General features: G+C 42.1%; 2 protein-coding genes across 2 annotated transcripts; one reads left to right on the top strand and one right to left on the bottom strand.

Annotated features, from left to right (window-relative positions):
* The first annotated feature begins 12,459 nt into the window (after window positions 1-12,459).
* Window positions 12,460-35,252, top strand: LOC124622795 (myogenesis-regulating glycosidase-like). The gene is made up of 6 exons (XM_047148587.1): window positions 12,460-12,502; window positions 15,475-15,585; window positions 19,592-20,580; window positions 24,170-24,604; window positions 29,993-30,149; window positions 35,053-35,252. The coding sequence occupies exons 1-6, from the start codon at window positions 12,493-12,495 to the stop codon at window positions 35,250-35,252; spliced, it is 1,902 nt and encodes a 633-aa protein (XP_047004543.1). The 5' UTR covers window positions 12,460-12,492.
* Window positions 35,253-111,936: 76,684 nt separating this feature from the next.
* LOC124622794 (myogenesis-regulating glycosidase-like) lies at window positions 111,937-230,364 on the bottom strand. Its single transcript, XM_047148586.1, has 7 exons — window positions 230,132-230,364; window positions 184,391-184,501; window positions 176,688-177,670; window positions 159,379-159,810; window positions 122,528-122,684; window positions 112,326-112,517; window positions 111,937-112,226 (listed from the first exon to the last, which is right to left on the bottom strand). The coding sequence occupies exons 1-7, from the start codon at window positions 230,145-230,147 to the stop codon at window positions 112,096-112,098; spliced, it is 2,022 nt and encodes a 673-aa protein (XP_047004542.1). The 5' UTR covers window positions 230,148-230,364; the 3' UTR covers window positions 111,937-112,095.
* Window positions 230,365-288,358: the final 57,994 nt, after the last annotated feature.

The following is a 288,358-nucleotide window of genomic DNA, read 5'->3' as shown; positions in this document are numbered from 1 at the left end:
CTGTCAATACCATCAACCAGATCTTTTATGTAAATCGTAATAAGCAGCGGACCTATTACGCAGCCCTGGGGCACACCTGAAGTTACGCTTGTTTCTGACGAAGTCATCCCATTCAGGACGACATACTGCTCTCTGTCTCTTAGAAAACTTTCTACCCAAACGCACATGTCACTGGATAGACCGTAAGCGCGCACTTTTTGGAGAAAGCGACAGGGCAGAACTGAGTCGAACGCCTTTCGAAAGACGAGAAACATGGCATCAACCTGGGAGCCGGTATCTAGAGCCTGTTGTATATCATGCACAAAGAGGGCCAGCTGTGTCTCGCATGACCGCTGTTTCCTAAAACCGTGCTGGTTTCTGCAAATGAGCTTCTCAGCGTCTAGAAAGGTCATTATGTCTGAACACAAAATATGTTCTATGATTCTACAACAAATCGATGTCAGTGAAATTGGCCGGTAATTATGTACATCCGATTTTCTCCCTCTTTTATAGATTACTATGACCTGGGCCTTCTTCCACTCCCGTGAAACTTTCCTCCGTTCATATTATCTCTGACAGATGATGGATAAGAATGGTGCTATATTTGTAGCAGAGTCAACATATAATGTTACGGGGATACCGTCTGGACCAGATGCCTTCCTGACGTCTACGGATCTTAACTGTTTTAAAATCCCAGATGCACTATGTCAGCCATCCTTGCGTTTGTTCGATAATTGAATGAGGGCAGTCCTCTACCGTAAACGAGTTTTTGAAAGCTAGGTTTAGAATTTCGGCCCTCTGTTTATCATCATCCGTTACATTACCCGTATTGTCAGCAACAGAAAGTATTTAATATTTTCTAGCATTCATTGATTTTACGACCAAAGTTTTTGGGGTTATTATTAGAATCTGCAGATAAAATACTGCTTTCAAATTCGTTAGAAGAATCTCTCATTGCTCTTCTGACAGCTGCTTTCATGTCGCATAATTTCTGTTTTTCAGCTGGGCAGTGACTACGTTTGAAACGACTGTGCAAAATTCTCTGCTTTCTCAGCAACTTACTAATATGTTCGATGTATCAAGGTGGAATCTTTCCCTCCCCTATAATTTTGCTAGACACATACTTCTCTAGGACATGGTGGACAATACCTTTAAATTCCGACCAAAGATACTCAATATCTTTGTGTCCCGGGGTGAATGCTTGGAGCTGACTATGAAGATATTTATAAATGACAATTTTATTTTCTTTCCCAAACATGAAAACTCTACGCTGTTTCTTTGGTTTTTTTTGCAACTTCCACTGACACAGAAGCCATAACGACATTATGGTCGCTAATACCTTGTTTTAGATTAACTTCCTCAAAAAGATCAGGTCTGTTTATCGCCAAGATTTCTAATATATTCCCATGTCGGGTTGGTTTTCTAACCAAATGCTCAAGGTTGTGCGTTGAGAGCGCTCCTAGAATAACTTCACACGAATCTTTGCTTCTCCCCCTGTGTTAAACGTGTAAATTTCCCAATCAATGGATGCCAGGTTAAAGTCTCCAACTAATGGATAATTTGGATATTTACTTCCTATGTACTCAATACTTTCCCTGAAACGTTCTGCGACGTTTGTTGGGGATGCTGGTGGTCTATAAAAACATACTAATACAATGGTCAATTCTTGTCTGATTGACAGCTGTATCCAGACTATTTCACAGTTCGCCCCAGTATCGGTTTCAACTATGTTTAAATCGGTTTTTGACTGCAATGAACACACCACCTCCCATAACATCAGTCCTATCCTTCCTAAACATTGTCCAATCCGAGATCAAAATTTTACTGCTATTAGTGTCTGGTTTCAACCAGATTCGGTACCTAATACATTATTGGCATTACTACTGTTTATTTCAATGAGTTACTCGGGGATCTTGCTGCAGACACTGACAATTTACTAACATTAGACCAAGCATATTTAAATCCTTTGGAATGAGCTGTTTAGGCGAACTAACAATTTTTACAGTTGGCACACCCACATCAGTGGCATGAACTGGTAATTTTTCAGGCCAACGGTTTGTTTCCCTTGGGGAGGAACCTAATCTAAAAAAAAAAAAAAACCATGTGTATGCCACAAGTACTGTGCAACACATGTAGCTGCTTCCTGTGTGTAGTACACCCCTGATCTATCGAGGGGCGTCATACAACCTTCTGCCCCATAGCGTAGGTCGAGCTCTACATCCCGTTTTGTCGCCATTCACGGCAAACCATTCGTCGCTTACGTTTCAGCAAGACGAGGCCCACTCGCACACACGGCGGGAGTTTCTACTGCTTGTCTTGGTGCTGGCCAAACCCTACCTTGACCAGCAAGGTCGCCTGATCTCTCCCGAATTGAGGATGTTTGGAGTATCATGGGCAGGGCCATCCAACAAGCTGGACACTTTGACGATCTAATATACCAATTGGTCTTAGTTTGCCGCGATATCCCTCAGGTGGACAACAAACAACTCTATCAGTCACTGCCAAGTCGAATAACCGCTTGTTTAGGGGTCAGAGGAGGTCGGACGCGTAACTGACTTGATCAGTTTCTCAAGCTCTTTCTCTCGAATCAGTCTACCAATTTTTCTGTAAATGTAATCATTTGTTTGTCTATACATGCACACTGTTTTATTTTCTGTCCCATTTGAATAATTCCTTAGTGGTGCGTCGTTTATTGTCTTAGGGAGTATAAAATAAGTTAAACAAGAGGTAAAGTGGAATAAATTTGAACGTGTATATACTTGGCAAAAATTATTTCCCACCCATGTTTAAAATTCTGACTCTCTCTCTCTCTCTCTCTCTCTGTGAATTGACAGGGAGGGGGTGATTCAGCCGCCGGACAGCGGTCCTTGTTTGAGTTTTCTGCGCTTCCTTAGATCGTGCAAGACCATTTCGATGATAGGTACTTCATAAAACCTTTTGATTTTTCCAAGTTTGTCTGTTTCGGTCCAGAGGGCCATCTCTAATGACGTCGTAGCTGGTTTGGTAGCGACAGCAGTTGTTTTGTTCCGACAAATTCCATCGTACTAATGTCCGGAAAGTTCCTACAGAGACGTTTTCTTTCCCACGTAGTTGCAGTTCTTGGAAGCGGGCTACTTCAGACGTCTATTGTTCTCTTTATTATTGAAAAATTCAGATTAGATGATATCTGAATTTGATGAAGTCATGATTTGCGCAGACAGCAGTACATCTCTTGAATGGAGCCAGCACGTGATTGTGACAACATGAGAAGGCGTATTTCAGCACAAAAACAATGGATTTCTTGAATGGAGCCAGCTCGTGATAGTGATAAGAATGGCGCACAGCGTATCTCAGTGATAAGATATTTCGACAAGAAGTCGTTGTCATCACAGTCGCAAAGCGTAATTAATAATCTGCGAATGATTTTTCAGTTTCGGGAATGTACCCTACAAATCCCAGATTTAGAAGGTGGAAATAGGCTAACCAAATAAGCTGTCACTAAACATTTCAGTTATGCGGAACCATCTTGGAAACCTACGTGAATCCATGTTGTAGATCACGTCAGGTAAGCGTGTTTTTAACGTGATCGTGAATTAGGGGTTACCTGTGCTCCTTACTTTACCCTATCCAACGTCTGATTGCTGAGTTACTCTCCAAATTACCTGAACAGACAGTTTAGACGCTGCTATTTTCATTCTTGTAATTACAGAATTCTATTTTAGTTTGTTTACCGTTACAAAAATACTATCGCACCTGAACCTAGAAGATAATACGTGTTATACGCTAGTGGAACTCAATATGAAGGCATCGATAATCGTGGGGAAATTAAAATTGGCGGATGGAACAGTTATGCACAGTGTATATGCAATAGTATGAGATACAGTATACTCATAAATACATCAACGATTCATGTGGTAGAGGGTGGAATTCGACATGAAGTCAGCCAGCTCTGTGCGATGTTGATGTGCGCATACGTGTGTTTACTGCAGATAAAAAATAAAAACCATTATTAACAGTGTATGTTGCGTACATAAGCCACGATTGTGGCAAGGCCACATGGTAAACAGTTATCACGAGATGAAAAACCAAAAATCGGTGCGTACAAGGAAACGGGACTCCATAAACGTTAATGCCCAAAGAATTCTAACCGTCGAAGTACAGTATTCGATAATATGGTCAGTTGGGGCGCGCGATATGCACAGAACGGAAAACACAGGCAAAATGCGTCTGAGGCATCAAAACGGTTACTTTTGCGCAAAGCAGGAATCAAAAGCCGTTATTTTTCGCAACTTTCTGCTGACTTACAGTTATCAGTAACTAGCAGGCCTGTAGGACAAATTTTGCAGAACTGCAGAAACCTACTCTAAACTAAAAAAAAAAAAAAAGAAAAAAGGAAAGTGATCAACTGATCTTCAGAGATGAGAATAAGGAATAAGTTTAATTTAGATGGGCTGTTCAGATTTCAGTATTATGGGCATGATAAGAGAACAGAGCAGCAGGTAAGAACGAGCAGAAATTTTGGTGGTGGGAGGCAGCCTTCTGCTCTAAAGATAAATCACGCATAGCTTGGATGAACACCAGAATGAACTTTAACACGTATAATGAGACGCTAGAGGCGGAGTCGATTAGATTGTATGAGATCCTATAGGATGAAAGTCTAAAGTTTCAAGAAGATACTGTACCTTTGTATGTTTATAGTGCAACCGAAAAGTGGTTTAGAGGTCAAGATATCAATGTCTTCCTCTGGCCTGCACGTAGCCCAGATATGAACTCCATGGGAAACCTACGGGGTATACTTGCAAGGTGTGTTAATCTCAATGGCAGATAATTTAAGGTCATATGTAACCTGAAGAGAGCGATATGAGAAGAGTGCGCGGCAATTTCACTGCAAGAACTACAAAGTCTATGCTGAAGAGAATTTTTGAGGTAATTAGGGACACTGGAGGAAGGTTACAGTACTAATAATGCAGTAACACAACAGGATACTGAGTGCCTTGATACAAATTTCCATCCTGGAACTGCAAACACCTTATTTTGTTACTCGTTTTATGAAATTGACTATGTAATTCCGTCAGGGTTGTTTACATCTTACATGTTTCTACCACTTTCATAGTAAATTCGATACATGTACGCTTCAGAAATTTTACTTGCGTAAGAACTCAGCCGTTATACTGTTTTTCACCACTGTGGTGAAAAAACACGTCGGAACATGAAAAAGCTTAGTTATAATATTTAGTATTACGAACATATCAGCAAATATGTGCTATTGTAATTGTGTAATTTAACTGTTTCACAATATTATTAGTTGCACATCATCAGACTAGCATTTATTACCATTTATTTCTATTGTTTAGTGATCCCGAACGCGTGCAAAAAATCTGTCATTGTCCCATAATTTCTCTTGTGCCCAGTGGCAGAACTGTGCACGCCATTAAAAGTCGTCGCCATGCAATTCCTGGTGCATAGAAATATGATACGGGTGCAATCGATGTTGATGTAGCGTTCTCAACACCGACGTTTTTGAGATTCCCGATTGTCGCGCAGTTTGTTTGCTACTGAAGTGCGGATTAGCCGCGACAGCAGCAAAACACCTACTTGGGCATCATCATTTGTTGCAGGTCGTGGTTGACGTTTCACATGTGGCTGAACACTTCCTGTTTCCTTAAATAACGTAACTATCCGGCGAACGGTCCGGACACTTGGATGATGTCGTCCAGGATACCGAGCAGCTTATTGCACACGCCCGTTGGGCATTTTGATGCAAACAGCCATACATCAACACGATATCGACCTTTTCCGCAATTGGAAAAAGGTCCATCTTAACACGGGTAATGTATCACGAAGCAAATACCGTTCGCACTGGCAGAATGTTACGTGATACCACTTACACGTTTGTGACTATTACAGCGCCATCTATCACAACGCGAAAAACGTGATCCAACTAACACATTCATAATTCTTTAAGTACTACACGAATAGGTAATACAAAATGGGAGTTCCTATTAAAAAAACCGTAGTTGATATCCGTTTGACCTACGGCAGCGCCATCTAGCGGGCCAACCATAGCGCCATCTGGTTTCCCCCTTCAAGCTAGATGTGCGTGTGTGTGGTGTGTGTGTGTGTGTGTACTAGCTGAGCACTCAGCAAGGGGTACATATTTTGGCACTAGCCTATATTCTCCTGCGTCCTCTCTTTGTTCACTCTCTGCCTATCTCCTTCTCTCCCCCTCTCTGCCTGCTATACCCTATCAATCAGCTCCTCCCAACTGTCTCTGACCATGTGCTTCTGCCTCTTCTGTCCATCTGCTCTTTCTCCACTAGTCCATATCTTTCTTCCCCTCCTCTGTCTGTCCATCTCTTCCTCCTCCTCCTCCTCCTCTTGTATACACGCTGTAAAGCCATCGAAGTAGGAGGTTTCTGGTTCTTATCGCCGCAGTATTTCGTTCCCGATAACAGTAAGTGTACCGAGTTTAGTTCAGATCGATTCAGCGGTTTGGGGGAGATTTTTCCCCACAGATTTTCCAGAGCAAATATATTTCACATATATTTAACTTATTTCACACATATTTGTACATGTGTTTCACCTATGTCTCAACTGAATTTCGTCCTGCTGTTTTGTTTACACGTCGTATGTCCTGAACAATGAGTAGTACAATGATATAATTTTGCACGTCCATTCAGCGGCACAAGTCGATACTGTCTGCGATTTTTTTTTTGCGAATTGTAGCGCAACTTTACGCTGTCACAGGAAAGGTTCAGTTAATGAAAGGACTAGCTCACAATTCTCAAACATGATTGACTTTATTACAATACAACTCTCTGAGCAAGTTTCATTCTTTGGTAAATATTAAAGAAAAAAAAAAAAATCACAGAGCATAAAATTTTAAGACAAAGTTTCTCATAAAAACATTACTTTAATTAAATATAGAAATGTCTAAAACAAATTCAAGCTGACGAGTAAATGACTTTAGAGTTAACTTCTGCAATAGTTCAACAAAGGGTCACTAAACAATATTAAACAAACTCGTGGTTTTAAAGTTAAGCCACCACTCACGCAACTACAAATGCATCAATAGATAGTTGGTTATAATTGGAGGCGTATACTTAAAGCAGGATTACACATCTTTCCTTTAATTACACATGAGCTGCCGCTCTTGGTAGAAGCCCATTTACTCTCCACCAATCAACAGGCCCAGCTCACCCATCTTCTCAGGCAGAACGTTGCACACACCGGGAGAGAGCACAAAGTAAAAAGACAAGCTTCTAAAACACACAAGCAGATGGTGTTAACTCAACAAGCATGTCCATACGCGCTTCAGAGAATACAGGCCAGATCATAATGACAATTTAAACGATGGCCTGGAAAACTTCAAGCAACCAATTGGTCCAGTAAATAAAATAAAAAAAACTTAACCGCACTTGATAAACCATCAAAACATGGGCATTTCACTACTAAGGGAATCATTCAGGACTCTCAGCTGTCAATACCCATAACACAGATTGAAGTAGCTGACGAGAATTTCGAATGAGTTTCGATTCTCCCCCCCCCCCCCCCCAAAGGGGGCGGGCTGGCAGCAGCTTAGTATGCCGCTCTTCAGCCTGCAGAATTTGTTTTAAAAAGATGAAGATAATAACTAATAAAAACAGGCGATAAAATCGGAGACCTAAATGATAACATGGCGGAAAATCTTGGAACTTAAAACATAGAACAAAGGGTTGATGATGTTAATAAAATACATATGAAGCAGACAGGTAAAATAATAGACAGATAATTAAAAAAACACGGCGACAGTCTGGTTTCTGTTTGCAAGAGATATAAAATGTACACCCAGCGACAGCATGATTTCTGTTCGCAACACTTTGGAAGATGAACAACACTGAACATTCACCTGAACACTGCACTAAAAAAATTGGCACAAATATGATACACCACAGCTCAGGGCAGATTAGGGGAACCCAGACAGTTGATGAGAAAGGAAAGGGGGGGGGGGGGAGGAGAGGAAAGAATGAAGTGGAGGGAAGGGGGGAAAGGAGCTAAGGGAGTGGGGTTAGGCAGAGTAGGGGTATACAAAAGGACTCGGGGGAGGGGGGGAAAGGGGAGGCAGAGAGAGGTTAGGTGGGGAGAAAACAGGATGGAAGGGGGGGGGGGGGAAGAGGGAGCCCAGGGAAAGGACAGAGGAAAGGAGGGGGGTGAAGATCAGAGTTGATAGGAGGGATAATTGGAGGGACAGAGGGCATCATCCGGGAGGGGGAGTTGACAGAAGCCACCCTGGGAAAGGACATGTAGGGCGTAGAGATGTAGGGGGGATACAACAGTAAAGGCGTGGCAGAGGGCAGGAGTTGGAGAGGAGAGGAGCAACCAGGGGGTGAGGTGAATCGAGGTGGTGGGAAGTGTAGAGGATGCGGATATGTTCGAGGAATAGGAGCAGATGGGGAGGTGCTGGCCGGAGTGGCCGAGCGGCTGTAGGCGCTACAGTCTGAAACCGCACGACCGCTACGGTCGCAGGTTCAAATCCTGCCTCGGGCATGGATGTGTGTGATGTCCTTAGGTTAGTTAGGTTTAAGTAGTTCTAAGTTCTAGGGGACTTATGACCACAGCAGTTGAGTCCCATAGTGCTCAGAGCCATTTGAACCATTTTTGATGGGGAGGCAATAAGGGGCAGCAATACATTAAATCACGTTGCTACCACAGTGCATGGGCTGAAATTTAGCTCCCCCCCCCCCCCCCCCCCACCAAAAAAAAAGGCTTTCCATGGAACCAACGCCGTCGTGAGCAGAAACAATGCTGTCCACTCAGAGTCGGTCGACCAACGTCAGCATCACCAGCACCATTACCAACAGTCTCAGTTTTACGCGTTGCCAGCTTATGGTGCTGCCCAGCGTGCTTCTGAGCACAGTGCACGCGCGACTCACGCCTCATAGCGGCTCTGTCTTCACTCTGTCTTTTCGTGCCTCGCCTCAGGCGCGCGCTATGGAGGCAAATTTTACGCCAGACGGGATCGATAACTGCTAGGTCGATGTGCACACATAACAAATATAATTATTAGCAGAGATAGCACACACTGAAAAACAACACTAGTCTATACACTAGGTATAGCGGTTTCTAAACAGTAACTAGATAATTGCCCATCACAGTATGTGCTCAAAACGACCACCGGCAGCGGCAGTCCACGCTTACAGTCTGGTGTGGAACGACTGCTGCACACGTTCTAGCATTTCTGAGGAGACGTTGGAGCAGGCAGTATATCATCGGGTGTAGCTGGTGTATCATTGTAATCGGCATCTTTCAGCTTTTCCCACAGAAGAAAATCTACAGGCGTCAAATCCGAGGAACTAACCAGCCGAGGTACAGGTCCTCTGCATCCACTTTAACGATTTTGACAAAGCTTTTGTGGACATGCTGTAGTAAATAGCGTACTACGGGCAGGACAGCGATTATGTTGATGCCACAGGCTACCCCTAGTCTGCACAGCAATGTCTGATAGCATTTGTGGAAGAAAACTTGTTAGGAGGCTGTGATACTTGTGAACATTCAGTGCTCCATCTATGAAATATGGGCCTAAGAGATGGTTCACCATGCCACACCACACGTTTACGCTCCATGGACGCCAATACTCCACCTGATAAAGCCAATAGGGATTGCCAAGATACCAATAGTTCATGTTTCAGCGGTTTAGCTGGCCATGATTGTGAGCCGTGCCCACTCCCAACTATGCGTTTTCGTGAACTTCGCTGTCCATCTGTGTTTGGGTTCTCACCCTTGTTGCGGTTATGCCGTGGTTCTTCCTCCTTCTACGTGTGGCAGCAGCGATGCGTATCGATATTTGCACCATGTACCATCTTTGGTCTCGTGCATGTAGTTTCTGGCTAGGGGTCAGTGGGCAGTCGGTCGGTTGCTGCGGATTGGGGAAGATATCTTCGCGTGGTGCAGTTGGCTGGGTACGCTGGCGGTTCCTGCACAGTTCGGAGCGCGTCTGGAGCTGTCCGATCGCTACGAGCTTTGTGGTTCACCTACCCGGAACGTCAAAGATGAGTGGCGTTTTAAGTACCCAAGCCACGGTCATTCATGTTGTGTGCTTCGTTTCGGTGGTTCGCTTTTGGGGAGGTTTTGTGTGAGCAACACTGAGTGTTTGTATTGCTGAAATTTAGCCACCATGCGGTGGAATTAGCTATATTGGTTGACTACAATTCATTTGCACCAACGGAATTTTCTGTCTTGTAGCCGTTAGTGTTCCAGTTACCTGTCTTGGCCACTAACGTAATTTCACCTGTTGTCGCTGTCCAACACGGTGTGTAGTTTTGACAGCTTAAGGCATATCCATATTTGATTGTCGATAATTACACCCGTAACATTTTGTGTTTGAATTCTCATGTATCAACTGGTGGCAAGTGAGTTATTTGTCGGTCGGTCCGTGGCTGTCCCTTGGTTGGGGTCCGACGCATCAAGTGTAGTTGGGCTCACCACCTGTCTCACCTAAGTGAACGAGGGTAGACCGACCCCCAGGAGGCTTCTGAGTGATGTTGTCTTTACTGTCTTTCTCACCGGTGTTTAATTGTCTGTTTATAATCTATCATAGCGAATGATTAAAAAAATTCTTGGTTTTACTTGGTATTATGTAAAAAATTTGAATTCTGGCAAGTGGATATTTTCTGAAATGTTATTGCCGTTGTGTTGTCTTTTCTTTTAGTGTGGTTTCAGCTGCTTAAAACTTAAGGCTTATGGTTATATTACTTTTAAATATTGGAAAATTAATTGTCAGCTTTTAGCCTTGGAACCTTATTCTTAAAATTACTTTTCAAGTTTAAACATTGCAGACTTCTGCCTTTGAAAGGTTATGGTAAATAATTTTAAAATCTTGAAAATTTTATTGTGGGCCTTCATCCGTTTGTATTGGATCTTGATTATGTTTGTCTATCCACACTTGCCTTCAGGCTTTTAGCCTAGCTGTGATATATATGTATTTTACTTGTAATTGTAACAGTGTGTTTTCAGTCACTTGAAATTTACCTCGTTGATCTTGGAGATTTCTTGTTCGGAGGCTTTCAGCCGTGAAAGATTTGGAGTTTGAAACTCGTGCTTGTAAAAGTTCAGCTATGTGCCGCTTTGGTTGTAAATGTGTAATTAAATTACAATAAATTACAATTTTAAGGTGAAACTGACCCCAAACTTATTTGGCCCTTTCCACAATCCTAATAACCTGTTCTGCCCAGCGGGTTTAGCGTGCGTATGAGATTATTGGTAAATGTAGCTTCATCACTAAACAAGATACGTGATACAGTGGGAGTATCCTATCTTAATGCCCGCGTCCAGAAGTTAACACGATTTTCACAATCGTTGCATGCAGCTCTTGTTGGAGAGAGGTGTGATAGGAACGGAAGCTGTGTCGTAGGAGGATGTGTAGGCACTTGCCTTACACGCCACGTGTGATTGCTCGGGTCCAAATGTGCAGATAAACTGCAACTGTAGCAGTAACATTAATTTCCCCCTCTTCTGTCGTCACGTGTTTTCTTCTGTTACGTTGTCTAGCTTTTACAGTACAACTTTCAAGTAACTGGTTGAAGACATTGGTAAATAATTGCCGAGGTGGTTGATGTCTATTAGGGTATCTTGTCGCATGCACCGTACAAATACAAGATGGAACTGCATTCTTCCTACACTCTCCATGCACTATGAGCATGTTGGCTTTATCTCTGCTGGTAATTTCCATCGACCACTTACGTCCTACTGCTTGGACTGCCACACACTACCTAGCAACTACGCAGGTTGAATAGCACAAACTAATGTCGGTGTAGAAACTCTTCAAAATTTTTGCATTTGTAAACAACTCTTGATTGAATCCTGCAACAAACACCACTGACATAGTAATTTACTCTACTTTTACATTTTTAATGTGAATAGTCGTTTCTCAACTTAAATACGCCTAGGTCTGCACAAAAATTTGCTTCCTAATTGTTGTTAGAATCTTTTCGTTGGCTAACAATAATTGGCCATGACTACCAATGCATTCCTTGGAAACGTCACATCAGTAGCACCTTCACCATTGCTGAACATTATTGTGCTGATGCAGCATTCTCGTAAATTTTCATTACTGTTTGCTGTATTCTCCTTAAGAAATGAGTATAACAACGTCAAAAAATATCACGCTATGAAAATGATGAATTTCATTATAGCCTATTCCAAAAATACCGTTCTTACAACAAACACGTCATTGCAGATTAAGTTACGACCTGAGGAATTGTTCATAGAAATGATTGCGCAAGAGGTGATTTATACGAGATTTTATAAACGCAGTTAATCAGCTGATGTATCTCAGCTCACTGGATCCTGGAGAAATGACGCACATGTTTACAGTAAAAAAGAAACAGATGATGAGATATCTCAATGGTTTGCTATCTATCTGCGTGGGACACAGGGACGGGCGACAGGATGCGATAACGTAGCGTCTGGTCGATAAACGCTGCCTATATGTATATGTGTGCCGCACTCAGCAGGACAGTTAGCTGCAGCTCTTCAGGGGTGTACAGTGTAATTACAATGGAAAGAGGTGAGTTTGACTTCATATGTATGCACCAAAAATGTAATACTCATTTAGGGGAAAAGACAAATGTACTTTCGATATCATTCAAAACAGAGATACATGGTGACGTATTTTAATCCATGTCCCTTCTACTTAAAAGTCCATATATTATGAATCCCAATTATTACGTAGAAATAACTATCTCTTATATTAAACGATGTTAAAATATGTAGTAAGGACAAATATATTATAGTTGCAGAAACATAAACTTATCTTTCAAAGTTGGTCTCAGTGTCGGATCAGATTCTTTTCTTCCTGTATAACCTAATGAAAAAAATGTTGTCCAGGGTCGTTTAAATGACAAGTCGATGGAATATCATCTTGCTTTTAACAATTTTCTTCTTTCATTTGCATTTTCTTGAAAAACAGTTTACCATCACATATTCGACACTTTTCAAATGTATATTGTGTACTTTCCTTGAAAAATACGAAGAAGACAATCGATCAGAGAACAAGACGTACCAAACTCAGTACATGCTAACTCCATTATTCTGGTGTCTAACCAAACTCTGACCCGCTTGCCATAAGAAATACGTTATATATTACGACTCCAGTGTCTAGGACATTCAAGAACAGGGTACATACAAATTAAAATTAACTTCACTGTCTTAACTGAACTATTTTTTCAGATTTAATGTGTATATTATCCTCTGAAAACAATTATTTAAGCGAACATTTGTAGGCCTAATGATTAATAACAAAGATAACAAATTTTGACAATATGAAAAATAGTAGCTGCCTGTAATTTTACACTGTCGATTTCGCTATCGATAATTAAATTACAAAAATTATAAATGAAGATAGAAACTTTGTTTGCATGAGCATAACAATATTATGTCTTCTGAAAATTTGTTATTTGATCATTTAAGTTGACAATTCTGACTACTAATTTGTGTAATACAAAATCTACATTGAAATGGATCGATGTGAATAATAAAAATATATTAACTAATAAATATTGTCCTGCTAATCAGATATGTTCAGACATATCTTCAGATGAGAAATGCATAATTTATCTAAGAAAATTAACTCAAGTATGGCCGCAATATAGGTGGAATCGAATATTTCAGTTAACATGCGAAAGTTATAATGAGGCAAGGTTCATTACAGTATTCATGAATTACGTAACACATTACTGCCAAAAGCGTGCAGTGTTACAATATACACACTGTATTTGAAAATTACAGGAGACGTAATGAAACACTAGGTACTGATATAATGATAATTATGTATAATAGTAATTATATTTGAAAAATAACATCCTTCGAAACGGAATAACAAAATATATCAAATATCTATTACAGGCGTGGCCAGAGATGGAACTGTGAAGCGTGTTCTAACGTTCAATACTCTGCCTCATCATGTCATTATATGGAGAGCTGAAAACTATTACTCTGATAATTTAAAATGTTATACACGATCCTCTGTATGAGGGTAAGTGGTGAAATGGTCAGGAAATTTGTAAAGAGGAAGCACTACACACAGAAATATTCACGGCTAGATAGGGAGTTACATGAAAGTGGAAAATGGAAAGACGGATTGGTTCCAGTGACCAAGTGGTGTGAAACAGGACACTGCATTGTCTCCTCTCCTCTTCATTGTTGTCATAGATAAGATAATGACTAAGGTAGTAGAAAAAATACTGGAGAAGATAAGAAGAAAGCAATGGTGTTCGCTGATAACTTGATCTGGGAAAAGGGAGGAGGAACAGCTGGACGCTTGGGAGGGAACTGAGATACAGTATGGAATGAAATTAAAAGTAAACAAAGACGACAACCTGGTTAAAACTACGAATAAAGATAGACCAAGTAGCGGAATAAGAATCGGAGTTGAACAATTGAAGAAGGTGGAAATTGTCAAATACTTGGGAAGGGTGACTGAGGAAAGTGGAAGATATCACAAAGAGATCCGTGAACGTGGCAGGCAGGAAGAAGCACTCGTATAAAGTGTTACGAGAGTGGTTTGGTACAAAGCCGTCTCATCAAGAAGTTATTATATGCCAATACTGACCAATGCATACATGAGTAATGAAGAAACGAGATGTAACCAGTTTGCATGTATGTGAAATGAAGTTCCTCAGGAGTAGGATAGGAGTAACAAGAGGGGATAAGAAGAGGAATGAAAGGTTAAGGGAAATAGTGAAAGGGGAACTCTCGCAGAATGGACAGAAACGTCCAAAAGGCTAAGGTGGCATAGGCATTTACAGAGAATGCAGACAACAGGGTACATGAAATGCGATGCGAAGGAAAACCGAAAGGGACAGGGATAGACGGCTGAATGGTGTGGAGGAGTGTGGCAGAAACAGCGAAGAGCACTGGAGCAGAGTGAACGAGGAAAACTGGTGAGAAAACAGGACTACATGGCGAGTCTTATGTTCCAAAGAGAATGGGCCTGCGGTTGGAAACCGTTCACGATGAACATGATGATGAGGTACCACGCGGCAAACGAGAGTGGCGAGTGCCTGTGTTTCTAGTATTTCAGAATCCTACTAAATTTCATCCGGCTTATGCATCCTTCTATTTTTTTCATTACGCCATGTTTCTTCGTTCCACATTGCTTATACCGATATTTTACTTTTGTTTCTTTATGTTTCCTCCATCAAGTCCATTGCTGTTTCAGATCGCTATTTGAATTATTATTGCTCTTGTTTGTATAGCTCTTATTCCAATTCTTTTTCGTAAGAGTAGTGTCTACATGTTCATATTTTCATCATTTTAGATTTATTTTAATTTGTACATGTATTACGTTAACCTGTCTGTTGAACTTGATTATGAAAAGACAGCTAGTGGCTCCAATCTAAAATAAGCACACAAATAACTGTAAAATGAAACAGGTAATAACTGCCTAATATCTAGACACTTCGTGCCTGTAGACTCTGACTACAAAGTAGTGTGACATATAGTGCTGAGTGACGGTGCTTTGCCCTCGCCGTGTTTCAGTGGCTTGGCTGGCAGTGCTGCTGCTGTTTATGGTGGTGACGTTAGCACTCGCTGACCTCCAGACTCGGTACGACGAGCAGAGCAACCGCCTCCTGATCACTACGAGAAAGGGTGAGTGCTCAGGCAGCCAACATTCTACTGGTCGGCTGCCGCATAAAAATAGAGTGTAAGCGACGGTAATTGTGGATGTGGTATTCGTGGAGCCGATTTTGAATTTCATGAATACCTTGCAGTTCATAACTCTAAGCATCTGTTTTCTATTAGAATATGTGAAAGCTAAAATCCAGTCTAGTGATGTGCGTCTCTAATGAACAATAAACAGAAAGAACTCTACACAAGAATTTAGGAGCGTATCCTGTGACGCATAGAAGAAGCTACCATTCGTGTAGTACCTATTTACGAATTCGAATGTACTAAGTCATTTTTTTGAACCATTGTGCAAAATAAATCTGTCCTACCACGTTTGGAAGTCAAATAATCTGCAACTGGGCTAAATTACTTACCTACTGAGAATCAGATCTAGCAGAATGTTCAAAGATGGCTCTAAGCACTACGGGACTTAACATCTGAGGTCATCAGTCCCCTAGACTTAGAACTACATAAACCTAACTAACCTAAGGTCATCATACACATCCATGCCGGATTCGAACCTGCGACCATAGAAGCAGCGCGGTTGCGGACTGAAGCGCCTAGAACCGCTCTAACAAAATGTATTACAAACGCTAGCTAAGTGGGGATTGAACCTCTCACATTATGGTTGTAGAGAATCGGGGAATAAAATGTCAGTTAACGTGTTTTCCTAAGAGACTGAAATTCCTTTCCTGCTCAGTTAGATGTACTAACAAACATCATATTTACATAAACTGATTTTACTGGTTAATTTGTTATAATGAAATAATATTTATCATGATACGTCATCAGCGTAGGTGGTTTCTATCGCATTATGATTCAAACGAATATATCAGTGGAACTTTAACGTAATGAGTATAGACTGGGACGTCTATGGATTAACTGTGGGGAGTACACACAGTTTTACCAAGTACTTTTGAACACGTTTTTCAAAAAACTGTCTTCAGGAGCTGGTTCGGCATTCCACACGCAGTGGAAGTCTCATAGACCCCGTAGCTACAAACGAGCCGGACCTTATCAGTGGCGTCAGTATGCACGATATGGAGACCTAGATTAGTGATCATGATGTCATCATAGCGACTATGGTGACGATAGTTAATGAATCAGTCAAGAAGGTGAAGAGAATGTTTCTGCTTTAAAGAGCAGATAAGGAGTTGCTGGCATCTCACTTAGGCAATGAACTGACATTACATACTTCCAGAATGATGAAGGTAGAGGAATTATGGACAAAGTTTAAACAGATCGTAAATCATGCCGAGGAGAACCGTGTGCCTAGTAAGTAGGTTAAGGAGGGATACTACCCAGAATGGTTTAACAACGAAGTTCAGAAAATACTGAGAATCCAAAGGCTGTTGTACTCTCGGTTCAAAAGAGAACACACAGTGATGACAGGCAAAGGTTAGTCGATTCGAGGGTCTGTGAAAAGGTGTATGTGCGAAACATGCACCTACCATCGTCATACTTTAGCGAAAGGTCTGGCCGACGACCCGATAAAATCCTGGCTCTACGTAAAATCGCTAAGCATGTTAAAGATTTTCATCCATTCACTTGTTGATCAGTTTTGTGTGGCAATTGAAGATAGCGCAACGAAAGTCGAAGTTTTAAATTTCACATTTAAGAAATTGTTCACACAGGTGAATGGTACAAACACACCGTCGTATGAACCTCGAGCAACTCCCGTGTGACGACATGGTAATAGGCATTCGAACCGTAGAGAAACAACTTGAAGGGGGTTGAAAAAAAAGTGATTCGCCTGGCGCAAATAGAACTCCAACTTACGAAGTGTACACAACGGCATTGGCAGGTGACTCCTGTTTATAAAAGGTCAAAAGAATGGATCCACAAAATTACACACCAATATCATCGGTCTGCTGCAAAATTCTTGAGAACATTCTCAGTTTGAATATAACAAATTATCTTGAGACCTAGAACCTTAAGTCCACGAAGAATCGCTGGAGTAAAACTCAGTTTGTCCTTTTCTCACGTGATAGATCTTGCAAAATATAGATGAATGGCCACAGGCAGGTTCCATATATGTAGCTTCACGAAAAGCATTTGACATGGTACCGCACCGCTGACTATTAAAAAAGGTATGAGCATATGGAATAGATTTCCAGATATGTCAGTGTCTCGAAGACTTAGTAAGTAATAGAATCAAATACGTTATCCTCGACGGGCTCAACAGAGACAAGGGTATCGTCAAGTGTGATAAGATCGTTATTATTTTCTATATACATAAATGATATGGCTCACAGGGTTACAAAAATCTGCGGTTGTTTGCTGATGATATTCTGGTGTACGGTAAGATGTCGAAGATGTGTGACTGTAGGAGGATACAAGATGACTTAGACAAAATGTTTAGTTGGTGTGATGAATAACAGCTGACCATCCTGATTTAGGTTTTCCGTGATTTCCCTAAATGCCGGGATGGTTCCTTTGAAGGGTACGGCCGACTTCCTTCCCCATCCTTCCCCAATCCGATGAGACAGATGACCTCGCCGTTTGGTCTTCTCCGCCAAAAAACCCCAACTCAGAGGCGGGCTGCTTAATGTCATATTAGCTTCTTCTAATGACACAGTTTCAACACAGTTCCGTGTAGTAAGCATCCTTGTTCTCTGTGACGTCTTAGTAACCACTACGGTAATTAAATATTGCTTTTACTGATTATTGATTATTCATGTCCACGATCAGGTGTGAATATATTCCGCAACTGACAATAGTTGAAGGTGTGGCCTTTTGAAGGCAAATGTAAATATCACAATATTAAATCTCATCCACCTCTGCTCTACGATTTTTACACTATATCGCTGAATCCCGGAGACTCCATTCTGAATTTCTATGACTGTGGTCTGGATTAGATTAACTTAAAGTAATTTTTAAAATAACTACTTCCCTATACATTTCATTTCAAAAGCCGTACAAGCTAGTTGACTACAAGCTAGTTGTCGTGTCCTTAGATCAGATCTTTATTATTATGACGTACATTCTTCTCTCACTATATACTGATGAAACTCTCAGCAGTTGCTAAGGAATATCTGAGTGGGGGTGGTACACAGTATAATTCGTGAGTTAAAAAGGTATCACTGAACCATAATTTGCTTTTTTTCTTCGAGGTACGATGGTTTCTCATTTATTTAATATTATTTCGTCGAACAAAAGAAAAAAATTGCCTGGTCTGAGCTCTAATCTGAGTGTTTTGTGGGTTCTAAAATTTTATTTCTTTTAATGTAAGTCATTAAATTCTGCATTTCAGCATGAAATTTTGAACTGAGTTTCCTACAACAGTTATTTTTGTATTTGTTTCACTAGACTTTGTAACATTTATCAATAGCATGAATTTACAACGTATGTGATGAAATATAATTAAACTTTATTGTATAATCAACAAAAACAATAACTCTTATTACTGAATTAGTTGCTGTAGAAAATTGTGAAAGGCAGATGCAACAAATGTTGGCTACGTGTTGAAATGCTAATACATTACACATTAAAAAATTACGTGTGGGGATTCCTTGAGGCGATACTAAACAAAGTCATGTTAAGTTCATTAATTGCATTAGGGTTCTTGCCTGTCTGACAACAACGATTCATTGATTTAACATGCGAAATGAAAATGCGTGTTTCGTGCTAGCATCATGTTTTATGGCACTGTTTGAAACATTGTCTGCGAACAGCATATTAGAAAGGACACTGTTACTGGATCATCTGCTTCGTGCTTTCTAAAGGTGCGTTAAGCATACATCTCTCTTATTGACTTACAGTTCATGGAAGGCAGATGGTTTCATGGATGCGCTAAAAAAATGTTTATTTCTGTGAAAAAAGTCGCAGTAAAATTTCATGACATTCGTTCATCCAGTGAAAGTGAAACGAAGCAAACTGAACGATTTGATTTCGCACTTGTTCTAACAGTAAAATTATCTCACAGTTTTCACCAAACAGATTTTCTGTAAACCAGTTCTCTGAGGCTGTGTCTGTGCAAATGTTTCAGGTGGCCAGGACACCGAAGTTGCCTACGTGACAGTTGAAGACGCATCGGGTGCTCGCAGATCCCACTGTAGCAGTCAGAGTCGCCAAGAATGCCTCCCATTAATCGAGGCTAAACGTTCTTATCAGCGGCAAGGTGTGCAAATCATTTGCGTCTCCACAAAGACCACCACTACCAGTCCCAACAGCGTTTTCCGGACCTGTATCAACCATCTGGGCAGCCACATCTATGGAGGACTCGAGCAGTACAACCAAACCTGGCCCATAGAGGACAACGTGTACAGCGATTACTCGTATGTCAGCAAACAGCAAGACAACGTCGGCGTGGCCGAGCGTTACTGGCTCTTCTCCGATGGCCGATACGTTTACATTCCTCAATATGTGCCTCTTTTTATCGAACAGAATACAAACACGTCGGAGGATGCATTATGTTTCACTTCCAAGAACAAGGCACCTTACCCAGTTGATCGTTCAGAGAGTGTCATGGAGATGACAATCTGCAAATACGAAAATGCAAGGGTAGCACACGAGAAGGCCATCGCAGATCGCCTAGGCAAACCCGTAGACATTCCAGACGAGCGCATGACCACACATCCCATATGGTCGACGTGGGCGCGTTACAAGAGAGATATCAACGACACGACAGTGAGGCAGTTCGCCAACGAGATAGTCGAACACGGCTTCAACAACAGCCAGATTGAGATAGACGACAAGTGGGAAACTTGTTACGGCAGCCTCACGTTCGACCCCGCCAAGTTCCCTGACGTCAGAGCGCTCGTAGACGACCTGCACGCTCTTGGGTTCCGTGTCACACTGTGGGCGCACCCATTCATCAACTCTGACTGCGAACCGCATTACTCGAGGGCGCTTGAGAAGGGCTGGTTCGTCAGCGACTCCGAGGGCAGCACCAACACCAGCTGGTGGAACGGTGAGGGCGGCATCATCAACTTCAACAACGCTTCAACTAAAGGCCAATGGGCGTGCCTGCTCTGGGTAAGTAGCGCTGATGCTATCCAGCTGCATGTCGTTTATTTTACAAATTATGGTGGGTATGTGCTAAATATAGTGAGCATAACAATTAAAGATTACGTTAGCACGTGTCCTGTGGTACAGAAGTCGTCATCTTGGTATGTGGAATAGTTTAAACTGTCAGGAAGGAAATAACACATTAGCTGGCAGCGGGCATTGATTTACATCAATGGGTATGTTGAAACTTTGTGCCAGACTGGGATTCGAACCTGGGTCTCCTGCTTACTTGGCAGATGCCCCGACCACTGTGACACGTGGATACAATGGACGGAAGAATCTGATGGTCTACCCTAGCACGATTCCCGTGAGACCCAAATTATCAAGTTACACTACGCACTACTGAAGCAGTGGGCCTCGTCATTAGCCTCATTACATTTCGCCGATTCCCGTAAGAATTCGAGCTTGGTGTGCACCTGCACTGGAGGCATCATTCACCGTCTGAGCCTTAATTATGATAATGTGATGTCTGTTCTTTCACATATGTCCCCAGGTCATTCGCTGTCTTTGCCTCAGTATACATATGTAGTTCCTTTTTCTTCGTACATGTCCGAAGGGATGGACTGTAGTGGACTGGCCCGACAGACAATCCACTATGACTGGTAGCCGAAAGGCACGCGTTTAAGCTCACGCAAACTGGCGTGAGGTCTGGAACAGGATAATGTAATTAATATAGCCAATAAGGTACGTTGCTGCTGGAATACTTAACTTTAATCCATAATTGGTGTACATCGCTCTTGACGGTACATTAATTATAATCTCAATATAAACTGGTAATGGCGCCTTGCTAGATCGTAGCAAATGACGTAGCTGAAGGCTATGCTAACTATCGTCTCGGCAAATGAGAGCGTATTTGTCAGTGTAGCATCGCTAGCAAAGTCTACTGTACAACTGGGGAGAGTGCTAGGAAGTCTCTCGAGACCTGCCGTGTGGCGGCGCTCGGTCTGCAATCACTGACAGTGGCGACACGCGGGTCCGACGTATACTAACGGACCGCGGCCGATTTAAAGGCTACCACCTAGCAAGTGTGGTGTCTGGCGGTGACACCACATGGACACCACATACACATAATTTAGGTGAAGACGGTCAGTGATCCCTTCAGCGCGGGTACACTCCAAGCTCGAAGCAGCGAAATCTCACGAATAAAGAGGCTAATGAGTGACGACATGAGTAGTGTCTGGTATGAGTTGATAATTTGGGTCTGACGGGAACCGTGGTAGGGTACTTCATTCGGCTGTTGTGATCATTGTAGTGATCAGCGCATCTGCCTAGTAAACAGGACACCCAGCATCGAATATTCGTCTGGCACAAATTTTCAACTGGCCCCGTTGATGTAAATCAATGCCCATTGTCAGCTAATGTCTTTAATTCTCTTGTGTTCCGATTCTTGGCTGCTGTTGGATCAAAATGGTCTCTGTACTTTTGGACAGATCTGAAAGAACAGACACCACATATATTCAATTTATCCTGATTTGTAAAGCAGTTGTGTTGTGGTTGACTACTTAAAATGTATACTAGTATACAAAATTTTGAAAAACACATCTCTCAGTCGCGAACACAATTAACTTGTAACCTAGGTTTCGGTGTCACAAGGGACACCTTCTTCGGAAAAAATTAAAACTAAATGTTACAACATAACGTACCAAAAATACGAAAGCTGCGGTCATACCTGACAGCGTCAGATAGTCAGAATTAAAATAAAATGCAACAGAGGTGCAAGCCACTAGGGGCTGCCATGTGTCCCTCTGCTACAGTCAACATAATTTTATTATTTTAATTTTATTTATTAATTATTTTTATTTATTATTTTAATTTTGACTATCTGTCACTCTCAGGTATGACCGCAACTCTAGTATTTTTGGTACGTTATGCTGTAACATTTAGTTTCAATTTTGTCCGAAGAAATTGTGCCTTGTGACACCGAAACCTAGGTTACAAATTAATTGTGTTCGCGACTGAGGGCTGTGTTTTTCAAAATTTTGTATTATACAACAGTCGCTGATTGACAGCCGTGTTAAAAACCTTAAGTATACTAGTATATCGTGCAGTTACAAACTTTCTACTTTTCTACAGTGGAAATTAATCTGAAATGTTCCCCATTATCTAAGCACATATCTGGGTCAGGAATATTTCACATACCCTCTGTGCTGTCTGAAACGCATTGTTGACATCTAACTAGATATTATGTTAATGTGAAATGTGTATGTATTTTTTTCTGAGAAGATTATTGTAAGAAATTTCTTCTACAGAACAGGGTCATAATACACTCCAGGAAGATTTTGCTCAAGTTAAAAAATGAACTAAGATATTACTTACAACCACTGTAATCGTCTGCAGCATTAGGATAGTATAGGTCAGGCAGAGTAATAGGCCTAATACTCATAAATTCTCAAACACTTATTTAACGTAGTGGATTGTGTAGAACCTACCGTTAAAGTATGTTACAGGAAAATAGTATGTATATATGAGACAAAAAACTGATAATTACGGATAACGAGGTTAATGGAAATCATCTATATTTCATACAATTTTCTTACGTATTCAAAGTGATAACAAATGTGTCAGTTCGTGTGCATTAACTTTGCACTGACCTTCATCTGTGTGAGTTTCCATTTCCTTAGGTGACATTATAATCATCCAAACAGGCTTACATCAGGTTTTTGCATCTCCATGCCAACATAATTCACCATCCCACTAATCTGCATCATGCTCTAGGATATTCCCCTAACCGCCACCAATATACACACCGTCGTATGTTTTACATATTTGATAATCTTCAGCTCTGCAGAACTGTCCTCGATTTGAGTCATAATTTTCTGTCTACAGTGTGTGGTCAGAAAAAGCCCGAAAAGCTTGTAAGGGTGTTTTAGGTTAGTTTGTGCCGAGACATAACTCTTAAGGAAAAAAGTTCGATACGCTGCGCTGTGTCCGAGTTAAATAGCGTTGGAGTTAACCAGTCAGGTCGTTTCGCGAGCAAATTCAAGTGGGCCGCGAGAGACGCTCTCACGAAACGTGTTCTTCGAGTGGTTTCCTAAAACCGCAAAAGAGAAGGATGAAATGTAAATGTCGTCTGACTAGCGCCTCCCGTCGGGTAGACCGTTCGCCTGATGCAAGTCTTTCGATTTGACGCCACTTCGGAGACTTGTTTTTCGATGGGGTTGAAATGGTGATGATTAGGACAACACAACACCCAGTCCCTGAGCGGAGAAAATGTCCGACCCAGCCGGGAATCGAACCCGGGCCATTAGGATTGACGTTCTGTCGCGCTAACTACTCAGCTATCGGGGGCGGATGCAAATATTGGAAATGGGATAGTAAGGATGGAACCCGACTTAAAAGCTGAGGTGTATCCTGTGCTTTCATGTACGCTATGAGAACAAGTGACGCGAATTTTATCCGGTGGTCTGCTTGAGTATGTGCGACCAACGGCCTAATTGGCTAACTTAAATGATTATTAACACGGTGCAACCTTTACAGACCGTTTCTGACCACCTTGCACTAGAATGTTATGTGTCATAATCTTATCTACATTTTTACTGTCTCAAATACCTTCCAGAAACTTAAGAGTGAGGCGGGAATAGACTCGTTCAAGCTCGACGCCGGCGAGACCAGCTGGCTACCACAGCTTCCCGTATTGAGGCCACAGAAGATGAACCCGGTGCAGTACTCTATGGACTACGTGCAGACCGCCGCCCAGTTCGGGGCGATGGTAGAGGTTCGCGTCGGCCAACACAGCCAGCAGTTCCCGTACTACGTCCGGATGCTCGACAAGGACAGCAGGTGGGGCTTCGACAACGGCCTGGCTTCGCTGGTGACGACGCTGCTGCAGATGAACATGGTGGGCTACCCCTTCGTCCTGCCAGACATGGTGGGCGGCAACGGCTACGGCAGCGAGGCGCCCACCAAGGAGCTCTTCATACGCTGGCTGCAGGCCACCGTCTTCATGCCGGCCATTCAGTTCTCCTACGCGCCCTGGGACTTTGACGACGAGGTACGTAGCATTATATGTACAAATCTGCATGTTCTCTGTTGTGTTGGCAGAAGAGCCAACACCGTGTTACGAGAGGAGGCCGAAATGCACGCGTTGTAGCTCACGCAGGTTGGAGTGAGGAGGGAAGGACTATACCGACGTGAGGTCTGGAACATGACAAGGAATTAGAATTCAGAAAGCGGACGTAATTAGTTTGATACTTAACTTTAATCCATTAATGATGAACGTCGCTCTTGAGGGTACATGATTCACAATATCAATTAGTAACTGAATACGGCGCCTTGTTGGGTCGTAGCAAATGACCTAGCTGAAGGCTATGCTAAACTGTCGTCACTGCAATTAAGAGCGTCTGTAGACAGTGAACCATCGCTAGCAAAGTCGGCTCTGCAACTGGGGCGAGTGCTAGGGAGTCTCTCTAGACCTGCCGTGTGGCGGCGCTCGGTCTGCAATCACTGATAGTGGCGACACGCGGGTCCGACGTATACTAACGGACCGCGGCCGATTTAAAGGCTACCACCTAGCAAGTGTGGTGTCTGGCGGTGACATCACATTCTCTTTCTCAATGATCGGTTAAAAATTGTTTGCATTAGTTTTAGTATCCACAGCTAAAAAAACTGGCAGACTTTCTACTTTCTAACCACGAAATCTGATTGAAATGTGTGAATGTCGCTGAAAATTAAATCTTCAGTTGACAGTGTAGGATACTCCGACGAAGACAGAACTTCAGAAAGTAACTTACGAGTTAGTGTGTCAGGCGAAACAGTCGTTATTGAATGCTACACCATAATTCGAAGTGATACAGATACATTACACTATTCTTCTACACATTCCGCAATTCTTCGTAGAAACAACATTCGGAACATTAAACCAGTCGTTCAGTCTCTTGTGGTTAAAATATGTTTCTTAGAATCAGAGTCATTTGTAATCCACAGATTTTTCTCCACAGATTTTCTTTCAGTTTGCCGAGAGGATGGGAATCACATGGTGCAAGATGTGAGTTTCAAAAGGCACACGCCTCTGTGGCACTAGTCACTATGCTTCCACACTTTCACTACTGCTGGACTCGACATTGCATTTTCTCAGTACACCGCTAGAATTTAGCGGTCAGTCAGTTTAAACGTATTGCACTCAACGATCCTATAGTCCCACGCAGTTCAACTTTGGGGTACGTTTACATTTTCTACGGCACTTCAGCCACACACTGGGATGCACGCGTTATCGTCATTGCAGCAGAACTGCATCTGCATGGATACCGGAACACGTACCCTCTTCAGAAAATGTGCCTCTCTTGCTGTACATTTATCTTAGTGTGGGATGTCACATGTAACTTACGTAATGGAGTCCTTACATAAATAAAGAAACAGACTGGTTTCATACATATAACTGGCTCTCTTATATCATCGGTAGAAATTGTATTTACACTCCTGGAAATGGAAAAAAGAACACATTGACACCGGTGTGTCAGACCCACCATACTTGCTCCGGACACTGCGAGAGGGCTGTACAAGCAATGATCACACGCACGGCACAGCGGACACACCAGGAACCGCGGTGTTGGCCGTCGAATGGCGCTAGCTGCGCAGCATTTGTGCACCGCCGCCGTCAGTGTCAGCCAGTTTGCCGTGGCATACGGAGCTCCATCGCAGTCTTTAACACTGGTAGCATGCCGCGACAGCGTGGACGTGAACCGTATGTGCAGTTGACGGACTTTGAGCGAGGGCGTATAGTGGGCATGCGGGAGGCCGGGTGGACGTACCGCCGAATTGCTCAACACGTGGGGCGTGAGGTCTCCACAGTACATCGATGTTGTCGCCAGTGGTCGGCAGAAGGTGCACGTGCCCGTCGACCTGGGACCGGACCGCAGCGACGCACGGATGCACGCCAAGACCGTAGGATCCTACGCAGTGCCGTAGGGGACCGCACCGCCACTTCCCAGCAAATTAGGGACACTGTTGCTCCTGGGGTATCGGCGAGGACCATTCGCAACCGTCTCCATGAAGCTGGGCTACGGTCCCGCACACCGTTAGGCGTCTTCCGCTCACGCCCCAACATCGTGCAGCCCGCCTCCAGTGGTGTCGCGACAGGCGTGAATGGAGGGACGAATGGAGACGTGTCGTTTTCAGCGATGAGAGTCGCTTCTGCCTTGGTGCCAATGATGGTCGTATGCGTGTTTGGCGCCGTGCAGGTGAGCGCCCCAATCAGGACTGCATACGACCGAGGCACACAGGGCCAACACCCGGCAGCATGGTGTGGGGAGCGATCTCCTACACTGGCCGTACACCACTGGTGATCGTCGAGGGGACACTGAATAGTGCACGGTACATCCAAACCGTCATCGAACCCATCGTTCTACCATTCCTAGACCGGCAAGAGAACTTGCTGTTCCAACAGGACAATGCACGTCCGCATGTATCCCGTGCCACCCAACGTGCTCTAGAAGGTGTAAGTCAACTACCCTGGCCAGCAAGATCTCCGGATCTGTCCCCCATTGAGCATGTTTGGGACTGGATGAAGCGTCGTCTCACGCGGTCTGCACGTCCAGCACGAACGCTGGTCCAACTGAGGCGCCAGGTGGAAATGGCATGGCAAGCCGTTCCACAGGACTACATCCAGCATCTCTACGATCGTCTCCATGGGAGAATAGCAGCCTGCATTGCTGCGAAAGGTGGATATACACTGTACTAGTGCCGACATTGTGCATGCTCTGTTGCCTGTGTCTATGTGCCTGTGGTTCTGTCAGTGTGATCATGTGATGTATCTGACCCCAGGAATGTGTCAATAAAGTTTCCCCTTCCTGGGACAATGAATTCACGGTGTTCTTATTTCAATTTCCAGGAGTGTATATATGCTGCTAAGAAGGAATATCATAAACTTTACCGTAAAGGTAATTTGTGAGAATGTGTATTCGAGAAGACTAATGGACCCTTTTCAGTCGTGGCAATTGCGAATTTTATTAAGCGTTAATGTCTTTCGTGAACGTCGGTTTCTGTGATGCATTCAGACCAACCAGAATGCGTACATGAAAAATTTCTACCTTCAAATAAATTATGCTCTTAACAGAAATAAGTAGCAAGTCAGATGAGTGGGTACATAACCGATCACCGACACATAGTCCAAAACAAACCGACGGTGTCTTCACCCGAGCTTAGGGTGGACCACAAACTGAAACAAACTTCAGCTGTCTCGACACCATAGCCATTTATACTGCTGCAGTCTGGAAGCCATTATCCATCTCTGCATAATTACGTTTTTATTTCACAAATCTGAAATCATACTTGATGTCTCCCTGCACGATGACACCACGTCTGTGTCTCTCGTCTCTTACGATATTGTAGTGCCTGTGTTATTCCGAATTACGGTGCAATGTTCCTTCCGACTTGCGTGCGTGTCCGAAAGAACAGGCACTGCGACGACTACAGCCGTTACGAAACACATGAAATGTATTCGCAGCTGCTTTACGGAATGATAATGCAAATTTGTGGTGGACCGCGACTCGAACCGGATATCCCGCTTCTCACGAGCGGTCACCTTACCGTTTAGCTACCCGAGCACGAATCATTAGCAGACTCAAGCTACCATCGTCAATCCATTGTGTATATTCCTGTAGGGGCGAAACATTTTAATTGACAGTCATGTGTCCAATGTAAATGGATAAATATTATATTACAGTCCTGTGTTGTTAAGAAGTACGGCACTACAGTATCGTATGTATCCGCTGACATTGGGCAATTGACTTTCAGTGAAAATATCTCTCCTGTGCGGGTGTATAAACAGAGCATGTACGAGTACAGGTTGTAGACACATGGTTGACGACATATGGAAGTCTATGTCTGTCTGTGAGTTGTGCTCAGATAGCCACATGGTAAGGCAACTGCTCGCATAAAGCAGAAAAGCGGAGTTCGAGTCCCAGTCCACCATAAATTTTCATTGTCGTCATTCCAGTATACAGCTGATGGTTCTTCAGGTTCGTATGTGTGAGTACGTTTCATGTGACTCTAAATACTGTAGTTTGTTTTTAAAATCATGATCATTGCTGGATGAATCGACTGTTGGAACGGAATCTGCGTGAGGATAAAGTGAAAGACAGTCAACCAGTTTTAGAAATGAAAGGTTTATTCAAACCCCTATATGGTGTAGTGGCTGCAAACGCATGGGACAGTAATTCTATATTTCAGCTGAAGTTAGTCTCTGACTGTTGTGACTGTTGCTGCAGGATGACGCACGGTAACGTACGGAGTCCGTTATATACTCTGATGATAGGCACAGGTGTGATGAGGTTCTGATGTACTTGGTGTACAATAAGGTAATCCTTTGTTATGGTGATCAGCCGTGGTCAACCGCAACCTTCATGACGAGTATACCTGCCATCACTTTTCCATACAGTGCAGTACAGACCGTGAAATCCAAGTGGCTCAACAGCGTGGATGTTGCACGGATCGGTCAGCCAGGCAAACGCTCCTTGCAAACTTTGTCAGGCGCTGATAATAATTTGTCCATGTTCTTCACGGTGATCAGTCAACAAAGTTGATAGTGTTTACGCGGTTTATGTAGCCCCCCCACGCCTAATAACATCGATAAACGTGAACAATACTAAAGCAATCCTGTGGCTGTTCTACCTGTCGCGGAGAATTGTAATTCTGATCATTTACATACTAGCTGATGGTGTGTAGGTGTAGGAGGTTACATTGACAACCAACCATGTATTCTGAGGGCTTCACTTTTTTGTCAGTTGGCGTACTTATGCAATTGTATAGGATATGTAGTGCGTGTTTTGGTACCATTACTAACTTGGTAATACTGTTCGTTCACATCGATTATGTTCGTTGCTATGTGATGATAATCGCCTTGGGGGCATTAGACTGTCTCTGCAGCAGAATGCACTAAACTACATTGGTAGGACACAAGTTCAACACCGTATCGATGACGAGAGCACGAACTCAGAATTGGGAAGAAAATCAGACATGTTCTCTGAAAGGTGGCGTCTCAGAATTTGCCGTAGACCATTTAAGGGAACCACAGAAACGTATAACTAGATTGCTGGACTGGTACCTGATTTTCTGACTTAATGAATACGTCTCCACTGACAGACCACTGTGGCACATGGCCAAGTACGTTGTTAGAGATCTCCAAAACTGGATCGTAGATGAAGATGAAATGCCCATGTCAGCATAAAAGTCAAATAATAAGAAAAACAGGAATTATTGATTATTGTTAGTCAGGAAATTTTTACGTACATTTTGTGTGTATATCTTAGTTAATGTAATGGGAGAAGGTTTAGCCATAAAACAGTTTGCACTTCCCGGTCGCCCAGTATTTTCCCCATTAGAAGTGTACTCATTTTTACTCTGTGGAGTGTGGATGAACTGTGTAGTGTCGATGCTGTTGCAGACGGTGGAACTGAGCCGACAGCTGGCGGACTTGCACGCCCGCTATGCCCCGCGCATCGTGGAGCTGATGCGGAAGGCGGTACAGGACGGCAGCCCCGTCAACCCCCCAATCTGGTGGGTCGACCCCACCGACGACACCGCCCTCGGCATAAACTCAGGTATGTTGGGCAAGGCTTCCCTCTCACATTGTGTGTCTGTGTTTGTGAGTGTGTGTGTGTGTGTTTCCTGTGTATCTGTGTACAGCCTCCCGCTACCCTTCCCACCCTCATGTCCGTCTTGTGCCGTCTGTAAAATACCGTGTCTCATTGATTTGTTTGAATGCACATTGTGAAAAGAATAAGGACAAACTTGAAGGAAACACTTTAAAAACATATACAGCTTTCACAGTGTTTTATAAAATATAGCGATAAAAAACTAACTGAAGTGGTAATGATAGCAGCATCAGTATGTTAATAGATGCTTATTTTTCTGTATTTTCTTTTAGAATATTTACTCAATAAGGCTTCGTCAGTGCATTTGGCACAATATACAGCTGTATCTTATTGAATGGAGCTTGAGGCAACAATGTTATTAAATGTGTGCGATAGACAATCTTCCTTCCCTTTTATCAGTTTTTAACTGAAGGCTCTGGTCGCCAACTAGCCTCACAAACACTAACGTTTGTCGAAATATTAAGCAAGCAATTTCACAAGATAAATTTCATTTGTTTACCGATTTAATGGACTTAGCACCCTTTTTCAGAAGAATATGTAGGAAAATATACCGCAAATAAGTACAAGGTGGATAAGAATATTAAATTTTAAGAAAAATAATTTAGAAAATTTGAATAAGTCGATGGTACATACTTATAATTGTCACATTATTAACGAGCGTTAAAAATAAGCAGGTGTGTGCAGTATATTACTGTTATCCTAAAACATACAAGAACAGCAAGTAATACAATCATAAAATGCGCTAAAGAAGAAAGAGCTCGTAAGTGCTTATACGTGGATCATAGCGCATGTACAAATATGGTATACATAAAGCAAACAACCATTGCAGACATCATGCTATAAATGGAGCTAATCAATTAATGTCATGCATATCTTGAATTTGCTCTCAGGGTGGGGTGGGTTGGGGATGGAAGGTAAAGTACTACAAAATAAAAATAAAAAACCTTACACGAGTATGTTTGCCATAAAACATAAACGAAAATGTGCGAATAACTAGTGTATTAAGTAATATATAAAATCCTAATAATAAATAAAAAACGTTGAAACAAATGACATGTATCACTGTGGATGGGAAGTTAAGAAACATACTGTTGTGGCGTAGCAAGACAGCCACGCCACGGAAGTAGCCGAAAGGCACGCGTTTAGCAGGCAAGTTATAGGTCTGTAACAGGATACGTAATGAATGTTATAAAGAAAAGTACGTAGCTTCTGGAATACTTAACTTTATTCCATCCTTGGTACATCGCTATTGACGATATAAGTGAGACTCTTTAGATACATGCAATGTTACTAATGGCGCCTTGCTAGGTCGTAGCCATTGACTTAGCTGAAGGCTATTCTAACTATTGGCTCGGCTAATGAGCAATGCTTCGTCCGTGTAGTCGCTAGCAAAGTCGTCCGTACAACTGGGGCGAGTGCTAGTCCGGATCTCGAGACCTGCCTTGTGGTGGCGCTCGGTCTGCGATCACACAGTGGCGACACGCGGGTCCGACATGTACTAATGGACCGCGGCCGATTTAAAACTACCACCTAGCAAGTGTGGTGTCTGGCGGTGACACCACACATACCTTTGAAACAGCTGTCGTGAGGTCACTAACGTGCTAGCAAGGAACCTATCGGCAAAAACAAAATACAAACCTAATCATGGGGCTGGAAGCTTTAAATGGAGTAAATGGAGAAACAGTTCTTAATATGTATTTAGTTCCTAATATGTATTTAGTTCTTAATATGTATTTAGTTCTTAATATGTATTAGTAATATGTAATAATATGTAATAGTTCTTAATATGTATTTACATATGAAAGTTGTATTTTTTAGTACTACAGCAACATGCTGCATGCATCTCTTTATTTTTGATGCTCGCTAATACTGCGATAATTCTGTAAATTACCTATAATTTGTAAACTTTTATTTCTTAAACTTTAATGTTCTTACTATCCTTAACTGTACTTATCTGTGGTATGTGTTTCTGAAAAGTCTTGTGAAGAACGGTACGACGTGCATGAAATCGGTAAAGAAACAAATTTATTTTTTGAAACTGGTTGCTGATTTTTCAACAAATATTGTTGTGGAAGATGGATGAAGTACTGAACAATAGTAGCCCATCTCTCACCACAGTGGCCGACAAGTCTTAAAATTCTTACTAACTTGTGACTGGGTGGTCTGATCGTTACCTTTAAGGGCAGCGACTGGTCAACATCTATCTCGTGCAAGGTTTACGCTAAAAATTGAGGTGACTAAGGATCCTCTGGAAAGGACATTTATACTGGACTTGACTATTAGCTCTATTGTGGTTGATGGGATGTGTATGTATGCGAGTAATACGCAGTTTTCAACGTTGGGACGTCTACATCTCAAATCTGTCTAGTGCTAGGATGTGTCGAGTTGCATTCTGAACTTGGAGAAGAAATACCACTGACTATGAGCGATAAATGGGACAGCATGTGTTTATAGTGTGTCTGTTGCACAAAAATCAGGTCGAATCAGCATCTTCTCCATTCAGAAAATGTCTGAACTAACTAATCGTGTTTTCTTGTACATCATTACTATGAACTTAATTAATTCTGCTACTTTGTACATTAATCGACTGTAGTGGAACGTATATCTTTCAGAAAGCGTCTCAGAATGTTGAAAGATCGGTATGCTGTATGTCAAAGCTATCTTCAAATGTTACGTTGAAAAATTTTGCGATATTTCATGAACATCAACGTCGGAAGGAGAAATTTGATTTGTAACTGATTTGTTGTACTTTTCTCCATAATTGTCATCCTGATAAAATCGTTCTAAAATTAAAAATATAATTCTGAAAATCCTGGGGTGACATGAAACATGGATCTAGTTAGGTACATGGGACACATACCTCCCACTTTACCGATTTTCAAAATCGGAAAGCTTAAAATCTTTTGGCAGAGGAAGTGTGTTATTTATCATAAAGGGAGACAGTTTCCGACCTTTTGTTTCTCAAATACATGCAGGATAAATTTTCATCACGAAAGGGTTAAAAGAGCTTTAAAGGGAAAGAAATCGGAAGGAACAAACGCTGAAGTTTAATCAATATGTATTTTCTATGCTTGAGCAACTATCTAAGAAGTACGTAGGATGGGCAGAGGAGCTGCACAAAAGATCCAAGTCCTAAGAGAAGCAAAATTGCTACTGGTATTAACTATGGAGAGCCGGCCGCGGTGGTCTAGCGGTTCAGGCGCTCAGTCCGGAACCGCGCGACTGCTACGGTCGCAGGTTCGAATCCTGCCTCGGGTATGGATGTGTGTGATGTCCTTAGGTTAGTTAGGTTTAAGTAGTTCTACGTTCTAGGGGACTGATGACCACAGAAGTTAAGTCCCATAGTGCTCAGAGCCATTTGAACCATTTTGAACTTACGGACACTGTTCCTTCGGAAACCTTCCGACTATTCTTTGTTATTAGTAGTATGAGACAGAAGTCCTCGTATTTGTGCTGCGCTGACTGGTTACTTTCATCATGTCTGTACACTTCGCATTAGAAGATTTTTGTACCATGGCAACACGGAATACCAAATACACTAGCGAGCTGCTCCAAAACATTTACCTTGGACATGCCTGAATGAGAAGACCCGCCACTCGTTTCCTTTGCTTAATGGTACGCGATATCTGTACTAAGCGTATGCACATTTAATTGGTAACATGACAAATTCTGTTACCTTCATACATCTCTTTTGGGAATACAGTGTTCGTTTCCATGATCTTTTCTATTGAAAATGACCCACGTCACTATTCCTTAACGAAGGGCGTTTGCATTTAGAAAATATCAAGTTCTCCATGGGATGCTTGTAATCCCGTGACTTATTTTCAAAAATCATGACCAAAGTTTGGTTTATATTGGAAACAGAAATGCATTACACATATCTTAGTAAAACAGAATTTTTTTCTGTGCCGAAAGGATACAGTTATGAAATTTTGAAGTTCAATTGCAGCACAAAATAGATTTAGTATCATGTCAGTGAGGTCGTATCTCACCTTCATAGATCTGTTCAACGCAGAAAATTATCACAATTCTTGAATACCAGAGCACTGAACACTACAAGAGGAACATATAAAAACTACAAGCGTTATCGTATCGTATCAGTGCGATTGTAGAGTTTGCTTACTTTTGTGGAGTGAATAGCTAACCTGTACCCTGAGAGAGACAGACGTGGCCAAATTACTTACTATAAAATAACGGTTAGTGAGGGGAATAAAACCTTACCAAGAAACTAGGCATTAAGCAGTTTGCACAATGGGAACGGTGACTGTGACGAACAGCAGTGTGAACCACAGAATCAGCTCCTATCAGTAAAGAAATATTAAAGATATTGTTAGTACAATTAAAATGAAACCAACATCGACTATTGATTTATAGGGAGGTATCGTTTTATGTGTCTGGGGCAATTACATCACATGAAAGAATAGCGTCGTTGTCAAATATTTTGGTCGATCCTCGTTCATCATAAGTTCACCTTTATTGACCACTGTTCCATTTTGCCCTCCTGTCGTTGACGTGTATTTATGTAGTAACGGCCTTGTTTGAATTCGGTTGCAAGCTGTAGGTGGTTAAGGTGTATGTAGGATTGTATCGAGATTCAATATTATTCACTCTAATACTTTTAATGGGGATAATAAGGCCATTTCGTACACGTGTAATGTTAAAATTGTAATTATAGAGAGATGGCACGTATTGGAATCTCTAAAAGGTGAATTGCTGGTGGCGAAATAAGTGTTCAGGGGATAGAGAATTCATTGTGATGTCATTAACAGTGTTAGATACGCAGCAATTTTGTTACGAAAGATGTAGGACTATGCAGACAGTTGTGACATGTGCCGTGTTTTCCATGCAGAGTTCCTGCTGGGAGAGGACCTGTTGGTGGCGCCGGTGCTGGAAGAAGGCGCCATCAGCCGCGACATCTACCTGCCGATGGGCAACTGGACGGACGAGGTTGACCCGGAACACCCCATCATAGAGGGACCCGTCTGGCTCACCAACTACTCAGCTCCCCTCAGCGTCCTACCATACTTCACCAGAGTCCCTGATTCTTAAGCATTACGGTTCACAGTTGTAAACTGCCTTTGGGATCTAAAATAAAGTCTTATTACGCAATCTGGCAATACTGTTGCGAACTTATTCACCAACTTACGTTGAGGGGCAGACCCTCAACATAGCTTCGATTACTTCATTTTGCAACAATTCCCAGTTCGGTCTCATGTAATCAGCATGTGTTATAAAAGTAGGTGTACAATATGTGTGATGCTAAATCTCAGAATGGAATTCCGGTCAGTCAAGAGAGTTGTATGATGTGGTAGATAGCCTTCTACCCCCCCCCCCCCCCCCCCCCCCCAACCGTGTGCTTTTCTATATATACGGGCTGGGAAGTTTCGCCTCCTAGAAATTTCTGGTACATACTAGAATGTTCTGGAACGTTCGGGAATGGTATGGAGCATTTATGAAGATTCCAGAATGCTCGGGAACATCCCAGAACATCTCAGATCATTGTGAAACATTCCATAATCCTCTAGAATGTTGTGGAATGTTCTGAAACATTGTAGACCATTCGAAGCCTTTTTACTATGATCTGGAATTCGCCACTGGTGGGGCCTCGGAATGGTAGGGGTATGGAAAACTCTGCTTACACTCTCAGGAGATTTTCAACAAACAATTCCAGTTATCCCCAAGTCAACACCACCAGGCGAGATCAATATGCTTAAAAAATCACATTCCTGGCCAACTACTGCGACTAATACAAAATATAAGAGTTGAACTATAGAAAGACGAAACAATAGCACATTTTGCTAGAAAACGATCATAAATAGTCGAAGGGACATATCCTTCTGATCAGACGACTGACCTCATTAAACCCAACAGTGATTTCTGTAACATAGCCACTGCTCAAAACGAACTCATCAATCAAATATATCCAAAAACTTTTCACAACTACACTAATCCGGACCGGTTATTTCAAAGGACAATTTTGGCAACTAAAAATAATTTGTTGACGATATCAGCTTTAATATTCAAAAGAAAATTCCCGGTGGAGAGAGAATATAAAAATCGATCGACAAGATGCTAAACATCGAAGGAAGTGTGAACTTCCCTATAGAATTTCTAAACTCTTTGCAAGTACCCGGAATGCCATTACACTGCCTTCGACTTAAAATTGAATCTTCGATCACACTACTCAGAAATCTCAACTCATCAAAACTATGTAATAGAACAAGGATGTTTCAAACGGCTATCGAATAATATAATCGAACTAATGACTGGCAAGTACAATGGATATATACCATTTATCCCCAGAGCTCCACTCATCTCTACTGAACTGCTATTTCAATTTAAAAGACTGCTATTTCCAATTACATTAGCCTACATTTTTAGAATTAACAAAGCGCAAGGACAAACTTCAAAAAATTGCGACATCAACCGCAAACACTTTGCTTCTTTCGCAGTCACCTGTAGATAGTTTTCTCTCGAGAATGAAAGTCGAAAAACTTGTACATCGTTACCCCAGATAACAAAATGAGAAATGTTGTTTATTATCAAGTATTGTAAATAGTTAGACCATGTTTCCAATTTTTTACGTCTTATACTTTAACGACCATTGTAAATTGTGAGAATGGGTTTTAATTAAAAAATTTTACCTCTTGTTCTTCCATGTTTATCCTTTTTTCCAACTTCAACACATTCTCATATCAACTCCTTGAGCGACGCCGTGTACCTGAACTTTTATATAATTTCGCTAATCACCTACATAAGCTGATTGTCGACTTAATTGCAGTGGTAATGTCTTTAAAAAGAATTATCGACTTCCAAGTGACATGAAATCCATATTAAATTACCGGGCTGAAGCAGATTTAAAATACTGTTCCTCACTAGTCCTATAACGTAAATGTCTGTTCATTAAAATCCTGTACAACAATACTATGTCCAAACAAATGGTTACTATTTAGTTCCGACAAAAAGTACTGTAACCACTGCCAGTCAGTGACGTTAGCAAAGTTCACCAAACGAGTTTTGTGAGAAACTTCGGAGTGGCTAGCGTCACCAACGCACGTTTGGTTTATTTGCTGTATAACGGGAAAATTGTTCGACATGGTTACGCAATAAATTTACCAGCTTATTGCCGGAAAACGTTTCAAAGCATTCGTGCCATCATTAGTAGTTCATGTTTTATCCAGGTTATGTTTTGTAGGGCATTCCTTAAAAAAAAAACATATAGCCAGCCACAGTTTCCTCTGTAACTATTGTCCTCATATACATGCAATACGAGTTTTCGTAATCATGCGGAACCAAATTTAGGTAATTTAATCAGAAAGCACAGCTGCTCTTACAGATTTATTTATTTATTCGTGTCACCCCTAAGGAGCACGTGGAACCATTAGTTAGTACTGTAGGAGGATACAGGATGACTTAGAAAAGATTTCTATTTGGTGAAATGAATAGCACCTAGTTGTAAATGTAAAAGTAAGTCAATGCTGATGAGTTGGTAGAACAAACCAGTAATGTTGGGATACAATATTAGTAGTGTTTTGCTTGAGACATTCAGTCGCTGAAATACTTGCGTCTAACGTGCAAAATAATATGAAATGGAACGAGCGTGTGAGGTTTGTGGTAGGGAAGGTGAATGGTCGACTTCATTTCACTGGGAGAATGCTAAAAAAGTGTGGTTTATCTGCGAAGGAGATCGCATATAGATCGCTAGAGCGACGCATTCTTGAGTATTGCTCGAGTGTTTTGGATCCTTACCAGGTCTGATTGAAGGAAGACATCCAAGCAGTTCAAAGGCAGGCTGCTCGATTTGTTACTGGTAGGTTCAGACAAGGTGCAAGTGTTACAGCGATGCCTCGGAAACTCAAATGGGAATCCTTGGTGGGAAGCTGACATTCTTTTCGAGGAACAGTATTGTGAAAATTTAGAAAACCATCATCTGAAGCAGACTGCAGAAGATCCCACTGTCTCCGACATACATTGTGCGTAAGGACCACGAAGATTAGATGTGAAAAATTAGGATTCAAACGGTTGTATATAGACAGTCCTTTACCCCTCAATCTGTTTGTGAATGGAACAGCGCAGGAAGAGGCTAGTAGTGGTATTGGGTACGCTCCGCCACGCGTCATACGGTGAATTGCAGAGTCTCTGCGTACAGGCGTGCTCAAAAGTATCCGAACGACCTGAATTGCATTTCGCCTGATTCGCATGCAACCGGCATAACGCAGCTGTCGAGCAGATCCTCTAATCGCTCCTCGGTACAGTCGTATACATCATTTCCTCTTCAAAGTAACATACTGTACTTATTATGTAACAGAAAAGACATTAAAAATTTAAGTTATTCATGAGCAGCTAGTTGAGACTGTGTATGAACTCCAAATGTCACGAATAACCGTGTCGTTCTTCATATGGATTAAAACCCAGGTCATGCAGACTAAGTAAAGATTTCGTGACTGACGGAAACTAACAGTCATCCCTGACTAGGCATATAGAGATTGATATACCTCGATTATAGACAATATTAGTTAGCAAACATCAACTTTGTATTACAGAACGTAAACATTTTTAATGGACGCGAATTCTTACCCATCGTCTATTGTCCCTGTTAACAAACTACGAGAGATGTTAAATATCGCTTCTTCACAAGTAACTTACTCGAAATGCAGTGAGGTAAAGCTTTGTGTTGTGCGGGGATTCGAACCCAGAACCTAATCGGATTGTTATGGAAGCACAATCAACTGTGACATATCGGATTTTCTCAGCAATAGCTAGATCTTTTAACTGAAATGACGAAACGAAACATTAATTTTTTCCTACCCAGGACTCCAACCCGGCACATATCGCTGTTATATTCTAGAGAACACGAACGTTAAATATGGGTTTGTTACACCAGCAGTGACATGTGAGCATATTTGAACTAGAAATAATATGACGAAGATTTCAGTGCTGACTGGGAATCGAACCCAACACATATCGATGTCGTAGATGACTACACACAACGAGACGTCAGCTGCCGAATTTTGCTCCACCAGCAGCTCGGAATAACATCCTTGAACTTACAGTGATCTCGCAAATAATTTTGTGTCTCGCTGAGAGTCAAAACTGTCAGATATCGTTAGTGTTGACAACGAATGAAAATACATTAAAAATCAAAATTATTGTCCATCAGGAGATAGGTGTTGTCATGCTAGAGCGTGATAATACATAATGAAAACTTTAGTGCCGGGTCAAGATTCCAACCCATTCACGCGTAATATGAGGAGATGTTGAGGAATCTGCAGTTTTGAACGAACAACAAAGTGTAGTCGAGCTGTATTGTCACGAAAGGATCAAATTAATCGTTAGGGGCGGTCTAGTTGAATTCCCAGATTAGAAACAATTTTATCGACATACAGAAGCTCAAATAAAAGATGGAATAAGTGTCCTGTGACTCAACATAGCGTTTGTTTCGTCACTAAAAATAAATAACTAGTATAAGAAAGGTTACTAGTGATAGAATTTCTACATGTCGCCACTCCTGAGTTTATTGTGGTTCAACCTAACGTCTACTTGGTAGAGAAGGAAAATCATGTTTAATGTGAATTTCAGACCACAATGCTAATATATCTTTTTCACTTGGCGTAGCCAGAGGAGTACAGAATCTGTCTCTCCCTATCAAAGATCATCGGGAGAAGTTGGAATTGAACCCACATCCTAAGTATATGAACCTATCATAAATCCAACAACAACACCATCTCCTCTTGTCTGTGAATCATTTTTCCGTCATAACACCGTTGAGCCACACTGGATGAGAATTCTGACACACAGACTCCTTGTAGTGGCTTGCAGCATGTTCAGCACATTCATTTACTTGGTTGACCGAATCGCCATGAACTAGCTGACTCAGCTACCCAGTGCATATATTCGACTCTATTTTATAATCACCGAAATAAAATGACGTAACTGCCACCTACACAGAACTTCCAACAGGGTAGTATGCAGAAATTTAAATAGGAAGTGTTCCTTTCCACTTGAGCTGCTCTATTGCGCTATCTGTTTGTTGAAAACGTCGTGCAGTGCAAGAGAAAAGCTGTAACTGTCTGACTCTCAGAAGTCTAGATGCGGCCGTATGCATTATCTCACAGCACTGTGGAATGCGGAAGTTCTGGAGGAATTGTTATTGACTTCTGAAGCTGCTGTAGCTACGTGTCAGCTAGAAGTGTAATGGTGGTTGTCGTGCACCGTATGCAAGAAGTTGCAAGTTCGTGTACAATCACTACTACATTTTTTAAACCGCAATTCTGCTGTCTGCTGAAGTCATCAATCTAGTGGAACTTTGAACATAATTCCCTTCACTTCTCAACCCAAAATAGTCGAATTTGGAAAAAGGGCTAACTTCTGTGGTATGATGTATGGGAGCAGTGCATCGTACCAAAACACGTCAGAAAAGTATTTTCAGCCAGCCGGGGTGGCCGAGTGGTTCTAGGCGCTACAGTCTGGAACCACGCGACCGCCACGGTCGCAGGTTCGAATCCTGCCTCGGGCATGGATGTGTGTGATCTCCTTAGGTTAGTTAGGTTTAAGTAGTTCTAAGTTCTAGAAGACTGATGACCTTAGCAGTCAAGTCCCATAGTGCTCAGCGCCATTTTTTGAAAAGTATTTTCTACATTAGCTGTCATGTGGTAGTGGCATTTTATTCTCCTTCAAACCTTGTTTGACAGATTTAAGTCAGAACAATTTTTCTACATGCATGTAATCAATAAACTGCATGTGCATTATCAGACTGTTATAGATAACATCAGAGAATTCGCATATGTCGTTGATGATTAATTGCTCTCTCATGTTTACTATTGTTTTAACAACACTAAAAGAAACATAACGAAAATTGTGCACAGTATTATCTGAAATGAAATAAAACTACCCACAATAACCTTACGACGAAAGTCTGTTTTAATAAAACTGAGTATCTGTACACAAGCGTGCCTCTATCGGCACGCATTAGTAAAATACTGCTTACTTAGATTTCGACTGTGTGATATGCGAATGTGGTATTTCATAAATAAAGTTATGTATTCTAGAAACCCAAAATTTGCTTGTCAGCAGCGGAAAGAGGCGTTACCTGTTGTGCAGCATTGTACGTTTTTCACCATTGCACTATGAGCTGAAAGTATTTTCTTGCCATTTCCTTATCGATGTTTGATCTGACTGCTTGTAGCCCTTTCACATAAGGGATGAAAACGTTGCAGTCACCGAGACTGGAACCGCGAACTATAACAGACCCTTTTCCACAGGTCAGCATGTTACCTCAGAGCTCAGGTTTATGTCTTGGCTGCCTATTACGAGAGATATAGGGGCTAGAACTCTTAAACCGCTATTAAAAGGACGAGATTAGTTGCTATTTCCTCGTGCAACAACTTTCCTGGACTGAAAACAGTAAATTTACAGTCTTTTGTTACACCTCAAGCGCTAATAACTCAGATTATTCAATGGAAATGACAGGAAAAATCAAGTGAAGTTTGGGGCTTAATTCCGTGCACACGAGGAAGTAACTCGTCGGTCACAGAGCTGCCAAACATATCTTGCCTTGCTGAAAAATCTCAGTTACAGTAGCAGCAGGAAGAAGACGAACCGATGTGTTCCTCCAGTGGGCTGGGAAGTGACCATAGCTGGCGTCTCAAAGACAGCTGCCACGGCCTGTAATACGTAATGCGTCTCATTTGCATTTCTATAACTAGCTTTAGGGACTGGAGCGTAGTTATTATTAATACTCAGAACTGACTGCAATCTAAGCATCATAAATCAGTATCTCTCATAGTTTTTTTTATATTTCTTTCGTAAGTGTACTCAAAACTAAGAAACTCATTCACGGACGTATACGTGCCTCGCCGATAGTTGAGCACAACAAATAAAAAAAAAAGAATGTGTGTGTGTGTGTGTGTGTGTGTGTGTTTGTGTGTGTGTGTGTTTGTGTGTGTGTGTGTGTGTGAGGGAGAGAGAGAGAGAGAGAGATAAAAATAAAAAAGAATGAGAGAGAGAGTAAAAATTGTTGAAAGAAATTGAATCATGTTATGTAAAGAAATATTTCGTTAGTTTCATACTTACCTTTGGAGGTGACCTAGAGAAGAATGCAGTGTTGGGAAAAGGAACGTAATATTGAACTATACTGTTCCGAGAGATTCAGATCCTCGATACGAATTCGAATCACAGTCCAGCACCAAATTTTTCAACGTCTCTAGTTCAATCAAGAAGAAGTAAAATAAGAGCCCTGTTCCTTTAAATGGCTATCGGTTCATCAAATAAAACTACATTTTCTAATGTATACAGGAAAGTATTTCGCAGTTGCAAAATCCGCATCCAACCCATTGACCTTACACGTAGTCGCTGACCATAAATTCTAGCTCAGATGACACCAGTTTAAGTAACCTAATGTAGCGAAGACTGTTTGCCAGTGCACTTTCTCCCCGGATAATACACAATTCACTCCTTGGGCTCCATAAGTACACTGTACCAGTAATTTCTGCGTGTATGCAATACATATGGATTGTATAATTCAGTGGCGCTCTCTCTTCCACTTCTGTGTACATTATGCCTGACCTAAACGGGCCCTTTAGCATTACACGCCCTGGGCAGTGCAACATCATACTGACAGTAGTAATGTGCTTATACTGACAACCTCACTGTTCGTTTTACCTGATTTTATAATCATTTAAATGAAACAACATGACCTTCCAGTGGTAGACATTTCCTCCCGCTTTTCCTTCTGTGAAATTTGTCACTAAGCTTTTTGCCTTCCAGCCAGCGAAATCCGGCAGAGTACGGCCGGTAAACGATTCACAAACCACGATTTAGTCCCGTAAAGACAGTTTCTTTAAATATTGTCGTAGCTGAAGGAGTTTAGTTTCTTCTTAAATCGTCTTATGCAGCAACGTTCACAGATAACTCAAATAGGAAAAGCTCTTTATTCAGGTACGAAGGTTGTAAAAGAAACTTCACACAGTTTGTGTCAGGTTGATCTTTTCGTCTTATAGAACTGCGTAAGTATATTGTCTAAGAGGTATCACAAGTAGTGTTCCTGTAGCTGTGCGAATCATTGGTTGAAAACGAGTTTAACACCAATGGGTACAGTACTGCTAAATATTCTAAATGATTATCAAACTAAGTCTGAGTTCAAGCTCTAGAATGACAACACCTATCTGCTGGTAAATAATAATTTTGATTTTTAATGTATTTTCATTAGTTGTCAACACTAACGATATCTGACGTTTTTGACTACCAGTGAGACACAGAACTATTTGCGAGATCACTGTAAATTCAAGGATGTTACTCCGAGCTGCTGGTGGAGCAAAATTAGGTAGCTGACGTCTCTTTGTGTACAGTCATCAACGATAACGATATTTGTAGGGTTCGATTCCCAGTCAGCACTGAACTCTTCGTCATATTATTTCTAGTTCAAACATGCTCACATGTCACTGCTGGTGTAATAAACCTATATTTAACGTTCGTGCCTTCTAGAATATGACAGTGATAGGTGCCGTGTTGGAGTCCTGGAAAGGAAAAAAATTAATGTTTCGTCTCGTCATTTCAGTTAAAAGATCTAATTACTACCGAGAAAATCCGATATGTCACAGTTGATTGTGCTTCCGTAGCAATGCGATTAGGTTCTGGGTTTTCACGGCAAGTTACTTGTGAAGAAGCAACATTTAAAATCTCTCGTAGTTTGTTAACAGGGACAATAGATGCTGGGTAGGATTTCGCGTCCGCTAAAAATGTTTACGTTATGTAATTTAAAGTTGATATTTGCTAACTGATACTGTCTAAAATCGAGGTGTATCACTCTCTGTATGCCTTGTCAGGAATGTCTGTTAGTTTCCGTCAGTCACAAAATGTTTGCTTAGTCTGTATGACCTGGATTTGAATCCATATGCAGAATGAGACGGTTCGTCGTGTCATTTGAAGTTCATACATATTCTCAACTAGCTGCTCATGAATAAATTAAGTTTTTAATGTCATTTTGTCTTACACAATAATTAAGGTATGTTACTTTGAAGAGGAAATCATGTATACTACGAACTTACTACATGCATTACCTATCTGACGTAATAATGAGAGGGGTAACATTTCAGGTATGTCATTTATTGTAATAAATGTGAGCTTACAAGCCTTAAGGACAGTCTTATCTGTGATAAGGTGTTCCGTGATATTTGTAGTGTCTTTGTATTACTTTACATCTTGAGTTTTTGCGGTACAGAGCAGTGTTTTCTAGTGGTGACTTGTTGGAACCATTTTCAATAGTCAAACGACTGTACTGAGGAGCGATTAGAGGACCTGCTAGGCAGCTGCGTTATGGGGGTTGCATGCGAATCAGGCGAAATGCAATTCAGGTCGTTCGGATACTTTTGAGGACGACTGTACATAAAGATGTCTCTGTGTCCGATCTCCATAAAATGGATCGTTTGTAGCGCGTTCACTGGCGATCGCACAGGCGCGAGAATGAAATATTCGTAACATCCATCATTTCTTCTAAACCGGCTGATGCATCGAAACGAGGTTCTTGCGAATAATATCACACAAGGAGGAGAATATTTTTCTTGTGCATGGCGCATAGCTGGAGTTATAATTTTTATTTCATCTCTTTTCGATCCATTACTAGAATTTTTAAGGTTTATTGACAGATATTGTATTTCTGTTTATTTATTTACAGAAAGCAACACTACAGTGTTTGAGATATTATGTATATCTATTGTGTATGTGTGTGGATCGTAGTGTTTTTTGTGTAGTATCACTACGATAAAAGGTGAAACCCGGTGCGGGCACGCGAATAGCATGAAGGATGCAGTCAAGCTTAACGTCTCCATCTGACGGACGGATCACCAATAGTGTCACGTGTCTTCACTTTATGAGACTCTGCAGAGACCAAAACTTCTCGTCCCCTTGTCGGCAGAGTAGAGGGAGCGAAAATTTTTTCTGCGCCGGATTCGAACCAACTTACCACAGTGTCGAACACCACCGCGCAATCGAACGTAATCGAGCTCGGCTACAGATACGGGTCATTAACGCAACTGCTGGAAAGGGAATTTCATAGTACGAAAACAAACATGAAGTTTCTTCTCGTATGTTACTGCAAACTGACACAATGAGATTTTCCGTAAGCTTTTGACCTTCCTGGTCGCCAACTACTTGCTTAATGAGACACATTGTATCAGTATTCAGTTGCCACAGCTGCTGCAAGGTGAGTTTGCGTAATTCTGCTGTGCTTTGACAAAGGAAGAATAGTTAAACCTGTTAACAGGAGAAGTGTAGCCGTAACTCATAAATGATGATGCATCTTCGATTGAGAAAAGGTTAACAATTCACACAGGAATAAACAGACAATTCTGTTGCAATTTTGGCGACATACCGATAATCCATTGTATTTTTAGTAGTGAACGACTGCAAGGGAAACTTACCGAAGGATTTTCTTCCTGTTATGTATCTGAGCAATAGGATAATGACGGATGTGCCCTTCAGGCAGAGTGACACTGGTTACTCAGCTAGGGTTTGCCAAACTGACAATGTGTGATTCGCGAATAAAAGAGTTGTTATTGAGAAAAGTAAATATTTGATGCACCACACAACTCGATAGTCAGTGTACTGTTAGCAACTGAGACAAATGCACGCGACACGGATGCGAAGCTAGCCGTGTATCCCTTGTGTGCGGAAGAGTTCACGTCGTTCGAAAAACATTGTCACGAATGTAGGCCTGCCTTTGTCTGCAACACATTTCAACACATTAAACATATCAGATAATCACAACCTTTCAGGATACTCATAATTTAGGAATAATACCGATCACATATTCATTTGTATAGCCTGTCATGTAGTTAGTGATACCGTGTATGCAACCACTGAACTGCTTTTCCTCGTCACTACACGACGATTAAAACATTGTCATTTGTGGGAGTTTCTCGACTGTTTTTAAGTTAGTGTGAAAATTTGATGTACACATGCATTCCGTATAATGTCTCTTATTACATCCATACCCATGTAATAACTGTGAAATTTGTTTACTTCAGACCTTCACCGCGTTTTAGCAGAAGCACAATGGGATATATCTGTGGAAATTTCCACTTCTCGAATTTTTGTAACAATTCGTACAGATACACCAGCGCAATAGGCGGCACTGTTTCACTGTATAATATTTAAAATTTCTGGCATTGTTACTTGATCACATGATTTTACAATATTACTTCCTATTTCACTACCCACACCACGAACCGTCCGTCCCTTCTTGTGATCTGAAGACATTGTGCAGTCAGAACATACAACAGCAAATCACAACATGAATGGACGTGGCTTGGGTAGTTGAAACCACTACTCAACTTCGACGTCCTGGGTCGGTGAACCACGAAGCTCGTAACGATCACACAGCTCCACACACGCTCCGACACTGTGCAGGGACCGCCAGCGGACCCAGCCGACTGCACCGCGGAGATAACTTCCCTCGTCCGCAACAACTGACCGACTCACTGCCAGTGCGCTGGCAATATTTAAAACAAGTTGTCAGTGAAAATGACACCAACTACATAGACAAGCTGACAAACACTTGCACGAAGACCTGAACGATACGCAACTAAACACGCACGAAGACAAATCGGGAGTCGATGCACACACACACGGCCGACTCATGAACGATCGGCGAGCCAAAACGTGTCGTCCGGCAGGATGATCCACCAAGACCGTGGCCCGGCTCAAGTGATGCGTGGCGGCAATGGCCGGGAGAGCCATGTCGACGCAGACCTCACTGCTGCTCCAACCCGACTGCACTAGTGCCGCATTGCAACTCCCCGACTGGCAGGTCCGGACTGCGCTCCAGACGCATTCCAGCTGACTTGCAGCTTGAATTCGCGACCCGATCTCCCTTTACGACAGACAACGACAGGGAAGTAATAGCAGTGAAGCAAAGATACTACGAGAGGGGATATATCGGTACGAGCTGCTAGCGCCGGTCACGCTGATGCAAACTAGCAACTCAATTTAAATTAACGTAATGAGGTGGAAGTACGTTAAAACATGGCGTAAAATAGATGACGGGGGAAACATGAGCCACACACGATTGAAGCAATGTATGAAATGCATATTTACCCAACCGGTGTTTTTACTTTAAACTCAAATTCTAACGGTTCTGCCTTGGACCATCTTCATGGATGAAGGGTTAAAATGCTTCAAGACGCCATATTCTGTCAGTCATTACTGAAAATGTGTAGTGCGTTTCATGAATATATGTCACAGGACTTTAAAAGCGAACATCCAAATTATATACAATTTGTATTTGGATGTGGTGCTTTAACTTTGCATTATATACAGTTATTCGGCTATGTGCTGCAACTTAACTTTCTTTGGGAAATACTGTAGGTTGATGTTGGTGAGACTTATGGTATGGAGAAGCCTATGCATTAGATTGTTTAGTCTTTCAAATGAGATCCCAGGTCTGTAAGTCAGCGTTTGGAATGTTGGTATCCCGATGAAGGTGGTTAGTAAAATAAGCAAAGTAAAACGCCCCATTACGTTGTGCGGCTGCTGAACGTAGAAATCCACACAGTAAAGCAGTGGAGGTGAACACTTCAGAGAGTGGGCCTACAGCCAGGGCTACAACCAGCGATGGTGACGGTAGGCGGAACTGCCTCGAAGACCAAGGATGGCGTGGGCACTAGGATGGACACTAGGGTGGAATGGATAATGCTTATCTCTACGGATGGGAGCAGGCATAATTAATTACCTGTGAACATTGGTAGGTGTGGAAGTGACTGGCTTATACTAGACAGACAATGATACAGACTTGTAGCCACTCACTCTTCAGTTCACCGTGTTCTCTGAACGTTTTTAGCTTTGAAGTCTCGGGTCAGAGGGGGTGGTTGCAAAGGTGGCATTGTCAGCTTGAAGCTGCTAGTTAGCGCCGGTCACAGGTTTTCGGCATACATAATCTGAGATGTTTACATGGCAGGTACTAATTTTCAAAGTTACTGAGTGCTATAAAAGGAAATAAAACACACAGCTCGTGTGTACAACATAATTTGCTTGAAGGTTAATATTGACCGGTTTAGTGCTGGGCTAAGGGCAAAATAAATTGCAATGTTATGAATTTACATGTGGAATATTATTTTTTCAGTAGCATTAGGACACGTGATTCCCAATCCAACCCATCGCTTTCCAATGATTATAGGTATTGTGCACTACGTAAGACTGCTGACTCGGTACCGGACTGAAAGTAGGAGCGAATTAGAACAGACTGACCAGTTGTGGTTTGGGCATAGGTGGATAGTAATTGGGATGTCATGGCTAGACTGGGCCTATGACGGGTGGACGTGACAAAGGAAATGTATGTAGTGTGCTGAGATACTACACACGAAAAGTTTGTGAAAGTTGGTACAAGAAGTATCACGGACGTCCGTCTGCAGCAGGAACATCGATGCACGCGAGAACCACGCCCCCTGTAGCGGCAACAGCACCACGAAGAGAGACGTACGCGTTAAGTAGCCGTGCACGAGCAGAAATTGTGAGTTGCAAGTTGTAAGTCAGTGCAAGTTTCGCTAGGGAGCTCCTGCAGGATGTTCGTCGTGTCTACAATTCGTCGAGTGGGATAGAAACAGTGGTCGACAGATAGACAGCAGTTAGTTTTCAGTAGAAACAGAACACTGAATAGTGTTATCGCGTGTGGACAGAGACCGTCCGCCTAGAGATTTAACTGAGTACTGTTATCAAGACGAGAACTAGTTTTCTTCCGACTTTAGTTCAGATTAAGTTACTTAGTTTGTGTTCCTGGGACTGTAGAGCGCGAGAAGAGAGTAGTGTTTAACGTCCCGCCGACAACGAGGTTATTAGAGAAGAAGCACAAGCTCTGATGAGGGAAGGATGGAGAATGAAAGTGGCCAAGCCCTTTCGAAGGAACCATCCCGGCATTTGCCTGAAGTGATATAGGGGTGTAACCAGCATTACCAAAGCTGAGTAATATATTTTACTATTTTCTATTCTGCGTTACTTTTATTGTGTGTGTTTGCTGCCCTAGAACCTACGCATACGTCTTAAGACGACACCATTTCATCTTTTATCAACGGAAGCGAGATTTTCGTCAAATTGGACTCCCCGAGTCCACAACTGGAAAGGCACACAAACAAAACGGGTACCAATGTACTTCAATCCAACGAGGATTTTTAGCGACAAGGTAGCAGCACTAATCATTTACGTGCTGATAAATAAAACTAAAGAGATCACACCCGACGGAAAATCCGGGAGAAGAGTACTAATTGGACTCAATAAAAAAGGTGTGGCGATATCTCAGAATTCTGAATGCAAAGATAACGTATGAAATAGGTACCGCCGGGAGGGTTTAGCCGAAACCACCCTCCTCCAACAAAAGAAAGAAGTACAGGATAGCTTCTGTAGCTGAAGAGAGGGTAAGAGACACAAAGCGTTGGACAAAAAATATCCTATGTTAAGCCACAGACTGCCGTGAACTGAAATCTGCACAACATACGATGGCGATCGGACAGCCTGAACAGCGTAAATAATCTCGCTATGGGAAAAGTGGTCCGAACTCGACTCTGGTAGCTGTAGATAAGAATCAGTCTCCTCACGAATCTCAGACAGCAAAATACCAGCCAAAACGGGAGGTAAGATGGTTCCGGCATTTTGCTTGTTCCTCTCCCAGGCTTTAGGCAGATGACAGGCAGATAATACTTATAATCCCTACCACGCATTGCTGTCAATCCACTATCAATGTTCTGTCACAAAAAAAAAAAAAAAAAAAACAAGTCAGCAGCATGACAAGCGAGATAGGCTGGAACACTGTACAGCTGGGACCGCGTTTATTTTACGAATATGCACATCGACGCCTTAGGGTTTAAAGCGAACGGTTTTGCGTTTGTGTACCGATAAACGAGGTGTGTATAATGTATTTGCCGGTAGTGTGACCAAAGCGTTTGGCAACCGTTAGGAGTGTTAGCCTGTCACGCTGAGATACTTAACTCAGCGGAAAGGTAGCTGCTGAGCACATCCAGGGAACCGATGTGCAGAAACTCACACAGCCAGTGATCGTGTATCACTGGTTGCCATATCGGATTGGGGTTTTAGCAGAGCTATAATGAACAGTATAGATTTAAAGGTAATCAGGTGATTAACACAATGATGGCTTGTTAGCACAATGGCACGCAAAGGGATGCAGTAAGTATGGAATAAAGGTTAATTCTGTGAGTGAGATTGTTACAGTGAACTGACAGTTCCCGACAAAGATGCAACAAAATTCAGCTCTAACACAGGGGAACTTAGGATACTCATGGGTGAGTTTCTAGCACATCAATATGTCAAAAAGCAAACAATGACATATAAACAATAACAGAGCAACAGACAATCATATATCATAATCAAATTACGAAAATAAATAAGACAAGATCACCCAGGCTGCAGAAAGTTAAAGAAGGTCCTGCGGTGACGTGACTGTTCACTAGCACGTTATCTCAGTATGATTGCACTGGTTCAGTGTCAGAGACGACTACACAAATAAAGAAGCCAAATAGAATGACTGGATAAGTACACTCACTCCATGCGATCCGCTAACATTGGCCAGCATGGCAAGCTGTTAGCTCATTGGCTCTGGCGAGTGACTTGTGTCAATGGAAGGTGTGACAATGTAGTTCCATCGGCTGCAGTGCCCTCGTGAGGCGGCCATTGCTATCAGCCTTGTCAAACATCCCAGCCTACTGATTATGCAACTAAAGACACTGTGCCATGCAAAGATGTATGGGTGGGTGCCGGACGACGTAACATCTCCCCCCCCCCCCCCCGTCCCTCCCTACGAAAGCACCTCTAGCGTGGTCTAGAAGCGCGTGTAGGACGACGTGCTTCTGGTGCCCTGTCGTTTGTTGATGGAGTAGTGTTAGTCAGCCAGCATCATCTGATGGCAACAGAAGCAGCAACATGCAAGAAACCGATTTTGTGACTTCTAACGAGTTCATCTGTGTGGTCGATAATTCCTTGAGTTTCTGCACCTTAATTTAATATCTAATAGACACAGTTCTTCGTTTGTGTCGCAAAGTAAACCGATTTTATGACATATTGCAAGTTCCAATTCAGGGGAGAATTATATAGTCTCACCAGAGTGCTTCAGTAGTTCGATTTTTCAATCTATACATATTAATGCGATTTATTAGATATAGCTCTTGCGTTTTCGTCAGGGTCTACAGCAGAGTTCCACTGCACGTGTCGATAGTAAGTTTTTCTGAATAGTGTAATTTTCCATGATGTTTGGTATAGATAGGGAATGTGATGGTTGTGTGCAGATGCAAGCCGAGTTTGTGACACTTCAGTCTCACCTCCAGGCTGTGATAGCTTCGGTTACACAGTTTGAAGCTGCAGTGTGGGCTGGCCATGGGGATCCAATGGAATCCAACATGTCCAAGTCCTCTGGTCGTCCTCATTGGTAGCCAGACAAGTTACTGATGGCACTGAAGTTGACCTCTCACCTGTGGCCGAGTTGGAGGTCTTTTCGAGTTTGGCTTGCTGCGAAAGACTTCCCAGGGGGCCACATTTAAGCCCTCCCTAGTTAGTCAGACAAACAGGTTAGAAGTGCTGCCTGTGGCTGACACTGTCGCTCAGCCAGATACCGTCGCCTGTCCCATTCCAGAGGAAATCTCTCAGCCTGCAAGATTTGGGCAAACACAGAGTGTGGGGTTATTGGTCGTAGCGAGCTCCAATGTTAGGCACATTATGTGACCCCTTAGGGATATGGCTACCAAGAAAGGGAAGAAAGTCAATGTACATTCTGTGTGCACACTGGGTGGGGCAGGTCCTCTTGGACCTCTTGCTCCTCGTGGAACAGGTTCTCTAGGATGCCATGAAGAGCACAGGGTGCAGCCAACTGCAGGTGATGCCTTACGTCAGTACCCATGATGTGTGTCACTTTGGATTAGAAGACTACTGACCTCTGGCACAGAGCCAAGTAGAGGATCTCAATAAGAGGCTATGACAGGTCTGCAACCGTGTAGCCTGCAGATTTCTCGACTTGCGCCATAGGGTGGTTGGGTTTCGGCTGCTGAATAGGTCAGGAGTCCATTACACACAGGAGGCGACTGTACGTGTAGCAGGGACTGTGTGGCGTGGACTGGGCAGTTGTTTAGGATAGAGGGTCTCGGAAAAACACAAACTGGGCTTCATTTCAAAGGGTACAGGGAGAACATAGGAAGAATTTAAATACAGAAACCATCGGTATAACAGTTGAAATTGTCATAGCTGTGTTGGGAAAGTACCACAGCTCCAAGCGCTAATAGAAAGCACTGATGTTCAAATCCTTATAGGCATTGAAAGCTGGCCAAAGCCGGATGTAAGTTCAGTCGAAAGTTTTGTGCAGAACTTAGCGATGTTCCGAAAGGATAGGCTAAACATAGTAGGCTGTGCCGTGTCACTTTTAGAAGTAGTCTGTCTTGTTGCGAAATTGAAGTAGATAATTTCTGTGAGTTAATATGGGGAGAGGGCATTCTTGGCAACGGAAATAAAATAATACTTCGATCCTTTTACCGAACTCCCAGTTCAAATTCAAAATGGTTCAAATGGCTCTGAGCGCTGTGGGACTTAACGTCTGAGGTCATCAGTCCCCTAGAACTTAGAACGACTCAAGCCTAACGTAAGGCATCACACACATCCATGCCCGAAGCAGGATTCGAACCTGCGACTGTAGTGGTCACGCGGTTCCAGACTGAAGCGCCTAGAACTGCTCGGCCACAACCGCCGGCCCTCCCAATTCAGATGATACAATTGCTGACAGGTTCATAGAAAATTTGAATTTAATTTCAAACATGTACCCGGATCATACAATTATATTGGTGGTGACTTTTACGCACGATATGTTGGCGAAAATACATGTTTAAATCCGAAGGTATGCATAAAACATCATCCAAAATTGTGCTACATGCGTTCTCTAAAATTTTTTAGAGCATGTAGTTCATGAGCCCACCGAATAGTAAATGGTTGTGAAAATACACTTGACTTCACAGCAACAAATAATTCTAAGCTAATGACAGGCATCAAAACGGATACAGGGATTAGTGAACACAGGGTTGTCGTGGCACATTGAATATGGTAACCCCCCAAATTCGCCAAGAATAAACGAAAAATATACCTATTCAAAAAAGCAGATAAAAATTCACTTGACGCTTCCGACAGAGACAATCTCTACTCCTTCCAAATTAACAATGTAAGTGTAGAGCAAATGTGGCCTGAATTCAAAATAATATCGGCAGCAACTGAAAGTTTTATATCAAATAAATTAACAAACGACGTAGCTGAGCCTTCTTGGTACACCAAACGGTCAGAACATTGTTGTAAAAACAACGAAAGGAACATGTCGAATATAAACGACCGCAACATCGTAAATATCTGCGATCTTTTACAGAAGCTCGAAATTTAGTGGGACGGCAGTGGAGATGCTTATAATAGGTTCCACAACGAAACTTCATCTCGAAACCTGGCTGAAAATCCAAAGAGATTCTGGTCGTATGTGACGCATGCTAGCGGCAAAACACAATGAATGCCTTCTCTGCGCGGCAGCAATGGAAATACTGTCAACGACAATGCTACCAAAGCAGAGTTACTAAATACAGCCTTCCGAAATTTCTTCACCAAAGAAAATAAGTATAATATTCCAGAATTCAAATCAAGAACAGCTGCCAACATGAATAACGTAGAAGTAACCATGCTCGGTGTAGTGAAGAAACTTAAATCAACTTAACAAAAGCAAGTCTTCCGGTCCAGACTGTATACCAATTAGTTCCTTTCAGAGTATGCTGATACAATCTTTGTGTGGGCGCTTTAAGAGTGGACAAGGAAACGCAGATGCTGGAAAAAATCGAGGCCTAAAATTTTAGCTGACATATACGAGTGCATCGGAATGCTGGCTGAATGGTACTGCACAAACAAATGACTACTACTGTGAAGCGAAGCTTCATGGTTATTATAGTTCTTGGGAGTGTCTGAATAGGAAAAGGGTCTGAAATCAATCAAAGGCTAAGTATCCGCATTAATATTAGGCTTAGGAGACGCAGTATTGATTTGAAATTTAACATTATGTTCACCACTGTCCAACTTCACGAAGTTCGCACACCTAAATGTTTAACGATGCAGGCCACATTCTGTTGAATAGAATTATCAATAGGACAATCAGTTTTATATTTATCGGCGTTATGCGTAATGGAGCGTACAGCAGGACAAATATGTTGAGCAGTATAAGCATGAGAGCTTCATAATACCGTATTTTCAAAGCCATCGCCATAAAAATCAGTTTCACTGGCTTGAAGGGACGAATCACATAGAAACGCTGTAACACCCATAGAATCGGAGCGGCGCTGTTTTTGTAAACATACTTCAGCTTTGTAACCACTTTTGTGGCAAAAGGCTTTGTAGGTATTACATAGGACAAGACAGTCTCACATGGAGTATGAAGCTCTGGGCACATGATTTGACAGGCGACGACCGACTGCCGTGGGGTGGTAAGTGTTAGTCCCATGCCAGGGGTCGCGGTTATAAGCGACTTTCAGGCAAAGCAGTGCCTGGGGTCATGAGGCATATCCCACCCTATGCGACAGACAACCAGCAAAAGAAAGCAGGGCCAGAACCTGATGTGTGGTCAAAGGTCTGGGTGCCTGGCACAGACGGACCTGACCTAGAACCTCTGGTAACGGCAGGGTGCCGGAAAGTCGTCTGAAATACATCAAAATCGACTCAGAGGAATGTCCATGCAGAGGTTTGAGCTTGTTCAAAAGAAAGCACCACTTGTAACGTGGTATTTTTGGTTTTTCTTATTCTAGGATTGAGGACAACTGTGTAAGTTGAAATTACATGTTTCATGTCGTAATATTAGCACAGAAATACACACTTTTACACAGTTTTCAATGTGACAACATTAAAACAGCTGTCAGGATAACGCATCTCGTCAATATCAAAAGAAGTGAAATAATCCTAAACACCACAATATGAAACTTTAACTCTCAGAAAGAAAATTAATTTTAAACACAACAATATAAACAGAAAGTTAAATAATTCTAAACACAACAATATTAAAGTTTAACTAGAAGTTTCTTTACAAAATTGTTCCAACACTTGCGTTACGATGTTGGTCAGTACTACGAAAATCATCCGATTGCGGTTCAAAGTTCGGTACTATTTTTAGGATGACAATCAAGTCTACGGTGGATGGCTAGTTATGTGACAAATTGAGTAAAAGATTACTCAAGGTCGCTCGAGTTTACTGTGGATACAAGCTGGTGAGCCAACAAGTTTACGCCTCTGCAAGCGGTATTTACATTAAGCTGCGATGAGCTGTCGAAATTAAAAACTTTGCTGACACTTTTCAGCATAAATTCTCCTTTTGTTTCTCGTTAGGCTACAAAACATGTACTTATCCCTAGTCTTAGAATGTGGCGATATACACGCACATGGTTGGAGCAGCGTGCATATTACAATGCTCTCTCAGTTCTCGCAAGAACAGTTAACTAACTGGCTGATTCGTTACTCCACAGTTGGAGCTAAACGAAGCTACAGCTAATTTCTAGCTGGATGTCAGCCGCTGTGAACGCAGTGTTCACCCAAATTTCTTCTCTGTGTCGTACAGAGCGTTATGCACTCCATTCTGCACTAGGCGCTAGTTCAGCGAAGAGTCCCCTGAAATTTCTATCTTGTCTTACTCATAGCTGAACTGTCTCCCCACCTGGGTTCTTCCGTTCTTCACGTCATGGCTATTTCTATCAATAGGAGCATTCCTCTTATTTTGTGGAATCTATCTCTACCAATTGCAAGGTCCCTATCATTAAATTCCATATAAGTTTTGGCTCTTTTCTTCTTCCTAGCGCGTTTCCGCCAATCGGGCATTTTGTCGCTGTTTCAGACTCCTAAATGCGTACATTGACTCTCACATGTGTGTAGCACTCGCCGGACATCGAAAATGCGTCACTGTTTTTTTTCCAACACGCAGTTTTTAAAAGCTCTCCTTCCTCTCCTCCCTGATGGGCCATTGTACTCGCTCTCACCCCCCTGAGTCACCTGGCCAGTCGTTAACCCTACTTGGAATGCCCCTTTAAGTGGTTTCTGTGGTACCTCCAGTGCGCGGCCTTGCCTCTGCTTGCCCCTCTTGAAATTCCAAAGTAAAACGCCTCTTGCTGCTTGTTGCACCTTCAACTCATAGATATGCATTATACAGAAATGGTGTGTTAATTACCATCGATTGAATGTCATCCCTGTTTTGCATTACATACTGATAGGCAAATTTGTTCATTACCACCGAATTACTTTAGGTGTCATATTCACCTTCCTGTTGAAATGTTTAAAGCTCTCATGTAAGGTGTGAATCTGCCATTCATTTATTCTTCCACCTTACAAACTGATAAATATCTCTTTAAAGATGGGTTGGATTAGGAGCCCTAATTTTGGAGTGTGGAAATGTCCTTGACCTCAGAATCTGCATAAGGCAAGACACAGTTCGGCTTTCCCCACATCAACTGACAGTCACAAGGAGATTGTATTTTAAGTATATGACTTTACAGAATGTTTATATGTATGAAGAGACACATGTTGCTATCAGAGAAAGGCTTTCCTGAAAATATATGATTCATTTATATTTTATGCCTGTACATCTCAAGTCACTTGGGTGCTTATCCAGAACAAGTTGTTTGACAAGTTCAAAAACAGGAGCATCAGCAGTGGACAAGAAATGTGCACAGTTCATTGCATCACTATAAGGTTCACATGCAGCAAAGTATTGATCCAAACGGTTCACATAGCAGAACCACTGGTCCTGCACCAAGTCGACTGTGGGAACGCTGGTGATGTATGCCAAACGTGTAGATTGCGTTGCGACTCGTCCTGCGAGTAGTGTAGGAACCAGCCTGCAGGGACTGGATGAGAGTAAACATTTGAACTGAGAATTCCACAGGCTCCACCATCTGGAATAATACACACACAATAACAATCCGTTGCATCAAACGTACAAGAAGCAAAACATTCTCTAAGGCTCCAGCACGAAGTCATGAAGGAAATGGGAAAGCCATTACAAAATACCCAGGGATGTATGTTATTCAGCGTTGTACACAATGGTTCCGTTATCGAATCGAGAGCTCGGCACGGACATTATGTTTATTTACGGAAAGGCAAATGGTAACTGGCTGCATCCAGCAAGGTTGTATCAGGAGACCTATCACCACCGACAACAACCACAGCATACAATATCTGCAACAGTGTTTCACCGTTTGTCTGAAACTGGGTCGTTTCAGGAAGGAGACAATCATGAAGAACATACCTGAAATGGTCTGACACCAGACCTGGAGGAAAATGTAATTAACACTGCGCAAGGCGACCGCCGTCGCAATACCATGCCGTCTCAATACCATGCAGTTACCCGACCACTCGAGGGTAAGCGAGACGTCCGAGTGTAGCATTGTTACTACCCTTATCACTTAAAGGTATGCAGGGCTTACTAGCGACGGCTTGCCGCATCGGGAGCAGTTTTATCACTTCACCAGGCAACCACGATTCCGGGAGTTGTGCAACCCATCTTATTCACAGATGAGGCCACCTGTATTCACAAGTCATCTGCAGAATCGTCAGCATCGGTACAGCCGGAATGGTGGGCCAGGGTGATTGGCGACCATGTTTTGGGACCAGACTAACTTCTACATCGCATAACAGGCCGGCGTTTCTTTTGGGTGACTTTGCCTCCCTGCTGGGAGGAGTGCCACTGATGATTCGAAGAGTTGTGTGACTGCTACATGATGGTGCTCCAGCAGACTTCGCCGTTAATGTCCGGATGCATCTCAATCGTGTCTTCCCTGGACAATGGATCGGACGAGGGGGTCCAGTTGTATGGCCTGCTCGTTCACCGGATCTCACCATGTGCGATTTCTGGTTATGGGACAGTTTCAAAGCTATCGTGTAAGCTGAGTCCCTTGTAGATGTGGAGACACTGGAGCAGCGTTTTCATGCTGCCTTTGGCACTGTTTGGATGCAGCACGGCCGATATGAACGTGTAAGACAGAACATGCTACGGCGCGTACATGCCTGGGTTGAGGCAAATGGGAACCAACTTCAAAACGTACTGCGTAAGTAGCCTGTTTCTATGTCTGAATGTTGGCAGCACGATAGATTGCATTAATATCACTGACAGCGCTGTGCGCACTCTATAATAAACTCTGTGACTGGTCGGAATCGTAGTAAGAAGTTAATAGTTAGCAGTGATGGAAGTTATCAGTGTTAGCGCGAGCGGACGGTTTGGACATGTGTCAGTCATGGAGATTTAGTTTTGGTTGGAAATGGATTTTAAATGATGATTGATGTATTTGCTAATGGTTGGGAAAAGGAATTATTGACGATGGTGTAATTTGGGAACTGGATGTCACATGATTAAGGTAAAATCTGCTAAATACATTGTTAGCTCTGCAACAAAATCTTTCTTTTGCTACCATATGCCTATTAGTAGTTAGAGCCGACAGTAGTTAGAATCTTTTTATTTAGCTGGATGTAGTTGCTTGTGATGTTACAAAATAGAAGTGATGTTGCTATTCAATGGAAAGTTGGAAATTGAGATTTAACTAACTGTTTTATCAATCACAATTGGCGTAAGAATCATGGATTGACCATTGTCATAAAATATTGCATTATGAGATGTGAATAGTTTTTACTTGCGGTTTCGCGTGGCTTGAGGCAGTCACAACTAGCGTGCTATTGATTAAGAAGTTGCGTTATCGTCTTTCTAATTACTTCATGATCGTAGATACGATCATACCCGGTTGTGAAGTTATTGTTATGACAAAAAAATTTCCTAAGGGACCAGAAAGTTCTTAAGGGCGCAAAAACAACTGTAACATCACACAAAAGAGAAATTCAATATTAAAGCTGATGCAAGAAGACGATAAAACAGTTTTCTTTTTATCAATGTAACACGCACATTGGACTGCTGATCTTGGAGTCTGTAATATTAGCAAAATGCATAATTAAAATGAAAATAATACTGAGGAGATAATAGAAATGAGCACTGCTAAATGATTCAGTATTCCCAGAACAAATATTTATTATAACTAAAACATATATCGTACCTTAAGCTTAATACTACAATGACGGTAGATTTTTGTGTCCATATCATGTCCATTGAGCGCTCTTTTATATAGCCATTGTCCTCTTGAGTCGCTCGTGCTTCGTCACGGTAAGTTACAACAGTTCTTCTTCCTACACTTCACTCAAAACTTAGACGGAACACGTTTTTATTTATTTAGTAAAAATAATTAGATCAGACCGCCACAAATCTGCGTCCGTCTTACTCGAGAAAAACAGTAAAAGTCTTCTTAGCGCTCAAGGCTTCATTTGTTCTCCAGCGAACAAAATAGTGAAGGATCGCATATCCATCCGTACTTTTCTGTTTATATTGCCGCCCAAAGACGACGAATTACATTATCTAGAAAATTCCACCGTCGCCATGCGACGCCTTATTATATATTAATCATTCTTTATAAACAAGTATTTGCCTTCTGGCTGAATTTGCTGCTTTAATTAAGCCAAAAATAGCGAATATCACATTGCCTCCCATGAGGAGAGAGGGAATGCCGAAGGATTACCTCGATCCTCATGTCCTCATGAGATATTCGTGATTTTTGGTGTGACATTTACATAACGTTACTGATGTACAAAGTACATAAATTGAACTCACATTTATAAACATATATCAGATATTTATCATTTTTCAAAATAAAGTTTTTCATTCTTTGTTCATCAGTCACTTCATTCCATAATACCAAGATTAACATTTATGTGCATATTTAAGTTTGGTCCATATTTGCTTATAACAATAAGTGAACGTTCATTTCGCTCTTCATGGGATAGAATTCAGAAATTACTTTCTCTTGAGCTTAACAACTAATACATGAGTACAGTGAGTGCTGATTTTCACTAAACTAGAGTGGACAATATTCGAGCATCTGTTGACTCATTGTGGTTCAATTACAGTTTAATAACGTAGCACTACACTTCGTGATGCTTTCACTTTCTGTGTTAGCTGTCTACGGCGTTCATCATGCAGTACATCTGTCCTTTCCACTGTGGTGCCAGGAATTCAAGTGGCTTCCCGGGTTTTTATTTACAATATGAAACAGAAGAAGTGGAAAATTATTAGTATGACTTACAAGCTACTGGATACATTTGTTAAGGATCGGGACTGGTCTGGAGTTTAGGGTCTTCCTATAGTGCACATTCATTTTCTTTGTCCATCAAGAGACAGGATTATAATTCATTTTAGCAGTGTTCAGGAGTGCCGGTATTAATGGCTTTAAGGCCTGAGTAATCTAACAATCTACTTCTCACTCATCTTAACTTCAACTCAAGAAAATTGCTTAATTTACATATGAAAATGTAGTCACACAAGTGTACAAATGTCTTTCCTCCAGTATGTACGATTGAAGTCATGGCGGTTAGCAGTTTAAAGTTTGGATTGTTTCGTCACCCACACGTCAGCCACTCACAGCGGCTGCACAGTGTTGCGTGAGCTCCAATACTTAGTATCCGTTCGCGCTCAGGCTGTAACAGAGCTGGTGGTCGTCGAGTGCTCCTTTTTTTTTTGTGAACTTCGTATCACACGAGTGCATCGATACAAACACCTCGCGCGCGTCTCCCATCGGAGGAGCCGGACACTGAAGTTGCCTCCATACTTCTCTGTCAACTGCCTCCCATGAGGCTCACAGGTAAGTGACGACGAATGTTTTAGCTGTCGCTGCACTTAGAACAACACTGAACTTTGCGTTGCACCTGTTGTCGTAGCCTTGACTTCTTTTTTTACACTTGCAGTACAACACTACCACTAGTATACAGTGAACAGTTATTTTTATTATGCACGTCGCACTTTAGTGTGCATCTTCACACAGCATTCGTGCTTAGTTCCTTCGCCGATGGAGTTCATTTACAAAACAATCAATTTTGCACGTTTCCTCCACTGGTATAGAAAGACTTATATTCTACTATTTACAAAATATCACTTACGAGCTAATATTTACAATTAATGGTCACTCCTTTTGTTAAGTCCAGTGAACAACTGCTTTATGAATGGACTCTTTATATCTCAAGATTTGCTTTCACTAGTGAACCTAAAAATATTCTTTCAAACTTTCTTTTAAGTGCTCATCTCCTCATTATGAAAACTACAGGTTTCGCAACACTCGTTGCATTTATTCTTTAGTGCACCCAAGATCATTTTCTACTGCCACGCAGCATATCTACTACTTAACGAGTACGCATTTAACGCTGAATCTTCTTTTCTTTGTGCTTTCCTTTGTGCTTGCCAATTTTTTTTTTATATATTTGAGGGCAGACTGGATAACAATACATCTACATCTACATCTATACTCCGCGAGCCACCTTACGGTGTGTGGCGGAGGGTACTTATTGTACCACTATCTGATCCCCCCTTCCCTGTTCCATTCACGAATTGTGCGTGGGAAGAACGACTGCTTGTAAGTCTCCGTATTTGCTCTAATTTCTCTGATCTTTTCGTTGTGATCATTACGCGAGATATATGTGGGCGGTAGTAATATGTTGCCCATCTCTTCCCGGAATGTGCTCTCTCGTAATTTCGATAATAAACCTCTCCGTATTGCGTAACGCCTTTCTTGAAGTGTCCGCCACTGGAGCTTGTTCAGCATCTCCGTAACGCTCTCGCGCTGACTAAATGTCCCCATGACGAATCGCGCTGCTTTTCTCTGGATCATGTCTATCTCTTCTATTAATCCAACCTGGTAAGGGTCCCATACTGATGAGCAATACTCAAGAATCGGACGAACAAGCGTTTTGTAAGCTACTTCTTTCGTCGATGAGTCACATTTTCTTAGAATTCTTCCTATGAATCTCAACCTGGCGCCTGCTTTTCCCACTATTTGTTTTATGTGATCATTCCACTTCAGATCGCTCCGGATAGTAACTCCTAAGTATTTTACGGTCGTTACCGCTTCCAATGATTTACCACCTATGGCATAATCGTACTGGAATGGATTTCTGCCCCTATGTATGCGCATTATATTACATTTATCTACGTTTAGGGAAAGCTGCCAGCTGTCGCACCATGCATTAATCCTCTGCAGGTCCTCCTGGAGTACGTACGAGTCTTCTGATGTTGCTACTTTCTTGTAGACAACCGTGTCATCTGCAAATAGCCTCACGGAGCTACCGATGTTGTCAACTAAGTCATTTATGTATATTGTAAACAATAAAGGTCCTATCACGCTTCCCTGCGGTACTCCCGAAATTACCTCTACATCTGCAGATTTTGAACCGTTAAGAATGACATGTTGTGTTCTTTCTTCTAGGAAATCCTCAATCCACTCACAAACCTGGTCCGATATTCCGTAAGCTCGTATTTTTTTCACTAAACGTAAGTGCGGAACCGTATCAAATGCCTTCCTAGAGTCCAGGAATACGGCATCAATCTGCTCGCCAGTGTCTACGGCACTGTGAATTTCTTGGGCAAATAGGGCGAGCTGAGTTTCACATGATCTCTGTTTGCGGAATCCATGTTGGTTATGATGAAGGAGATTTGTATTATCTAAGAACGTCATAATACGAGAACACAAAACATGTTCCATTATTCTACAACAGATTGACGTAAGCGAAATAGGCCTATAATTATTCGCATCTGATTTATGACCCTTCTTGAAAATGGGAACGACCTGCGCTTTCTTCCAGTCGCTAGGTACTTTACGTTCTTCCAGCGATCTACGATAAATTGCTGATAGAAAGGGGGCAAGCTCTTTAGCATAATCACTGTAGAATCTTAAGGGTATCTCGTCTGGTCCGGATGCTTTTCCGCTACTAAGTGATAGCAGTTGTTTTTCAATTCCGATATCGTTTATTTCAATATTTTCCATTTTGGCGTCCGTGCGACGGCTGAAGTCAGGGACCGTGTTACGATTTTCCGCAGTGAAACAGTTTCGGAACACTGAATTCAGTATTTCTGCCTTTCTTCGGTCGTCCTCTGTTTCGGTGCCATCGTGGTCAACGAGTGACTGAATAGGGGATTTAGATCCGCTTACCGATTTTACATATGACCAAAACTTTTTAGGGTTCTTGTTTAGATTGTTTGCCAATGTTTTATGTTCGAATTCGTTGAATGCTTCTATCATTGCTCTCTTTACGCTCTTTTTCGCTTCGTTCAGCTTTTCCTTATCAGCTATGATTCGACTACTCTTAAACCTATGATGAAGCTTTCTTTGTTTCCGTAGTACCTTTCGTACATGATTGTTATACCACGGTGGATCTTTCCCCTCGCTTTGGACCTTAGTCGGTACGAACTTATCTAAGGCGTACTGGACGATGTTTCTGAATTTTTTCCATTTTTGTTCCACATCCTCTTCCTTCGCTTCATGTACTCAGCAATCGTTCTCTGTTAAAAAAAATAGGGTAACGCGTGTCTACTATTTTTCGCATGAATGGAATTACCGACAGTTCACTGGGTTTACGCAACCGGTCCATAACAAACATTACCAAAGCTAGCGAAGTTCATCACGCTACGTGTCTCATTTCTCATAAGGACTGCTTTGCCCCGAAGCACACGTGCCTTTTACAAGTCGACCCTTGGTCTGGGTTAATGAACCAGGATCAAAAGGAACGGGCACAAGGAAAATGGATTTCATAAGAGGAGTGTCTTAGGAGACATTTTTGCAATAAAATCTGCATGTAAATAAAATTATCTCAATAAACATAGGCACATATACAAACTTCAATCTCCTTCCTTACAGCATGCTTTGCTACTTCTACGTCTTACTCAGGTTATAGTCAATATTAAGTTTAAATATCACTGCATTGCTTGTTCTTTAGATTAGCCTTCAATTAGGGTATTGAATGGTCGCTAGATTACACTACAAATCTTCTGAAGATCTTTACTTGGACTTATTTATGATACAGGGGGCTTGCTGTGTGGTTATTTAGTACCTTTATTCTACTGAAATCAATTCGTCAGCTAACATTCCTCATATACTCTTTACATTGGGCTCAGATCACAGGGAAATAGTTTACTTTCATAGCAATTAGTGGCCTCGTGGAGTACTTACGCTACATTATTGATGCTTCATGGTTTGCCTCTATTTGTACTGTATTTCACCTAACTTAGTTTACTACAGCTTATTGTCTCCTTGCGTGAACACTTGTGGGTTACCACTTGTTTTTCCATTTAACAGCACGCTTTAACTGAACTTTAAGCTATTTCTTCTACTCCTGTCCACTGTCTGGACTGTTTGAACATGTACCCTTTTTTTAAAGCAGGTAATTTGGGCTTTTACTACAGAACTTCAAGTACTTACATTACTAAAAATAAATCTATAAATATTCTTGTACCTTGAGAGAAGTGCTTATTTACGCATCCTCCTCCATTTCTCACCTTTACATATTTTATTTAGCTCCGGGCAATCACCTCGCAAGCACTTTTTTTCTTATTACTAACTTAAAATTAAATTGAAATTCGTGGTGCAACCTCAATTTCCTGCTTCAGCTTGTTGAAGAAATATCAGTTCAATGTCCATCACTATAAACAATTTTTTCATACATAGCATTTAATACTTAAAGTTTACATGTAATAGCCGTTACCATGTAGTCAGTGCGCTGTTCAACACAATACTTATCATTAACAGTTCACACAAGGGAATTTCCAGTACGCAAGAGGTAAGAAACCAAAACAGATGCTATCTGCAGTTGAGGCTGTGTCTGTAAACTAACTCTCTGTTTCAATGGACCAATCGCTCCCGATATGGAGCAACCCTGAATCGGCAATGATAAAACTTTTGAAACAGAAGACACCTGTCTGAAGAGACATGATGACATCACATTGATGTTTGCTCCTGTATCAACAACGGCTGTGAAAGGAATGTTGGCAATAGAAATCTTAATCGCAGCCTTGACCTGTTCATCATAAATGTTGTTAATGTCTTGAGCTTCTTTGTCACGTGCAAGGTCATCTCGTAAGTCGGTCTCATGGTCGTACCGTATCGCATTAACATACTCAGAATCAGAGTATTCATTAGTGCCCCCACTCAAAATCCGCAGCGACCTCTTGGAGGCTGAAAGGCGCTGCCTCTAATTTTCCGCAGGATGTTTAACCTGTTTGTCATTCATGGCCTTAAGTGTTTGTTCCGTTTCATATTGGTGCTGGTTATGTGGTACAAATGCCGGTGTAAAGGGGTCAAATCCACTGGGTGCATTCACTTGTGAATAGAATACTTGAGAAGGCTGATGTCGCCCGATCTTTTGGTTGCCGGCAAAACCATTTCCTTGTGAAGGAAAGTTCGCATTTGGTGCCATTTGAAAATTGTTCCGCGGTCCTCTATCCTGTGAATAGTTGTTCTTATGTTGTGCTGGGTGGCCTCCGCCTTGCCCATGCCACTTGCTATATTTCGACCTATAACTTTGATTGTACACTGGCCCATTTGAAAAATTACCACTAGTTTGTGGAGAATTTCCATACTGCTCAGGCGCAGAATTAAAGAGTGGGTTTCCGTACTGATGTTGTACCTGGTGGTTGTAAATTGGGTGGTATCTCTGCTGATTACTGTAATTGGTTTTCTGCTTCCGTTTAAAGTTATTGCCGTTTGCGTTTTGATAACCGCTGGCAGGTTGGTAACAGCGGTCGCAGTAGCTCGCTCTCTCCTTGGGCGCATTGTTGTCCGCGTGCGATGCATTCTGCTGGCTGCCAGGGAAGAATTTGCCGCTGCCAACCTTGGAGCGCACATCCTCGCTAATTAAATCTAAGGAATCCAGCACAGAAAGGAATACATCCGTGTCTTCTTCGGACACATTTACTAATTTCTCTCTAATAGACACAGGGAGTTTGCTTTTGAGAATCATAATTACGTCCTTGGAAGAAATCGGAGAATCCCAGAATTTAATTTTTGCTAGATACTTCTCAAAGTATCGCCGGAGACTTCCATGCTTCTCATTGAAAATTTCCGCACCATACACCTCCTTCCTTAATCTTTGCTGTACCCCATTACTCCAAAATTTTGCCAAGAACATTTTCTCAAACTCTTCATAATTCCTGCACGTGTCTACCATTTCTGTTCCCCATAATGCTGCATCACCAGAAATAAAGCCAGTGACGAACTGAATACGCTGTCTGTCTGTCTAGCTATTGGGAAATATGCCGGAAAAATTCTTTAGGAACACGATGGGGTGTATTTCTCGCTTCTGCGGATGAAAAACAGGAAACGTGCGATGCTTAATCACACTTTCCTCTTGCATTAAACTCACGATTGTGGGCGGATCATTTATTTTCCCTACTCGGGACTCAACAGGACTGTCGTTTTGCATGTAATCAGGCGGTGAACGATAAGGAGTTGACTGACATTCGTCACCGTCTAAAGAGTTGTTCCCTATAGTTTGCGTATGTGTGTGCGGATTTTCTACCCAGTTTCTCAGCATTCTGACTTCGTCCACTACTTGCTGCTTCCACTCGGGAAGATCCCGTGTAAGTGTCCTCCGAATCTGTCCCAATTCAGAAACTACTGTGTCTCCAGACTTACCAGGAGCAGCTAAGATTTCATAAGTTACATCCTTGACAGTCTCCCTAAGCTCCTCTCTGACCTTCTTTTCGATAAAAATATCTTTACCCTTTATCCATTCACTGTAGTGTTCCGACAATGCCTCCGCGTGTGCTTTCACGGTGCTCTTAACCTGTTCTTCGATATTGATTGAGTCTATCTGCCTCGACAGATCCTCTACTACACCTTCAATGTCAGATACTGCATTTCTAACTGAGTTTATTTCTTTGGTAGCTGCCTGAATTTTTGTGTTTAATGTTCCAGATACTTCAGCTATTTCACTTTTCACCTGTTTCTGCATTTTCTGAATTTGATCACTGATCTTAGTTTGCACCTCACCCAAATGGGTATTTAATTCAGCCGTAATTTCTTTATGCAGATCTGTTTTGATTGTGCCTAGCTCTGTTTTTAATGATTCGCTTACAGCATCTAGTCGGGCGTTAACAGTCTCATTTTGTGTTTTTATAGTCTCATTTTGTGTTTTTATATTTTCATTTACTGCGTCAAACTGTTGTTTCAGCATTTCCATTAACGCACCGAGGTCATTTGTAGCTGCAGCGGGACGAGTTTGGACTTCAGGGTCACTTTCCCCTGTTACAGACATGGTTAATTCAGTTTCCACACGTGAACCTACCGTTCGCGATCGTAAAGGGTATGGAATACTATTAACGTCTTCACTCCCGTCTCCTGTTGTCACCTGTCTCTGTTTACTATCTGCCATTTTCGTCAGTAAATCAGGTGCTACGCAAGGCTTTCGTCGTTTGTCAGTGACGTGATGAGTCCGCTAAGAGCACCGCTCTCGCGTGAGCAACAAATGAAATTCTATCTGGCGAGAAGACAAGATGGAACCTAAACGTTTCAGACAAATGAATGAAGATGCTCTTCACTGCAAATTGCGCACACTATCCACCATTTTGAAAATGCAATACAGGTATACTAACAATGGGGAGAAATAATTTCTATTATCAGACTACGAAGAATTTTACTTTGAAAGATAAAATAAAGCAGATTTTCTATAGCGAGAAGGAGATAGAAAGGATGTGGATCGACTTGGAAAAGCAACGTTGCTACTGAAGCACTACACTGCGTATGCAAAATTCTGACTTACTTTTTGATGGCTTGAATACCGCTATGTTGTCTCAGCAAATTCACGTCTCTTTTCTCTTCTTTTCTCTCGGTAATTAAACTGCATTATTGACCGTTATTCTCACAGAGAGACGATGTGTACATGAAACGACAGAACATTTATTAACACAAGCACATAGAAAATTTTCCAAGAATTTGAACTAATTTTTGGTCAAGTCCCTGTTCGGGCGCCAAGTGTGATGTTACAAAATAGAAGTGATGTTGCTATTCAATGGAAAGTTGGAAATTGAGATTTAACTAACTGTTTTATCAATCACAATTGGCGTAAGAATCATGGATTGACCATTGTCATAAAATATTGCATTATGAGATGTGAATAGTTTTTACTTGCGGTTTCGCGTGGCTTGAGGCAGTCACAACTAGCGTGCTATTGATTAAGAAGTTGCGTTATCGTCTTTCTAATTACTTCATGATCGTAGATACGATCATACCCGGTTGTGAAGTTATTGTTGTGACAAAAAAATTTCCTAAGGGACCAGAAAGTTCTTAAGGGCGCAAAAACAACTGTAACATCACACAAAAGAGAAATTCAATATTAAAGCTGATGCAAGAAGACGATAAAACAGTTTTCTTTTTATCAATGTAACACGCACATTGGACTGCTGATCTTGGAGTCTGTAATATTAGCAAAATGCATAATTAAAATGAAAATAATACTGAGGAGATAATAGAAATGAGCACTGCTAAATGATTCAGTATTCCCAGAACAAATATTTATTATAACTAAAACATATATCGTACCTTAAGCTTAATACTACAATGACGGTAGATTTTTGTGTCCATATCATGTCCATTGAGCGCTCTTTTACATAGCCATTGTCCTCTTGAGTCGCTCGTGCTTCGTCACGGTAAGTTACAACAGTTCTTCTTCCTACACTTCACTCAAAACTTAGACGGAACACGTTTTTATTTATTTAGTAAAAATAATTAGATCAGACCGCCACAAATCTGCGTCCGTCTTACTCGAGAAAAACAGTAAAAGTCTTCTTAGCGCTCAAGGCTTCATTTGTTCTCCAGCGAACAAAATAGTGAAGGATCGCATATCCATCCGTACTTTTCTGTTTATATTGCCGCCCAAAGACGACGAATTACATTATCTAGAAAATTCCACCGTCGCCATGCGACGCCTTATTATATATTAATCATTCTTTATAAACAAGTATTTGCCTTCTGGCTGAATTTGCTGTTTTAATTAAGCCAAAAATAGCGAATATCACATGCTGCATGCTGTCTTTGCTGTAGTTCGTGTCATGAAGATTTTCCGTAAGTGACTTATGAGACACATGGGTTATTATTACGATTTCTTCCAATTTAGGACCATTCTTTTGTGTTAATTATTTGCACTCAGCCTGCGTTGCGTCTGTATATTGTGGGTCATACATGAATTGTATAAGTTTCAGTTGTATTTGTCAGGGAAAATTCTGTAGCTCAGTGTTGAATTGATAAAAACAAGTAAAGCATTCAGCAGTTTAAGCAGGTTCAGTTTAAGTAAAAAACTCAGAAGCTTCACCTATCGACCATTAGCGGAGGATACTTCACTGGGATCGTCTGATATTCTTGTAGTTTGAATAATTTGTGCAGCATTAGAAATTAGTTATTGTTTACTGTTAGCGCGTACTGTATACAAAAAAATTGCTTCGTAGTTGTAGTATCTTATTGTTATACTGTATTGTAATGAGCAAAGCAATTGTGTCACGCATGTGTATTTGCACTAAATATCTCGCAGTCGCTTCTGCAACTCATTAGATATCTATTATTTTCAGTGCTATTTTAGTGTGTCTTCCTATTATTTCTTTTAAGATTGTTCTTTGTGTGTTATCGTGTGAAATAAGTGTGACAATCATGGCGTGTGGAAAACTGAAAACTATGGTGCAAAGCAAATTGAGAAATGGCAGTGACGACAAGCGTAGCTTGTTAGCACCACCTTATAATGAAGTGACAAATGTTCGGGACAATAATTTGATAACTGTGCACAGGGACATTGATGAGGCAGTAAATAACGGGGTAGAAACTGAACAATTAGTGAACAGGCAAGTATTGTCGATCGATCGGTCGGTAACAGTTCGCCTCACGAATGTGAAACAACAAAATAAAATCTTGCAAATGCCATAGATTCAAGTTTTACGCCATTGCATTTTCCTCAATTAAGTCAAGACACACTTTCTGCTTTGCGAAATATGAGCATTTCCTGTGTGAATGCACTGTCGTAAGGCACAAAGGAACATGAAACAATAGAACAAAATCTTGCAAATACCGTAGATTCAGGTTTTGCGTCATTACTCTTTTCTCAATTAAGCCACGATTCATTCTTTGCCTCTTCAAAATCCGTATATTGCCGGTACCAGTGCACTGCCGAAAAGCACAAAGCAACATGTTTCATTTACTAATACATTGTTACTGCAATTAATGCAACAAATGGAAAAAATCAGAAACAAGGTAAAGAAACACTTAAACAACCACGTGAAGGTTTAAGCGCTGAGTTACTCAAAAACTGAATCGAAATATCAAAAAATTTCTGAACATGTAAAAACATACATTTGTGAGCATATTCAGCCTATTTTTTCGCGACATGAAAACGCATTACAGAATCATGAAACAGCCATAAAAGAACTGCAGATTATTTTTCACAAAAATCACGACACCTTGCAGGCTAAAACTAACTCTTTTGCATCTACCGATACGCTCGTGCAACTTGTAGAAAATCAGGAAAACTTAAAGGACACAGTAGATACTCTAAAATTTGCTCAGAAAAGCAAACGGAGGAAATCAGCATATTATCGGAAAAAGTAGCCGAATTTTCGGATCAGTTAACAAACTTATCTACGAAGGTAGATAATGATTTAAATGACACAAGACCGGTAGTCTTTACTGACGGAGAGGAGTACCAGGAAATTAGGAAATTTAAACAGAATCAGAAACAAATAAATATGCAACATAAAAGAGAAATGTGGGAAGTACAAAATCAGTTGCCACACGTGATACAAGAAGTACATATTTCAGAGGATACTCGCGCTCCGACACGGGAAGTAGGATTTAGAAATACGGAAAAGTCACATAGTAACAACACAGGGTATTTCGGAAATTTTGCAAGAAACCGGCAAGGTGCAGCGAGCTTTTGAGATGGAACCGCCGATACGACGCAAGAATGACCGATTTGCGACTCGCCGACATGATGACTTTGACTACAAGCTTGTCATCACAACGCCTAAATTTAAAACATTCAAGAATTCTAGTGATGACATTCATCCACAAGCTTGGCTTCATCAATTTGCACATTCTTCTCCTTATAATTGGTCATTAGAGCACATATGGGAATATATGTGTGGATATCAGTAAAATGAGCCAGCTGTAAGAATGCGATCGGTAATTCGCGACTGTCATAGTGAAGGAGATTTTTTTTATGCCTTCCTTTCCGCATTTTGGTTTCAGTCTACTCAGGATCGAGTAAAACACAGCATTGCAATGACGAAACATTTCGAGCAGTCCGAATTTTCCTGTCCTGTAAAATATTCTGAACATATGTTACACAAGAATCAGTATTTCTCAAACCCATTCAGTCCCTCGTAACTTATCCGCATTTGCTTAATTAAGTTGCCTGAACATTTAAGACATATTATTTTGGCAGGACGTTGTAAAGATGACATCGAAGCTTTTCAGGGACTTTTGCAAGAGCTGGAATTCGACACGGAAAATCGCATGATGCGAAAAAAGGAAAACGACAATAATTACAGGTCACATCCATAACTATTCCGTGTTGATATAAATAATAACCGGACACGACAAGGCTACGGTTATAACTCAAGTCGTGCCCAAAACAGACACCACATGTATGACAACAATTGGCAGAATAACAATAGTTACAGAAAAAGATCACATTTCCGTGGTAATGACTATGACAGAGAAAACCTTAGAAGTAGACAATATGGGAACTAAAATAATTATTATCAAGAGAAACAAAATGACTTCAGACGCAACGGTTCACCCCGTAATTACGATTCCGGGAGAAATTCTCCACCGCTTAAGAAATTACATACATTACCGACATGACGACAGACTTTAATCAGAACTGGCGTGATTCAAATAGGGCAGGGCCCTCTCGACAAGCTGAGTTTGTCGAAATTAGACCTCCAAATCCCAGTAACTGCGCGCGACAAGAAAGAGATAATAGACAATGACTCACACTGCAGGCAGCCACAAAACATATTTACGAAACTGACAACGTAGCCGGCATGAATATTAATTAATACAGTAATTTTACGAGTGCACTTTTATGGGGAACAGACGACATACTCTTATTGTATGTACATTTTTGGTTGTTGGCTGCATGATTACGTCACGAGTATAAGGTTCACATTCTTGGAGCACATACTGCTACTGAAGTTTTACTGCAACGTTTTGGTTTACTTGAAAAGACATTTTTATTTAAAGTACTTTCTGGAAGATCACAGATGAGACAGTATTTGATTTGTTTCTCAGCTACACGATTATATCATGACGCTACTAACGGGTGACACAATTTTTATTTTTACTTTTACGCTGTATCTGTTTTATGTCAGCGCAGTTTTTCTACATTCTTCTGGAAAGTAAAACATATTTTTGTAATGACGTAAGTGGCACGGTTACAATGAGACAGCTTTTTTCGCAACACAGCTATACATTACAGTATAGTACTTTCAAGGTCAAAGCAATGAATGTAATAACTACGATATTTATAAGCAAAGCACTTTACTTTTGTATATGAGAAGGTACGTACATTCATTTTTGGAGAACTTTGATTATGGATGACGATAAATACGACACTTGGTCCATGTTTACTGTTAAGCAACGACAGATATTTCCTTACAACAAGAAGCATAGTTTGGCGCTACATGACACCCATTTCAGTGATTAATTTATGGACTTGGATTATTTTTAGAAATATTTTTTAACTGCAATGTTACAGAGAAGGTTTTCGATTATACATTTCATTCCGCAGTTTTAATCTGTAACATCTTAGGTATAATTACATTATCTCTCATTGGGGTACACCTACTTTGTGTACCTTGCGTGTGGCAAGCGCAAAGAGCCCTAGCTAATATGGTATTTGCTTATACAATTTTACACATCGGTATCATATTTCTCTAACACAGAATTACACAGCTATCTGGTCATTTAGCAGAGAGAAATGGATATTTTTACTAGGTCAGTGATATACATCTAAATAATTACACAGTTAGATTATTTCACATTTAGAAAATTGTAGTCTGTCTGCATTTTGGGAACTGTTCACATTTACTTTTGGAACCATTTGCAGCTTTGGGTGATGTGTATTATATGGGATCATGATTTTTAAATTACGTTTGATGTAAATGACACAACTGAAACGAGCAGAAAGCATTTTTTAAGGTTTTGAGTTTATTGAAGGAACCACAATGATTTTGAGATTTGATTGATGTGTTATGGTGATATTATTATGAAGACGATGTGTGTTATCATGGTGAAATACGGTTATGGTGATATGAGGAATAAGATCATGCTATGTGTTTATTATAACGAAATATTGAAGCAGGATCGACATATATGTATATGAATAGTGAGTAGGGGTTAGGGACTCTGGTTGTTGTAGCGAACCTTTTTTCTATCCCATCTTCCGTATCTTGCGTGAAAGTAGGAATGTTAATTTATCTATATATTGACTGGTATTGAGGGGTTTTGTTTTATCCCGGCTAGTTCTTAAATTAGCCCCAGTGAGTCGCTACACGTATTGCCTTCCCAGTTCTGAAGGAAAAAACCATAAGTTAATTACTACTAGTGTTTTCGATAGATTCTCGTTCACTTGTTTCAGTTACTAGTCTGCAGTTTATTCTTGGTGAAAATCACATAACCTAATTATTTATGAGCCTAAATCGAAGTAAAGTTCAAGACGAATAGTCAGTTTCAAATTAACACGTTATTTTATTTAACAATAATTATTAATAAATCCGTTCATTCACACGATCGCATTCAAAGGGGTTCTTAGAATAAGTATCTAGTCTGGAATCCCGTCAATATCAGAGATACTCAACAATGTTCTGTCACTTTCGATAAAAAGATTATTCCCGTTTAATATCCATGAACTGTCACGAACTATGATTACTAGTCGCGTGAAGTAAAGCTTTTCCACTATCACAATAAAAAGTCCGAATCTGTCCAGAAATCTTTAATTCCGTAAAATATTTAAATCTTCACACGAAGTGACGTTAAACTCAGAGACATTATTGGTCACCTTCCCGTTCCTCTGACATGACAAAAGTTCTAATTCTGATCTGAAATTAATGCTTCCCAAAAAACAATCTCGTCGGGATTTATTCTTGCGCCCTGGTTTAATAAAGCTACTATTGTTGCTTCCTAAAGCTGTACGTCCTAATTGACTTCGAACAGACTAGAGGATAGAGACTGGAGTAACATAATTGCATTGTACGTCTATTTATACTTTAGTAAACGCTATCTTGGTGTTAAAGACCTACGTTCTGTGACTATAATATTGATTTTCTCATATATAAGAATAACTAACAATTAAATAATTTCTACCGTTTTCCCCCCTCCCATGCTTCCAAAATTTATGATTAAAATTTTCTTTTTCTATTATTTTTCTACTATAGATTTCCCTCTATTTGCCTCTTATTTCTATTTCGTAAATTACGACTTGTGGAGGGGCTTGGAACATTTTCTGAATTTATATTTCGAGGGCATGGGAGCTAATTTGGCAGCTATTTTGGTTTATTAACACTGAGAGGCGTTGTAGGTGTTACATTGTGGAAAAGATTGTTGGAAACCAAGAAATGTACATTAAGAGTTGTGAGATGTGAGTATATACGTGAAAGTGAGTACCAAAATTCCGCCGGAAATTTTTGGAGACTGTTATTGATGACATTTCGTTTCTATGCACTTGTTCTGTAATTTTTCAACCTGTGAAAATTTTATTTGTATAAAACTGTCATTGTAGCTGAAACTGTTGTAAAATTTTGGTAAAAAGTATATGTGACCTTGACGTAATGCTCTGCTGCACCCAGCTATGTGCTAGTCGCCAGGGAAAACACATTGTTGTGTTGCCTGTCGACTTTAATGGTGCCGCTTTAAATGCTTTTAAGCTTACTGCACTCCCACAAATGCTCACACAGCTGTAGGAAAGAGAGGCTGTTGACCTTGCTATTGATATTTCTTTGCAGACACAACACAAACACGACACACTATTACTTGGAAACATATGAATACTCTCCAGAGGTTGTATTTTGTGTTACTGTAATGCTTATGAAGTGATGAGAAATGTTCATATGTCTACACACCTCATTATGATAAGTATCTACGAGAGTTGAGAGAATTTCTGCTGACCTATGAAATGACACATGGCTATTGAATGGTGTTTTTATGCTTTACTTTGTACATACATGGTTATTTTATTTTATATCTGGTTTCCAGCTGCCCTGCAGCATTGGTTTTATAATATAAAATTTAATACATATGCTAATGTGAACACTTTCTGTCAACAGATCCATTAAATAATAATTTTATGATCCATATTCTTAAAAAGAAACACTTGGAAAGGAAAGAACACTAAGGAGAAGGGACTAGTAACAGGAATTCCTTATATAATTTTCTTTTCAGCGATTTGGTAATTTTTTCTTGCTAGAATAAGTTGTTGTGGTGCACCACTTTAGTGTTAAGATGTGACATAGACATTAAGATGTGAATAGACATTTCCCTTACCTGCATTGCTGTCTTTATTGTAATATTTTTTCTGCTTGTGTTTTGTCATGTTTAGGTATAGGTTATTGCATTTGCTGCTGCTATTTGTCATTGTCCTACTGAGTTTTACGTTGTGTTCCTGAGATAAACCAGTTTTACCACCGATTTATTTTTCTTATTTGCTGCATATTGCTTTATATTAGTTGTAATGTTGCATTTTCTTTGTTAATTTAGATATGCCGCTGCTTGCTTTGCTAATTTGCATTTTGGTTATGGTTATTTGTGCTATTTGTTTTGTGCTGCTGCATCGACTCAGTCTCTAGTTTACGTATCTGAGCTCAGTAGATTTAAGTCAGTTAAGAGGGGGTATGCTATATAAGAAAATGAATTATGAATGAGTTGGAAAGAAATGCACTGAGATCCTATAAGAAAAAGTTCTGGCCGAAAAGTGTTGTATAATAAGGAACAACTATTTTTAAAGGGAAAATGAACAGATATAAGTAGGGAATAGCGACCACAGGTTTCGGTAGTATTTTCTTGGAAATTAATGATGGGCTAGGAAATATATAAAAGTATAAATGCGGATAGAATGCGTATGCAGGATTTTTGTGGAAACAAACATTGCAGAAAGAAAAGTCTATTCGAATTAAATGAAGTTGTGGTAGGAAATGAATTAGTGTTGGCTGAAAGTAAAGGAGGTAGAAATAAGAGGTATATTATTGAAGAGAAAAATGAAACAGAATTATAAAATGCTCACCATGTTGCACTGAAAACAAACCCTGTCCTTTCGCTTTGTGTTATTCTGCTATATTTATGTTTACCCTTGTGTCTCTGTGTTCTTCCTGTCTCTATGTGTTTACCTGATAATATAAATCTGGTAGAATTTGTTTTCTAATACTAAGCTCCATTCGCCATAATGAGAATGCTGTTATCCACAAATCTAATTTGTTTCTATTCCAAATTCCTAACTTTGTGAGGATGTTCAGACATTATTTTTTCTGATATGTTTTCTTTTAATGCTCATGTGTCAAGTTAATGTTTCTAAGGACATTCTGATTTTTAATTTATTTACTTATTTCATGATTCCTGTAATATGTATATAGTTATTTTTATTCGTTTTGTAAAGCCTGTATTACTACAAATGTTATTTGTATTACCATGTTCTTTACTATAATGTTTTCTTTACATTTGTAATTTTGTTCTCATGCTGTAAAATTGTAATTGTATTGACACCAGTTCACCAAGTTAGGTACATAGTAGGGATTCATTTTACTGCACACATTTGTCTGTTGCTCATACTATATGTATAAAATCTCAGAGGTTATATGACTGTGTTAGTGCTTCCACGCGTGCTGATACTCCAGCAAGGAACTGGATAACAGCATTGCTGGTTCTAAGGATATTATAAAAAATTATTGAGCGCACAAGTGCTGGTTCATGGACTTGCTACATTATCCTCAAGATGGTTGCTGACCATCTCTACAAGGACTACAGTGCGTCTGCACCTTTGATGGCCCATTACTACCATAATGTCTACAAGGACTACAGTGGGTCTGCACCTTTGGTGGCCCATTACTACCATAACCAACACAAAGAATAGTGTGGGTCTAATCTGTAGTCACCTACTCTGCTGTAGCCCATTACCAATCTTCTCAGCTGAAATCCTCATATCAAAAGTCAGCACTGTGTTTCATGGCGAGGACAAGATTATTTCTTCCAGACTACATGGTGGTCCACTACTTACATGTGTGTTCTTTTTACTGCTCAGCCTTCATGTATAGAACTGTCATAGAATTCTCTTCTGATGAATGATTAGGACTGTCTTTATGGACTTTAAGGACAATTTTGCTTTATTGACCAACAGTATATTACTAATTGTGTGCTTCTGATCTATTTCAAATTGTTAAAATAAAAAATTAACAAATCAGTATTGGCCACTGCCCAAAACACTATGTAAAATATTTTGAGGGGAGCAAGGGGGCTATGTAATTAGCTTGTTCATATGTTTGTATGTTGGCAGCATGATACATTACCTTAATATCACTGACAGCGCTTGCACCCTCTGTAAGAGACTCTGCAGCTGGTCAGACTTGTAGTAGGGAATTAATAGTTAGCAGTGATGGAAGTTAGAAGTGTTAGTGCGAACGGACGGTTTGTACGTGTGTCCGCCATGGAGATTTAGTGTCGGTAGGAAATAGATTGTAAAATGATGATTGATGTATTTTATAATCTTTGGGAAAAGTAATTATTGACGATTACATAATTTTTGGAACTGGATGTCATATGAGTAAGGTAAAATTTGCTAAATATATTGTTTCCTCTGCAACAAAATCTTTCTTCAATTTCTCTGGGCGTATTTTATGATGAAATAAATCTCGGGTGAACAGCCTGGTATGAGTGTGCATAGGACACTATGCACACTCATGTCAGGCCGTTCACCCGAGATTTATTTCATCATAAAATACGCCCAGAGAAATTGAAGAATTACAAAATCTTTCTTTTGCTAACCATATGTCTATTAATAGTTAGAGCCTACAGTAGTTATAATGTTTTTAATTAGCTGGCTGTAGCTGCTGCATGCTGTATTTTGTATACTTCGTGTCATGATGATTTTCTGTGAGGTAAGTGACTTACGAGATGTATGGGCTATTGTTAGGATTTATTTAAATTTAGGGCCATTCTTTTGTGTTAATTATTTTCAGTCAGACTGCATTGCGTTTGTATGTTGTGGGTCGTAAATGAATAGGATAAGTTTGAGTTGTATTTGTCGGGGAAAGTTCTATAGGTCAGTGTGGAAATGACAAAAACAAGTAAAGCATTCAGCAGTTTAAGCAGGTTGAGTTGCATTCAGCAGTTTAAGCAGGTTCAGTTGCACTCAGCAGTTAAAGTAAAAAATGCAGAAGTTTCAATTGTAACTCTAGCTGCATGGTTCAGCGCATGCATGGTGAAAAAAGCACTCTGTATAGCTTGTTTCATTAAAAGCATTTTTATTAAATAGATGGCACGTTATCGATCTGCGATTGATACATTTTTTATGTAAAATTAATTGATGGTTTCTATTAGTTGTCATTAGGATATTGTGCAGGGTGATACTTATAGTTAACATAGGGTTTACGTTTGCTAAATGGTTTCATATTTTGCTAGTATATGACAACATGTAAGTAATGTTCCTTAAGATCTTACCCATCAGTATGTAGTTGTTATTGTTTCGTTTCAACAGATTCAGAGGCATTGACATTAGGATTAAATTCTAGGCGTTTCTCTATTTGTGACACCATAGTTATTCTACAATGACATGTAATTTTGATCTCGGATTAGTAGATCCACTTTACTATTACGTACTGTATACAGGGTGTTACAAAAAGGTACGGCCAAACTTTCAGGAAACATTCCTCACACACAAAGAAAGAAAATATGTTATGTGGACATGTGTCCGGAAACGCTTACTTTCCATGTTAGAGCTCATTTTATTACTTCTCTTCAAATCACATTAATCATGGAATGGAAACACACAGCAACACAACGTACCAGCGTGACTTCGAACACTTGGTTACAGGAAATGTTCAAAATGTCCTCCGTTAGCGAGGATACATGCATCCACCCTCCGTCGCATGGAATCCCTGATGCGCTGATGCAGCCCTGGGGAATGGCGTATTGTATCACAGCCGTCCACAATACGAGCACGAAGAGTCTCTACATTTGGTACTGGGGTTGCGTTGACAAGACCTTTCAAATGCTCCCATAAATGAAAGTCAAGAGGGTTGAGGTCAGGAGAGCGTGGAGGCCATGGAATTGGTCCGCCTCTACCAATCCATCGGTCACCGAATCTGTTGTTGAGAAGTGTACGAACACTTCGACTGAAATGTGCAGGAGCTCCATCGTGCATGAACCACATGTTGTGTCGTACTTGTAAAGGCACATGTTCTAGCAGCACAGGTAGAGTATCCCGTATGAAATCGTGATAACGTGCTTCATTGAGCGTAGGTGGAAGAACATACTGACGAAACTAAAATGAGCTCTAACATGGAAATTAAGCGTTTCCGGACACATGTCCACATAACATCTTTTCTTTATTTGTGTGTGAGGAATGTTTCCTGAAAGTTTGGCCGTACCTTTTTGTAACACCCTGTATATCTATTGTTCCTGAATTTATACAGGGTGTTTCCATAAGAGGGCGGAAAACTTTAACAGGACGTGAAGGATGCTCCACTGATCAATTTCAGGTAGGAAATCTGGGGTCGGTGAAGCTATCATAAGATGATAATACGAATAAAATCACATTACCGTGCATTTTTTAATTTACTTAGTTACAATTACCTACGAATACCATCATTGACACAATGAATGTACCATTCTTACTGCATCTTGCAAAATGTCCTGAAACTGATGGTCATCAACCCCAATGCAAGAATAACGTCGGCGAACAAGATTCTGACGCAACTTGAGAAATATCCCTGGTGAGGCCCTCATGTTGACAGGTCCCTAATTTCTTCTTTCCAATGAACCAATCTCTCGCATTTATCGGTCGAGTGAAATAAACACCCATTGTGACGGATGATGCCTGTTAAGAAATCGTTCCCTGTGCACTCTTTCAGCAATGAAAACACTGCAATGTACTTCCCGATACACAAGGTGCATGTGAGTGCGTTCTGCGTAACTGTACCGCTCCATGTTATTGAACTGTACGTCTCTGAATAGCACTGAGTGATGAATGGGTCGGTCGTTGATTCATAATGGACATGGTCAATGTGAATACGATACAACATGGCCACCTTATGCACAGGTAAAGTAAACGAAACTTGCATCGTAAGTTCCCAGTAATCAGGATCGTCCTCCTTGTTTCCTTGCAGGAAATAAACACAGCACAGTACGTGTAAAGTTGTAAATCAGCTGGAGAATAGTAATGTGAGACAAAGTGGTGGAGAAGCTTACTTCCATATCTCTAGCTTCTCCAATTCCAGGTCCCTTACCTCAAATTGTTCAGAAGAGCATTCTATATGTGCTGTTACATTTTTGCACGTTCTTACGGAAACACCTTGCATATTCAAACATTTGTCAACAGTTCTTCCATTTTATTTCTCTGTTTGTCATTGACTTTGATCTCATACCTTATACAGTTTGGTTTTTGTAAATGTTTATGACATATTACCGCTATACACAATTGATCTCTTGTGTTTTACCCCGCCCCTTTATTACGTAGTTCACACTGTCATTGTTATTATCTTTACGCAGGGGACTGAAGATGCCTTATTGAAACGCTTAAACTGGTCGCGTAAATAAATTACATTCAAAATATAAGTGGCAAAAAACGTTTCAGTTTTACATTTTTATCCTCATACAACATTGAAAGCTTGTTTCTCCTCCCGCCTGCAACACCTGCAGTGATACCCACCCAACCAACTCTGTCAGTTGCAAGGCCAAGTCCACACCCACCAAACTATAACTGTGCCCATCCACCCTATTTGGTTAATCACTGGAAAGCATATGTTTGAGAACAAAACAACATCGGGAAATTGTCATGAACCTTGCGCTGTACAACACTATCTGGCATAACATCAAAGGGGCAAACTTAAACATTCTTGAGACAGTAACTGAGACGTCGATGTCATATGGGTGTCAAGAGAACCTGATGTACATAGGAAACAATAATTATATAATATGTTAAATTATGTAATTATAAACGTGAAATATTGCACCCAATTATGCACTTTCCACAGAATACCTGAAGATAGCAATCACATATAAATAGGCCTACTGTAATAAACAATATAGTCGGACACAGTAGGGTCTTGGGCTCATAGCAAATTACAAATATAGGACTCACAAGTGTTCTAATGACTAACCTGCTAGGTTAGCCGAGAGCGCTAATCCACTGCTTCCTGGATTCAGATAGGCTCGCCGGCCGTGGATCGAATGCGTCTGGCGGATTAACGACGTGGGCCGGTGTGCTGGCCAGCCTGGATGTAGCTTTTAGACGGTTTTCCACATCCCACTAGGTGAATACTAGGCTGGTCCCCACATCTACATCTACATCGATACTCTGCAAGCCACCTGACGGTGTGTGGCGGAGGGTATTGTGAGTACCTCTACCGGTTCTCCCTTCTGTTCCAGTCTCGTATTGTTCGTGGAAAGAAAGATTGTCGGTATGCCTCTGTGTGGGCTCTAATCTCTCTGATTTTATACTCATGGTCTCATCGCGAGATATCGTAGAAGGGAGCAGTATACTGCTTGATTCCTCGGTAAAAGTATGTTCTCGAAACTTCAACAAAAGCCCGTACCCAGCTACTGAGCGTCTCCCTTGCAGAGTCTTCCACTGGAGTTTATCTATTATCTCTGTAACGCTTTCGCGATTACTAAATGATCCTGTAACGAAGCGCGCTGCTCTCCGTTACATCTTCTGTATCTCTTGCACCAACCCTATCTGGTACGGATCTCACACCAGTGAACAGTATTCAAGCAGTGGGCGAACAAGTGTACTGTAACCTACTTCCTTTGTCTTTGGATTGCATTTCCTTAGGATTCTATCAATGAATCTCAGTCTGGCATCTGCTTTACCGACGATTAATTTCATATGGTCATTACATTTTAAATCACTCCTAATGCCTACTCCCAGATAACTTATGGAATTAACTGCTTCCAGTTGCTGACCTGCTATATTGTAGCTAATTGATGAAGGTTCTTTCTTCCTGGTTATTCACAGCACATTACACTTGTCTACATTGAGATTCAATTGCCATTCCCTGCACCATGCGTCAATTTGTTGCAGATCCTCCTGCAGTTCAGTACAATTTTCCATTGTTACAACCTCTCGATGTACTACAGCATCATCCGCAAAAAGCATCAGTGAACTGCCGATGTTATCCACAAGGTCATCTATATTCATTGTGAATAGCAACGGTCCTACGACACTCCCCTGCGTCACACCTAAAATCACCCTTACTTCGGAAGACTTCTCTCCATTGAGAATGACATGCTGCGTTGTTATCTACGAACTCTTCAATCCAATCACACAATTGGTCTGATAGTCTATATGCTCTTACTTTGTTCATTAAACGACTGTGGGGAACTGTATCGAACGCCTTGCGTAAGTCAAGAAACACGGCATCTACCTGGGAACCCGTTTCTATGGCCCTCTGAGTCTGGTGGAAGAATAGCGCGAGCTGGGTTTCACACGATCGTCTTTATCGAAACACATGCTGATTCCTACAGAGTAGATTTCTAGTGTCCAGAAAAGTCATTATATTCGAACGTAATACGTGTTCCAAAATTCTACAACTGAACGGCGTTATAGACATAGGTCTATAGTTCTACACATCTGTTCGACGTCCCTTCACGAAAACGGGGACTACCTGTGCCCTTTTCCAATATTTTGGAACGCTACGCTCTTCTAGAGACCTACGGTACATCGCAGCAAGAAGGGGGGCAAGTTCCTTCGCGCTCCATGTGTAAAATCAAACTGGTATCCCACCAGGTCCTACAGCCTTTCCTCTTCTGAGCGATTTTAATTGTTTTTCTATCCATCTGGCATCTATTTCGATATCTACCATTTTGTCATCAGTGCGACAATCTAGAGAAGGTACTACAGTGCAGTCTTCCTCTGTGAAACAGTTTTGGAAAAAGACAATTAGTATTTCGGACTTTAGTCTGTCATCCTCTGTTTCAGTACCATTCTGGTCACAGAGTGTCTGGACATTTTGTTTTGATCCACCTACCGCTTTGACATAAGACCAAAATTTCTTATGATTTTCTGCCAAGTCAGTACGTAGACTTCCTAGCACTCGCCCCAGTTGTACAACCGACTTTGCTAGCGATGGTTCAGTGACAAAAGACGCTCTCATTTGCCGAGACGATAGTTAGCATAGCCTTCAGCTACGTCATTTGCTACGACCTAGCAAGGCCCCATTACCAGTTACTATTGATACTGTAATCATGTACCGTCAAGAACGACGCTCATCATTTATGCATTAAAGTTAAGTATTCCACCAGCTACGTCCGTTTTTGCTAAAGTCTAATTTCCTTGGCTTGTTCCAGACCTCACGCCAGCCTGCGTGAGCTAAAACGCGTGCCTTTCGGCTTCCTCTAATATCACGGTGTTGGCTCTCGTGCCAACCCATAACACTTCTTATTGGAAACAATGAAAATAAGCCCTACATGTCTCTGGGCTGTATTCAAAACAAACACGAAATCAATGGAACACTATTACTAGTACTCGAATATTAAAGCTTCCTAAATGCAAAAACACACGGAAAAAGAAGTGACAAGTAAGAAAAACACAGTTAATACTTAAATTTATGTAGGTTGCTGCACAGCAGATGCGAATCAGACGGCAGTTACACGACTCGCAGACATTTGATACGTGTTCACATTATTTCTTGGTTTACACTAGACACAGACAGCTGGGGTACACTGATTCTGTCCTGGGGGGTACGGGGTGGCGGCAGGAATGACATCGGGCCACCCCCTTCACATAACCATGCCAAATCCGATTGTAACAATGCCGACCCTGTGAACTGCGGGATAAAGGCACAAGCGAAAGATGAAGAAGAAGTGTTATAATTGTTGTCATTTCATGTCATGTTGTGTAACTTACGTACAATAGTACGAACGTGGTAAGCCACAGGTCGAGTTACAGAGTTTTTTAAATGCCAGATATTCAAATTTGTCACCGCATTAAGGATCAAAATCGGCTACGAAGTCGTGTGAACAGTTTATATCCTCAGCAGACGCCCATTTGTATTAAGAATTGTTTTGAGCTACAGTTTCTGCAGAGTGTCTTACGAAAACCTTCTGAACAATCAGAGACGACGATTTTTATGTGCCTGTACCTAACCGGTAAAAACAGAACCCTTACAGAATGATTCTGCTGTCCGTCTGTCTGTCTCTCCGTCTGTTATGATCCCTTTTTCTCAGGTACAGGTGGAGCTATTAAGTTGAAATTTATGACAAATACTTATGTCTACGGTTCCTTGGAGGTTTAAGAAAGTTAAGCTTCTACATCAGTGCATTCGAAATGTACGGGTACTATACATATATCTTATCAAATTTGTTTGTAAGGAACCCTCAGAGCACAAATTATACTCACACTTGCCTATTCTTTTCTTTTTTTTAATTATACAAATTTGGCCGTTAAAGACCGTGAAAACAGTTATTTCTTGCGCTTCTGGGAAGTCTTCTTTCTCTCAGTCCACACTTCTTTCATTCTTGCGCTGAAGGCTGCTTTTCTCTCTTCAGACCATTTAGTTCCACAAGTCTTCTTAATTTTCACACCGAAACCCGTGAATGAATTCAGTTTTTTTCTACAAAGGTTTCTGTTAAATATTGTTTCCTGATCTATGTCCATTTCTTTTAGATCTCTTTCTGTGTTGATAAACCATAAATTTTTATTTTTTAGATTTGCGATGTACGAAAATATTTGTTTTGTAAGCCTATTCGGGTTCATCCTCATGATGTGAGCATAAAAGGAGCATCTTCTTTTTCTAATTTCGTCTGTAATTTTGCTGCACTTCGTATACACTTCTTTGTTGGTTTTTAGTCTGTATACAGGCTTGCCTTGATCATCTGTTATTTTCCTGTGTCCAAGAATTGTCCTCACAATTCTTGTTTCACGATTTTCTATCTGTTCTGCGTATGTAAAATTTGCCAGTGTTTCTGATGCATATAGTATCTGCGGTCTAATGACAGTCTGGTAGTGTCTGAGTTTAATGTTTTTGGATATTCATTTTTTTGAACACATTTGTCTGCAGTAGTGAGTTGCTGTCTCTAGTTTTTGTATTCTAGCCCTGCAGGCTGGATGACCTTTTGCCACAGTCTGAATTAGTTCACCAAGATATTTAAAATGTTTAGATACCTGTATTTTCCCGTATTTCGTAGTTATTTTCTTTGGTGTATTTTTGATATTTGTAATGATTTCTGTCTTTTCAAATGAAATTTGCAAGCCTGCTTTTTCAGCAGTTTCTTTAAGTAATTCTATTTGTTTTATTGTGTCTTTTTGTGTGTAAGCTAAACAGGCGAGATCGTCAGCGAAGGCAAAACAGTTGGTTTCAATGGCTTTGTAGCACTTCCCTCCAATTTGGACTTTCTCAACTCCATGTTTTTGCGTGAGTTTTCTCCATTCCGCTATGACTTTATCCAGAACACAGTTAAAGAGTACCGGGGACAGCGCATCTCCTTGTCTGACGCCGGTTTTGACCTCGAAATGCCGTGAAATTTCTCCTTGGAATTTTACTTTTGATGTTGTATTTTTTAATGTTTCTTTGATTATGGTGATTGTTGTTTCATCTATTTCATATTCTCGAAGTGTTTTGATGAGTGTGTCCCTATCGATTGAGTCATAAGCTTTTTTGAAATCAATGAATGTTATGAAATATTTCTTGCTCCTTGTAGATAAATAGTTCATTGTTGTTTTGAGGTTAAAAATTTGTTCGGCGCAGGATCTTCCTGGTCTGAAGCCAGCTTGATATTCTCCAAGTTTTCCCTCTATAATTGGTGATAAACGAATGAGCAGGGCTTTTGATAGAATTTTGTATGGGACTGGGAGAAGCGATATTCCACGATAGTTGTTAACATCCCTTTTGTCACCTTTTTTAAACAAAGGGTGAATTGGGGCAGTTTTCCAGTGACTTGGGATTTTCTTGGTTTCCCATACTTGTTCAAGTTCTTTGTGTAGTGCTTCTACTGATATTTCTCCCCCAAGCTTGAGCATTTCTGCTGTAATTGTGTCTTCTCCACATGCTTTCCTGTTTTTGAGATTTTTGATTATGTTTGTGATTTCCTCTCGTGTCGGAGGTGTTGAATGTGTTGGTAATGTTTCTGGCTGCATAAAACTGAGAGTCTGGATGGGTGTTCGGCAGTTTAGGAGTGTCTCAAAATATTCAGCCAGGATTTCACAGTTTTCGGTATTGTTGGTGGCGAGAGTCTTATTATTTCTCACAAGGTTTAGGCAAGGGGACTGGTATCCTCGGAGTTTCTGGTTGAATGTTTTGTACCAAGCTGCCGTGTTGCATTTCTTGAAATTCTCTTCGATTGAGTCCAGTTCATATTGTCTCTTGGAGTTGCGAATAGTTTTCGAGGCATTCTATCTGGCTTGCTTAAATTCATCAAGGTTGTTTTCAGTTTTATGTGAGTTCCACTTTTTCCAGGCTTTAAGTCTTTCATGCAGAACTTCATTACAGTTGCTGTCCCACCACGGGTGTCTCGGTTTGCTCTTTTTTGGAAAGGTTGTTTCTGTTGCCTCAATCAAGTTGTTCTGAAATTCTTGGAGGTTTTGTGAAGGGGAGAATGTCTTTAGTTTTTTCTGAAATTCCTTGAGGTTAGAGTTGGACTTAAGGTTGTAATTTCTCAGGGTTGTAAGATCAAAATTTATTTTATTTCTGTTTTCATATTCACCGTTTCTGCTTTTCTGTTTGTTTTGTGGGATCAGTTTAGTTTTTATTTTCGTGAGATAGTGATCGGAGTCGAGGTTAAGAGATTTTCGGACACGTGTGTTCAATATTTCTTTTTCACATTTGGAGGAGATGGCAACGTGATCTATTTGAAAATCTCCGATACTCTTTATCGGAGATACCCAGGTTTTTTGTTTTCTGGGAGGATGTTTAAAACGTGTTGACATTAGCTTGAGTTTAAACTGCTTACAGAGCATAATTAACCTTTCTCCATTTTTGTTGGTTCGTTTGTGTGCGGGAAAGTTGCCGACAATATCGCGGAATTTCTTTCTTTTCCAATCTGAGCGTTAAAATCTCCTAGAACTATTTTTGCATTGTTTTCTGGGATTTCTGATATATGATCCTTAAGGTTTTCCCAGAATTAATCTGTTTCTTCCCTATTTTTACCATTATTTTTGTCATTTGTGGGAGCGTGAACATTAATTAATGTGTATTTTTTATTTGCGCATCGAAAAATGAGGAAAGATGTTCTCGATGATGTTGACCAAAAATGTTCGACAGAGTTCAGAATTTTTGTGTTTACAGCAAAAGCTGTGCCAAGCTGAGGGCATTTCTTCATTACAATTTTTCCAGGTTTTCCTTTAAATATTCTGAATTTCTTTGATTCAAATGTGTTTTCATCAGTGAAGCGAGTTTCTTGTAGCGCCACAATTTGTATGCCTTCCGTGTGTAACTGGTCCGTAAGGTGCTTACGTTTTCCCACTTTGAGAAGGGAGTTTATGTTGAGAGTTGCTATGTTGAAGATTTTTCTGGGTTTAATCTTGTTGGATTTGCATGGTGTTGCAGACTCCCCAGAATCCATGGGTCTGCTTGCGTCGTTGCCGACGGTAGATTGGCCACCTGGGGTAGTTTCGTTATTGAAAGACATTTCCATCATGCGTTAAGCTTGTAACTGTTGAAATTCTTCAAAGTTGGGGAGATTACTTGCGTAACCTACCAGGAATACGACTAACGTTGTTAGCGTTAGAAGGTTTTCTTGAAACAGCCGCCTCTAACATGAGGAACAGACGCTGCCTACAAGCCGCCCAATCTGGGCACAGACGCTTGCAGTTATAGATTTTTGGTTCCTCCGCTCTCTCAGCCGTTGGGAGTTAAAAATTCTTCATCCGCCTATGAGACCGTTGACCGGTTTTCACCCGTAACCCTAGGCAGGGGCCCGCACAGGGTGCTACCATCCGGAGCCAGATGGACCCAGGTTTTTTTACGAGGTTGTTACTCCTCCCCCTCCTCCTCCCTCATCACTTGTAAGATGAGGATCCGGGCTTGGGACCGGCAATGGCGGAGTTTCTTTTCTTTTTTTTTCTTTTTTTATATTATCTTTTAAAAGGATCGTGCATTGAAGTCTGCACTAATTTTCTAATTCCCTAAAAAGTCACCCATGTTGGAGATTTTGCGTTCTTTTGAAACTTACATACTATTTTCGTTGCTTTTGCAGCAGTTTTTTGACCTGTTTTGTTTTTCATACGGGGTTTGTTCAAGTTCTTATCAATTTTCTTGTTATAAAAATTGTAATTACCATTACGTAACTATTATCAGCTGCAGCATTTGTTACTAGCATTCACGTTTATAGTTTCTTCTTCTATTAATCGTAGATTCACAATTTGGCAGTCCATTGACTCTTCTCTACTAAGTATTATTAACAATGGTAAGTGTATTTTTACAATTTGCCTCTTATATCTGGTGTTTTAAATGCTGAATATACTTTAGTTGTAATAGGAACGTTGTTTGTTTCTTAACAATATTAAAGCTTGTTGTCATTTTTGTGAAGGCTTCTCATATTTCAGTAAGTGCATAATATTTGCATTACGTGTCTTTGCACGTTCGCCATTTTTTGCATGAGGAACTCTTCCCTTGCGTTGTGTGATCTTCCCGCGTTCCTATTGGCCTGTCGACAGACATTTTCGTGAACAAGGTGCTGTATATAACTGAAGTAATCGAATTTCACAATTTTGATTTCTTGTTTTCTTGTAGTCAGATTTTAAGAGTTCCTATGTGTGATGAACTGCACATGCTCTCTAAGAGACATATTAGAAATACAATTTATTAGGATGGGAGTCCGGGAAACATGGCGCCGGGTAAATTACCGTGCATTTCTAAGCTCCTGATATGTAAATTAGACACTGAAAAACCAACACCAATATTGTAAGCAACTTTACAGAACTCAGCATGCCAATGAGTCGATGATTGTACTTCGTTCTCCGATTCCCAAGTCATAATAAATTGTATCAGTCTTCAATAACAATAACATTCTTAAACAAACATATCTTTACGTTTGTCCTTTTAGATGGAAGACCCGTTATGTTGCTGAAGACGCACAGGCCGGACCATTTTTATTACAATGCGGTCGTAATTTTGGAATTGACTACTTTTGAAAATCATGTGCAGTTACACATGGTAGCTATCAGTTTGTGCTATTAAGTGGCTGAGAAATAAAATTAGTTTATTTTAAAGGTTGAGTTACTATATTTCATGCATGTTGCGAAGTCAAGAATCAGGACACATGTCAACGACAAAGGAGCCCGGAAATGTCCATGACTTGCTTAGTGATATTTTATGTTGAGATTGTGATGGAGCGTGGCCAGATAGGGAGTGAATATGTAATTTGATATGGTAATGAGGAAGTCTATGTCGCAAGGTAACTACACTGACGGCAAAAAATCGCAACAATAAGAAGAAGGTGTGGGACAAGAACGAAAGACAGATGAAGTCAATTCAGATGTCGCACCAGTCAAAGAAGAGTGGCTCTAGTAGCTTCACTAAGAGGAGGCAGATCTGTATTACTTTAAATACATGATATAACGGTTGTGAGCGTGGAGCGTGGTGAATTTATGTTCGTCAAAAACGCGTCTAAGGCGACAACGCCTCATGAATTTGAACGAGGTCCTGTATAGGGCTAGAGAAGCTGGATGTTTCTTCTGTGATATTGCAGAAAGACTTGGCAGGAATTTAGCCACTTTACAGTGTTGCTCTCAACGGTAGTCGGGAGAATGTACGGTCGCAAGAAGACCAGGCTTCGGACAGCTGAGTGGCACTACCGACAGGGAACAACATCATGTTTGGCGTCTGGCTCTGGCGCATCGTATTGCATCTGCAGCTGCAATCTGGGAAGCAACTGGCTCGACAGTGACCCAACGAACAGTTGCAAGACGATTACTTAAAGTACAGCTCCGAGACAAACGAGCTGCAGCGTCCATACCACTGACCCCAAACCACCGCCACTTCCGACTTCAGTGGAAGGCAGGGTGGAGGTCTGTATGTTTTCTGATGAAAGCTGCTTCTGGCTGTGCAAGAGATGGCCATTTTTTGGTTAGAAAGAGGCCAATTGAGGGTATGCAACCAACCAGACTGTGCTACACAGACTGAACCTATATGTGGAGTCATAGTCTGGTGTGCGATATCGTATGATAAGAGGAGCACTGGCTGCAAAATTTTACGACAGTCTGGTGACTTGACTTGTTGTGATGCCATTCATGAACAGTATTTCGTGGGTTATTTTCCGGCAGGATAACGCTCTCTCAGATAGCGATACTGTAGCCCAATACTGTACAGATCTGTTTCAAATCGAACATATATCAGGCCATCATAGGACGAAACTCCAGCGTCATCCACGAACAGCATTAAGTGTCTCTATACGGACCGACCAAGTGCAACAGGCAGGGAAGTGTAGCCTCCAAACTGACATCTGGCACCTATGCAACACAATACACTCACGTCTGCATGATGGCATTCAACAACCTGCTGTTACGCCGGGTACGCACTGTCTTATCTCTTACATTACATGTGACCTTGCAATGCCAATCATTCAATATGTTACCTGGACAGGTTTATATAAGAAATATTGTTATTCTATACTAATTATTTTTTGGTGTTGCGATTTTTTCCCGTCAGTGCATGAAGCTATAACTGTATTTGATAGTGGTATGTCTGCTGAGGTAGACAAGTGTTCGGAACTGAAAGGCATATAGAGCAGGAGAAAAAATGGGACAAGTTGACATGATAACGCAATTGATGGAGATAGTGAAAGTTGCACACATTGATGTTACGGATTCTAAAGAGTATCAGACAGGCACGAATAAAACGATGAAGTTGACTAACTGAAAGATTACAGCGATTGCTCGCCAGGCAGAAGAAGTAATTGAAGAGGTAAATTCTTCAATGCTGGAAGTGAAATATCGTTCTGGGCGATGATGAGCAAGCTAAAAGCGACGATAGATTCCAATTTCAAGACTATCGACAAGCAAATCGAGTAAATCTCAAAGACAGTGCAACTTGCTATAGAAAGGTTACTCCAAGTCGAAACTGGAATGGGAAAAATTGAGAAATTTAAGACTTATCTTTGTGAAACGGTGAAAACAATAGAAGGCATGAATAAAGAACTTGCACAAAGACTGCAAAATCGTGAGGAACGGACAGTTTCAGAGGTGAGAGAGCCAGTGAAACTTGTAGACACTGAGAAGTTTGTTTCGATGAAACGTGGAATTGAGAAATTGAAAAGAAGAACTGAGCGACCGCAAGTAGCGGAACAGCTTTTAACAATATTGGAGAGTGTGAAAATTATACGCAAAAATTCACAGTTCAATATCGCTGCAGTATCAAATATAGAGAAGCATATGCGGATTCTGTATCAGCACCCAGAAACGAGAGGTCGTTTGATCAGAAACACTTGTCCTAGTAACAAAATGTTTAACAAGCACTATAGGTGGCGATCTACATATCAAAACTTAAATCGTCCAATTTAAAAATAGCCTACTAAGCTGCTGACGTATCCAAAGGGCACTCGAATGTAATACAAAACTGTGCACGATTGAAGGCTTTGAACCTGAGATACTGAAGTTATTATATTGGTTGGTGGTGGAGCAGGACAAAGACATTTCACCACCTATAAAACTCCATCCCCTGCAGCGATAAGCTTCCAATGATGTGCCATATATTTTGATGAAAGACTTAACGGAATCGACATTTGGATTATCAGTATAACATTGGTGGACGAAGACATCTGGCATAAGAAGTCACTCTCATTCAGCCAACGGCCTTGCCAAAGGGCGGAGGGACAGTCAGAGGTCCTGTTGCCCTTTGGATGGCAGACTACCTTTCATGGTGGAGGAATCAGCAATGATCAAGGGCACGAAGATACAAAAGGCAAGCAATGGAAAGCGCTGCATTAACAACGTACAATATATAGCCACAGCACGTGAGGTCTGTAACTGGAAAAGTGTTATGGTGATCTCTCCATTGGCAGAAGATTCCGAACGAAACCCCCATTCGGATCTCTGGGAGGGGACTGCCAAGGGAAGGTGACCAGGATAACAAGATTGAAAAACCGACGAAACACTAACGTTCTACGAGTCGGCAGGTGGATTGTCGAAAGTTTGAACTCGATAGACAAGGTAGAAAATCTGAAAAGCGAATACCAAGGATCTGTCTAGATATATTGGTGGTCAGTGAAGTGAGATGGAAAGAAGGTCGGATATCTGGTCAGATGTCAACGGCAGCAGAAAATGGTACAGCAGGAGTTCGATTCGTTATGAATAGGATGGTAGTGTATACTATGACGGAAGAAGGAAGAGGTCATCAAAGCTAGACTAGCACTGGCAAATAGAGCATCCCTGGCCAAGAAACGTCTACTAGTATCAAACTTAGGCCTTAATTTGAGAGAGAAATTTCTGAGAATGTACGTTTGGAGCACAGCATTGTATGGTAGTGAAACATGGAATGTGCGAAAACCGCAGAAGAGAATCGAAGAATGTTGAAAATAAGATGGACTGATAAGGTAAGGAACGAGGAGGTTCTCCGCAGAATCGCCGAGGAAAAGGAAAGATGGAAAACACTGAGAAGAAGAAGGGACAGGACACTAGGACATCCGTTAACACATCACGAAACAATTTGCGGGATACTAGAGGGGACTTTAGAGGGTAAAAACTATAGAGGAAGATAGAGATCGGAATGAATCCTGCAGATAATTAAGGACGTATGCTCCAAGCACTGCTGAAATGAAAAGGTTGCAAAGGAGGAGAATTCATGACGATCCGCATCAAACAAGCCAGAAGGTTGATGACTCACTAAAAAGAAAAGAAAAGATTGTTGAACTTGTCCAGTTATTTACGAACTGGTGTGAATACGTATGTAGGAGAGAATAGAAGTAGCAATAGAAATGTTTCAAAGCCGAATTGATTTAGACAGAAGCCTTGGTAGTTTAAGGGAAAGACGCCTTAAAATAACAGTATCTTGGCACCACCGAAGGAAAGAGGAAACAGAACTGTTGAAATAATAGAATTATGGGATCCTGCTCAGGGTCGCAGTCTCCAATACTAGCTGGAAAAGGAGCAGACTGTGAACGTAGATGAAGTCTGAGTTTACTTTCTAAACATACACTACTGGCCATGAAAATTGGTACACCACGAAGATGACGGGCTACAAACGCGAAATTTTACCTACAGGAAGAAGATGCTCTGATATGCAAATGATTAGCTTTTCAGAGCTTTCACACAAGGTTGGTGCCGGTGGCGACACCTAAAAAGTGCTGACATGAGGAAAGTTTCCAACCGATTACTCATACACAAACAGCAGTCGACCGGCGTTGCCTGGTGTAACGTTATTGTGATGCCTCGTGTAAGGAGGAGAAATGCGTACCATTACGTTTCTGACATTGATAAAGATCGGATCGTAGCCTATCGCGATTGCGGTTAATCGTATCACGACATTGCTGCTCGCGATGGTCGAGATCCAATGACTGCTAGCAGAATATGGGATCGGTGGGTTCAGGAGGGTAATACGGAACGCCGTGCTGGATCCCAACGGCCTCGTATCACTAGCAGTCGAGATGACAGGCATCTTACCCGCATGGCTGTAACGATCGTGCAGCCACGTCTCGATCCCTGAGTCAACAGATGGGGACGTTTGGAAGACAACAACCGTCTGCTCCAACTGTTCGACGACGTTTGCAGCAGCATGGACTATCAGTTCGCAGACGATGGCTGCGGTTACCCTTGACGCTGCATCACAGACAGGAGCGCCTGCGGTGGTGTACTCAACGACGAACCTGGCAAAACGTCATTTTTTTGGATGAATCCAGGTTCTGTTTACAGTATCATGATGCTCGCATCCGTGTTTGGCGACATCGCGGTGAACGCACAATGGAAGCGTGTATTCCTCGTCGCCATACTGTCATATCACCCAGCGTGATGGTATGGGGTGCCATTGGTTACACGTCTCGGTCACCTCTTGTTCGCATTGACGACAATTTGAACAGTGGACGTTACAGTTCAGATGTGTTACGACCCATGCGGGGACTACTCAAGAAGACGTCGTTATCAAGAGAAAGAAAACTGGCGTTCTACGGATCGGAGCGTGGAATGTCAGATCCCTTAATCGGGCAGGTAGATTAGAAAATTTAATAAGGGAAATGGATAGGTTAAAGTTAGATATAGTGGGAATTAGTGAAGTTCGGTGGCAGGAGGAACAAGACATTTGGTCAGGTGAATACAGGGTTATAAATACAAATTCAAATAGGGGTAATGCAGGAGTAAGTTTAATAATGAATAAAAAAATAGGAGTGCGGGTAAGCTACTACAAACAGCATAGTGAACCCATTGTTGTGGCCAAGATAGACACGAAGCCCACGCCTACTACAGTAGTACAAGTTTATATGCCATCTAACTCTGCAGATGACGAAGAAATTGATGAAATGTATGATGAAATATAAGAAATTTTTCAGGTAGTGAAGGGAGTGAAAATTTAATAGTCATGGGTGACTGGAATGCGAGAGTAGGAAAAGGGAGAGAAGGAAACATAGTAGGTGAATATGGATTGGGGCTAAGAAATGAAAGAGGAAGCTGCCTGGTAGAATTTAGTGCAGAGCATAACTTAATCATAGCTAACACTTGGTTCAAGAATCATCAAAGAAGGTTGTATACATGGAAGAACCCTGGAGATACTAAAAGGTATCAGATAGATTATATAATGGTAAGACAGAGATTTAGGAGCCATGTTTTAAATTGTAAGACATTTCCAGGTGCAGATGTGCACTCTGACCACAATCTATTGGTTATTAACTGTAGATTAAAATTGAAGAAACTGCAAAAAGATGGGAATTTAAGGAGATGGGACCTGGATAAACTGACTAAACCACAGTTTCTACAGAGTTTCAGGGACGGCATAAGGGAACAATTGACAGGAATGGAGGAAAGAAATACAGCAAAAGAAGAATAGGTAGCTTTGAGGGATGAAACAGTGAAGGCTGCAGAGGATCAAATAGGTAAAAAGATGAGGGCCAGTAGAAACCCTTGGGTAACAGAAGAAATATTGAATTTAATTGATGATAGGTGAAAATTCAAAAATTCAGTAAATGAAGCAAGCAAAAAGGAATACAAACGTCTCAAAAATGATATCGACAGGAAGTGCAAAATGGCTAAGCAGGGATGGCTAGAGGACAAATGTAAGGATGTAGAGGCTTATCTCACTAGGGGTAAGATAGTTACTGCCTACAGGAAAATTAAAGAGACCTTTGGAGAAAAGAGAGCCACTTGCATGAATATCAAGACCTCAGATGGAAACCCAATCCTAAGCAAAGAAGGGAAAGCAGAAAGGTGGAAGGAGTATATAGAGGGTCTATACAATGGCGATGTACTTGAGGACAACATTATGGAAATGGAAGAGGATGCAGATGAAGATGAAATGGGAGATATGATACTGCGTGAAGAGTTCGACAGAGCACTGAAAGACCTGAGTCGAAACAAGGCCCCGGGAGTTGACAATATTCCATTAGAACTACTGACAGCCTTGGGAGAGCCAGTCCTAACGAAACTCTACCATCTGGTGGGCAAGATGTACGAAACAGGCGAAATACCCTCAGACTTCAAGAAGAATATAATAGTTCCAATCCCAAAGAAGGCAGGAGTTGACAAATGTGAAAATTACCGAACTATCAGTTTAATAAGTCACAGCTGCAAAATACTAATGCGAATTCTTTACAGACGAATGGAAAAACTGATAGACGCCGACATCGGGGAAGATCAGTTTGGATTCCATAGAAATGTTGGAACACGTGAGGCAATACTGACCCTACGATTTATCTTAGAAGAAAGATAAAGGAAAGGCAAACCTACGTTTTTAGCATTTGTAGACTTAGAGAAAGCTTTTGACAATGTTGATTGGAATACTCTATTTCAAATTCTGAAGGTGGCAGGGGTAAAATACAGGGAGCGAGAGGCTATTTACAATTTGTATAGAAACCAGATAGCAGTTATTAGAGTCGAGTTGTATGAAAGGGAAGCAGTGGTTGGGAAGGGAGTGAGACAGGGTTGTAGCCTATTCCCGATGTTATTCAATCTGTATATTGAGCAAGCAATAAAGGAAACAAAAGAAAAGTTCGGAGTAGGTATTAAAATCCATGGAGCAGAAATAAAAACTTTGAGGTTCGCCGATGACATTGTAATTCTGTCAGAGACAGGAAAGGACTTGGAAGAGCAGTTGAACGGAATGGACAGTGTCTTGAAAGAAGGGTATAAGATGAACATCAACAAACGCAAAACGAGGATAATGGAACGTAGTCGAATTAAGTCTGGTGATGCTGAGGGAATTAGATTAGGAAATGAGACACTTAAAGTAGTAAAGGGGTTTTGCTATTTGGGGAGCAAAATAACTGATGATGGTCGAAGTAGAGAGGATATAAAATGTAGACTGGCAATGGCAAGGAAAGCGTTTCTGAAGATGAAAAATTTGTTAACATCGAGTATAGATTTAAATGTCAGGAAGTCGTATCTCAAAGTATTCGTGTGGAGTGTAGCCATGTATGGAAGTGAAATGTGGACGATAAATAGTTTAGACAAAAAGAGAATAGAAGCTTTCAAAATGTGGTGCTACAGAAGAATGCTGAAGATTAGATGGGTAGATCACATAACTAATGAGGAGGTATTGAATAGGACTGGGGAGAAGAGGAGCTTGTGGCACAACTTGGCTAGAAGAAGAGGTCGGTTGGTAGGACATGTTATGAGACATCGAGGGATCACCAATTTAGTATTGGAGGGCAGCGTGGAGGGTAAAAATCATAGAGGGAAACCAAGAGATGAATACACTAAGCAGATTCAGAAGGATGTTGGCTGCAGTAGGTACTGGGAGATGAAGAAGCTTGCACAGGATAGAGTAGCATGGTGAGCTGCATCAAACCAGTCTCAGGACTGAAGACCACAACAACAACAACGATATACGACCAGTGGCTCTCCCCTTCATTCGATTCCTCCGAAAACCTACATTTCAGCAGGATAATGCACGACTGCATGTTACAGGTCCTGTACGGGCCTTTCTGGATACCCAAAATGTTCGACTGCTGCCCTGGCCAGCACATTCTCCAGATGTCTCACCAATTGAAAACATCTGGTGAATGGTGGCCGAGCAACTGGCTTGTCAGAATACGCCAGTCACTACTCTTGATGAACTGAGGTATCGTGCTGAAGCTGCATGGGCAGCTGTACCTGTACACGCTATCCAAGCTCTGTTTGACACAATGCTCAGGCGTGTGAAGGCCGTTATTACTGCCAGAGGTGGTGGTTCTGGGTACTGATTACTCAGGATCTATGCACCCAAACTGCGTGAAATTGAAATCGCATGTCAGTTCTAGTATAACATATTTGTCCAATGAATATCCGTTTCATCTGCATTTCTTCTTGGTTTAGCCATTTTCAATGGCCAGTAGTGTATTAAACTGTGTTTCTAGCTGACATGGACGATATACACATATTGTGGTTTTAGATGTTACATTCATTTCGTGGAAGTCCCTTCATTGTCAGAGAGCTAATTCGACTGCTAAATGAGGAAGTGGCAACAAAACGACTATTCACGTTGGTGTGTAGAATATATGAGTCTGGCGATAAACCATCTGACTTTCGGAAAAGCATCATCCACACAATCCCGAAGACGGCAAGAGCTGACAAGTGCGAGAATTATCGCACAATCAACAGCTCATGCATCGAAGCTGCTTACAAGAACAATAAGCAGAAGAATGGAAAAGAAAATTGAGAATGCGCTAGGTCATGATCAGTTTGGCTTTAGGAAAAGTAAAGGGACGAGAGAGGCAATTCTGACGTAACGGCTAATAATGGAAGCAAGGCTAAAGAAAAATCAAGACACTTTCATAGGATTTGTCGACCTGGAAAAAGCGTTCGACAATATAAAATGGTACAAGCTGTTCGAGATTCTGAAAAAAGTATGGGTAAGCTATAGGGAGAGACGGGTCTTATACAATATGTACAACAACTAAGAAGGAATAATAAGAGTGGACGATCAAGAACGAAGTGCTCGTATTAAGAAGGGTGTAAGACAAGGCTGTAGCCTTTCACCCCTACTCTTCAATCTGTACATCGAGTAAGCAATGATAGAAATAAAGAAAAGGTTCAGGAGTGGAATTAAAATACGAGGTGAAAGGATATCAATGATACGATTCGCTGATGAACTTGCTATCCTGAATGAAAGTGAAGAAGAATTAAATGATCTGCTGAACGGAATGAACAGTCTAATGAGTACACAGTATGGTTTGAGAGTAAATGGGAGAAAGACGAAGGTAATGAGAAGTAGTAGATGTGAGAACAGTGAGAAACTTAACATCAGGATTGATGGTCACGAAGTCAATGAAGTTAAGGAATTCTGCTACCTAGGCAGTAAAATAACCAATGACGGACGGAGCAAGGAGGACATCAAAAGCAGACTCGCTATGGCAAAAAAGGCATTTCTGGCCAAGATAAGTCTACTAATATCAAATACCGGCCTTAATTTGAGGAAGAAATTTCTGAGGATGTACGCCTGGAGGACAGAATGGTACGGTAGTGAAACATGGATTGTGGGAAAACCGGAACAGAAGAGAATCGAAGCATTTGAGATGTGGTGCTATAGACGAATGTTGAAAATTAGGTGGACTGATAAGGTAAGGAATGAGGAGGTTCTACGCAGAATCGGAGAGGAAAGGAATATGTGGAAAACACTGATAAGGAGAAGGGACAGGATGATAGGACATCTGCTAAGACATGAGGGAATGACTTCCATGGTACTAGAGGGAGCTGTAGAGGGCAAAAATTGTAGAGGAAGACAGAAATTGGAATACGTCAAGCAAATAATTGAGGACGTAGGTTGCAAGTGCTACTCTGAGATGAAGAGGTTAGCACAGGAAAGGAATTCGTGGCGGGCCGCATCAAACCAGTCAGTAGACTGACCAAAAAAAAAAAAAAAAAAAAGATAGAGTGATGCAGCGGTGAACTATGAGAAGCATTAGAGTTGTTTACTGAGATATGTCTTATTTGTTTTGTTTCAGGAGTACGTAAATTATTGCACAAGGTAACGGAGAATCTCGTATTGTTCTCTTCCATGCTAACAGTCACTTTCTCACCTCTTATACGATGCCTCTCTCTTTGCTTTTATATTGTTCCAAGTATGAAAACCCGTGTCCTATTACATTTATGTTTCCGGATTATGCTATATGTGGGTGACTGTTAATCTCTGACACTGTTTGACACAGTTCGGAATGGTATAACGTTGTGCATTAGTAGACAGGAGGGTGTTTTTTAATGTGGGTGTTTTGACAGTGTACGGTTTGGTTTTCGTTGTCATGTTCAGCGTTCAGCCATTTAAATCTTTTTTGGACCTGATACATAAGTGAGATAAAGTACCTCAATATCATTTGCATATGGTTTCCTTCCTAAAACACGTCTGAAAGCTTTTAAATCATCACCCCCTAAAGTAATGGAAATAATGTATCTTGTACCAGCGAGGAGAGGGTTGAAATATTTTCTTTATTTCAGCAACCTCCGTACCACCACCGCTGCCCCAGTTACTTGCCGTTCACGTACCACTTTGTTCACTAATCAGTTTATTAACACAGCGACAGTGCTTTGAAACGTCAAAAACCTTTCCAGTGCCAAACTTGTAGATGTAACAACTCCAATTATTATTTAGAAAGCAGACACGAAAATTCATGAACAACATACATAAGAGTCCTCCAACAGACCACATGGCAGAAAAGTACCCTACGCACAAAAACGGAAAAACAGTATATTTTTTTCTCAAAGCTGTAAGACTATTTGGAGAGTGGGAAAGTAGTGTGAAAGACGATCGATATTCTCGTATGCCTCAAGGAAAACTAGATACTGATCTTCGAATATTGAAAAAAAAAATGCGCAAACCAAACAAACACCTACACCTACACAATAGCAAAAACATGTCCTGAAAAACACGTAATATAAAGACCTCATTGAAACCTTAGTCAGGAACGATCTCACAAATGAGCCTGGACACCGTAGGTTTGAAGCGATCATCTCTACACATGACAAATACCTGAAATTTAGAAATTATTAGCAGGGAGCATGATGTTAAAAGTTTGAAGCGAAGACCAAGTATGTAGGGACTGTCTCTTAACGTGGCACTATCGAATTCGAAACTCAGCTGCATGCAACGTTGTAGGCTGGGGGGGGGGGGGGGGGGGCTCTGTGCTCAAAGTGCAGTTTAATGTGATGCTTTTCACTAATCGATCAAAGATAAGACCAATTTTTCCAAACGAAAATGTGGTGTGTTGTGTTTTTGAGCAATAAGAGTCATTCACAATTCGCGTACTGATACGTAACATGAAGAATGGTAAACTGGTCGTAAAACTGATCTTTCGCTAAAATGGGACATGAGCTCTGGGCGACAGCCAATCTTTGGGGCGACCATACCGCCTCACCAGTGCCGTCCACAGCAGGAGGCAGTGAGCTGAACTCGGCAAGATGAAAACTGACAGTGAAAGAACGCTTTCTACAGTATAGAGATTTGCAAGGGGATGGGAAAACATGAGAAACTAAATGCGACTGGAATCTACTGTACTAAAATGGAGGTCAGCAGTAGTTGCATAAGTTTGGTAAGGCAGGCCAGGTTTGGCTCAACCAAATTAATTTTTACCGGGGGTGAAAATTCGCGAGTCACTACATGCAGCCGCTATCATTGATGAAATCTTACTCCAGTCTTACTGTGGGACGGAATCTCTGTTTTCTGCCCACAGTCTAAGAGTGAAAAGTGTATTACTAGTTCATTACCTGTAATTTTTGAAGAGTAGGGAGACTACTAGCATTTTTATTGGACGGAACTTGTAAGTTCCACAGCGATTGGACAACGAGATACAGATCTGGTAGAACCAACAAAAATTCTAGAAGGAGAGGGTATGAACACTTTTTTTACCGGTACAGCTATAGAAAGGGAACAAGGGAACATTCGGTCTTCGTCTGCATTTCCAGCAGCTTTGTCTGATAGATGGTCGTTTTGAGATTTCGTCTCAGAGACGGTCACGGATGATCCTGGGGCCGAACTTGTAACTTTCAGCCATCACTACAGGCATTCTCTCTGAGTTATAGGATGATTATACACACGAGAAACGATCCTGAAGGATGTAACGAAGCGGGCTTGAAGTTATTTGTTCCGACTTACGGTCTTGCTTTTCTGAATTAATTCATACATTCATCTAGTTGAACTCATCTTGTGCACAGACAAGGGTACGGGTGTTAAAATGTACTCCTCTGGGCTTTCCTTTAATCGGTTAACTAATTCAGCAATCATCGGCGGTTGACATCGGTATAGCAAATTATACAGTATTTGCATTCTGTTTCCTTTCCCCTTCCTCACCACATCCTCACCCCCCCCCCCCCCCCCCCCCTGTGCCACGTATTATTGTGTATCTTCAAGAACCCACTTACGCCGGTTTCAATTTAATAATTACTTGTAACATATCTGTTCCTTGTTTGGAGTCAAGTCCATGCGTTTTAGCAATAAACAGTATTTCATTGTGACCTTCAGTTTCATTCCATAGTCTGATGAAAACCTTTCTCATTATTTCTATGGGCGTTATGGTGCCCATAATTCGTATTTAATTGGGCCACCCCTGTTCAACCTGTTCAAGCTCAGATGTTCAATGACGTCCGTTGCCCGACTTCGTCTTATAATTCCATATGACATTATGGGGAGTGGTTCGTTCACAGATCTTTATATCACGCGGGATCCTTAAAACTCATTCATAATCTTACACCGACAGCAACTGAAGTTCAGTTTCCTTTCTTTTTAATTATGCTCGTAACAACGTCTTCGTCTTCTGTCTGTTCCTGCAGCCGTAGGCTTCTTTTCTTGCTTCTTCTTATAGTTCCCTCTATTGCTCACTGAACGACTCGTCTCGCTGGTTTAAATCACAACTGTTAATAATTACTATTAAAAACAGTCTTGATCACGATTTATTTTATAAGGTGACCGGTTTCGACCACTACTGTGGTCATCTTCAGACCATTGAGTGGAAACCCCTTTCTGTTGGAGAATCACAGTTGTGATTCTCTAACAGAAAGGGGTTTCCACTCAATGGTCTGAAGATGACCACAGTAGTGGTCGAAACCGGTCACCTTATAAAATAAATCGTGATCAAGACTGTTTTTAATAGTAATTATTTACAAGACATTGATCACTGCTGTTCCCATAATGCATTCAAAAGTAATACAACTGTTAATATTCAGTGACTATACACTAACTTTCTCAGACGCAACATGAAGCCTAGTTTACAAATCACGACTAGTTCATTTACAGCACTGCAGTGTGTGTATCACGTTGTAACATTTCGTGCCAACAATTTCTTTAACATATACCCACAATGGCAATCTACAAGCAACGTGTTACAAATATCTATAGTATCAATACCTACAGCTATACGTTGTAAAGGCAATGTTAAATCTAGTTAATTTCCTATCGAACAAAATATTAAATATGTCACTGAACTTGACATTTGGTCTAGAAATTCGGATTCTAATTATACACTACTGGCCATTAAAATTGCTACACCAAGAAGAAATGCAGATGGTAAACGGGTATTCATTGGACAGATATATTATACTAGAACTGACGTTTGGTTACATTTTCACGCAATTTGGAGGCATAGATCCTGAGAAATCAGTACCCAGAACAACCACCTCTGGTCGTAATAACGGCCTTAATACGCCTGGGCACTGAGTCAAACAGAGCTTGGATGGCGTATACAGGTACAGCTGCCCATGCAGCTTCAACACGATATCACAGTTCATCAAGAGTAGTGACTGGCGTTTTGTGACGAGCCAGTTGCTCGGTCACCATTTACCAGACGTTTTCAATTGGTGAGAGATCTGGAGAACGTGCTAGCCAGGGCAGCAGTCGAACAATTTTCTGAATCCAGAATGGCCCATACAGGACCTGCAACATGCTGTCGTGCATTATCCTGCTGAAATGTAGGGTTTCGCAGGGATCGAATGAAGGGTAGAGCCACGGGTCGTAACACATCTGAAATGTAACGTCCACTGTTCAAAGTGCCGTCAGTGCGAACAAGAGGTGACAGAGACGTGTAACCGATGACACCGCACACCATCACGCAGCCTGATACGCCAGTATGGCGATGACGAATACACGCTTCCAATGTGTGTTCACCGTGATGTCGCCAAACACGGCTGCGACCATCATGGTGTTGTAAACAGAACCTGGACTCATCCGAAAAAACATGACGTTTTGCCATTCGTGCACCCAGGTTCGTCGCAGGCGCTCCTGTCTGTGTTGCAGCATCAAGGGTAACCGCAGCCATCGTCTCCGAGCTGATAGTCCATGCTGCTGCAAACGTCGTCGAACTGTTCGCGCAGATGGTTGTTGTCTTGCAAACGTCCCCATCTGTTGACTCAGGGATCGAGACGTGGTTGCACGATCCGTTACAGCCACGCGGATAAGATGCCTGTTATCTCGACTGCTAGCGATACGAGGCCGTTGGGATCCAGCACGGTGTTCCGTATTACCCTCCTGAATCCACTGGTTTCATATTCTGCTAACAGTCATTGGATCTCGACCAACGCGAGCAGCAATGTCGTGATACGATAAAGCACAATCGCGATAGGCTACAATCCGACCATTATCAGAGACGGAAACGTGATGGTACGCATTTCTCCTCCTTACACGAGGCATCACAACAACGTTTCACCAGGCAACGGCGGTTAGCCGCTGTTTGTGTATGAGAAATCGGTTGGAAACTTTCCTCATGTCAGTACGTTGTAGGTGTCGCCACAGGCACCAACCTTGTGTGAATCCTCTGAAAAGCTAATCATTTCCATATCACAGCATCTTCTTTCTGTCAGTTAAATTTCGCGTCTGTAGCACATCATCTTCGCGGTGTAGCAGTTTTAATGGCCAGTAGTGTATGAATGCGTGGTGTCTGAACTTTCGAAGATATCCTTTCCGCTCTTTCCCTCTCCACCTTCAGTTTACATATAACTGGTGTTCTACTACCTCCATATCACTCATTTGTTTGGACATTGTTGCAGAGTTTTGCGGAAAACATTGATATTTATAAGTCTGCTTATATCTAAAGCTGAGAAACACTCGTAAGTAAAGGGATTATGGATTGATAATTAGCTAAAACGTGTATCAAATGAATTATGCTGACAAATGAACTGTTCTGTGTATGATTACATCCAGTTTACGCCTAAGTTACACTATAAAACAACGTACTTTGACGTCATCGGGAAAAGATGATGAACGCTTCATTTTCAATGATAAACTGAGCGCCATTTTGTGGTCTCATTGTCAATGAGACAGCAGTAGTCAATAGGGGCTCGCGCAGCATCAGGCGCGTAAAATTAGGTTAGCACTATAACACTGGTTTTAGCTGAAACTGAAGATAAAACATAGTAGTTGTAAATATATTATGAAAATCTAATTATAAGACACTGGTTGTAGATATAGCAGGGATGTTAATATAATGTACTAAACTTGTGAACTGTGACTTATAGATTTATCATCATAATGAAAATGGAACACACTAGACGCCTCTGACTAGTGGAGACATTCAAACTTGTATGTTTAATATATCTCATACTGCACAAATGTGGATTGCACGTGTACAGTCAGCTAATTGTGCGGTGCTCATATTTCAAACGCTTGTTGCACAAGCTATAAGTTAGTCATATTTCACCAAGTCGATTTAAACTCAGCGATGGAGGAGTGTTGATGGAATGCTGAGTCTGGTGTAAGTTCTAGTTCTGCAGTCCAAGTAGAATATAATCTTAGACAGGTGTAAAATCTGAACCAATGACACATACATGAATTATTCAGAACACAATGCCATCTAAAACTCTGGTGATATAGAGGACTTTTCCTGAAAAGCAATTAAAAAAAAAGACACTCGATGAAAGTTTGGTTTTGCACGTATCATTCCGTCAACAGTACTCGCAGTAACAGATGGTGCCCACATGTCAGACAACAGTATCTTTGTATAGTAAATAAACAAACTGTTAGGCTTTGCTTATAAATATCTAAGACACACATTCAAAAGGAAGTAATTTATTGATTTAGCAGTGCAAATAGCTGGATGTTCAAATCTTTTCTCCCACAAAATTGTAATATACGAAATAAAATCTACTATTAGAGTATTACACTATCATTTATTGATGACTACAACAAGATGAATACACGAATATTTAGGCACATACTGCTTAAAACAGCTATATCGAAAGCAGTAGACCTATCCTACTAACTCAATAATACCCTCAACAATGTTTTTAGTATATTTAGACATCTCTTAGACAACAAAATAAAAATCAACAAAAGAATAATAACAACTCATATTTTCCAGAAAAAAACCCCAATTATAGTCTTCCTAGTGCAGAACATGGTGCACCGCCATCTTCTTCCCTAAACTGGTTGTTGATGTAGTGCACCAATTCTTAAAATCGTCTGATGACATGAGTTCAGTTAATATACCACTAGCGGAACATAACCTCAACGAGGCGTGATATCAAAACTAATGAAAGTAAAACAGAAATTCATATTAGCCAGACAACAACGCAAATTATACTTTGCTGTCATATGTATATATAGGAAAGATCTATGTAGTTGTGTTATCACTATTATTATTCAAAATCAATGCAGGGGTTAAGAACATATAAGCTACATTCTAGCATATTGGAAGATGCCATCCTCATTAGTCTGGGTTTCCAGCTCTTTGATAATTATTGACTAGACTTTATGTTTAAAGAGATGCCGTCTTACTGATAGAGGAAGAGCTGCAGCACTTACCGACGCCATCTAACAGGGTGTGTAGATATAAAACTGGAAAGCAAGATTCGTAAAGTATTGCTGATTCTCTGTGAACACACAAGCTAAATGAATGGTCACTTAACGATATCTGACGTAAATCTAAGTGTTAGAACACGAAACCTAGAATCTATATGTGCAAACTAGTCGGGTTTACACACACGTCAACGGGTAAGGGAGTTCTATGGATATTAATTGTCCAGCGGCTTCCACTGTTGGCGACACAGTATTATTCTGTATTAATTCAATTTTGTTTCATTGTCAAATAGTTATTTTCACTTATTTTTTATTAAAGTATGTTTAGCGAGATCTATTAATTTCGTTCGGTAGTTGTAAAGAAAATCTTTTACATTGATTTACGTAGATCCAGGTAGTTACCATAACTGACTTGGCGACACGGTTCATGATGAAAAATGGAAAACCATTGTGAAAATGTCTATGATCATTTCAAAAGATGACTTTTCTTACGTAATGTTCCTGAAAATGCCAGGAGGAAATTCGTGATTGAGTTTGATAAGTTTCTTGCAGAAAGTTACCTGCTGATGGTGGCGTCAAATACACAAAAAGAATCTTAGAGTTAAGTCGCTGTGGGACGTTGAGTCTAGTGATTATTTTATTGAGCTTAATGGCGGAGTTTCCGTGGCTGCAGCACGCTGGAATCGAAAAGAGTAGGTATCGGCTTGCTCTTGTCCAATTCATCAACTCATCATCGGACACTAAAGGTAGCACACTGTTACTATAGCCTTTCTTCCCTGCCTCTCACCATACTTAGCTTTCGGTTGTAGTTAGTGCAGTTCATTCCACTCTTACCGGTTTGTGATACAGATGTTAAGAGCCTCCCTCTTGATTCTTTCCCATGATTTTCCTTTCTTAGATCAGTTGACCGCTATATTGCAGGAGAATCAGGTACCAGGCAGTACCCGTAACTTCTCTTCGTTTTGTTCTTCATACTGACAGATACAGTCGTCTTCATTTTAAGCTAACCGTCGTCTTTATATATTGCATCTTTCAGATAAAAATTTAAAATACAGATAAGTACTCACAACAGTCTTTCCAGTAAGTTCTAGTAAAGACACATCAGGCTGTAATTTGAGTCGAATATTCATCTAATCTTTGGTAGCGCAACGGATAACAGAACCTTCGTGAGTTCAAAGATAAATGATTAGTTAGTACTACAAAAAGGGGTAAGTCATATAGGGGTGCACAGATTATGAACTGTTAGTGTGACTGAGGTCGTCTTATAGTGTACCGTCCGTGCAATGCACATGTTTCTGCGGTTTGTGTAATCTGAAACATCTTTGGACCTTACTGACAGACTAAACACTAACCTTTGAACACAAAGCGAGGTTTATCTGAGAATTGAATGTGATCTGCAGTAAGTGCTGACCACGCTGCTGCCTTTACCAACTGTGTACTGTACGTTTTTTGGTGTTGCCTTCAGTCCCTCCTCGTGTGCAAGCCTCTTCATCTCCGAAAATCTACTGCAACTCACGTCCTTCTGAATATGCTTGCTCTGTTTGTCTTTTGTTCTCCCTCTAAGGCTTTTACCATCCACATTTCCCTTCAGTACCAAACTGGTGATCTCTCGATGTCTCAGAATGTGTCGTATCAAGCGGTCTCTTCTTTTACTCAAGTTAAGCCACAGATTTCTTTTCTTCCCTGTTAAGTTCAGCACCTCCTCATTGGTAATGTGACTTACTCATCTAATCTTCAGCATTACCACATTTCGAAACCCTCCACTCTCTTCTTGTTTGAGCTCTTTATTGTCCACGTTCCAGTTCCACACGAGACTACATTCCTGGGAAATACCTTCAGGAAAGACTTTTTAAACTTAAATTTATATTCGATATTATTATATTTCTCCGGAAACGGCTTTCTTGCGATAGCCAGTCTACATTTTGTATAGGGTTTACTTGGGCCATGATCGGTTATTTTATAATAGCAAATCTCATCTACTAGTTTTAGCACCTCTTTTCCTAACTTGATTCCCACAGTATCGCCTGATTTAATTCGCCTATGGTATGCTTCAGTTGATTTGCTTTCTGATGTTCATCTTATATCCTCCTTTCAAGGCACTGTCCATTCCGCTCGACTTCTCTTCCAAGTTCTTTGTTGTTTCTGACAGAATTACATTGTCATCGGCAAACCTAAAAGTTTTATTTCTTCTCCTTGAATTTTGATTACTTACCTAAAATGCTGAAACATCTGTTAATATGGAATAATACCCGTGGCGTTTGGGAATTTTAGGATATACACTCCTGGAAATTGAAATAAGAACACCGTGAATTCATTGTCCCAGGAAGGGGAAACTTTATTGACACATTCCTGGGGTCAGATACATCACATGATCACACTGACAGAACCACAGGCACATAGACACAGGCAACAGAGCATGCACAATGTCGGCACTAGTACAGTGTATATCCACCTTTCGCAGCAATGCAGGCTGCTATTCTCCCATGGAGACGATCGTAGAGATGCTGGATGTAGTCCTGTGGAACGGCTTGCCATGCCATTTCCACCTGGCGCCTCAGTTGGACCAGCGTTCGTGCTGGACGTGCAGACCGCGTGAGACGACGCTTCATCCAGTCCCAAACATGCTCAATGGGGGACAGATCCGGAGATCTTACTGGCCAGGGTAGTTGACTTACACCTTCTAGAGCACGTTGGGTGGCACGGGATACATGCGGACGTGCATTGTCCTGTTGGAACAGCAAGTTCCCTTGCCGGTCTAGGAATGGTAGAACGATGGGTTCGATGACGGTTTGGATGTACCGTGCACTATTCAGTGTCCCCTCGACGATCACCAGTGGTGTACGGCCAGTGTAGGAGATCGCTCCCCACACCATGATGTCGGGTGTTGGCCCTGTGTGCCTCGGTCGTATGCAGTCCTGATTGTGGCGCTCACCTGCACGGCGCCAAACACGCATACGACCATCATTGGCACCAAGGCAGAAGCGACTCTCATCGCTGAAGACGACACGTCTCCATTCGTCCCTCCATTCACGCCTGTCGCGACACCACTGGAGGCGGGCTGCACGATGTTGGGGCGTGAGCGGAAGACGGCCTAACGGTGTGCGGGACCGTAGCCCAGCTTCATGGAGACGGTTGCGAATGGTCCTCGCCGATACCCCAGGAGCAACAGTGTCCCTAATTTGCTGGGAAGTGGCGGTGCGGTCCCCTACGGCACTGCGTAGGATCCTACGGTCTTGGCGTGCATCCGTGCGTTGCTGCGGTCCGGTCCCAGGTCGACGGGCACGTGCACCTTCCGCCGACCACTGGCGACAACATCGATGTACTGTGGAGACCTCACGCCCCACGTGTTGAGCAATTCGGCGGTACGTCCACCTGGCCTCCCGCATGCCCACTATACGCCCTCGCTCAAAGTCCGTCAACTGCACGTACGGTTCACGTCCACGCTGTCGCGGCATGCTACCAGTGTTAAAGACTGCGATGGAGCTCCGTATGCCACGGCAAACTGGCTGACACTGACGGCGGCGGTGCACAAATGCTGCGCAGCTAGCGCCATTCGACGGCCAACACAGCGGTTCCTGGTGTGTCCGCTGTGCCGTGCGTGTGATCATTGCTTGTACAGCCCTCTCGCAGTGTCCGGAGCAAGTATGGTGGGTCTGACACACCGGTGTCAATGTGTTCTTTTTTCCAGTTCCAGGAGTGTATGTGAGGGTTGCTAGAATTAAACAGGGCATGGAATTGTAGACTGTTGCAGACAGAGAGCTTGCATAGGTACACTATTACGGTAAAAAACAAACGAAGGTTCTAAAAAATAGTCACACAAACACCAGATTTGTTAATAACTTCCTCGATTAGAAAACTACACGTTTTACACAAACAGCAGATATGTACTGATGTCATTAATCCACATCTAAATGCAGTCTAAGCAGAAAAGAAGTCAATCACTTAGAGGATAAACAAATTATTGATGTGAGAGAATTTAACAGATTGTCACTGGATCAAAGGGAGATTTAGTATGTAGCATTCAAAAAATAAATTCGTTCTATATGAAGGCAGCCAGTTATATCTGCCTCGCATTTCTTAAATCAACAGCATGTAGCAATCTCAGTAACAGACTTGCAGCAACGTGAAGTTAAACAGCAATCGACGACTGCTAGGCTGAGCAGAACCAAGACGAGCTACAAGAGTATCTGGGACCACACCAGGCCGGCTTTAGAGAACATTCTTATGGCGGCAAGCGCCTGATTGGCCGCCAAAAACCAGAGAGCTCCCAGTGGGAATTTTTTTTTCCTATTCAATATTATTTAGCCAGTACTGTGAGACGTGTCAGTCACTCGTCTGACATGACCAAAGATTTGCTCAAGACTGTGCACAGTCGATGCCGTCTACGTGGGTGCCTCTCTGGATGATGGCGTCATATTTGCGTATCAATCAAACGAGTCGAGTACAAAAGTGCACACGTTTCAGTATGCCCTGGTTTTAAGTTCGCGGGTGTAAATGAGAGCATGATAGCCAGCGAAGAGGAAGTAACTGTTATACGTTTTGTTCTCCTGCTAATTTCGTTTCAGACTTTTGCGCGAAGAAAGTTCGCCGAGATTACGCACCATTGTAGCTTATTACCTTCTTCTTTACGTCCGTAAGATTAGCTTCAGTGTCCTTGCGTGTTACTGGTGTGCTGAGAGTGATTTAGGGAGCCAGATACGGTGAAGATGCTACTCAGTCCATGCGGTCTGACGAAAGATTGCACGATGGTTACCTCTGCAATAAGCTCACACTGTGCACATTCCCATAACTCTCTCAGTATTGTCTGCCTTATATGTTTTTTATCCCTTGAAAATGAACTACTGATTTAAAATATTTCCTACTCAGTCCCTTATTACGGATTGTAACGTTCATGAAATTCTAACACAGAGCATCTGGTAGCAAGATGAATTCCTCTCATTTATGTGCACATGAAAGTTTTGCACGTGGTATCTCAATCTGGATCGTTACATAGTGTTTGAAAAATTTGAGCAAGACCTGTAGAATGCTGCACGTGGCCGGACGCGAGTGCAAAAGCCGAGTAGCGGTACAGGAAGTTGTGAGAGGCTTGCTCTTCAGTTGGACAAGCCAACTAGAAAAGAAACAGCAGTGGGGCATTCACCAGGAACTGCAGCTGCGTCTATCCGGGTCCAGCGTTCACTGGTATATATGCTGCGAGTGTTTTTGAGAAGGTCATCCTGAAACAATTATGCCGAAATGCAATTGTTATTTTCTTTTTTCTCTTATGTTTTGAGTCATCGACCTTCTGACTGGTTTGATGCAGTTCCCCATGAATTTCTCTCTTGTACCAATCTCTTCATTTTAGAGTCGTATCTGGCCGAGCGTTGTGGCCGCGCTGTTTGAGGCTCCATGTCACGGATTGCGCGGCCCCTTCCTCCGGAGGTTCGAGTCCTCCCTCGGGCGTAGCTGTGTTTGTTGTTCTTAACATAAGTTGGTTTAAGTAGTGTGTAAGTCTAGGGACCGATGACCTCATCAGTTTGGTCCGTTGAGAATTCAAACACATTTGAACATTTAGAGTAGTATTTGCACCTTATTATTTGTTTATGTAATCCAATCTCTGTCTTCCACACGGTTGTTTACCAGATACTGCTCCATCTAGTACCATATAAGTTATTCCCTGTCGACAGATATCCTACAATACCATCCCTTCGCAGTATTTTCTGTTTGTTCTTGTAGCACAGGAAATGATCAGAGTGGGCGGTAGCTATGGGTTGCGTGGCGTAAATCCTTGACAATTAGTACATACATTTATTGATTACATTCAAGGACTCCAAACGCATACATAATATAACGTTAAGTGAGGTAGTCAGTTGTCAAATTACCCAAATTCAAAACTTAATATCTAACACAACAGAACTCACACCATTAAAAATGATTAAAGCACTCTCAGTATTAGTTTAAGGATAAAAGTTGATGCTGATAACATATTAATGAATGAGACTGACAAGAGAATTATGTAAATAGGTGGTGGAATGTAGGCAAACAAATGTAGAAAACTACAGTACTGGTGATCCAACTACAAGCTGTTGCAGAAATGAACAGTCGAAGCTGTGAGGAGCCTCCATTGTCGAGATCAGGGTAATCTGGAAAACGGAATGAGTTGATGAGAAATGTTGCATTTCATAAGAATCTGTATTTCTCACGTGAGGTAGAGGTCTTAAGAGTATATAAGTCTTGCCTACCGGAGAGTCGGGTGAAGTAAGGCAGGACGCTGAGTGGAGCCGAGTAGTTGGTGAGCCAGATAGGGCCGTCTATGATTGGGTGTTTTGGGTCCACCTCGTCCCTCCAGATGCCCTTGGGCAGGTAGATGTCGCGGCTGACGGCGCCCTCCTCCAGCACCGGCGCCACCAACAGGTCCTCTCCCAGCAGGAACTCTGCACAGAAGACACGGAACACGTCACAAACGTTTGCAAAGTCCCGCCCCTTTAGCACCAAAAGAGCGGTGTAGAAATGTCTGAAATAGTGAAGGCACAAAATAACATATGTCTCCCTTCGCATTTACCAGTCCAGTGTCTCAAACTATGCAGTCCAATATGCTCAAATCCAATTTTTTATGTTCTCTTAGTTGATTACTAATTGTATCTTTAATTTTACGTTGCTTCCTGTGCTCTGCCTACTTCATCACCTTTACATAAGTCACAGGACGTGGAGAAAGTAGATACCCAGTTTTTCATGTGCTGAGATGATTATTGCATTATTGATTAGTGATGATGCCTTTTGCACTCATTAAAAACTACCTGTACGTGCTTGGAACAACAGTGCTCAGTTGATTATAACGTATCTCCTACTACTGGAGGCATTTCCGGTAGTCTCACTGGTGCTCAGGATCACATAGCACGCGTCGCTTCGTCTCCCTCGAGTGCTGGTCCTCCTGACGTTGGCTTAGAAACCCACGCCTCTGACTCACAAAAGGGACAAAAGAATAACTGAGCAAGTTAAGACCTCCGGTACATCTAAACCGTCAATCTTGACATAACATTTACATGGCGTTGGGAATCGACTCTGGAAGATGGTGACCAGGGACAAGTGCAATCTATGTCAATTCACTGAAGGATAAGAAACATTGTCTAAATAAGAGCTTATGGGGAGTACGTACGTCCTATACCCACAGTGTTAAATTTGCAATATTGATGACTCATTATCTCAGAACCTGTGACAGATAGAGATCTGAAATTTTTGGGATGTATAGTATCACTCCTTTTCTGATTACTGAACCAAAATCAAAATGTACAGAGAAATAATTAGCTAGTTATGATTTTTTTTAAATGTTCAATATATTCTTTTAAAAGTCCACTTTTTCTTCCGCAAGTAAAAAACCGTTATAGGTAGAGATGTTTTGGGAGGTTCAGTAGCTGCAGTATACTAAGTGGTAACATAGTGTAAAATTAGAGATATGTATCTACAGTAGTTCCTTAGATAATGGGTCGAATAATTTTAAAAATGTCATTTCTGGCAAATCAAGTTCAAACATTTTATTTGATATTAACTTACACATGGAGGCATGCCAGCTTCTAGAAATAGCCAGGCCCATGATCAGCATTATCGCTATCCTGTTCTTGACTATCCTGCAAACCTAGAAGCCTCCTTCTTTCCCTGCCTCTTGCTGCACGCTGGGCTTCATGATCCTAAGTCGATCCATTCGGTGAAAGGCTTGCAGTGTGTTGGCACCTGGAGTGATACCAAGTTCCTCTAGTACCCCAATTCTTCCCTTTATACCATCATTAAACGTTATCACAGCATCACACCCAAGCATAGAGTTTTCCTTCCTACAAAGACATTTTTTGGTACACGGGTCCAAATTACATTATTGAAAGACTCATTCAGGTTTTGTGTTCGACCATGGAGACATTTGGAAAGAAGGTCTGGGTGAGCTAATTCTCTATATATTGGTTTAATAGCTTCCATCACTGCAGACGGTATGCTGTTTTTGTACCTAAATTGTTCCTCGCTACCCGCTGCCCGAGCTTTGCGGTACTTGCACCATGAATCAGCACAAGGCGGACAAAGACCATGTATAGGTGCATAATCAGTGGAAGATTTGTGGAAGAATGTAGGCCACACTGCTCATTTCATCCCTTGTAGGTCATGTGTATTGTTTTTTATAGTCATTCCATAATAATGCTGGAGTTCATCAAAGTTTTTGTCTGTTAAGTCTTTTACCGTTTGTAGAGTCTTTCCATCTGGTAACTTCTCTTTTCGTTTTGTCTGCTTCAATTTTCGGAGCCGTTTTCCCATCCGTTTTTGAACGTGGCCAACACACTCAATCTTAACAATCTGCTTATTACCATAAGGTTGGCTTTACACTACTGATTTGTAAGCTTTTGAATCACCATCCCCCAAGTACTCAGTGTAACACACACCTCTCTCCTGTTGTGAACGTCTGAACATAGAAACAACTGCAGTAGTCTCCATACCCCCACTGGTTCCCTCATAATTCTTAGCACAATTTGTTTTATGGCTTTCACTTGTTTCGTCAACTGATTTACACTGATGACAGTATTTAGTTAGCACTTCAATGTCTAAAACTTTACCTGTATCAACACTAGTGACAGTTGCAACTGCATTTTTTGATGTGTGACCTCTCTTCTGCCATGTGCCATCAACTGCCACAGATAAGTATGTTGTGTTATTTAATTCTACTGCTTCTTTAGCAGCAGCTTTCATAGAAGCAACAGCAACAGATTTGACGCATTCACCAATTACTTCTGTGTACTTACTTGATCTGGTTGGTGGGTTTGGCAAGTTCAGCGTTGCACATAATACTTCAGCTGCAGTCAATCCTTTCCCAATGCACCTCATTCCATACAGGAATCTAACTTTGCTCTCAAACAAGTCATTCTTGCAGTTTTCAGAAGTCCAAAGTGATGTCGAGAGACTGCAAACTTCGCACTGAATATCGAGTTTGTTAGCCAGTCCAGTCCTTGCAGATGAGTCTCAGAGATGCTAATTTGCCCACCACAAACCTTACATGAGACAGCATCCTGCAAAACTTGTCCTAACACACTCAAATCTAAAAGAACATAACCCAAACTATTTTGATCTTTCCCGATAAATAAATCCTCATGGTCTCCAAGTTTCCTTTTCGAAGCACTAGTAGGCGTGTCTTATCACCTGTCTGTGAAAAATCTATTTCAGGATCAACACTGGATTCAGATTTTGGGATATGAAGATTTCCAAGGAAACGTTGCTTCTTAAAACAACCCTTTCTTTTCGTCATGTTGAAAAGAGGTATAAGAACGTATAATAACACACCAAACCCCTATGTTTTCAGTTCAAAACTTATGAAACACGACAACCACAAAGTAAATAAACAAAATGCATTTGCTATACCGCCATTTCTGTTTACACAGTGCATCCATCGTCTTAACACGAACATTAACACGATTTCAAGGAATAAATAGCTGAAAAACACAGCCTTCTAGATTGAATAGTTCAAGAGATAGGGATACTTAGGCAAGTCAGTGCAGAACAACTGGATAATTTTACACACGCACTATTAACTTTTAAATGATAAAAACTACACTTCGAATTGGAATTTTTCAACAAATAATGCATCAAATTATTCAGGAGAGATCAAATATTAATAAGAGATAATAATCCGAAAATATCACTTTTTGACCAATTCCGCCATACGTACTCCCCTTAACACTTTTCTAAAATGTCCTGTATGATGTGCTGTACTGGTCAATAAAAACTGAGACCCATTACTAAGTGTTAAGTTTGTGCGTTTATTTGATCTGCTTCGTAATCAACAGTTTGTGATGTTGACATATCAGTCTATAAAGTAATGTGTAATATTAGTTTCATTCCCACATTTTCAACAAAATATCTCACTGTATTTTTCATAGTGACTCATTCTAAGTCTCACGCTGCTCTCAGTAAAATACCCCTTTATCCCTAATCATATTAATTACGAAATGGTCATAGAACACGATCCTACTTTCTCATTTTTTTTAATGTACATATGTATAGTTCCAGTATAAGCTGCCGAAATGACCGCACTGAAGTACGATAGGACGCCGCTAGAGACGTGGAAACAAGACGACGTAGCCCATTGATAAAGTGGGGTATCGCGAGGTATTTCTTTCTCGGCCACAGCAGATTTTCTCATTTCATAATATTGAACGCCTACGCAGGAAGAACACATGGTTACATAAACGAAGGGCATTACGCTTCTTGTCTTTTATGCTAGTCTCAGACAGAAGCTTGTAGCATATTATTAGCATAGTTTGTGTTGTGTGCCGTGGTGCTGCGTGTGTTTACCAATCTAGTGTCTTATGACATGAAGTTCTTCTGTGGCAATTTCTGTGAAGATACGAACATTTCTGATTTTAAGTACTATCGACTGTTTCCAAACGAACAACATCCCTTAACATATGGTTTTCAAGTGTTTGAAACACATTCCGTAAACGTGTTTCTCTTTCTTTGCTCTAAATAAGATGTAAATGAAAGTGAGAACGTTATTCAAGGAATTGCGTCAAAGTTGTAGGTACACTACTCAGTGTAGCACACACAGCGTGTAAGTAGTAGGCCTACGTGATTCACTATCGGTGCCATCAGTAAGAAAAAAGAACTGATGATTGGCGTCAGGTCTTTCGTGAATTGGTTATTTTCTAATCAAAGAAGTTATTTACCAGATTATGCTACTAACGAATCATCACCACATACAACATAATTAAAAACAATAATAAGTATCAGTCACAGATGGGTGAATGCCCCAGTACTACTTGATCTATGGTGTAAATTGCATCTTGATGGAGGAGTTATTGTCTGTCCATCGAAATCATCCGGGTTTTTTAACAGTAGACACTATTGCCTGAGATTTATTAACGGCCAAAGAATGGAGATAAGAAACGTGGAACAATTGGCTTGTGACTGACGTTACGATAGATCGCCCATAAATAATTAACACTGGCGCCGCACAGCGACCAAAGATGACGACACCAAAAATGAATGCCAGAATCTCCGTATTGTTGTATCCCATTGGCTGACCTGTGCCAAGACAGTAGCAATAGCCTATTTGCTCGGCCGAAGTTGCCTGTGCGACATTTATGCTCTGTACATCGGTCCCCCACAGTCCTGACAGTCTGACCAATATACTACATGCCACAACTGCAGGAAATGGCACACACACGAGCCTTGCGTAAAAAGCGAAAATTAAAAAAAGTCCTACTCGTAGATGGAGATAGGAAAACACATTTCACATGTTATTTCCCCAAAACAAGACCAATCTTACTGGAAATACTTCGTGCATAAGACAGACTTCGGTACCATCTCGGTGTACTAGCATCACACACCTGGTGCACGGTTGGTCAATAGCACAACGCACTTCTGATCTGCCTTTCACTATATCCTTAGCTGGTGTGTTGCTGGCGCCAGTTTCCTTCGATGTCTCGACTTCGATGCTTACTTGTCTTCTTAACGTCTTTGGCGGCGCAGGATTTTAACTAGAGTGCTCGCGCTCTGCTTGGGGGTCGTGTGTGAGCATCCGCGGTGTGAGCTAGAGTGACGTTGGACCGTGTCTGAATGCAGAACGGTGAGAGGCCGAGTCGGCACGACGAAGGAGCGTGGCTTGCCGCTACCGCGTGTTTAACCGTTACAATGCAGATCTTCTGCCCATGGTGTCTGGGATTTCCTCTAGCTTGGAAGGACAAGTTGTGTCGAGTCAGTTACAAGTGACACAGGCCGAATGAATTGGAGTCGTCGAGTTGCTTCGGTGGGTGAAATTCATGTTAACTAAATATTCCAATGTACCAAAAACCGTTTGGAATTATTCCAGTTGTTTATAGCTGAATTTGGTGTCGTCACCTGACACCGCGACGGCAGTTAAGGAAGTGTAGCTACGCCCACCAAATAGACACGTAGCATGCCTGAACGCGTAACTACGTAGTGTAACTAAGTGGTGTGAAATTCTTTGTCTGGCATTCCAAGCTACGCTGAAATATTTTTCCCATTCTACCTGTTACATCATTATTTTAATCTGGAGTTTAAATGTGCGCCAAGATAAATGTTGCTATTTGATTTTTATGCCTTGATTTTATTGAGGGTTTTAAGGGATTGGCTAATCAAATTTTGAGACTGTTACTGGCCAAGTAGTCACGGAGGTTAATTATTTTGGTTTCATTGTGAAGTATATCATTGAAAGTTATTGATAATTGGTTGTGTAGATAGGATTGTGTATCTCACGCCTCAGAATATTGTCTGCCGCTGATGTGTTTTATGTTGCAGATAATTGGCAGTAGTTGACGCGAGCAAACTGGGATCGGATTACCACTGCGGCAGAGTGATATTTAAGGCCATGCCCCCCTCCCCCCTGGGTTATATTATTACTGTCTCCTAATTTCATCCTATTGGTGGAGTGTTGTGGTTTCTGGACCACAACTGCAGTCCAAAGTTGAGTACCGTTTTATTTCATTATCTGTCCCGTGGATATCTTGTATTGATTAAAATCTTTTGGTATGCTCACGTCCATCACTAATTTTCATGCAGAGTGAAAGTGGTCCGCCTTAAGGTCTTTTGGGAATTTCTTCTCGTTATAGTCTGGTAATGAAATCATACGAACCTGGTACATGCAAGTGGTATTGTTCTAATTAATGAAAAGTCAGCCGAGTAAATTTTAAAAATTTTGGTTAGTCACGTTAGTCATATTTTACGAATCAGGATTTTATGAACATTGTATTAATTAATGGAAAGCTAGCCAAATAAACCTTAAAAATTTTTGGTGTTTGTTGAACTCAGAACTTTTATCTGAGATAGTTATGGCAGTCATGCTTTTATGAATATTGTGTTTAAATTAGGGAAAGTTGGCAAAGGAAGTCTTAAAACATTACTGTATGTTAAACTCCAAACATGAATGTGATGAAAGATAGATAAAAGGGTTTCCATGTAAGTGATGAAGTAGGTGTGGTTGATTTGTCAGTCATATTGCATTAATCATGGGTCCATGGACAGCGTTTAAATCAATGTAAGTTCTTGGAAAGCAACGTTGTCTGAAATATATCTTGAAAGATTTTGTGTTCTATAAGACCAGCTTTGTTGTAATTGTGGTTATTGTTAATGTACTATGTTTGTAATAAAAAAGTGTGTGGAAACTACAACTGATTACGACTGTGATTTCGCTGTGTCAATAGGGACATAGGGACCACACTCCATATCCATTCGGACGAAAGATGATCTCAACATGACTCAATTGGTGAACTAGCAGGATCTGATATGCTGGGGGCTCTGCGAACCAGTGCAATAAGTACCCCTTATGCTGAGTCTGTAGATACAAGTCAGTGTGACCAAGCTTCGTGTAAACAGCTTGTCCCAACGTACTGTCAACCTTTTCTCTGACCAACACATCAAGAAAGAGAAGGCAGCCATGGAATGATTTCAGGAGTTCTAAAATGTCGTTCAAATTCTCACAGCCATAGAACCAAACAACAAAAATATTGCATACGTATCTGAAAAAAACACTCAGGTTTCAAAGCCGCTAATTCCAAGGCATGTCCCTCGAAGTATGTCATAGGCAAATTTTCAATAAAAGGTGGCGACGGGCTTCCCGTCACGACTCCATCTCTATGCTCATTGTGCTGATAAGTGAAAGTCAACAGACGTCGAAATAGCTTCAGTAATTCAACATTAAACCTACCTCTATGAACCATGACGAATTACAGAAGAGCACGAGTTAAGAGAGAGTCCACATCAAAACTTACTAGAGTCTTTCAAACGCATTGCTTCTAATCAAAGCAAGAAATCCGCCGTCCTTAACGCAATGCTCACACCGACTCAATAATGGGCTCAACAGATTAGCTAGGTGTTTTGCTAAACGATATGTCGGAGCACCAATGTTACACAGAATCAGATGAAGAGGAACTCCTTTTTTGTGGATTTTCGGAAGGTCGTATAACCAAGGAGCAGTAAGTATTACGAATGTTGATACGCTCCAGCCACAAGCAAGTTTTCTTCGTCGTAATCTTTCGCTCAATACTTTTCTTGGGGTCAGCACGAATCAGCGATATGCTGAATCAGGTAGTAAATACTGGATCTTTTGAACGTACGGCGTCGGTCATATTTACTGTATGGTGGCGCTAGTGTTTGCAGTGTGTGTGTGGATGTGTGTGTGTGTGTGTGTGTGTGTTTCTGTTACCCTTCCGGAATTTCTCTGAAAACCGAGGTTTTAAATTTCCTTACACACCGTTTTCCTGTTGAATTTTTTCCTTGAAAATGACAGTGTAGTCTCCTGTCGAAATATCGGCGATTGTTGACGACGTCACCCAGCTACATTCCCGTAAGTTATCTGAATATGATGTACGCCAGGAGAAACTCAAGTCTAGTATCTGTCTGCAAGGGCACAAAAATACACTGGAGCAGCCTGTTCAGAAGTTAAAGCTATGAGGGGAAATACAATAAAGCAAACAATGTTACAGTAATTGAAATATTATGTAAATTGAGGGAGGAGGGAGAAGAAAGGATAGGAAAGGGAAAGAACTATTGATGTCAATTTCATCGGGACTTACGTAGAATCAGTAGTGACGAGTGAAAATGTGTGCCAGACCAGTATTCGAATATGAGTTCTCCTGCTTACTAGGTAGTTGCGTTAACACTGGGCCATACAGAAACAGCGTTCCTCACTATTTTGCGGATTGCCTCTGCACGCCTCCAGACCGACCCACATTCCCACTCAGGGCCACCTATAAGCAGTCCCCTTGAATGTCCTCCCTGCTCGCTACTGTGACATTCTCACAGGAAGCCGAACGTAGTCGTGCATCAGCACTGAATTTGGTGGATTCACTGCCCATGGAAGAAAATCAGTTATATGTAGGCACGGTGTTTATTCATTCAGAGGTGTACAAAAGAAAACACACCATACATTCATATATATATAATTAAAATGTACCCCTTTGAAACACTTCCACACAGCTACTGTATATATCAGAAATCGCTGCAGATTTAACATATCTACACCCTTCATCTCCTTTCCCAAGGTGGCTTCCATCAACTTCCCCTCCCAGATGATGCCCTTTCTCCCTCCATCTATCCCTCCTATCAACTCTGATCCTCACCCTCCATCCTTTCCCTGGGCTCCCTCTTCCACCCCCCTTCCACCTTTTTTTCTCCCCACCTAACCTCTCCATACCTGCCTTCTCCCCCCCCCCCCCAAGTCCTTTTGTATTCCCCTCCTCTGCTTCCCCTCTTCCTGTCGTGTCTGCCCAGCACCCCCCACCCATCTTATGGGTCCTCGTCCTCCATCGGCTCCTTTCCCTCCTTCCTCCCCCCCATTCGTTTTTCCTCTCCTTCTCCCCTATTTATTTCCCATCAACTGTCCAGGTTCCCCCCACATGCCCTTGGCTGAGGTATGTCATATTTGCCAACTTTTTAGTGCAGTGTCCAAGTGAATGTTCAGTGTCGTTCGTCCTTCCAAAGTGTTGCGAACAGAAATCATACTGTCGCTGGGTGTGAATTTTATGTCTCTTGCGAACAGAAACCAGACTGTCGCCGTGTTTTTTAATTGCCTTTCTATTATTTTACCTGTCTGCTTCATATGTATATTATTAGCATCATCATCCACTTGCTTTATGTTTTAAGTTACCATTTAAGTCTCCGTTTTTATCGCATGTTTTTAATATTTATTATCTTCATCTTTTTAAAACAAATTCTGTAGGCTGAAGAGCGGCATACTAAGCTGATGGCAGCCCGCCCGCTTCTGGTGGAATCGAAAATCAATCAAGGAAAAAAAATTAATGTAAGTATATGTGTTTCTTTCATTTCCCCCAATTGTGTCCCATTCTCTCCTCCCCCTCCCCCCCAATCTATCATCACCCCTTCCCCCCTTCCTTCCCTTATCCCTCGTATACCTACCCTTGGCAGATCCAGTTTTTTCTTCATCAGTGTGGTACGTCAGTGTTGTGGTTTTAATTGTGTGCCTGCCTTGTACACATTGTTGCTGTCCATGATTGTTTTGTGCTACGCCACCCATCGCACCTTTTATGCTCCGGCCCTGTGTACTTTTAATCCTTTCTGTGTGCGTTTTTTTGCGTAAATTACTTTTTTAGATTTTTTCTCCATTTTTACATGCACCCCCTTTTTTGTATTGTCTCTTTCACTATCTAACCCCCTTTTTACATCTATATACTGCCATATTTTTCTCTTGTACGTTGTTTTAAATGTCATCCGTAATATACTTGATGTCTTTCGGCTGAAAGAGCAGCGCCTATGCTGCTGCCAGCCCGCTCCAGATGGGGAATTGAACTACAATAAATGGAAAAAAAAATCCCTCAAAATTGTGAATCATTTCCTTTCAGACACAAGATGTATGGTAGTGTCTAGTTGACGCAGGAAGGACGCTAGATAGCAGTGGACCACCACACAGTTTAAGATAGAGATGCCTCTCACGCCGTACCTGAGTTTATGCCGAGGGCCGTTTCGTCGGTAGGGTCGACCCACCAGACTGGGGGGTTGACTGGACTGCCGTCCTTCACAGCCTTCTTCATCAGGTCTATGATGCGCGGGGCGTGGCGGGCGTGCAGCGCTGTCAGCTGCCGGCTCAGCCCCACCGTCTGCAACAGAGCGAACACTCCCAGCACTGGCTGTCCACCCAAACTTCACAGAGGAGGAATAAGTACAGTTCTCAGCGAAACACTAGTGACAAACAGGAAGTTCAGGCGATTCACCCTTCTGTATGATCTATTTCCTCAGTTACATGAAATGGAACATGAATACAAACTATTCGTAATAAATCATAGCATGTAAGCTTTCACGTCCGGCGTCTTCATTAATTAAAACTTACGGGCTGAATTGCCGTGTTCCATACATAAAACTTCTCCTTCCTGACGTTTCGTTGTCTACTGCGGGCAACATCTTCTGAGGTGAGTCGACGACTGGCTGCTAGGCATTTTTTTTTCTTTACTGTTATTTTCGAACCTGGGTACAGGCAGGCCAGCAGCAGCATGCTACGCCGCTCTTTGGCCTCAGAGAAACGCACAAGATATAAAACATGATGGACATAGAAACGGAGACAATCACTTTTTAAAATACATGGACCCGTTCACGGGCGTAGAGTCCAAGATAAAATTTGTTCAGACACTTGGACAGAGACGAATATTGTCACACGTGAACAGAGGTGCACAAAACGAAGAATACTGAACCACTTAAGCACAAAACGACGATACACACAGAACACGAGGCGTAGATCTCCGGCGCGCAAATGTTCACTAACCGTGTACGAGTCCGGGGACCTGCCAAGAAAGGAGGGGGGGGAGAGGGAGAGGGAGAGGGGAGAGCAGATGCCAAGGGTAGGGGAGAGAGGGGGAAGGGAGGGAGGGGGAGTGGAAGCCCGGGGGAAGAGAGGAGGAGGGAGGAGACAGGGGAAAAGGAAAGAGAAGGGAAGGGAAGAGAAGGGAGGGAGGGTGCCGAAAGGAAAGGACACAGGATGTGGGGGGGAGGATCAAAGTTGGTAGGAGGGGTAGATGGAGGGGAGGAGGATATCATCAGGGAGGGGGAGCTGGCGGAAGCCACCTTGGGAGAGGATGAGGAGAGTGGAGAGATGGAGACTGGGTGGGACGTGGGAATACAGGCGCGTCAGAGAGCGGGGGTGGGAGAGGATGGGTGAGACAAGCGGATGAGGAGGATCGAGTTTGTGGGAGGTGTACAGGATCCGTATCCTTTCAAGGAAAAGGAGGAGGTGGGGGAAGGGGATGAGATCGTAGAGGATTCGCGTGGGGGAGGGGAGACATGCGATAAGCGAGGCAGAGAGCATGGCATTCAATGATTTGGAGGGATTTATAAAAGGTAGGGGGGGGCGGAGATCCAGGCCAGATTGGCGTAACAAAGGATAGGGCGGATGAGGGATTTATAGGTGTGGAGGATCGTGGAGGGGTCCAGACCCCACGTACGGCCGGAAAGGAGCTTGAGGAGACGGAGTCGGGAGCGTGCCTTGGCTTGGATTGTCCGGAGATGGGGAGTCCAGGAGAGGCGACGGTCGAGGGTGACGCCAAGGTACTTAAGGGTGGGAGTGAGGGTGATAGGACGGCCATAGATGGTGAGATAGAAATCAAGGAGGTGGAAGGAAGGGATGGTTTTGCCTACAATGATCTGCTAGGCACTGGAGGTCCCGCTTATATAGAGCGCTGAGATGTCGCCACCACTCATCATGTGCTTTCGACTAGTGCCATCTCTCTCGATTGCAGGTAATTGATTGTCACATCGTTGGCACAAAGTCGACCGCCATATCTTGTCTAGTTTTAATCCTTCTTCTTTTCTATTAAAATTATTTCCGTGCTTGTAGATCTTTATAACTTCTCTACACATGCGAGTATAATAATGTGAGATCCTAGCTATCACGTTTGTCTCACTAAATTTTATTTCGTGGTCACCGTCTTTGAAAACGTGTTCCGCTACAGCTGATTTGTCAATCTCTCCCAATCTACAGTTTCTTTAGTGTTCCGTCAGGCGGGTATTAACACTCCTTTTAGTTGTTCCAATGTAAACTATGCCACAGCTACACGGAATTTTATACACACCTGGGGTAGCTAAGGGGTGTCGTGCGTCTTTCACCGATCTTAAATTTTTACTAATTTTCTTAGTAGGTAGAAAGATTGTCTCCACTTCAAACTTAGCCAAAACTTTCCCAATACGGTCCGTGATGCTATGAATAAATGGAAGAAAAACTTTTCCAGACGACGGTTGTTGTTGTCGTGTATTTTCGGACACTTCTCTTCCTGACAACGAAATAGATCGAGCACTCCACCCTAGAAGATAAAGTTACTTGGTACAATGCTATGTCCTTTTGAAGAAATTGTCGAACTGTGATAGATCCTATTTTCTTCAATTACTTTTCTCTCACATACCACTTTCACTTTTGGTGGGACAGTATAGTTGGCATGAAAAGCATTTAATTATCTTATATTAGACCCTTAAAATACTCTCTATAAATGTGATTTGATACATTCTCTTATTGAAGTGCTACTAATTTCTCTGGGAAGGCAACTATGAGCTGAACATAATCTCTGTTTGTGTATTTTTCTCTCACATCACATCCGTAATCGTCATAACAGCTATTAAGTAAAAGACATAACTTAATGGAGAATGATGGTGGCTTCCAGAATGAAGTAAAACACCTTCGGACCTGTCATGGTTTTCAGCCCTCGTGGTTCGCACCATCCTTAGCGTGATCACATAAAGGTGGAACACTGACATGTCCTTGAATAAAACGGTATAGGGTCCGTCTATGACACCTGCTGAGCAACACCCTCAATGGAAAGCACAAACCTTCGTAAGCTTATTAAAAATCTATCTGTCAGAGACTTCGACACTCATTCAATTGAGAGATGCCTCACAGCCTCTCAAGTGCTACAGGGCAGGCAACACCTTCCATACTACTTAGCGGCATCGAGTCAAAAAGTTTTCATATCCCTAAATTTGTGACATCATAAGACAGGACCTTGATGATATCGTGTGAGGTCATCCCCTTTGAACGTACGAGAGTTGGAATTTAACAGTGGCAACTATTTATTTACAGCTCGAACAAAATAGATACGTGTTTCAAAGTTTTACTGACCTTCAAAGTAGTCAGCAGCATTGTTTATTACCCGTTACCAACGATGTGGAAGTCGGAGGATACTATTACGAAGGCTTAAGTCAGGGGAGTGCAGTAGGTGGTATAGCACTTAGCAGCCCCATCAGTCAAACAAACCATCAACAGCTTGCACTGTACGTGCTTGAGCATTGTCCTGCAAAATGATGGTCAGGTCCTGCAGAAAGTGTCATCACTTCTGTCTCTACGCTGTTCATTATTGGAACACAACCTACGACCAGCTTAGGGACGGAAATGGTGACACTTTCTGCATCTCTCGTAAGTGCAACTCGATTTCTAAACTGAAGGGAACACTTCACGGCATTCATTTTAGAACTGCTTCAACTTCGACAGCCAATAGACCGCGCCGATCGAACTATCAACACAACTGGCACTGCCAAGAGTATCCTAGGACTTCCACATCGCTGGCAACGGGTTATACACAATGCTGGTGACTACTTTGAAGGTCAGTAAAACTTTGAAACAGGTATCTATTTTGCACGAGATGTAAATAAATAGTTGCCACTATTAAAGTTCCAACCCTCGTATAATATCATCAATGATCTTGTTATGTGCGCATGTGATGTCACGTATAACTTTCAATTTATGATGTAACCAAGACCGAGGTTTGTAAGAATTTTAAAAATTAAATTGTGGAGCACACACACACACACACACACACACACACACACACACACACACACACACTCACGCGCGCGCGCGCACACAGTATGCAATTTGTTATCTAGTACAGGGCATTAATGCCCATTACGACCCTGAACGGAGTCATTGATCTTTTGAATTTCATCATTTGAACACGAATGTCAAGCATGGTACACCATCGACGATCTTGAGCTCATGACATTATGAATCAATCAACCAAACAATCAGTATGTGGAAACGGAAAGCAAAATCACCCTCAGCTTTCTGCTTTATCCTGTCCCCTTAATCCATCTGACCATAGTGCAATATTAAAAACGAAAGATAATGGGAAGAATCCCATTTATATCCTCTCCATCTGCTATTTCCAACCAATTAGTGGTTAGTATTAGAAAATAGTCCAGTTGTATTACTGATACATTAAAAACTCTCTCATCTTCACATTTTGTCTGACCAATCATACTGCAGTATTCAAAATCAAAGTTTGGGGAAATATCCCATTGCGTTAATGAGAAAACTGAAACCCCAGTACATCAGAGTGTAGTATTAATGTAAATACCAATGGAAGATCCGAAATTGGAGTTCTTGCCAATATGTACGGATGCAAGAAGATTTAGTATTTTGAAGGATACATGAAAGATGTGCTTATAAACATCCACTCATATTTGGATCTGCTTAAAAAGGATGGTTACATTGTATGTACATGTGGTGTCCTAGAGACTATCTACTCAGCAACAGAAAAGCCGTTTCCAGAGTTTAAAACCAAGGAAATAACAAAATTTAGTACGCAATTGTTTGTTAAAATTGTAAACTTCAAGCTTTATGCATAAATTCAATAATAATGTGGTGTGGGAGGGTTGACAACAAGCACCCAAGAACATACTGAATGCTTCAACAACAGTGTAGTGCAGAAAATAAAATGCTGTATTAAAAAGCTATGAATTTTGCCAGCTACAAGAAATGCAAGAAAGGGCTGACCTAACTGTTAAAGCCGCAAAAGTGATAGTTTACAGGAAAAAAATTATATACTTATTAGAAAGTGAAAACTTGTCTTCTTTATATTTGCGAAATTACTGGTTGTAAAAAGAAATATGATGTTACGATGAAAATTTAAATAATATGATAAACGATGGACTGGTATTTGTGTGTAAATAAATTTGCTAAAATTAATAAAGTGTTTTCTTATTTGTTACACTAACGAAAAACCTAAAAGAAAATATTTTCGCGTTTGGTTTGAATGATTATCTTACAAAGTAGCCGAATGTGGATGGATGAGTTATCTTGAAAAATGGTTGAATCTAGGTAGCTGAAGGCATTGCAACCCACATTTCATACTTGCGACATCATATGTGCATGGGTCAAAGCCATTAATGAAGTCATACATTCAAAGTAAATGACTTCAGACGATGTCTTCAGGACGATGGCTTGTCATATCACAAATGTAAACAAACTGAAGCGTCTAGCCATACCACTGTAGTAGCGACAGCAGATGATTATTTTCTTTATTTAATGATGGTTATCTCTTGAAGTTAACAGCACATACTGATTCCCTTTTTTGGTGTATAAATATAGTTTGCTTTCTATTCACTAAGAGCAAATTACATTAGGGGTAGCTAGCTGTAAACATATCAGTTACAACCATCAACAGTTCCACACTCTAGTACACCAGTTATGAAGTCCTAATTTCATAGATAGGTCCACTCGCAAATCCAGTACCATGAAAAATACATCGATTATATGCAAAATGTTTACATAAGTAAATATTATAACTAAGTGTAAAGCTTAAGCAAGCAATCATGCCTTATTTTCTTTTAAATAATCCTTAGCTGTTATAGTTGCGTGACTATTGTGGCAAAGGTAGAACTTCTTTCGGCAACCTAGTAAGTCGCTTACAGTTACCATTTTCATACAATAGTCAGACGTGTCATCCATGGAAAAGTAGAACAAGAGGAGTCTAGATCGAGATAGGTAAGGTCACAGTCTTCGTATGCCTCTGATAACGCCAGTCAGATATCCACCATAGCGTGATCCACAGCGATACGTCCCTTTCATTGGAAATGAGGTTTTCGAATTATCATAGCAGGCGGTCCTCTGTGACTGCAGGTGGCATCGACCAATTATCATGAGGGTGTACCGCCAAGAGTAGTTCCACTAGATATTACAGAAATGGGCTCGACTTGAACTGAAATCATATTCCAGGCGTTTCAACAGCTTTTGAGTGGGTGTAACGATGTCAGAATGGGATATATTGAGCAGTAAACCGCTACTGGTCAGAGTAATGCGATAGGTTAGAGGAACCAGTGCGACATCATAACAGATGAAGCTAATGGTTGATGGTACAGGTACTGAGTACAGACGGCTGTTGTCATTAGGAATAAATATAGGATTCTATTGTGCAGTTTGTAATATTTCTGGCTTAGTCAGCCATCACATTAGGCTCCAAGAAGCTGTTCCCAGAGCAGTGAAAGTGCAAGAAGTATATAGATGAAATGTGGTGTGAGGTGCCTGTGACAGATGTTAGATTCAGTACCATTCCCGTGAGAAAGACCGCCTGCATAATACTACTGCTCTGTGATTGGCTGCTGAGTTCGGAGCAAAGGCGCCAAAACATTATAGTTATTACTATTAGTTAAACTACTCATTGGAATGACTTCACTTTTTAATATAAATATCTCTCAACAGATGACTATCAATCAATCATTTTAGAATTATAAAGAAACAATTTAAATCAAAAACAAAAGACTGAGAAATTGCAGACGAAGCTTTCGGGTCACGCCTTTTCTGGTATGGCGTGCGAAGTGTTTCGGGCTGTTCGTCACTCTGAGTTGGGCAGTCGAGAAGAACAGACATGTTGTCTGTCGTAGGATGTGTTTCCAATTTTTATTTAAGTTCCTGTTCGTCACTCTGGATTAGGCAATCGAGATGTACAGTCATGTTGTCTGTGGCAGGATGTGTTTGCCAATATTCACTATTAAAAGATTCACTCCGGTAGTCATGAGGCACAGACACGTCCCACAAATAGTGTGAAGATACATTTTCGTAAACATTGTGTTTGATGATGTACTTTGCTGTATCAGAAGGTGTTGTATTAAGATCATGTAGTCTTCTCGTGTGGCTATATTAAAATACGCGAGTGGCATCCCAAAGAAGTGATATATTATTTCAGAACAGAACCTCGCTAAAAGTCAGTTTCAGCCTCAAGATACAGAACCTACGACTTGCGTGCTGTTTTCTGCGCTGGGGACATCAACTTGAAGACAGCAGCTTAGTGAACTATAACAGAACCTTGGTAATTCACACAGTGCAGTGGAAATAACTAGGCGCCTCGTGTGTACTGCATACACAGAACAAATGTGCTCAGTGACACGTACTCGGCAGTAAGCAGGGGAGGTAAAGGAGGATGATCATTATTAACGCCAACAATCAATTCATTCTTCCTTTCTTGCTGTACATGGCATCCCTTGCGGGGAGATCTTCGCTGTTTGAGTGCTTTGGAGATATGAGGCTTGATTATTAGCGTGAACTGTGAAAAATTTTAGTAAAAATTTATAACAGCAAAAGTGACTAATTTGCTACTAAATTACTACAGAACTGTGTAGGAACTGTGTAAAATGTGTTTGAACTGTATTTGAACTCTCTTCTGAACTTCAGTTGAACTTTGATTATTGATGCCACAGACAAATTTTGTTTTATTCACGAGAACATAACGTTTGCTGAGAGTGAAACTTGATGTGTTGATGTGCAATATTCAAAAAATCAAATAGGTGTGCCCGGTCCATGGGATTACGTTATTACGAGGTGCATTCAAGTTCTAAGGCCTCCGATTTTTTTCCAACTACTCACCCGAAATCGATGAAACTGGCGTTATTTCTCGACGTAATCTCCCTGCAGACGTACACATTTTTCACAACGCTGACGCCATGATTCCATGGCAGCGGTGAAGGCTTCTTTAGGACTCTGTTTTGACCACTGGAAAATCGCTGAGGCAATAGCAGCACGGCTGGTGAATGTGCGGCCACAGAGAGTGTCTTTCGTTGTTGGAAAAAGCCAAAAGTCACTAGGAGCCAGGTCAGGTGAGTAGGGAGCATGAGGAATCACTTCAAAGTTGTTATCGCGAAGAAACTGTTGCGTAACGTTAGCTCGATGTGCGGGTGCATTGTCTTGGTGAAACAGCACACGCACATTCCTTCCCAGACGTTTTTGTTGCAGTGCAGGAAGGAATTTGTTCTTCAAAACATTTTCGTAGGATGCACCTGTTACCATAGTGCCCTTTGGAACGCAATGGGTAAGGATTACGCCCTCGCTGTCCCAGAACATGGACACCATTATTTTTTCAGCACTGGCGGTTACCCGAAATATTTTTGGTGGCGGTGAATCTGTGTGCTTCCATTGGCGCTTTGTTTCTGGATTGAAAAATGGCATCCATGTCTCATCCATTGACACAACCGACGAAAAGAAAGTCCCATTCATGCTGTCGTTGCATGCAACATTGCTTGGCAACATGCCACACGGGCAGCCATCTGGTCGTCCGTCAGCATTCGTGGCACTGGACGACACTTTTCGCATTTTCAGGTCGTCATGCAGGATTGTGTGCACAGAACCCACAGAAATGTCAACTCTGGAGGCGATCTGTTCAACAGTCATTCGGCGATCCCCCAAAACAATTCTCTCCACTTTCTTGATCATGTCGTCAGACTGGCTTGTGCGAGCCCGAGGTTGTTTCGGTTTGTTGTCACACAATGTTCTGCCTTCATTAAACTGTCGCACCCACGATCGCACTTTCGACACATCCATAACTCCATCACCACATGTCTCCTTCAACTGTCGATGAATTTCAATTGGTTTCACACCACGCAAATTCAGAAACCAAATGATTGCACGCTGTTCAAGTAAGGAAAACGTCGCCATTTTAAGTATTTAAAACAGTTCTCATTCTCTCCGCTTGGCGGTAAAATTCCATCTGCCATACGGTGCTGCCATCTCTGGGACGTATCGACAATGAACGCGGCCTCATTTTAAAGCAATGCACATGTTTCCATCTCTTTCCAGTCTGGAGAAAAAAAATCGGAGGCCTTAGAACTTGAATGCACCTCTTATTTCATCGAGAAGATTTCGACGTATGACGAGGCGACGCAAGGCAACGCGAGGAGGCAGCAGTAGCAGTGTGACCGGGCACAGTTCACAGCGGCAGATACATGCCTTGGCAGCCAGTAGCAACGCCGCGACAGAGCTGTAGCAGCATAGCTGAACTGGGTATTTCAGCAGTCAGGAAAGCAGTACGTCACGCCAGCTTCAGCAGCGGGAGCAGAGAAGAAACTTCTCGACGGCGGCACACAGAATAGCATCTAAGAGTACGTGTTACTCTGGCACAACAATTTAATTTATGTAACGGACAGTTCAATAGTTGTAAAATCTTAAAGTGTAGTCTAAAATTGATTCATTTAAACATATTTGGCTAAAATTCATAAATTTTATAAAGTATAAAATGTCTGACGAAAGGGAAACGAGATATCTTCTTAGAAGTAGGGAAAGAGATCAAGTAAATATCGATGGGAATGATCATTGAAGTCAGCCACAAGCCTTGCAAATAAATAACATTGTAGATGATATAGCTGATCAGTTGCAAAGTTCAGATAATAATGAGATTAATAATGTTTCTCAAAATGTTGATTCTATGTTAAATGATTGCACTGAGAACGTAGATATTGTCACTAATGACCACAATAACGTGGTAAATTTGGATGACGACGTCAGAGACACACAATCTGACGTCGACATTACAAATGAGCCGACAGTGGAGTTAGGTAGATTAAGTCACAGAACTGGTTCTGCTGACACCTTGCCAATTGAGAGTAATAGTCAGGATAAAGGAGTCAAGCAAGATCCAAACCAATCTATAATGTCAATGTTGCAATCATTTAGAGTAGAGCAAAAATTACTTTTAAAAGAACAAAAAGAGGAAATTATAGCAGGGCAAAATGAAACTGAAAGGAAAATAGGTATTGGGCAAGAAGAAACTAAAGAAGAATTATGAAATAAAATAGAGAAGGCATATGCAGGGATAACTCAAATCAATAGCAATTTCAAGTTTTTTGAACAAAAGGTATCAAAACCTGAAGATAAAACTGAAGCTTGTTCCAGTAAAATAGATAGGGAAACAAAAGAATGTAGTAAGAAATTAGAATTATGTAAGCTTGAAATAAATCAGAAGTTTGTTAGTAAAGTTAAAATGCTGAGTGATGATATGGAGGCTCAGGATTGTGTAATATCAACAATAAACAGTAATGTTAGTCAAGTAATAAAGGAGCAAGTCAAGGCTGCTAAAGAATGTAGCGATAAACAAGGCCAGCAGTTAAGGGAGTTAGAAAACATCAAATAAGAGCAGCAAATACTCAGTTGTAAGGTTTCACGAATAGATGCTCATTGTAAAGGTACCACAGATGTGATTCAAGGTGAATTGGAAGAAATTAGGGAAGTATTGAATCGACTTCCAGATAAAAGCAAGGATAAAGTGTGTGTGCATGTTAGTGATGTAACAAATCCCATTATTGTTTACCATTCTTTCTCTAGTAGAGGTAACATACATCCAGTTGATTTTATTAAACATTTCGAGGGTACACTTCCTGAAAACCTAGCAGAACAACAAAAAATAAAAGCTATGGCAAGCAGATTTCAAGGAGACGTAATATCATGGGGTTCAGGGGTCAGTAACACATGTACTACATACAAGGAATTCGTACAAACATTCTTAAATCAATATTGGTCTACTAGCACACAAAACAGCGTCAGGAGTGAAAATGTTGAGGGAAGGAGTTTTTCTAGTAGTGGTTGTAATAACTATAAAGAGTTTTTTCAACACAATTGGGAAAAGAACCAACACTTAACTGACCCGTTAAGAGAATCAGACCTTATAGAAATAATCATACTTAAATTTTCAGTGTCTGTACAAGAGAAGTTAATCAATGTAAACAAAAGCGATGTCATTAACCTACTGCACGTCCTTGAGCAGTTAGATGCGTTGTCCAGCAACAAGCAAGTGCAGGAGTGCTGGAGAAGGAACAGGTGGCGAGCAGACCGCCGTAATGACCGTGAGTCAAGCCGGAGCAGAGGTACAGACAGAGATAACGAGCGTCGATATCGAGAGGAAAATAGGCAACCTCGTTACAGTCGTAGTCCTTCAAGAAGAGGGAGAGGTGCTTTTCAGAGGTGTATGATTAGGGGAGGCTATTATGGTAGAAATAGAGAAAATCATAATAATGGAAGGGATCATGCTCCTGAAAGAGACAGGAATCAGGAGGAGCCGGAAAACTAGTGGGTGTTTCAGACCTGGTTCAGTCGCGAACGGAAGAATGTAATGGACCATTAGTAAGATTCTTGGGCTATGACGAAAGAGATGAGATAAAGAATGCACTCATGGACGAAGATAAGCAGGAAATAAAGGAGGTTTACCAACCCGCTATAGAAATTGAAATACAGAAAACAGTTGCGATCTTAGATTCTGGTAGTGAGATCAGTGCTGCTTCAAGTAATTTGTATGAAAAGATTAAGAAAGATACTGATGTTCCAGAGTTATCAGTTCAAGGGGTCAAAGTACTTACTGCGTGTGGGTCTAGAAGTGAAGTTATAAAGAAACAGATTTTATTAGGGTTTACAATGCAAGGTAGGAAGTCTTCAGTGAATGCAATGGTAGTTCCCGGGCTCTGTGGGAATTTAATTCTGGGAACAGATTGGTTAATTGCTAATGGAGTGATGCTAGATTTAGCAAAAGGTGTAACGAGGATTAAAGAAGAAGAAGAGGAACAAGAATTCAAGTTCGAGGGAAATGAGGCCACACAAAGTGACTGTAATCACGCTATACTACAGATTATAAGGGAACAAATGTATTGTATAGAATCAAAAGAGAGTATATGTTTGTTTGTGGGAGCGACATCAAATGAAGAGGTAGACATAGAGGTCAGAATCTGGGAAAAGGTCGCAAATATAGAAGAGTTATACGAAGAAGAGGCATATGAGCTGAAGGAAGTATTGTTGCAACATTGAAAAGCTTTCTCAAAAAAACCTCAGTGCATGAAAGAGTACGAATATGGTTTCCAGGTAAAGCTACAGGATCAATTCAGATTCAAGCCGTCTTCCATTCCACTTGCAAAAAAGGAAGCAGTAGATAAACAAATGGAGAAAATGTTAGAGTGGAAGATTATTGAGAGCTCTCAAAGTAATTATTGGGGCCGTCTCGTCATTGTCCCAAAGAAAGATAGATCGGTGCGCATAATATTAGATGCTACATCAATAAATACAGTTAGTTTACCACAGATGGACAGGCCTGATGTACTAGAGGAGCTTGTACAGAAGTTTTATGGCGTCAAGACATTAACAAACATTGACATGACCGACAGCTTTTGGCAGGTTCCGCTAGTAGAAAATTGTAGAAAATACACTGCATTTGTTGATGGTGGACGAAGCTACCAATTTAGAATGTTATCTTTTGATCTAAAAATATCTACTTCTGCTTTTATATGTATGTCAGACAAGGTTCTGGGTGAGCAGTTGTTGGACAAAATTACAGTATACATTGACGACATTTTGATTGCTGCAAAATGTTGGAAGGAACACAATGACATTTTAAAATATGTTCTATCGAAATTTGAGAAGAACAATATAAGTGCAAACCTGGGGAAGTCCGAATTCGGAAAGAGAGAGATCAAATTTTTAGGTCATGTAATATCTGATGAAGGCATCAAACCAGACCCATAAAAGATAGAAGCCGTCAGAAATTTCCCCAAACCTAAGAACAACAAGCAAATGAAAGCTTTTTTCGGTCCTACCGGATTCTATCGCAAATTTTCAAAGAATCAAGCACTTAACGCGAAGTCTCTACTAGAATTGACTGAGAAGAATGCCACATGGATTTGGACAAAAGAGTGTGACCAAGAATTTCAAACAATCAAGGATGAGTTATGTAACGCTATTGTTTTGTCCCACCCTGATTTAAATGTACATTTTTGTATTTTCACTGACAGCTCAGAATATGGGCTTGGGGCTCATCTTTGTCAATTTGTAGAAAATGGGGACACTGTAGAAAGAAAATCTGTTGGATTTGCTAGTCGTGTACTCAACAAATGGGAGAGAAGATATTCAGTAATGGAAAAAAGGCCTAGCAGTAGTATGGGCGCTTAAGAAATTCAGATATTACGCCATGAGAAGGAAAGTTAAAGTGATCACAGATCCTAAGGCACTGTCATTTCTGATGGATTGTAGGCTAAGTCATACTCGGCTACCACGATGGGCTTTAGCGCTGCAAGAGTATGATTTTTCAATAGAATACCTACCAGAGGAAAGTAATACGGAAGCGGATGCACTATCCAGATCGCCATTGGTTATGGATAAAGCAGATTTTAATGATTCAGGGCAGAAAGAGGTTTCCATACTGTACTTAACAAAGGTAAAGCATGAAGAAAAAAAAGGATATACTGAAAAATTTGAGAAGGGAACAGAATAGAGATGACACAACAAAAATTATCAAAGCAGGGTGGAGTAGGAAAACTAGTGACAATGTGAGGAAATACTATATCATACACAAGGGAATATTATACTGTAGGGCTGATCCATAAAAACAACAATGGAAAATCTATTGGCCAGAGCATGAGATTGAGAGGCTTGTTTGGTTTATACGTTTTAGGTATGCTCATTTTGGTGCTAAAAATGTGCAGACAAAATTAAGGAGAGTTGTTACTTTAATAACTTAAAAAAGAGAAAAAGAGGCTATACAAAGTTCTTAGATCCTGCAGTGTATGTCAGATAACATAAGTACCAAATGCTAGTAACACACTTCAAAAGAAGGTTTTATATATATATATATATATATATATATATATATATATATATATATAAGGCTCACCGGCCACTTGACCATCTTCTTCTTCTGTGCGAATGCACAAACAGTGCCCGAACTCATACGGGAATCGGCAACGCGCCGCGAGTAATGAGTATAATGGGCGGGGGCACTACGAATGCAGTGAGGGACAATACGTTGAGAATGTAGGTTTCGCGGGAGGCGTGCGAGAGATAAATCCCTGCAGTCGCGCTAACCTCTGTGTCCTCGGTGGCTCAGATGGATAGAGCGTCTGCCATGTAAACAGGAGATCACGGGTTTGAGTCCCAGTCGGGGCACACATTTTCATCTGTCCCCGTTGGCGTATGTCAACGCCTGTAAGCAGGTAAGGGTGATCATTTCATTGTAATTTCATTCTAACGAGCTGGATGGTCACCGATGGTATCTGTTCTTTCGGACGTGTCCAAAAGAACAGATACCATCTTAGTATATATATATATATATATATATATATATATATATATATATATATATATATATACATTTATAAATATTTGTTTGTTGTGTTGGACATGTTATCAAAACACGTAAAACTGGAAGCACTAAGAATGGCAACAGGTAAGTCAGTCTCAGACAAAATCAGGAATGATTATGCAACAAAGGTAGGAAAACCAGATAGGATAGTTAGTGGTAATGGCTCACAATTTACATCAGAGTGTTGGAAAAATATGTTGTGTGATCTCGACGTAAAACATATTTACATATCCAAATATCCCCCCCCCCCCTCCAATCGAATATGAGTGAACGGATGATGAGGGAAATAAACAGACTGTTTAGGGCTTACTGTTCTAAAAAGCATCACACGTGGGTAGACTATGTGGAAAAGTTTGAGAGAGTTATAAATGAGTTGCCTCACTCTACCACAGAAATACCTCCTCAGGAACTATTGACAGGAGAGGAAGTACCTAGTATTATTGAACAGCAGGTAAGTTTTCTACCGAGAGATGACTTTTCAAGTACTGAAAAAAGGGACCTAGCTCTAAGCAGGATTACAGAGAAAGCAGATAAAAGACAAAGCATATACAACAGGCAGGTTAAGAAAGGTAAATATCAAACGGACGAATTGGTGTTGATAAAGACAAGAACCAGGTCTTCTAAGATAGACTCAGAAATTAAGAAATTTTATGAATTGTATGAAGGGCCATAGAAAATAATTAGGATACCACACCCCAATGCTGTGGAAGTAGCTAACACAAAAACGGGAGTAAGCAAAGGACTCTACAGTATTGTAGACATCAAAAAATACTTTGAACATTAGTTACCCTCAGGGGGCAATAGCGTTCTTTCCCTTGCTAGGTAGATGACATCTACCATGTACCCAGGTTAACTAACACCATTGCTTCATTTCCTTTCATGCTGTTCGTTCTTCCTCTTCTTTCATTCTGAGCTGTATTCTGTCTTCCTTAACATTCTTCCCTATCCACAGCTATGACAAACGTTTTACACAAACTGTGACGACAAACCCAATTATTGAGAGAATAGTAACCCAGCAGGATAAAAATCTGCATTGCATGGGTGAAAAAAGGATTTGACAGAATATATGTGAACATGAAGTTTTATAACACGAAAGAATAGGATCACAGATGCACAAGCAAGAGAACACGGTATTACGTTGCATTTTTTTACCCTCCACGCTGCCCTCCAGTACTAAATTGGTGATCCCTTGATGCCTCAGAACATGTCCTACCAACCGATCCCTTCATCTGGTCAAGTTGTGCCACAAGCTCCTCTTCTCTCCAATTCTATTCAATACCTCCTCATTAGTTATGTGATCTACCCATCTAATCTTCAGCATTCTTCTGTAGCACCACATTTCGAAAGCTTCTATTCCCTTCTTGTCTAAACTATTTATCGTCTATGTTTCAGTTCCATACATGGCTACACTCCATACAAATACTTTCAGAAACGACTTCCTGACACTTAAATCTATACTCGATGTTAACAAATTTCTCTTCTTCAGAAACGCTTTCCTTGCCATTGCCAGTCTACATTTTATATCCTCTCTACTTCGACTATCATCAGTTATTTTACTCCCCAAATAGGAAAACTCCTTTACTACTTTAAGTGTCTAATTTCCTAATCTAACTCCCTCAGCATCACCCGACTTAATTCGATTAAGTTCCAATATCCTCGTTTTGCTTTTGTTGATGTTCATCTTGAACCCTCCATTCAAGACACTATCCATTCCGTTCAACTGCTCTTCCAAGTCCTTTGCTGTCTCTGACAGAATTACAATGTCATCGGCGAACGTCAAAGTTTTTATTTATTCTCCATGGATTTTAATAAATAACTCCGAATTTTTCTTTTGTTTCCTTCACTGCTTGCTCAATATACAGATCGGATAACATCGGGGAGAGGCTACAACCCTGTCTCACTCCTTTCCCAACCACTGCTTCCCTTTCATGCCCCTCGTCTCTTATAACTGCCATCTGGTTTCTGTACAAATTGTAAGTAGCCTTTCGCTCCCTGTATTTTACCTCTGGCACCTTCAGAATTTGAATGAGCGTATTCCAGTCAACATTGTCAAAAGCTCTCTCCAAGTCTACAAATGCTAGAAACGTAGGTTTGCCTTTTCTTAATCTAGCTTCTAAGATAAGTCGTAGGGTCAGTATTGCCTCACGTGTTACAACATTTGTACGGAATCCAAACTGATCTTCCCCGAGGTCGGCTTCTACTTGTTTTTCCATTCGTATGTAAAGAATCCGCGTTAGTATTTTGCAGCCGTGACTTATAAAACTGATAGTTCGGTAATTTTCACATTTGTCAACACCTGCCTTCTTTGGGATTGGAACTATTAGATTCTTCTTGAAGTCTGAGGGTATTTCGCCTGTTTCGTACATCTTGCTCACCAGATGGTAGAGTTTCGTTAGGCCTGGCTCTCCCAAGGCTGTCAGTAGTCCTAATGGAATATTGTCTACTCCCGGGGCCTTGTTTCGACTCAGGTCTTTCAGTGCTCTGTCGAACTCTTCACGCAGTATCATATCTCCCATTTCATCTTAATCTGCATCCTCTTCCATTTCCATAATGTTGTCCTCAAGTACATCGCCCTTGTATAGACCCTCTATATACTCCTTCCACTTTTCTGCTTTCCCTTCTTTGCTGAGAACTGGGTTTCCATCTGAGCTTTAGATATTCGTACAAGTGGTTTGTCCAAAGGTCTCTTTGATTTTCCTGTAGTCTGTATCTATCTTACCCCTACTGAGATAAGCCTCTACATCCTTACATTTGTCCTCTAACCATGCCTGCTTAGCCATTTTGCACTTCCTGTCGATCTCATTTTTGAGACGTTTGTATTCCTTTTTGCCTGCTTGATTTACTGCATTTTTATACTTTCTCCTTTAATCAATTAAATTCAATATTTCTTCTGTTACCCAAGGATTTCTACTAGCCCTCGTCTTTTCCCTACTTGATCCTCTGCAGCCTTCAGTACATCATCCCTCAAAGCTACCCATTCTTCTTCTATTGTATTTCTTTCCCCCATTCCTGTCAATTGTTCCCCTATGCTCTCCCTGAAACTCTGTACAACCTCCGGTTTAGTCAGTTTATCCGGGTCCCATCTCCTTAAATTCCCACCTTTTTGCAGTTTCTTCAATTTTAATCTACAGGTCATAACCAATTGATTTTGGTCAGAATCCAAATCTGCCCCTGGAAATGTCTTACAATTTAAAACCTGGTTCCTAAATCTCTGTCTTACCATTATATAATCTATCTGAAACCTGTCAGTATCTCCAGGCTTCTTCCATGTATACAACCATCTTTCATGATTCTTGAACCAAGTGTTAGCTATGATTAAGTTGTGCTCTGTGCAAAATTCAACCAGCCGGCTTCCTCTTTCATTTCTTACCCCCAATCCATATTCACCTATTACGTTTCCTTCTCTCCCTTTTCCTACTGCCGAATTCCAGTCACCCATGACTATTAAAGTTTCGTCTCCCTTCACAATCTGAATAATTTCTTTTATTTCGTTATACATTTCTTCAATTTCTTCGTCATCTGCAGAGCTAGTTGGCATATGAACTTGTACTACTGTAGTAGGCGTGGGCTTCATATCTATCTTGGCCACAATACTGCGTTCACTATGCTGTTTGTAGTAGCCTATGTTTTTAATCATTATTAAACCAACTCCTGCATTACCCCTATTTAATTTTGTATTTATAACCCTGTAGTCGCCTGACCAGAAGTCTTGTTCCCCCTTCCACCGAACTTTACTAATTCCCACTATATGTAACTTTAACCTATCCATTTCCCTTTTTAAATTTTCTAACCTAGCTGCCCTATTAAGTAATCTGACATTCCACGCTCCGATCCGTAGAACGCCAGTATTCTTTCTCCTGATAACGACATCCTCTTGAGTAGTCCCCGCCCGGAGATCCGAATGGGGGACTATTTTACCTCCGGGATATTTTACCCAAGAGGACGCCATCATCATTTAATCATACAGTAAAGCTGCATGCCCTAGGAAAAAATTACGGCCGTAGTTTCCCCTTGCTTTCAGTCGTTCGCAGTGCCAGCACAGCAAGGCCGTTTTTGTTAGTGTTACAAGGCCAGATCAGTCAATCATCCATACTGTAATCATATGATGATATGCTGTTTGTAAACTGTTGACTTTTTGTTCAAATTATTGTGTGATCAGTAGATGTAATTTCATGTTGATATTGTTTGTGTCGAAGGGTGTTACTGTTTTGAATTTATTGACGTCATCATATAATTTTCTTATTCTCAGATTTTGGAAAGAGTTTACTAATAATGATAGGTAAAATATGTAAAAGCCATTTCCATGTTTACGTGTTGATACAAAGTAGGGATAGTGTGATAACTTGCCTCTTGAGAGATTACCTACTAGTTTACAGTTCTCTCAAAATTTGGTTCAATTTATTTGTATATTTCCAAAATTGTGTGTTGTTTTCGAGAACATTCAAATTTTTGGAAGTTTCAGAAGGAAGGGGATGTGTAATATTTCTGGCTTAGTCAGCCATCATATTAGTCTCCAAGAAGCTGTTAGATTCGGTACCATTCCCGTGAGAAAGACCGCTTGCATAATGCTGCTGCTCTGTGATTGGCTGCTGCGTTCGGAGCAAGGGTCCCAAAACGTTAAAGTATAGTTATTATTGTTAGTTAAACTACTCATTGGAATGACTTCACTTTTTAATATAAATATCTCCCAACAGATGACTATCAATCAGTCATTTTAGAATTATTAAAAACAATTTAAATCATAAACAAAAGACTGACGAAATTGCAGACGAAGCACTTCGGAAGCGTTCGGGTCACGCCTTTTCTGATATGGTACTAGAAGTGTTTCGGGCTGTTCGTCACTTTGGATTAAGCAGTCGATAAGAACAGTCATGTTGTCTGTCGTTGGACGCGTTTCCAGTTTTTATTAAAGTTCCTGTTCGTCACTCTGGATTAGACAGTCGAGATGTACAGTCATGTTGTCTGTGGCAGGATGTGTTTGCCAATATTCACTATTAAAAGATTCACTCCGGTAGTCATGAGGCACAGACACGTGCCACAAATAGTGTGAAGATACATTTTCGTAAACATTGTGTTTGATGATGTACTTTGCTGTATCAGAAGGTGTTGTATTAAGATCATGTAGTTGTCTCGTGTGGCCAAATTAAAATACGCGAGTGGCATCCCAAAGAAGTGATACATTCTTTCAGAACAGAACCTCGCTGAAAGTCACTTTCAGCCTCAAGATACAGAACCTACGACCTGCATGCTGTTTTCTGCGCTGGGGACATCAACTTGAAGACAGCAGGTTAATGAACTGTAACAGAACCTTGGTAATTCACACAGTGCAGTGGAAACAACTAGGCGCCTCACGTGTACTGCATACACAGAACAAATGTGCTCAGTGACACGTACTCTGCAGTAAGCAGGGGAGGTAAAGGAGGATGATCGTTATTAACACAAAAAATCAGTTCATTCTTTCTTTCTTGCCGTAAGTTACAGAACTTGGACATAGGGATCTAGACGTTCGTGCTCAAAAAAAGAGCTATCTCACACCTGGAAGTGTCAGCTCGACTCGGTAAAACAGAGCACAAATGTTTTTTTGCTTCAATACAGTTTTAAGCATTCAGTGTTGAGGATACTGGAAAGTCTTTGCTAATGCCTAGGGAATCACGAGTCTGCGAAGTAATATGGTTCTGTAGGGTGTTCCATGCGATAGGGACAGCATGCATGCAGTCTTACAGAGAACAACCTGTAGGGCTTTGGTTGTTTCCAGGGCAGAATTGATGTTGAGTAAATCTTCAATGCATCCTTATTGGGCCCCTATCGAAGAAGTTCTCAAGGTTTCCAATTTCTTGCACTGATCAGTCGGTAGCTACCCGACTCTTCTAGTGCAATAAACGGGCAAGCAAATTTTACTCAGTTCCTTTCACTGAACATTCTGATGGGCCACGATGGATGGCTTTATTCTACGGAATGGCATCGGAATGACCAGGAGTTCCGAACACTGCTTTAGGCACTGCTTTCCAGTACTGAACTACGCCGTCTTTCTTCAACATTGAAGAGCAGCATCGGAAATGCTACGTAGCTGCTCGCACGTGTTGGTAGTCACTTGGACACGATCTTATAAGGACCAGAAGGTTTCTTTTTAAACAGAACGCCCTAAAGCCTACACAAAACCTGACACCTGCTTTACGCCAGTTTCCGTTCAAACAATATTCCAGACATAGAGGGTTATATCTGGAACGGTTTTACTCGACGAGAGTAGTTAATAAAGCAAACAAAGCAAAATACACTGACATCCCACATTACACTCAGTACTACAGCGATCAAGACAATTGGAACGGTGTGCGCTTCCTCATGCAGAGTGTACAAATGACGACAAAAGATGATAGATAAGACGATCTAGAAGATTATAAATTAACAGCACTAAAATGTTGTTGAGTGAGGTAATTTACATAATGTATTCTAACAATGAGGCGAGACACCAGTTGTCACCTGTGCAAACTCGTAGAAGTGGAGATGACTTGTCAATAAGAGTCGTACAATGGTACAGCCTTGTAGAACTTCAGCTGTCGCAGTGATTAAATGCTTTGAGGCTCATAGCAAAGGAATTACAGAGGAAAGGAGGGGTGGTAGGAGAGGGGCCCTTTTGGCTTAAAGGTGATGTAAAGCGCCAGACCTCTTGTTTTTATGCTGAATATTAGTTGTAAGAACACATTAGACTTTTAGCAGCTTTCATTAAGACACGAATGTTCTTGAATAAGCCGTCAGGATTAAATCCTATTTCTCAGCAGAAGCCAGAATCGGTGTACACAACCTGTAACTATAAGGATCAATTTTCGGCACCACACGCGGGAAACATGAAACCAGGGTCTGCGGTGCAGCTTAGCTGAAAGCTAGGGTTGGCAAGTTCGTAGAATAAAGGTAACATATCGAAAGTGATGTTCTGGATAGCACTCAAAAGCGAGACCACCTGTTCGACGCTATGCCAGGCAATCCAAAGTACTCGCATTGTGCAGAACATGGGGCTGCCTGCTCCACACCGGCTGCAGAGGGAGTTCAGTGACGGGTAGGTACGGGTGTATGACAGCGTTGTATTAGGTCGGCCAGAGCCCAGCGCAGGGGGTGAAATTACTTCAGCAAATGTGGGCACTCGTTGTGGTGCTAGGTTACCTGCAAGGACGAATACGTCCTCGCAATAATCCAGTGATACATGGACGGTTGATCAGGCGTACCCTGGATTGCAGAGCACAACCGAGTCACTGGTTATTAGGTCTTTTACGAAGTGGTAATACTAACTACTTATAAGTGCTGCACACTACTCCACTCCCTGCGACTAAACTTGAAAGAGGGGAGAAGTCGAATGTAGTAAGAAGGGAAGCGCATTGGTTCAGTAATCTTGGCTGAAAAGGTGAAGTAGCGAACCGGTACTGCCGGAAGGGCTTAGAACGAAGTACTGGTCTTCAGGAAAAAAAGAAATGAAAAACAGAATTGGTGACACAACATGGAGGTAAGGATCTTACAGGAGTGGCCGGAAGTGAGCAGTGTAGCCACCAGCGGCAATCGGCCACCAAAACAATAAGAACTGACGATGGTGATCTGGACACCCAATAGCGTGAAAAAAATATGGCATCGAAAACGAGTCCGAACTTGTCCTTGTCTGTCATAGGTGCATATCAGGCCGTCACAATGCCTAACCAGTAAGCACGTAACGCTGAAGGCCAGCTGGGATGGATATCGTTATAAGACGTTATAAACATTTGACATTCACATCTACAACAAAGAACACCGTAGAACTAGAAACTGTGCAGGTTTGACGTACATGGTACCTGACTCATTGGTAGCAGGTAAAGCCCGGAAAGGTGAAAAAAATTGTTTGGCAAATATGTATACATTTTGTACTCACCTGCAGAGATATTGAACTGGGAAGTTTATGTGTAAGACGTAATTCTCATATTACACCCACTATAGTGCTTACAAATAGATGGTATTGGGGACAAGAATAACTCTGTTGATATTGTAGGGTGTAGTGCAGATAGCTGTATACTTTACCAATGATAACTAATGAGCTGTGCATGGCTCGTTTTCGTGCCATATCTCATTTTAAATCCTATTTTTACTGTACTTCCACCTCGTTATGTTAATTTCAATTACTGGTGTCACTCGGTTGCGGCCTTGCCTGCCCGTGAGCCGCAGCAGCAGCGCTTATCGAAAAAATGGTTCAAATGGCTCTGAGCGCTGTAGCGGTCGCGCGGTTCTAGACTGTAGCGCCTAGAACCGTTCGGCCACCCCGGCCGGCAACGCTTATCGATGTACGTCCTTTCATATTATCTTTGCCGATCGCTATTACTTCCCGGTTGTCGTGTGTTGGGAGTTATTTCGGATCTGCCAGGGAGTTGGTTGGGAGGCGCTAGCAGTGCAGTTCGTGTTAGGATGCGGCAGGAGTTCAGTCGGGGCGCGGCTGCAGTGAGGTCCGGTCAGCCATGACTCTCCCAACCGTTCCCGTCTTGTCGGACGACGTGTATGTCGGCCGGCGATCGCTTATGGGTTGCCTGCGTGTGCCGACTCGTGATTCGTCCTTGTTACTGCACAGTCGCTGCCGCTAGTACTGTCTAGTCCTTCGTGCAAGTGTTCGTGAAACTATGTGTAGCTTGTGATGCTGACTGCTCAGTTATTTTAGTGCTGTCTCAGTGTTGATGTGTGGCAATCAGTAGGTTGGCGTGGAGCAGCGAGCAAATCTCCGCGGAGTGTGGTCTGCACGCGCCCGCTGGCAGTCTCTACGCAGTGTCGGACTGTGTGGGGCTGTTTCCGTTGCTACGAGGTCCAAAGCTCACTGACCCTGGACACAAAAGTTGAGTTTAGATTTAATTTATCAGCAAGTCAAGACTGTTCACATTGCGTCATCTGGTTCACGTTGTTGGCTGTTGGGATATTCCCGCGAGCAACAACGTGTGTGTTCGACTTGGCGAAGGTCTAGCCACCATCCGGTGGAGTCTAGCTGTATTTGGTTACTTGCAATTAAAGTGCGCCAGCGGAATTTTCTGCCTTGTGGCCGTTAACGTTCCGGTTTCCTGCGCTGGTCGTTGACGTAAATTCCTCACCGTGTTGTCGCTGTCCAGCACGGTGTGTAGTTTGACAGCTTAATGTATGTTTGGTTGTGGGCGTCCATGCCTTTTACGCTTTGCATTGAACTCCCGGCTGTGAGCTGGTTGAGTGGAGTGCAAGTCACCTTGTCGGTGGGTCCGTTGACTGTCTGTTGGTTGGGTTGTCGTCGGATAGAGAATGGTTGGACCGACTGCCTGTCTCACCTAAGTGATCTTTAGTATTTAAAGTGCTGGCCGACCCCCGAAATTTCTGAGCGCCGTTAGCTGCACTGTCTTTTCTTATTTTCTGTTGTGTGAATTTTTATGGCTCATAGCCGATGGTTTTGAATTAAAGTGGATTGTTTTTAGTGGTGTTTTAAGTCATGGGCCTTCAACCACTGAAAAATTAAAATTCCTTGCTAGTCAAGTATTAGATTGTTTGGGCCTTCAGCCTGATTAATATACTGTTTATAGATAAAGTCTACTCAAAATTAGTTTAGTTGTTTTTTAATTCATGGGCCTTCAGCCGTTTTAAAATTAAAGTTCCTTGCTTGTCAAGTATTAGATTGTTTGGGGCCTTCAGCCTAATTTAAGATAAGGCTTTGTTGTTTAAATTTATTTTACAGTTAGTTTTAAGTCATGGGGCCTTCAGCCGTTTGTAAATTAAGGATCTTTGTCTTTCGAGCATCAGACTGTTTTGGGCCTTCAGCCTAATTGAAGATAATGCCTTCTGCCTTATGTTTTTTTTTTTATTTTCACCTTGAGTCTTAAATCATGAGCCTTCAGCCGTCTTTCAGTTAAGGTTGTTGCTTTTCAAGTGTTAGATTTTGGGCCTTCAGTCAAATAGTAGAACTTACTTAACGTGAGGCCTTCTGCCCTCTAAATATTCTCTTTGGCGTCTAAATTTTGAGTCAATAGCGTTTAGCCTTTTTTTAAATTTAAGGTGATTGTGCCCTTAAGGAATAAGATAGTGTGGCGTATTCCGTCAATAACTAAGTTCAAGAATTTGTATGGTAATGTATGGTCAAATAAATAAAGATATATGTTTTCGAGTGTAACTGGCGGCAGATCATTTTGGCCCCTTTCCACAACTCTAACTACCTGTCCTGTTCTGCGGTTGTTTAGCAGGGCGTTTCAACTAACATCTTCATTTTCAGAAGAAGAAATGGAGCCGATGTCAGGAACGCTGGCTGCTTACATCAAGAAACAATGGTAGTTGCGGGTCCCGCTTAGCAGTACAGTGGCACAAGAAGAACCCAGACGCAGCTGTTGCTACTGAGTTGCGAGAAATGACACCTTCCATAAAGACGTCAGAATAAACAGGAAAGCGGTAACACACCAGCGTATGGAAACCCTAAGCATAATCGGACATACGAGCTGTGAACAGTTGCCAGATACAATAATATATCGAGTACAGCAAACAGCGGAACACAAAATATTACCTTGCAGAATGAGTCATAGATGGCTCCAATAGAGATTTTACCATTAAATCAACATCAGCTAGCTCACTTGCGCTAGCGTGTTTTCATGGAAAATCCAAGTGTCGTTAATAATAGTCGAACTTTTCGCGCTTATTAAACCTATGATAGCGATGCGGTCAACCTTTGCGGAACAACGAAAACAATGAGAAGTGAAATCATCTTACCACAGTTCATACACCCTATCCTAATTTGCGATTACATTACAGAGAAAATGTGGTTTAATGTCCGATAAAGTACTGATTACCATCTCATCACTCTGCAAACAGGAGATAATGGAGTGCTGACAGCGCCATGGCAAGAACGGTAAGTATCTCCTGTCTATAGTGCGGTGAAATTATCATAGGTAATAGGCGGTCGTCTTTGAGTGGCCAGAAATTGTTGAAACCATTTAAGCCTGCATGTGATAAATACAGTTCTGAATCACGATTAGTTCTTGTGTCACCGAAACAGCTACGGATCTCTGTAACCTACTACACTCTGGCTGGATCAAGTAAGTTGTTGTTGTGGTCTTCAGTCCTGAGACTGGTTTGATGCAGCTCTCAATGCTACTCTATCCTGTCCAAGCTTCTTCATCTCCCAGTACCTACTGCAACCTACATCCTTCTGAATCTGCTTGGTGTATTCATCTCTTGGTCTCCCTCTACGATTTTTACCCTCCACGCTGCCCTTCAATACTAAATTGGTGATCCCTTGATGCCTCAGCACATGTCCTACCAACCGATCCCTTCTTCTAGTCAAGTTGTGCCACAAACTTCTCCCCAATCCTATTCAAGACCTCCTCATTAGTTATGTGATCTACCCATCTAATCTTTAGCATTCTTCTGTAGCACCACATTTCGCAAGCTTCTATTCTCTTCTTGTCTAAACTATTTATCGTCCATGTTTCACTTCCATACATGGCTACACTCCATACAAATACTTTCAGAAACGACTTCCTAACACTTAAATCTATACTCGATGTTAACAAATTTCTCTTCTTCAGAAACGCTTTCCTTCCCATTGCCAGTCTACATTTTATATCGTCTCTACTTCGACCATCATCATTTATTTTGCTCCACAAATAGGAAAACTCCTTTACTACTTTAAGTGTCTAATTTCCTAATCTAACTCCCTCAGCATCACCCGACTTAATTCGACTACATTCCATAATCCTCGTTTTGTTTTTGTTGATGTTCATCTTATACCCTCCTTTCAAGACACTATCCATTCCGTTCAACTGGTCTTCCAAGTCCTTTGCTGTCTCTGACAGAATTACAATGTCATCGGCGAACCTCAATGTTTTTATTTATTCTTCATGGATTTTAATACCCACTCCGAATTTTTCTTTTGTTTCCTTCACTGCTTGCTCAATATACAGATTGAATAACATCGGGGAGAGGCTACAACCCTGTCTCACTCCCTTCCCAACCACTGCTTCCCTTTCATGTCCCTCGACTCTTATAACTGCCATTTGGTTTCTATACAAATTGTAAATAGCCTTTCGCTCCCTATATTTTACCCCTGCCACCTGCAGAATTTGAAAGAGAGTATTCCAGTCAACACTGACGACAGCTTTCTCTAACTCTACAAATGCTAGAAACGTAGGTTTGCCTTTTCTTAATCTATCTTCTAAGATAAGCTGTAGGGTTAGTATTGCCTCACGTGTTCCAATATTTCTACGGAATCCAAACTGATCTTCCCCGAGGTCGGCTTCTACTAGTTTTTCCATTCGTCTGTAAAGAATTTGTGTATTTTGCAGCCGTGACTTATTAAAATGATAGTTCGGCAATTTTCACATCTGTCAACACCTGCTTTCTTTGGGATTGGGATTATTATATTCTTCTTGAAGTCTGAGGATATTTCGCCTGTCTCATACATCTTGCTCACCAGATGGTAGAGTTTTGTCAGGTCTGGCTCTCCCAAGGCCGTCAGTAGTTCTAATGGAATGTTGTCTTCTCCGGGGGTCTTGTTTCGACTCGGGTCTTTCAGTGTTCTGTCGAACTCTTCACGCAGTATCATATCTCCCATTTCATCTTCATCTACATTCTCTTCCATTTCCATATATTGTCCTCAAGTACATCGCCCTTGTATAGACCCTCTATATACTCCTTCTACCTTTCTGCTTTCCCTTCTTTGCTGAGAACTGGGTTTCCATCTGAGCTCTTGATATTCATACAAGTGGTTCTCTTTTCTCCAAAGGTCGGATCAAGTAAATAGTACTCAAAATTGAAGATGTAACTATTGCATACAGTTACATGACACAGGACAAGAAGGGAGAAATAAACGACATAGATTATAACAATGCGACATATTGTTCCTGTGATCCACATGAACGTGTGTTACGATTATCCGACAAAACAGCATCTAATAAACGCCGTAGTACCCTAAAATGTTAGGCAGTTTCATCCTGTGGGTATGCACAGTATGGCTGGGCCAGGAAAATGCCTGCTGTCCTAATGGAGGATTCTATGTATTTCACCCGACTTAACATGGAGTCTGTGGGGGCTCTTGGGACACAGTCATCTCTCGGCCAAAGTGTCTCAGTACAGCAGAGGAAAGGAGCTTCGGCCTTCGTCTTGCTGAACATGTGTGCACAAGTTGATGTTGCGCTTTCAGCAGCAGCATTGGTGCCCAATTTTGCCCGTGCGGTGTCGCTAGGTAAAGCAGCGCCGTCCACTGTTGTGACTTCACTGCCACGATATGCCTGGAAACGTGATACTGGAGCCAAACTGTCCCAGCGTCCAATTCGTTGCTGATATTATGGCCCTGAAGTTGGTACAGCAAATAGAGAGCGACATTGAATGAAAAGGACACGTTCAGTCTTAAGAAGAGGCACTAAGCAGCAACAAAAGTGTAGTGTACTGGGCCCGAAGCGGACGTGTAACTCTAGTGTAACAGTAAATATAAAGGACGGTATATTTACACTGCACACAATCTATGCTGTGTACGTTTGGACATTAAGTGAAAACTGAGGAAATAAAGGAAGTGTGACTTTGGTGTGTATACGTATTGATAGAAAAGGCACTTTCATGTGCTCAAATGTCCTACTTCCACTGACAGGCATGTTGATGAAGTAGTGTCGTTATATCAAGGTTCAATGCTGCTATGACTTGTAGTTCATAGCAAGGTAGTATATGCCAATCAAGGATACTCACGGTAACGGAACCATGCACTTGTCTTTTTGGTATACTGTACCACAATAGTAAAAAGTATACAGATAAATGGGAGGCCTCAGTGACGCAATGTAAAGAGTCCATCACTTGTCTCCCTTCTGCAATATCTGTTACTGTGCAAGCGTCTTATCATGGAACTTATAAACTGATCAGCCACAACATTATGAACACTTACCTAATTGCCGATATATCCTCCTTTGGGACGGCTAACAGCGGACACGCGGCTTAGCATGGAAGCAACGAGTTCTTGTTAGGTCGCTGGACGCAGCTGGCACAACAACTGCACACACAAGTCACCTTGTTCCCGTAAGTTCCGGGCAGGGGAGATGATTATGCGATACTACCTTGTAGAAGGCAGCGAAAATCAGTGAATCCTTCTCTGATTAGTCATCGTATGTCATTTTCTGGACTAGCAATTTTATATGTAGGGTGGTCCATTGATCGTGACCGGGCCAAATAGCTCACGAAACAAGCGTCAAACGAAAAAACTACAAAGAACGAAAGTTGTCTAGCTTCAAAGGGGAAACCAGATGGCGCTACGGTTGGCCCGCTAAATGGCGCGCTGCATTTTTTTTAATAGGAACCCCATTTTCTATTACATATTCGTGTAGTACGTGAAGAAATATGAATGTCTTAGTTGGACCACTTTCTTCGCTTTGTGATAGACGGCGCTGTAATAATCTCAAACATATGGCTCACAATTTTAGACGAACATTTGGTAACAGGTAGTTTTTTTAAATTAAAATACAGAACGTAAGTACGTTTGAACATTTTATTTCGGTTGTTCCAATGTGATACATGTGCCTTTGTGAACTTATCATTTCTGAGAACGCATGCTGTTACAGCGCGATTACCTATAATCACAACATTAATGCAATAAATGCTCAAAATTATGTCCATCAATGCATTTGGCAATACGTGTAACGACATTCCTCTCAACAGCTAGTAGTTCGCCTTCCGTAATGTTCGCACATGCATTGACAATGCGCTGACGCATGTTGTCGGGCGTTGTCGGTGGACCACGATAGCAAATATTCTTCAATTTTCCCCACAGAAAGAAATCCGTGGACGTCAGATCCTGTGAACGCGCGGGCCATTGTATGGTGCTTCTACGACCAATCCACCTATCATGATACATGCTATTCAATACCGCTTCAACCGCACGCGAGCTATATGCCGGACATCCACCATGTTGGAAGTACATCGCCATTCTGTCATGCAGTGAAACATCTTGTAGTAACATCGGTAGAACATTACGTAGGGAATCAGCATACGTTGCACCATTTAGATTGCCATCGATAAAATTGGGGCTAATTACCCATCCTCCCATAATGCCGCACCATACATTAACCCGCCAAGTCGCTAATGTTCCACTTGTCGCAGCCATCGTGGATTTTCCGTTGCCCAATAGTGCATATTATGCCGGTTCACGTTACCGCTGCTGGTGAATGACGCTTCGTCGCTGAATAGAAAGCGTACAAAAAAAATCTGTCATCGTCCCGTAATTTCTCTTGTGCCCAGTGGCAGAACTGTACACGAAGTTCAAAGTCGTCGCCATGCAATTCCTATTGCATATAAATATGGTACGTTTGCAATCGGTGTTGATGTAGCATTCTCAACACCGACGTTTTAGAGATTCCCAATTCTCGCCCAATTTGACTGCTATTGATGTGCGGATTAGCCGCGACAGCAGCTGAAACACCTACTTGGGCATCATCATTTGTTGCAGGTCGTGGTTGAAGGTTCACATGTCGCTGAACACTTTGTGTTTCCTTAAATAACGTAACTATCCGGCGAACGGTCCGGACACTTGGATGATGTCGTCCAGGATACCGAGCAGCATACATAGTACGCGCCCGTTGGGCATTTTGATCACAATAGCCATACATCAACACGATATCGACCTTTTCCGCAATTGGTAAACGGTCCATTTTAACACGGGTAATGTATCACGAAGCAAATACCGTCCGCACTGGCAGAATGTTACGTGATACCACGTCGTACACGTTTGTGACTATTACAGCGCCATCTATCACAAAGCGATAAAAGTGGTCCAACTAAAACATTCATATTTCTTTACGTACTACACGAATATGTAATAAAAATGGTGTTCCTATTTAAAAAAAAAAAACGCAGTTGATATCCGTTTGACCTATGGCAGCGCCATATAGCAGGCCAACCATAGCGCCATCTGGTTTCCCCCTTCAAGCTAGACAAGTTTCGTTCTTTGTAGTTCTTTCGTTTGATGCTTATTTCGTGAGATATTTGGCCCGGTCACTATCAATGGACCACCCTGTATATATTGCTAGTCCAGAAAATGACATACGATGACTAATCAGAGGAGGGTTCACTGAATCCGCTGCCTTCTAGAAGGTAGTATCGCATAATCATACGTCGCAAAGTTTAACACGTTAATTTCAGACTAGATTGTAAGTACAAACAGTTATATGTCTTCTCTGTCATCTGTAAAAGAGTAGAAGATCGGTGTTGATTTGTTTCCCCCCAGTATTCACTCATTTAGTCAGACCGATTATTCAGGTCATGAATTGCTAATACAAAATGTTTTTGAGAGTACGATCTCTAGTACAACTGCGTCTCGCCGTTATACTAATCCACAATGAACACGATAATCGACGGTGCGATCCAGCACCAGCCGTGCTGCTGAAAAGGCGGACATAGTCCTGAAAGTTTCGTAGTGGAAATGTTTCACGGGAAGTGGAGTTGTGTCTGTGCGAGGGTAAGGCAGGAGTCCAGTGTGACAGCAGCAGGTTGACGGTGGAACATGTGTCCTGAAAAAAAGTTCTGGCTCTCCCGAAAGGCAGGGGAATGGGGTTAGCCTGCTTAGTCTACGGCGTAGATGCTCTAGTTTACTGTTTTACACCGTCCTGCTACAAAGTTTCTTCTTTCACTGAGTACCACTTGGCTCATAATGACCCCAAGTAATTTATATGTGATAACACTGACAGTATTTTAATGCACTGACATAAAAACATTAATTACAGTTGTTCAACATAACTGTCACCATCCTGTTTTCATAAATATTGTATTCAAGGAACAAACAGAATTTAGACTGCGGTCATATTTCACCAGTGTTATTCAGTTCAAAGAACCATTAACAGATTTTAATATACAGTAAATATAAAACTGAAGAATAAAACACTGAATACAGTTGGCTCGGAGGGAGAAATTTATTTATTTTGAAAATAATACATTTGAAGACGAGGTAGAGTAATTTTCTGTTGTGCTTATCGGATCATATTGACGACAGTAGAATGAGGAATGGTGGAACTGCAGATGACGCAAAAAACCCGAACAATGTGTTTATAATAAATGAGAAATAGTATTTTACTGTTTAAAGTTTTTCTTATACCACCCGTTCAGCGTAACAGTCTTCATTCTATGTTCAGAAATGTTACATTCAAGGAACATACAAACAAACAATCTGAACTGGGGTCATACTAACTCCAGTGGTACTCAATGTGAATACCATGAAGCTGGCAGCGGTGGACGAGCGGTTCTAGGCGCTTCAGTCCGGAACCGCGCGACTGCTTCGGTCGCAAGTTCGAATCCTGCCTCGGGCATGGATGTGTGTGATGTCCTTAGGTTAGTTAGGTTTAAGTAGTTCTATGTTCTAGGGGACTGATGAGCTCAGATGTTAAGTCCCATAGTACTCAGAGCCATTTGAACCAACACCATGAACAACCTTTGATGTATTGTACTCATAACAATGAAAGAAACATCACTGGATTAATTTTCTCACAGGGAGAAAGTCATGTATTTTTTAAACAATACCTTTGAAAACAATGGAGACATTTATTTTCAGTGTACATGTATGATTGACCCCAGAAGTACTTGGAGGGTTAAGAGCAAAACAGGGTCCGTTTTCGCTGGTCTCTTGAGGGGAAATCTGAGTGCTGATAATGTGACTCGGCAGGCACGTGGTGCAGAGCCTCGTTTACGGGTGAAGAGACGACTATAGTGACTCTCGAAGTAGAGAACAGCAAATAGAAGAAACAAACAAAGATGGGACAGTCTAGTAGAACCATCACCAGGAAAGATACGCATCTGAATCCTTGCAGTATTCACCTTTCGGATTTTCACGCAACAGACCACAAGAAAGCTCAGAATCGACAAGTTTAAACTGAAGACAGGGATGATGTAACACTCAGCGGAGGCGTTCCTCAACAAAATGCAAAGTAAGAGTGCAAATAGTGGGCAATGAAAGTTATTTACGAAGGCGGAAGTTTGCAGGGCGCTCTACATTTAGTTAGAATTACCAGTAGGAATAAATGCTACCTTCCTCAGTTACAGTTTGTAAAGAAGGACACGTAATGTGAAATAGCAGTGCAGTAGAGCGAGCAGCAAACGAGTGACGCAGTAGTGACACATAATCTGAGTAGTGTCTTGCCACCCGATGAAATGTAGGTGTGAGCGGCTGCTAAAAAGATGACAGGGATGCCGGTCCCGATATTCCACTACACTAGACCAATATTACACAGTGTGCTCCCGAACTCATATGTTTGAAGTAAGCAGTCGTGTAGGTGTGTATGTGTGTTGGATTAAACTCTCTAAACGGCTACAAAAGTAGAAGGGCGACGTAAGCAAGTATACAGGGTGAGTCACCTAACATTACCGCTGGATATATTTCGTAAACCACATCAAATACTGACGAATCGATTCCACAGACCGAACATGATGAGAGGGGCTAGTGTAATTGGTTAATACAAACCATAAAAAAATACACGGAAGTATGTTTTTTAGCACAAACCTACGTTTTTTTAAAATGGAACCCCGTTAGTTTTGTTAGCACATCTGAACATATAAACAAATACGTAATTAATGCCGTTTGTTGTATTGTAAAATGTCAATTACATCCGGAGATATTGTAACCTAAAGTTGACGCTTGAGTACCACTCCTCCGCTGTTCGGTCGTGTGTGTCGGAGAGCACCGAATTACGTAGGGATCCAAGGGGAACGGTGATGGACCTTAGATACAGAAGAGACTGGAACAGCTTTTTATTGGTCTTTTTCACTGACGCACATGTACATTACCATGAGGGGTGAGGTACACGTAGACACGTGGTTTCAATTACGGAGTGGAATAGAGTGTGTCCCGACATGTCAGGCCAATAGATGTTCAATGTGATGGCCATCATTTGCTGCACACAATTACAATCTCTGGCGTAATGAATGTCGTACACGCCGCAGTACATCTGGTGTAATGTCGCCGCAGGCTGCCACAATACGTTGTTTCATATCCTCTGGGGTTGTAGGCACATCACGGTACACGTTCTCCGTTAACGTACCCCACAGAAAGAAGTATCATCGTAAACATGTCCCTGCAGATGCTGCTCGCCGACCGTGGCCCGTGTTTGTTACAACACGCAACTGAACGTCGGAGGTTTCAAGCGTCCACTTTAGGTTACAAAATCTCCGGATGTAATTAACATTTTACAATGCAACAAACGGCACTGATTACGTATTTGTTTATGTGTTCAGATGTGCTAATAAAACTAACGTGGTTCCATTTGAAAAAAACGGAGGTTTGCGTTAAAAAACATACATCCGTGCATTTTTGTATGGTTTGTATTAAACAATTACACTAGCCCCTCTCCTCACGTTCGGTCTGTGGAATCGGTTCGTCAGTATTTGATATGGTTTACGAAATATATCCAGCGGTAACGTTAGGTGACTCACCCTGTATATATATAAGAGCATATGGCGTGCCAGCAGAATCCTCTCGTTATTGCAAGTGAGACTGAGTATCGTATTTGAGTGTCAATTTTGGCTCTAATTCAGTCAGGTGTACTACAACGATGGTGCGCACAATAGAGTGACTATTTCAGCCGTAGCTTCGTTGAAAGTCAACAGCTAACAGGCTGTCTACAGTTGAGCGAAACACAGTGGTAGCACGCACGCAAGATTATGTTCTTCCCTGTATAGTCCCAGCACGGAGTGGTAAAGGGTTGTCGACAGAACCTGACCTCTCACAACTACGAGCATGTTCCGCCAACCCGCAGATCAGCGGCATCGCCCAAAGACCGCGGTGCCACACCAAAGTCGGCGATTCTCGCCGATATCAAAGACATTAGCGATGTCTCGCTGCAAATTGTAACGACGAATGAGAAAGGCTGAAGAAGACACATCCTCTCTCTGCACATAGGCGCCCTCACAAGGAAGCCAATATACGATGGGCGTTTGAAAAGTCCGTCAAAAATGGAAACTACCTACGTGTCTGGGGTAAACCTTTTTTAAAAAAATGGTTCAAATGGCTCTGAGCACTGTGGGACTCAACTGCTGTGGTCATCAGTCCCCTAGAACTTAGAACTACTTAAACCTAACTAACCTAAGGACATCACTGACATCCATGCCCGAGGCAGGATTCGAACCTGCGACCGTAGCAGTCGCACGGTTCCGGACTGCGCGCCTAGAACCGCGAGACCACCGCGGCTGGCAAAAACCTTTTCTAATTTTTCGACACAGTCCCCCTTTAGACTTATACACTTCGCCCAATGCGATCTTTGTAGATCCCTTCCGAATAATAGGAATTGTCCAAGGTTGCAAAATAACTATTAGTTGCTCCAATCACCTCCTCGTTTGAATATAATTTTGTCCTGCCAACCATTTCTTCAAATTGGGGAACAAATAGTAGTCCGAGGGAGCTAAGTCTGGAGAATAGGGGGGATACGAAACGAGTTGGAATCCTGTTTCCATTAATTTTGCGACCACAACTGCTGATGTGTGTGCTCGAGCATTGTCGTGATGGAAAAGGACTTTTTTGCGGTCCAACCGCTGGCGTTTTTCTGGCAGCTCGGATTTCAAAAGGTCCAGTAACGATGAGTTATATGCACCTGTAATAGTTTCACCCTTTTCCAGATAGTCGATGAGGATTATCCCTTTCGAGTCTCATAACATTTCCGGCCGAAGGAATGGTCCTCATCTTCTTTGGTGCAGATTCTCCCTTGGTAACCCGTTGGTCATATTGTTGTTTGGTCTCAGGAGTATAGTAATGGATCCATGTTTCATCCACAGTGACGAAACGACGCTTAAAGTCCTGCGGATTCTTCCTGGACAGCTGCAAACCATCCTTGCAAAACTTCACACGATCCCGTTTTTGGTCAAGCATGAGCAATCGCGGAACCCATCTTGCGGATAGCTTTCTCATGTCCAAATGTTTATGCAAAATATTATGTGCCCGTTCATTCGAGATGCTCACAGCACTATCAAACTCACGCTGTCATCCATCGGCAATCATGGATTTTATCAATGATTTCTGTAGTCGTAACCTCCACAGGTCATGCAGAACGTTCAGCATCACTTGTGCCCATACGGCCGCAGCGAAAATTTTGAGACCACTTATAAACTGTTCTAATCGAAGGTGCAGAGTCTCCGTAATGTTTATCAAGCTTCTCTTTAGTTTCCTGAGGCGTTTTGCCTTTCATAAAGTAATATTTAATTACCACACGAAATTCTGTTTCGTTCATTTTTTGACAATCACTCGACTTCCTTGATTCACACGAATGCCAAAGACAAAGAAATAGACCAATATGGCTGAAACGTGGCAAGCGTTCTTTCCAAAGGTGCTACTAAACTAAACATGACCTCGATAAGCGCAGGTGGTGCCATCTCTCACACTTTGCGCGGACTTTTCAAACGCCCCCCGTAGAGCAGGGTATGGGTGCGCTGCGCCCAGCTGAAGCAGTGAATATCAATGAAAAGGTCCAATGTTACTCACGTTTCAGGTGGAAGTGTATTATTGTAAATGTTGAAAAGAGTACTTCAAGAGCAGTGTTTGCGATTACATGACTCAAGGGCTGCTTTAACAGTCAATTACAGATGCAAATATTCAAGTACTGCTGTGGGAAAGGATTGCATCAAGTTAAGTAAATCTATTAGAGAAGATAAACTTCTTTTCCAAGTTCGCTAATAATAATCTTTCATGACCGGTTCCGGCAATCAATGTTACTAGCTTCATATGTCGACAGGAATGTTTTTGCATATTTCTTTTAAAATAACAGCTAAAACACCCTTTCTCATGAGAGGGTCGCTAAGCATTGACTTCGGAAATGCGTGGATTATTACGTGTTGCTCGACCATTGTATCCTACTCTAACTCCATACGCACAGTCATTGCTCTGGCTGAACTGCTGGAAGCACTCTGGGACGTTAGAGTGATTTCTCCTGTAGATTTAAAGCCAGTTTTACAACTGCCCTCAACAATGTTCGAAGATTTCTGTTCACCAGTACAGGACAATTGCCTGGTCTCAGTTCATCTTTGGTTGTGCCTTCATGTCTCAAGTTCATGGTAATGTTATTAACAGAAAGGAAGGAAGGAAGATTGGGTTTCGTGTCCTGTCGAATTCGAAGTCATCAGAGACGGAGCACACGCTCGGATTGCGTCAAGGATGGGGAAGGAAATCGGCCGTGTCCTTTCAAAGGAGCCATTCCAGCACATTCCAGGAGCGATTTAGGGAAGTCACGGAATACCTGCGTCTGGACGCCGGTTTCAACTGTCGTCCTCCAGAATGCGAGTCCAGTGTGCTAACCAATGCGCCACCTCGCTCGGTAGTTAAATTGCCTTTGGGGGACTTGTTACCCGTATATATCCGATGACTGGCCTGAGGTGTCTCGACTGGCCCATTCTATTGTTACTGCATCTATACTGGCAATACAATACTCCCCGCCTCCTTTTATTCTGGGGTGTCTGCCTCTGGCCAAACATAGTTGTCAATTTCGCATTATGTAATGGTGAACGGATATTTATCATCAGATAGCACACTGTCTCTCTTTTTCTACTTTCTCTGTGCAGAATTTGAACCCACTGTGCGAACATAAAGCACCATTTTCACTAAAATTCACACACTGCAGTTAAATTTCCTGGGAAATAAATCTCCAGCTCTCACAAAGTTTCTTGCGTCATAATGTATGTTGAAGTAATGAGTCCACAGAGAGTTACGTACCTCGCCGTCGAAGTCCCAGGGCACGTAGGAGAACTGAATGGCCGGCATGAAGACGGTGGCCTGCAGCCAGCGTATGAAGAGCTCCTTGGTGGGCGCCTCGCTGCCGTAGCCGTTGCCGCCCACCATGTCTGGCAGGACGAAGGGGTAGCCCACTATGTTCATCTGCAGCAGCGTCGTCACCAACGAAGCCAGGCCGTTGTCGAAGCCCCACCTGCTGTCCTTGTCGATCATGCGGATGTAGATCGGAAACTGCTGACTGTGTTGACCGACGCGAGCCTCTACCATCGGGCCGAACTGGGCGGCGGTCTTCAAGTAGTCCAGTGTGTATTGCACCGGGTTCATCTCCGTTGTCAGCACGGGAGGCTGTGGTAGCCAACTGGTCTCCCCGGCGTCGAATTTGAACGAGTCGATTCCCGTCTCAGTCTTGAGTTTCTGAACAGTTCCAGAACAGAAAAACGTTTAAATATTGTTATGAAACATCATAAACTTACACAAACTGAATATTGTGCATCAAGCTAGTGATACATTTTGTACTGTGAAGATAGGTGTCTAATAGGTGACCACGAATTTCGTCACACGATTGAGGGGAAAAATCAGTCCAATTGCACTGTGGTTAGTCCTAGCCTAGCCAACCTCGCGTTCGTATACAAAGAACGCGTCCTGTGTCTCGGAATTTTCACCAAAACCTTGAGCTGGCAATATATATCATACCTGACGATACTAATCCTGCGTTTTATACCCAACTCCTTGCAAGGCTTTAGAGGGTTCTACAACCCAAAACAAGGACCATACTAGATTTTAGTGGAACTATATTCTACATATAAGTTACCAAGGAGCTACGCCATTCTCTCACCCATAGTGTAGGTGCGTTTAAGACATTATGAATGTAATGCGTTTTATTTCTTTATCATCGCTTTTACAGTAGACGTAAACGAACGTATACTGATAACACAAACGGTTACGTGAGGAGAAAAGGAATAAATACTTTGATAGTAATGGAAGTTTGTGACAGGCTGGCTCTCGAAGCAGTTTCGCTGCTTTTCCTGAGTATTCGCCTTAATCACCGGGCTATCTTAGATTTAAACTTGATGGAGATGAATCGAGCTGATAGGGATAAAGTGAAACTAGTAAAGGTCGTGCGGACTAATGTACTCAGTATCTATTAATGAATTAGGCAAGTTTGAAACCTTTAAGACCCACAGGAAGATTTTTTATGTCTGTCTGTCCTACGATCATTATCCGAACGACAGCCTCAGGGATAAGAAAGGTACATACAGTTGCCAAAGACCAATAGAATATTAGGAACATGGCCAGCAGCGGGAACATTTTTCAACGTTTCCAATAAAAAATTACACTCTTCACAAAAAAAGGTTCGAGAAAAGCAACCTTTTCGAATTACAGAAATATCGAAATAGTGTAATTTACTGCGAGATGACTCATGTGACAATGAAACAGACATACTGGTATTTATCATAGTTCTACCTGAACATTGCTCCTACTTGACGATAACAGATAAATCAACGCATCTACTCCTTTTTTTACTGATAAGCTGCATATATTTTACAACAGAACTAAAATTTTAGTGAAAGAAAGTGCTTGAAGTGCTCCTGGCTTAATTTCATTTGCTGTCTTTATATCGCCCCTGCAGGCAGACACACGAAACATGTTTAAAAATCTGAAAAGATGCTTCCTGAGTACCTCATAATTGTTTATTACACTGTATTATGAATGAACTAATAAACATAATTATCTAAATATGATCGCTGTGGATTTCTCTGTGCATACCAGCAAGACGAATTCGCATCCTGACCAGCAGTCAGTATATTCTTAGAAATTATTAAGTGCTAGTTAATTCAATTTGTCGCCCTGTAGGACACTTCATTTCGAAGGAAGCGGAAGAGCAGTCACTACCTGCACTTCGCTATTTTTTGAATAGATCTTTTTCTACTGTACTGTTATGACGAGCCTTTTTGATGGACGGGCACGATGGTATGTAAATGTAGATATCAGAAGATTGAAGTTGTTTCTATTTAGAAAGTTATAAAGTGAAACGAGGTACTGAGGTTGAAACAGAGCAAGCTAGAATCGTACCAAATGTTCGTATTGCGCCACTACTAATACACTACTGGCCATTAAAATTGCTACACCACGAAGATGACGTGCTGCAGACGCGAAATTTAACCGACAGGAAGAAGATGCTGTGATTTGCAAATGATTAGCTTTTCGCAGCATTCACACAAGGTTGGCGCCGGTGGCGACACCTACAACATGCTGACATGAGGAAAGTTTCCAACCGATTTCTCATACACAAACAGCAGTTAACCGGCGTTTTATGGTGAAACGTTGTTGTGATGCCTCGTGTAAGGAGGAGAAATGCGTACCATCACGTTTCCGATTTTGATAAAGGTTGGATTGTAGCCTGTCACGATTGCGGTTTATCGTATCGTGACACTGCTGCTCGCGTTGGTCGAGATCCAATGACTGTTAGCAGAATATGGAACCGGTGGGTTCAGGAGGGTAATACGGAACGCCGTGCTGGATCCCAACGGCCTCGTATCACTAGCAATCGAGATGACAGGCATCTTATCCACATGGCTGTAATGGATCGTGTATCCACGTCTCGATCCATGAGTCAACAGATAGGGACGTTTGCAAGACAACAACCATCTGCGCGAACAGTTCGACGACGTTTGCAGCACCATGGATTATCAGCTCGGATACCATGGCTGCGGTTACCCTTGATGCTGCAACACAGACAGGAGCGCCTGCGATGGTGTGCTCAACGACGAACCTGGGTGCACGAATGGCAAAACGTCATTATTTTTCGGATGAATCCAGGTTCTGTTTACATCATGATGGTCGCGTCCGTGTTTGGCGACATCACGGTGAACGCACATTGGAAGCGTGTTTTCGTCATCGCCATACTGGCGTATCAGCCGCCGTGATGTTATGCGGTGTCATCGGTTACACGTCTCTGTCACCTCTTGTTCGCATTGACGGCACTGTCAACAGTGGACGTTACATTTCAGATGTGTTACGACTCATGGCTCTACCCTTCTACTCTTCATTCGACCCCTGCGAAACCCTACATTTCAGCAGGATAATGCACGACCGCATGTTGCAGGTCCTGTACGGGTCTTTCTGGATACAGAAAATGTTCGACTGCTCCCCTGGCCAGCACATTCTCCAGATCTCTCACCAACTGAAAACGTCTGGTCAATGGTGGCCGAGCAACTGGCTCGTCACAATACGCCAGTCACTACTCCTGATTAACTGCGGTATCGTGTTGAAGCTGCATGGGCAGCTGTATCTGTACACGCCATCCAAGCTCTGTTTGACTCAATGCCCAGGCTTATCAAGGCCTTTATTACGGCCAGAGGTGGTTCTTCTGGGTACTGATTTCTCAGGATCTATGCACCCAAACTTTGTGAAAATGTAATCACATGTCAGTTCGGGTATAATATATTTGTCCAATGAATACCCTCTTTATCATCTGCATTTCTTCTTAGTGTAGCAATTTTAATGGCCAATAGTGTAGTACGAACAGTTATGGTGGCGTTTCTGCATGGGAAAATTAATAAGGCTACACATCATACATGGCACGGAGGAAGGATGAAGATTTTGCGATACATCTGTCGTAGGGAGGGTGGCATGGTGGACGTATCCAGATATTTTTATTGGGTAATATGTGCTGAATGCAGGTCGCACCACTAACAACATGGAGGGAAGAAAATTCCCACATCTACCCTGATGGAATTAGTTTAATAACCGAACACAGTTTTGAATGCATTTGTACATGTTGTTCTTGGGGAATTAGCGTACGTTTTAGGACTGCTGGTCCTTGCGAAAGCTCGCGGTATACACCACGACTGGAAGGCAGCAAACCTCTGCTCTGCCCATTCCAACTACTGTAGTTAGGGTTTACGCACCCGCCCGGCCCATGCGCGTTCTTTACAGCAGTAGTACAGTGAAGAACTGACAGCTGCCGTGTGACCAACAGACACGTAGCAGAGACCGGAAGGAGAACGTCGTGGCAGGACTGGCATGTGGCGTGAAGTGACATGACGATCTTCAGTGGATCAGGTACCACTGTACAGTGTGGTGTTTGTTTAAATATAGACGTTGCACTCGCACCTATACTGTCCCAGCAGCTGTGGCTCTTGTTTAAACATTTAACTTGGGTATCACTTTTGCTGATAATGTTGTTGGCACAGCAGAGAACATAATTCGTTTGTTTGCTTGTTGTAAATAGAGTGAATACCTTTATCACTGCAGTCCTATCCTAATTGGCGGGAAATTTTGTACATGTTATTTACCGGTGTTTAGATATCCCGCCATTACCGGTTGATTAAAAAGTCAGTATAAATTTGAAAACTGAATAAACCACGGAATAATGTAGATAGAGAGGTACAAATTGACACACATGTTTGGAGTGACATGGGGTTTTATTAGAACCAAAAAAATACAAAAGTTGAAAAAATGTCCGACAGATGGCGCTTCGTCTGATCAGAATAGCATAACAAAGTAAGACAAAGCAAAGATGATGCTCTTTACAGGAAATGCTCAATATGTCCACCATCATTCCTCAACAATAGCTGTGGTCGAGGAATAATGTTGTTAACAGCACTGTAAAGCATGTCCGGATTTATGGTGAGGCATTGGCGTCGGATGTTGTCTTTCAGCATCCCTAGAGATGTCGGTCTATCACGATACACTTGCAACTTCAGGTAACCCCAAAGCCAATAATCGCACGGACTGAGGTCTGGGGACCTGGGAGGCCAAGCATGACGAAAGTGGCGGTTGAGCACACGATCAGTACCAAACGACGTGCGCAAGAGATCTTTTACGCGTTTGTCGGACATTTTGTGATCCTTGTTTTTCTTTTTGGTTCTATTAAAACCCCATGTCATTCCAAGCATGTGTGTCAACTTTTACCTCTCTATCTACATTATTCCGTGGTTTATTAAGTTTTCAAATTTATACTGACTTTTTGATCACCCAGTATTTACAAGTCAACAGTAAAGTTATGGGGCTAGACTGCTTTTAGGTAACCTGACAGTGACGTCATTGTTTTAACGCACTGATAATGCAAGGATGAGTTCTTCACTGCGCAATATAGACTGCGTACGTAGCAAAAACGTGTTAGTTCCATTTTGCTAGTATATAAATTTAATTTTTCCTATGTTCGTTTAAATATTGCTTTGTTCTAACTGATTAACATGAGGTATCTTTGTATTTGTTGAAATATCACGTAGTGCTAATTGTTTAACGTGGGATATTGGTGTATTTCCTAAATTACCGCGCTGTGGAAATCGTTTTACATTGGAAGTCTCGTATTAACGATAGCATCAAATTTCCCCAAAATTGTAAATAGCAAAATACGTTGGGTTACTTGCACGGAAAACTGTTGAGCTGCAGATTGCCGAATCGAAGTTTCACATATTGTCAGAATTTGTTGCTGCTGCTGCAGATGTTGGAACGGTGCAGAATTTCCAGACATGAAAGCCAGAAGTACGCACGAATTTCAGAGGCTAAAGTTTCTACTCTGTTGATGACGTATATGAATGAGTAAACGTGTACAGTTATCGCGTTATTCTTGAGTTGATTCATGTTATATGACGTTACATTGCAAACTCGAGTTTCACTTATGTGTTGCAGACATTTGCTTCTGTTTGGTTTTGCCGACCCTCTGTTTGAAGTGTTAGTCGGGCTACAAGCGGCGTTAGAGAACTGCACGTTAGTGCTGCACAGTTCACCGCAGCAGCAGGAGCGCTAACACTAATTCGTGCAGCATCCTTGCATTGTTGATTGGCTATTTTGGTTGTATACGTAAAGACCACAGCAAACTTTTTACATGAGTCTGAAGGCACAGGTAGTCATTTTGTTAGTATAATGGCCTCAGAGAAGTGCATGGTTTATTATTAAGATTGATAAGGGGGTGGGGCCAAGAGGTGAGTTTGTTCACATAAGGCAAACAACAGCCAATCAACTGATTTACTACTGCTGTTTCAGTTGCAACTCATTTACTGTATCTGGAGTGAAGGAGAAATGTGAAATATACACTCCTGGAAATGGAAAAAAGAACACATTGACACCGGTGTGTCAGACCCACCATACTTGCTCCGGACACTGCGAGAGGGCTGTACAAGCAATGATCACACGCACGGCACAGCGGACACACCAGGAACCGCGGTGTTGGCCGTCGAATGGCGCTAGCTGCGCAGCATTTGTGCACCGCCGCCGTCAGTGTCAGCCAGTTTGCCGTGGCATACGGAGCTCCATCGCAGTCTTTAACACAGCGTGGACGTGAACCGTATGTGCAGTTGACGGACTTTGAGCGAGGGCGTATAGTGGGCATGCGGGAGGCCGGGTGGACGTACCGCCGAATTGCTCAACACGTGGGGCGTGAGGTCTCCACAGTACATCGATGTTGTCGCCAGTGGTCGGCGGAAGGTGCACGTGCCCGTCGACCTGGGACCGGACCGCAGCGACGCACCGTCTCCATGAAGCTGGGCTACGGTCCCGCACACCGTTAGGCCGTCTTCCGCTCACGCCCCAACATCGTGCAGCCCGCCTCCAGTGGTGTCGCGACAGGCGTGAATGGAGGGACGAATGGAGACGTGTCGTCTTCAGCGATGAGAGTCGCTTCTGCCTTGGTGCCAATGATGGTCGTATGCGTGTTTGGCGCCGCGCAGGTGAGCGCCACAATCAGGACTGCATACGACCGAGGCACACAGGGCCAACACCCAGCATCATGGTGTGGGGAGCGATCTCCTACACTGGCCGTACACCACTGGTGATCGTCGAGGGGACACTGAATAGTGCACGGTACATCCAAACCGTCATCGAACCCATCGTTCTACCATTCCTAGACCGGCAAGGGAACTTGCTGTTCCAACAGGACAATGCACGTTCGCATGTATCCCGTGCCACCCAACGTGCTCTAGAAGGTGTAAGTCAACTACCCTGGCCAGCAAGATCTCCGGATCTGTCTCCCATTGAGCATGTTTGGGACTGGATGAAGCGTCGTCTCACGCGGTCTGCACGTCCAGCACGAACGCTGGTCCAACTGAGGCGCCAGGTGGAAATGGCATGGCAAGCCGTTCCACAGGACTACATCCAGCATCTCTACGATCGTCTCCATGGGAGAATAGCAGCCTGCATTGCTGCGAAAGGTGGATATACACTGTACTAGTGCCGACATTGTGCATGCTCTGTTGCCTGTGTCTATATGAATGTGGTTCTGTCAGTGTGATCATGTGATGTATCTGACCCCAGGAATGTGTCAATAAAGTTTCCCCTTCCTGGGACAATGAATTCACGGTGTTCTTATTTCAATTTCCAGGAGTGTAGAATGTCTAAGTGGAATGCCAAGTAGTTTGTTTCGTTTCAGAGATTTATCTGGCGCCTGATTTTTTCCCCACCGATAGGGGCGGATTCTACCAAACGACTGCGATTGCAGACCTCAGAAGTAAGAATTTTGTTACATTTACATTTTGAAACATCCATACATCAAATGGAAATCCGTTAAACTAGCATTATCGGACTTAAAAATCACAACGTCTCAGTACCCCCCATTACCAGGAGCCAAACAGTATGATGCAGCAGCGTAATGCAAGCCCCCTCCTTGCAGGTCATACCACAAATGCTTTGACAAGAGTACGGATCCTTAACTGCCCTACCTGGGCCGCTGATTTTTCAGCCGTACACCACGTGTGGGATGCGACAGGAAGTGTACATTTTCATATCAGCCTCCTGACAGCTATGTTGTTGAAATGATACAGCATGTGTTTCAGGTGTGGTAATAAATTCTTCAAGACGACATTGGGAGGCAGTTTGTTTCCATGCCACAGTAAATACCAGAGTGTACTGGCTACCGTGGTATTACACATAATTTCGATGTTGATTACAGACATAATTTCTGATTCGAACGATTCTTTTATCCTTTTATTCCCCTTATGGGATGAACGTCTCTACATAGCTTGATAAATACCGAACTGGTACTTCATGATTGTACCAGAGTATGGTGTTTAGACAATACGAACTTCAGGTCTCCCGTTTGAACCAACGAACCAATACAAAGTCATCTGGTGGTCCTATATCCTAGTGAATAAGATGATATTGACTTTTATTTTAACCTGTTCTACGTATTTTTACTCCAGTTTGCCTACGCTTCTTTTGTGGTATTCTCTAGAGCTCTGCATTTCGATGAAAACAACCGCTCTAGCATTTCCCATTTCGTGTCGCTGCTCGACGGCTGGGAAAGGCCCACTGTCCGATACGGCTGTGGCCGTCTAATGCAGCATGTGGCCGGTGGTCCCACACCTCTCGGTTATCGGTTGGACTGTCGAGCACTGCCGGGCGCTCGAGCGTACTCACAATCTCGGCCGGTGACAGTTCAACCGCCTCGCGCTCTACAGTGCCGAATCGCATTAGAAACCGTGTGTAAACGCAGTTGACGACCTGGCTTTGAGCAGCGCATACAGCGTTATGGATAAACCAAGTATAGGTCGTACACGTTCCATTCATGAAACGAAAAGAAGTATTATGGAGAGAATTAGAAGCGGCTCATTAGCCCTGAAGAAGAAAGACATGTCGGAAGAGGAGGCGAAAAGTGAAGCTTGGAAATCGTTTGCACTTGTAGTGGATCCTGTCACGCAGGCTTCTGGTGGTTTCGTGCAATGTACCACATGCGATACCATACTTTCGTACCAGTGAAGCACAACAGGTATGATTCGGCACTGCAAAAGTAAATGCGGAACAGAAGTCCACCGGCCACTTGCAGTACCAAGTAGCATAAAGAAAGTTGTTGTTGATAGGTTGGGCGATATGAGTGGAATAGATTTGCTACCGTTAAATAGTTGTAGTAAGATTGGCTTCAAGAATTATTCGCAGGAGCTCATCAATGTTGACGCAACTTACGGCAAAGTCAGTATAGAAGATGTTCTTCCGTACCCTACTACTGTATCGCGGCATATTAAAGAAAAGTCAGACAAAATACGGGTGACAATGGTGCCCAAGCTAATATGTGCTTAAAGAAAAAATGTGCGCTTTAGACGCTGATCTGTGGTCTGATAACTACAAGAAGAGAAATTTTTTGACTGTGACGTCGCATTATGTGAATGATGAGTGGCAGGTAGAAACGCTTATTTTGATAACAACTGAGTTTCCGGACGTACCTAAGACAGGAGAGAACATACGGCACGAAATCGAAGAGCGTATGCTTGAGATAGGATGCTTGAGTTAGTAATTAACAAGAATGATCTTACGAAATGTTACTTTGTCACCGACCAAGGAGCTAATATGAAGAAAGCACTTGAATCTTACGACCGGTTGCATTGCTTTGATCACTGCTTGATGACTGCGCTTCGTCACACACTTCAAGAGACGTTTTTAGAAGACGAAGCCCCTGAAATCCTGTCGTGTCTACTATCAGCAAGAGCTATAGTAGGCTATTTGAAGAGATCGGGTCACTCGGGGCGTCTGCGGCACTCTGTGAAGCAAGAAGCTGTAACTCGATGGAACAGTATACTGTTAATGCTCAATTCCGTCGTAAGTCAAATGGACGATATTCGAAATCTACTAGAATGAAGGGGGCAATCGACACTCTTAGAAACCTTCCAAGAAGGGTGCGTACGAGACGTTGTCGCTTTTCTAACCCCCTTTAAAGAAGCGAGTTTGGATTTGGAAACTGCCAAGATAACAACGCTGGAACGTGTGCTGCCGTGGTACAAGAGTCTGTTACATCATTGTGAACCAATAGACAGTGACAACGAGGTAAAAACAATTTCTATAGGTTATGATCATTTATACAACTGTTGAATTATCAGAGTGCAGTTAGGTATATTGGGTTTCATTTTCAGCTCATGGCGAAAATAAAAAGGAGAGCAGCATACTTCATCACAGAGAAGTGCAAAATTGAGGCTATCCATTACGTTGGCACTATTCTTTGTCCATCACGGCGTCATTTGAAGAAACTCATAGCAGACGAAAAGCAAGCCGCGTATGCTGAAGTTCGACGATTGTACTCTGAACTGCCCGTAAATGGTAAGGTTCATTCAATGAAACCAATTAGTAAACGAATGTTTGTTTGTCTAACCTGCCATCTTTCGTTAGATCAACATTTATTACGTCTACAAAGTGATATTTGGGAAAGGTTTCTCAGCTTAAACATTCCACAATGCGTTTTGATGTAATTTGTGCGATATACAGGGTGAGTCACCTAACATTATCGCTGTATATATTTCATAAACCACATCAAGTACTGACGAATCGATTCCACAGACCGAACGTGAGGAGAGGGACTAGTGTAATTGGTTAATACAAACCATAAAAAATGCACGGAAGTATGTTTTTTAACACAAACCTACGTTTTTTTAAATGGAACCCCGTTAGTTTTGTTAGCACATCTGAACATGTAAACAAATACGTAATCAGTGCTGTTTGTTGCATTGTAAAATGTTAATTACATCCGGAGATATTGTAACCTAAAGTTGACGCTTGAGTACCACTCCTCCGCTGTTCGATCGTGTGTATCGGAGAGCACCGAATTACGTAGGGATCGAAAGGGAACGGTGATGGACCTTAGGTACAGAAGAGACTGGAACAGCACATTACGTCCACATGCTAACACCTTTTTATTGGTCTTTCTCACTGACGCACATGTACATTACCATGAGGGTCGAGGTACACGTACATACGTTGTTTCCGTTTTCAATTACGGAGTGGAATAGAGTGTTTCCCGACATGTCAGGCCAATAGATGTTCAATGTGGTGGCCATCATTTGCTGCACACAATTGCAATCTCTGGCGTAATGAATGTCGTACACACCGCAGTACATCTGGCGTAATGACGCCGCTGGCTGCCACAATACGTTGTTTCACATCCTCTGGGTTGTAGGCACACCACGGTACACATTCTCCTTTAACGTACCCCACAGAAAGAAGTCCAGAGGTGTAAGATCAGGAGAACGGGCTGGCCAATTTATGCGTCCTCCACGTCCTATGAAACGCCCGTCGAACATCCTGTCAAGGGTCAGCCTACTGTTAATTGCGGAATGTGCAGATGCACCATCATGCTGATACCACATACGTCGACGCGTTTCCAGTGGGACGTTTTCGAGTAACGTTGGCAGATCATTCTGTAGAAACGCGATGTATGTTGCAGCTGTTTGGACCCCTGCAATGAAGTGAGGACCAATGAGGTGGTCGCCAATGATTCCGCACCATACATTTACAGCCCACGGTCGCTGTCGCTCTACCTGTCTGAGCCAGCGAGGATTATCCACGGACCACTAAGGCATGTTCCGTAGATTCACTGCCCCGTGGTTTGTGAAACCCGCTTCATCGGTGAACAGGTAGAACTGCAACGCATTCTCTGTTAATGCCCATTGACAGAATTGCACTAGATGATTAAAGTCATCACCACGTAATTGCTGATGTAGCGACACATGAAACGGGTGGAAGTTGTGACGATGCAGTATGCGCATGACACTACTTTGACTCAGTCCACCGGCTCTCGCAATGTCCCGTGTACTCATGTGTGGGTTCATGGCAACAGCAGCTAACACACCAACTGCACCCGCTTCTCCTGTGACGGGCCTGTTACGGACCCGTTTGCGTGCTACGACCATACCTGTTGCATACAGTTGGCGGTAGATGTTTTGCAATGTGCAGCACGTTGGGTGCTCTCTGTACGGGTACCGTTCTGCACACACCCTGCAGGCTTCAGCTGCATTTCGTCGACACTCGCCATAGATGAGTATCATCTACGCCTTTTCATAGTTCGAATACACCATGGTCACAGTTCCTACAACACTACACTATCACAGACATCTGGTAACACGGTGTACTACAGTTGGTCTGCGTGCGGAGACGAATGCAGAATAACAATAGCAGCAAGCGCTACATGCGGACACTGCGACAGCTAGACCAAACCACAACGGTGCACTACAGCCACACTCGTAAACACGGTCGCCATCGTAAACATGTCCCTGCAGATGCTGCTCGCCGACCGTGGCCCGTGTTTGTTACAACACGCAACTGAACGTCGGAGGTTTCAAGCGTCAACTTTAGGTTACAATATCTCCGGAAGTAGTTAATATTTTACAATGCAACAAACGGCACTGATTACGTATTTGTTTATATGTTCAGATGTGCTAAAAAAAACTAACGGGGTTCCATTTAAAGAAACGTAGGTTTGTGTTAAAGAACATACTTCCGTGCAAATTTGTATGGTTTGTATTAAACAATTACACTAGCCCCTCTCCTCACGGTCTGTGGAATCGGTTCGTCAGTATTTGATGTGGTTTACGAAATATATCCAGCGGTAATGTTAGGTCACTCACCCTGTATATAAAATTTCACCGTAAATATAGTCGTTTAGTAACCAGTAATTCTAACTACGGTGTATACATATTTGAAGGTGACAGGAATATCTTACGGATGTTTTCATTCATGTTTAGAGTCCATTCAAGCAAACAGTGACCAAGTTCTTCCCATGAAAAAGTCCAGGATGGACTGGAGTTCAGATGATGACGACGAAGATGGACACACGGATACTACCAATGAACTAGACAGGTACCTTTCTCTCTCCGAATCCGACTGTAGCTGTGCCGAAGGACAAATTTTGCAGTGGTGGAAAACGCACGCGGGGTTATTTCCAAGGCTGTCGGTAGTAGCCGGAAGAGTTCTCTGTATTCCTGTCACTAGTGCTTCCAGCGAGAGAAATTTTAGCCAGGCCGGTCACCTGCTGTCCTGCAAAAGATCGTGCCTGGTATCAGACGAGGTGGATGACCTCTTATTGATCCATCACAATTACGTAAGTATTCACAACAACCACGTAATCACAAGGAAGGAAACATTCCTCAAACTCTATAAATGTATGATTCCACTTTCATTGACTTCACAGGAAGAAGTTCAAACCGCCAGCTGTAGTAATAGCTCCAGGAACACAAATGACGCATGTGTATCAGGGAGCACCAATGACGAAAAATGAATTGTATAGTCATGATTCACTTGTAACGTTATTTACAGGTCACAATTTGTTCAGAAATTAACGTTTGTGCAACAAAATTTCTTGAGTATTACTTTTAACTCCGTCATTCGTTCCCGGTCCTGCATTCAATATTAGTACAACGTATACGTGGCCGAGTTTGGAGATAGGCTACACATAGTCCATGATTAGACGACTGTGTTGTCTACTGAACGGAACAAAATACTAAATACAGACATTACAGTTTTTAACGTTACAATTACTGGAATACATGATAACCTCAAAGGCGAAACTCCAGTAGTCTGCAACATATTAACAAACATCAAATGTAACATATACAAGTGTATTATTTAAGTCATAGAACTGGTAGTACACAACGAAAGACATCTGTAAAAGAAATAAGTGCTTAATGTGAAGTGGTGGCCTCTGATCTCAAGGAGTGTTACGAAGCGCCCCTCGCTGGCACTGCGTCCACCGGTTACTGGCGACCGGCCGAGCGTTTGGCGCACTCCGCCGAGCGCTGGCGATCGGCTGCCCACAGCCGGCGGAAGAGGACGCTCGGCCGCATACTCCCGAGAGCCACAGGAGCGAGCGGGACTCGCCGGTAAAAATCGGAGATAATGCAGACTTCTAGTATTCACTCAGTATCATTTATGGAAAGTGAAAAAAGTTTCATCCTTCTCTGCACGCAGTCGTCAGTTTCCACTCGTTGATATGAGTGGTATTCCCATTGAATCACTACGCATATACAGCAGTTTCTCAGTTCACAAAAACCAATAGGTTTTTTAATTATCTTGAGTACTGCTCGAGCGTTTGGGATCTCTATCAGGTCGGATTGAGGGAGGACATAGAAGCAATTCAGAGGCGGGCTGCTGGATTTGTTACTGGTAGGTTTGATCATCACGCGAGTGTTACGGAAATGCTTCAGGATCTCGGGTGGGATTCTCTGGAGGAAAGGAGGCGTTCTTTTCGTGAATCGCTACTGAGGAAATTTAGAGAACCAGCACTTGAGGCTGACTGCAGAACAATTTTACTGCCGCCAACTTATATTTCGCGGAAAGACCACAAAGGTAAAATAAGAGAGATTAGGGCTCGTACAGAGGCATATAGGCAGTCATTTTTCACTCGTTCTGTTTGGGAGTGGAACAGGGAGAGAAGATGCTAATTGTGGTACGAGGTACCCTCCGCTACGCACCGTATGGTGGATTGCGGAGTATTTATGTAGATGTAGATGTAGACTTACATTTTCCCTTTTCAATTGGATCGGTTTCAACAAACGTGGCAGCGAACTATTTTCCATACAGGGTGTTACAAAAAGGTACGGCCAAACTTTCAGGAAACATTCCTCACACACAAAGAAAGAAAATATGTTATGTGGACATCTGTCCGGAAACGTTTACTTTCCATGTTAGAGCTCATTTTATTACATCTCTTCAAATCACATTAATCATGGAATGGAAACACACAGCAACAGAACGTACCAGCGTGACTTCAAACACTTTGTTACAGGAAATGTTCAAAATGTCCTCCGTTAGCGAGGATACATGCATCCACCCTCCGTCGCATGGAATCCCTGATGTGCTGATGCAGCCCTGGAGAATGGCGTATTGTATCACAGCCGTCCACAATACGAGCACGAAGAGTCTCTACATTTGGTACCGGGGTTGCGTAGACAAGAGATTTCAAATATCCCCATAAATGAAAGTCAAGAGGGTTGAGGTCAGGAGAGCGTGGAGGCCATGGAATTGGTCCGCCTCTACCAATCCATCCGTCACCGAATCTGTTGTTGAGAAGCGTACGAACACTTCGACTGAAATGTGCAGGAGCTCCATCGTGCATGAACCACATGTCGTGTCGTACTTGTAAAGGCACATGTTCTAGCAGCACAGGTAGAGTATCCCGTATGGAATCATGATAACGTGCTCCATTGAGCGTAGGTGGAAGAACATGGGGCCCAATCAAGACATCCCCAACGATGCCTGCCCAAACGTTCACAGAAAATCAGTGTTGATGACGTGATTGCACAATTGCGTGCGGAGTCTCGTCAGCCCACATATGTTGATTGTGAAAATTTACAATTTGATCACGCTGGAATGAAGCCTCACCCGTAAAGAGAACATTTGCACTGAAATGAGGATTGACACATTGTTGGATGAACCATTCGCAGAAGTGTACCCGTGGAGGCCAATCAGCTGCTGATAGTGCCTGCACACGCTGTACATGGTACGGAAACAACTGGTTCTCCCGTAGCACTCTCCATACAGTACGTGGTCAACGTTACCTTGTACAGCAGCAACTTCTCTGACGCTGACATTAGGGTTATCGCCAACTGCACGAAGAATTGCCTCGTCCATTGCAGGTGGCCTCGTCGTTCTAGGTCTTCCCCAGTCACGAGTCTTAGGCTGGAATGTTCCGTGCTCCCTAAGACGCCGATCAATTGCTTCGAACGTCTTCCTGTCGGGACACCTTCGTTCTGGAAATCTGTCTCGATACAAACGTACCGCGCCACGGCTATTGCCCCTTGCTAAACCATACATCAAATGGGCATCTGCGAACTCCGCATTTGTAAACATTCCACTGACTGCAAAACCACGTTCGTGATGAACACTAACCTGTTGATGCTGCGTACTGATGTGCTTGATGCTAGTACTGTAGAGCAATGAGTCGCGTGGTCAATACAAGCACCGAAGTCAACATTACCTTCCTTCAATTGGGCCAACTGGCGGTGAATCGAGGAAGTACAGTACATACTGACGAAACTAAAATGAGCTCTAACATGGAAATTAAGCGTTGCCGTACACATGTCCACATCACATCTTTTCTTTATTTGTGTGTGAGGAATGTTTCCTGAAAGTTTGGCCGTACCTTTTTGTAACACCCTGTATACAGTGAACTAGATTTCCCTTTTTGGTATCCCTGTGGCAACAGATAGTTCACATAGTTCTCTTATCGATGTAATAACCACTTGTAGCATTTTCTCATGTACTCCACCCGGATCATTCTGAAGGAACTTAATGAAAATTTTTGTGCCAGAGATCCACGCCATACCTACCTTAAATGAAGTGGATATTACATAAATCTTCATCAAATTTGAATCAGCATCTGCACACCCAGCAAACCACCGTATGGTGCCTGGTGGAGGGGACTGTTTACCACTGCTACACATTTCCTTTCCTGTTCCACCCCCTGCACTGGCCCTAATTTCTCTTATCTATGTGATTCTCACGCAAATGTACGTTAGTGGCAGCAGAATCGTTCCGCAGGCAGATTCAAATTCTGGTTCTCCAGATGGTCTCAGTAGTCATCTTGCTTGTCGTTAGAGCCTATCGGTAACAAATCTGGGGGCCGGCCTCCAAATTGATTCGATATCTTCCATCCGACCTGCCACTGATTACAAACACTCGAGTGATACTCAACTTCCTAAAATTCTCCCTACAAGCTGAAGTCAACTACGCTACTAAAGTCTCTACATGTTCATTCCGTTTCATAGCGCTTTGTAGTGATACGCCTAGATATGTAGTCGACGTGACTGTGTCAAGCAGCACGGTACTAATGCTGCATTCGAACATTACAGGTTTGTTTTCCCTACCGATCCGCATTAACTTAAACTTTTATACATTTAGAGCTGCCACTCATAGAATTAACTAAAAATTTGGCCCAAGTCATCTTTTATCTTCCTACAGTCACTCAACTTCGACACCTTTCCGTACACCACAGCATCACCAGCCAACTGCCTCCGATTGCTGCTCACCCTGTCTATCCGGCAGATCATTTACGTACACAGAAGATAACAGCGGTCCTATAACTCTTCCCTGGGGCGCTCCTGATGGTGCCCATGTCTCTGACGAACACTCGCCGTCGGGTACAACGTACTATGTTCTGCAACTTAACAAGTCTGCGAGCTACTACTATACCTGAGAACTTCTTCCGTTAGCTCGTACCATCGTTAACAGTTTATTCTTGGGCAATGTTCAAAATTATTTTCAGAATTCTAGGAATAAGGAATCAACCATTTGCCTTTCATCCATGGTTCGCAGCATACAATGAGAGAGAATTATCTCAGGCAAGAGTGATGTTCTCTGAACTGTGCTGATTCATGATATCCGAACTGAGAATAGCCCGTAGCGTCAGATTTACAGTCGGACACTGCGGCAGATAAAATACTGTATAACATGCATGGCGCAAAAAAAAGAAGTTTCATTGCCATACACACCACCTTTATGACAGACTGAAAGCATTTCACCGACCTCTGGAAAAGGTAAGACAGTAAGCCAGTAGCGCATAGAAACTAAAAGCTCGTATCGGCGCTACTTACCCACAGCTGACTCGACCACTCGCCTGCAGTCGTAGGGTTGGTGAAATCGATGATGCCGCCTCGGCCGTTCCACCAGCTGGTGATGGTGCTGCCCTCGGTGTTGGTGACGAACCAGCCCCTCTTCAGCGCCCTCGAGTAATACGGTTCACAGTCAGAGTTGATGAACGGGTGCACCCACAGCGTCACACGGAACCCCATCGAGTGCAGGTCTTCTACGAGCGGTCTGACATCAGGGAACTTGTTGGAGTCGAACGTGAGGCTGCCGTAACAAGTCTCCCACTTGTCGTCTATCTCAATCTGGCTGTTGCTGAAGCCGTGTTCCACTATCTCGCTGGCGAACTGCCTCACTTTTGCGTCGTTGATATCTTTCTTGTAACGCGCCCACGTAGACCATATGGGATGCGTGGTCATGCGCTCGTCTGGAATGTCTAAGGGTTTGTCGAAGTATTCTTTAATGGCATTCTCGTGTGCTTCTCTCGCATTATCAAAGTGGCAGAGAGTGTACTTCAGAAGAACTTCTCTCCGATTGACCGGGTAAGGTTGCTTGTTATCCGCAGTGAAACATATTTGATCCTTTGATTTATTTGTGTTTTGTTCTATAAAAAGCGTCACATGAGGAGGAACATAAAAGTAACGGCCATCGGAGAACAGCCAGTAACGCTCGGCCACGCCCATATTGTCTTGCTGTTTGCTGACGTACGAGTAATTGCTGTACACGTTGTGCTCCGTGAACCAGCTCTGGTTGTATTGCTCGGGTCCTCCATAGATATGACTCCTCGAATGGTTGACACAAACGTGCATTCCAACACCCTCAGATGTCATTTCTACTTTGGGGCAAAACGATGCTCCACGTGGGCGACGGTGAGTGATTTTTGGCTCAAATAATGAGGGGCCATCTGCGATAAACACAGAGTCAGAGCGCAGTTTGGGAGAGCCCGTAGCGTTTCCAAGTGTAACGTAGCCAACTTCAACATTCTGGTCATCTGAAACATTAAGGCAGATACAGACTCAGAATTTATTGCATTCAGTCACTCGACAATTGGGTGTTAAATTTGCAAGTTTCAATATTCATTTTTACTATTTTACAGTTCTTACATGTGGGTATAATAGTCATTGGAGAGTTACTGCAAAGATACGAAATTGTTGTTGTTGTTGTGGTTCAGTCCTGAGACTGGTTTGATGCAGCTCTCCATGCTACTCTATCCTGTGCAAGCTTCTTCATCTCCCAGTACCTACAGCAGCCTACGTCCTTCTGAATGTGCTTAGTGTATTCATCTCTTGGTCTCCCTCTACGATTTTTACCCTCCACGCTGCTCTCCAGTACTAAATTGGTGATCCCTTGATGCCTCCGAACATGTCCTACCAACCGATCCCTTCTTCTAGTCAAGTTGTGCCACAAGCTCCTCTTCTCCCCAATTCTATTCAATACCTCCTCATTAGTTATGTGATCTACCCATCTAATCTTCAGCATTCTTCTGTAGCACCACATTTCGAAAGCTTCTATTCTCTTCTTGTCTAAACTATTTATCGTCCATGTTTCAGTTCCACACATGGCTACACTCCATACAAATACTTTCAGAAACGACTTCCTGACACTTAAATCAATACTCAATGTTAACAAATTTCTCTTCTTCAGAAACGCTTTCCTTGCCATTGTCAGTCTACATTTTATATCCTCTCTACTTCGACCATCATCAGTTATTTTGCTCCCCAAATAGCAAAACTCCTTTACTACTTTTAGTGTCTCATTTCCTAATCTAATTCCCTCAGCATCACCCGACTTAATTCGATTACATTCCATTATCCTCGGTTGGCTTTTGTTGATGTTCATCTTATACCCTCCTTTCAAGACACTGTCTATTCCGTTCAGCTGCTCTTCCAGGTCCTTTGCTGTCTCTGACAGAATTACAATGTCATCGGCGAACCTCAAAGTTTTCATTTCTTCTCCATGGATTTTAATACCTACTCCGAACTTTTCTTTTGTTTCCTTTACTGCTTGCTCAATATCCAGATTAAATAGCATCGGGGAGAGGCTACAACCCTGTCTCACTCCCTTCCCAACCACTGATTCCCTTTCATGTCCCTCGACTCTTATACCTGTCATCTGGTTTCTGTACAAATTGTAAATAGCCTTTCGCTCCCTGTATTTTACCCCTGCCACCTTCAGAATTTGAAAGAGAGTACTCCAGTCAACATTGTCATAAGCTTTCTCTAAGTCTACAAATGCTAGAAACATAGGTTTGCCTTTCCTTAATCTTTTTTCTAAAATAAGTCGTAGGGTCAGTATTGCCTCACGTGTTCCAACATTTCTACGGAATCCAAATTGATCTTTTCCCCGAGGTCGGCTTCTACCTGTTTTTCCATTCATCTGTAAATAATTCGCGTTGGTATTTTGCAGCTGTGACTTATTAAACGAAATTACGAACGCTATAGTTATCTTTGAGCTCATCCTATGGGATACCCTGGAAGTCAGTTTTCGATTTTCGGGAGTGCGGGCCATCGACATCGCTGCCCGCTCATATTGTATGCTTGGAGCTTGCGTTTGTGTAGATACCTGTCTTGCGGTTCCTTGCGTTGAGGAAGGAGGAGTTTCTGGTGTCAATTGCTGCTGATCACTCAGTTCGCATAGGATGACATGGTCGCATGTAGCTGGGTTGTGTGTTAGCAACGCACTCTTCCACAACGATAACTCTCACAAGTGCTTTTTGAGGCCGCTGTTTTCTACGCCTGGTACAAAATCTGCTTGCTATCACTCAATGCAAATAGTAGTACAGGCAGCTTAGTTACCCTCTCCATTAATGAATCTTTGTAAATGTTTCACAAATTACATTCGACCATACTTTAGTGAATTTTCTTACACTACGGTTACATGTTTACCACATATTCTTTGGACACGAGTAATGTCTACACCGTTGTGGCTTTCCCACTTTTGAGATCAGTCAGACGAATTTAGAACTATTCTCCTCACCATACATTTTGTTGTTTAAGTGTACTTGCTCAATTTCTATTTTACTATTGTCGTGTGGTAATCTGATTCAACACCTGTTGCTTAGCTCTCACTCTGACTTTCTAATGGCAGTTGATATCAGCAACAGTTTTAACCATTCGAAAAGAATACTTCGTATTTCTCTGGATGTTTCCAAGAAATAAGGTGTGTTCTGGAGCTGACGCTGTCCGCAGGAACGTTATGATTTTCCACAAATATATGCTTATTCGTATTTTGTTTATCATTACCACAAATAGGGAATACATTTTCATGGCAAAGAAAATGGCTATAAGCCACTTCGCTTAAACGCTGCGTGAGATACTAGATACGATTTCTCATGTTTATTGCATTTCAGTTTCCAAAGCCTATTATAAACCTTTGTGATCATAAAGCTTACGTGACTTCATTTTTGCGATTAAATAGTGTTGCTAAATGTAATTCATTGGCAAAAACTTGATATATAAGAGTGCACAATTTTTTAAATCAGGGCATTTGAGGATATACTTTCATATGTAATCCGAACTCAAAACCTGACAGTAGCCTCACACACTGAAGATCGAATCTAATTTATGAGCAGTAGGAATGCACTTAGTGATGAAGATGAATGAGATAATTTTACAGTGGGTTCAAAATGTTTGAAATGGCTCTGAGCACTATGGAACTTAACATCTATGGTCATCAGTCCACTAGAACTTAGAACTACTTAAACCTAACTAACCTAAGGACATCACACACATTCATGCCCGAGGCAGGATTCGAACCCGCAACCGTAGCGGTCACGCGGTTCTAGACTGAAGCGCCGAGAACCGCACGGCCATACCGGCCGGCTTTTAAAGTAGGAAAATATAAACAAAATAATGGTATGTGCTAACTTTTAATTACACCAATCCGTTGCAGTTTCCTGAACGCGACATTTAGAAAGAGATAATTACTAGATAGCCGTTTATGTAAGGATAAAATGTAATATATTCAACAAACAAGTTTCCAAATATACATATGAAATGGATAATCTTTTCAATTAGTTTTCCATACCTACCAGGCACAGTAGAACACTGTAAATAGGATTCCTGAAATGTGTCGTGGCAACGGTGTGTGGTTAGTAGTAATGTGTAGTAAGCATCGTCAGCTGCAGAGGACCTGGGCTGTAGAAAGAATGGAGCAGCAGAGCTAGTTATACCGTAACCACTATATAAAATTATTTTATAGAAGCAGTGATAGTGCTTAAGATTCATAAATAGAACTGAGAAGTTTTCAATTACTTTTAAGATATAATAATTATCATCTCCATGACCCCTCTACATTAGAGACAAAACAGCAAAATTTGAAATCTCTGGATCAGCTCAAGGAAAAAATAATCCCACAATACTAATAACGAACAATCCGTTTCATTTCGCATGTCAGTTTATCAATAAGAATCATCAAGATAACGACCACAACGCTGGTCCATTTAAATAGTTGCAAATTGACAATATGATGCGCAGTATCGTCTCAAGTATTCAACTAAAGTTGTTTGTTGTTAGTAAATACTGGACTTGGATGTCGAGATGCTGAGTGGCTTTTGCAACACAAATTCTAATTGAGATACAAGAGCACCGAGTTTTCTGGTGTTACAGGTTAGTTACACTTCGTTCGAAGGGTCAGTTCTATCAACAGAGCTTACGGTCTCTGAGGTTGAAAAAACGCACGTGGTTGGTCTTACAACTCGTTTTTGTACAAACGCAGATGATATGCATTAAAAAGAAAGAACTTTTCCGGAGACCCAGCTGGCACAAGACGACACGAGAACTTCACGTTTTGATGAGCGGCGTATTTGAGAACAATTTGATATTCACATTGTCTTTTTAAATAGACTTCAATTCTAGGGTAACGTAATGTAAAGAAATAACAGATATGTGACCTACCAATACACACATGAAAATGTGTAGCTAATGCTGCAGGAAATATCTTTGCGAATCCTTATACTGTATACAATGTTCCTCCAACGCTCAGTCGATGATTGAAATGTACGTCAAGGGAACGACTTCGCGCTATAAAGAGAAACCCTCCAGATTTATTCAAAAAATACATTGCATTAATACGACAAAGAACGTATTGATAAAAGTTTAGACTGGATTTACAAAGCTTCGATGTCGGTATGTCAACATCACAATGCAGCAACAGGTAACAACAGATAGCAACAGAAAAAAACTGAATTGTAATACTTTATTTTTCTCTTAGAATGCTAATAATTTTAACTATTTTCAGTTACTAAATACAGTGACTCTACTTGTCGTGACTGTGAATAATGACGAAAAGTGAATATCTTTAACAACAGTGACGGCTTTATAACGTACCAGGATCCTTGTGGGATTATACCTCTAAACCTCTGTAGTCTGCTGCTACGAAAACGTCCTCCTCTTTGAATTGGGGTTTTACTGAGATAACAATATAACGTAGCAAGTAAACGTCGACAGTTAGTTGGCATAGCTAAATCGGTTTACATGAATGTCGAGTATATTATCGCAACTAAACAAGGAAGATACAATATGAGTTGATTAAAAAACGTCTGCTTTGTTTGGATTAAATTATACACACATCAAAAAAAGTTTTGCATCACTCCGATTCCCAACACTCCTGAAGATAGACGTTGACTGCGGATATTGTATCACAGACGTAGTCTCTCTGACTGTTCAGAGATGTCACTACACCCGCCCAAAGATGTAAATAACCACGCATGAGAAGCGCCTATCAGATGAAGGGGGTGCAACAGCCGTTCAGTTCCAGTCACTCCACCAGGAAGGAGGTACACGGTTCGTGTTGTCTGTAGTTCAACTATGCCTAAGCGGTCAATACTGCGGTTCGATCGCGTCCGCATTGTTACTTTGTGCCAGGAAGGGCTCTCAAAAGGGGAAGTGTTTAGACGTCTCGAAGTGAACCAAAACGATGTTTTTCGGACATGGAGGAGATACAGAGAGACAGGAACTGTTGATGACATGCCTCGCTCAGGCGCCCAAGCGCAGTGAATGACCGATACCTACGGATTGTGGCTCGGAGGAACCCTGACAGCAACGCCATCATGTTGAATAATGCTTTTCGTGCAGCCACAGGACGTCGTGTTACGACTCAAACTGTGCGCAAAAGGCTGCATGATGCACAATTTCACTCCCGACGTCCATGGCGAGGAGCAACTTTGCAAACACGACACCCTGCATGGCGGTACAGATGCGCCCAACAACATTCCGAATGGACCGCTCAGGATTGGCATCACGTTCTCTTCACCGATGGGTGTCGCATATGTCTTCAACCAGACAATAATCGGAGACGTGTTTGGAGGCACCCGGTCAGACTGAATGCCTTAGACACACTGTCCAGCGATTGCAGCAAGGTAGAGGTTCCCTGCTGTTTTGGGGTTGCATTATGTGGGTGCCGACGTACGCCGCTGGTGGTCATGGAAGGTGTCGTAACGGCTGTACGATATGCGAATGCCATCCTCCGACCGATAGTGCAACCATACCGGCAGATTATTGGCGAGGCATTTGTCTTCATGGACAACAGTTCGCGCCCCCATCCTGCACATCTTGTGAATGACTTACTTCAGGATAACGACATCACTCGACTAGAGTGGCCAGCATGTTCTCCAGACGTTCGGTAGGGTTATCGGACGTGCTTTGAATAGTTTGAAAAGGAGTGTTTGTGGACAACGTGACCCACCAACCACTCTGAGGAATCTACGCCGAATCACCGTTGAGGAGTGGGGCAAACTGAACCAACAGTGCCTTGATGAGCTTGTGGATAGTATGCCACGACAAATACAGGCATGCGTCAATGCAAGAGGACGTGCTACTGGGTATTGGAGGTACCGGCGTGCACAGCAATCTGGACCACCACTTCTGAAGATCTCGGTTTATGGTGGTACAGCATGCAATGTGTGGTTTTCATGAGCAATAAAACGGGTGGAAATGATGTTTATTTGATCTCTATTCCAATTTTCTGTACAGGTTCCGGAACTCTCGGAAACGAGGTGATGCAAAAAAAATTTTGATGTGTATATTTCAAATTTCACTACAGCTGTGGCACAGGGATGATGTCTCCCTGTAGTGGATCTAGGTGCTGTTTACGGTAAGGTCTGCCTCACAATATGTGGGAAGCTTAGGTCAGTGCCGAGTGATTTAGTATTGAAACATGCATGGCGGAAATTAATTAGTTTCAGTGTGTTAGAAAAAAATTTAGTGCACTCGACCCAGTATACAGCTATTAGGCAGTTTCTGTTAGCGTGTACCTCCACGTCGAATCGCTTACCAGTGGTGCACCGCAGGACGAATTACAAAGCCATCTGTTTGGTAGAGTTTTCTCTATTCCTTGGGTTGTGTTAATGTATTGGAGTAAGGGTGGCACTGTCAGATTTGTTACTGCTCATGATGGACAGGCGTATTCGTACACTGTAAATTATCCTTTGTAGTTGAGTTTCCTACTCGAAAGCAATGGTTTTGGGTCCTTAAAGTGCACTTGGCACCAAAAAATTATAACATCTTACAACAACTTGAGCTTTTTGTCATATACCTTCCTTGTAATATTTATGAGTGAAGTGAATTTTAGTACTTAATTTTTCTAATCAAATAGAAAAGCTTTAGGGTTTTTACCTAAACATAGAACTTACTCTCTGGATTGCACAACCACAATTATTTTCTCGAAAATTTTACTGTTTCTCATTTCTTCAGACGCTGGCCAGAGCACTCACCCTTTCTCGTGGTGATCACAAGTCGATTGCTATCCTCATCGAGTTGAGTCTGGAAGTCAGCGACTGCTGACGTCACCACCAACACCAACAGCAGCGTTGTCAGCCAGGCCACTGTAACACAGTGCGAGAAATGTGAGATCTCTTCCCATAATATGACCCACTATACAGTACACGATGTTTGCTGGTACCTAGTATACACTCTGAAAAGACTGTAAAAGTGTTGCTGGGCAGATTGTGCTGCTAAATAACTGATAGGAGAGACTTCGTACATGGCGGCGTATCCCAGTTAATTGGCATTGAAGTTAGCCAATCAAGCTGTTGCACGTGTGCAGATTCAGGCGTCCCGCCAGATACAGCTAATGTCAGTTGTTCTCATAGCGCAGATGATAGTGCACAAGATCCCTTGGCCTTTGGCTTAGATTCGACCCTTACTATCTTCCCAAGTCCAATTTTGGTATCGCTCTCTTGTTCGGTTTTAGGAAATCAAAAGAAGAAAACGTTTGGCGACACCGTCTGGTTCGGATCGCTTGAAAATGCCCTGATGGGCTAGTTTACTCGAAATCAGTGCAAGGTATAATATTTTTTTGCTAATAATTATTTCTCGGCACAACCTACGTTGCGACATCCTTACAAGCTTTTCAGACTGTTCTTGACCACCCTGTATAGTAGTTCTCTAATTAACTTTTCTTGTGTATAATTTTTATGTGAATAAATATTTTAGATACGAGCCACAAGACACCTTTTTGAGCCTCGTTGTAGACTCTGCATTAATTCTCTTAAAATAATGTTTAATTTTATATACTCAATAGTAAAACGAAAAAAGTTAGTATTTGACAAAATCAAGAGACCAGATCTTATGTTAAGAAAAGAACAGTAATAATAATAATGCAAGCAAAGTAAGTAAATTAAGGACTTAGGTGATCTGAGGACACGATTAATTTGGCAGTAACTGTTGCAGCAACAGATATCCTTGGAAATGTTTGGCTTTGATAGAGCAGCCTTGGTAAGTGTATGGCATATTTTGCCTCATATTTCATCTGCATTCTCCAGTGGAAGAGCAAGCAAGACGTGGTCCACCACACTGATATATTCTGCAGTAGTAAATGCTCATCAGCGTCAGTGTGAAATTCCTTCCTTAGTACAGACAAGGTAGCACTGTCAATTAGTTTCTCTGCACAATTGATGACAATCCCCTGACGTTCTTTTTGTGGTCGTTTAGCCACAATGTGTTTATATTTAGTAGTCTGTCTGCATGTAGCTGACAGCCACGCTCTTTTCGCTTGAGACCAGGTTATTAATTTAACCACGCCCACAAATTAGGGGAGGGGACGACGCCAACTGCAGATGGAGTGCGAAGAGTCCTCTCGAGGTTTTGTCATGTCCGTGTCGGTCGTAGTGGATGCACTGTCTTAGCTGGACAAGACTGGCAGGTGTCTGGGTTTCTGATGTGATGAAAGACCTCCGCAAAGATGGTACGGTTTGGATCTCTCAGCATCTCCACAGGTAGACAAGTGTGGCCAAAAGGCACGCTTTCCAGTTACGAAGATTGTACAGTTTCTTAATGCTGCTGATCATCACATGGAGGTACCTGATGCCTGATTTTGGGTTTACCCAGCCTAGGAACATCTGGAAAATTTCCCGAGTTTTCAGGTGGGTTTTGTCATCCAGAAGGCGTGACGCTTCTGCAAGCCAACTTCATCCAACCTTCAGGCGTTCCTGATAACTGATTGATTTCCACATTTATACCCTCTTCCCCTCCCCCTAGTCCCCCACCCTTCCCAGAGCCGTCTCTGACCTAGGGCGGTGGTGAGCGCAGCATAGTGCTTGGGTTCCATCCAGTGCCCTCATTAGCGGATCTCTGCCAGCGTTATGACAATACGTCCTTGTCTCCTCCAGGTCTTATTGCTGGAGCAGATTTCTTTGTAGACTGCCACTCTGCTTTGATAATTCTCAGGGTGAGTCCATATCCTTGGCCAGGGATGACCTAGGATTCTGAAGAGGGGAGTCTACCGTACATGCCTTGTCTGTGTGGGAAAATGTATGTGGGCCACGCTATCGGGACGGTACAGAATAGACTCACAGCATAAACGCCTCAGAAACGACAAAATCCACTGTGGAAGAACACTGCATCTCCCAAGGACATACCATGAATTACGACAACAGCAAGTTGATGCACTAAGCCAAAATCTTCTGGGATTTTATTCAAAACGAAGCTGTAGAGATCTACAGCAGCTGTCAACTAAGCAAGACTTAGGACCCAGCCTTGAGAATGATCAACGTACAACGACAATTACATGAAAATCCACTTCTTCCACAAAAACTGAAAAAAAAGAAAGAGGTGTTGTCACCATGCCAGCACATCTGACACCGGACGTAGCACTACTGACAGCCCTGTGTCGCCCCTGTCTCCCTCTTACCCCACCACTGCACCAGATCCACAGCTAAAGTTGGCTAGCTCGAGGTTGCAGAAGGGGGAATAGGATATAAAGGCGGCATCCAGCAAAAATCAGATAGACATCAGGAACGCCTTAAGATGACAAGAAGCTAGCTTACTCAAATACTGCATCATCTGGATGATGCCATCCTTCTGACTGCTCGAGGAATATTCGACATGATCATGCGCTGGGGAAACATAAAACCATATCAAGTACCTCTACAGGGAAGAGACGCACAGTAAAATTAAGAAGCTCGAAAAGCTCCAGAATGAGAACGAGCGTCTTTTGGTCTCCATTGTCTTTCTGCTGAGATGCCAAGAGGACCTAATTGTACTAGCATTAATGAGGGTCGTTCATTGTATCGGAACCACAACCATCAACTGGATCACCAGAAGAGTCAGTCAGACCCTGATCAATGGATGAATCTGCTACACTCGACATGGACTCGATGAGACCTCAAGAGTAATCTAGCACCACCTGCAGTCTACACTTTCCCCTGATTCATGGGAGTGGTGTCTACTGCAGATAGCCGGTCTCAAGCCAACAGGGCACTGCATACTACTGAATATGAATTCACTGCATCTGAAACACCACAAGAAGAACCTCAGAGAACTGTCACCAGCAGTATGGAGAAAATAATTAGTGATACTATATTATCTGTATTGAGGAAGAGATTAAATTTCGCACTGCCACCACTGATTCTACCAACAGCAGAACGTATCACACCAGTGGCTTAAATCGCTCTTGATTTTCAGCAGGGTGACTCAGGGGAAATACGATGTGTGTACACTTACCGCGACTCAACACAGCTAATCATCTCGAGGGCAAAGAGGAAGTTTCTCTGAGAAGATAGTCACCTTCCCAGCGCATCGCCTTGCCACCACATCAATTTTTTTTTCTGACTCGTTTGTTGCGACACATCAGTAGTTCCACTCCTGTGCCAACCTCTTCATCCCAGAGTAGCACCTGCAACCTTTGTCCTCAATTATTTGCTGTATGTATTCCAATCTCTGTCTTTTTCTACCGTTTTTGTTCCCTACAGCTCCTTGTAGTACCGTGGAAGCCATTCGCTGATGTTGTAACAGATGTCCTATCGTCCAGTCCCTTCTCCTTGTCAGTGTTTTCCACATATTCCTTTCCTTTTGCACAGAATTTCCTCATTCCTTACCTTTCCAGTCCCTCTAATTTTCAACATTTGTCTGTAGCACAACATGTCAAATGCTTCGATTCTGTTCTGTTCCGATTTTACCACAGTCCATATTTCACTACCATACAATGCTGTGCTCCAAACATATCAGCTTAATAAGTCACAGCTGCAAAACACTAACACGAATTCTTTACAGACGAATGGAAAAACCAGTAGAAGCCAACCTCGGGGAAGATCAGTTTGGATTCCGTAGAAACACTGGAACACGTGAGGCAATACTGACCTTACGACTTATCTTAGAAGAAAGATTAAGGAAAGGCAAACCTACGTTTCTAGCATTTGTAGACTTAGAGAAAGCTTTTGACAATGTTGACTGGAATACTCTCTTTCAAATTCTAAAGGTGGCAGGGGTAAAATACAGGGAGCGAAAGGCTATTTACAATTTGTACAGAAACCAGATGGCAGTTATAAGAGTCGAGGGACATGAAAGGGAATCAGTGGTTGGGAAGGGAGTGAGACAGGGTTGTAGCCTCTCCCCGATGCTATTCAATCTGGATATTGAGCAAGCAGTAAAGGAAACAAAAGAAAAGTTCGGAGTAGGTATTAAAATCCATGGAGAAGAAATGAAAACTTTGAGGTTCGCCGATGACATTGTAATTCTGTCAGAGACAGCAAAGGACCTGGAAGAGCAGCTGAACGGAATAGACAGTGTCTTGAAAGGAGGGTATAAGATGAACATCAACAAAAGCCAACCGAGGATAATGGAATGTAATCGAATTAAGTCGGGTGATGCTGAGGGAATTAGATTAGGAAATGAGACACTAAAAGTAGTAAAGGAGTTTTGCTATTTGGGGAGCAAAATAACTGATGATGGTCGAAGTAGAGAGGATATAAAATGTAGACTGACAATGGCAAGGAAAGCGTTTCTGAAGAAGAGAAATTTGTTAACATCCAGTATCGATTTAAGTGTCAGGAAGTCATTTCTGAAAGCATTCGTATGGAGTGTAGCCATGTATGGAAGTGAAACATGGACGATAAATAGTTTGGACAAGAAGAGAATAGAAGCTTTCGAAATGTGGTGCTACAGAAGAATGCTGAAGATTAGATGGGTAGATCACATAAATAATGAGGAGGTATTGAATAGGATTGGGGAGAAGAGAAGTTTGTGGCACAACTTGACCGGAAGAAGGGATCGGTTGGTAGGACATGTTCTGAGGCATCTAGGGATCACCAATTTAGTATTGGAGGGCAGCGTGGAGGGTAAAAATCGTAGAGGGAGACCAAGAGATGAATTCACTAAGCTGATTCAGAAGGATGTAGGTTGCAGTAGGTACTGGGAGATGAAAAAGCTTGCACAGGATAGAGTAGCGTGGAGAGCTGCATCAAACCAGTCTCAGGACTGAAGACCACAACAACAACAACAACAATGCTGTGCTCCAAACATACATTCTCAAAAATTTATTCCTCAAATTAAGGCCTATTTTTGATAGTAGTAGAATTCTCTTGGCCAGGAATTCACTTTTCGGCAGTGCAAGTCTGCTTTTTATGTCGTCTTTAGTCTGAGCATAATTGATTATTCTGCTGCATATGAGGCGGAATTCCTTAACTTCATCTACTTGATGACCATCAATCCTGATGTTAAATTTTTCGCTGTACTCATTTCTACTACTTCTCATTACTTTCCTCTTTACTCTCACTCCATATTCTGTATTCATTAAATTTTTTTCCACTCCTTAACCTTTTTTATATTTCCATCATTGCTTCTTTGATGTCAAGATTGAACAGTAGTGGCGAAAGACTACATCCCTGAAACTTCCTGGCCGGACCGAGGCTCAAACTCGGGACCTTTGCCTTTTGCGGGCATGTGCTCTACCGACTTTTTCTTGTTGATCTCATTTTGTTCGTTCTATTTTTCGGTGGGTAGGGGGGGAGAGGGGACACATATCACATGACGCTTATTCAAGTTCATCGTTGATCCATCAACTCACTTTCTTTTATTGCAGAGGGTAGCTAACCCTCTGACCGAACGCGCTGAGGTATCGTGATGGCGGCAGACTGAGCTATCTCCAACCTTCCAAAATTTACAGAAGGTCTTCGGCGAACCTTGCAGAACTAGCACTCCTGGAAGAAAGGATATTGCAGAGACGTGGCTTAGCCACAGCATGGGCGCTGGTTTCTGGAAACATGTCCCTGTCTCTGGCTAACGGAATGTTCGCTACTACTAGCTGAAGTTTATTACGGAACTCAGTTAGCCTTTCTCCTCTCTCATTGCTTCTCCCAAACCCATATTCTCCTGTTACCTTTTCTCCTACTCCTTCCCCTACAACTGCATCCAGTCCCCCATGACTATCAGAATTTCATCTCCCTTTATGTACTATATTACCCTTTCAGTATCCTCTATCTCTTCACCGTCAGCTTGCGACGTCGGCACGCACCCCTGACCTATCGTTGTCAGCGTTCTTTTGCTGTCCATTTTGATAACAACGACCTATCACTGAACTGTACACAGTAACACACTCCTGCCCTACCTACCTATTCATAGCGAATCCTACTCCTATTATACCATTTTCTGCTGCTGTTGATATTACTCTACACTCATCTGACCAGAAATCCTTATCTACTTTCCATTTCACTTCACTGACCCCTACGATATCTCGATTGAGCCTTTGCGTTTCACTTTCCAGATTTTCTAGTTTCCCTACCACATTCAACCTTCTGACATTTCACGCCCCGATTCATAGAACGTTATCCTTTTGTTGATTATTCAATCTTTTTTCTAATGGTCACCTTCCCCGTAGCAGTCCGCTCCCGGAGATATGAATGGGGGCCTATTCCGGAATCTTTTACCAATGGAGAGGTCATCATGACACTTTTTCAATTACGGGCAAAATGTCCTGTGGATACACGATACGTGTCCTTAATGCAGTGGTTTCTATTGTCTTCTGCATCCTCATGCGGTTCATTATTGTTGATTCTTCCGCCTTTAGCGACAGTTTCCCACCCCAAGGACAAGAGAGTGCCCTGAACTTCTGTTCACTCTTCCGCGCCCCCTTTGACAAGGCCGTTGGCAGAATAAGGGTGGCTTCTTTTGCCAGAAGTCTTCGGCCGCGAATACTGATTATTAATCCGAACCCGGGACCGAAGACATTTTGGTTACTAATCTGCTACCTCTATACAAAGTTCTTTTTTTATTTATTATCAGAGCGACTTGGTACTATCATGGAACTTCAGTAGACCATAGTCAAATCATCACGTAATATAAGCAGCAAATGGGAGAAGAAATTAATTATGATAACGGTATAACAAATAAAAAGAGAAAGGAAAAAAATTCGAGGAAGTGGCCGACAAACCACAACCAAGGTCTCATGATACGTATCATAAAAGTTTTTAAATAATTTTTATATATTTTATTGATTTTTAAAAATTTTATTTATGTAATATTATTTGCATTTGTTTTTTGTTTTTATATAATATCTAAATCAGAAAGACAACGAAATCAGGTTATATTCTAAATAGCAAAGTAAGAAAAATTCCAATTTGATTGCACCGATTGTATACGCGCATGTGTATATATATTTCGTCTGTACACATTTTATAATAGAACTGGAGCGATACAGAGTCAAAACACAAAACATAATAAGCAAGGAAACTGGGAGAGAACAAGCCGAACCAAACAGATGTGAACATACATACCAAAAGAAAACACCTATCATCAGAAAGATGAAATTAACCAATACCTTGCCGACGGAAAACGAGATTCAACACGTTGGCGAAGAGGTCTCGATATCGGGGAAATCGGGAGCATGTTCAATAAGCCATGATCATGTACTGCAAGAAGTTCATGTGATCTTCCCCCTCGCCTTGTCACCTTGTACAATATAATGAACGAAGTGTCCCAGCAACCGCATAACGGTATGGGTTTTCGATCGTGGAATAAAGAAAGAACCTGGGCGCAATATGACGTCCATAGTGTATACACTCTCAGAAGATGGAATAAGGAAGGCCAGTTGTCTCCTAATCTAAGACCAATTTGCCAGACGACAGCCACAAGTAAGGCGATGCCGTATCGTATCTGTAGACGTAAAACGACTACATAAATACGTGTCGCTAAGCACAATACGAGAAAGTAGCTCGTTCGTTGGCACCAAGTTATTTACTACCTTATACCACGAGGACGTTACACGCATCGGCAAAATGGGAAGACATATTCAACCAAACTGTAGTCCAGGTTGTTTGCGGCGATTCTCTTTCAGCAAGATTAGCGCCATGGACTGCTTCCAAACGAGTCTTCAGGAATTTCACGGTGAGGACGGGTCTCGTCTCTCATGGATATCCATGAATTACGACGGAACAAAGTTATTGGAACATTTCAACACCTTTTGGGATTTCACTTCAAAAGAGGCTATAGAGAGTTGACTACGTGACATATCAATGAACAATGGCAGCGGATTTCAATTAAGCAAGGCCTGGGGCGCAGTTGCGAGCGTGATAAAAAGCACGATGGAAATCTAGGTGGAAATCGGCTCCCGTCATAACCACTGAAGACGAGGACGCATTGTCGCCACGCCGGCAGCGACCGGCGTCGACGCAGGCCGCGGCGCTACTGAGAAGCCCCAGCGTCGCGCTTACCCTACCACCACTTGAGGTCCACGCCCAAAGGTGGCATACTGGTGGCTGCGGGAGGGAGGCAAAAGATGTAAAAGCGGGGTCCAGCATGAATCTGTCGTCACGAAGATGGCAAGTGGTTGGCCTGCCGAAATATCATTGCGTCTGCACTTTACCACCAGCCTTAATACCCGAGAAATATGCAAGATTTTCCTAAGGCAGAAATCCTAAAATCACACAATGGAAAATTTGTCGAATAGAGATAAGTTATTGTATAGTGTAATAATAATAATAATAATAATAAACAGGGGAAACTCCCAGGAAGCTTAAGAGTGAAGAAATGCAAAATTTCGTTGGTGTTGTACTTTGACATATCGGAAGCACAAGTAGAAGATAGCTTTCAGAGATGACATAGTGAAGGCAGAAGACGGTCAAATAACCAAAAAGACAAGCTCAAAAAGAAATACGTAGATAACACAGGAGATACTGAATTTAACTGATGAACGGAGAAAATATAAACGCAGTAAATGAAGCAGGCGAAACGGAATATTAACGTCAAAAAAAGGCGCTTAAAGGGAATATAAAAGTAAAAAAAAAAAAAAATGATACTCACAGGAAGTGAAAAATGGATAATCGGGGATGCATTTAGAAGCAAAATCACTAAGGGAAAGATAGATACCACCAGAAGGAAATTTGAAGACGCCTTTAAACAAAAGAGAAACAGTTGTACGAACGTCAAGAACTCACATGGAAAATCAGTGGTAACCGAAGGAGAGAAAACTGAAAGGTGGAGAGAGAATACTGAGGGTCTGTACAAGGGATATTAACTTGAAGACAGTACTATAGAAAAATAAGAGGACATACATGAAGATGGGAGATATGATACTGAGAGAAGAATTTCACAGAGCACTGTAAAAAGGCCCCGGGACCAGACGGTATACCGTCAGAACTTGAGAGAACCAGGCATCATAAAACTCTTGCATTTGCTGCGCAAGATGTATGGGTCGGCGAAATAGCTTCAAACTTCAAGCACAATATAATAATTCCGATTGCAAAGATAACAGGAACTTACAGGTGTGACTATCAGTTAATAAGTCACGGTTGCAAAATACTAGCATCAGTTCTTCACAGGAGAATGAAAAAACTGGTAGAAACCGACCTCGGGGAATATCAGTTTGAATTGTGGAGAAATGTACGAATACGTGAAGCGACAGTGACCCTACGACGTATCTTCGAAGATAGATTAAGGAAAGGCAAACCTACGGTCATAGCATTTGTAGACAGAGAGAGTTTTGGTAACGTCGACTGGAATACCGCCTTTGAAATTTTGAAGGAAGCAGGAATAAAATACGGGGAGGGAAAGGCTATTTACAACTGCAACAGTAACGTAGCGACTGTTACAGTAGTCGACGGACATGAAAGGGAAGCAGTTGTTGAGATGAGAGTGAGACAGGGTCGTGGTCTATTACCGCTGTTATTCAGTCTGTTCGTTGGACAAGCAGTAAAGGAAATCAAAGAAGATTTGGAGTAGGATTTAAAGTTCAGGAAGAAGAAATAAAAACTTTGAGGTTTCCCAGTGACATTTGAATTCTATCAGAGACAGCAAAGAACTTCGGAGAGCTGTTCAGCGGAATGGACAGTGTTTTGAAAGGAGTCTATATGATGATCAACAAAAAAAAGAAAACAAGGTTAAACTTTCTCATTTTGAGAGTATTGAAGGGCGATCTGTTTTAATTGCTAAAGACATTCAAAATCCGAGATCGCACAAAATAATTTTTATTCAAGACAACCAGTTTCAATAGTCTTAGTTGTCATCTTTAGGTCTTAAACTTTTTTTGTAGTTAAACACGTTAACTTTACGCAGAATCTCATGCACAAGATGTCAAGTGAATATAACTCAGCACATTATAAACATTTATCGTCACTAAAATACACAAAAACACACCTTGTCCAAAAGGGCCATGTTCATATGCATATTGCTCACAAATGCTAGTTACATGATACAAATACGGTTCACAATAGCACATTTGTTTACATGCGCTGGACACATATGAAATAGTGCTAATCCACTTTCAATGATGTATAAGATACAACTAGTTGGACATTTTAGGCAAGAAGAGAACAGAAGCCTTTGAAATGTGTTGCTTCAAAATAATGTTGAAGATTCGATGCATAAATCACGTAACTAATAAAAAATACTGAACAGAATTGGGGAGAAAAGAAATATGTGTTAAAAACTGACTATAAGAAGGAACAGGTTGATAAGACACTTTCTGAGACAACAAGGGATCAACAGTTTAGTACTGGAGGGAAGTATGGGTGATAAAAACCATAGAGCGTGACCAAGAGATGCATACAGAAAGCAGATTCAGAAGGATGTAGGTTGCAGTGGTTATTCGGAGATGAAGAGGCTTGCACAGAATAGATTAGCGTGGGCAGCTGCATCAAACCAGCCCCTCGGACTGAAGACCACAATGGCGACAAGACGACAGGCGCTAAGTATACTCTAATTTTCCCCTGTATTCCACAGCAGTTCCCTGGTTCGCATTAAATAATGGTTCTCTGCAGCCACTGCGTACTGATTGTTGATTCTATGACCAACACACTTTGTCGTACTATTGATGGAAAATTTAATATATACCGTATATATCAAAAGCAAGACTAAATACTATACAATATTCAGTTTCCATGCACCACGAAATGGAGACAACAAGAAAACCGAAACAAAGTAAAAAACGGGTGAGGAGATTTGAAAACAGTCTGTCGAAACCTCTGAAGAATAACATAATAATCGTTGTGTGAGACTTCAATGTTCAAACGGGTAAGGTGATATAATTCCGAAAAGTTACTGGAAGCTGTTCAGCTCATAAGATAACTTATATAAATGGCTCAATATTGCCAGTTACAGGCAAGTCTTTCGACCTTAAAATCACTTCAAAAATCTACCTAGAAAGCAGCTTGGATATCACCAAATCCCGACTTGGGAGAGTTTCAAATTGATCATGTCGCCATTTTCAGAAACAATTTCCAAGAAATGAATAGTATTAAAGAGACGAACTGAAGTTGATTTAGATCACTACCAAACTGAGATCCACATGAGATTTATTCCAAAACATGACATCATGAAACGTACCATTACGACTAAGAGAATTATTCTTTCTTTCTTCGTTTGGGTCATCTAAGGACCACGCATCAATTTCAATGCTCTCTTCTTTGTTGTTATTTCTTTTTTCTCCAGTATTCTTTCGTATTGTCACTATGTACTCTTTTTCTATCCTCTGACCATTTTGACCTTGTCTTCTTCTCTGTCCTGCCTTGGAATCCTTCCATTTTTGATACTGCCGGCCGCGGTGGCCGAGCGGTTCTAGGCGCTTCAGTCCGGAACCACGCGACCGCTACGGTCGCAGGTTCGAATCCTGCCTCGGCCATGGATGTGTGTGATGTACTTAGGTTAGTTAGGTTTAAGTAGTTCTAGGGGACTGATGACCTCAGATGTTGAGTCCCATAGTGCTCAGAGCCATTTGAGCCATTTTTTAAATACTTTCCTCTTAAAAATACCAGAACTCCTCTATGTGTCAGAAACGCTACTTTTCTTGCATGCAAAAGGGCATTAAATAGGATTTGGAAAAGACAGAAAGAAGAATTCAGCGAAAAAAATTATGTGCAATCGAGAACAATGACGGTCATGAGGTTTAAAAACCAAATAAGGTAATATACTCACTCTGATCTAAATAACAAATGAGCTCAAGGAAAGATGCGGTACGCTCTATGTACGGGGAGAGAATGAGAGAACATCAATTAACACAGAAGATCCACACTTTCTTCCAACAGAGGAAACCAGACAAAGAAAATGGATGGGGAGGCAAGACAAAATAGATATAGAAAAAAATACAGATTGAGACACAAATTGTGTCAAATGGTCAAATGAGGAGAAAAGAGCTCGTTCTGAGAACATGGAAGAGTTTTTGAGGAAGATTAAGAGAAAGAGAAATAAATATTTGACAGGCCCTTAGTTGGTCCGTAAAGATATACAAAACAATATTTCATTAATATAATTTTATCATAATCTCAGTATTTAATACACACTTGCTACACGCTTAACGTGCGCTTATGTGTACTGCTCTTTCTTGATATGTTTACCTGGTGACCCCTTCTACTTTTCAGAGTAATACAGATGACCTATGCGGAGCATAAAATGTACAGCGACAACTTGCGGGAGAGTAAATTAATCGTCTGAAATTAATGTGAACCAACATTTCATTTTTTACAAATGATACGCAATCACATTTTTCAATTCTTATCACGCAGTGCAGTCCTGAACGACTGCCTACATCTGATCTGTTCGGCGTACCGCGCATATATTGGTTAACTGTTGACGACGTAATATTGTGATGTAGATGACGTCGAGGTGGATGAGTTGATAAGCTGGCCTACAGAAACCACTTAAGCTGGGTGACATCGCTGTCGGGGAAGACATGAAGCATGAGAGGATACAGGTGTTTTGCACCTGTCAGAATATATTCGATTATACCACAGGCCCCATGCAGGCGAAGGAGAATGTCTCCCGTAGCACAATACTGCTTCCACCAGCCCGTGTCAGTGGCTCGTTGCACGTTTCGAGCCCCGTTCACATCGATGGCGGCTTTTGTGGAGACGACCATCGACCTAATGTAGCAAAAATGTGACTCATCCGTTGATCAACGGTCGAATACTGATGGCTCCGCGCCCATTGCAATCTGAATTGGGTCAACAGGTGATAAAACAGGGGTGGTCTGCTGCGGAGCTCCATATTCAACAATGTACGATGAACGGTGTGCTCCGAAACACTTGTGCGTGCACCAACGTTGTGCTCTTTCGACAGAGATGCCACACACCACCATCTATCCTACTTTAGACAGCAGACGAGCCTTCGAACTCCATGTTCCGTGAAGAGTCGCGAACGTGCAACCAGTTAACTGTCCTTGGTCGTTTATCTCAATGGATTTCGACATCGGCAGCCCATACCTTCGCTAGGCTGATTCCTATCGGTGTCCGCTCGGCTTACATACTTTTGTTACCACGTCACGTGTCCGCAAAACCGCAACGCCGCCAGGCGGCGCCCAACGGTGCGGTGGTCATATTCTTTTGGCTTATCAGTGTAAAAAGATATTTAAAGCCTCGTGCACAGAGCATTCGTTATTGCTTAAGTGGTCTTTGCAGGCAATTTGAGGATTTTCCCGACTTCAAGGAGCCCAAGTGTCCCACATCAAAATATTCGTCTCTATATCCCATGCAGCAGTGTCGTGCATCATAATGAGTCATTTTTTCTGCGCTTACATAGGGACGTCTCATGATGCGAAAGCTTCCTTATTAAATTTTGCTTCCTGGCTGATGTGTCACACATAGGTATTGATGGATAATTGCTCAAATATCATCACCTGAACTTCTGCATGATCTGCGCAACTTCATCGAAGAGGCGTAATCTTATGTCTTTACGAATGCACTCGAAGCTCTTGGAGTAACGTCGTTTCTTAGAACAATTGCAGCACTCAGCAAACCATCCCAAACTCTCTGATCTCCAAGCTAAGGTACACAATTTGCGATTCAGACTGCATCTTTCACTCGGCAGCAGGGAGTGTGCTGTTTTGATACAGGCTAGGCTGTAGGTGGACCATTTCTCCGAAATATTCGTTCTTGAAGGAGTGCTATAACTGTAAGGTGTGCGGGAGAACTTCTGTGAAGTTTGGAAAGTAGGAGGCAAGGTACTGGCGGAAGTAAATCTGGTAGGGAGGGTGTTGAATCGTTTAGGTGTGTGATTAAAATTCTGGATGAAAGCATACCAAAAGTTGCTGATGGAATTGCTGCGTTCCGTGAAAGCGATGAAAAAAAACGGGAGTTGCTAAATACAATAATCGTGTAATGAATACGGAATACGGATCGAGAGGAAAGCAAAGAAAGACGAAAGCAACGAGGACTAACAGAAATGAGACAAGCGATAAACTTAAAATCAAAGCTGGGGACCAAGGAATAGATGAAGTGAAGACTGCATTGTATTGTATGGAACTGGGGACCTAGAAACGATGGAGAGGCTTCGTCCCCGCCGTAGGCCTCAGTGGTTCACAACCCCACAACAGGCTACAGCAGTCCACTCATCCCACCGCCGCCCCACACCACGTGGAGAAAGTGTTGGCGCAGCAATCGTCGACATAGTGTAACTGAGACGGAATAAGGGGAACCAGCACGCATTCGCCGCGGCAGATGGAAAACCGTCTTAAAAACCATCCACAGACTGGCCGGCACACCGGACCTCGACACTAATCCACCGGGCGGATTCGTGCCGGGGACGGGCACGCCTTCCCGCCCTGAAAGCAGTACGTCAGACCGCATGGCTAACCCGGTTGGCTTGAAGTGAAGATACTCTGCTACGTTAGAAGCAAAAATCACGACTTAAGGAATAGGTAAGGTGATATAAGAAGACAGTCTAGCACGAACGAAAATGGGCATTCCTAGCTAATAGACGTTTACTGTGAGACCTGAGTTTCTCCTGGCGTATACAACTTTCAAATAACTTCCGGGAATTCAGCCAGGTAACACTTTCAGCGACCGCCGATATTTCGGCGGGACAACACCCCGCCATTTTCAAGGCAAACTGCAACTGACAGGCGGCGTACATGCAAATTTAATACCTCGGTTCTCTGACAGAAGCAGGAAAGGTAACACACACTGAACACTAGTGCCACCAAAGATGACCAAAGTCAGAGCTATCGATAGTGAGACTATGAATTCGCAGGTGAGGCAGCATTGACTCTGTTCCTCTGTTTTTTGACAGGGGAGAGAGCCGGATTCCAAACAGAGTTTAAACAGAAACCTCCATCCCTGTTAACGAGGTTGCTCGCTAATTTAATCTCAACTGCCTCCCTAATGACACTGTCCCAATAGCTGGACGTGCATGCCAATATCTCGGTGTTATTATATAACATGGGGTGACCAGTATCCAAGCAATGTTCGGCAATAGCAGATCTATTTGGCTGCTGTAATCGTGTGTGCCGTTTATGCTCAGTACATCTGCCCTCCACGGTCCTGATAGTTTGACCAATATATGCCATGCCGCAGCTACAAGGAATACGATATACACTCGCCTTACGCAGTCCAAGATCATTCTTAACGGAACTCAAAAGTGCTCTAATTTTAGATGGAGGTCGGAAAACACATTTCACATCGTATTTCCGTAAAATACGACCGATCTTATTGGACGTGTTTCCTACGTAAGGCAAAAAGGCAGTAGACTTATGTGTTGACTGAGAATTATCATCAATCACCCGATGTACAATTGGTCGATAGCGCAACGCACGTTCAATCCGTCTATCAGTATAACCATTTTGACGAAATGTAACTTCAAGATGGGACAGCTCAGCTGGTAAAGTCTCAGCCTCAGAAACGACATGCCCCCTGTGTACCAAGGTACGAAGTGCCCCTTCACGCTGAGCAGAATGGTGACAACTATTAGCCTGTATGTACAAGTCGGTGTGAGTACGTTTCCTGTAGACTGCATGTCCCAATGTTCCATCATTCATCCTCCTAATCAACACGTCAAGAAAGGGAAGGCAACCATCCTCTTCCACCTCCATCGCGAAACGAATGTTCGGGTGGATCGAGTTCAGATGTTCTAGAAAGACATTCAAATTCTCCCTACCGTGAGGCCAAACAACGAAGGTATCGTCAACGTATCTAAAGAAACAGGCGGGTTTTAAAGGCGCCGACTATCGATAGCTCTGACTTTGGTCATCTTTGGTGGCACTAGTGTTCAGTGTGTGTATGTGTGTTATCTTTCCTGCTTCGATCCGAGAACCGAGGTATTAAATTTGCATGTACGCCGCCTGTCCGTTGCAGTTTGCCTTGAAAATGGCGGGGTGTTCTCCCGCCGAAATATCGGCGGTCGCTGAAAGTGTTATCTGGCTGAATTCCCGGAAGTTATTTGAAAGACGTTTACTGCTATCTAAAGTACTGTAACGGAAAAAACTACAGGAGAACATGGAATAGAAATCGTAGCCCAGGACTGGAACGAGGAAACAGACAGGCAGCAGACGCTTCTCACTGAACTACGTGATCAGCTCCTGTGCCGTCAGACCACGAGCTCCTAAATCAGGCCTCAAGGCACGGACACCGACCGCAGCTGGTCGTCGCTCTTGCTTGATCAGCACATCATGCAGCAGTAAGGCTTCCTTGACACCGTTCCTGAATTCCCACGGGCGCCAGGCTTCGAGAAGACACGCCAGCGTGACTGACCTCCACGTCATCGGCGCGTGCTACCGACTTCGCCAGACCCTGGCCATTGCCCCCTTCCAGATGGTTTCGAGTGATACCGAGGCGTCACGCCTTCCGCAACTGTCAGAGCATGGGAGCAGTGTATAACTACGGCCGTACCCGCCCTTCAGTGTGTTCCGCCAACTGGGCAGTGAGTGACACGCTGTTTCGTCCGTCTGCTGCCACTGGGTCGCGGAAGAGGGGCCCCTGCATTGTCTGCCAGCCAGGGCAGCCCACACCGCTCCAGTCAGATCCGGCACCGTGACCTTCCACTACACCGGCCTACGTCACCGGCTGCCTGGTTCACGCAGCAGTCGAACCACTTGTGACGCCCGCACGCTCTGTGCGATGTGTCAGCCCTCCACTGAATAAGCAGAAGAAAGAATGAAGGAAGACTGACTTTCACGTTCCATCGACATCGGATTGTGTCAATTATGTGGAAGGAAATTTCAAAGCGACGTTTGCCTGGGGGATTTAGGGAAAACACGAAAAACCTAAATCGGGATGGCCGGATGCGGATTTTAACCGTCGTCCTCCCGAATGCGCCACCTCGCTCGGTACTGAGTAAGCAGCTTTCAGGTCTCTCCCTCCAACCATTACCACGCCGGCCATTACAATGCCGAATATTACATGAAGAAGAAAATGAGCTTGAGTGACTGTACCAGCCGGATGGGACAACGAAAGGCTCTTTGTTTTCCTTCTCATGCCTGTCCATAGGTTCTTCTGACTCTTTTCCTGGTGGAAACCACGTTGTATACATTAGTGATGAAGGAATCAAGAAGTATTGTATCCTCACATGGACCCGACTCTGCTACTGTCCACATCCCCCATCTTCGGCACGGCACCCAGCCCACCCGACCAATCACTTGTATTTCTCCTATTACAGTATATTTTAATTTGGGCAAGAAATTTCTGAGAATGTGGGCGTGGAGCACGGTAGCCTATGTAGGTGGGAAAACCGAAAAGCAAGAGAATCGAAGCGTTATAGTGTGACGAAAGCATGCAGAATATGAGTGGAATGGTAAGATGGTAAATGAAGAATTTCTAAATAGAATCGACGAAGAAAAGAATATGTAAGAAAACACTTATTAGAACAAATGGACAAAAATGTAAAGCACGAATTAAGACATAAGGGAACAACTTCTGTTGTACTAGAGGGCGCCGTGGTGGGGAGAAACTATAGGGGAAGACAGAGATTGGAACATGCGCAACCAATAATCGAGGATGTTGCCTGAGGCGTTTATCGCAGATGAAGAGGATGGCGCAGGAAAGAAAGTGGCGACGTACTGCAACAAACCAGTCATAAGACTGGCCACACAAGAAAAAAAAAAATGGAAGGCAGTTGGCAAGATGTACGAGAGTGTCCTCACTGAAGGCGAGCGGATGCTGCCATGTCAGCGGATGCCTAACCAGCGCTGGAGGATATCAGATAATTCAACAAGGACGCATTGCTGAGATGTAGTATTGTATCGATCCCTAGAGAGGTTTGTTCGAAATTAGTTTCTTTTGGGACTCGAGAAGAGTTGTTGTTGTTGTTGTTGTTGTGTTCTTCAGTCAGTCAGAATATTGGTTTGTGCAGCTCTCCATGCTACTCTATCCTGCACGAGCTTCTTCATCGCTGAATAACTACTGTAACCCACACCCTTTTCAATCTGCTTATTCTATTTATCTCTCGGGCTTCCTCTACGATTTTTACCACCCACACTTCCCTCAAATACCAAGTTGGTGATCCCCTGGTATCTAACAATGTGGCCTTTCAACCGATGCCTTCTTTTGGTCAAGTTGTGCAACAAATTTCTTGTCTCCCTAATACATCCTCATTAGTTACATAACAGATCTCTCTAATCTTCAACATTCTTCTGTAGCACCACATTTTTATACTATTCTCTTTTTGTCTAAACTGTTTATCGTCCATGTTTCACTTCCGTACGTGGTTACACTCTGGACAAACGTCTGCGCAGAAGATTTTCTAACACTTAAATCTATATTTGATATTAACAAATTTCTTCTTCAGAAATGCTTTTCTTCCATTTCCTTTCCACATTCTATATCCTTTGTGGGCTTTGTGTCTATCGTGGCTACAATAATGCGTTCACTCTGCTGTCAATACTAGCTTACCTGCATTCCTACTTTCTTATTAATTATTACACCCACTCCTGCATTATCTCTGTCTGACATTGTATTTATTACCTGTATTCACCTGCCCCGAAGCCTTGATCATCCTGACATCGAATTTCACTAATTTCCACTGTATCTAACTTCAACTGATCCATTTCCTTTTCTAAATTTTGTAATCTACCTGCCCGATTAAGGGACCTAACATTCCACTCTCTGATCCATAGAATGTTAGTTTTGTTTCTTCTGATGATGACATCCTCTGAATCCTTTCCGCCCAGAGACCCGAATAGCGGACTATTTTACGTCCTGAATATTTTACGGAAGAGAACGCCATAGCTGTACTGCTCGAGTGATTGGAATTCACGCCAGGTCGGATTAAAGAAAGATATCTAAGCAATTCCGAAGTGCGTAGCTACGTTCCTTACTTGTTGATTCGATCATGACGCCAGTATTACAAAGATGCTTCGTGGTCTCAAATTGGAATGCCTGGAGAAAGACGGCGTTCTTTTCGCCGAACAATACCGATAAAATTTAGAGAAGCGGCATTTGAAGCTGATTGCAGGGCGATTGCATTGCCACCAACTTACGTATCGCGTAAAGACCACGAGGATATGGACAGAGAAATCAGGACACGCGCGGAGGCATGTAATCGTTTAGTAATGGAAATTACTAACAGTGGTACAAAGTATCCTCCGGCATGCTCCACATTGTGGCTCGCGGATTGTAGATGTAGATTTAGATTTTCACTTTTCTTATCTCTACTTTTTTTATGTCGGACTTGACTGCCCCTTCATTTCTAGACAGACAGTTAATTTTTGGGCCCCAATTTCTTTTATTGTAACTAGGCACCTTGGATGTGGCCGTTCCGCAGTGGTAACAGCGGTTTCCGTCAGACCACCGGAGTTAAGCGATGTCGGGCTGGGCTAGCACTTGGATGAATGACCATGCGGTCTGTGCTCTTGGCAAGTGGGCTGCATTCAGCTCTTGTGAAGCAAACTGACGAGCTACTTGATTGAGAAGTAGCGGCTCCGGTCTTGTAAACTGACCTACGGCCGGTAGAACGGTGTGCTGACCACATGCCCCTCCATATAGGCAGCCAGTGACATCTGTGGCTTCAGGATGACACGGAACCGTTGGGTCTTCAGGACCTGTTCGGGCGGAGTTTAGTTTAGCGTCTTACATGTGAGACACTGAACGAGAATGTTTTTAAAGAAACACAAGGCATTAAAAACAGGAGGTTGTATGGAACAACTTTAAACATGTGCCTTCTTTGCAAAAGTAATTTCTCCCCCATGTGACAGACACTGGCGTTGTATGTGAACCGCGAAAATGGGAAGAGGAGGAATTGAGAAATTCATCCGCTGGAGAGCTGTCCTTGTTTGAGTTTTCTACTCTTTCATAAATGATTTAAGACAATATTCACGATAGTCACTTCATAGAATCCCATCCTTTGCCTTTATCGAGTTTGGTCAATTTTTCAGCCACAGTGCCATCTCTAATCACGTCCCAGCTGGTTCGGCAGGGAAAGCAGTGGTTTCGTTCTGACAAATCCACACGACGTCCGGAAACTTCCTGGAACATTTTTCCCCGATTAGTTATGATTTCCAGACATCTGTTCTTCTCTCTATCGCTCAAAAGAGCAGATTACATGGTATCTGAATTTGTGATAGCGTTATTTGAGCAGACAGCAACGTTTTTCTTGACTGGAGGCAGTACGTCATTGTGATAAGAACATCGGGAGACGTATTTCGCCGTAAAAGAAGTGTCTCTTGAATGGATTCTGTGCGTGACTGTGATAAGAATATCGGCAACCTTATCTCAGAGATAAGGCCTATCGACAGGCAAACATTATCAGCACAATTTTAGAACAGAAGTGATAATCTGAAAATGTGTAGCTCAGCTCCGGGAGTATACTCAACAAACGCCATGTTTACAAACAAGCTGACAAAATAACTTCAAACTAAAAATTTCGTACACCTAACTGTCTCAGAGACCTACGGGAACAACCTTTATTGACCATGTCAGCTCAGCGTTCTTTTTGCTTAATCGTGAATTTCATGCTGTCTGATCTACAAAATTTCGTAATTTGTGAAGGAAAGAAAGGTAAAGTCAAGCACTTGGAGAAAGTATCATTATCGTCATCTTTTCCAGATTACCTAAATTAAGAGTTATGACGTTGCTGTTTGCACTTCAGGAGTTACGGAAGGCTAGTTTTAGTTCATTTTCAGCTGCAGCAACCTTATCACACCTACACATCCTCCGTAACACCCATTACAGTGAGGTAATAGGCCGCATCGTTGTTGCTCATCAGAGCTAAGCTACAGTACAGTGAAGCGTCAAAGAAACGGGTATAGGCATGCGTATTCAGAGACAGAGATGTGTAAACGGACAGAATACGGCGCTGCGGTCGCCAACGCCTATATAAGACAACAAGTGACTGGCGCAGTTGTTAGATCGGTTAGCGCTGATACAGTGATAGGTTTCAAGATTTAAGTGAGTCTGAACGTGGTGTTACAGTCGGTGCACGAGCGTTGGGATACAGCATCTCCAAGGTAGCGATGAAGCTGGATTTTCCCGTGCGACCATTTCACGAGTGTATCGTGAATATCAGATATTTGGTAAAACATCAAGTCTCCTACATCACTGAGGCCGGAAAATGATCCTGCAAGAATGAGACCAACGACGAGCGAAGAGAATCATTGAACGTGACACAAGTGCAACCTATCCACAAATTTCTGCAGATTTCAATGCTGGGCCGTCAATATGTGTCAGCATACGAATCATTCAGCGAAACATCATCGATATGGGCTTTTGGAGCTAAAGGCCCACTCGTGTGCCCTTGATGAGTGCACAATACAAAGTTTTATGCCTCGCCTGGACCCATCAACACATACAATGGACTGTTGATGACAAGAAACATGTTGCTTGGTCGGAAGAGTCGCGTTTCAAATTTTATCGAGCGGGTCGACGTGTACGGGTATGGTGACAACCACATGAATCCATGGACCCTGTATGTCAGGAGGGTACTGTTCAAGCTGGTGGATGCTCTGTAATGGTGAGGGGCGTGTGCAGTTGGAGTAATATGGGATCCATGATACGTCTAGATACGACTCTCGTCTAGATACGACTCTGACAGGTGACACGGACGTAAACATGCTGTGTGATCACGTGTATCGATTCGTGTCCATAGTGCATTCCGACGAGCTTAGGCATTCCAGCAGGACAACGCGACATCCCACACGTCCAGAATGTCTACAGAATGACTCCAGAAACACTCTTGTGCGTTTAATCACTTTCTCTGATCACCAAATTCTCCATACATGAACATTATTGAGCATATCTGGGATGCTTTGTAACGTGCTGTTCAGAAGAGCTCTCCACCCCGCCGTACTCTTACGGATTTATGAACAGCTCTGCAGGATTCATGGTGTCAGTTGCCCCCAGCACTACTTCGGACATTATATGGATATGCTGTCTGTTCTTTCGGACATGTAGACGAGATAATCGGTTACCTAGAACCGCTACGATGTTAGGTGAATCTGTTGCATGACTGAATGCAAGCGGGCTCAGGTCTCAGGGCGCACTGCCGCAATTCTGGCCTCCAGCTAGGTGACCGGTACGAGCGAACTAGGTACAAAGATTAGGAGCGTCGCTTGAAATGGCGAAAATCCAGAAGTTGGGAATTTGGACGGCTGTTACCCACATAGCCTTTCTACAGGAGACTCTCCAAGAAACGGCAGAGTGTCTGACAGTCCTAAAGACGACTAAGTTACAGCTCCTGAGATTGGACAATAAGTCACTGTCAAATATTAGTGCAGATCTGAATACATCCGCGATCTCAGAAAAATAAGGTGCATCCAATGCGCAACATTAATTTCAATACCTTTAGAACTGCAGAAGTTAATATTTCACAATGAATAATCATTTCACAATGAAAGTCTGAATTAATAACTGTTAATCGCTTTATGTGATTTAAAAAAATGATATCTCAGATGATAGCATTGTACTACAGCCATTATCTCTGAAAGTTGCATATCCGTATCTGGTATATTTATTAATTATATCTTTAATACCTTTTTTATTATGCAAATCTTTATCAGAACATTGTATCCGCCACTGTTACACCAAATGAATACAGCGTGAATACCTCTTATTTTGTGATAGTTACGTACTCATTTAGTTTACTATTTTGCCAGTAACATTATTTAAATGTTGATTGGTAGTGCTGCTAAAATGCTGTTCTAGTTCAAAAGTGGTTGGCCACTTAATCGCTGTGTTTCGTCGTTGCGGAAGTCACATGTTATCCGTTCAAGTTCGTTTCTTGCTCTTTCCACTCAGTTTTTTTATTACAGAGGCCAACCGGCTCTCTGACATGTGTTAGCCGACACCACAGCAGAAAAGAGACCCAAAAGATGCTTATGTCAAGAAAGCGTAAATGATTGTTTAGATAATAATTAATGACAATCTGTTGTCATTTATAGCGTGTGTACTTGCTCAAGGATACTGGTTTATTTATTTACGGCCGGCCGGAGTGGCCGAGCGGTTCTAGGCGCTACGGTCTGGAACCGCGTGACCGCTACGGCCGCAGGTTCGAATCCTGCCTCGGGCATCGATGTGTGTGATGTCCTTAGGTTAGTTAGGTTTAAGTAGTTCTATGTTCTAGGGGACTGATGACCTCAGAAGTCCCATAGTGCTCAGAGCCATTTGAACCATTTATCTACGGACAAACCTTTATTTGTATTTATTGTGAGGGGTTTGGGTGTGACTGAATATTTATAATGATTCTTTACTTAAATATTCTTGCAATTTATTAGTTTTGTGCGGGAAAGTGGACATCTTGAGTCAGATGATGTCTGTAGAACTTAATGACCATGTATTTTTGGTGGGGACGATCTTCAGCGAATGTAAAAACACACAGTAGCGGAACACTGGAACTTTTGCAGTGAAGAGCTCAAGGTAGCGATTCTAGACACTTTGTGTCGAGTACTGAAAGGAAGCAGACCTGTCTATCGTCACGAGAGGTATTCGTTAGTGTGGGTGATTGATTCCGGACTGTGAACGGCCGCTACTGTACTTCAACTTTCGAGAGGTCTGAATGTGCTCCAGCGTAGTACTCTAACTACTTCCACTTGATCTACGGAACTGACAACAGACAGCTTATCAGTTACTGTTCTTTTCATCACCTGTGTCAATTTCTAAATCACCATGTTGAACTATGAACAGTTTCGACCTGATGAATTTTTCGAAATGGGCCTAGTTTTCACGTATTTTTTATCGCTGTTTGGTTTGGGGATACTCTACCATTCTCGTAACATTCTCAATGTAACTTTACTCCATTTAATAAGGGTAATTTTTGTTTGTACTTTAACTGAATATCGTAGGACCGTTTCCAGATTATTTGAGATGTCTGTTCTTGAATAAACAGTATACAACATTTCTCTGTCGTCTACATCAACTACACACATTACAAAGAGACCTTTGTTATCAAATTATTCATTTAACTTTTATTTTGCATTTCTGTGTATTTTACTAATTCGCAATTCTAACCAATGCATTGATTATTTTACTCCAGGATCACACCTACAGGTTGTGTTTGCAGTAAATTAGTTTCGGGTCATGAAAGCAGACGTGCGTGGCTCGATTCTATGACCACATCGAGCCATTCTTTTTTAAACATTGTCGAACAAAGCCCAAGTACCTAAAGTACGAGTGACTGCAGGCAAAGACGCAACGGGTTTGCTCGCGTGGGATGCTGCTTGGAAGACCAACTACGCAAGCAGTAACCGTTAGGTACTGCCGCAGAATCCATCAAAATATCTTCATAAATCGACCTTTAAAATAAAATTATTTGCTTCTACCAATTGTGTGACTGTAATGTTTCGTTAATAATTTCAGTTCCTTTTGGTTTATAAAGTTATTATCCTTGAAGAAATTTCATTACACAGACTATACAACATTAAAAGATACGGTAGAAAAATTATGTAACGTAATGGCCACTAAATTAATCGCAGTTTCATTCAATTATATAAAAAATCGTTTTATAAAACTCTTAAATATTATCTGTCTTCGAATAATTGTTTTTGGCCTAGTACCTTGGCTGTCACAATGGATAACTGTACGAACTGCCGCAATCTAGACAGAATTACGATCAGTGTAAGGAACGGCAGAATTATTTTCATCTGGGAGGTAAATAATGCAACCCACATGAGGAATGATGTCACCTATGATTTAGGCTCGCTGGGGATGATCTCGGAAAAGAAGTTAATGTAATCACAGTAGGAGGTGCAGGTAACAATTTGCAGTGTAGCCTTAATTTAAGAACTGTGGATGACCTCATGGAGATTGCTGAGTACGGTCTTCACTCTAGTATGAAACTGTATCAGTCTTTGAGCGATATAATGGTCACTAAATGAAGTGTTGTCTGGAACAGTTTTCTGCAGGGCTTGGAAAATCTTTCAGGGAGAATGACGTTCCCATATGTGTGTGACTGATTCACCACCACCCGCTCTGTCATATCACTCGTGGCGCTGTATTACATCTGAACACTTCTGGTGAGAGGTTACTTGCATGACTAATTGTCAGAAGAACCATTGTGACCAAGCCACAATCCACCCTAGCCCAGTGATTTCCAATCTTTCACTATACATTCGGTCGCAACCGCAGAATAAATATAATTACAGGTGTGCTGTTTAAGACTTTCCCGACGTAGTAACAGCTTCAATGGTTCACGGGCGTCGACAGTTGAACAGTAACTGGTACCACAAAATTCTGCAGTTTGAAGAAAGCCAAGGATATTAAACAAACTGCATTTAGTACCCTCATAAATAAAAAGGAATAACTTCACATATTTATTCAGGACAATAAAAGGGTCAGACGCAATTTCAGCAGACAGATCTATCTTGATGAACAAAAGCTGACTTCGTACAACTGTAGGACGAACACAAAGAAAGGGTGAGTGGCTAAACATGAACAAAGTGGAAGTACTATAGCGACGGCGACTCCAGCACACGTCCTACACTGCCAGCAACGAGATATGTAAAGATATTGACAGTACTGGTCCAACTTACAATATTTCATGTTTAAAATATCTGTCAAAAATGCGCAACTTTCGTCAGCATAATACATTAACACGCGAATGTAATTCATACGTTTAAAACATCTGTCAAATATACAAAGGATGTGATATACAGCATTTCTGCATCTAAAATTTCTGTCAAAGGCACAAAAGCTTCTTCACCAACACATAATGTTCAAGTCAAGATTCACTATGTTATTTCCACATCTGTATTAATTACCAAATATACGCGAAGTATCTAACTTACGTTATTTACACGTGTGAAATAACTATCAAAAATACGCAAGCTTCAGCAGCAACATACACACAGAATGTTTATGTCAATATTATTTCTACGTCGGCAGCATTTGTCAAAACGCAGTAAGGTTGTAACTTACAATATTTCCAGAACAGTATTATTTACGAAAAATATTTATTTATATAAAAAAATTACTGACAGATGTGTGTTGTAACATGTGAAGTTGTTTTTTAACGTTAAACAGTTATTGCTGAGATCCATTCACAAGCAGAGCCAAGTCAGGAGCAGCAGCAGTCGCAGCTTACCATTTGTACACAGATTGCATACAACATTTGGTTTACTGATAGCCTCACTTACTTCTGAGTAGAAGTGAACAGTGCCTCATTATTTGTTTCAGTAGTGCTTTTTTATTTTTATTGTAAGATTTCCCGTATACTTCTATTGTCTGTGTAGAGTGGATTCAATTCCCTCCGTTAGGGTTGCATTACCTTGTTCACACAATAATTGATTAGCGATGGACAAAGACTGCGCGTGTTGTGTATGGATGTAGGTGGGATTGTTCAACGTCGGTAAACAGCGGCTATCAGTGTTGGTCATGACCAACAGGCTTTCGGTTGCTTCCTGGGCTGAGGTGACATTTCGGCAACCGATACCGACGTCTTGACACCTCTGGAGACCACAGTGGGGCCTCGATCCTGATGCCACTGCGTCATCCATCGGAGCCAAAACAAGACACCTCGCCAGTAGGGACTGTGGGAAATCTTCCTGAGTGGTGTTGACAAAGCTCCGAGGGTGGAATTATTTGTCACTGGGAGCTCCAAAGTTAGGCACTTTGTGGAGCCATTCACGAAAATAGCGGGCGTTTTGGGAAAGAACGCCAATGTATACTCTGTTTTCCTCCTGCGGGGGGGTGGGGGGGGGGGGGGGGGGTGGGGGGGGTGGGGGGGGGGGGGGGCTCTGCTGACTGCGACTCAGCGCACTATGTGCACCTGCCTGCAAATTGTGGCTCTTTTAGGCCTGAATGACGGTTGCCGGATGGGTTCAGAGGCCATCGCTGGTTCCAAAACAGCCTGGTTGTTTTTCTGTAGACAGCTAACCCCGCCTGTAGTACGGAAGCACAGCTATCGTTTTGCAGCATCGTTTCCAGAACTGATCGTAGTCCTCTGGTTTGGAACAGAGTGGAATGCCCAAACCAGACACACGCACGATTCTGAAACGCTATCTGAAGCAAATTTGTTGACCTCGGCTTTCGGGTAGGGAATTGTACGATTTCCCTTTTTTTAGGTCAGGCATGAACTACGCGCAGGAAACGGCTACTAGGATAGCAGAGTACATGTGACATGCCCACAGGGATTTTTAGGGTAGAGAAATCCCTTCACAGGACCGGTAAGATGCCTCCTGAGTCTAGACAGAGTAGCATTGGTCAGAATATACATATACACACACATATATATATATATACATATATATATATATATATATATATATATACTCCTGGAAATGGAAAAAAGAACACATTGACACCGGTGTGTCAGACCCACCATACTTGCTCCGGACACTGCGAGAGGGCTGTACAAGCAATGATCACACGCACGGCACAGCGGACACACCAGGAACCGCGGTGTTGGCCGTCGAATGGCGCTAGCTGCGCAGCATTTGTGCACCGCCGCCGTCAGTGTCAGCCAGTTTGCCGTGGCATGCGGAGCTCCATCGCAGTCTTTAACACTGGTAGCATGCCGCGACAGCGTGGACGTGAACCGTATGTGCAGTTGACGGACTTTGAGCGAGGGCGTATAGTGGGCATGCGGGAGGCCGGGTGGACGTACCGCCGAATTGCTCAACACGTGGGGCGTGAGGTCTCCACAGTACATCGATGTTGTCGCCAGGGGTCGGCGGAAGGTGCACGTGCCCGTCGACCTGGGACCGGACCGCAGCGACGCACGGATGCACGCCAAGACCGTAGGATCCTACGCAGTGCCGTAGGCGACCGCACCGCCACTTCCCAGCAAATTAGGGACACTGTTGCTCCTGGGGTATCGGCGAGGACCATTCGCAACCGCCTCCATGAAGCTGGGCTACGGTCCCGAACACCGTTAGGCCGTCTTCCGCTCACGCCCCAACATCGTGCAGCCCGCCTCCAGTGGTGTCGCGACAGGCGTGAATGGAGGGACGAATGGAGACGTGTCGTCTTCAGCGATGAGAGTCGCTTCTGCCTTGATGCCAATGATGGTCGTATGCGTGTTTGGCGCCGTGCAGGTGAGCGCAACAATCAGGACTGCATACGACCGAGGCACACAGGGCCAACACCCGGCATCATGGTGTGGGGAGCGATCTCCTACACTGGCCGTACACCACTGGTGATCGTCGAGGGGACACTGAATAGTGCACGGTACATCCAAACCGTCATCGAACCCATCGTTCTACCATTCCTAGACCGGCAAGGGAACTTGCTGTTCCAACAGGACAATGCACGTCCGCATGTATCCCGTGCCACCTAACGTGCTCTAGAAGGTGTAAGTCAACTACCCTGGCCAGCAAGATCTCCGGATCTGTCCCCCATTGAGCATGTTTGGGACTGGATGAAGCGTCGTCTCACGCGGTCTGCACGTCCAGCACGAACGCTGGTCCAACTGAGGCGCCAGGTGGAAACGGCATGGCAAGCCGTTCCACAGGACTACATCCAGCATCTCTACAATCGTCTCCATGGGAGAATAGCAGCCTGCATTGCTGCGAAAGGTGGATATACACTGTACTAGTGCCGACATTGTGCATGCTCTGTTGCCTGTGTCTATGTGCCTGTGGTTCTGTCAGTGTGATATGTGATGTATCTGACCCCAGGAATGTGTCAATAAAGTTTCCCCTTCCTGGGACAATGAATTCACGGTGTTCTTATTTCAATTTCCAGGAGTGTATATATATGTAATATAATATTAGATAACTGCAGGAGTGTCTGTAGAAAGGTCCCAGAAGTAATCTCAATAACGGGAGAATGCCTACTTAGTACCAGGGAAAGATAGCTGGCTGAAAACCGATGCCAAAAGCAATGAAATTATAAGTTCTCAACAGGATGTTTATCGCAAAGATAGCTCATAAGGCCGTTACATCACTAAATAGGTTGGAAATATTACTACAAAAATACGGCAGGGAAACCCTTCACAAGAACGTTAAGAGACAGAATTCATATTACCTAAACGGTCACCACAAATTTCGTCTCCAGCACTAACAACGTTGAGTATCAACGGATAAAGTTCAGTTTAGACAGGTATATGCCAAACAGAGCTGTGAGGCGTGGAAAAGATCGGCCGTGGCCCGACGGAGATGATGGAAAACTGCTAAGAAAGCAAAGAGAGCTTCAATGAAAATTTAAATGTAGCCAGAATCTCACAGACAGACAAAAATTAATCGAACGCAAAATTAGGCTGAGCAAAGACATGTGTGAAGCGTTCCACGAATTAGAAAGTAAAATTTTGTCGACCTATTTCACAGAATATCCTAAGAGGTTCTGGTCTTATGTTAAATTAGTAAACGGATCGAAGCCATCTATCCACTCTGTGACAGTAATGGCATTGAATTGGAGGACGAGACAGAAAAGACCGATACACTGAGTGTCTTTTTCCAAAACTGTTTCATAGAATGAGATCTTGCCGTAGTTGCTGCTTTAAATTGTCGCACGAACAACAAAATGGCTGATATAGAAATAATTGACCATGGGACAGAAAAGCAACTGAAAATTCTCAAACGAGAGAAGGCCATTGATTCTGTCAGTAGGACAGGAAAGCAACTGAAATCGCTCATCCGAGGGAGGGCCACTGGATCTGACGGGATGCCACTTCGATTTTGCACAGAGAGTATGCGGCAGAACTTGCCCCTCGTCTAGCATCAGTGTACCGTTGGTCTCTTGAAGAGAAGTGCTCCTGATGACTGGAAAAAAGCTCATGTAAATCCCGTTGTCAAAAAGGGCCGCCGAACAGACGCACAAAACCACAGGCCTATGTCTTTGATGTCGGTCAGCTGTATAATTTTGGAACATGATTTATACTCGCATGTTGTGACGTTTCTGGAGGCCGAAAAGCTACTCTGTGGGAACCAACATCAGTTCCGAAAGCAACGATCGTGCCAAAACCAGCTCGCTCTTTTCGTCCACTGACCGAGAAAGCAGCAGATGCGGGCGTCCGTACAGGTGCCGTGTTTTATGACTTTCAGAAGGTATTTGATACCAAACTGAACTGTCACATAATGAAGAAAATACGAGTATACAGAATAACAAACCAATTGTGTGATTTGATTGAAGAGTTTCTAGCAAACTGGAAACAGCGTGTCATTCTAAACGAAGAGAAGTTTTCATACGTAAAAGTAGATTCTGATGTGCCTCAGAGGAGTTTTATAGGACCGTTAGTTATCACAAAATACGTAAATGAGCTAGTAGATACCGTCGGTAATTCCATGGGGTTTTTGCGGATAATGCTGTCGTATATAGAGATGCTCCGGTGGTAAAATGATAGAAAACGTAGCGAAATGCTCTAAGACCAACAGAGGTTCGATGCTTGGCACAGGGAATGGCAGTTGACCCTCAAACAAAACAAATGCTATGTATTGCAAATACGTAGACAGAAACAGCACTTATTTTATGATTACACAATTTCAGAACAGTCTCTGGGAGCAGTTACTTCCATAGATTATTCGGAGCATGTATACGTAGAGATATGAAATGGCACAACCACTTACAACTAATCGCAAAAAGCGGAGGTGCCGAACTGTGAGTCATTGAAAGAATCCCCAGGAAATGGTCAACAAAGGAAGGATCCCACAAAACACTCTTTCGACCAACACTTGAATATTGCTCGTCGGCGTGCGATTCATATCAGAAAGAACTGACAAAAGAAATGGAGAAGCACCAAAGATGTGCACCGCGTTTCCTTACTGGTTCATTTAGTAAGCGTCTCAGAGATGATCACCTAACTCAGGTGGCAGACTCTAGAAGAGAGAAATTCTGAATCACGTTGTGGTATATTGTTTAAGTCCTGAAAGAGTGTATTTGTAGAAGAGTTAACATGTATATTCCTTCCTCCTACTTGTGTGTTACGAATAGACCATGGAGATGAAATTAGAAAGATTTGAGTTCGAACGGAGGTTTTCCAGCAATCGTTCTTTCCGTCAACTATTCGCCTCTGGAACAGGGCCGCGCGGGATTAGCCTAGCTGCCTAGGGCGCTGCAGTCATAGGCTCTGCGGCTGGTCCCGGCGGAGGTTGGAGTCCTCCCTCGGGCATGGGTGTGTGTGTTTCTCCTTAGGATAAATTAGGTTAAGTAGTGTGTAAGCTTAGGGGATAATGACCTTAGCAGTTAAGTACCTTAAGATTTCACACACATTTGAACATTTTGTCTAGAACAGGAAGTGAGGAAGTGACAATTGGTCAAGTTAACCGGGCCACACACGGCAAGGAGACATGAGGAGTCTATGTGCAGATGTAGATATAGACGTAGATCTCACAGGTTGAGCTTCACTTGTCGTCTCGCATAGTTCGATTACTGTACCACATTTAGTGTAAGCTGCGACGTAACTCCAAAATAAAAATTTCAACAACTAAATGGTCTGTATTATTGTTCTTATTGTTCTATCAATGTACAAAACGTGTATTAGCTACAGTAATAATATTTGTTAAGCGTTATGACGTTATTTCTACATGCAAAATATCCGTCAGAAATAGGTATTGTGTGTAACTTACAATATTTCTCCATCTGTCTTATTACCAAAAATGTGTATAAACATACACACAGCGGTTACATTAATGTTAATTCTACATCCAAATTGTCTGCGTTGTTGTTTTGTGCAACATACGTACGTTAGACAAAACGTTTGAGCAACTGGAAGAATGCAGTTATTGCGTAACTTACACTAGACGCTTAAAATTTTACTGTGGACCCTCAAAATTAAGTGCCAAAATGGTATTTATGTGTCCAGCGTGTCTGTCTTCTGCAACAATAAAAGCTATGTTAGGTAAAGCAATGAAACGCGTGCAGTGGTCTTTAGCAGCTTACTTATTGTGGCAGGTTCTACGTGCCATCTAATGTCAATGATGCAAAGGCTGACATACCGACGTGAGGCTGTCCTTCTCTCCGTGTAGTTATTCTTGATCTATGGCTCGAATGTACAGGACGTTGGGGTATGTGTTGTGGAGGAGTCATTTACACTTACATCACTTGAGTTTACACTATTCGCTTGCTTATTCACCTGAGAGGAACTTACCGGCTTAGTGTAACCATAGTGAGCGAGACAGCGCAGGGTCAGCACACTTGACTCGCATTTGGGAGGAAGCCAGTTCAAGTTCAAGACCTGCCATGAAGATTTTAGTTTCCGTGCTTTCCTTAAATCCCCCCAGGAAAATTTCATGAAGTTCCTTTGTATAGCGTACAGCTTGTTTCTTTCCTCATCCTTTCCTACCAAGAGAATCGTGCTTCATCTCTAAACGACGCGGTAGTCGCTGGGGCGCTAAACTCCAAATGTGCCTTCCTTCCTTAATGTAACGCTGACACTCTGCATTTTCCTGTGGGACTGATTCACCAGCGTGTTTACAGCTCTAGCTGTTCCTACAACTGTGTAATTTGTGTCTCTGTAAGCATTTTGTATGTCACTGACTATCGGATCATACGGTATCTTTCGTCTAATTGTTCGTTTCCATCTTGCTGACGTTGCAGTCTGTTTCCATGCAGGTGTATTTACAGCTTAATGTAAATCTGCAACTGATGTATAGCTCTACGTGTTGGGATGTTTGTCCATCTCTGATAGTTTATTCCTCCTATATACATGTTTCTGTTTGTGTGTGTGCTATGATGCACTTCTTCTGAATTTGTACGTAGTTTCTCTTCCTCTAGTTTTTCAGTCAGTGTCAGTAGACTTGTCTGAAAGGTAGCTCACTGAAAAAATTCACGTTTCAGTTGTTTTGCGGCTTTATAAGTAACTGAATCTCCCATGGTGTTATCCATGCATCCTATAATGTCTAAGTAGCTATTCTGGATCAGTGGCGTGAGAATGTCTGTGTTATGTCGGTTCTCGATACGTAGACTCACTTCTCTCCACCATGAGACGACTCTGTGCCCGTCACGCGTCCCGGTTGAAGGTGACTCGTAGTTGTTGCTATTGTTTCCTGTCTGCACGTGTGTCCCATTTCAGTGTTGTATATATAGGATGGTCTAGATTGCCACCTTCTCATGTTATTATAATATTTATCCACTTCTTAATTTAGTCGACTTGAACCCTTTCCAACAGCCTATTTAAAATTGTTAGAACTTCAAGAAACCTGGTCCACCACGTTTGTTACCGTCTGGTCTATTTTTTTTTCAGAAATTCAGTCAACATTCACTTTCTTATTTTTTGCAGGCTCGTTTTCTGTGTCAATGGCCTGTATCCTCTTCACAAACTATGTCAGTGTCATTGCACGTTTCGGTGACACGACGTAGATAAGAGTACTTTTAATGCTTCTTCACTGCAATATGATCCATCATATTTCATAACCAATACGTAATAAAGACATGGTCTATTTGAAATAGCTGTCTTGCTACACGTGGGCTGACGCCAGTCACAGAGTTGATCTTTCATCGACAATTTGGTACCATTTTGAAACAGAGTTCCACCTCTGGTTCAAACTCTGCTGGGTTAAACTGGTTGCACACTTTTAGGGCATACAGTTCTCTTAGGGAGTGCTGTTTTGATAAAGTTGCTGAGATCTGATTGATTGGTATCAACAGTTGTCTTTCTTGGGTTCCTGACAAGCTATTTCACTATTTTTTTTCTGTTTCTTGCTTGACTTTGAGACAGTTTTCTTGGGTTTCGGCTTCAGCCGTTACTAACATTTTCTTAATTCTTTAACTTTGAGTTTGTTTTCCCTGAGATGAATGTTCTTCATCAGAGTTTGCCTCACTGTCTTATAGACATTTTATGTAGTGGACTTCATGAACGAGTGCTCCCTGCTTTTCTGTCGTCTTCTGGATCTTTGAGTTCAGTATGGACACCCCGTTTCCAGTACATCGTCACTGCCCGCTGTTGCTTCTACAGTCGCACATGATAGGGGCGGAATTTGGTTTCCGTCCTGTCATAGCTTCGTGTTCTCTACTTTCTGTTTTCACAGTTCGAATTCTAATTGCTGAATTCTAATTTTTGCGTTCGGAACAAATTTATGACTTCCTCTAGTAGTCCGCTTTTCTCCTCTTTCAGAACACGAGACTGGCTGAGTGCTTCTTGAGACATTACGTTTTTTTGCGCAATTCATGCGTTCACTACACCTAATCAATTCTAAGTGAATGTTTTCTTTACTTAAACTGTAATTTTCCTGCTTTAAGTTTGCTGTCTTTCACGCTAGGCTCTAAGTTTTATTCCTGATAATTTCACTACGGTGCAAAAACTTCTTAATCTTCAACTCTGCGGAGTTTTAACTAAGAATGGGTCCCACTGATGAAATCTTTTCGATGGGTGGTGAAAGGGATGGTGTGCCCGTCGTTCGCATGATTGTTCTACATAAAATTGGAAATTACTTGATTCTCGGGACACATTCGATGCCAATAAAGATATCTGAACACCTAAGGTGTGTGATTTATTAAATAATACTTACTGTGTGTACTTATATACTGACGTAACTACAGTTCAAACGTTAATTTCGCTGTTTCTCAAGTTTCATAAGAAGTGACATGTCTGTCCTTTTTTTTTCCCCCGACTCTAATTTGTAGTGAACCTGCTTTCAGTTATTATTGTTAATGCTGTGCTTCAGTTCAAGACACGAAAGAAGTAGTGTTTGAAGTGGCATTCCCGTGTAATCCTGGTTCGAAGAAATTGCGAGGGAGTATATAAACAGCATACATATATTTTTAAGGGTATTTTCTTTCTTTCGTTGCAGTTACAAAAATGCGTGTTTTTTTTCACCAATTGCGCTTCGCGTTATTGAGGTAAAGTATCATCAGTAACCTGTAATTAAGTTTTTACATTTTGATTGGATTTTAGATCGAAAAACAGTTGCTAAAGAATATGTTGATTTGTACTTACAGTGATTTTCGCTCGATTTCTCGCTTACATCAGGAAATGTCATCTGCTAGCTCATCGTTGTTTTTATGCATTAGACACTGATAATTTTGGTCTAATTTTTAGTTGTTCTGCAGCACTAAGCATTACTTACGTCTTAAACAACAAACATTTATGCACACCACTGTATTCTGTTTGTCTTTGTACTTGTAAGTATGTGTTGTGGTTTGTGTTTTGTAGTGTTGCCAACACAACCATTCCACTACTTTTTCTTTGATCTACAACCTTTTTTTTCTTACGTTATTGTATGAGTGTAATTGTGTTTAATTATGTTTCTGCGTATCTGTATACTGTGTAAGAGTACGGAAGGAATAGTACAAATCAACATATTCTTAACGAACTGTTGTTCGATCTAAAATCAAACCATAATGTAACAACTTAATTAATGACTACTGATGATGCTTCACCCCAATAAAGCGAAATGCATCTGCTGAAAAAAATCACGCATTTTTGTAGTTGCAACGACTGAACAAAAATGCCCTCAGAAACTGTAAAGCAACTAAGGACACTATGGCCGCACAAATGAACAATTTAAGACATACATATTATTTCGTCTTCGCAGAATGGAATGAGTTTAGTAAGGAATGTGCGTTTCTGTTGTGGTATCCGTGCATGCTGGGGCATATGATGACTCGGCCTGCAGCTGGCGTGTGGAGCCACTCGGGCGAGGGATAGTAACAGCGGCCTGAACGTAGTCGGTGTGCTCCGCATGTTGGCTTTTCTTCAGGGTTCTTGGACCTACTGATAACAAACAGACCCGAACTTTTCGACTCTGTATGTGCAGAACGGGGAATAAGTGATCATAAGGCCGTTGCAGCATCCCTGAATATGGAAGTTAATAGGAATATAAAAAAAGGGAGGAAGGTTTATCTGTTTAGCAAGAGTAATAGAAGGCAGATTTCAAACTACCTAACAGATCAAAACGCAAATTTCTGTTCCGACACTGACAATGTTGAGTGTTTATGGAAAAAGTTCAAGGCAATCGTAAAATGCGTTTTAGACAGGTACGTGCCGAGTAAAACTGTGAGGGACGGGAAAAACCCACCGTGGTACAACAACAAAGTTAGGAAACTACTGCGAAAGCAAAGAGAGCTTCACTCCAAGTTTAAACGCAGCCAAAACCTCTCAGACAAACAGAAGCTAAACGATGTCAAAGTTAGCGTAAGGAGGGCTATGCGTGAAGCGTTCAGTGAATTCGAAAGTGAAATTCTATGTACCGACTTGACAGAAAATCCTAGGAAGTTCTGGTCTTACGTTAAATCAGTAAGTGGCTCGAAACAGCATATCCAGACACTCCGTGATGATGATGGCATTGAAATAGAGGATGACACGCGTAAAGCTGAAATACTAAACACCTTTTTCCAAAGCTGTTTCACAGAGGAAGACCGCACTGCAGTTCCTTCTCTAAATCCTCACACAAACGAAAAAATGGCTGACATCTAAATAAGTGTCCAAGGAATAGAAAAGCAACTGGAATCACTCAATAGAGGAAAGTCCACTGGACCTGACGGGATACAAATTCGATTCTACACAGAGTACGCGAAAGAAATTGCCCCCCTTCTAACAGCCGTGTACCGCAAGTCTCTAGAGGAACGGAAGGTTCCAAATGATTGGAAAAGAGCACAGGTAGTCCCAGTCTTCAAGAAGGGTCGTCGAGCAGATGCGCAAAACTATAGATCTATATCTCTGACGTCGATCTGTTGTAGAATTTTAGAACATGTTTTTTGCTCGAGTATCATGTCGTTTTTGGAAACCCAGAATCTACTATGTAGGAATCAACATGGATTCCGAAAACAGCGACCGTGTGAGACCCAACTCGCTTTATTTGTTCATGAGACCCAGAAAATATTAGATACAGGCTCCCAGGCAGATGCTATTTTTCTTGACTTCCGGAAGGCGTTCGATACAGTTCCGCACTGTCGCCTGATAAAGTAAGAGCCTACGGAATATCAGACCAGCTGTGTGGCTGGATTGAAGAGTTTTTAGCAAACAGAACACAGCATGCTGTTATCAATGGAGAGACGTCTACAGACGTTAAAGTAACCTCTGGCGTGCCACAGGAGAGTGTTATGGGACCATTGCTTTTCACAATATATATAAATGACCTAGTAGATAGTGTCGGAAGTCCCATGCGGCTTTTCGCGGATGATGCTGTAGTATGCAGAGAAGTTGCAGCATTAGAAAATTGTAGCGAAATGCAGGAAGATCTGCAGCGGATAGGCACTTGGTACAGGGAGTGGCAACTGACCCTTAACATAGACAAATGTAATGTATTGCGAATACATAGAAAGAAGGATCCTTTATTGTATGATTATATGATAGCAGAACAAACACTGGTAGCAGTTACTTCTGTAAAATATCTGGGAGTATGCGTGCAGAACGATTTGAAGTGGAATGATCATATAAAATTAATTGTTGGTAAGGCGGGTACCAGGTTGAGATTCATTGGGAGAGTCCTTAGAAAATGTAGTCCATCAACAAAGGAGGTGGCTCGTTCGACCTATACTTGAGTATTGCTCATCAGTGTGGGATCCGTACCAGATAGGGTTGATGGAGGAGATAGAGAAGATCCAAAGAAGAGCGGCGCGTTTCGTCACAGGGTTATTTGGTAACCGTGATAGCGTTACGGAGATGTTTAGCAAACTCAAGTGGCAGACTCTGCAAGAGAGGCGCTCTGCATCGCGGTGTAGCTTGCTCGCCAGGTTTCGAGAGGGTGCGTTTCTGGATGAGGTATCGAATATATTGCTTCCCCCTACTTATATCTCCCGAGGAGATCACGAATGAAAATTAGAGAGTTTAGAGCGCGCACAGAGGCTTTCAGACAGTCGTTCTTCCCGCGAACCATACGCGACTGGAACAGGAAAGGGAGGTAATGACAGTGGCACGTTAAGTGCCCTCCGCCACACACCGTTGGGTGGCTTGCGGAGTATAAATGTAGATGGAGATGTAGATGTAGCTCAGTCGGTAGAACCAGAACCCTTAAAGGTCGGTCAGCCTGCCTTTTCCTCACGAGAGTGTAGAGGCACCAAGCTGAAATTTGTGACAAATGCTAAGGTCTATGGATCGTTAGCGGTGTAAAAACAGTTAACCCTTAAAGCAAATGCATTAAAAAGGTAGAGCTACTTATGTCACATATTTTGATACCCTTAGACTCGCTCATCAAAATGTATGAATGAACTGTGTGTATGAAGTTTGCATGGAGCCCTCAGAGAGCGAGCTCTAGCCACAGTAGTTTGTTTTCGATTCATTGTTATTTCAGTTCCCCAGCAAGGGGCCGGCTGACAGCTGATAAAGCCGGTCTTCGGCCAAAGGTTACACAACGTGGAAAGAGTTTTTAAAATACATAAAAACGGAAGACAATAATAAATGATGATACTTTTAATACATTGGCGGACAATACTTATGATTTTTACTTAAAAACAAATGATAGTAATTGAAGGCTTTTTTTGCTAAAACAGGTTGATGCATAATATTGATCAATTTTTTAAACTTTATAAATGATTTTATACTGAGCAAGTAGTAAAGGAAACAAAAGAAAAATTCGGAGTAGGAATTAAAATCCATGGAGAAGAAATAAAAACTTTGAGGTTCACCGATGACATTGTAATTCGGTCAGAGACAGCAAAGGACCTGTAAGGACAGCTGACGGAATGGAGAGTGTCTTCAAAGGAGGATATAAGATGAACATCAGCAAAAGCAAAACGATGATAATGGAATGTAGTCGAATTAAATCGGGCGATGCTGTACGAATTAGATAAGGAAATGATACACTTAAAGTAGTAAATGAGTTTTGCTATTTGGGGAGCAAAATAACTGATGATGGTCGAAGTAGAGAGGATGTAAAATGTAGACTGGCAATGGCAAGGAAAGCGTTTCTGAAGAAGAGAAATTTGTTAACATCGAGTATAGATTTGTCAGGGAGTCGTTTCTGAAAGTATTTGTATGGAGTGTAGCCATGTGTGCGAGGGAAACGTGGTCGATAAATAGTTTAGACAAGAAGAAAATAGAAGCTTTCGAAATGTGGTGCTACAGAAGAATTCTGAAGATTAGATGGGTAGATCAGATAACTAATGAGGAGGTACTGAATAGAATTGGAGAGAAAAATTTGTAGCACAACTTGACTAGAAGAAGATATGGCTTGGTAGGGCACATTCTGAGGGCATCAAGGGATCACCAATTTAGAATTGGAGGGCAGCGTGAAGGCTAAAAATCGTAGAGGGAGACCAAGAGATGAATACACGAAACAGATTCAGAAGGATGTAGGTTGCAGTAGGTACTGGGAGATGAAGAAACTTGCACAGGATAAAGTAGCATGGAGAGTTGCATCAAACCAGTCTCTGGACTGAAGACCACAGCAACAATAACAACATGAGAGTTGAAACCTAATACTTATGACAACATCAGTGTCTACAACGCATGAAAATGGTCACGATGGAGGAATGACGTGACTTCTGTTCTTGTAGTGTATTCTGGATACACACTGAAAAGGATTCACCTGTTGCAAGTACACAGAAATTTGCCGCTTAAAATAAACGGTTGCTCTATTTGATAGGGATCCATTTTTTGCGATGTCTACGCAGATAAACATCTTTTTGTTTTACCTTTCCTTCAGTTTGGCCCTCCTTTTGAAATTTTAAAATTTTTTTAGCCTTTGCCTTAGGAAGAATGTTCGTTGTCGTTAAGTCATCAATCTGCGTCTTATCTTGCTGCACTATTAAAGTTTCTGTTTTTTCTGCGAATGCATCGCACACCGTGTCTACATAATGATGCACAAAGGAAATACTGGTGATCGCTGACTTATTTGCTTCCATTCCCTAAAAATTTAACTTGCCTGGTTTCTTAAAGCAATACTTCGAAAGCTAAAACCTCTGAACAAGATTAGTCTTTTCCACTTTTGACTCTTAACGGATCGGTATGATTAGTCTGAATAATGCTTAGCACTAACTCAATTTTGAAAAAAAAGTTACCTATGTAGGTTTTTCCCCTCATACTTCGCATGTATACTGAAGAGAACTACTGATGGCCTTGGGAGAGCCAGTCATGACAAAACTCTACCATCTGGTGAGCAAGATGTATGAGACAGGCGAAATACCCACAGACTTCAAGAAGAATATAATAATTCCAATCCCAAAGAAAGCAGGTGTTGACAGATGTGAAAATTACCGAACTATCAGTTTAATAAGTCACAGCTGCAAAATACTAACGCGAATTCTTCACAGACGAATGGAAAAACTGGTAGAAGCGGACCTCGGGGAAGATCAGTTTGGATTCCGTAGAAATGTTGGAACACGTGAGGCAATACTAACCTTAAGATTTATCTTAGAAGAAAGATTAAGAAAAGGCAAACCTACGTTTCTAGCATTTGTAGACTTAGAGAAAGCTTTTGATAACGTTAACTGGAATACTCTCTTTCAAATTCTGAGGGTGGCAGGGGTAAAATACAGGGAGCGAAAGGCTATTTACAATTTGTACAGAAACCAGATGGCAGTTATAAGAGTCGAGGGACATGAAAGGGAAGCAGTGGTTGGGAAAGGAGTGAGACAGGGTTGTGGCCTCTCCCCGATGTTATTCAATCTGTATATTGAGCAAGCAGTAAAGGAAACAAAAGAAAAATTCGGAGTAGGTATTAAAATTCATGGAGAAGAAGTAAAAACTTTGAGGTTCGCCGATGACATTGTAATTCTGTCACAGACAGCAAAGGACTTGGAAGAGCAGTTCAACGGAATGGACAGTGTCTTGAAAGGAGGATATAAGATGAACATCAACAAAAGCAAAACGAGGATAATGGAATGTAGTCAAATTAAATCGGGTGATGCTGAGGGGATTAGATTAGGAAATGAGACACTTAAAGTAGTAAAGGAGTTTTGCTATTTAGGGAGGAAAATAACTGATGATGGTCGAAGTAGAGAGGATATAAAATGTAGACTGGCAATGGCAAGGAAATCGTTTCTGAAGAAGAGAAATTTGTTAACATCGAGTATAGATTTAAGTGTCAGGAAGTCGTTTCTGAAAGTATTTGTATGGAGTGTAGCCATGTATGCACAGGATAGAGTAGCATGGAGAGCTGCATCAAACCAGTCTCAGGACTGAAGACCACAACAACAACAACTGAAGAGAACTAATGTTTTCCTTATTTAATTTGCTTTCTTATAAACCGTCACAGTACATGAGTGGTGTGCCATCACCTGACGAAAACACACTTTTCCATTTGTATATTTACAAGTGGTGGACAAAAACACGAAAACAGGGCGACAAATACAAGCTTGATCGTAAATACAGATGTTGGCCAAGCTTGCAGGTTGCGCAGTTTGACGGAGAGCGGCATCTGTAATATGTCCTCAAGTGGAAGTGGTGGTCAGCACACCGTTCCGTGTGGTTGTAAGCGCGTTATTTGGGAGCTCAGTCTATTGGAACGTGCGCAGACAGTTGGTGTTCGAATGGTGGCTGCCCCCGCAACCAGGAATACAACGGCGACGAAGGTGTGTGTTCAGTGATCGTGACGGACGGTCATTGAACAATGTGTGACGAGAAATAAGAGGACGACAGCTCCAAAATCATTGCAGAACAGAATGTTGCACTAGTGATCGGTGACAGCACCGAAACAACACCGAGGGACTTCCAGGAACAGGCAACTGCAGGCTGAACTGGGATTTCATACATATCTACATACATACTTTATCACTTGTTCCGTAGATCATGAATACATTTCGTAGTGATGTGGAACGTCACACTTTAGCATAAGCCTTCTTTACACAAAATAATTAAATTTTGTTAACTTATCTTACATATTTATGTCCCCAGTGAAGTATATCAACGCCTGTTTGTAGCTAGGGTGTCTATTTAATTATCATTTCATTTCTAGCAAATCTGCATGGTCATCCACGGCATGTGTTCTTTCGGGAACAGATACTACCGTCATATATAATATATTTATTCATTTTTTTACGGTTACTACTAGCACACCAGTGGCAAGAAGAGTCTATACCGTCAGTGCGCGATTGCAATGGAAATGTTACGGATGATGGTACCACTAAAGCGGAGTTACTAAATACAGTTTTCCGTAATTCCTTCACGGAAGAAGCCGAAGTAAATAGTCCAGAAATCGAAACCAGAACAGCTGTTAGCATGAGTGACATAAAAGTAGATATCTTAGGTGCTGCAAAACAACTCAAATCACTTAAGAAAGGCAAGACTTCCGGTCCATATGGTATACCAATCAGGTTCCTTTCAGAGTATGCAGACACAATAGCGCCTTTCTTAGCAATCATATACAACCGCTCACTTGACGAAAGGTCTGTTCCTAAAGACTGGAAAGTAGCACAGGTCACTCCAATATTCAAGAAAGGAAGTAGGAGTAATCCATTGAATTACAGACCCATACCACTGACCTCAATTTGCAGTAGGATTTTGGAGCATATACTTTACTCAAACATTATGAATCACCTTGAAGAAAATGACATATTGATACATAACCAACACAGATTCAGAAAATATCGTTCTTGTGCAACGCAACTAGCTCTTTATTCCCATGAAGTAATTAGTTCTGTCGACAAGAGATCTCAGATCGATTCCATAATCCTAGATTTCCAGAAGGCTTTTGATACCGTTCCTCACAAGAGACTATTAATCAAATTGCGAGCATATGGAGTATCGTCTCAGTTGTGTGACTGGATTCGTGATTTCCTCTCAGAGAGGTCGCAGTTCGTTGTGATAGACGGTAAATCATCGAGCAGAACAGAGGTGATATCTGGCGTTCCGCAAGGTACTGTCATAGGCCCTCTGCTGTTCCTGATTTACATAAATGATCTAGGTGATAATCCGAGCAGATCCCTTAGATTGTTTGCAGATGACGCTGTAATTTACAGTCTAGTAAAATCGTCAGACGATCAATTCCAATTATAAAATGATCTAGAGACAATTTCTGTATGGTGCGAAAAGTGGCAATTAGCACTGAACAAAGAAAAGTGCGAGGTCATCCACATGGGTACTAAAAGAAATCTGATAAATTTTGGGTATACGATAAATCGCACAAATCTAAGGGCTGTAAATTCTACTAAATACCTAGGAATTACAATTACGAGCAACTTAAATTGGAAAGACCACGTAGATAATATTGTGGGGAATGCGAAACAAAGACTGCGCTTTGTTGGCAGAACATTTAGAAGATGCGACAAACCCACTAAACAGACAGCCTGCGTTACACTTGACCGTCCTCTTCTGGAACATTGCTGCGCAGTATGGGATTCTTACCAGGTAGGATTGACGGAGGACATCGAAAAAGAGCAAAGAAGGACAGCTTGTTTCGTGTTATTGAGCAATAGGGGTGAGAGCGTCACTGATATGATACGCGAGTTGGGGTGGCAGTCACTGAAACAAAGGCGGGTTTCTTTGCAGCGACATCTATTTACGAAGTTTCAATCGCCAACTTTCTTTTCCGAATGCAAAAATATCTTGTTGACACCCACCTACGTAGGAAGAAATGATCGTCATAATAAAATAAGAGAAATCAGAGCTCTAACGGAAAGATTTAGGTGTTCCTTTTTCCCACGCGCCATTCGAGAGTGGAATGGTAGACAAGTAGTATGAAAATGGTTCGATGAACCCTCTGCCAGGCACTTAAGTGTGAATTGCAGAGTAACCATGTAGATGTAGATGTAGATATCTAAATATTCATCTGTTGAGTAGAAGGTGTTGTCATTCAAAAATTCTTCTAATCTGTTTTTAACATTGGTTGGCTATCTGTCGGACTCTTAGTGCTATTTGGAAAATGAGCAAAGATTTCTGTGGCAGCACAATTCAACCCTTTCTCTGTCAACTTCACATTTAACCCAGAATATTGGAGGTCACCCTTTCTTCTAGTGTAGTAGCTATGTACTTCACTGTTATTTTTGAATCCTGATGGGTTATAAATAACAGATTTCGTAAGTGAATACATGTAATGCGAAGGTGATGTGAATACATTGAGTTCCTTAAATAACTGTCTCCAAGGTGACCTTGGGTCGGCTCCAGCTATTATTCTGATTACCCGCTTTCGTGGAATGAACACTTTTTCTCTTAATCATCAATTACCCCAAAATATGATGCCATATGAAAGCATTAAATGAAAATAGATATAGTAGACTAATTTGCGGATATGTTCAAAACCACTTATCAGTGATGTGAATGCCCGTAACAGGAAAACGTGGTGCAGAAGCCATAAAACCTGGAATATGGAACAACAGGAGAAAGTCATTTGGTGGTTGAGTCTTGTTTTACACTGTTGCCAGCATCTGGCCGAATTTACATCACAAGAGTGAAACATGGTGGGGTTTATGCAATGATTTTCGAATCTGTATTATGGTACTGCGTGGGACCCATGGTTGCTCTGCGAAGTCGCATTACTGCCAAAGTTTATGCGACCATTTGGCTAATTAGATGCACGCCGTGGTACAATGTTTGTTTCTCAACGGTGATACTGTGTTCAAAGAGGAAGGAGCCGCTGTTCAAACAGCTCGCATAGTCGAGAGCCGGTTTTGCGAACACGTGGATGAATTGTTGCCTACCTCGGCCACGATACTCACCGGATCCCAATCTTTTAACCTATTGTGTCTACTTCGAGTGAACGCCTTGTGTTTGTTATCGACCGTCTTCATGGTTATCTGTACTGTTTTGCACGAAATATTGTAAAAGATTCCCTGTTTTTATCCATTCCGAGACGATTGGAAGCCGATTAGAATGTCAGCGGTTTTCCTACACCCTATCAGGTGTGGTAATATGTTGTGATTTGATGGTTCTATTATTGTTTTGTCCACCCCCTGTATAAAGGCTATTACGGGAGCAGTCGAATTTTGCGTCGTCCTATTATGAAGACTCAAATCAGAAGGAAAACGACTTCAGAAAACGAGAAGATCTCACTTCCGTTAAACAACCGCCAGTCGATGGACTTGCACCAGAAGTTTAATGTATCTTCAAAGCGATAAATTATCTGTATTCGATTCATTAGTTGAGTCATTATTACGTAAATTTACATTTCAAATAATGATGGATGCTATTTCACGCCCTGCTGCATATTAGGCAGCCGGCAACTGCTCGAAGTGTGCGTAATTGTAGTTCCTTCACCTACGGCTAGGAGCGAACGCCACTCCTCGTACTAGGTGCTCGTTTTCCGGAACGGGCAGCCAACTCCCAAATGTCAACGCGCATGTGAGCTGCCAGTTCCATTTGTCTCCGCCAGATGACAGCCACAGCGGCTGCTTTGTGCTGCCGCCACAAGCCGATCGAGGAACTACCACAGCCGCGTAACAGCAGCCGACGCAGACGCCACCGTTCTACTTTTAAAACTTCGTACATTCTTCCGACATGCTGAAGATTCAGTAGCACACAATTAATTTTAGTTTGTAAGTCTTTCTCCCTCTGTAAGTTTGCTTTAAGCGTAATCGTCTTTCATCTAAAAATTTGGTCTCCAAGTTGTTATCTTTATTTACGTGCCATATAAACCTTACAACATGCGTTTTATGCGTTAGATTTCGCGAAAATATTTTGCTCTGGTAATAAACAGAGTCTACACCGCTTTTTCCATTACCATGAATGCTGTTTTACTCTGCTTGATATTTTAAAAACTGCGAGACGCGCCACAAATACGAGACAGTAGCGTATTATTTGTTGACGTACTTTTGCCTGCACACAATGCTACGAGCTTTCAAGCCCTCCCATGTTACAAACATGCTGTGTTAGTTCATAAAGTCTCCTAGGAATTATTAGTGCTATTTATGTACCACAGCATGTAAACTTACTTGAACGGCTCCACATACAGCACTGCTGCAAGTTCTGTGACAGTCACCAGAAAAACACTTCAAGCTCGAAACTTTGCACGCAGAATTGGCATTTATTAGTAGATCATTGTGTTAACTCACTCCTGTGGCTATTAATCACGCACGTGACGGGTTTTTACCTCGAAGATCTGCAATTAATTCGCTGTACTACGAGAGAGCACTCACTGCACGTCTGCACGGTTCCGCTGGAAGAGCGGGACCTTGACTGCACGGTGGATCAATGTGAAAAGCGTTACATGGTAGACGGAACCACGTTTTTTGTTAGTCCAGGTCGAAGGTCGCTTGCGGATACGACGTCATCCAGTAGAACGCCTGTTAGAAACATGCACCGAGCCACAAATGTTAAGACGGTGGACACAGTATTATGATCCTGGAGAGCTTCACCCGGACTTACGAGGAGTTATGGTAGTAACCTAAGGTGCTGTGTCTGTTCATACGGTCTTGCACGAAATAGCTAACTGACGTTAGGAATGGCTGCTGCAAAAACCCACTTCTCTCTGACTGTCTCAGTAATAAACGAACTGAAATCGAGGTCACGTGCGGAGACGAACCTAGGCCTTCCCCACTGAAGCACATGTCGTGGTCTGTACTAGCATTCAGTGCATCTTGAGTAATATGACTGGAATGGGCGGCTGTTGGTCATGTCAGGAGCAGCTGTTCTAATGAATTCTGCGACTAAAGTCTCACAATGTTAACTTCGGGAATGCAAAAATACATTCCCCCACATACTTTCAGTAACCATCCATGATGAGAACAATTACGAAAGAAATGTTTCCAGGCCGAAATTAAAAGGTGGGTCTGTCATTGCAGCAAACGATGCAGCTGAGTCGTTTCATTCTTGGGAGCTCAAACCAGCATGCTAAGGTAAGAAAGAGTCATAGATTTCTGGTAATGAGTAGTCTAAAATACTATCGAGACCTAAATACTTATTTGTTACATTAAAAACCAATACACTTTTACAAGAAGAAAAATTGAAACAGCTCACCAAAATCCTTGATGAATAGAACTCATTAATTTTACATCTACAAGAAACAAAATTCAAAGACGTAAACTTTATAAAACTCGAGAATTGTAGGATTTATAAATGCCAATCGGAAAACTTATAACGAAAGGCGACAGTTTTCGGTATGAACAACAGAATTATTCATACTGTGAAGAAATCTGCATCTACGAAAGGATTTCCGCTGCTAATGATGAGGCGTGGGAATCAAACACACACATTAATTGTTGCTCGTACAGTAAGAAAGTAAAAGATTTCTGGGAACTACTAGAATCGGGAGTGCCACAATATTTCAGATCATAATACTAAAATTGTAAGGGAATTGTAGAGGAAGACTTAGGTACACAAATTTGCGAAGAGAAATATTTTAACGAAATTACTGTGGACTTTTCAGCACACAAACGAACAAATGGAACTCGCATAGTATATGCAGAACTGTGCCCACCCTGCTAAAATAAACTGATGTCTACAAATTACAAGTGGTTGCCCCGGAAACAGAAATCCCTGAAATCGCCAAACTGGGGTATTCCAAATAGGCCATGTGGCGATATCAACGTAAAATCAGAAAATCATTATGAATATGAAGGATAAAATAGCGATAAATATCGAAACAGACCACAATTTGACATGTGTCAAGCTGAAGTTCATGACTCCAAATCGGTTAAACATTATGAAAAAAGGATAGAAAGATTCTATTTAGAAAATATAACAATCAGTAAAGAACTTCACTTGCAACTCTGGCACATAGTTGCCCGAACGTGGGAAGAAACGGAGGTCAGAACGATTACAATTGCTGAAGAAACAGCTGTGACAAGAAGAAGCGCGGTTGGCGGGAATCTCAGACAAGATGGAAGAAGGCAAGACAAGAGTGGTATCGAACAAGAAGGAAAACTCGTTTTCACAATTCAGGATGTTCGCCGACAAACAGCAAAGATGTAATATAGATCAATTACGTCAAAAAGGAAAATATTTTCGGAAAATGAATTTTATCCATAGTGGATGCTCTTGAACTTCGTGACTGTTCCTTTATAGGGTATAGAAAAATTTCCGCTATCAGACACAATAAAAGGTTATTTATTTGTCATACGACCGGCTTGCGCCCATCTTCATGTGTTTATACATTCATGTACATGTTTACATGCCTTAGGTCACTGTATAAATACAAAAAAATTATTTGCTGGTGACTAAAGAGATTCAAGTGGGACAATTGTAAGTGGCACGGCAGCATTTTTCGGAAATATACCTGTACATACATAAAGATCTGTACTTACATAATGATGCTTCATATTTATGTAAGTACAGATATATATTTTCGACAAACGCTGCCTTGCCACTTACAGTTGTCCCACTTGTATCTGTTTAGTCACCAGCAAATAATGTTTTTGTATTTATACAGTGATCTACAGTATATAAACATGTACATAAATGTATAAACACCTGAAAATGGGCGCAAGCCCGAAACCGGTCATGTGACAAATAAATAAGTTTTTACTGTGACTGGTAGCGGAAATTTTTCTACCCCCTATTTTCAGAAAAAAATTACTTTTCCATAGAGTGTACAAATAGGTATTACCTCTGCAGGTATGACCCCTCAAATATTTTTTTTTTCGAAAAGAAAACTGAAAACTAACATTATCCAACGAAATAAGTAAATTATTACCTAAATATTTCGAGACGTACTAAATTGAAACGAACCAAAAGAGAGACTTCATATCTCAACTGCTGAACTTTCCAGAACGAAAGACACTAGACAAGAAGGAACTTACAGGAATCATTCAAGATACGGAAAACAACAAAACTGCAAGTGAAGATGGAACTGTTGCACTATTATGGAAACTGGGTCACGGAAATCTATTGTAAACGAAGAATGCGGAATATATGGCTAAGAGAAGAATCAACAGATGATTGGAAAAGCACATTAATTCATACTTTACATACTTATAAAAGAAAGGACATAAAACTGATGCCAACAACTACAGATAAATATCATTGTTACCAGTCAGTAGGCTAGAGAAGCAGGTAGACGAAAAGATCAGGGAGTATCAAGGTGTATTTCGGATGGGAAGGTCGTATGTGGAGAAGATCCTATGTCGTAAGCTTATAATACAAGAGAGAGTAACAGATGCATGCCCTACGCGGCAGGATTTGTGGGCTTTAAAAAGACACACAATTCAGCTGACACATTATCTCTGTTTGAAATACTGGAAGAGTTTTCTGTGGATGATAAACCAACAACTACAATTCAGCAAACACGAGTTCTAAATTTATTTTTAGGAGAGATGTGTAAAGCCTTTGAGGTGCGAGTAAATGCTAGACAAGGACACTGTCTATCTCCTATTTTACTCTACTGTGTCCTTGAATATTGGATTTCCATAGAGATAATAAGATTTGAGAAATCTGAAAAGTGATTATTTAACTTTCACTGATAGTGTCGCAATATGATTAGGAGACATAGCAATTGAGACAAGTCAACATTTAGAAAAGAACTGCAGAAGAAAAAGAAAATCTTAATATATCTTCCGAGAAAACGGATTATATGAGAAATATAAAAGGTGCTCCACATTTCATGAACACACATGCGGAAAAATTAAAGAGGGTCAATAAATTTCTGTGTCTCTGAGGTACCGTAAGACGGCGAAATATCGGACACAGGAGTAATTTCGGACGGGAACAGCGTATTTCTGTTCTTACGTTAGTATCACTGAATGCAAGCTTCTATTTCACGCGCGCGTTTTGCCGTTTACATATTACGTATTGTCAAGCATATACGAAAACACACTGTTGCGGTTGGAAGTTGAAACAGTGATGTGTAGCAGATTACAGTGCAGTGCACAATAATTGCTAGTTATTTTTCTGCGAATATTTTCGTCATTGTATAGTACAAGAAGAGAAAAAATTAGTAAGCTTAATTTGCTTATAGTTTACTTACATAAATGTTAAGAAGGAAGTGTGAATACGGTTTGTCTCCACATCTCACATTCGCTAAATGTCTAGTGAACTGTTTACGGATAACTACACACGATGGATTAATATCGGACAATGCCGTGTACTTACAAAAGGGGGCTTGGTGCTCTTCCTAGGCCCAATTATGATCCTGAAATACCTTGAAAAGGCGGTTGCTGCTGTAAGATCAGGAAAACTCTTGTACAGAAAGTCGTCAAGCAAATTTAATGTACCATGTTCAGCATTAGAGAATAAAGTTAATAATACAAACACTCTAGTGGTTGGAAGGCCTACTGTCTTAAATACCATTGAAGAGACCACAGTTCGTATTTTAAGGGTTGCACGTTGGAGTTTTCATTTTACCTCTAATGATGTTAGGTACATAGTGAAAGGGTATCTTGATAAATATGGACGAAGGGAAAAACGCCTTCCTTGTAACGTGTCAGGTGTTTAGTGGTCGCTTTCATTCATACAGCGTCACTCTGCCGCATTAAGCGTCCGCTCTGCTGAGAACATTAAAAGACAATGTGCTGAAGTGAGTTATGAGACAGTGAAATCATATTTCCAGAATGTTGTTGAAAAAACGGAACATATCGATCACAAAAATGTAATCAATTATGACGAGACCAATCTGTGTGACGACCCTGGGATGAATCGTGTGATGGTTAGATGGGGAACAAAACAGCCTGAAAAGATCTTAGAATCATCTAAGAATAATATTTCAGTAATGACGGCTGCCACTGTGGACGGAAAACTATTACCTCCCTATGCGGTCTATAAATCGGAGCGTTTGTGGGACACCTAACAAGAAAGAGGTGCCAAAGGAACCCGCTACAACCGCAATAAAAGTGAATGGTTGGATCAGTCTACATTTGAAGACTGATGTATTACTATTGCACTGTCTTACCTGAAGTCAATGGAGCGGGAGAAAATTATGATAGCAGACAATCTTTCAAGTCACATTTCGCTGCGAGTAATTGATGAATGTGATAAGAATAAAATCTCTTTTATTTGGTTGCCACCAAACAGTACCCATATTTTACAGCCATTAGATCAAGGTTTCTTCAGACCTTTACAAGCTGCTGGGCGTCCAGTACTTGCGCAATTGAAGAAAAGCTCCCGTGCGCCAATATCGGAAGATGCTTTCCTCTCACTTTTGAAGGAAACACTTAAAAAAAGTGTCAAAAACTGAAGAAGACAATATAAGAAGTGCATTCCCTGCAGTGGGATTAATTCCATTTGAAAGGGTCCTCAAAAAACTGTCTGATGGAGATAGTTCTCAAAACAATTCTTTAGAGTCCTGGTCTTCGAGTTTTGAAAATATGTTTCAGAATGTTCGCTACCGAATGAAAATAACACAAAGTGTCCAACGAAAGCGAAAATTAGCTGTTGTGCCAGGAAAATCCATTTAAGGCATCGATGTGACAAAGAGAGATAACGCTGATCCAGTGTCTGAATTGCTTGTGAATAATGATGCAGCACCCACTGATGACCAAAGCAGCAGAGCAGAGGAAGCGGTTCTGTAAGTGGAGGCTTTCTTTCTTGTGGATTATTTACACAAGATAGGGGGGTAACAGCGGAACAGGCAGTTTGTCAGAATTGAAACAGAAGTGGGAGAAAAGAAGTGGCAGTCAGATTGCCGAGTTTATATCGAGGCAGTGAATCTCTGTTTATTTTTCCTGCCATTCCAGACGATGATACTGTAGACAAAGGCGAAATTGTAAGAGTGTTGTTGACTCTAGGAGAGGAAAAGAGGAAGTTTTCTTTCGCTGAGAACGTATCGTAGATTATTGTTGATTTGTTGTATGAGTAGATTGTCTTTATTAATGAAATATTTTGTAAATATATCTGTGAAAGTTTTCTAACTGTGTGTCAAATGTTTACTGAAGATATGTAGAATATCTTGTACCCATCTGTAAAAAATATTTAATACCTGTAAAAAAATTTACATCTGTAAAAAATATCTTAACAAAGGAAGTGTTCAGGCGTCTCGGAGTGAACCAAAGCTTTGTTGTTCGGACATGGAGGAGATACGGAGAGACTGGAACTGTCGATGACATGCCTCGCTCAGGCCGCCCACGGGCTACTACTGCAGTGGGTGACCGATACCTACGGATTATGACTCGGAGAAACACTGACAGCAACGCCACCATGTTGAATAATGCATTTCGTGCAGCCATAGGACGTGTAACTGCACATGCCAAACACCGCTGTTTGGTGTTCATTTCCTTGTAAGAGGCATTTTCTTCTGCTGATGCTCATTTTATAGGACAGATGCGAGCATCGTATACTTTCTGAACAGTAATGTGAGCAGTGGGTGCTATACACCTCGAGAAAGCTATATTGTGCATGTCTGACAAAGGCAATACGTCTTTCTTTGGTGCAGAAGGAGGTAGTTTTATCATCTTAAAGTCTGCCACTGTGGTGAGTGGGATAGAAAATAGCGGGGTGGAAGTATGTCAGATGTCCGATATACATGTCCAGCATTAGAGTACTAAGAGCATTGCACTCCAAATGACTAATATTTCGGCAGCCACATGGCTTTATCATTGTAGGGTGCTGAAGTGCAGAAACGTGTCGCATTAGAAGAGCATGTGTTTATGTTCTATGATCATTTCTCTCACACTAATACCTTCATGTACTGGCCCTAGCCACTAGAAAAATACTTCAGAATTAATAGCATAATTGATTCATGTAAAACCCTTTAAACTCCATTCTTATGGAACTTCACCATGCATAAAGCACATGTTTCTTCTTAGCTGCCTGTTACGTCATCACAACACTTACAGATCTACTGTACACCGACAAGGGGTGCTAACTACCTCGACATGCTCGCATCTGGAGAGATATTATGGTTCAAAATGGTTCAAATGGCTCTGAGCACTATGGGACTTAACATCTATGGTCATCAGTCCCCTAGAACTTAGAACTACTTAAACCTAACTAACCTAAGGACAGCACACAACACCCAGCCATCACGAGGCAGAGAAAATCCCTGACCCCGCCGGGAATCGAATCCGGGAACCCGGGCGTGGGAAGCGAGAACGCTACCGCACGACCACGAGATGCGGGCTGAGAGATATTATGCTCTTAAATGGGTGCCGTCAGCAAGACTGAAGTAGAACAGTCTTCACTGAACAGTTATGGACTCATCTCGTTCTGTTCCTTCATGAACCGTGGACCGTAGTGGGTGTGGTACCCTCATACTTCTAGTCAGCTGCAAATTAAATCATGACTGTTGTAGGAAGTGTTGGTCAAAGACAATGTGGGGAGATTTTTCAATCTCCAACTTCATCCTAAGAATGCGAGAATGCTCTGTGTCTCTCATCCACATAGGAATAGATGAGCAATCTAAATATAAAATACGCACTATGATCGAAGGGCTAGAAATATGTAGATAACCAAATTGCATCGGTGTAGGAATATGTTTGAGAATTAACCATAAATGAACTTACTGCAGAGTAATCTATCTACATTCGATATCTAGTTTATGGTACATGCAAAGTACTGGAGTGGTGGATTAGCGATGATGCAGAAATTGGGAAGCATGCTGCCATGTCATTGATTGCCATTGAAATTACAGAAAAATTGGTAAAACTGCTATAACTGATCACACTAGCAACTGTGAGACTTATTAAGGTACATTGTTCCATATGGACGATGTCTTTTCCCTCCATGCATCCACTAGTACACTTTTATTACCACGTAATGTTTGACTGATACCACTTGTTAGAAATGGAGAGAGTCTTGACTTGATTTTATCAAGGAAGCAAAACCAATATCACTGGTCAAGCCCGCTGCCGCCCGCACCGAAACAGAGTTTATTGTTTGGTATCGTTCCCTGTCTCTCTAGTAAAGCCAACCAATGCCCTTGAACAGTGCAAAGAGAGCCTTTACGAGTGCTTTGTTAGACACAATTTCTTCAGGTCTGATTGATCCGAATATTCTGTGTCTTTTAATCTGCAATTCCTCACATTCTAAGATCAAATGCGATGCGGTTTCCTTGCCCATACCACACATCCTACATTTGGGGTCTTCTTCTATTATCCCCATAGTATGTAGGTGCTTTTTGAAATTCCCATGGCCTGTCAATAGTCTAATCATGAGTTTCATTTCTCCCCTGTTCAGGCCCAGGACTGAGTGACTTCTCGTAGAACATGACTTCGGCATCAGTACCTTGTTTTTCTTTAGGACCTTAGCCCAATATTCTACGTGCTGTCTCCTTGTCCAGTCTCCTATTTTTATTTTGGTCATCGCCTTGCTGATTGTCAGGACAGGTTCCGGTCAATAAATGGTATCATCGCCCCTACCTGGCCAACATATCGGCTTGCTCATTACCACTAATCCCTGAGTGACCAGGGACCCACAGTATGTTTAGCGTATTGCTTTCCCCTATCTCTACAAAGACTTTGTGGCATTCTGCCGCGATCTATGATCTTGTTGCAGAGGCTGCCAGTGCTTTCAGGGCTACTTGACTGTCTGGAAAAATGAAAATACTACGACCTCTATAGCACCTCCGCAAATTCTCCTCCACACACACACTGATAGCAGATATTTCTGCTTAGAGTGGCAATACTGCACTCCGTGTACTCCAGTCCCAACAACTTGGTCCGTTTACGAACCGTCAGTGAACCAGGCTATATCCCCAGTACGGTGTGAAAATTTGTTCTCAGAGAGCTCTCAACTTCCAATTACTACATTGAAAGACTTGTTGAAGCAGCTGGGAGTTACGCATTTTCCCAATCATTCCTGTGTCTACCTCACTCAGTATTTTCGTGTGAGATCCTGGAAACCCCGTGAGTTCCAGCTTTTGCCAGTCTTTAACCTGTGTGCTCCTGCTGCTGCCTCCATCTTTACCCACAGGTGTAATGGAGACGTGTCGATCATGGTTCCCATCCTAGCAGTGAGTGTGCTGCTAATTCCGCCTGTAATGACTCTGCACCTCAACAAGCTCGTTAGCAGTTAGTTGCTGTTCTACCTTTTTCCACCACACTGTAGCCGCTTATGTTATCATAGTTCTTATTACCGTCGTGTACATCCAGCACATATTCTTTGGGCTTAAGACCCAGTTTTTACCACGAGCTCTGCTGGTACTCATTAGAGTACCTTTCGCCTTGCAACAAGCACTCCTTATATGAGGGGTCCACGATAGTTTCTCATCCAGGGTGAGCCCTAGATATTTCACTCTCCCCTTCACTGGTAGAGTTTCATTGAGAAGCTTGAGATTCCAGTATGTGTGTTGGATCTACTTCCTTGTAAATGGTACTACAACAGTCTTCTTAGGACTGACCCCTAGATCCTGTTTCCTGCCCAAATTCTGCACAATGTTCAATGCTCCTTGTGCCATAGCTCTGACTCTACTTCAAAATTTGCCATGTATTACAACGACAAGATCGTCTGCGTGTCCCTGGAAAAAGCACTGTCTAGAGTTTTTTCATACAATGAGTTCATTCATCACAATGTTCCACAGTAGAGGGGACAGGACCCCTCCTCGTGGACAGCCTCTGGCGGTGTTGATTACCATTTCTTCTTGCATCGTGGTGGCTTCTACCTTTCCACCACTAAGCATGGTTCTAATCCACCTGCAAATGGTGGTCTCCAAGCCATGCACCTCTGCTCGCTTAGTCATGGATTCGAAGGTTGTGTTGTGAAAAGCTCCTGCCATGTCGAAGAAGGTGCAGAAGTCTATTTCCTGAAAGTGTAGTGCTTTCTCCACCTTTCCAACGAGTTGGTGGAGTGCAGTTTCACACGATTTTCCTGGTTGGTATGGATGTTGGTTTCTGTGTAGAGGGACCCTAGTTAACCACCTCTCCCTAACACGTTGACCAGTTTTTCTAGTGTTTTAAGAAGAAAGGAGGACAAGCTGATTGGTCTCATATCTTTGGCCTTGGTAGGATCAATTCTCCTTGGCTTTGGAATGAAGCCAACCTTCATGGCCCTCCAGACGCTAGGAATGATTCCTGCTGCTAGTCTAATCCTAAATAACCTACGTAGGAAACTTATTAAGTTCCCTCCTGCTTGCTGCAGGAGCGATGGAACAATTAAATCTGGGCCAGGTGACCTGAATGGTTGGAATATTCCCACTGCCCATTGGATTTTACTACAGTCAGTACATTCTCTGGCAGATTCCCAGTTCTCCCTTAGAATACATGAAAGCCGATATCTCGCAGGGATCTCGTCCTGGTGTATCTTGTCTGTCAGAGTACATTGAGGAAAATGAGTCTTGAGGAGTAGTTCCAGCGTTTCATGTGGTGTCCTTGTGTAATCCCCATCCTATTTCCTTAAAGTTCCTCCTGGGTTAGTTGGTATCCTAGTGAGGATTTTGTGAAGCCTGGCTTGAGCAGCGGTACCCCAAGGAGTCACAGGACGCCTCCTTTGCTTGATTAATTGCAAGATTGTATTTGACAAGGGCCTCCAAATATTCTGCCAATTGTCCTTTCCTTCTCACAAGGTTAAACAGTCTTTGTACCTGTTTCCTCTGTGATTCCAGGTTATTGGTCCACCAAGATACTTCCCTATTCGTGCACTTCTTGGTGATTGAGTAGTTGTCATGGTATGAGGTCATGACGGCAGAGGTCACTGCATCTGCTACCTCCTCAAACTCTTCCAGATTCCTTATCGAAGTACTGATTCCGATAGGCTTGAGTCGAGGTCTTTCCTATACGCCTCCCAGTCGGTTTTCCTATAGGACATGGTCTAATGCCCATTTCAACCTTAATATACATATGGTCTGATAATGATAGCTCTAAAGCCACATTACTTTGTTTGACATAAATATCCATTAAAGTGGAACCGAATGTTATGTCAATTACCTCTTTCCTAAATGTAGGTTCCTTGCCCCTATTGAGGATCTCTAAGTTATTAGCTGGAAGAAATTCTAGAAGGTCTCAACTCTACCGTTGGTGTCGGTGCTGCCCCACACTAAGTTGTGGGCATTAGCACCACCTACAACCAACAATTGGTCGCCCTGTTGTGCGCAGGCTTCTGGCAGCCACTTCACCTCATGAGGCGGAGGAGCACAGTCCTCGTAAGGAAGGTATATCGAGACCACTACAAACTCCCTCGTGATATCTTCCTCATGTTGCCACATCCTGATGGTCTATAAGTCCCCAGAACAAAAGTCCGCCATCAGCATGAAAGGGACTCATTTTTTACATAAATGCACATTCTGGATTTTCTTATATTTCTAGCATAAACCAGCTTACCTCTCATGCTGCCGAGGTCCAATACAACCCCTTTATATAGAATTAGGGTTCCTGAATCAGGGCCACATCCCATTCTTGTCTTCCCAGAAGACGACTTAGGGAAGCTGTGGCCACTTTATTGTGTTGCAGAATTATCTGCAGCACATTCAGACTCCGTCTTGCCGCCAATGTCGCTTCTGATAACTTTGATTACCCTGACGGCAACCTGCGAGAACCCCAAGAATAGTCTCAGTTCCTGTTCCCACATTGCCTTCAGGGACTTCTCTCCGACTTCCGTCACTAGTGTGGCCATTAGGTGCAACCTTCTGGGTGAATACCGTGCAATTCTCTGTCGAGACATTCGGGTTTTGAGACCCTATTTTCTCAATCTCTCTGGAGAGGTATCCTTAAGGAGGTTTGGCACGTGGTGGTCTTGAAGAGACCAGCCGCTGTCTTTACCAGCAACTTCATATCCCACATGGTGAAATTATGGGCACCTATTTTCTGTAAGCCAGTCCACTGTACCCACCCCCTCACAGACAAAGATAAGAGCACTGTGATCCAGATAGACTCTCCTGAATTTTGGTCCTCGACCAGTGTCCCCCCCAATCTTCTCAAAGAGAGCCATTTGCATATGTTCGTCCCTCTGTGAGATGATCTTGATCAGTGGATAGCCTTGCTGGATAACCGCCATCCTAAAAACCGAGACGACACTACTAAAGGTCTGTATCCCTATTTCTTGCCTCAGCTTTTTCTGGATACGCTTATCCTGAGAAGCGAGAGTCTTGGATTCCTCCATTGTTCTCTTACTGCCCTGGGACAATCTTTTCTTGGAGGACTTGGGCTCAGGCCCTTTCAGTTAACTTCACTTTTGTTTAGGCAGCCACTCTTTTCCTTCCTTTAGCTTTTGTTCTCTAAGAAGTTTCCTCCTCTGAGTCCCAGACAAGCCTCTGATCTTAATCTGGTCCAATTTATTAACAACCATTGCAATTTCTTGAACAGATCTGTTCTCCTGTTCAGCTGAGGAGATGTTTTCCATCAGTTCCAACCAAGATGTTTTGGTGCTTGAGGTCTCAACTTGCCCCTCAGTATTGCTATTTTCTTTTGGGTCTATTGTGGTCCCACGAGAGTTGGGGACCTGATCGGTCCACACCACGGAAACCCCAGGCAGTGCAAGGCTAAATACTCAGGTAGGTCGCCTGGTATCCCTGAGGCTCCGTTCACAACACATCTTCCTATGTGCCACGCACCCCTCAGCAACGATCGCATCACACCTTGGGTTGGGTATTGAAGATTTGGGGAAGGACAAGGAATGGATGTGGGATGACGGTCGTTGTGGGACACAGTCTGGTCCATCAGCCAATACCTTACCAGCCATAGGTTTTCACAGCCAGCATAGACCTCAGCTTTACGTGACAACATAAGACTACCCACCTCCATCGACAGTGCTTTTTCAGGTTGGTGTACCCCAGAGAGGTGGAGAGAGTGTTGGTCGAAGCAACACCGTCTGTGGATGACCAGCACTTAAACAGTGATCGCGTGCATGGCTGCAATATAATGCTCTTGGTCTCCTTGAAATGTAACTTTAGACTTTGCTACATAGCTCCTGAGAACGATGAGATGAAATGTAGTGGTCATCACCTTTGTCCAGCTGCTTGGAAACGCTCCACAATCCTGAAAACTCTTCCATTTTGCACTTTTTGCAATGTCTTCAACATTTTTGTGAATAAGAAACACCGCCTCTCTTTGTTATTTTAACCATACTGTGTGTTGTGAGATCAGCATAGTTCAAATCCTGCATTCTCTAGCTTCCTGTGAGACCAAACGGATCAAAATGATTTAATATCGGTTTAGCACCTAACACAGACCTCGAAGTCATTGCGAGAAAACAAAATATATGGTGGTCTGCAAAGCTATAATCATACTCTGTGCGTATGTGTGACAGTGGAAAAGCAATGTATCAAACTATTTATGAAAGAACAACACAGGAACCCTGTCTTGTAGTTGATAGTCTGTGGGATATAATCCTCCTATAGTAGGGATGCACTGGTCTGTGCAAGTGACTTCGATCACAGGCCACCTGCTACAATGGACCAATGCCTGCATAATTAATAGGATCGCCACATATGCTCGATGTGAACACACAGACGGTATTTGTTTTCGTTGTATCTGAAGAACGAGATGTGGTAACATCTTATCGAGTTCTCTACTAGGTGACGTAGTGGAGTTTTAGTAGTTTACAGTTTTTCTTTGCTGAATGGTACAAAATAACAATGATAGAGGAACTGTTTGTGAGACAGAGAGGAATGCAGTCTCAAGAAGACAGACACCTTTCAGACTGGAGTACCTGTATGTAGTTTGGAAACTCACTGCAATGCAGTAGGAAAATTCTAGTCCTTTTTCCAGTTCCCGTATGATGTGGGATATTCCTAATCTTCCTGATAAGAAACACCGTCGTAATAGCTCATACTGTCTTTTCTACTGCCTTGTTTTACAGGTGAAAGCTTCATTTGACGCTGGCCTAAACAATTGTGCACGATTGGTGGACCTACCACAACATGTTCCCATTTCCACCGAGTGGTCAAAACACGGTTCTGACGCAGTAATTCAGCTCACTGTGTTTCTCAATGGGATGCATAAGATGGTAGACACCGCACTCTACGACTTCCGCTCAGTTTCTACGGAAACTGGGAGGATCATATGGAAAGGACTGCAGGGAGTGTGGGGCAGAGACTGAGAAATAGTTACAAGCTGAAGAGGGACTGTCTAAATTATCGTTGGAATTTTGCTTTATGGGGTCCTTAGGAGATTGGTTCGAAAAAGATGACTCATTTCGAGATATGAGAGTACCATGCATATGATTCACCAGTGGCTGTAATCACTAAAAGACATTTCCATAGGATCCAACACATATGGCTAAATGGATAGACTTGATTCCAGATCACAGATAGCATTTCTACCAGAAAGCTTAACATTTGTTTTTGACTCATCAGTCTTCTGACTGATTTGATGTGACCTGCCACGAATTCCTCTCCTTTACCAACCGCTTCATCTCAGAGTAGCACTTGCAACCTACGTCCTCAATTACTTGCTTGATGTTTTCCAGTCTCTTAACACTACATAGTGTGAAGCGAAGTTCGCGCACTCGGGCTTCACAGCGTGACTCCTCAAATGCCAGCTATAAAAAAATGTCTCTCACAAAATTTCGTGCGGCGAGTACATCTGGCAGAAAAAGGACGTTGAAGAGTGGCAATCTGACAACACTGTAACCACATGTACGGTAACTACCTCTGTCACCACAGGTCAGATTTGGATTAGCATGGAGGAGGTCGAGGGTTCGATCCTGTGTTCGGCCGCATTTTTTTTTAAATTTTTTATTTGCTAATTTCATTCTGACATTTCATACTTTAATAAACACAATTTCTTAGGTCACATGTATCCTAAATTTATAACATTTTGTAACGCTGAACATAACAAAAACGTGGTTGGATAAATAAGAAATAGATAGTTGAAACAAGTGACCTTTCATAGGACAGAATAACTGCGAAAACAATGTCAATTTCGAGATGCTAAAGCTGACAGCACAGTACAATAACACAACAACTACTTGTCATTTATACTACATGTAATATGAGCTCTCAGAAGTCGCACATTACCAACCAGTGACAATAATAATGTCCATATTAATGGCCGCATGACCTTCACAATAGAATACGTTGTTCTCAGAACAACAGATGCTCAAAGCGACCCTCCTGTACATCCAAACATTGCGCGACTCGTCAGAACGTACAGCTCTGGATCCTTCGAAACAAAGCTGCGTCCACAGTAACAAGAGCAGCACGAACAGACGCTACCAATTCTTCCACATTCGTCGGCGGGGTAGAGTATACGTGCTCCTTCAGGTGTACCCACAGGAAGAAATCCAGACGATTTAATTTAGGTGAACATGGTGGCCACGCAATTGGACATCCACGTCCGACCCATTTCCCTGGAAATGTTCTGTCCAAATTCTATCGCACATTAATTCCAGAGTGTGGAGATTCACCATCATGTTAGAACCGTATCTTCTGCCGAACGCGTAGTGGAACATCTTCCAGCGCATCAGGCAGACAGTTTGAGAGGAATGCAGTCAGGCAACATGTAGGGGCCCAAACACCTGTCGCCCAATATTTCGGCCGAGACGTTGATACCTAAGCGAACTTGATATCCACTGTCGTGAGTGACGTGCAGGTTAATGTCACACCAGTGGTGGGCATTGTGCGTATTGATGACACGCTCACGAGTGAATGCTGTTACGTATAACCATATTACGGTGTTCACGAAGTCGTCGTTGGTTTCCTGTTGTTGTTGGAGCCATTCACAGAATTGCATCCGCTGATCTACACCCCTGTCATTTCTTTCACGCGACAAATGATAGGGGTGCAGCCCATTCTCGTGCAGTACGCTAATGACCAAGCGTTGCGGGACACGGAGCTGACTATGCTACGTGTACTTCACTGAGGTTCTTGGTGCATGACTAGCAGAATAGCTTCCTCAGTAGTTGGAGTATGGCGAGTATATGGACGACCTCTGTCCCACGATAGTGAAAGGAGAGAACCTGACTCCCGAAGGCTCAGCTCCAGATGACAAAACACGTTTTTATCTGATGGTTTCGACGAGGATATCTAATAGCATATTCACGAGCAGCAACACCAGTCCTGTTATCAGATACATCAAGGACCAGAAGGATATCCACATATTAGTCGTTTGTGTATACGTCTGCAGGACTGGTTTAGAGGTTTAATATGAGAAAATTCGATACGTGTACACATGTTCATTGGAGTCTGCCACAGGCACATTACTCATTTCGCAACTACTGCCCGGTGCACAGCGCATACAGTATAAACACGTCGCCAGTCTTACGCCCTGTTCCACCTAACGCACAGTGCCCCTCTGACAGATATTGTTCTGCATGATTCATCCCGACACCACTAATTGTGAAACTGTGAAATTTTCGGTTTCGAATCACACTGTTTCTGTAATGGTAATAGACGTGATGTTTCCATAATCCCATAGATACAATAATGATAATAACAATAATAATAATAATAAAATTAAAATTTTTAAGAGAACAACGAGTAGCTGATCAGCTCCATGTAATAATAAAAAATAACAGGATACCCCAGTCAGAATTAGAAAACATCAAACAAGAAGTACAACAAATACTGGAACAAAATAATATGCAATCAGAAGAAGAAGAAAATACAGTAATGGACTCAAATATCCCAGAGCAAACAAACAAAGAACACCACGCATCAATTAAACAATCAGAGGGAAACGAAATCTTAAGATGGTCACCAGAACAAGCACAAATAGAACATGAAGTGACACACATGTTAGATATAGAAGAAAAATTTCAGCTAACATATATAGAATACAAAGACACAAATACAGACATTAGACCATTCTTGCATAGACCACCAAACAACCCACAAGTCGAAACAACAGTAACAACTATCAACACATTCATACACAACAAAATAAATGAAAATACAACTATGGAAGAGTTACAACTACTGGTTTAAATAGGAGCACTCACTACACTAAATATACACACTAGGCAGAGATCAGAACCAACCAACACACAGAAGAAACCCACAAACCAGCATGGCAACACAGGCTACAGATCAGAAAAGAAAAACCGAGAAAAGACATCGGATAGCTAACACAATTTATAAGAAATGAAATATCAGACAAAAAACGAAAAAGGTTAGGTAAAATCTCACAACAAGAAGCGGTAGAGCAATTAGATGAAAAGAAGCAGAAATTACAAGCATTGACCAAACGACTTAGAAGATACAAAAAAAGTGAAAATAGAAGGAAACAAAACCAAACATTCAACGCAAACCAAAAGAAATTGTATCAGACAATAGATAACACACACATTAAAATAGACAACCCACCAAACATAACAGACATGGAACACTTCTGGAGCAACGTATAGTCAAACCCGGTACAACATAACAGGCATGCACGGTGGATACAAGCAGAAACAGACACATACAAGATGATACCACAAATGCCTGAAGTGATAATTTTCCAACATGAAGTCACCCGAGCAATTAATTCTGCACACAATTGGAAAGCCCCTAGAAAAGATAAAATAGCAAACTTCTGGCTAAAGAAGTTCACCTCAACACATTCACATCTAACTAAATTATTTAATAGCTACAATAGACCCATACACATTCCCTGATACATTCACACATGGAAAAACTTATCTGAAACCTAAAGATCAAGCAGACACAGCAAACCCAGCAAAATATCGCCCCATAACATGCCCACCAACAATATACAAAAATTAACTTCAGTCATTACACAGAAATCAATGACACATACAACACAGAACAAAATTATAAATGAAGAACAAAAAGGCTGTTTCAAAGGAGCACGAGGATGTAAAGAGCAACTGATAATAGATGCAGAGGTGACATACCAAACTAAAACTAAACAAAGGTCGCTACATTACGCATACATTGATTACCAAAAAGCTTTTGAGAGTGTACCCCACTCATGGTTACTACAAATATTGGAAATATACAAAGTAGATCCTAAATTGAAACAGTTCCTAAATATAGTAATGAAAAATTGGAAAATCACACTTAATAAGCAAACAAATTCAAATAATATCACATCACAGCCAATACAGATTAAGCGTGGAATATACCAAGGAGACTCATTAAGTACTTTCTGGTTCTGCCTTGCTCTGAACCCACTATCCAACATGCTAAATAATACAAATTATGGATACAATATTACTGGAACATACCCACACAAAATCACACATTTGCTATACATGGATGATCTAAAACTACTGGCAGCAACAAATCAACAACTCAACCAATTACTAAAGATAACGGAAGTATTCAGCAATGATATAAATATGGCTTTTGGAACAGATAAATGTAAGGAAAATAGCATAGTCAAGGGAAAACACACTAAACAAGAAGATTACATATTGGATAACCACAGCGACTGCATAGAAGCGATGGAAAAAAAGAAGCCTATAAATATCTAGGATACAGACAAAAAATAGGAATAGATAATACAAATATTAAAGAAAAACAAAAAGAAAAACATAGACAAAGACTAACAAAAATACTGAAAACAGAATTGACAGCAAGAAACAAGACAAAAGCTATAAATACCTATGCTATACCAATATTGACCTACTCATTTGCGGTAGTGAAATGGAGTAACACAGACCTAGAAGCACTCAATACACTTACACGATCACAATGCCACAAATATAGAATGCATCACATACATTCAGCAACAGAAAGATTCACATTAAGCAGAAAGAAAGGAGGAAGGGGATTTATCGACATAAAAAACCTACATTATGGACAGGTAGACAATTTAAGAAAATTCTTTATAGAAGGAGCAGAAACTAGCAAAATACACAAAGCAATCACTCATATAAATACATCGGCTACACCATTGCAATTTCATAACCACTTCTACAACCCTTTAGATCACATAACATCAACAGATACGAAGACAGTAAATTGGAAAAAGAAAACACTATAGGACAAGTATCCATATCATCTAACACAGCCACACATCAATCAAGACGTATCCAACACATGGCTAAGAAAAGGCAATATACACAGTGAGATGGAAAGGTTCATTATTACAATACAGGATCAAACAATAAACACCAGATGTTACAGCAAGCATATTATTAAAGATCCCAATACCACAACAGATAAATTCAGACATTGCACACAACAAATAGAAACAGTAGATCACATCACAAGCGGATATACAATTCTAGCAAATACGGAATACCCCAGAAGACATGACAATGTAGCAAAAATAATACATCAACAGCTTGCCTTACAACATAAACTAATAAAACAACACGTTCTCACATACAAGTATGTACCACAAAATGTACAGGAGAATGATGAATAAAAATTATACTGGAACAGAACTATTATAACAGATAAAACAGCACAACATAACAAACCTGACATCATACTCACCAATAAAAAGAAGAAATTAACACAACTAATCGTGATATCCATACCCGATACAACAAATAGACAGAAGAAAACAGGAGAAAAAATTGAAAAATACATCCAACTGGCTGAGGAAGTCAAAGACATGTGGCATCAGGATAAAGTAGACATCATACCAATTATACTATCAACTACAGGAGTCATACCACACAATATCCACCAGTACATCAACGCAATACAGCTACATCCAAACGTATATATACAACTACAGAAATCTGTAATTATTGATGCATGTTCAATTACCTGAAAGTTCCTAAATGCAATGTAACATATACCGTACAGTTAAAAGGAAGTCACGCTTGATCAAGGTCCGCGTCACTTTCCATTTTTAACCAGACATAACGTCTGAGACAGGATGAAAAATAATAAAAATGCATTGAGATACAAACTAAACGTCATGTGGTTACCAGACTCAATGTTGAAAGGCATAATTGGTAGGACCATTAGTGGGAACATTATTAGCAAAGCACATTGTTAGTCTTACTTGGTACTGTAAGCCCCTAACGAAATGTAATTGATCTGAACGAAGCAGGAAGAATAGTTGGTATTAATCTATGGGACCATTGGAGAAAACTGGTTCCGCATCTGGTAGATGAAGTGGTGCGAATAAATTCACGCCCATGACGTAAAAAGAGCTTCTTTCAAAGCTGACCAATCTTCCATTTCTATGATTGTCTTATGTAGGTGTAATTGTTTTCTGGAGGACCCGCTGCAATTTCTGTTGACGACTAAGATGCCAGATACCGTACCACATGGACTACATTTACCAAATAAAAAACATGTGCCTCAACCAAGGATGGAACCATCAATCTCCTGCACGTTAATCCAAAGCTCTACCCACTGCACTAACTGTACAGCACGAGAAATATGTGCTAACAGAGGTAGTTATCATATATGTGGTTACAGTATTTCCAGGTTGCCAGTCTTTAACGTCCTTTTTCTGTTGGATGTACTCGCTGGACGAAATTTTGTGACAGACTTTTTTTATCGCTGTCATGAGAGGAGTGGCACTGCGAAGCCCTAGTGCGCGAATTTCGCTTCACTCTGTATATCCGAAAACCTATTATATTGGTCATAGGATTTTGCACATTTCTTACTGCTTTAATTTATCGTTGCATTTTCGAAGTGATTGCTCACATAGCAGACCATCTATTGTATGTGATCAATCTCAATCAACTATCACCCTCTCTTGCCTATAACTCCGTGGATATTTTGCAGAACCTCTGTTACGTTTTCTGCGAGGTGCAGAGGTATAACGCATTACTATTACTATTTGTTAGCGTGCGAAATATCTAGCAGCAGCGTGAGAAAATCTAGGAATATTGGCCTAATACTACATCTGGAGATTGTTTAAGGACACAGAAGGCAAGTGAGCTTAAATTTGAAATTTTTAGATACCTCCAACGCAATGGACTTACTACCAAAAGACCTGTCTGTGGCAGTATCCGCTGACAGGAGGTATCGGAAAAAAATTCGGTAGGTTTTGTAAACTGGGTAGTTGCAGGTTCTAACCCTGCCAGACAGTCCAATCCTAGGAACCACTACTACGATGCAACGAAAAAACTGTCTCATGCGAAGTCAATGAATCTGGTAGAATAAGTCATTATTTCGAAGACATCCACAGCTCAGGGTTCACGAGGTAAACACTACTTGGGTTGCCGTTGGGTCTGACCGCAGTCGATGTCACATGCAGGCCTGGAAATGGTAAATGGCAGGACGTGACAACTTGAGAGGGTGAGAAAGAGAGAGAGTGTTAGAGAGTTCATATTTTTCTACAAGAATTTCTCAGGTATCAAATACCAAAGTGTTTCCAGCACCTTACACTTTGTACGTGGATTAGCGCTACTTCCAGGTAAAGTGCGGCCTGCATGTGCAGGAATACATGAAGTGGCTGGCCCTGTAAAGTGGTCAGGGCATGGGCGTGCAATGCTCTGCTATTGGTGTGAAAGATTTTTAACAGTATAATGATGGGTGGTGAGTTATATTGACAGTATTCCTTGTGCGATCAGAAGACAAAGTGCCGCAATTGTTTAAATATTCCATACTGCATTGTCTTCCACAGAATGTTTAAATTAACAGTATTCCATACGTACAGTCATTTTCTCGACAATTTTTTTTTAATTAATAAGTAAACTACATTCAAACACCGTAACACAATATGGCTGTAGACCAGATGAGCATTGAATTCAAAGAAATAATACCGGCGGTAACTAAGAGATTTATACCACACAAATTAACAAACGACGGAGCTGATTCTCCTTGGTACACAAAATGGGTCAGAACAATGTTGTAGAAACAACGAAAAAACATATCAAATTTAAACAGACGCAAAATGTCCAAGATGGGCAATCTTTTGCCGTAGCTCGAAAATCAGCGTGGACTACAATGCGAGATGCTTATAATTGTTTCCACAACGAAACTTTGCCTTGAAACCTGGCAGAAAATCCAAAGAGATTCTGGTCGTATGTATAGTATGATAGTTGCAAGACACAATCAATGCCTTTTCTGCGCGACAGCAATGCACATACTATCGAAGACAATGCTGCGAAATGAGAGTTACTAAACACAGCCTTCCGAAACGTCTTCACAAAAGAAGACGAAGTAAATATGCTGAAATTCGAATCAAGAACAGCTGCCAACATGAGTAACATAGAAGTAGATATCCTCGCAGTAGTGAAGCATCTTCAATCATTAAACAAAAGCAAGTCTACTGCTCCAGACTGTATACCAATTAGGTTCCTTTTAGAGTATACTGATGCAATAGTTCCATCCATAACAATCATATTCAACCATTCGCTCGACGAAAGATCCGTACCAAAGACTGGCAAGTTGAACAGAGCACATCAATATTCAAGACAGGTAGTATGAGTAACCCACTGAATTACAGGCCCATATCATTAACGACAATATATAGCAAGTTTTTGAACATATATTGTGTTCGAACATTCGAGTTACCTCGAGGAAAACGGTCTATTGACAAACAGTCAACACGGATTTAGAAAACATGGTTCTTGTGAAACACAACTAGCTCTTCACTCACATGAAATGTTGAGTGTTATTGACAAGGGATTTGAAATTAATTCCGTATTTCTGGATTTCTGGAAGGCTTTTGACACTGTACCACACAAGCGGTTTGTCGTGAAATTGCGTGCTTATGGAATATCGTCTCAATTATGTGACAGGATTCTTGATTTCCTGTCAGAGAGGTCACAGTCCATAGCAACTGATGGAAAGTAGTCTAGTAAAACAGAAGTGATTTCTGGTGTTTTCCAAGGTAATGGTAGAGGCCCTTTGCTGTTCTTTATTTTTATAAACGATTTAGTGACAATATGAGCAGTAATCTTAGGTTGTTTTCAGATGATGTTGTCGTTTATCGACTAGTAAAGTCATCAGAAGATCAAAAAAAATTGTAAAACGATTTAGAAAAGATATCTGTATGCTGTGGAAATTGGCAATTGACCCTAAATAACGAAAAGTGTGAGGTCATCCACATGTGTGATAAAAGGTACGCGTCAAACATCTGTTACACGATAAATCAGTCAAATCTAAAGGCTGTAAATACAACTAAATACCTAGGAATTGCAATTACGAACAACTTCAGTTGGAAGGAACACATAGAAAATCTTGTGGAGAAGCCTAACCAAAGACTGTGTTTTATTGGCAGGACGCTTAGAAAATGTAACAGATCTTCGAAGGAGACTGCCTACACCACACTTGTCCATCATTTTTAGAGTAGTACTGTGTGGTATGGGATTCTTACCTGATAGGATTGGCGAGTACATCGAAAAAGTCCAAAGAAGAGCAGCACGATTTGTATGATCGTGTTACAGGGGAGAGAGTGTCACTGAAATGGTTTGTTGTGGACATCATTAAAACAAAAGTTTTTTTTCGTTGTGGAGGAATCTCGTCACGAAATTCCAATCACCAACTTTCTCCTCTGAATGCGAAAATATTTTGTCACCATGATAAAATATGGGAAATCAGAGCTCGTATGGAAAGATATAGGTGTTCATTTTTTCCACGCTATACGAGATTGGAGAAATAGAAAGTTGTGAAGGTGGTTAGATGAACCCTCTGTGAGGTACTTAAATGTGATTTGTAGAGCATCCATGTAGATGTAAATGAAGACCACAATGCGTTTAACAAACTGTTTAAACAATCAATATTCCACTCATTGCCTTGTCTATCAGAAATTGTTTAAACGATATTCCATACAATGCAATCGATTTCCCGCCCAATAGCCAACCAAATGAGTGGGGATGGATGGGAGGTGAGGGTTAATATATTGATTGATTTATTATCAAGCAAATTTATAATGTGGGATGGCGTTACTGGAATACCTGAGGCTTTTATTGGCAAAGGGGAGTTGGAGTGGCAGGGGAGGTAAAGGGGAGGGGAGGTTCTCGGAAGGATGGATTATCCCCACGGGGTCAAAAACCACTTAGCAAAACAATATGTGAGAGTAGGGTGAGGGAGTCATAAATCAGTCAGCTGTCACAATTTAATTAATGTGATGTCAATGTGATATAAAGTGGCGTATAGCAAAAGAGAACATTGTATTATCGGCTGATATCGACCAGAATACTACGTTTGCGTGTGAGTGTATTCCTGCCTGTCATATACGCATCCTGGACTAAAACAATCTGCCAGAATAAAGTTTGTCTCCCCGCTTGAGGCTAGGCAGGAACCCAGGAGGACAACTTATATTGCTGTGGTCGAAACGAATAAGAAGAAAAGTCATATTCTTTCTTCTCACAAATATTTTGCTCTTTATTCCCGAATATGTCGCACCTCTCGAGTGTGTGGTTAAACGAAAACCTTCACGAATATTCTGCTCTTTATTTCCGAATGTGTGGCGATTTACGGGTGTGTGGTTAGGCTGGAAGGTACGAGTAGAGCTTTAATGCTGCGGCTAAAATGGAGTGCGATAAAATTTGTGTTTTTTCTTCTCACACATATTTATCTCCTTATTTCCCAATATGTAGCGACTTTTGAGGGTGTGGTTAGGGAGGAACCTCAGAGGACGGCTTAAACTGCTAAGAGTGAACCGAGGAAAAAAAATATTCATATCCTTCCTTGTCACTAGGTCGATAGGCGATCATGCAGTTGTCGACATTTCGCGTGACGTCAAAACTACGTCACGTTTACAGGAACATTATTAACTGATGACATTTTCTTCGGATTATATCTAGTAAAAGGAAAAGTTGTAATTTATCAAATTACATCAGATGTGGGAGACGAAAATACTCATTTTATTAAAGGATACTAACATTGTGAACTGTAGAAGTATATGATTATCTACATTAACACATAGGTACGTTCAGTGAATTCGTCTATAATTAGGGAGTTCCGTTTCACGTACCAGGAACTTCGTCGACGTAATGTACAGGGAAGTGTGAAGACGCGATGGGTTCGTGGAATTCTGCAAAGCGATTCATGCGATTCACGTAACCTTTTTAAGAGATGAAACTGCATTTACTGTACGGCTTAGGCGGAATATAATATCGTCCTCCACGCTGAGCTTCGTCATAGCCCATTAGACGAACTGCTTCATTCATAAATCTGACGCAACATTTCCTGGATGGGAAAAACCGACTGGTTAAAACAGATGCAGGTATTTTAGTTATGAATAGCTGACAATTTTCGGTATTTGTTTGGTCTCAGTTCTAGCTCGTGTATTTTATTTTCTACTAATAACCGAGTAAAAAATGTCAGCTGCAGTACTAAAATTTTCGTTTTTAAATAAACCGCTTTAGAGCAGCTTTTATTCATAAAATTGCATTCGACAGCTGATGCAGTACGGTCTTCGACGAATATTGTTGTGGAAATAATTAGTGCGACTTCCCTTGTCGTTTGGCAACGTGTCTTGAAGACATCATCTCAGTGCTTGCGATCGTGGACGAGCAACTTTACGCTAGAAGCCAGTCAAAGTGTTACTATTGTGTCTTAGTAATAGGTGTGTCCAAAAGTATTATCCCGCCATTATGAAAAGGCAAATGAATGTTAAAATGCTATACGACAGCATGCCCGTGGTCAGAGGCCGACCACAACACAATGAGATTATCAGTACGTGCTAGTTGTGAAAAGGAGCTAGACAGATCGCTGCAGACCTTGCAGTAGGTACTGGTACATGTGTCTCCACAGAATCATTTCTCGGTGATTAAATCAGTCTGATTTCAATGATGAGATGCCTGTTAAATGCATCCGAATGCAAGCACAACATCGTCAAGATGGAGTTCGTTGTTGCAGGGAGAATATTGGTTGGGATCAGGAACCATGATCCACAGTGACATTCTTCGTCGAATCCTGCTTCACTGTGGCAAGCGATTCTGTATACCAGTTAGTGTGTAAAGGGAATGGAACACGGTGCACACCATAAAACTTTCATGAACGTCATGACCATGGCCAAGGCGTTATGGTGTGTGTAAGCATTATGTGCAATGGTCAAACAGCTCTGCATATCATTCTGCGAGATAACGCTACAACACAGCGCTGTTATTGCAGGGACATTATTCTGAATCACGTCTGTATGTTTTGGGGTGCGGTAGGACCTCACTTTCTGTTTATTGACGACAACGTCCGGTCCGCCCACACAGTACCCACAGCTTCGCTTAGGAATCGGACACAGTGGAAAGTGAAGATATTGAAGCATGGAATGACCTGCGCACTACCCTGACGTAAACCCTGTATAACATGACTGGGCTGCTGTTGATAGATGTCTTTCTCGGCGAACACCCTTTCCCCAAACGCTGAAAGAACTGTAAGCCGCTTTAAGAGAGAATTGGGCAATATCATCCAAGGACTACTCAACGGTTTGGTAGCCATTATGAATAACAGGTACAGAATGTGCAACAGACCCGAGGACAACATATTCAGTAATGATACTGAGATGCCAATATCGACTTTTGCGCTTGGAGTCTGATCTGTATCATACATGAACTATATTTATGTGTGTTATCCTACTTTCCCATTGGGGAAACCTGTACCATTTTAACATAACCACCTGGTTTTTCTGTATAAAGGACTCAACGATATTTTATTTATAGGCACGCTCCTCGTAGTTAAGAACTCGACTTCAGTCGTTCTAGGCAAACACCCGAGATACTATTACAAACAGAGGTCAATATCGACCTTTTACCAAATTACGTGCGAACTGGATAACATTAATGGGGCGAGTTACCATAAAGCAACACGTAAATGTAGCGGGAGCTCTGATGTTATCATTTGGACTGGCATAAATTCATTCATTAACTTACTCACTCATCTCGCTTGTAGCTATTAATTCAATAAGTGTGCTAATTGTTTAAATTGTGGAGTGAAATCAGAATCGTTAGGATTAGGCAAAGGGGTTCGAGCAGTTGACGAAATTTAGTTTGGTGACAATTTGCATTTATTTATCCTAAAACTGGTAAAACAGTAGCTGCAAAATATACAATATTTTCTATGCAACATATTCTACACTTTTGACATTTTGAATTACGATGCCGATACAGTTATAGAATTTACCAGCAATGGCCTCGCTGATCTCATTATTTTAGTCACAACTTCCTCTTCTTGGAAAATAATGGAAAGGATAAAGACGATTCACTCAACTACACTGTACACACCACTTCAATTACGTGGACGTGCAGTTAGAACAACACAGGGCGTGGACCGAGATCTACTTGAAAGTGGTGAAATTATCAAGTTAATTAACTGTCTAGTTTATTACCAGTAAGTGAAACCTCTGATTAAGCAACATACGCGGAATTTTCTTTCTGGAGCGAACAGTGCAATACCTATTTCTTAAAATTTGTGCAACATGTGAGTACATAGCTAATTCTGGACAGTGGATCACGTATTACTGCTGTCATTACCACGAAAATCAGGACAAGGGGCAAGATCTGATACAAAAGATTACGTTAATGCAAAAAATACTAAAACAGTACCAAATTACGGGAAGATATGAGATAGGTGGAATGCTTGACACTCGGTTCATTTCTAAACGATCTCTAAGATTACTAACCTTCCTGACAAAAATAAATCGTTCATTGTAATTGTATCTCAAATAATACGGATCGACACTACAATTACTAGCATTGGATTGCAAAAGGGCACCTTAACGTTTGTATAAGGTAAGTAACCGACACGTGGTCGTACACCAGCACAAAGAACACTATAAAACAATTAAAATTCTCACAAGACATCTTTCTGATACCGTTCATATTCTCATAATTCAGTTTGCAGGTCTTTAACAGAACAATGAGATAGTAATACACATTATATAGTCTGAGAGCGGCCTCCCATGTACTGTAAAGCTGAACACAACACACAAAGAAACCTGCACAAATAAATCAACATTCCCCCACAAAATTACTGGTCCACAAACGATTTTGAACGTACTTTACTTTTAAAAAAAATTGGTAACAAGGAAACATTATGCCACACAAAATATACTCATATAAGGCAAAAGGCGAGAATATATGCTTGATCACAAATCATGAAAGAAACACTAAAATTTAGATACGATTATCCCACAAAATTACTGTAGTTATTGGCTCTAACTGAGTGTAGAACACGATCGAAAAGACACAACATTATAGTTTAACGATACTTTAGCAGACTTGCAACAAATGGCGCCAAGATGGGCCCAGTTACACCATACAAATATAGGGCCTAAAATAATTTAATAAATGTACGAAAATAATATTGTCACGGCAACAGAAAAGTATTTTGCATAAATGGACAACAAATGCAAGCTTCAAGCAAACAAAATAACGACATGAACTGGAGTCCACACTCCACGTCCACTCACGAATAGGTCCCTACTTTGTATCAGTTATTTAAGCAAAATCGTGATAATTAACCCGAAATTAAAAGTTTCATTGCCAAAATTGCGTAAAATCAATACCATTTCCGTTCTCCACGATGAAATAATGCATTCTCACACCTTCCTTTGTTACCCAAATACGAAGATGTCCGGCTGACTAGAACAGCGTGTTCCCCAACAACGGCTCTCCCGTTCAGACTTCGGTGGTTGGGGTACGACGACCATCCCTATGACCAAACTGACGACTCCTAGTGTGCCATTTAGGTTATCTTTGCTGCTACCTTCCCTCTGCTGAACTTGCCCAGCAGGTTCAGTTGATACTGCCTCTACACTACTTTGACTACCTCTGGTACGCCTTTACCCCGCTAAATTCAATCTGCACTCACTCTCATACGATCATTCATATAAGGATGGAGAAGGAGAAAAGGGAAAGTGACTCATAAAACAAATTAAACAAAACAGTACAACTTTTCCTTCGCCAGGCGAACCATACCAAAGAAAAGTCGGAAATGGTTATAGATATCCCAGTTATCGATGTCAAAATTATTAATTGAAAGTAATGAAATGAAGCGAAACAAAAGTAACACTTTACTACACTCCGCGTGATAAAGCGAAAAATAGTCTAGGATTGTCTTTCATATGGAATGGCAGTACTGGACATTTTTGTACCGACGCAACGAGGAGGAGACCTTAAGCTCCACGCTGCCTCAACCCATTGTTTACAAGACAATTTACTAAGAAAAAGCCCAAAACAACAGTTACCATATGATGAATAACTCATTCATGAATCGATAGTCTCTAATTCACAAAGACACACAACATCTGTGAATGATAATTGTTTCATGGTTCATGTGCTGAAATGTCACACTAGAATTCTGGACACAATACGTACTGTTTATGCACATGATCAACATACTGAGACGAGTGTTCATCTACATTAGTGCATAGTACAGCAAAATCAACAAAAATGATCTGCTGCTTTACAGAGCAAACATATGAAATACAGTAACAACTGTTAAAGGTGACTAAATGAATCATTGTGAAATTATAAAGCAAATATCTTAGCAAGCTCTCCTCATTTGATAGAAAAAGTAACTCAATACTGTGTTACACAAACACGTTGGACATGATATTATGCACTAATCAACGATGTTCCCTGCAATTTGTTACATTTACTCACACAGACGTCTGTTTTCAAATATTCTTCTATGACTTGAATATCACATTAATCAATGTTACCACACAGATACACTTCAAATTAGATTTGAAATTATTACTATTTGTGTTTAAGATAACCACAAGAAGCTGTTTGGAGTTTATGATGTCATTCATCACTCAGACAAAGCAGAAAGTAATGGTGGCTATCCTATGCAAAATTATAACTCCACAACATCAACATCCAATATGAAATGACTTTCATAAGTCTCTGGTTCACGTGATACACATACACAAAAATACAACAATCTTAACTACCATTTCAAAAGAACATTCATTCACTTAATTCTATGAGATATACAAATAGGTGAACACCGAACACAAAGTAGCAGTGGTCAATCCATCAAAGGCTCTTTAGTAGCGTTCATATTACACGATCACCAAAACACAACACAAATACATTCAATTAATCGACAGTTTGTAGATATGTTGAAAATCTCAAGAAAACCAAGCGAAAGAAATTAATTTATCACTAAGCGCAAACAGTGTACTTCAGCTCAATCTTACGTCAACAAATGGCTTTTTTTAAAACCTCACTACATTTGTCATCACACAGCACAAAAAAAATGTGTGTGAAATCTTATGGGACTTAACTGCTAAGGTCATCAGTCCCTAAGCTTACACACTACTTAACCTAAATTATCCTAAGGACAAACACACACACCCATGCCCGAGGGAGGACTCGAACCTCCGCCAGGACCTCACACAGCACAGGAGTGATCACTTGCACACTGGCTAAGGACATTGTGTGTGTGTGTGGGGGGGGGGGGGGGGGGCACATATTTCAAAAGCAACACAGTGCTTCTAAATATCCTTCTCACTGATGTCACTCTCACACTCGTAAGGTCTGTTGCGGGAAGCACCCTTTCAGTTCCTCTCGTCCCTCTAGCCCATCAACTGTCCATTACAAATCAGTGGTCAAAAGTTATTGAAACGACTATGTATGTAAGGATAATTGATTGTTTAATATCACACGATTTGCTATCAAATGGAGAGTTTGGCTTTAGAAGTAGTTTAACAACTGAAAATGCTATATTCTCTATTCTCTGTGAGGTACTGTACGGTTCAAACAAAAGGTTTCGAACGCTAGGCCAATTTTTTTATTTAACTAAATCGTTTGATTGTGTCGATCACAAAATGTTGCTCCTGATGTTGGACCATTACAGATAATGGGGAGTAGATCAGAACTGGTTCACCTCTTACTTTAGCAACAGATATGAAAAGGTCATTATTCACAGTGTTGAGAATGGCTGTGAAGTGGGGTCTGAGTAGGGTACGTTCAAGTGTGGGGTGCCCCAGGGATCAGTGTTGGGGCCAATCCTGTCCCTTATGTGTATAAATGATATGTCCTCTAGTATTACAGGTGATTCTAAAATATTTCTATTTGCTGGTAACACTAGCTTGGTAGTAAAGAATGTTGTGTGCAACATTGGCTCAATAGTGTAGTTCATGACATAAGTTCATGGGTTGTAGAAAATAAACTATCTCTAAATCACAAAAAACGCTCAAATGGCTCTGAGCACTATGGGACTTAACTTCTGAGATCATCAGTCCCCTAGAACGTAGAACTACTTAACCCTAACTAACCTAAAGACATGGCACACATCCATGCCCGAGGCAGGATTCGAACCTGCGACCATAGCGGTCACGCGGTTCCAGAATGTAGCGCCTAGAACCGCTCGTTCACCACGGCCGGCGTCTAAATCACAGTAACACTCAGTTTTTACAGATTCTAACACACAATTCAACAAAACCTGACGTTTTAATTTCGCAGAACGGGCATATGATTAGTGAAACTGAACCGCTCTAATTTCTAGATGTTCAGACAGATAGTAAACTGTCGTGGAAAACCCACATTCAGATTCTCGTTCAAAGACTTAATGCTGCCATTTTTACTATTTTGACGGTATCTGAAGTGAGTGCCCGTTCGACACAAAAGTCAGTCTACTTTGTTTATTTTCATTCGCTTATGTGCCTGAGCTGAACATCGTGAAACAACTAGCCAGAGCTAATGGATATCATCAAAACGTTGTCAATAAATTAATACGACAGAAACAGCGCGCGAATGCAAGGAAGAATACCGCAAGTAATATAACGAGAGTCACAATACCATACTTCGGTAATATTCCGCAAAAAGTGGCTAACATTTTCAAACCTTTTAAAGTTGATACCGCTTTTCAAACCAATAATACGCTGCGGTTTAAACTAAGAAATAATTTACAGCAGGAAAGCGATAAATATGAGAGAGCTAGGGTCTATAAAATTCAGTGTAACACGTGAAAGGCAAGCTATGTAGGCCAAACTGGTAGGTCCTTTAAAGTACGTTACAAAGAATATAGCGATGCTTTCCGGCTTAATAATTTCGAAAAGTCAGCTGTAACCACGCATATTTGGGAAACGGGACGCCCCATGTTGGGAATAGATCGGGATCTCGTTATGTTACATAGACAGGACAAAGGCAAAAAGCTGGATCTACTAGAACAGCTGGAAATTACGATACGTAGCGTGGATAATCAGAACACACTGAATGAACAGCTAACTGGTGATAGAAATAACATTTTTAAACATTTCACTGGTTTCTTTTAGTAACTACATCTTCAGTAATTGGCAGGATACCATCATTTCATGAGGTCCTTGGAACATGTATACGTTATCTGTTTGTATAGACATCTATGTGACTTCCTTGTTTACTTGCGCGTGAGCTCACTCGCGTTTCAGTGTCGTGTTTGGCTACGTGGTGTGTGGTATCAACGAAGATGCACGGGCAGTTTATGGCGATAGAGGAGAGAGCCATGTGGTTAGATGTTGAACACCATAGGCGACACCATTTTAAAGTTTTTTATACTTTGACGACTACGAGGAGATGCACCTTGGGAGACACGGCTGCAACAAGGGAAGTAGCCACGATGTTTTAATTTTATTATCAATTTTATTGTGCCTGGTGCATGTTCCATTTCAGCGAGTTTTAACAGGTTCTTTTACTTTTTATTATTCTGATGATGGAAGCTTGACTTCCGAAATGCGTCAATCTTAGTGTTTTACACTAAAAGCAAGTGGTTGAGTCGATATATTTTTTTAACATCTGACAGCTCTCCTGGACGGTGGGGTGTGTCACACCACTGGCTACAATCAGCAGCAGATTGGGCGCCAGCATTCCAGTCCACGGCAGGTCGCTGGTTCGGCCCTCTGAGGCCAATGTAGGGTCTGCAGCCAGCCAGCGGTGGGTTATGTCACGGCGTGCTACTGCAGGCAGTCTTGTTGGCTCCCAACACACGCCGGAGGCATTCCGAGAAGAGGGCCGCAGATTCGGACGCCAGATCGCGGGCGTTTGTTGTCGCCGCGATCTTAGCCACACCAGCAAGGACGCATGCCACGGGCTGCTTGCAGCTCCCAGTGGTCGGCACTGAGGTGGCAGAGATGGAGACCGCTGTGTCGACCGCCGGCGAATCCTGGCATCATCACAGCTTGGCGGGCGTACAAGGATGACACACAGTAGTGCACTGCACGGGTCACTGAGGCAGCCGTTGTGTGCCAAGCTGTTTCGCATTTCAGCATTGTGGGACCCGGTGATGCAGACCGAGAGGAACAGAAGCACTGTAGCTGGAAATAATAAATCACTTGGGAAACTCAGACGAATTTAATATGGTGCGTCCTGACTGGCTATCCTCATCCAACATCCATTGGGCCAAAGGACCATGTATCCTTTCTCTGGCAAGCATCATATCTATTATTTTCTTTCTCGGGGCTACTCAGATTCTTCATCATATAAGTCAGCTTCACTTCACATCGCTATAACAGCATACTAGTGTAACAATAGAAACACGACTTTGCGAATTTTGCCACTGATGCGAGTCTGGATTATAACATGGGCGCGCATCTTTGGTGCACCAAAGTCTCATAAAGGGCTATTCCACCTGAGTTATTGCAGCTTCAAGTCGTTCTCCTTTCAACTGACTCTTTATTGAGACATACCACTTCCAAGATCGGAATATACTATTCAGACACATACTCATTCTCTTATATAAGTTGTATAATAACTCTTGATGGGATTATGAAAACCTACGCGCTTCGTTAGTGTGCCAACTAAATGCATGCTCATGATAACTGAACTGTGTCTTGATTCATTTACTGCTGCCTCAGTTTAACTTAGAGATGTGATGCAAACCCCTGGGTTGACGTAATCTGAGGGTTTCGATCTCGATAGCTTGGGAATGCGGATTTTGCCTAACCCTAAATGGACCTGAGTGCACATTGAAGAACTTGCTGCATATGTGACGATGTCTTTTAGACAACTTATGGATCTTGACCAATATTTCGTCTCCCACATTGAGACTTAATCTCTTGACCTAACCACTCTGGCTCTTTCACGTTCGCAAGGCTTCCTTTTTGATGCGCTTAGGTGCCAATCGAATTAGTTCTTTATGGTGCCTCCTGCTACTGGGGGCCAATCACTAACCCCTTAATTCGGTCAAGTGGTGAATGGTTCGTCAGAATCTCTACCTGAGAGAGTCCTACCGTGACCTGTGACATTTTATTCGTGATTTTCTGGAAATCTTTCAGGTAGTGTGCCCAGTTTCGTTGTTGCGATGGCAGTAAATACGACAGAGTCTAGTAAGTTCTTTAATTACACATTACCCCGGTATCGAGAAATAAATACAGGTTATACCTTTCTCCTTTTCAGAATGGTCTTCCACAGCCTTTGAGCTGTGGCTGGCTCGCGTAATGCCTTGTTTTTTTTATCATTGGTTGCAGTCCAGTGGTGTCTTATTTCTTCTTTGGTTACTGGCATAACGTTGCTGTCTTCTCGCCGTGAGTGGCAGCAGCAGCGTGAATCGATACCAGTACTACTATGCTATCTTTGGTGTGGCGGATATATTTTCTGGCTGTGCTGTGTGTGGCAGTCAGTCGGTTGGGGTAGAGAAGAGAGGAATTCTCCATGGCGTGTGGTCAGGCTGGAGCCACTGGCGGCGTGCACGCGCGTTTCGAGTTGTGAGGCGCTTCTTGCGAGGGTTGCGAAGTTCGTCGCCCACCGATCCTGGACACTAAAGTTGAGTGCTCACTTAACCTACTATTAAGCCTCAACTGCTATCACATCTCTTTGTTTGAACCTGGTGTTCGCTTTCTGGAAGATTCCTGCAAGCAACAACGTGTGTGCATTGAAGTCGGCTGGAACTGTAGCCGTCTTCCTGTGTTGTGTTCAACTTAATTTAATTCATTCCTTCATTAGAAGTGTACCAGCGGTAACTTCTGCCTTGTGGCCATTGACGTTCCAGTGACCTGCCCTGGTCGTTGACATAGTTTTCGGCAGTGTATATTCCTCGTCATGTTGATTTTGTCCAGCACAGAGTGTAGTTCGATAGCTGAGATATTGTTGGTAGTTGTGGGTGTTTATTCTGACTTGGCTGGATTGGGCACCAGTATCCAGAACGTTGTACTATTGCCATCTTGTCGTCGTTTTGTTGGTCGGGTGGAGCAGAACTGATCTTGTTGGTTGGTGCGTCAGCTGGCGTATGGTTGGGTTGCCTTCCGATTAAGAGGTTGTTGGTCTGGATGCCTGTCTCTCCTAAACGTGCACTAGTATTACCTTCCCAGGCCGATCCTTGGAACTTTCTGAGCTCCTTGTGTTTTACATAGTGATTTCCCATTTAGTCTTAAGTACTCTGTGTGGCCTTCAACCGAGCTTTAGCTTATTAAAATTGCATGGCTTTTCTTCTTAGGCTTTAAGCCGTAAAAAAATGTTTCTTGTTTGGTATGTGGCCTTCAGCCGAGTTTCAGCCTTTCAAAATTAAAACTGAAAATTCCTTGTGCCTAGGTCTTAAGCCATAAAATTGTTTCAAGTTGGTATGTGGCCTTCAGCCGAGTTTTCAGCCTTTTCAAATCAAAAGTTGAAAACTTTTGTCTAGGTCTTAAGCCGTAAGAAATATTTTCTAGTTTGTATGTGGCCTTCAGCCGAGTTTTCCAGCTTAAACTAAAAATTGGAAATTTCTTTGTCTGAGCTTTAAACCGTGGGATTCTTTGGGTTTCATATGTGGCCTTCATCCGAGTTTTATGTGAAGCATTTTAGGATAAAGCCTTTAGCCTATTTTAATTGAAATTTAGAAGCTCTTCCCTTTAGGCCTTAAGCCGGAAAATTGTTTTCTGCATGGTGTGTGGCCTTCAGCCGAGTTTTAATCACTGTTAAATTAAAAATTCAAAATCCTTGTCTTGCCCTTAAGCCATAAGATTGTTATTCTTCAGTATGCGGCCTTCAGCCGAGCTTTACCCCAAATATTTTAATATAAGGCCTTCAGCCTTTCCAAATTGAAAGCCCTTCTTCCTAGGCCTTAAACCATTAAATTGTTTCGTTGATATGCGGCCTTCAGGCGAGTTTTCAACCTATTTAGATTAGACATTGAAAATCTTTGTCTCGGCCTTAAGCCGTAACACGGTTCTTGATTAATGTGAGGCCTTCAGCCGAGTTTTACGGGAAAAATTTAAGATAAGGCTTTCAGCCTATTTATATTGAAGATAAAAAAATTTTTTCTAAAGAAGTGAAACCTCGAGAAGAACTCCTGTACCTCAATTTCTAGCTTAGGCTTTGTGCCTTGGATTTTCGATGTGTCCTTCAGCCGATCTAAATTAAATCAAAGGAGCTCTTTCGTTAAAAGTTTGAGAGTTTTTGATTCTTGCTTGTGTGATTGTGTGTTTTAAGAAATAAAGTTATATGTTGAGTGCAACTGACAATAACTTATTTTGGCCCCTTTCCACAAATATAACCTCATCCGCTCTTTCGTGCTAGCCCAGAGATTTCAGCCTTGACCTAAATTATTGCGGACCATTGTCGGATATTATTCTATGTAGTCGTCCCACGTTCGGTAAGACTGGAACCGTCTTCCCTGTTGCACCTCTGACAGGAGTGAACGTTGTGTACTTTGACACAACAACAACTACATACTTGCATCCCTCTGCCGTTACTGGGTGTGGTCTAGAAGGTCCGCTGCTGCAAATTCTCTTAGATTCTTCGGTATAATGGGACACAACGCTGCTTGCCTGGGCTCTGTAGAGTGCTTCGATCTCTGGTAAACTTTTCAAACCCTGAGCACTTCTGGTTTGCCGTCCATACTATTGAAGTATACCGATTCACGCAGTTTCAGTGAGAATTTGTGCTTCCGAAAATGACCGTAGCTAACGGGGTATACCACACTAGTTTGTTAATATGTTGTTCCGGAAAGCATATTAACCAAATTTGCACTCTCGGGTGATCATCGGAAAAGTAGCATGTCTTTTCTTAAAATATAGAACCGTTTAAGGGCGTCATCTTTCCCGTCACGTACTCTGGCTTTTGTTTCTCTAAGGACATCGTCTTTGTCCTGCTGTCGAGTACAGACCTGGCGAGTATAGACTCGGATGTCTATGGACTCATTTTGGGGGGATTCACACCGACTGTATGAGAAATACTTCTGAACACGTTTTCTGAAAATTTTCTTGAGCAGCTAGCTCGGCAGTCACAAAGCTATGGAAATATCTTAGCCGTTGTAGCTACAAATAGGCCGGACCTTATCGACAATATCAGTATAGAAACACTGGCGATCATGATGTCATTGTACCAGCAATCATTACGAAAGTTAATAAACCAGTCAAGAAAGCTAAGAGAGTTTTTCTGCTAGATGGACCAGATAAGCAGGTATTAACATCTCACTTAAAAATTGAATAACCAAAAATTATTTTCAGTAAAGTTTAAGAAGATTGTAAATAGCGGTCTGCAGAGTTACGAGGCTACTAAATGGATAAAGGATGGAAAAACACACCATGGTTTAATAAAGAAATTTGGAGGATGCTGAGCAAGCAGAGGCTAGGTTCAAAAGGGAGCTCATAAATGACGACAAGCGAAGGTTAGTAGAGATTGGTGCGTCCGTGAAAACATTTATGCACGAAGCATACTGCAGGTGCCACCGTCACACCTTAGCAAACGGTCTGCCAGAGAACCCGAGAAAATCTGGTCGTACGAATACAGCTAAGCGGGTCTAAGCCTTCCATTCAGTCCCTTCTTGGACAGTCTGGTGTAATTGTTGAAGAAAGCAAAACGAAAGCTGAAGCTTTAAATTTCGCATTCAAGAAATGGTTCACACAGGGTAATCGTACAAATATACCGTCATTTGACCGTCGGATAGACTACTGTATGGGTAACATGGTGGTAAGAACACCTGGCGTAGAGAAACAACGGAACGATTTGAAAACAAATAAATTACCAGACCCGGATGAAATCCCAGTCCGATTTTGCAAAGAGTACTCTACGGCATTCGCCCCCTACCTGGATTTATCGTGAATATCTTGCCCAGCGCAAAGCCCCAAGTGAATGGAAAAAAGCGCAGATGACTCCAGTATACAAGAACGGACCCGCAAAGTTAGAGACCAATATCACCAACTTGCTTCCTGCAGAATCCTTGAACATATTCTCTGTTCGAATACAATAATTTTATTGAGACTGAGAAGCTTATGTACAAGAAACAGCAAGATTTTAGAAAACATTGCACATGCGAAACACGGCTTGCCTATTCTCACATGATATACTGAGAACTATGGATGAAGGGCAACAAGCAGATTACCTATTTCTAGATTACCAGAAAGCGCTTGGCACGGTGCTCCACTGAACCGCTTGGCACGGTGCTCCACTGTAGGCTGTTGACGAAGGTACGAGCAAATCGAATAAGTTGACAGGTGTGTGAGTGTCTCGAAGCCTTGGTGTCCTAGGTGGCGAGTACTCATCAGAGGCAAGGGTACAAGGAGTGCCCCTGAGAAGTGTGATAGAACTGCTAATGTTCTGTGTATACATAAATGATTTGGCGGTCGGGGGGGGGGGGGGGGGTGAGGGGGCGGGGGTGGCGGCAGCAGCAATCTATGGTTGTTTGCTCGTGATAACGTGGTGTACGGTAATGGGTCGACGTTGAGTGACAGTAGGAAGATACGAGACGACTTAGACAAAATTGTCAGTTGACAGCTAGTCCTTAATGTGGAAAAATGTAAGTTAATGCGGATGAGTAGGAAGATCGAACCTGTAATGTTACGATACAGTACTGCTATCGTCCTGCTTGACACATTCAAGTCGTTTAAATATCTGGGGGCAACGTTGAAAAGCGATATGTGGTGGAACTAGAGTATGAGAACTGTGGTAGGGGAGGTGAATGGTCGACTTCGGTTTATTGGGAGAATTTTAGGAAAGAGTGGTTCACCTGTACATGAGACCGCATGTAGAACGTTGGTGCGACCTCTTCTTGAGAACTGCGCGAGTGTTTAGGATGCGTACAAGGTCGGATTGAAGGGAGACATGGAAGCAACTCAGAGGCGGGCTGCTAAATTTGTTGCCGGTAGGTTCGAACGACACGTCATTGTAAGTGCTGCGGGAACTCAAATGGGAATACCTGGAGGAAAGGCGACGTTCTCTTCGAGAAAAGCTATTGAGAAAATTTAGAGTTCCGGCATCAGAAGCTGACTGCCGAACGATTCTACAACCACCTTGCGCTGAAGGATCACGAAAAGAAATTAGGGCTCATACGGAGGCATACAGACAGTCGTTTTTTCCCTCGCTTTGTTTGTGAGTGGAGCAGGAAAGGAAATGACAATTACGCACCGTACGGTGGGTTCCAGTGTGTCTGTGCGGATGCAGACGTAGACTGTTAATGAGCTCTGTTCTGACATGGTCCTCAAGTGTCTCCGGGCTCATGTATCTTTCATCGATTCTGTTTTCTGTGATCTCCTCATCACAACCACGAGCGAGACCAATTGGACCGCCAGATACAGCATCGGCTAGTGCATACCTGTGAGCCACGTATGTAGACAATTTTGAAGATAAATTCCTACAAAAACAATGCCTTTCGAATGAGATGATAGTGAGTAACCTTTGCCGACATCAGAAATTGTAATGCCTTGTGATCCGTGGATGCCTTTGTCATGCGTCGATACAGGTAATATCTAAATTTTGAGAATCACCAAATTAAGGCGAGAGCCTCTAATTATGTGACGATGTATTCTTCTCTGCCTTATTTAGCACGCGACTACCAAAGGCAACGGTTTTCGGTACCATTCTTCCGTCTTGTTCACACTTTTGTAAGATGGCCACTCTGATCCCTTTCTGGGAACTGTCTGATGCCATACAAAACACTTGGCTCAGGTCTGGATGGATCATTGGAGCATTCAACAATGCTATCTTTACTGCCCCAAATTCTACTTGTGCCTCTTTGTCCCAGCTCCATTGGGTTCTCTTCCCTGTCAGAAGACATAATTTAGGCATGTTGATACTTCCCAATTTCACGAAACGCTTACAAAAATTAAACAAGCCCTTCTTATTCCTACTTATAGTATAGTCTTTCGTGGCATGCAACCTCTCTGGATCAGGGAGGATTCCTTCTGCCGACAAAATGTGTCCTAGAAATTGAATTTAGTTCCTGCAAAAGACCGATTTACTCAAATTTACAGTTATATTACGATTTTCTAGTACATCTAGTAAGTTATTTAATACATCATGGTGATCCTTCAATGACTTTTCAGCTATTAATACATCGTCTATACCGAAAGATATTTTTCTTCTGAATTCTTCCTGCGAAACTGCATTTAGTGTTCGTATAAAGCCACCTCAAGAGATGTTGGTACCAAAAGGCAGTGTCCCTAATTAATAGCACCAACCAGAGCATAGGAAAGCAGTTTACACCCGACAGTATGGTTCAAGTTCCACCTGTCAGAAGCTGCTTCCCAGATCAATGGACGAGAGCACTTTGACTCAATTAAACCTCTGGAGCAATTCATCCAGATTCTCTGGCCTGTCAGTTTCAGTCTCTATTAGGTTCCAGGACCAGCCTAACCATTCCGTTTTTCTTTACTACTAAATGTAGCGGATTATTTTATGAACTGGCAGCAGATTCAATTACATCTTGCTGCAGCATAGCTTTTAGTTCTTTCTCTACTTCAGCTCGGTAGGCGACAGTGATGGGATATGTTTGCACAGCGAAAAGCTTGAGTGGCTTTATCTCGAAAATTTATCTGAAACTAATGGGCCCCGGTGATCCAGAGAACATTCTCTTCTGTTTCAGTAGAATCCAACAATAATCATTCACAGTAACAACAGTTCAAACCACATTTCTAACAAAGGAAAACAGGCTATTATGAACTAACTTTCCACCCGGATGCGTCCTGGTGATTCTTGATTAATACAAGCACTAAATCCAAAGTTAAAACCGCCCAGTATGTCTAAATTAACAAATTCTAGGTGTAAATAAATCACACCGAACCGAACGAGTGGGCCATATCAAAACCTAAAACCTCTCGGCACAGTTGTCATAAAATCGGCGGGAGGACCAGTCGGTGACAGGTCTCAGAAGCATACAAAATAGAAACTTCGCATAAAGACCCGAAAATGACGTCACTACCGAGGCTAACCTACTGCACCGATCGGTGTGAACGATACAGAATAGGGCCTCTCATCACTGATGCAGCTCTAAATAGTTTACAAAGAATACTTACTCTACGGCATTGGCTCATTGGCTAGCTTGCATTTATCGCGAATCTCTCGCCCAGCACAGAATCCCAAGCGACTGAAAAAAGCGCAGGTGACTCCAATATGTAAGAAGGGTAACAGAATGGACCCGCAAAATTACAGACCAATATCCGTAACATCTGTTTGCTGCAAAATACTTGAACATATTCTCAGTTCGAACATAATAAACTTTCTTGAGACGGAGAAGCTTTCGCCCACGAATCAGCATGGTTTGTGGAAACATCGAATGAAACGCACATGATATACTGCTAATGATGAACGGCACCACGTCGATTCCTTATCTCTAGGTTTCTGGAAAGCATTTGACACGGTGTCCAATTGCAGGCTGCTAACGGAGGTACGAGCATAAGAAATAAGTTCACATATACAGGGTGATTCATAAATGAGGAAAAAAATTTCGAGGGTCGCATGCTGATATGGGTAACACGTGACGCACCGTTGATAATTTCTTCTCCTCGGAGTACTGTGTACGTAAAACAAAAACACCTGTTAACCATTGAACGAGATACCGACACGTCTCACGATCATGACATGTCATTCACCCATAGGTAAAACACATGACACACCAATGAGTTGATGTGTATCTACCAGCGTTTGAAAGATACGAGAAAGAACAAATCCCATCGTAATGTATGTGAAATTGTATCAGAACTTGTGCGTCACACGTTGCCGGCGGTAACGGAGAGTACAGTCCCATTTTATGGAATGTGTGTCCCGTAAACGGAAAGAGTGGTCACCGGCGGAAGTAAATCCGCGGCGTGCATGACGTGTTTACAACACCTCCGCGCTGCCCACTCTGCCCGGTAGTCGCCGAGCCGGCAGCTGCTAACGGCCGCGTCGCATTGTTACTACAGTACCATGGCAAGTTTCACAAACTAGGAATACGCCGACATCCACCTCACTTACGGGCTTGCAGATGAAAGAGCTGACATTGGAAGGCAACTGTATCACGAGAGGTTTCCTAGCCGGCGCCTTCCATCCTCAAAAACGTTTTACTCTGTGGACAGGCGCTTGAGGGAGTATGGTGCATATGTAACACCTCCAGGATTTAGTGGTCGTGGCCGATCGTCGATGTACAGTGCGGATGACGGAGAAAAAGTGTTGACGGAGAAAAAGTGTTGTATGTTATATCTTGACCGGGGTCCCAGAAACGAAGGAGGCGCTCAGTTCCAGCCGCAGCCGCAGTGGTCCACAACCCCACGACGACTACCGCAGTCCACCCCTCCGCCGCCTCACACCGAAACCAGGGTTATTGTGCAGTTCGCTCTCCTGTGGAACTCCCCTAGGGAAGGTCTCACACCAGATGAGTATAACCCCTATGATTGCGTGGTAGAGTAATGGTAGTGCATGCGTACACGGAGACCTTGTTTGCGCAGGAAACGCCGACATGGTGTAGCTGAGGCGGAATAAGGGGAACCAGCCCGCATTCGCCGACGCAGATGGAAAACCGCCTAAAAACCATCCACAGACTGGCCGGCTCACCTGACCTCGACACAAGTCCGCCGAGAGGATTCGTGCCGGGGACCAGGCGCTCCTTCCCGCTCCGGAAAGCCGTGCGTTAGACCGATCGGCTAACCGGGCGGGCTAAGAAAAAGTGTTACAAACTGTTGCGGAGGACCGAACAATGAGCACCAGGTCTCTCGCTACTGCGGCCGGAATGCCACATTCTACTGTTATGCGGCCGGCCGAAGTGGCCGTGCGGTTAAAGGCGCTGCAGTCTGGAACCGCAAGACCGCTACGGTCGCAGGTTCGAATCCTGCCTCGGGCATGGATGTTTGTGATGTCCTTAGGTTAGTTAGGTTTAACTAGTTCTAAGTTCTAGGGGACTAATGACCTCAGCAGTTGAGTCCCATAGTGCCAAGAGCCATTTGAGCCATTTACTGTTATGCGAGTACTCCATAGAAACCATTACCATCCCTTTCGCATGCAGAAGGTACAGGCGTGGTTGCCGGAAGACTACCAGAGGAGGCTGAACTTCTGCAACTACGGCGACAGACCAACAACCAGCACTTTTCACGAACAATACTGGTCACCGACGAAGCCTATTTCACGAAGGAGGGTATATTGAATTGGCATAATTGGCACGAGTGGGCAGAAGAAAAGCCCCACAGCACTGTGATATGGAGGTAGCAACAACGATGCGGTGTCGATATCGGGTGTGGTATTATTGATCACCATCTCATAGGGCCACATGTGCTGCCACAAAGGCTTACAGGAGAGCAGTATCTGCGTTTCCTGGATGCTACATTACCGAAATTGTTGGAAGACGTTAGTTTCGCCTGTCGTATGAATCTGTGGTGCTTGCATGATGGTGCCCCGCTCACATCAGCGGCACAGTGCGACGCCACCTAGACAATGCCTTTCCTTTGAAATGGATCGGTCGTGGAGGCCCTGTAGCATGGCCAGCAAGATCGGCAGACCTGAATCCACTGGATTTCTTTATGTGGGGCCATCTGAAATCTGTGATTTATGAATAAGAGGTTGTTGAAGTAAGCACCCTTCAGCGCAGAATACAATATGCCTGTGATATTACGTAAAGAGATACAGACATGTTGGATCGTGTTCAGCAATCCTTCCTGCGAAGAGTTAAACTTTGCCACACACACCTTAGACGTCATTTCGAATAGTACTTAGAAACCGTCACTGCAGCTTCCGGACATGTGTTTCTATGTTATTTTCAATTTGTACAGCTGTACTGTATTCGTTTGTATTAACTGCCACGTACCTGTGTAGTTGTATTTTCTATTCTGCATCTACGTACTCCTTTCTTAAAACTAAGTCTGGGACACAAAAACCAAATTATAAAAGATGCATGTACAGTAGTGCAGCCCCTCCCCACATTCCTTTCCCTACGCCAACTAGCCACGATACATAATACCGGCCAGCGTAACCGGTACGACACAGATGTGGGCGCTGTCATTGCTCGCAGTGACACGCAGACCGTCCCTTGACGCCTCATGCCTCGCCTTCTCGTGAGCGGCTAGACTACCTACAACATTCGCATGCTGTGCGCCGTTGCCGATATGTCCCCTTGGCCAATGTCGGCGCACAGTAACACCCAAAAGTCCACTTCATATTTCCAGATTTTCACCATTCAACTGCATTGTCATTTATTGACATAGGAACATGCGGAAAACGAATTTATGTTTGTACTTCAGTGTGTGACATTTTGTACGACATATTTTTCCTCATTTATGTGTGAGTGGCTTGAAGACTTCTTAATTGCCGGCCGGTGTGGCCGTGCGGTTGTAGGCGCTACAGTCTGGAACCGAGTGACCGCTCCGGTCGCAGGTTCTAATCCTGCCTCGAGCATTGATGTGTGTGATGTCCTTAGGTTAGTTAGGTTTAATTCTAAGTTCTTGGTGACTGATGACCTCAGAAGTTAAGTCGCATAGTGCTCAGAGCCATTCGAACTTCTTAATTGATAGTTCCCAGTGGTGTGTCGTCGATGGCGAGTGTTCCTGGGAGACACAGGTATCGTCAGGACTGCGCCAGGGAAGTGTGATAGGACCGCTGTTGACCTCTATATACATACATACATAAATGACTAGGTGGACAGGATGGGCATCAATATACGGATGTTTGTTGATGATACCATGGTGTACGGTAAGGGGTGAAAGTTGAGTGACTGTAATAAGAAACAAGACGGCTTAGACAAAATTTTCAGTTGGTGTGAAGAATGGCAGCTAGTCCTCAATGTGGAAATATGTAAAGTAATTCGAATGAGTAGGAAGAACAAACCGGTTATGTTCAGATACAGTATTTGTAATGTCCAACTTGACACAGTCAAGTCGTTTAGATATTTGGGAGTACGCTGCAAAGCGATATGAGGTGGAATGAGTATGTGGAAACTGTGGTAGGGGAGGCAAATGGTCGGTTTATTGGGAGAATTTTAGGAAAGAGTGATTCAGCTGTGCGATCTATTCCTGAGTACTGCTCAAGTGTTCGGGATCCGTACCAGGTCGGACTCAAGGAAAACTCCGAAACAATTCAGAGACTATACGTGTGACCAGTAGTTTGTTTGTAAACGTTACAGAAATGCTTCAGGACTCAAATGGGAATCTCCGGAAGGAAGGCGACGTTCGTCTCGAGAAAAACTGTTGAAAAAAATTCAGAGAACTGGCGTTTGAACCTGGCTGCCGTACGTTCTACTGCCGCTAAGTTGACTGAGCCGTGCGTGGCTCGTGTTCCCGCCATCACGCATTTTACACCCTGTTTTTAACATACTTCCACCTCACAGCGTTAAATTAAATTACTACTGTCACTGAGTTGCTGCTTGCCTGACCGTGAGCGGCGTTAGCAGAACGTATCGAATTTCCCCTCTCATAGTATCTTTGTTGACTGCTATTACTTCCCGGTCGTTGTCGGTCGTAGGGAGTACGCATTGGAGTTCGGGTTGCGAGTTCGGGTCTGCCAGTCATTTTGGAACGCGTCTGGAGTGTACTCCGGACCTGCCAGTCGGGGAATTGCAATGCAACACTAGTGCAATCGGGCTGGAGCAGCAGTGAGGTCTGCGTCGGCATGGCTCGCCCGACCATCGCCGCCACGCATCCATTGAGCCGGGCCACGGTCTTGGTCGATCGTCGGTCGGCCGTCCTACCGGACGACGCGTTTTGGTTCGCCGACCGCTCGTGAGTCGGCTGTGGGTGCGTGCATCGACTCCCGATCTGTCTTCGTGCGTGCTTAGTTACAATTGTGTGTTTTTCTGGTCTTCGTGCAGTGTTTGCCAGGTTGTGTGTGTAGTTGGTGTTATTTCCACTGACGACTATTTTCTGAGGGAAGTCGGTCGGTTGTTGCGGACGAGGGAAATTATCTCCGCGCCGTAAAGACGGCTGGGGACGCCGGCAGCCCCTGCGCAGTGTCGGAGCGCGTGTGGAGCAGTCCGATCGCTACGAGCTTCGTGGTTCACCGACCCAGGACGTCAAACTTGAGTAGTGGTTTCAAGTACCCAAGCCACGTCCATTCATGTTGTGGTGGTTCGTTTCAGTTGTTTGCCGCTCGGGAGGTTTTCCTGTCAGCAACACAGAGTGTTTCTACTGCTGAAATTTAGCCGCCATGCGGTGCAATTAACTATTTTGGTCGACTAGAATTTGAGTGGACCAGTGGAATTTTCTGTCGTGTGGCCGTTAGTGTTCTGGTTACCTGCCCTGGGCACTGACGTAAATTCAGGCAGCGTCCTTTCCTCACCTGTTGTCGCTGTCCAACATGGTGTATAAGTTAGACAGCTAATACATACTCCAGTGTGCATTATCACGTTTGTAACGTTTCTGGTTTGAGTTCTCTCGTACTGATCGACGGGAAACAAGTCGTTGTGTCGGTCGGTCCGTGGCTGTCCCCAGGCTGGGTTCAGACGGATCAAGTGTAGTTGGGCTCACCACCTGTCTCACCTAAGTGAACGAGGGCAGACCGACCTCCCTGGAGGCTTCTGGGTGTCACCGGTGTTTAGTTATATGTTGTGAGCTACTTTAAATTCAAGGCTTATGGTTATTTTTTTCTTAAAAATTTTGCAAAATTAATTTGTAAGTTTATCTTTCAAGCTTAAACATTTCGGCCTTCTGCCTTTAAAAGTCTATGGTAATATATTCTAAAATTTTGAAATTTAATTGTGGCCCTAAACCGTTTGTATTGCACATTGCATATGTTTGCTGTTTATTTTTTAAAATCCTTGCTCTGATTGTAGAAAAATGTAATTTAATGCGGGTAAATAGGAAATCAATCCTGTAATGTATGAATACTGTTGGGTTGGCTGAAGAGCCAACACCGTGTTACAAGAGGCGGCCGAAATGCACACGTTTTAGCTCACGCAGGCTGGCGTGAGGAGGGAAGAATTATACTGTCGTGAGGTCTGGAACATGTCAAGGAATGAGACTTCAGAAAGCGGACGTAATTAGTTTCATACTTAAATTTAATCCATTAATGATGAACGTCGCTCTTGACGGTACATGATTCACAACATTATCTGTTCAGAATACGTTCAGTAACTCAATATGGCGCCTTGCTAGGTCGTAGCAAATGAATTAACTGAAGGCTATGCTAAACTGTCGTCTCGGCAAATGAGAGCGTATTTAGTCAGTAAACCATCGCTAGCAAAGTCGGCTGTACAACTGGGGCGAGTGCTAGGGAGTCTCTCTAGACCTGCCGTGTGGCGGCGCTCGGTCTGATAATGACGACACGCGGGTCCGACGTATACTACCGGACCGCGGCCGATTTAAAGGCTACCACCTAGCAAGTGTGGTGTCTGGCGGTGACACCACAAATACAACATTAGTATTGTGTTTCTTGACGCAGTTACGTCGATTGAATATCTAGGCGTAACGTCACTAAGTGATATGACATGAAACGAGCACGTAAGGACGGTAGCAGCGAAGACGAAAATCTATTTAAATTTGTTGGACGAACTTTAGGAAATTGTGGTTCATCTGTGAAGGAAATAACGCATGGAACATGTGATTGTAATCCACGCCAGTTCGAATGAAGAAAGATATATAAGCAATCCGAAATGCGTTGCTCCGTTCCTTATCCGTGGATTTGATCATCAAGCGAGTATTACGGAGATGCTCGGTGGTCTTGCTCGGTGGTCTCATTTGGAATGCCTGGAGGAAGACAGCGTTCTTTTCGCCAAACCCTACAGATAAAATTTACAGAATCGCCATTTGAAGCTGACTGCAAGACGATTCTACTGCCGAAACGTACGTTTCGCATGAAGACCAAGAATGACCACGAAAAGAAGATAAGAGAAAGTAGGACTCGAGCTAATGCATGTAACAGTTTTTCCCTCGCTCTATTTGCGAGTGGTACAGGAAAGATAATTACTAGCAGTGGTACAAAGTATCCTCCACCATGCTCCATACGGTAGCTTGCAGATTATAGATGCAGATATAGATACAGATTTACACTTTTGCTGTCTCTACTTCTATAAATGTATTACGAGAATTCGACTACCCTTTCACATCTCGCCAGGCTGCTAATACACTCCTGGAAATGGAAAAAAGAACACATTGACACCGGTGTGTCAGACCCACCATACTTGCTCCGGACACTGCGAGAGGGCTGTACAAGCAATGATCACACGCACGGCAAAGCGGACACACCAGGAACCGCGGTGTTGGCCGTCGAATGGCGCTAACTGCGCAGCATTTGTGCACCGCCGCCGTCAGTGTCAGCCAGTTTGCCGTGGCATACGGAGCTCCATCGCAGTCTTTAACACTGGTAGCATGCCGCGACAGCGTAGACGTGAACCGTATGTGCAGTTAACGGACTTTGTGCGAGGGAGTATAGTGGACATGCGGGAGGCCGGGTGGACGTACCGCCGAATTGCTCAACACGTGGGGCGTGAGGTCTCCACAGTATATCGATGTTGTCGCCAGTGGTCGGCGGAAGGTGCACGTGCCCGTCGACCTGGGACCGGACCGCAGCGACGCACGGATGCACGCCAAGACCGTAGGATCCTACGCAGTGCCGTAGGGGACCGCACCGCCACTTCCCAGCAAATTAGGGACACTGTTGCTCCTGGGGTATCGGCGAGGACCATTCGCAACCGTCTCCATGAAGCTGGGCTACGGTCCCGCACACCGTTAGGCCGTCTTCCGCTCACGCCCCAACATCGTGCAGCCCGCCTCCAGTGGTGTCGCGACAGGCGTGAATGGAGGGACGAATGGAGACGTGTCGTCTTCAGTGATGAGAGTCGCTTCTGCCTTGGTGCCAATGATGGTCGTATGCGTGTTTGGCGCCGTGCAGGTGAGCGCCACAATCAGGACTGCATACGACCGAGGCACACAGGGCCAACACCCGGCATCATGGTGTGGGGAGCGATCTCCTACACTGGCCGTACACCACTGGTGATCGTCGAGGGGACACTGAATAGTGCACGGTACATCCAAACCGTCATCGAACCCATCGTTCTACCATTCCTAGACCGGCAAGGGAACTTGCTGTTCCAACAGGACAATGCACGTCCGCATGTATCCCGTGCCACCCAACGTGCTCTAGAAGGTGTAAGTCAACTACCCTGGCCAGCAAGATCTCCGGATCTGTCCCCCATTGAGCATGTTTGGGACTGGATGAAGCGTCGTCTCACGCGGTCTGCACGTCCAGCACGAACGCTGGTCCAACTGAGGTGCCAGGTGGAAATGGCATGGCAAGCCGTTCCACAGGACTACATCCAGCATCTCTACGATCGTCTCCATGGGAGAATAGCAGCCTGCATTGCTGCGAAAGGTGGATATACACTGTACTAGTGCCGACATTGTGCATGCTCTGTTGCCTGTGTCTATGTGCCTGTGGTTCTGTCAGTGTGATCATGTGATGTATCTGACCCCAGGAATGTGTCAATAAAGTTTCCCCTTCCTGGGACAATGAATTCACGGTGTTCTTATTTCAATTTCCAGGAGTGTATTTACACACTCATTTTTTTACTGTAATTGATGTTTCTTAGTTCCTTGGATATGGATATTCGTGTCTTACATGTGCCAAATGCCGTACCGCAGTGGTAACACTGGTTCTCGGCAGATCACCGGAGTTCAGCGATGTCGGGCTGGGCTAGCACTTGGGTGGGTGACCATCCGGTCTGCCGAGCAAGATCCGCTGACAAGCGGGCTGCACTCAGCCCTTGTGAGGCAAACTGAGGAGCTGCTTGATTGAGAAGTAGCGGCTCCGGTCTTGTTAACTGACCTACGACCGGGAGAGCGGTGTGCTGACCACGTGCCTCTCCGTATCCGCAAACAGTGACACCTGTGGGCTGAGGATGACACGGCTGCTGGTCGTTACCGTTGGGCCTTCATGGCCTGTTCGGATGGAGTTTAGTTTAGCTTCTTACATGTGAGACATTGAACGAGAATATTTTTAAAAATACACGACGAATCAATATTTTGATCAGTTTTATATAAAATAAGTTAAACAGGAGGTAAAGTGGAACAACTTTAAACATGTGCGTACTTTCCAAAAGTAATTTGTCACCCACGTGTCAGACACTGGCCTTGAATGTGAAACGGAAAAAGGAAAGAGGAGGAATTCATACGATGGGGAGCTGTCCTTGTTTGACTTTTTTACTCTTTTCTAAATCATCTAAGATCATTTTGACCATAGTTACTTCATAGAATCATATCCTTTGCCTTCATCCAGTTTGGTCCATTTTGAGCCAGTGTGACATTACTAATGACGTCCCAGCTGTTTCGGCAGCGACAGCAATGGATTTGCTCTGATAAATTTCACACGACGGCCATAAAGTCCCTACCACAACAATTTTTTCTCCATGTAATTAAAATTTCCGGATGAAGGTTCATTCAGTCATCTATTGTTCTCACTATCGCTCAGAACTGCAGATTACATGATATCTGATTTTGCGATAGCGTGATTTGCAAAGATAGCTACGTTTCTCTTGAATGGAGGCTGTACGTCATTGTGATAATAACATCGGAGACGTATTTCGCGGCAAAAGAATATTCTCTTAAATGGATTCTGTGCGTAACTGTGATAAAAATATCGAAAGGCATGTCTCAGTGATAAGGCCGATCGACAAGCAGACGCTATCAGCACAATTTTAGAACAGAAGTGTACTCAACAAATGCCAAATTTACAAAGTGGCTGACAAAATAACTTCAAACCATAAACTCCGTACAAGGAACTGCCCCAGAGCCCTATATGAACCAACTTCGTTGACCATGTCAGTTAAGCGTGCTTTTTGCTTAATATTGAATCTTATCTTGTCTATTCTATTAAATTTCGTAATCCAATTTGTGAAGGAAATAAAGGTAAAGTGAAGCACATGGAAAAAGTCTCATTATTGGATTCTTTTCCAGATTACCTAAATTAAGAGTTATGACGTTGGTGTTTACACTTCAGGAGTTACAGAAGGCTAATTTTAGTTCATTTTCAGCTGCAGAAACCTTAACACACCTACCCTTCTTTCGTAACACCCATTACAGTGAGGTAATAGGTCGCATCGCTACTGCACATCGAAGCTAAGACATAATAAACTGAAGGGGCAGAGAAACGGATGTAGCCATGCGTATTCACAAATAGAGTTATGTAAACGGGCAGAATACGATGCTGCGGTCGGAGACGTCTATACAGGGTGTTACAAAAAGGTACGGCCAAACTTTCAGGAAACATTCCTCACATACAAAGAAAGAAAATGTTGTGGATTGGCAGGAGAGCCAACCCGTATTAATAGAGGAAGCCGAAAGGCACGTGTTTTAGCTCACGCAGGCTGGCGTGAGGTCTGGAACATGACAGGGAAATTAGACTTTAGAAAAACGGACGTAGCTGGTGGAATACTTAACTTTAATCCATTAATGGTGAACGTCGGTCTGACGGTACATGATTAACAAGATCAATAGCAACTGATAATGGCGCCTTGCTAGGTCGTAGCAAATGACGTAGCTGAAGGCTATGCTAACTATCGTCTCGGCAAATGAGAGCGTATTTTGTCAGTGAACCATCGCTAGCAAAGTCGGTTGTACAACTGGGGCGAGTGCTAGGAAGTCTCTCTAGACCTGCCGTGTGGCGGCGCTCGGTCTGCAATCACTGATAGTGGCGACACACGGGTCCGACGTATACTAACGGACCGCGGCCGATTTAAAAGCTACCACCTAGCAAGTGTGGTGTCTGGCGGTGACACCACAGAAAATATGTTACGTGGACATGTTACAGCTCATTTTATTACTTCTCTTCAACACAGCAACAGAACGTACCAGCGTGACTTCAAACACTTTGTTACAGGAAATGTTCAAACTGTCCTCCGTTAGCGAGGATACATGCATCCACTTTCCGTCGCATGGAATCCCTGATGCGCTGATGCAGCCCTGGAGAATGGCGTATTGTATCACAGCCGTCCACAATACGAGCACGAAGATGGTTCAAATGGCTCTGAGCACTATGGGACTCAACTGCTGAGGTCATTAGTCCCCTAGAACTTAGAACTAGTTAAACCTAACTAACCTAAGGACATCACAAACATCCATGCCCGAGGCAGGATTCGAACCTGCGACCGTAGCGGTCTTGCGGTTCCAGACTGCAGCGCCTTTAACCGCACGGCCACTTCGGCCGGCGAGCACGAAGAGTCTCTACATTTGGTACCGGGGTTACGTAGACAAGAGCTTTCAAACACCCCCATAAATGAAAGTCAAGAGGGTTGAGGTCAGGAGAGCGTGGAGGCCATGGAATTGGTCCGCCTCTACCAATCCATCGGTCACTGAATCTGTTGTTGAGAAGCGTACGAACCCTTGACAGAAATGTGCAGGAGCCCCATCGTGCATGAACCACATGTTGGGTCGTACTTGTAACGGCACATGTTATAGCAGCACAGGTAGAGTATCCCGTATGAAATCATGATAACGTGCTCCATTGAGCGTAGGTGGAAGAACATGGGGCCCAATCAAGACATCACCAACAATGCCTGCCCAAACGCTCACAGAAAATCTGTGTTGATGAAGTGATTGCACAATTGATTGCGGATTATCGTCAGCCCACACATGTTGATTGTGAAAATTTGCAATTTCATCACCTTGGAATGAAGCCTCATCCGTAAAGAGAACATTTGTACTGAAATGAGTATTGACACATTGTTGGATGAACCATTCGCAGAAGTGTACCCGTGGAGGCGAATCAGCTGCTGATAGTGCCTGCACACGCTGTACATGGTACGGAAACAACTGGTTCTCCCGTAGCACTCTCCATACAGTGACGTAGTCAACGTTACCGTGTACAGCAGCAACTTCTCTGACGCTAACATTAGGGTTATCGTCAACTGCACGACGAATTGCCTCGTCCATTTCAGGTGTACTCATCGTTCTAGGTCTTCCCCAGTCGCGAGTCGTAAGCTGGAATGTTCCGTGCTCCCTAAGACGCCGATCAATTGCTTCGAACGTCTTCCTGTCGGGACACCTTCGTTCTGGAAATCTGTCTCGATACAAACGTACCGCGCCACGGCTATTGCCCCGTGCTAATCCATACATCAAATGAGCATCTGCCAACTCCGCATTTGTAAACATTCCACTGACTGCAAAACCACGTTCGTGATGAACACTAACCTGTTGATGTTACGTACTGATGTGTTTGATGCTAGTACTGTAGAGGAATGAGTCGCATGTCAACACAAGCACCGAAGTCAACATTACCTTCCTTCAATTGGGCCAACTGGCGGTGAATCGAGGAAGTACAGTACATACTGATGAAACTAAAATGAGCTCCAACATGGAAATGAAGCGTTTCCGGACACATGTCCACATAACATCTTTTCTTTATTTGTGTGTGAGGAATATTTCCTGAAGGTTTGGCAGGTACCTTTTTGTAACACTATGTACAAGACAACAAGTGTCTGGTACAGTTGAAGATCGGTTACTACTACTAAAATGACAGGTTATCAAGATTTGGGTGAGTTAGAACGTTGTGTTACAGTCGGTGCACATACGTTGGGATACAACGTCTCCGAGATAGCGAAGAAGGGGATTTTCCCGTACGATAATTTCGAGAGTGTACCTGAATATTAGGCCCGGTAAAGCAATGCTGCGGCCGGAAAAAGATCCAGCAGAATGGGACCAACGACGACTGAAGAGAATCATTCAACAAGACAGAAGTGCAACCCATTCGCAAATTGCTACAGATTTCAATGCTGGTCTATCAATAAGTGTCATCATGCGATTCATTCAACGAAACAACATCGGTATGGGCTTTTGGAGCCAGAGATCCACTCGTGTACGCTTGATGACTGCACAACACAAAGCTTTGCACCTCACCTGGGCCAGTCAGTACCGACATTGGACTGTTGATGACTGGGGACATGCTGCCTGGTCGAACGAGTTTTGTTTCAAATAGTATCGAGCGGGTGGACGTGTACGGATATGGATACGACCTCATGAATCCATGGAACCTGTATGTCAGCAGGGGACTGTTCAAGCTGGTGGAGGCTCCGTGATGGTGTGGGACGTATGCAGTTGGTGTATTATGGGATCCCTGATACGTCTAGAAACGATTCTGACAGGTGATGCGTATGTAAGTATCTTGTCTGATCACCTACATCCCATCTCCATTGTACATTCCGACGGACTTAGGTATTCCACCAGGACTATGCGACACCCCACACCTCCAGAATTGCTGCATAGTGGTTCCGGGAACACTCTTCTGATTTTTGACACTTCTGCTGGCCACCAAACTCTCCATACACGAACATTATCGAGCATATCTGAGATGCCATGTAACATGCTGTTCAGAAGCGATCTCGAGCCCCTCGTACTCTTATGGACCTATGAACAACCCTGCAGGATTCATGGTGTCAGTTCCCCCCAGCACTACATCAGACATTAGTCGAATCCATGCCATGTCGTGTTGCGACATCTCTGCTTGCTGGTGGGGGCCCTAGACGATATTAGGCAGGTGTAGCAGCTTCTTTGGTTCTTCAGTTGTACATTATTTCGACAACAGGTATTATGATATATCTCCATTGTTTGATGGTTATGAACCAACCTAACCTCCGTTTCTGAGGCAGTTAAGATGCGAATTGTTACATTACGCGTATGTAGATGAGCTAATCGTCTACCTGGAACTGCTACGAGGAAAGATTAAGTTCTTGCATGGATGAATGCAAGCGGTCCCAGGTCTCAGAGTGCACTGTACCAGTTCTGGCCTCCGACTAGGTGACCGGTACTGGCGACTCCACCAACAAAGACTAACAGCGTCGCCTAAAATGGGGAAAGTCCAGAAGTTGGGAATTTGGACGGCTGGTACTCGCATGGCCTTAGTGCAGCAGACGCTCTAAGAAATGGCGGAGGGTCATTCTCCTAAAGATGGCTAAGCTACAGCTCTTGAGACTGGATAATAACTCACAGTCAGATATTAGTGCACGTTTGAATACATCTGCGATCTCAATAACATGAGGTAATCCAGTGGCACAACAATAATTTCAATACCTTTAGAACTACAGAAGTTAATATATCACAGTGTACAAACATTTTCACAGTGAACCACTGAATTAACAAATGTTAATCGCTTCATGCGGTTTCATAAAACGATATCTCAGATGACACCATTGGACTACAGGAATCATCTGTGAAAGTTGCGTGTCGTTATCTATTTTATTTATTGATTAAGTACGTCCTTAAAACATTTTTATTATACAAATCTTTGTCATAACATTGTAGCCGCTAGAATTACACCAAATGAATGCATCTTGAATACTTCTTATTTTGTCAATACCTCTATATTTATTTAATATATAGTTTTGTATTTTGCCAATAATTTTATTTAAATGTTGACTGGCAGTGCTATTAATTAGCTGTGATAATTAAAAGTGGTCGGTCACACGTGTTAGCAGTCACCATAGCTGAAAAGAGAACCTGAAAAGAAAACCAAAAAATGCTTGTCAAGAAAGCACAAATAATTGTTAAGATAATAATTAATGACAATGTGTTGTCATTTATCACGAGTGCATTTGCGCAAGGATACTGGCTTAGCCGGCCGGAGTGGCCGTGCGGTTCTAGGCGCTACAGTCTGGAGCCGAGCGACCGCTACGGTCGCAGGTTCGAATCCTGCCTCGGGCATGGATGTGTGTGATGTCCTTAGGTTAGTTAGGTTTAATTAGTTCTAGGTTCTAGGCGACTGATGACCTCAGAAGTTAAGTCGCATAGTGCTCAGAGCCATTTGAACCATTTGATACTGGCTTATTTATTTATGGACAAACATTTGCTTACGTTTATTGTGAATGGTTTGGGTGTGAATGAAAGTTTATAAGATTTCTTTACTTAAATATTCTTATAATTTATTAGTTTTGCGCGGGAAAATGGTCATCTGGAGCCAGATCACGTCTGTAGAGCTTAATGACGAAATATTTTTGTCGGTGAGACCTTCAACGAATGGAAAAGTAGCGGAACACTACGGGCGTCAAGTAGAGACTGGAACGTTTGGAGGGAAGAGCTCAGAGGAGCGATTCTGGACACTTGGTCTCGAGTGCTGAAAGGAGGCAGATCAGTCTATGGTGCCGATTGGTACTCGATAGTGTAGGTGATTGATTCTGGACGGTGAAAGGCCGCTTCTATAACTTCTGTAGAGAGTTTCGAGAGGTCTGAATGCGCTTCCGTTTAAGGTTCTAACTGAGAATAGACAGTATATCAGTTGTTATTTTTTGTATCACGTGTGTTAATTTGCAAATCACCATGTTGAACTACAAACAGTTTTGAGCTGGTAAATCTTCCGTGTATTGTGATCACGCAATGGGCAATAAATGGATTATTTGGTTTGGGGATTTTACTACTATTCTCGTAACGCTCTCAAAGTAACTTTACTGCACTTGAATGCGGTATTTTTTTGTTTGTACTTTAAGTGACTTTCGAAGAACCATTTCCCGCTTATTTGAGATGTCTGTTCTTGAACAGACAGTATTCAACGTTTCTCTGTCGTCTGCATCAACTACAGATGTTAGAATGGAACCCTTGTTATTACATTATTAATTATCTTTTTTTCTGTGTATTTTATTAGTTCGCAATTCTAGACAGTGCATAGACTATTTGACTGCGGCATCACAGCTGCAGGTTATCAATTGCAGTAAATCAGCTGCGGGTCGTGAAAGCAGACGTACGTGTCTCGATCCTATGACTACATCGGGGCGGTCTTTTTTAAACAGCATCGCTCAAAGCCCAAGTACTTAAAGTATGAGTGACTGCAGGTAAAGACGCAACGGATTTGCTCATACGGAATGCTGTTTGGAAGAGTAACTACGCAAGCAGTTACCGCTAGTACTATCACAGAATACATCATAAAATCTTCACCAATCGACCATTAAAATCAAATAATTTGCTTTTACTAACTGGGTGACTGTAATGCTTCGTTAATAATTTCAGTTCCTTATGGTTTATAAAATTATCTTTCGTGAACAAATTACATTACGCAGAATATATAACATTAAAAGATACGCTAGAATTAAATTATATAACGTGCTAGTCACTAAATTAATCTCAGTTTCAGCCAATTATATAAAAAACCGTTTTAGAACACTCTTAGGTGTTATCTGTCTTTGAACAAAGGTTTTTACCTTAGTGCTTTGACTGTCAGAGTGGGTAACTGTACAAAGTGCCGTAGTCTTGACGGAGATGCGATCAGTGTAAGGAAGGCAACATTATTTTCATCTGGGATATAAATAACGCTGCGCTCATGTATCCATTTCTGAAGAGGCAGTGATTATCACTACCACAACACAATATTATAAAAAGAGCAGCTCATCTTGAAACTTCCAGCTATTGTGAGAGTGGCGCAAGAAGAGCTTGCCGTTTTTGAGCAATGTTGGCTCTGACTGGGTTACAGTCACGCATTCCAAATCATAGAAAAAATCCTGAAGATGTTACAAGTCTGATTGTTTTGTCTAGTTGTCACCAATGGCATAAGAACTTTGAAGACTGGGGGGCCAAAGCATTTATACATTCCGAGAAGTTCCGAAGCAGTATCACAGTACACGGCATAGGGTACAAGAAAGTGACCAAGAAAATTGTGAGAACAGGAAAAAGATTTTAGTGCTCGTTAGTTGTCTCGAGAGTGTAATCTCAGAACTTATTCAGAATTCTTTGAGACATGGTAATTAGTATTTTAAGTCAACTAAGGGGCGCATTGATGTCATCTATGGTTTAGGCTCGTTGGGGAATGATCTCGGAAAAGAAGATCATGCAATTATAGTAGAAGGTACAGGTAACAATTTGGAGTGTAGCCTTAATTATGGAACTGTGAATGACCTCAGGCAGATTTCTGAGTACGCTCTTCAGACTAGTGATATAATAGTCACTAGATGAAGCGTTCTGTGGAACAGTTTTATGCAGGGCTTGGAGATTCTTTCAGGGAGAATGGCGTTCCCATATGTGTGTGATTGATGCACCACCATCCGCTCAGTCATATCATACATGACACTGTATTGCATCTGAACGCTTCTGGTATGACGCTACTTGCATTACTAATTGCCAGAAGAACCAGTGTGACCAAACCAGTATCCATCCTAGCCCAGTGATTTCCTGTCTTTCTCCATACCTTCGGTCGTAGCTGCAGAATAAATACAATTGCAGTTGAACAGTTACTGGTACTACGAAATGCTGCAGCTTGAAGAAAGCCAAAGACATTGAACAAAATGCATTTAGTGTCTTCCACCAAAACATAAGTAGCCTTATAAATAAAAAAAAATGAACTTCTCATATCTCACCAGGACAATGAAAGGGGAGACGCAATTTCAGCAGACTTGTACCTCTCAGAACATCCTGTGGAAATCACTGAAAACGAAGAGATTTATCTTGATGAGCAAAGCTGACTTCGTACAACTGTAGGACCAATACAAGGAAAGGGGGAGTGGCTAAACATAAACAAAGCGGAAGTAATATAGCCATGGCGACTAAAGCACAAGTCCCACACTGCCAGAAACGTGATACGTAAAGATATTGACAGCACTGGTGCAAATTACAGTATTTCATATTTAAAATTTC

The sequence above is a fragment of the Schistocerca americana genome, chromosome 7, assembly GCF_021461395.2.
Source record: "Schistocerca americana isolate TAMUIC-IGC-003095 chromosome 7, iqSchAmer2.1, whole genome shotgun sequence".
In the NCBI taxonomy this organism is placed as follows: Eukaryota; Metazoa; Arthropoda; class Insecta; order Orthoptera; family Acrididae; genus Schistocerca; species Schistocerca americana.
The sequence above is the reverse complement of the archived record's forward strand: the minus strand, read 5'-3'. Positions and strand labels throughout refer to the sequence as shown.

What these genes read in the sequence shown, in the direction of transcription:
- LOC124622794 (XM_047148586.1), bottom strand. An exon ending in TGTGATCACCACGAGAAAGG is followed by an intron (nt 177,671 to 184,390) that starts GTGAGTGCTCTG and finishes TTAATGTTTCAG; the next exon opens with ATGACCAGAATGTTGAAGTT. An exon ending in GGCCCTCGGCATAAACTCAG is followed by an intron (nt 112,518 to 122,527) that starts GTACGGCGTGAG and finishes TCTTCTGTGCAG; the next exon opens with AGTTCCTGCTGGGAGAGGAC.
- LOC124622795 (XM_047148587.1), top strand. An exon ending in CCTGATCACTACGAGAAAGG is followed by an intron (nt 15,586 to 19,591) that starts GTGAGTGCTCAG and finishes CAAATGTTTCAG; the next exon opens with GTGGCCAGGACACCGAAGTT. An exon ending in CGCCCTCGGCATAAACTCAG is followed by an intron (nt 30,150 to 35,052) that starts GTATGTTGGGCA and finishes TTTTCCATGCAG; the next exon opens with AGTTCCTGCTGGGAGAGGAC.